Source organism: Chelonia mydas, chromosome 2 (genome assembly GCF_015237465.2).
Source record: "Chelonia mydas isolate rCheMyd1 chromosome 2, rCheMyd1.pri.v2, whole genome shotgun sequence".
Taxonomy (NCBI): Eukaryota; Metazoa; Chordata; order Testudines; family Cheloniidae; genus Chelonia; species Chelonia mydas.
The window spans coordinates 119,069,166-119,340,859 of record NC_057850.1 but is presented as its reverse complement, the minus strand read 5'-3'; the positions used below and the strand labels follow the sequence as shown (position 1 = coordinate 119,340,859).

At 41.7% G+C, this 271,694-nt stretch overlaps 1 protein-coding gene across 1 annotated transcript; it reads left to right on the top strand.

The window, feature by feature from the left end:
• The first annotated feature begins 42,790 nt into the window (after positions 1-42,790).
• PHLPP1 (PH domain and leucine rich repeat protein phosphatase 1) lies at positions 42,791-261,953 on the top strand. Its single transcript, XM_007058813.4, has 17 exons — positions 42,791-44,626; positions 160,625-160,821; positions 163,852-163,977; positions 185,986-186,152; positions 209,223-209,369; positions 209,936-210,166; positions 214,050-214,252; positions 215,663-215,723; positions 218,943-219,038; positions 222,529-222,684; positions 229,284-229,484; positions 230,712-230,874; positions 242,981-243,111; positions 249,558-249,662; positions 251,350-251,544; positions 254,097-254,325; positions 259,981-261,953. The coding sequence occupies exons 1-17, from the start codon at positions 43,141-43,143 to the stop codon at positions 261,094-261,096; spliced, it is 5,010 nt and encodes a 1,669-aa protein (XP_007058875.3). The 5' UTR covers positions 42,791-43,140; the 3' UTR covers positions 261,097-261,953.
• Positions 261,954-271,694: the final 9,741 nt, after the last annotated feature.

The following is a 271,694-nucleotide window of genomic DNA, read 5'->3' as shown; positions in this document are numbered from 1 at the left end:
CAAATAGGACATGGGGTCTTGATCAATATACTGGAACGTATATAGAAACCTTCAATTTCCTTCTGTTGAAAAGATATTGGGTCAGCAACTGATCTAATTTTAAGAGTTCCTACATTCCCTCAAGTCTGCCTTTTAAAAATATTTCTATGCTATTACCCAGGTCACATGCTCTTAGAAGTATCTTGCAGCTGATTGACTTTTGTGATCAAGAGAACCAGTTTTTATTTAATTTATTCTCCTTAGTTTATTTCCTAGCCCTGACCTCCCTGCTGCTGTTTCCACACCTGTGTGTGTTCCTTTCTACAAGTTCTGCTATTTCTACTTTTGGCTAATGTCAGTAAATAGACTTTTTTGCTATGATCAATGACCTACCTTTCTCTAAACAACCCTTGCTTCTTATCTACATAAATGTTCTTTTAATCTGTCTTCTCATTCTGGCCTGCACTTCTATAATGAGCTCCTATTTTTTTTAATCCACTTCTTGCCTTCTCCATCTGAATTGGCTCTGTTATGTATGAGACAGCAGCTGGGAAGATGAATACTAAGCAGCTTTGTCTGTCTTTACTGCACCATAACTCAGATACCGTGACTTCATATCCATATAGACTTATTGGATGGGAGATATTGGTGGAGGAGGATGGGGGAGCTATCGTGTAAGAATGAACCTACTCTGCCTGAAATGGAGCAGGACGAAGGTGACCTTTGAGATACCATCTAGCCCAAACATTTTGATTTAAAGCTGTTTTCACTGTCAGGCTTCTCAGTTTCCAATATATAAGTCACTGAAACTCAGAAGATTGAATTTTAATCTTATAATTCATTCAGTTTTTGTCAAGTACTTTTATCTTGTAATAAACTCTACCCTGAGGAAAACATCCTGAAGGTGAAATGCATTAGTGTGTGAAACCTCCCCATTCACTGGTGGAAGCCTTATCAGTTGAGCCCTTTAAAACTAGGATGCACAAAGCATTGGAAAACCCTGTAGGGGGAGAGCCCTATGGTGGCAGGGCCATGGACAAGGCAGACTGAACAGTTGTGCACATCTCCTATAAGAAAGCCATTATCTTTGTCAGTTTCAGTTGCAATCGTGGGAGAGTAATAGTCTGTACCTATGTTACAACATGGGTAAGTATTAATATCCCCATTGTGCCCATTTCCCCATCTATACAAAGGTCAAATGCCTCACCCAGGATCATACAACATGGTGGTGGTAGAGCTAGGAATAGAACCCAGGGCTTAGCTTCCCAGTCCTCCCTTCTAACCACTAGATGACACTGCACCCAAGTTTAGAGACCAGCTCCAGTAAGGCAGAAAGTCCTTCTAGTCATATAGATTTTTATTACATCAGCAAGATACAGCTGTATCATGGCTCAGAATTCTTCTGGATCAAGGCAAGATGACAGGAGACCTTCTTTTCCTTTAATTTTCTGACCTCATTTCACAATTTTATAATGCACAATTAAATAATTTAGGACTCAATTACAAACTCAAATAAATCTTAAATTGCTTGCTATGATATTATAGCTGGTGTATTCCAAAACTTTCCATTCCACCTAAGTCGTCTCTTCCCCAATTTAGTTCTGCACGTAGATCTGTAGCTCACTCTGTTTCCAGGGCTGCACAAAAGGTACCAACAAGTCCCTTAATTATTTTATCAATGCAACCATGTTCCCTCAGGTCTCATAATCTCAAATGATAAGAGGTTTGTTCTTTGACCTTTTGGGGGTCTCGCTCTATATATTCTTTCTTAGGGTTCTCTAAATTGCATGCACTGCTCCTTGTCCTTTGTATATTGAATGTTCTTTGAGGGGACATTCATCTTGCTCATTGAGTTCCTTGTTTTAAAGCTAAGGGTGGAGGCTCAGTGCTTTGTTTTTATTGTTCTCCAGCTGTTTGGTTGACTATTTTAAAGGGCCAGGCTGCATGGCACTGGGCCTCTACCAATTAATAATGGAGGAAAATTCTTGTAGGTTATAAAAGTATTAACTAGGGCTGTCAAGCGATTTTAAAAATGAATTGCAATTAATTGAGTTAATAATGGAATACCATTTATTTAAATGTTTTTGTATGTTTTCTACATTTTCAAATATACTCATTTCAATTACAACACAGAATACAAAGTATACAGTGCTCACTTTATCTTTATTTTTTATTACAAATATTTGCACTATAAAAAACGAGTATTTTTCAATTCACCTCATATAAGTACTGTAGTGCAATCTATCATGAAAGTTGAATTTTTTGTTCATAATTCTACATTTGTAAGTGCATTCAAATATAAAACGTCAAACTTTAGAGCCTACAAGTCCACTCAGTCTTTCTTCAGCCAATCGCTCAGACTAACAAACTTGGTTACAATTTGCAGGAGATAATGCTGCCCGCTTCTGGTTTACAATGTCACCTGAAAGTGAGGACAGATGTTTGCATGGCACTGTTGTAGCTGGCATCACAAGATATTTACGTGCCAGAGGCGCTAAAGATTCATATGTCCCTTCGTCTTCAACCACCTTTTCATAGGACATGTGTCCATGCTGATGATGGGTTCTGCTCAATAACAATCCAAAGCAGAGCGGACCGACGCATGTTCATTTTCATCATCAGAGTCAGATGCCACCAGCAGAAGGTTGATTTTCTTTTTTGGTGGTTCAGGTTCTGTAGTTTCTACATCTGAGTGTTGCTCTTTTAAGACTTCTAAAAGCATGCTCCACACCTTGTCCTTCTTAGATTTTGGAAGGCACTTCAGATTCTTAAACCTTGGGTTGAGTGCTGTAGCTATTTTTAGAAATCTCACATTGGTATCTTCTTTGCGTTCGTCAAACCTGCTGTGAAAGTGTTCTTAAAACGATTGTGTGTTGGGTCATCATCTGAGACTGCTATAATATGAAATATATGGCAAAATGCGGGTAAAACAGACCTGAAGATATACAGTTCTCCCTAAGGAGTTCAGTCACAAATTTAATTCATGCATTATTTTTTAACGAGCATCATCAGCATGGAAGCATGTCCTCTGGAATGGTGGCCAAACGTGAAGGGGCATATGAATTTTTAGCATATCTGGCACATAAATACCTTGCAACACCGGCTACAAAAGTGCCGTGTGAATGCCTGTTCTCACTTTCAGGTGACATTGTAAATAAGAAGGATCTCCTGTAAATGTGAACAAAGTTGTTTGTCTTAGCAATTGAATCATAGAATATGAGGGTTGGAAGGGACCTCAGGAGGTCATCTAGTCCAACCCCCTGCTCAAAGCAGGACCCATCCCCAATTTTTGCCCCAGATCCCTAAATCGCCCCCTCAAGGACTGAACTCACAATGCTGGGTTTAGCAGGCCAATGCTCAAACCACTGAGCTATCCCTCCCCCCATGATTGGCTGAACAAGAAGTAGGACTGAGTGGACTTGTAGGCTCAAAAGTTTTACATTGTTTTGTTTTTGAGAGCAGTTATGTAATAAAATATACCTACATTTGTAAGTTGCATTTTCATAATAGAGATTGTACTACAGTACTTGTACAAGGTGAACTGAAAAATACTATTTTTGTTTATCATTTTTACAGTGCAAATATTTGTAATATAAAATAAGCACTGTACACTTTGTATTCTGTGTTTGTAACAGAAATCAATATATTTGAAAATGTAGAAAAACATCTGAAATGATTTAATAAATTTCAATTGGTAGTCTATTGTTTAAGAGGGCGAGTAATTATTTAAATTGTGATTAATTTTTTTGAGTTAATCATGTGAGTTAACTGATTGACAGCCCTAGTATTAACATGTGGAGATGACATAATTCATCCTCTCCTGCTCCAACTGATTATTTATACAAACAAAAGCTGGCTCAAACGTTCACACTGGCAAGGCTGTAATGGACTATCTTTCATGTAATGCATGAGGTCAATGTTGGGTAAAGGGTGCCCTGGAATGAGGTCATGAACCATGCTGAGCTGAAGTCCACTTCACTCTGATAGCGTTCAGAGGGAATTTGTTGCAGATCTGTATAAATCAGACCACACGGAAGTTGTAAAACATGGAGCAGGGAAGAGGATATTGAGTGGCATCAACACCACTATTCACTGTGGGACAGAAGCAAAGAGTGAGGGGAAATAGCCTAAGATAAACTAAGCTGTGTCTACACTATGCACCTTCCAGCTACACAGCTGTGCCACTGGAGCTGTACCTCTAAAAGGTGCCCAGCGTAGCCGCTCTTTAGTGGCAGGAGAGAGCTCTCCTGCTGACCCAAAACATTCCACCCCCAACCCGAGGCGGCAGCTTTGTCGAGGGGAGAGCTCTCCCACCGACAAAGCGCTGTCCACACCGGCGCTTTTCGTTGGTAACACTTTTGTTGTTGGGGGGGGCCTCACCCCCCTGAATGACAGAAGTTTTACTGACGAAAGTCCAGTGCAGACAAAGCCTTATACTCATTGTATGTATTTAAGGAAAAAAAGAAGAGGTGCAAATATGTGAATTAAGAATGACGGTGCGGCCTGCATTTTGTTTCACAAGCACCAATAAGAGCAAGGAAGGGCTTTGTATTGTAAATTGGTTAAGAGGGGTTATGAATACAGCTTTACCCAAAAGCAAAGATGCGGTTAGTCTGTTCTGGAGAAAAACACAACGCAGACGGGGAGGTTTTTTTTGTTTGGGGTTTTTTTTATATATTTATCAATAGGCAGTGCAGGTAGCAAACACGTATAGTTAAGAAGTTGCCCTAAACTTTTTCTGTTTATAAAACCTTGTTTTCAGTTGCTTCGAATCTTGAGCTATTTTCCAGTCTGAGTGGTGGCCTCCAGATGAAATTTTTTTGTTAAGTTTCAGCTAAAATGATTGTTACTTTAGAGATTGAAAAACGCACTGATTTGCTCATGTTAAAAAATTCTTACAACTGTTTCATTAAAAAGCTCTAACGTTTCTATGCTCTGGAACAGGGTCTTGAAATCTGGCAGAGGGGTCACCCTGAGCATGTTACACAAACCTTTATTTTCACAAGTGTGTATTCCTCATTTTCTGGGTGCCAAACTTGAAAACCGTGGGTCTGATTTGCAGAAGTGCTGAGTACTCTCAACTGCAGTCAACATCACTGGGAACTGCACACTCAACATACGTACTAGTACTCTGAAAATCAGATCCTAGGTTTCTCAAGTGGGCACTTCTGACAATTTTGGCTTTAATTTGTCTGTTTCCTATGTGTAAAAAAGAGAAAAATACTTCCTCCCCTCCCAGGGGAATTCATGAAGATAATTCTTTACAACAGTTAATGAATTTAAGATACTACAATGAAGATACCACAGAGAAGCCCATGAGAAAACTAAACATTCTGTATTCAGGGCAGCATTTGGAAATCTTGAATAGCTACCCATTCAGTGAGTACTATCCAGCTTGTGCACTCAATGAGGCAGGGATTCTGCGAGAAAATAGTAGGATCATATAGATAAAGACTGTATTATCAATCAAAAATCGCATCTTAAGCAATGCTAGATTACCACTTAGGCAAACTTGGCACATGCCTAGGGCCCAAATTTGCAATGGGGAGTGGTAACTACCAATGTAGATTTGTGCACAAGCTAAAAGAACTTCACTTGAGTGTGTGTGAGATACACAGAGGTCCTTTGGTACCAAATGGCAAAGGGTTTAATCTTTTTTTTTTTTAAACAGGCAATTCCTGTCTCAGACCTGACAAACTCACTACATCTAATACACTACTTTTCATATACTGTTTTTAGCATTACAGCATACAGACCCAGACAGCGTGCTGCCCCAGCCCTGCCCCCACTCTGCAGCAGGGCCGGGCCTGCACTCACAGGCAGCAGGAAGTGCAGTGACCTGACCTCAGCCATGCCCCCAGTGAGTGCTGGGGCGTGGTTCCCCCCTGTTCCCCAAGCACTGTTCCCTCTAAGCTGTGTGCGTATGTGCGCGCGCACACATCCTAAACCCCGCACACACGGCAAAGCAGCGCGTGAACAAAAATTTGCACAGAAAATTTTTTTTGCGCGCACAGCCTGTCAAAAATTTGTACAGAAGAAATTTTTTGTGCATACGGCCTGTCAAAAATTAGAGGGAACATTGCCCCCAAGCCAGCCCCGGGGTGTGCCCCCCCCCGCCCCCCCCCCCGGCGGAGGCTTACACCCACCCCTGCTGGGGGGCTGCATAGGGCCTCAGAATTGCTAGGGACGGCCCTGCCAGACAATATGGATTAGAAGTCCCAGTAGCTGTACTAAGTTTAAAAGTTCCTTCAGTGCTTGGCTTCTGATCTGTCTGTTTGCAGTATGTGGTCTACGCTGAGGTGGAAGGGGAGAAATCAGCTCTGCTGTTTATCATGCCGCTGCATTGTAACTCAACATTCTGTGACTGTATGCCTGAATTTTCCCCCACTCTGGGGAGGTGAAATTCACGAGTCTGAGAGAGACCTGGGCAGGGCAAACTTCCACTGGAAGCCTTCAGTCAGCTGTTTGTGGGTGCAGTGCTGTTGCTTGGACTCACTCAAGCCAGCCTCACAGCAGAGGAAAACTCTGAGAAATTATATGACTTGATGGCTCAACAAAGAGCACAAATAGAAGATCTGCAGCAGGAGCTGGTTTGCTTGCTAAACAGAAAAACTAACCCGAGAAGGATGCCGTAGCTGACCCTGAAAACATAGTGGCAGCAGGGGATGCAGCTCTGGACACACAACCAAGTACTAGTGGAGATCAGTGTGAACAAATGAATCTAAAGCTAGATGCTCTGGTTAATCAAACTAAATAAAATAATATTAAGATGCTGGTAGCCAGTGGGGGCCTGGAATTCAGCAGTCTGAAGGATTTTTTTTTTTCCCCTCTAAATCGCATACTGAAAGTTTAAGCATGGACAATGACTGACTGCATCCTAGATTTAAATCGCAGCTCTGGGTGCTCCGAATTTCTGAAAAATCAGGCCATCTGTTTCGGTATCTAAATATAGATGCAGGTACCTACCTTAAGTACCCAATTTTGAGAATGTTGACTTCAGTAGGTGCAAGCTTGGGATCCATGATCGTTAGATACTTTTTGCACCATCTAGATTAATTCATCCACAGCAGCAAGATATTGCATAGCAAGATAAATTTGGCTATATTTTAGAAACCGTAGATGGGAACAAGAGCCATCTGGTGGTGGTGGTGATTTTATTCTCCCTCTGACACAAAATAAATTGGTGTAATCCCTGATTTATAAATCCGGGATGATAAACCGGAAGTAAAGATGAACTAGCAGTGCCAGTGGATAGAGAATGAGAATCCCCCAAGGAGCCATTTGGGAGTTAACAGAGTTTATATTGTGAACACCCTGGGGCAAGGATCTTGACATCTGTCATGTCAGTAAAACAGCAAGCACAGGTAGTTTACTATAAATAATAATAAAGCAATATGGCCTGTATCATTAGCTTCTGCGACTGAATGGAAACTTACCTTTGCCAAGACAAGCATGAAAGATTTAGTATATGCATATATTAGGAGAGTTTATCCCACCTCTGTACACACCTGGAGTATTATACACACTCTCAGTCTGTAATTTTGATTATCCAATGGCATATGTTGGTTCTGGTGTTATCTTTAGTGTTAAACATTTAGTGGACCATATTCTATAGTGAATATCCGGGGATGCTGGCTAATTGAGGTTAGCAAATGGAGTACACCGTGTACAACAAGTACCTGTACAATGTATGTATCTGTATATACTGGGAATGGGTTCTTTCTTTCTCTTCAAGAAAATAACCTGTTCTTTACCTCAAATGTAATACCTGTTTTCATAAATCAGGGACTACAGATGACTTTTTTATATATGGGGATTTCCACATAGAATGGTATCTGAGACTCACTGTTGCCAGTTCATACTTGTCCACTTATGATGGCTTCCAATACAGCTTTTGAAGGAGGTCCTCTTCTCTGGGCTATGGAGAAAACCAAAGTGATGTCATAACCCTTGATAGATGTGCCAGATGTTGATGTCTCTGATAAAGCGAGCCCTTAAGTTTGCTCATGTCTATACCTATATTTCCCAGTTTGTATAGCCAAGATTGGTCATTCTATCTAACCTGCTTTCCCCAACACTCATCTGCTACACCATCACAGTGATGACTGTACTGTAGAGTAAGTCCTCCAGGAAGTGTAGAGATGCCATGTTTCCTTTGCCATCTTTGGGTTTCCTGTGACACACTCTCTGCTGGGACCTGAAACAGAGAAGCCCAGGACATGGCAGTTGCAGGTTGCAGCTCCACAGAGTAGTAGGAAGTTTATCTCACTGTCATGCATAGTGCTGGTCATAATAAAGGAATTAGCCTGATGCCAGTCTCTGCACAGCTGTAGGATACGACCTGGCACCAGCAGTGGAAGGCACAGCAGCCTGGAAGAGACTCAGTGAGAAGTTACATTGTACAGGTTGCTACAGAGCCTGTGTCACTGCATATAACTCCTCCACCAGTCCTGGCAATCAGGGGACATGCAGAATACGCCTGGAAATGGTTCAAACCGCCATTTGAGTTGTAAATGAAAGCCACAGAGGAAAATTAACTGGATGATGAGTAAAGGATTGCTCTGCTCTTAACCGTGGCAGGCACAGAAGTCCTGGATTTAGACAATGTATTCCAATCAGCTGAAGGAAGTGGTGCAGAAATAATGAAAATGTTTGTGTGCCTGGAATAAGTGTTACTTTTGAAATACATATGTTCAGAATGAGACCACAGAATGAAGGGGAAACAACACAGGAGTTTTTTATAGTCTTAAAACTAAAGGGTCAGTCCCGTGCCATCTTGGGATATAACAATAAGAATGTATGTGAATGGTTACGAAGAGAGATGGATCTGACACTAGCAAGGGCAATATGTATCTGTAAAGCAGCAGAGCAACTAGAACCAAAATAATAAGCCTAGGAAAAGGCACAGAGTATAGAACTGTGTGTAGCATAACTAAATGAGCAAGGGAAAAGTTCACAGAAATTAAATTGGCCAGGGATAGAAGAACAGAAAGTAGGAAACAATGCCAGGAATGTGGCATTCAGCATGAGTATAGGACATGCCCAACATTCCAGCAAAAATGTAGAAACTGCAATAAGCCTAACCATTGTGCTCAAATATGCAGAGAAAACAGGAAAGTGCAATATTAAGAGCAAAACTGGATTCTTCAAGTGAAGAGGAAGAGCTGTTCTTAAGCACAATAATGGAGGAGGCTAAGAACTCAAAAGACTGGCTAGTTAAAATATGCAAACTTGGCACTTGTGGCACACAAGACAGACACGGAGCGAGGCACAAGAAAATGTAATCACAGAAACTGAAATAGACAGAGGTAAGGAGCACATGAAAGCAGATGAATCAAAAGTATCTGTGAAAGATAACAATGGAGGAACAATTCCAGTGTTGGGGGAGTGCGCAGGGACACTTAAATACAAAGAAAAAATGATAGAAGAGTTTGTGGTGGTATGCCCAGGCAAGCAACCAGTCTCAGACACATCATAGAATCAGATATGAAAGTATTAATAGCATCATATGAAGACGTATTCACAGGAAACGGGTAACATACAAATTAAGAGAAGATGCAGAATATGTGGTACATGGTACACGAAAAGTTCCATAAGCCTTAAGAAAGAAGCTAGAGCAAGAGCTGAGAAGCATGACAACAAATGGTTTCATTTGACAGTAGAAGAACCAACGGATTAGGTTCACTCCTTAGTAATTGTAGAGAGGAGAAAAAAAAAAAAAAGGAGGGGCTATGGTTGTATATAGATCCTAAGGATCTGAATTAAAAACAAACTAAACTCACCTTTCGCTTGCCCCCCAAAAGTGAACTATTGTCTGAGATAGCAGGAGCCAAATTCTTCAGCAGATTAGATGCATCAGCAGGAGTTTGGCAGCTCTCCTTGGACATTGAGAGCCCCAAGATCTGTACTTTCAACACACCGTTTGGCAGATGCAGCTTCTTAAGACTGCCTTTCATAATACGTTTATCTCCAGAAGTATTTCTGTGAACAAAATGCTAGAGGATCTAGCTCAGGGGTGGGCAAACTTTTTGGCCCGAGGGCCACATCTGGGTGGGGAAACTGTATGCAAGGCCATGAATGTAGGGCTGGGGCAGAGGGTTGGGGTGTCGGAGGGTGTGTGTGGGGATGCAGTGTGCAAGAAGGGGCTCAGGGCAGGGGGTTCAGGTGCAGGATGGGTGCAGCGGGGAGTTGGGGATTTGGGGCAGGGGGTTGGGGTGTGGGAGGGGATGCGGTGTGCAGGAAAGGGCTCAGGGCAAGGGGTAAGAGTGCAGGAGGTGGCTCAGGGCAGGGGGTAGGAGTGCAGCAGGGGGCTTAAGGCAGGAGGTTAGGGGGCTCAGGGCAGGGGATTGGGGTGCGGGCTCCGGCCTGGTACCACTTACCTCAAGAGGCTCTGGGGTGACAGTGGCACGCAACGGGGCTAAGGCAGGCTCCCTGCCTCCCCTGGACCCATGCCGTGCCACGCCTGGAAATGGCCAGCATGTCTGGTAGTGACTCCTTGGGGTTGGGTGGAGTTGGGCAGAGGGCTCTGTGTGCTGCCCTCGCCTGTGGGTTCCCCATTTCCGGCCAATGGGAGCTGTGGGGGGTGGTGCCTGCAGGCCAGGGCAGCCCACAGAGCCCTCTGCCCCGCCCTCCTCCCCAAAGGACTGCAGGGACGTGGTGCCGGCCGCTTCTGGGCTGGCAATCCCGCAGGCCGGATTGAAAGACCTGATGAGCCAAAGTTTGCCCTCCCCTGATCTAGCTGGTGTGAGAGTGTACGTTGACAACATCATAATTTTGGGACAGCACAGCCACTGAACATCAGGAACGACTGAGGAGAGTACTGGAAATTGCAAGAGCTAATAACCTTAAACTGAATAAGGCCAAATCTTAGCTCAAATAACTGAAATAACACACCTGGGGGAGAGAGAGACTGATCTCCAAGGGAATCTTCCTCAGTGAATCACCGATTCAGGCAATACTGAAGAGGCTGAGACATGAAGATACAAAGGGAATTCAAAGGCTGCTGGGCATGTGGCATTATGTCACCAAGTTCATATCTAACTATATGGCTCACACAGCTCACCTAAGACCAATGTTCCCTCTAATTTTTGACAGGCCGTGTGCGCAAAATATTTCTTCTGTGCAAATTTTTGACAGGCCATGTGTGCAAAAAATTTCTTCTGTGCAAATTGTGCTTCTGTGCAAATTTTTGTGCGCGTGGTGTTTCACCATGTGCGCGGGGTTTAGGAGCTGTGCGCACAGCTTAGAGGGAACAGTGCCTAAGACATTTCCAAAGGTCACTGAATGGATATAGATGTCATAGCATGAAAGAGCGTTCAATGATTTAAAGTACATTCTGACATCAGTTCCAATGCTGCAATTTTTTGACCCATTGTGTGGTCTCAAAAGGAGGTCTGGGAGCAGTACTATTACATGGAACTGACTGGTTGCCACCAGACGTGCCAAACCCACGAAAAAAATGCAGAAATTGGGCTTGGTTTTGGCTTAATTGGCTTGTGAGTTACTTGTTGGCTAGTTTTTGGCTTGTAGCTTGTTGCTTGTTTGGCTTGTAGTTTGTTGCTTCTTTTTTTTTGATTGGCTTCCAGCAAGCAGAGGCAAGGGAAGGGGAGAGAGTCAGGGGTGCACAGTGGGCCCATCACAGTCCCAGACTGCACACCGGGGGGATCTAGTCACATAGGGTGTTAGGGTTCTTAAGGATTGGCTTGTTTTGACCTTGTTTTGAAATGGGATTAGCTTGATTTTTGGCTTATTGTGAAAGTCGGGGTGCTTATTAACTGCGTGAAAGTTGGCAGCTCTGGTTGCCGCTCATATGCATCGAGGGCTCTAACAGCTGCAGAGATGGTGTACACACAAATTGAAAAAGACACTAGGTCTGAAGTATGGGATGTACACAATTTCTTGATTTTCTCTATGGTTTAACTTCAAAGCAGAAAGTGATCACAAACCACTGATGACAATAGACAGCCTGACAATCTGGACCAAGAAGTAAACGTACATGTGAACATGGTAAGTGTCATGTGCTGTCTCTCCAGGCATATGGGATGAATTGGAGCCAGAGAGATGAAATGCTGCCGTAGTGATAAAGAAAACAAATCAACACTTCCCATCTGCCTATTCCCACTATCAAAATGAGCTTTCTGTGATCTCAGAAGTTCTCTTAAACGGACCATAGATTGTCGTTCCACACTGATGAGAAGAAAAACATTGGAACAAATATATGAAGGGCATCTGGGAATGACCAAATCAAAAAGGAGAGCTAGAGAAGCTGTATTTTGGCCACAGTGATAACAAAGAAATGATGAGCAGGTGGAACTTGTCCAAAGTATAGCGATTCCGAGCAGAAAGAACCAAAGATATTGGTTGAACAACTTGAAATTCCACAGGACAAAGTTGGAACTGAAACATTCAGCCTGGGAAGACCTGATCACCTGGTTATAAAAGACTACTTTTCTAATATCCCATTAATCACACTTAAAGATACCACAGCAGCAACAATTGTCAGGCACATTAAATCTGTATTTGCACATCATGAAATTCCAATACAGTAATAAATGACAATGGTCCACTGTGACCCTAAGAGCATCCCAAGCCAGATGGCCAGTGGCTCCAGGTATGTAACTCTAAATCTTAGCTGGTCTGACCCACTGAATACACCTCACACACCGTAGTCATGATATTTATTTATTTAATACATCATCGGAAAACTACCACCACACTGGTCATTAATATTACTGTGAAGTGTATGTGAAATTATGGATTTTCTGATGTTATGTTTTGGAGTCTGTAAACAGACAAAGGAGGCAAAACAGGTTTTTTCCAAAGAAACAGGCAAACCTCTCTTTCACTCAGCTGTAAATTGAGCCAGGTGTGGTCAGGGATCAGGACAATGGGCTACTCATTTACACTGGAGATTGTGGAAAGACCGTTTGCATCTTAAATCACAGGAGACTGCAAAATGAACGTAGTGTTGACTTCCTAGCCGACACAAGAAGCTCAGGCCCCAGAGGGGCTTCCTGAGTTTTGAAGACAAAGATGAACTTTAGGGATATAAGGAACTGTTGGAAGAGTCTGGGAGACCTATCTACTGAGAGAACAAAAGCCAGCGCTTTGTATCTATGAAAGGTGGGTCCTCCCGCTAAAAGAGGCAAGAGAATGCTGACAACTTGGTGTGAGCAAGGAACTATGTTAGGCATAGCTATATATCGTGCTATGAAAGTAAGTTTTGGACACTAGAAAACGTGTTGTTTTTGCTTTGTTTTTGTAACCCTTTCATATCTCTTTCACTTTTGCTTGAAATCACTTAAATCTCTGTTCTTTGTTAATAAACTTATTCTTAGTTTTACTACAAACCATCTCAGAGCTGTGTATAACCCCAGCTGGGCTAACAAGCAAGCTGTGTGTACTGGCTCTTTCGAGACAGCAGTATTACCTTTGTATGAGTGTCCAGGAAGAGGGACTGGATGCTGCAGGAGGGATGGTTTTGGCAAGACTTGGGACCAGAAGGTTGATAGGGGTCACCCTGCAAGGAGAAACTGGGCTATTGGAAGCCAGGTGGAGACCATGGTGCTGTGAGCATGCTGCTAGTGTCAGGGATCCAGGCATGGAGGCACTCAGGGTTACAGGGTAGGCAGTGACAGAACCCCTTATTGGTCTGAATGAACCCTTATGTCACCACCACATTTCAAGAAAAAGGAATACCTGGACTTTGCTAAAATGTATGGCTTTCATCATGAGACATTTCGTTTCAAATATCCTCAAGCCAATGGATTAGCTGAATGTGGAGCATACATAGTGAAGAACTTGCTCAAAAAAGCAACGGACGCAAGAGAAGATCCATATTTAGCACTACTCAGCTATAGAGCTACACCACTGCAGTGTGGAAAGTAATGTGCTGAACTCCTCCACAAGAGGTGTATTAATACTCTGTTACTAGATATGGGATAAAAACAAAGGATGACTGTGAAGTTATATGATTAAAATAGGACCATGTAGCTCATTGTTGCTACCACTGTTATACAATTGCAACAAATCTTGTACAAAGTATGTCATGTAAGGTGTCGATGGAAAAGTTATGATTTGCTGAATATAATTATCCTATTTGTATGCATGTATCATTTTTGTATCTGAAATTATGAATATTGGCTGTATACCTGTATCTCAATGTGTTTGCGCCTGGATATCACCCACAAGGTATTTACATCCAGTCTAGCCAGCACACTGTGAAGGAAATGTTTAAGTTGATGGCCCATCAATGAACACGATGAGCCATGAAAGAAGCTTATCCCACCTGATGGACCCTCTGTGGACATTCTAGCTAGAATATGGGTAATGGCCCCTGCTATGACTTATCAAAGCATGCAAGGGCATGTGACTAGACTCCATCTTGTGTGCTGATAATTTTCCACAAACTGAGTCTAAGAGCTTTCCCTCCACAGGGCAAAAGCTATAAAAGGCCCTGGAATCATCTCCATTTTGCCTCTTTCCTGCCCTAATTTCTGGACTATGGACTTATACTAATGGGAGTATTCTAACCAAGGGACAGCGAACCTTCCAAATCATTTGGAAGCAACCAGAGACTTGACTTAAGCCAGCAGTTTATTCCATGACTGCTGCAAGCCTGATCCACGATCTTTGCAATTATTGTATGTATTTGATTTCTTTAACCAATTTTAATTCACCTTTCTTTCTTTTTATAAATAAACCTTTAGATATTAGATACTAAAGGATTGGCACCAGTGTGATTATTGGGTAAGATCTAAGTTATATATTGACCTGGGTATGTGGCTGGTCCTTTGGGATCAGAAGAACCCTTTGGTTAATTAAATTGGTTTTAAATAACCACTCATCATTAAGTCTAGTGGGTGTTGAATCCAAGACTGGAATACCTAAGGAGGCTTGATAGCCAGTGTGGTGAGACAGGAGTTTACTTTTGTTGTTGCTTTGGTGTATCTTATGGAAGAATAACCACCAGTTTTTGGGGTGTATCTGCCCTATTTCTCAGCAGCTTGTCCTGAATTTGGTATTCTCAGTTGTGACCTACTAAGGCACCATGACAATGACTAAGGAGTCTGTGATAGTGAGGAAAAGACTGGGAAAGTACAATCAGACAAAATATTATCATAAAGGAGCAAGACCTCTTCCACTGCTAAAAAATAACAGATTCACTGAGCATTTGGCAAGATGGACACTGGCCAGAGAGAGCTCCTGTGATCAAAGAGGCGTCACCTTGCAAGCAAAGCTGCCCACTAAGAAATGTGTCGGCTTCCAGTTGGAATCCTTTCCCCCTTGCTTCTGACAAGCATCTTTGTAAGTCCCTTTAATACCTTTGAGGAAACAGCTGGCATCCCAGTAGCTTGGCTACATACCTTCGGGTATTTGGCGAAAGCTGCCATCATCTGATATATCTCTAATGGATTTCTCCTGGGCAAAGAGTAGCCAGGGCTAGAGCTCTACAGTTGTCTGTGAACCCCTGACACTCCAGACTAGTGTTGAAAATAGGAGTTGAAAATAGATTTAGCAGCCTTTCTGCTTTGGATGCACTTGAGATATTGTCTCAATGCATTACTCTCCAAGACAGGAGCAACTGAAATAGTAGATGCCTTGGTTTTAAAAAAAACCACCACCACCTTTGAGTGACACACAGATCAAATGCCATGACCGATTCCAGGGAATCTGAAGTTGCTTGTTTATAGAATCATAGAAGATTAGGATTGGAAGAGACCTCAGGAGGTCATCTAGGCCAACCCCCTGCACAAAGCAGGACCAACCCCAACTAAATCATCCCAGGCAGGGCTTTGTCAAGCCAGGTGTGACACATAGCTAGAAAGGGTTAAAAATCCTGAAAAATAAATAACCCTCAAAAGACATGTGAGGAGATAATGTTTGAGTTTTTGTATATTTACATATGTATGAGTAGGGTCAACAATGTAATCAACAGTCCCTGTCTATGCTGTATTCTGATCATTCAGAGGTCAAAAGAACATCCTATCATTTAAATGAATTGTAAACATGGGATATCTCTGTATCCATCTCTCTTTGAAATGTACTGTGAATGGTGGAGGAACAAGTAAATGGCCTTGTTAATTCTATAGCTAAGTACTGGTGCTGGATCTCCTTCAAAGTCATGCTATTTACTTTTTGAACTCCCAACTTGTCAAAAGACATGAAATTGTATAAAAGATCCTTGGGTCCTGATTCTGTCATCTCAGATCTGCTTAGGCCCTGTCATAAATATAAAGGGAAGAGTAACCACCTTTCTGTATACAGTGCTATAAAATCCCTCCTGGCCAGCGGCAAAACCCTTTCACCTCTAAAGGGTTAAGAAGCTAAGATAACCTCGCTGGCACCTGACCCAAAATGATCAATGAGGGGACAAGATACTTTCAAATCTGGAGGGGGGGGGAACAAAGGGTCTGTCTGTCTGGGTGATGCTTTTGCTGGGAACAGATCAGGAATGCAGCCTTATAACTCCTGTTAAGTTAGTAAGTAATCTAGCTAGAAATACGTTAGATTTCCTTTTGTTTAATGGCTGGTAAAATAAGCTGTGCTGGATGGAATGTATATTCCTGTTTTTGTGTCTTTTTGTAACTTAAGGTTTTGCCTAGAGGGATTCGCTATGTTTTGAATCTGATTACCCTGTAAGGTATTTACCATCCTGATTTTACAGAGGTGATTCTTTTACTTTTTCTATAATTAAAATTCTTCTCTGAAGAACCTGATTGATTTTTTCATTGTTCTTAAGATCCAAGGGTTTGGGTCTGTGTTCACCTGTACCAGTTGGTGAGGATTATTATCAAGCCTTCCCCAGGAAAGGGGGTATAGGGCTTGGGGGGATATTTTGGGAGAAGACGTCTCCAAGTGGGCTCTTTCCCTGTTCTTTTTTTAAAAAAGCTTGGTGGTGGCAGCATACTGTTAAGGACAAGGCAAAGTTTGTACCTTGAGGAAGTTTTAACCTAAGCTAGTAAGAATAAGCTGAGGGGGTCTTTCGTGCAGGTCTCTACATCTCTACCCTAGAGTTCAGAGTGGGGAAGGAACCTTGACAGGCCCTGTCTACACTGGCAAGTTTCTGTGCAGTAAAGCAGCTTTCTGCTCTGTAACTCCTGAGGTGCACACACTGCCAAGCCACTTAGTGCGCAGAAACTGCACAGTTGTAGTGCTTTAAAAAGAAACACCCCAACGAGAGGCGTAGAGCTTTCTGTGCCGGGGCTACAGTGCTGCAGTGCCAGTGTAGACACCGTGGTGATTACAGTGCTGTGATTGGCCTCTGGGACGTGTCCCACAATGCCTGTTCTCACCTCTCTGGTCATCGGTTTGAACTCTACTGCCCTGCCCTCAGGTGACCAACCATTATCACCCCGTAAATTCCTCTGGACATTTGAAAGTCCCCTTCCTGTTTGCTTGGTGATGCGTGCAGTGGTCTCAGCACATCTTTCCAGGTGGCCATGCCTGCTCCACGCAACAGGTGATCCTCCCGCTTGGAGAAATGCAGAGCTGTTGGACCTCATCAGCATTTGGGGAGAGGAGGTTGTGCAGTCCCAGCTGCACTCCAGCTGTAGGAATTATGATACCTATGGACAGATGTCACGATGCATGACAGAAAAGGGCCATGACTGGGACACATTGCAGTGAGGGTCAAAGTGAAGGCGCTGCGGAACGCCTCCCACAAGGCGCTGGAGGCAAACCGCTGCTCCAGTGCTATGCCAACGAGATGCCAGTTCTACAAAGAGCTGGACACGATACTCGGTGGCGACCCCACCTCCACTGCGAAGGCCACTGTGAATACTTCGGTGACTCACATGCCAATCAAGAGTGGAGTGAGCCAGGAGGAGGAAATCTTAGACGAAGAGCGGGAGGGTTACCCAGAGGCAGAGGATAACTCGGAGGCCAAAGATGCATGCAGTCAGGAGCTCTTTTCTACCCTGGAGGAGGCTAGCCAGTCACAGCTGTCGTATGTTGGCAAAGCGCAAACAGGAGAGGAGGCCCCTGGTAACTGGATTTGATTTTGGGAATCACTGAAGCGAGTTGTTGCGGGCAGGTGGGTTGCAGAAAGCAGGCTTTTCTCCTGCTACATGCCTAGTCTGAGCAGGCAGAACAGGCTGTTGATACACTACCTCACTTCATGGGAATCTCCCTCAGATCTCCAAGAAACTCGCATGGAGATACTGGCAAATCTGCTGCCGCAGGTTCTTCAGCAGAGCTGCTTTGTTTCTTGCCCCATTAACGGTAACTTTCCCTCACCACTGTGCCATCACGAAGGGGGAGACCATTGCTGCACACAGGCAAGCTGCCAGGGTGGAAGCTGCAGTCTTGGAGAAAACCCTCCCTTGATTCCCTGCTCACTGTCCACAGCGAGAGATCTTCCACAATGATCACATCCTGTGGAAAGTGTGGGGACAAGAATGATTATCAGGCCCCCCCTTCAGTGATGGTTCTCCCCAAGAGCCGCATGCCCAGTGCACAGCAGGGTCCAGGAAGAGTGATTTACCCTGACCCTGCAGCTACTCACCATTTTGGGGGTCTTGTGGCTCATGTGTGCTTGCCTGGGGTCAGTCAGTTAGTGACAGGTGTGAGTACTGGCTTTGTTTTAAAGCACTGAATCAGTGTTCTCTGTGTTGCGAACAATACTGCTTCTGTAAAATGTTGCATTTAAACTTCACAGAGATGACCTTGGGAGCCCAGCCTCCCTCTTTATCAGCAGCTGAACGGCTGCGCAGAATTAGAAAGCGGCCAAGAAGAACTAAGGAGGACTTTCTGCATGATGTTATGATGCACTCCACCGCCGAGAAACAGGAATTGAAGGAGTGGAGGGGCAGCGAGAAGAGGGACAGAAAGGAGAATGTGTCTTGCCAGAATGAAGCCACAGAGCAGCTCTTAAACATTATGGAGCGCCAAGCAGACATACTCCAGGCGATACTAGCTCTTCAAACCAAGCGCCTCCGCGCCCACCGTCCCCTGCAGTCGCTGTCGCAAAACTCATGCTCCCCCCAGACACTGCCAACACACTCTTATCAACCTCCTGGCTCCAGTCTATACCAATGGCATTCCACTCCTCCCCCCTCACAGTCCAGCACTGCGGACTCCCACTACCCACTGCACTCAACACCCATCCCTCTGCGGTTTAGCCCTGCTGAAGTATAGTACCCACTGAATTATACTCCAAAGGAGAAGGTTGGATATGATTCCTGGACATACACAAACCTTTAGCCATCCTGGGACCCCACCTCCTCCTGGAACCTTCCCATCCCCCTCACTGTTGATGGGGTTTTTTTGTTTGACTCTCTCCTCCGGTTGTTGTTTTTTAATGAAAGAATTGTGTTGGTTTGAAAGCAATTTTTATTCTATTAATTGAAAGCAAACAGAGTCTTGCAAAGCAACACACAACTATGTTAAACCTTCATATTGCATCGTCTGTACCAATCACAATCACCTCCTAGCATTGCAAGCACTGCACTCATGAGCATAGCAACAAATATTAGTGGCTTTCAGCTTCAAATTGCTGCCTCAAGGCATCCCTGATCTTTATGGCACCGCGCTGCGCCCCTCTAATAGCCCTGGTCTCTGGCTGTTCAAACTCAGCCTCCAGGCACTGAGCCTCTGTGGTCCAGCCCTGAGTGAAGCTTTCACCCTTCCTGTCACAAATATTATGGAGCGTACAGCACGTGGCTATAAGTATAGGAATACTGTCATCAGCCACATCCAGCTTCCATAGAGGCAGCGCCAACGGGCCTTTAAATGGCCAAAAGCACCCTCAACAGTCATTCTGCATGTGCTCAGCCTGTTTTTGAACCGCTCCTTTCTGCTGTCAGTTTGCCCCGTGTATGGCTTCATAAGCCACGGCATTAAAGGGAGACAGGATCTCCAGGATCACAGTGGGCATTTCAATTTCCCCTACAGTGATCTGCTGCTCTGTGATGGAAGTCCCTGCTTGCAGCTTCCTGAACAGGCTAGGGTTCCGAAAGATGTGTGCATCATGCACCTTTCCGGACTAGCCAGCATTAATGTCTGTGAAATGCCCACAGTGATCCACAAGCGCCTGGAGAACCACTGAGAAATACCCCTTGTGGTTAATGTACTTGGTGGCTAGGTGATCTGGTGCCAGAATTGGAATGTGCATGCCATCTATCGCCCCGCTGCAGTTAGGAAAGCCCATTTGTGCAAAGCCATCCACAATGTCAAGCACGTTGCCCAGAGTCACAGTCTTCCAGAGCAGGTTGCTATTAATGGCCCTGCACACTTCTGTCAACACGAGTCCAACAGTAGACTTTCCCACTCCGAACTGGTTAGTGACCGATTGGTAGCAGTCTGGAGTAGCTTCCACAGTGCAATCGCCACGTGCTTCTCCAATGGCAGGGCAGCTCTCATTCTCGTGTCCTCGTGCTGCAAGGCTGGGGCAAGCTCATCACACAGTCCCATGAATGTGACTTTCCTCATCCGAAAGTTCTGCAGCCACGGCTCATCATCCCAGACGTGCATCACAATGTGATCCCACCACTCAGAGCTTGTTTCCCGAGGCCAAAAGCGGCGTTCCACTGTGGTCAGCACCTCCATAAATGCCACAAGCAATCTCGTGTCGTAGCTAGTATGCATGGCGAGACCAATGTCGCACTCCTCTTGCCTTTGTAGTTTAAGGAATAACTCCACTGCCACTCGTGACGTGTTGGTCACAGCGAGCAGCATATTGGTCAACAGTTCGGGATCCGTTCCTGCAGACCAAAGAGGCACAGGCAGCTGTCAGTGTGAACACACAACAGCGGTTTCCCTTCAGCGCTCTCTGAGCAGCGGTGTAACTCCTGGCACAGTAACTCTGCCAGTGCAGACATGCCCTAAGATACTGATTTGATTTCCCCTCTGTGCTCCCTCTTGTCTCTCCTTTGTCCCTGCTATAATGGCCCATGCTCCCCCCAGACTGACCCTTCACCTAGGTCACCATGTTATTGACTTACTCATGGGCTTTTGTCATCCCTTCAGACTGCCAGAGAAGATGCTGGACAGTCTGTGCTGCTGTTCCCCCACCTAAGGTATCAGCTCAGCTATTGATGGCTCCAATATCCCCATCCTTCCTCCCCATCTTTCCAGAGTAGAGAATGCAGTACCCTCAATTTGTAGCAAAGCTTGTTTCGTGGTGAAAGTTGAAGGCAGATCAGTATGTGCCAGAGGGGGCTTTTAGGACCCTTGTCAAACTTATACCACCACAGGGAAGAGAAAATCAGTTTAATTTTCCTGCCTCTAATAATCTTCCCCCTTTCTCAGGCTATTTTTAAATTATCCCCGTCAGAGACAACTTGCCCCATGAACAATGCTTCTGAAGAGCAAACATTTTGTCTTTGGAATGGCCCATCTGGAAATAAATAGTATTGTCCAAAAACTATTATAAAAGTGGGGAGGATCCCCCACTTTCATCCCCATTCCCATCTGGGAATGGTAAAAATGGAAAAGTGTTGTGGCTTTTACTATACTCAGTATAGTAAACAAGAACAAAGGACACATTTCCAGAAAATGCAGTTAACGTGTTTACCAAGCGGTGTTGCCTCACGTCCTAATGATCCATTCCCTCACCCCTTCCGTCCACAAGAACTTCTGGTCTTTATCACAAACCGAGGAGGACATTTTTGTGGAAGCCCCTACTTAAAATGTTGGTTGCCCAACACTGAGGCAGGTGGCAAGGGCATTTAGGCTAAAGAGTTCTTGAATGTTCAGCTGCTTCTGTAGCGTGTGAATGTGAGCACATGGACCCAAACACAGCAATCTGATGCATGTGACCATACCTGAACGGAGCCGCATTTGGAGTCACAGAGAATATGAATGCTATTTAAAAAACTGGAAGATTAATTTTGTAAAGCTAGCCTGTAGGAGAGATTGTGAAAATGGAATGGAATAAAAAGAAAAGGAGGACTTGTGGCACCTTAGAGACTAACCAATTTATTTGAGCATGAGCTTTCGTGAGCTACAGCTCACTTCATCGGATGCATACTGTGGAAATTGCAGAAGACATTATATACACAGACACCATGAAACAATACCTCCTCCCACCCCACTCTCCTGCTGGTAATAGCTTATCTAAAGTGATCATCAAGTTCGGCCATTTCCAGCACAAATCCAGGTTTTCTCACCCTCCAAACTCACTCTCTTGCTGGTAATAGCCCATCCAAAGTGACCACTGTCTTCACAATGTGTATGATAATCAAGGTGGGCCATTTCCTGCAGAAATCCAGGTTCTCTCACCCCCTCCAAAAACCACACACACAAACTCACTCTCCTGCTGGTAATAGCCTATCCAAAGTGACCACTCTCCTTACAACCTGCATGAAAATCAAAGTGGGCCATTTCCAGCACAAATCCAGGTTTTCTCACTCCCCCACCCCCATACTCACACAAACTCACTCTCCTGCTGGTAATAGCTCATCCGAAGTGACCACTCCCCCTACAATGTGCATGATAATCAAGGTGGGCCATTTCCAGCACAAATCCAGGTTTTCTCACCCCCCCACACACACAAACTCACTCTCCTGCTGGCAATAGCTCATCCAAACTGACCACTCTCCCCACACTGTGCATGACAATCAAGGTGGGCCACTTCCAGCATAAATCCAAGTTTAACCAGAACGTCTGGGGGGGGAGAGGAAAAAACAAGGGGAAATAGGCTACCTTGCATAATGACTTAGCCACTCCCAGTCTCTATTTAAGCCTAAATTAATAGTATCCAATTTGCAAATGAATTCCAATTCAGCAGTTTCTCGCTGGACTCTGGATTTGAAGTTTTTTTTGTTGTAAGATAGCGACCTTCATGTCTCTGATTGCGTGACCAGAGAGATTGAGTTTGTGTGTGTATGGGGGTGGGGGAGTGAGAAAACCTGGATTTGTGCTGGAAATGGCCCACTTTGATTTTCATGCAGGTTGTAAGGAGAGTGGTCACTTTGGATAGGCTATTACCAGCAGGAGAGTGAGTTTGTGTGTGTGGTTTTTGGAGGGGGTGAGAGAACCTGGATTTCTGCAGGAAATGGCCCACCTTGATTATCATACACATTGTGAAGACAGTGGTCACTTTGGATGGGCTATTACCAGCAAGAGAGTGAGTTTGGAGGGTGAGAAAACCTGGATTTGTGCTGGAAATGGCCCAACTTGATGATCACTTTAGATAAGCTATTACCAGCAGGAGAGTGGGGTGGGAGGAGGTATTGTTTCATGGTGTCTGTGTATATAATGTCTTCTGCAATTTCCACAGTATGCATCTGATGAAGTGAGCTGTAGCTCACGAAAGCTCATGCTCAAATAAATTGGTTAGTCTCTAAGGTGCCACAAGTCCTCCTTTTCTTTTTGCGAATACAGACTAACACGGCTGTTACTCTGAAACCTGTAATGGAATAATATCCAACTCCTACATACCAAAAGTCATGGAAAACAGGAGAGATTCCAGAGGATTGGAAAAGGGCAAATATAGTGCCAATCTACAAAAACGGAAAGAAGGTGGTGGAAGCAACTTGATTGCTGAGCAGCTCTTCACTGACTGCAGTGTGTGCGCTTGGGGAGTGGAGGAGCATGAAAGGTGCAGAGAATTTGGGACCTAGCATAGCTTATTGTTTCAAACCAGCCCTAGTTGGAGGTAGGCCTATTAGATCATCCAGTCCATTCCACACGCAGTGTAGGATTGTTCCTTAGTGTGTTCTCTGGTGCTGTATTTGAAAAGTCATAGGCAATGTGGTTTGGGAAGATGACTCCTGTTTAGCAGATCTCACTATTGAGAAGAATTGGCCTCTTTCAATATATTGTCTGTAAAATTAAAGTACGATAAGAAAAGAGGAAACATGCAGACTTTTTAAATAAGATCTTTTGAACAGTCACATAAAACTGTAGTGAGTGGGCCAGAAAATGCTACTGCTGTCACTTAAACATCTGCATAAATCTATATAAAAATTAGACCTGGGAAAGAGCTGCTGGGATTTGATTTGCACATAGTTATGGCTGTCTTTAAAAAGGTGTGTTTATGGAATGCTATGAAAAATCAGTGTTATAGTTTGGGAAATGTGGGAATGTTTTTGTATTGCATTTTGTGTTGTAAAAAAGTAGGTCAGGTACCACAAAATGTAACGCCTCCTCTGTAAGTTCTTCAGCAAGTTCAGCCAAATGTTCTATGCTCACCAGTTGTTGCTAAGAAGCAAAACCTTTTTGAGTCAAGGAACACTTTAGCCTTGTCCAAATAAGTAAAATAGACTAGGTGCCATCAAAAATAACTGACAACTCTGAAAGATAAAACACAACCACAGCCAGTATTTGAAAATTCAGGTTTCAACATAATCAGATACATGCCTCCTGAGCTGAGTGGCTTGAAACACATATGAGAAGGGGTAGCAATGGTTCCTTGAATAAAGAGCCCATTTTTCTTCTCTACAACATCATCAAAATGGATTTCTTGTCAGCCAAAAAGAATGAAGCAATGAGAAGGTGGCAGAGAGTGAGGGACTGACCATTTTCAAAGCTCACTGTTGTATCCAGCAAGGTGGAGCTAGCTACCCCAGTTTGTGTTTGTAAGTTTGTTCCTAGGTGGGTCCTGTAGCTTGGAGTTCCTACAATTCCCAGGAGGCACCACAGAAGGAGAAGAATGAGAGCGAGAGAGAGAAGGGAAGGAAGAATGTGAGCGCTGTGAAAGAGTGAAGGGAATAAACCTCACCTTTGCTGTTATCAAGTTTTCTGAGTTTTCCTCAAAGGGGTTCAGGTACAAAACAAATTGGCAATGAGCATAAGACAATCAGAGAAATAGAACTCTAATTTAGCCAAGCAACTCATGATTCCTGCTGTTGTGATCTGCTGTTCCTGCTCCCAGGATAACTCCACAGGCCTAAAGCCTGCTGTTCTCTGCAACTGTAGCTTGCTGAGAAGAGAAATTTAAAGGGGTAGTGCCTCTTTTGTCATAGTTTTCAGAGTAACAGCCGTGTTAGTCTGTATTCGCAAAAAGAAAAGGAGGACTTGTGGCACCTTAGAGGGTAGAGTATGCATCCGATGAAGTGAGCTGTAGCTCACGAAAGCTTATGCTCAAATAAATTGGTTAGTCTCTAAGGTGCCACAAGTACTTCTTTTCTTTTTGTCATAGTGCTTCTTTTTTGTCATGAAGACGACCAGTTCCAAGATGTGTGAATGACGTCTCATGATAAAAGTCCTTACCTAAAAGAAAACTGCAGAAACTGCTCAATGAGTGGAAAGCGCCATCTACTGTGCTAAGTCACTGTCCACAACACCAGACGTCTTCCAGCCTGCAGAGGTTAATGCAGTCCAATAAAAGTCTGCTACTTGCAAAACTCCTAAGTCTATATCCACGGTGCCTTTATCCTTCTACACATCACATTGCTACCAATGCTACAGATGCAGTGACCTTGGTCACAAGGTAGACTTTCAAGGGTGAGTGCCAAGAAATCAGTAAACAAGAAGTGCAACAAAAAAGAACATTTTGCTAAAGTCTGTAAGTCTGCCGTCATTGTTGTGTCTGGAGTTCTCACAGATAAGGATGATGGCAAACTGAACGTGACAGGAGATCACCACACCACTGCACGCTGCCAAGAGCAAGACAACTGCCATGAGATGAGCATATCAGTGGGTTCTGGTTCACCTTACGCTATCATTCTCAACCAACTGTATGCTGCGCTATATGCCAGCTCCCAAAGTGAGTTGCATCCTCCAGACATATACCCTGGGGGGTATAGTGGATCTCCCATCCCCATCAGTAGCTATTTTACAGGTACCCTTGAGTACAAAGGCCATAATGCTCAAAAGAAAATCTATGTGGCCCAAAAGGGAGTTTCTATGACATATTGGGAGGACTTCCTGGTTCTTGCCAGGAGGTACCCTCTGCCCTTCCAGCAGGAAGTTTCAGCACTGACTGAAACTGGGAGCACAAGGCAAGAAGAGAGGAGGCTGCTGGACTGTAATGCTGTTCTGTTTCTCCTTACAGAATAAATCTTTGTTTCTGGTGGTTTGTCTGGTCTGACGTGAATACACACTGACACACAATGCAGAGCACATAGAGACACCTCAGGCTCATTTTCCTAAAGTTGTGTAAAAAGCCACAAGGGAGACTTACGTTATCTTGAACCTTAGGCATTGACTCCATGGCTGCTCTGGGACTGGAGCACCCACGGGGGAAGATTGGTGGGTGCTCGGTCCCCTCCTTTCAGCACCTCCCCCAGTGCCTCCTGCCCACCGGTGGGCCCCTCCGATCAGTGCTTCCCCCTCCCACCCACCACAATCAGCTGTTTTGCAGCATGCAGGAGGCTGGGGAGGGCGGAGTGAAGGAGCGAGGACCTGGCTTGCGGGGAGGGGATGGGCGGGGGTGGGAAGACATGGGCAGGGGTGGGGCCTGAGGGAAGGGGTGGAGCCTGGGGCAGATCCGGGGGTTGAGCACTCCCCAGCAGAATGGAAAGTCAGCGCCTGTGTCTTGAACAACTTCATACTGGGCCAGCGAACAAGAGGCGGGGTTACACAATGAAACTATTCATGAACGTGTTAAGAACAGACAGGATGTAGATCTTAAGAAAAGTGCTGAACCTGAATAAGTTTCAAATTGTAGATTTTGTTTGTGTGAAGCTGCCATATCAAGTCAAAAAAGAACATTCAAGATATTCATGTCCTTTGCAAATAACAGAAATCTTAGGAGATGTATTAATAGATGGAAAGAAATGGAACACTTCAAGATTGTCTGCAACTCATCAGCCAGCAGCTGAAGAAGAGAGTGTCGATTTTCACCTTGGACCAGAGAACATCGGTGACACTGATAGTGATGATAGACAATCTATAGCTGTAGGAATTGCTCCACCACCTACTCTTGTTCCTGACTCAACAGGTATTAGGAGACGTGTGAGACAAAGGAGACTGCCTAAAAAGATTGGAAGATTTTGTTACTGGACTCAAGTGACAGATTGGGAAGTGATTGTTTAAAGTTTTATAATGGTTATTCTCAAGGGGAAGTGTGTGTTTTAGCTAGAGAGGTGCAGAAAGCTACACTTTATAGTAAGTTTGTTTCTAGATCATTCTTGTAGCTTTAAGTCCAGGAACTACAATTCCCAGGATGCACCAGTGGAGGAGGCAGAGAGACCGGGAAAAAAGGAGAAGGAAAGGAAGAACGTGAGCTCCGTGAGTCAGTGAAGGGAATAAACTGTACCTTTGCTGTTATCAAGCTTCCCACCAAGTCTTCCTCAAAGGGGTTCAGGTACAAAAATCACTTCACATATCTGCATAATGCTGTGGAATCCAAGATACCCTGTCCACATAATCAGCTGGGTCAAACAATGTCCAGTGTATATCTTTATGGAGCATAGATACCAAACGCCATTGTTCATGTAACTATGATGCCTATTTTGTGTACTGCACCTTGAAATGTCTATGAAGCAGCCATTTTGTTTTCAAAATTACTGCAACTTCTACAGAGTAAAGACACACACACACACATTCAAACGATGCTCTCTTGTGGAGTCTTCCCCTTTATTCTTAATTGTTGTTTTCCTTAGTCTAAAATAAAAGCTATTTACACCAAAAGTATATAGTCTACTCCTTGTGTTTGAGGAAAGCTCATCAGTGCACCAAGTTATCTCAGATAGCCAAGACATCGACTGTTGCAATGCATTAGCAGACACACACCATACCCCATGATGCATCCCACTCTAGAATAACCCCTATGGGTCTCAGGTCATATAGGATCTGCAGGTGAATTCCAGCTTTGTGAAAAGTTTGAGCCTCCAGCATTGCTAATTCCAAATGTTCCAAAAAATCATAAGTAAGGCCTTAACGAAACATGAGATAAGCTTAATCATGGGAATATATAACCCTAAATAATTAGGTTCTCCCTCATTTGTCTTTTGGTTTTTGAGCCTTTAGGGTACACTTTGATGACATTTTTAAGCTTTTCTTGGCAGCCTGAGGGTAAGAAGCATCCTTTCTTTTTAGACGAGTGCTAAGGTTCTCACGTAATCAAGGGACCTCAGGAGCTGAAACTTCAAAAAGAAGCATCAAATATTGTGGGACTCATGATAAAACTGCAGAAATTGGCAATACTGGGCCTCACTTTGGCTGCTTTCCCATGAATGTGTGAGAAGAAGCCTGAATATGAATTTGATTTTCAAAAAGCTTCGAGTTTTTGCTTTCTTAGGTGTTATTAGTAAAAAAAAGTAAAATTGAAGATATCTTGTCAATGTTGATACTGCCCCTTTAAATGATATAACTATGCATGGTGTAGATTACACAATAATTTATATTCTATTACTGGTGTGAACTATGTACTGTAATTACACTTTGGGCCCTAACATTTTCAAGAGCTAATGAGAGGAATTTTATTATCATGCCAATGGGGACAACTCTCTAGTTACTATGTAACTGAGACATTTGGACAACTTAGAAGTGACAAGGGTGTTATTTCCTAGTTAGTGCCTTAGAAAACTGAAATTATTTACAACAGTGGCAATCGATATGTTTCAGAGTAGCAGCCGTGTTAGTCTGTATTCGCAAAAAGAAAAGGAGTATTTGTGGCACCTTAGAGACTAACACATTTATTTGAGCATAAGCTTTCGTGAGCTACAGCTCACTTCATCGGATCCATTCAGTGGAAAATACAGTGGGGAGATTTATACACATAGAGAAAATGAAACAATGGGTGTTACCATACACACTGTAACCAGAGTGATCACTTAAGGTGAGCTATTACCAGCAGGAGAGTGGGGTGGGGGAAACCTTTTGTAGTGATAATCAAGGTGGGCCATTTCTAGCAGTTGACAAGAACTTCTGAGGAACGGGGGGGTGGGGGGGGAATAGTTTTACTTTGTGTAATGACCCATCCACTCCCAGTCTTTATTCAAGCCTAAGTTAATTGTATCCAGTTTGCAAATTAATTCCAATTCAGCAGTCTCTTGTTGGAGTCTGTTTTTGAAGTTTTTTTGTTGAAGAATTGCAACTTTTAGGTCTGTAATCGAGTGACCAGAGAAATTGAAGTGTTCTCCAACTGATTTTTGAATGTTATAATTCTTGACGTCTGATTTGTGTCCATTTATTCTTTTACGTAGAGACTGTCCAGTTTGACCAATGTACATGGCAGAGGGGCATTGCTGGCACATGATGGCATATATCACATTGGTAGATGTGCAGGTGAACAAGCCTCTGATAGTGTGGCTGATGTGATTAGGCCCTATGATGGTGTCCCCTGAATAGATATGTGGACACAGTTGCCAACGGGCTTTGTTGCAAGGATAGGTTCCTGGGTTAGTGGTTCTGTGGTGTGTGGTTGCTGGTGAGTATTTGCTTGAGGTTGGGGGGCTGTCTGTAAGCAAGGACCGGCCTGTCTCCCAAGATCTGTGAGAGTGATGCGTGGTCCTTCAGGATAAGTTGTAGATCCTTGATGATGCATTGGAGAGGTTTTAGTTGGGGGCTGAAGGTGATGGCTAGTGGCGTTCTGTTATTTTCTTTGTTGGGCCTGTCCTGTAGTAGGTGTCTTCTGGGTACTCTTCTGGCTCTGTCAATCGATATATTGTATTTACTAACACTGCATTTCACTGTTATGGCCACGGAAATCAAGAATCTTTAATAACCTAGACTTTACAATTTTAAAATGTTTGATTCTTGATGGAGTCTCCTTTTCTTATTGTGAACAATAATGTGTGCAGGGAATTTACTTTATACCTGTAAAGTGTATTTTATTATATTGAAATGAAATTGATTTAGCCATTGTAGTGGCCTCGAGTGGTCCCCCGACTCATGCCTCTTATCCGTCCTGTTCTGCCCCTCAGCTTCCAGAGCGGGGGGGGGCCCAGCATGGCTCTTCCCACCAGGGGGCGGGGAGTGGTTCCTCCCTGTCAGCATCAGAGGGAGGCCAGTCCATCCTGCTACAGCCATTCAGAGTTCAAGAACGCTGTAAAGTTACTGATATAGTTTCTTCTCAGTTATGTAGTTCCCTGCACTCTGATTTGCATACGATTAAGGAGTCAGGATTTATTTAGGATAATAGGGTAAGGTTATTGCTTTGTAAATAGGGTGGATTCTCAAGTTACAGGAGTTAACTTTGTGTTCCTATATAGCACCTTCCATCTGTGGATCTCAAAGCACTTTGCAAATCTTAAAGGTGACTTGAAAAGGAAAAGAACAAAACATTAGGCTACTGACCCAGTCTATCCTTGAAAACTGTATTATGACTGGAGAACCAGTGAATTAATGACAAGAATTATGAGGGTGAAAGCTGATCAAGTGAGAGGGGAAGGGGGTTTTTAGTGGGACTGTTCAAACCTGTTTTCTTTGTGGGTTTTTTTAACACCTATTTAACGTAAATGAGTAGCATGTTGGAGGAAGGCAGCCTTTATTATATGTTCTTCCTGGCTACCTCTTTGGTTTATTATTTATGTATTTACTTTTCCCGGTACTCATCCTCATTGCGTGTGAGAAAGGAGTTAATGGTGAGAGGGGAAAAAGAAGACCTGTGTGTGTGTGAGAGAGAAAGAGAGAGCTTTAAAATACACAAATACAATTTAATTAATTAACAAATTAGTTATTGGGTGTGAGGATTATGATGATTAATCTTTCCTAAATAGCAACTGGGACTAGGGATGCAGACTGAAAGGACCAAAGATAGATGGGTTGGTGGGGTGTAAGGGAATGAAAAGTTCAGGTAACCAACTTTGTTGTGGTATATTATTCTGTGTAGAAGCTGTAGTGAATCAGAATGTATATTGTAATTAGAAATAAGCATACAGTCATCAAGTGAATCTGCCATTATGGGCCTGATTCAAAGCCCACTGAACTGAATGGGAGACTTTCTTTGACTTCAGTGGGCTTCATGATTGCCTACTGTTGGATGTGAGTATTGTATTACTGTTATTGAGAAATTGCCACTGGTTGTTGGTCAGTAGAGCATCCCATTGTTCTGGATGGCTGAGATGGCCCCATTTCAGTACGATTCTCTTTAATCTGTAGTAAATACAGAATATTATGTAAATGAACAGTATTCAAAGGAAGGAAAGAAATCACAGGAAAACATTAGTGACAAGATCCCCTGCTGTTCTGAAGCAACTCTCTCACTTTTTCTAAAGTAGGCTGCATAAGTATTGATTTTCCCTGGGTATGCCCTACATTCATTTGCCCAGACATGATAAATGTGCTTCAGAATTAGAGATCAATCTTACTTTCCTGCACAGTGAATATATACACATTTCGGAGTGCATGTAGATAATGCAAATTCTCAATTCTCAAGCCTACCACTTAATCATTGAGTTATGTAAGAAAAATGTTATTCTTAGCTATTCAATATTCTAAAATATATTTGCATTAATCCCAATAAAAACCATTTAAAATGTATTCAAATCACATTTCAATTATAATTATCATGCCAAAGTTTCCTGTATTTTCCCTTTATATTTATTCATCTTATTTTTTATAAAATACTCTGTTTTCGTGAAGTTGTAACCCGAAACATTAATATAACCACGTTGCTTTACTACCCCTTCTCCCTTAACCCTGTTGTGGTTTCTGTTGGTTTGAGGCCATGGGCAGCCATCCTTGATTCCATCCAGCACACCTCTCTCACCCTCTATTATTTCCCTCTCATAACTCAAACACAAGGGAATCTTCAATGAAATTGAAAGGGAACAAATTCAAAATTGATAAAAGGAAATACTTATTCACAGAATGACATACCAGAACTCATTGCTACACAATATCACTGAGGCCAAGATCTTAGCAGGATACAAAAAAGGACTGGATAACAAACATATCCAGAATTACAATAATAAATATTATTTAAAAAAAAAACAAGAGTTTTTAAAGGGATAGACACCCTCATGCTTCAGGGCATAAGCCAGCCTCCAACTACAGTTGTTTTGGAAGAAATATTTTGTGGGCAGCTCATCCCACAATTGCAGGGGGCGTTTTCACCTTCCCCTGAAGCAAATGTCACTGTTGGTGACAGGACACTGAACTAGAAGGACCAGTGGTCTGATCCAGCAGGGCAATTCTTATTTTTCTGAATAGAAAGGCATAGTATTTTTTCTTTCTGAATACTGACATTCTTCAGATTTATCAAAGTGTGAGCAAACGTGACTACACCCATGTACTTTGCAATCCCTCATTGTGCTCTAGAGTCTGCACTGACTTCCAATCTATTTGTGAGTGCAACTCAAGTTGCTGATTTGATCTGTAAAGCTCTTCATGGTTTTTATTCTGTGTTCTTAGAGATTGCGAGTGAAATACTGGTCACGCTGAAGTCAATGGGAGTTCTGTCATTGACTTCAGTAGAGCCAGGATTTCCCTCTGCCTTTCTCATGTGTTACTGTGGAAGTTCAGAACTGGGACATGCAAACTAACAGCCCCCAGGTTTGACTGTCAGGGGGCTGAAGCAGAAGATTCCTAGGGGAGGACTCCGATTCGGAATTTTACTCCTCCAGCCTCTCTTGGTTCAATAAAGCTAGAATGTGTTGCCTTATCTATTTATGAGGCTCTGAGAGGGTTGCTCGAGGGGTTTCTGGGAAGCTGTATGTATGGGGGATGTTAATTGCTTTATTGTCATTAACTGGTGTATTGATAGTTAGAATTTTTGTACTTTGATTTTTATTCATCTAAGTATGAATCAGAAGGAATCAGAATTGACGGAGAACAGGTAACGCATCTTCTCTTCGCTGACAACTAATACTAGCGAAGGACACGGCAGAACTGGAAAACAAATTGCAGCAACTGCAAACACTTTCACATGACATTGGGTTGGAAGTGAACACATTGAAGATGAAGTGGATGCGGAATGAGCATAAGGAATTATTCATAAGGAATCACCACTGTAAATGGGAAAGAAATCATGGACAAATATATTTACCTGGGTCAACAGCTGAGCAGAGACAACTCATTCGAAGGGGAATGCTGTAGGAAGAGAAAGGCGGGGTGGGCAAGTTTCAACAAAATAAAGACGTCTCTAACAGATGATGAACTGCCCATGAAGAAAAGGAAAGAACTGCTGAACTCCACTGTTGTGCCAGCAATGATATACAAAGCAGAAAGCTGGTCAACGACGAAAGCGGAGGAAGAAAAATTTGCGGTCACCCAGACAGCAGTGGAAAGGCGAATATATAAGATATCACTCTGTGATCATATACCGAATGAGGAAATCAGAAGGTGTACAGAGGTGACCGATGTAGTGCAGGCGATGTATGACACAAAGCGAAGATGGGTGGGTCATGTAGTCCGCAGGCAAGACAATAGGTGGATAACCCGCATTAGTGACTGGATCCCCAGAGACCACAAGTGATCGCAGGGCAGACTGAAAACGTGCTGGGCCAATCCCAGGAGAAAACTCTTTGGCCAGAAATGGAAAGAATGTGCTCACAACAGAATAGAATGGTGTGGTGTCGACTTGTGTTCGTGGAGGGAGGGACGAGGACAAGTTGGACAAAGGTGAAGTATGAATATTGTTTGATATTTAAGTACCTTTTAATAAGGTGTATATTTTATGTGCTTAAGCAGCTAAATAAAAATAACTTTTGAAAATGAACTAACTGATGCATTTTGTCCATGCTTTTAGTTAATTATTGTAGAAGCAGTTGGAGGCGGGTGATAGGCACCTTGTACAAACGGAAAACAATAAATAAACATTTAGAATTTTTTCCTTCAACTGTGCCCACTCTCACATCAAAATTTACTCTATTCAGACTTAAAATATGGGAATTTCTAAATTTCTAAATTCTTAGTCTCTTATCACAAATCCTCTTTTAGCACTAGAGACTGTGACATGAATTATTTAAAGAATTTGCTTAATGGAAGCTTGTGATGCTATAGTGAAAAACTGCCAAATACTGTGGGTCATTCCAAACTTGTTAATGGTCGCTGCTCAGGTTTATCGCTGATGCTGAAACCAACTGTGTTTGAGTCATTGTGTTAGGTTATAGCTTTCTGAATCCACACTAATCCTGTTAGATTTATTAATGATGAATTTGTACTTCAGGGAATTGTACAGTTCTGGAACACAACAGAAGTTTGAACAAGCAAATACCAACCTAAGGGGAAAATACTTGAGGGGGGGGGAAAGGGCATTATAAGCTTTTGGAGGAGAACCTTTTAGTTTTTTAACATGCAATGGGGAACAAAACTTTTTTTCCCTTTAAATAAACAAACAAACAAATCTGTATTTAAAGACAGGAGAGTGGATGGCTGGGTAAGAGGATTAGTGAAAACTTTCTACTAATTAATCTTTCAGCTCTGAAGTCTGGTTTTGAGATTAATCCAGCACAAACTATAAACAAAATCTTTAATAAATGTTGCTTTCATTTTAAGACAATACTTGCTGTAATAATTTGGAATATTTGATATACCATCGAACATACTCCTGTAGTTTATAAGGCTAGGTGGGTTTTTTTTCTGAATTTGTTTCTGCAGGTGCTGTTTTTAATAGCATCACAACTCACCATCAGCTGCTGTCTCGAACAACACAATGGAAAAATTTAAAAGAGGCCTGATGTTTTATTTCTAGCTCTTTAAATCTCTCCCGACACACGTGATGTGACGCTGTTCCTACTGCTGATAAAGGATCAACATCTTTGTGTTGGGAGTGACAGATATAATCAGAATAAGTTGGGGCCTTCTTAAATTTGCTAATGCATCCACACTTCTGAACTACTTCATGATAAAGCTAACACAGTATTACAAAGAATTATATATTAACCGTCAGGCGCAATTTGGAAAAATACAATTCACAATGCTGATTATTTAGGAAATCCTTGTCTCATTGAAAACTATATGATCTAGCTACACCAAGGACCAACTTCAAATACTGGTCTTAGCCTCAAACTGGTCCTGCAGTTCCCGTGACTGGTGGGAACTGCGGGACATTGCAGAAGCAGCATCCTCCATTCTTGGGTTAGAGAGAGCCTTGCATTACTTAACAGAGACCCCAATAATCAGAAATGACAATGATGAGCCTCTCTATGGAGCCCTATCCAGCCTGCCAAGTCAGAATGAAGTTAGTGACATGGGCCCAGATCCTTAAATGTATTTAGGTTCCTAACTTCCATTGAAATCAAGGAGTCTAAAAACCTTTGAGGATCTGGGCACTGGTTCCAATTCAAAGAGTAGAGTCAAGAGCCACATAGTCACTCTCTCCTATCTAGATTTCACAAATGAGAAACAGAGGGCCTGGAATCTACTCCCAGCTTTGAAACTGACTCACTCTGTGACCATGGGAAAGTCGCTTAACCCGTATTTTGCCATTTTCCCCATTTGTAAAATGGAAATTATTATGCTTATCCATCCTTTGGTAAAATGCTTTGAGATCTACAGATGAAAACTTACTATTGTAAGATAATTGGGTTTTTCAGCCTGGAAGAGGCTATCAATTTGAAAAGGTGGGCAACCATTGCCAGAAATTATTGTAGGGGTTAGAAACAGAAAATAAATACCAAACAAAATTTCAGGATCTCCCCCGCTCCCTAAAGATACAAATGCAAGTGTAGAGTATTATATAATATATGGCCTAATTCTTTTAGTCCCCAATTCAAGAAAGCATCCCTATTGAGGCATGGCTCTTAAGCTGATGCTCAACTTTAAGCAAATATTTAAGATTACATATGTTCTTACGTGCTTTCCTGAATAATTATGGACTTATGCACTTGCTTAAGTACTTTTCTGAATTGGGGCATTAGACTATTGATAACACCTTTCATATGAAAACATTGAATTGCATTTACAAAAAAAAAGACATTAAATTGCTTTATTTTATATATATATAAATATATATATTCTCATCCTTTCCCTACTTTTTGGATTATTTTCACTGTTGAAAATGCTTTGTCTTCCGTTGCAACATGTTAACACTTAAGCAAGCCTCTTGCCTCTTTCTCTTTAGGGAAATTCTCTTTCTCTAGCAAAAATAGGCTATTAAAAAACAGAGCTGAACAAGGCTCCAGATACCTTAGTACAGAGCTGCTGAATATTAAGTCCTCCTTTCTGAACTAGATGTTATTTCTTAGCTCCCATATTTTACCTTTTTCCCCCTTCACACATTAACTGGGATCACTTCAATGTTTTTCCCCAACCCTTCATATCCCTCCCATTCTTAAATATAGATGCTCATTAGCAGCAGTAATAAAACCTACTTACAGCAGGGAAACTATGAATATGATCTGTAAGTATTCATCTGCTTTTGATGCAGCACTGACTCACCAATAAAGTTTTATTTATTCAAGGACTGGAGAATGAGCAACACTTGCTCAATGAGGGCACAGTATTATACCATTTTTAAATTTAGTATTTAAAAATGAAGAAATAATTGCATATTCCATATAACAATAAACTTCTTTTTTAAATGTAGTAAGTTATCAAACTAATTATTTAATAAGGACTACATAATATATACTATTCTGTTCCAATGGATAAAAAGACAGGATTGAATTGCAAATCAAGATATTCATTTTATCTAAAACTAAGAACTGTACAATTGCAAGTGTTGGAGGTTTAATAGTCAACACAACAAAGTGGCACTGAAGTGAGTTGACTGTGGGCTACATTCTCCCATCTATTTCTGCAATCAAAGAGGAGCCAAACCCCTAGAAACCAACTGGTGCCCCTACTATGCCCTCCTATAGGTGTACTTTAGTTTCAGGGCTCCATACAGATTTGTGGGAATCAGGGAGTAGCTGCTGTACTGCAGACTTCATAGATAGCTGAATGGGAGTTGATACTACTCCAAGCATAACTGATATGGCTGGGTCCCCTCCCGAGGTGCTACTGTGCAGCTACAGAATGCAGCTGATGGCAGCAAGCCTTATATAGCCATGCTACCACAGCAGAGGTAGGCCAGTAGGGAAGTGCAGAGAGTATCTCGGGCCTGGTCTACACTTAAAAGTTAGGTTGACTTGGCTATGGTGTTCGGGGGTGTGAATAATTCACACCCCTGAGTACTGTAGCTATGCTGATGTAACCCCTGGCACCGACATGCCTTTTGGCTAAGATCAAGTGTAAGTAGTCTCTTGGCCTATCTAAGGCCGTGATCAAGTGTCTTGATGTTTTTGGTCTTTTGGCCTCGAGATGAAAACCTTGTCTGTGTCTCTTAGACCTTGAAGTGAAAAAATTATCTTAGCTATAAGAAAAGGAGTACTTGTGGCACCTTAGAGACTAACCAAATTGGTTGGTCTCTAAGGTGCCACAAGTCCTCCTTTTCTTTTTGCGAATACAGACTAACACGGCTGTTACTCTGAAACCTATCTTAGCTATGCTGATGTAACCCCTGGCATTGACATGGCGAGGTCAGTGGATGAATTCTTTCACTGACCTAGGTACCACAGCTCAGAGAAGAATTTTCTGGATTAACTACAGTGCAGTTGAAAACCCTTTTGTTACTGTAGGAAGCATCTACACTACAGCGGAACAGCTGCAGCACCATAGCTGTGCTGCTGTAGCACCCTAGTGTAGACATGTCCTTTCATGGATCTACTGGTCCCAGCCAGGGCTTCCAAACAATCTTTTTTCCCCTTGTTGCCTCTAATCCTCTCTTCCTCTGAGAGCTACATGTGAAAGAAACTCTAGCACAGGGGTGGGCAAATTTTTTGGCCTGAGGGCCACATCTGAGTATGGAAATTTTATGGTGGGCCATGAATGCTCACGAAATTTTGGGTTGGGTGAGGGAAGAGGTGAGGGCTCCGGCCGTGGATGTGGGCTCTGGGGTGGGGCCAGAAATGAGGAGTTCAGGGTGCGGGAGGGGGCTCCAGGCTGGGGCAGGGGCAGGGGATTGGGGTGTGGGTGAGGGGTGTGAGGGCTCCGGCCTGGGGTGCGGGCTCTGGAGTGCAGGAGGGTGGGACCGAGGGTTTTGGAGAGTGGGAACCACTCTCCAAACCCCTCGGTCCCACCCTCCTGCACTCCAGAGGGGGATCAGGGCTGGTGCTTACCTCAAGCAGCTCTCGGAAGCAATGGCATGTCCCCGCCCCTCTGGCTCTTATGCAGAGATGTGGCCAGGCAGCTCTGTGCTAGGACTAGGACTTTTCATCTTGGAAAAAAGGAGACTAAAGGGGGATATGATAGAGATATATAAAATCATGAGTGGTGTGGAGAAAGTGAATAAGGAAAAGTTATTTACTTGTTCCCATAATATAAGAACTAGGGGCCACCAAATGAAATTAATGGGAAGCAGGATTAAAACAAATAAAAGGAAGTTCTTCACACAACGCGCAGTCAACCTGTGGAACTCCTTGCCTGAGGAGGTTGTGAAGGCTAGGACTATAACAGAGTTTAAAAGAGAACTGGATAAATTCATGGAGGTTAAGTCCATTAATGGCTATTAGCCAGGATGGGTAAGGAATGGTGTCCCTAGCCTCTGTTTGTCAGAGGGTGGAGATGGATGGCAGGAAAGAGATCACTTGATCATTACCTGTTAGGTTCACTCCCTCTGGGGCACCGGGCATTGGCCACTGTTGGCAGACAGGATTAGGGTGACCAGATAGCAAGTGTGAAAAATGAGGACGGGGTTGGGGGGTAATAGATTCCTATATAAGAAAAAGCCCCCAAAATCGGGACTGTCCCTATAAAATCGGGACATCTGGTCACCCTAAACAGGATACTGGGCTGGATGGACCTTTGGTCTGACCCAGTATGGCCATTCTTATGTTCTTATGCCCTGTTCACAGGCGCTGCCCCTGCAGCTCCACAAATTGGCCCCTGGCTGCCCCTACACGTAGGAACCAGAGGTGGAACATGCTGCTGCTTCCGGGAGCCACACGGAGCAAGCCCCCAACCCCACTCCCCAGCAGGAGCTCAAGGGCTGGATTAAAACATCTGAAGAGCCAGATGCAGCCCCTGGGCCAGAGTTTGCCCACCCCTTCTCCAGCAGATTTATCTCACTTTCACAGGCCTACTGTTCTCTTCCCACCAGTTTTTCTGTGGGAGGGTATACTATGTCCCCTCATTTTAATGTAGTTTTTAGTCACAATGATTTCATAATGATAGACTTAAACTATTTTTTTTTTTCCAAAGTGTTTCAAGTTCAGAAAATTCTTCATCAAAATTGCCAGATTCTGCTGGGAAGCCTCTAGATTGTGAATCATCCCGTTTCCCACTATTCCTTTTTATTGTTTAATAATAATAATCAATAAAAATATAGAAAAGCAAAGAAAATATTTCATCCACCTGTCCTGAGCTACAAAGATTAATCTTGAGAGTATCACAGTATAGCAGCAGTTAATCCCTATCAACATTTCCAATTCCAATTAAAAAAAAAAACAACCTGGTAAGAGGAGAATTAAGGTTGTAAATATCTCTCAACTACTGGGAAATAAATCCTAAAGAGAACAGTGTGGTTTTCACTAAAGATACAAACATGAGTCTGAATGTTCAAAGTTAAATTACATTTAAGAAAATTAGAAAATATGGGAAAAACACAATTAGTGAAATTCACTTCCCCACATCAACCCTAAGTAATCAGGCTTTATACAAGTGAAGTGTAGGGAGGCAGGGTCAGAACAGAGACTTTCTCATCAACATTCAAAAAATGTGAATGCCCACAACCACCACGACTTGTTTGCCCTTGTGTCCCAACTCAGGGATCACATAGTCCTGGGGCTTTTGGACCTGAATGAATTTTATAATGCAGTGGTAACCCAAACAACCTTAACTTTAATCCAGTCCACCCTGTGGACTTCAGTAGTTTGCTACAGTGAGATAAGCTGGTGCACGTCATTTTAAGGACCCACAGTAATGTAGCCAGCCTATCAACAAGAAAGTATCATATAAATCACTACTCAGTTAACAGAGTTGTTGTATGGATTTGAGTAGTTCTGTGGGCAGAGTTATGAGCTGGATTCACAGATAGTGTCAGTTAGCATTGCTCCATAGATGCTAATGGAGCTATGCCATTTCACACCAGCTGAGAATCTGAAATGAGGTTGTTTGGATGACTGTAGCCATACATATGCATACTATCTAATACTGGATTTTCTGTATGTTATGGATTTTAGTGTAATCTTAACTTTGAACTTCCAGGTTTTCTAAATATTTGTTCTATTTGAGAAAACTGTTGTTTTCCCCTTTAGATAAATATTTACCAGCTTAACTCCAGCTCAGCAAAGTATTTCCTGGAAAATTCTTTTCCTTTTTAAAAAGGCTTAATATAATACTAAGTGACAACAGTCTCTTTGGAACTTGCTGTCTCCCTCTTGCTTGCCCCAAGCCAGGATCATTCTGCCCTGCCTCCCATGTCCTTCTCTCTCTTCCTCCAGTCTCCCCAGACAAGTTTCTCATATACCCCATTCCACCCCCTGCTGCTGCTCTTCAGATTGGGCCATCTGTACTGGGGCTGTGGGGTCTTGGCAAGGACCACAGGGGGTCTCAAACTGTTCAAGGAAAACACCTTTGATAACTAAATAATTCTGGTAACACCCTTTTTGTTCACCTCCCCTCCCAAAAAAGTCAGAACCCATCACCACCTGCAAAGTGTATTTGGACCTAAAATCTTGGAGAAAAGAGGTGGTTAAAGAAATATATTCTGATTTGGACTCGTAATCTTTATTTTATGTATTTATACTATTTTAGGTCTTGTGTATAGTAAGACTAAAGCCTGAATCTCCTCTCCCTTAAATTGGTTTAAATCAGATCAGGAGTAACTCCAGTTCAGTCAGTGGCATTACAGTTGTGTAAAATCAGCAGAAGTGAAAATAGAGAATGTGGAAGGAAGTGGAGAATCAGAGGCTAAATATCTGGACTGTGATATACTCAAAGCTGCACTTATGCTTCATGTTGCCCCTTTCAAAGTTGTTTTTGGACATAAATCTGAGCCTTTAATGGCTGAATGCAGCATTCAACTGCTGTTAATTTATGTTCTGGATGTGATTCTGGCTATCTAGCTTAGAAAGAATTCCAAAGATGCTTTTGCTTTCAATTAGACCAAAGGATATACACAAGATAACTGCAGATTCAGAACACAGCAATTAATTTACAAATCACTCTGTTCTAAAGGACAACAGTCTACCAGTGAAAATAAACTTGTAAGCCTCCTTTGGACACATATTTTACAAAGATTAAGATATATTTACATCATAAATTCTTTAGAGAAGACCTTGAGTGTTTTCTGTGGAGTGAGCAGCACACTTTTACAGGATAAAGATGATGATAATGTACAAATGGACACAGTCTGCTTTGTTGTTTCTCTTTACATTATAAATATGTTTTTAAAAAATCACAAGTTTTGCAGTAGGTTTCATAGTTAGTGTTTCACTGACCCTAGAGAGATTATTTTAGGGTTCTTAGTGGTGAAGATTTGTTTCTGTCTCCCATAATGTTGTTGATACTTGGTTAATTGCCAAAAGCAATTAGTTTAGTGCAGTCTGTAACATTTTAAACAAATATTTGGCAAAACGTTTCACTGCAACTTTACAAAATGTACTAAATGGGGTACAGATCTCAAGCAGTTAGAACCTGATCCTGGGGACATTACTTGGCTAAAACTCCCCCTTGACTTCAGGAGCAGTTTTGCCTAAATAAATACTGTTCGATTGTGCCCCTACAATATTAAAACATAGTTAAGTGTATTTATGAGATATTTACAATTTTAATACATTATTTTATTTTGAGGCATATCTTTTTGGACAATTTTGCAGAATCATTTTGCTACTAAGCAATTGTTTTAAACAAAATATTTTAATTCAATTTTCAGTGCTTGAAATGGGTGCCAGACCAACAACCACTTCTCTGTGCACCAAACATAAGCATCAGCTGTACAAGTTTTTTCACAATTGTATGAGTTTTTCCATCCTGGTTCTAATCTGAAGAGATCATTCTCTATAGATGAAAAGGTAGCTCCGCCTCTTCTTATTAATTTGTTGGCCTCTTTACTGAAACAGCAAATAAGGTTGCATTTCAGATTTTTAAAAATTATGTGGATATGGTAAATGGACTTGTGAGATTGTTTTACATAGGCCCTCAAGAAGCTATCAGCTGGTAATTACTTTCAAACACTGTTGCCTTCACTCAGTATTAAACTAGTGAAAGGAGCTGCATGTAGGTTTCATTATCAGTGCCTTGGGCCATACAGGTTCCCTGGAACAGCTAGATTTATTTTTGAGAAAGCTCTGGATAAAATATAATCATTGGGTAAAAGGCAAAGTCCTAGTATAGATTTTAATACTAATTAAGCCATATGAAAAGTGGTAGTGAATGTTAAGTGACTTCCCCTGGGCGTTCTAGCTAGTCTATTCTTTATTCAGTTTCTTAAACCTCATTGCGGTATCTGAGAATAAATGAATTTGTGTTCAGTACATTTATGATCTGGAAGAAGTGTGAAGAGCGGTTTCCCAGCGATAGTAAATCGGTTTTAATGATTAAAAGGGAAGGAAGACCATGCCCACTATCCTAACCAGGCCTCTGAATGCTGCTATCAATAACTGTGGAAAACGTCAGGCTGGACTTAAGCACGCTGGGGAGTTGAGCAACGCACTGGGGGAGGCAACTGTGCCTGGGGCCGGGTGGCTGCCAGCTCCGGGGGGGAACCCGCGCGGGCTGGGGGCGTGCAGAGCGCTGGGGGAGCAGAGGCCAACACGAGACTACAGGCAAAGCCACCACGGTTTGTGCGGCCGCAGGTGAGGCATTTCTGACAGGGCCCCCGCCCTGGGGCAGTCACAGGATCACGTGCGGGCAGGCGAGCGCGCCGTGGGGACAGGAGGGCGGGAACCTCGCTCCTGTTGGAGAGAGCAGAGGGGCAGGGGATGCTGGGACTTGTAGTTCGTATGTGGGGGGCGTGTGTCCTATGGGGGCCGGCCGCGGACTCCATTTCCCAGGATGCCTCGCTCGCCCCCTGCCGTCACCTTGAATTATCATCGGCGCCCCGCCCCACCGCGCTAGGGATGGCGTCAAGCTGGGACGAGTATTCATGAGCCCACCCCCTTCGCTCCTCCCTGGATGCTATTGTAAATAGAAGGTTGGGGTTGCTTAATATTCATGAGGCTCCGAGGAGGGAGGCGGGAAGGCGGCTCCTCTCTCTGTCCCTAATGGCGCTCGCGACAGCTGTGGAGCGCGGCTGAGCCGAACGCGCGGAGGCACCGACCGACGGAATGTTCCCAATTGCTACATAATCCGCCTCTGGAACGCGGCGCCTCTCTGCGTTCTGTTTCCCCGCCCCCCTCCTCCTCCGGGCTGTGAGCGGCGCTGCCCCGGGGAGGAGGCGGCGGCATCCTCAGCCCCCGGGCAATGGAGCCCGCGCAGCAGCGAGCGAGAGAAGCCCCGGCGGCAGCGCGGAGCAGCAGCAGCGTGGAGCAGCCGGGCAGCTCCCCGGGCGAGAGGAGCCGGGCAGCGCCGGGCACAGAGAGCAGCGTGGAGCCGCCCGGCGGCGCCGAGGCCGGGCAACTAGAAGGCAGAGCAGCCGGGGGGCCGCGGAGGAGACGAGGGGCCGCTGGAGGCTTCTCTCCCCACGCTGCACTGGTAGCCAACGGGACTCAGGCTGCTCCTAGCCGGGGCAGCAGCGCCAACTCCCTGCTGCTGAGGAGAGGGAGGCTGAAGAGGAATCTATCTGCCGCCGCCGCCGCCGCCTCCTCCTCCTCTTCCCCGGCTGCCCCTGCCTCGCTGGGCACCCGCAGCCTGGACAGGAAAGCACTGCTGCTGAAGCCGCCCCGGCAGCTGCAGCCGCTGCAGCCCGCGGAGCGGGACTGGGTGCGGCGGGACCTGCGGCGGGGCTGCGTCCATGTCTACGAGCGCCACATGTCCTACCTTCGCCCGGTGCTCTGTACGCTGGAGACCACGGCGGCCGAGGTGGCGGCCCGGCTGCTGCAGCTTGGCCACCGGGGGGGCGCCGGTGTGGTCCGGGTGCTGGGTAAGGCGAGCGCGCAGCCCCAGCAGGAGGTGGCAGCATTCCCGGGGGAGACGCTCCCCGGCGCCGCGGCTGGAGCAGACCTGAGCAGCCTGACACCGCCCGATCCCCCTCCTGCCAGGCAGCAGCGGCCGGAGCACAATGAGAGGCCGAGAAGCCGCCGGGGGACCCGGCACGAGCTGGCCCGGCAATCGCCGGGGGACAACGCGGAGGCGGCCCGACCTGGCCGCCTGGCACTGAGCGGCAGCGCCGGGGAGAGTAGCTGGGCAGATCCCCGGCCGAGTCCCTTGTCCTCCGACTTCAGTCCCAGGGCGCCGCCGCCCGCCGAGCTCTACCTGGCTGGGCCGCCGCTATCCTGCCCCTCCCTCCTGGGCGAGCTGGGGCTGGCCGGCTCCGACACCGAGAGCTTCAGCCCCAGCGCTGAGAGCGTCTCCGACCGCCTGGACCCCTACAGCAGCGGCGGCTCGTCGTCCTCCGAGGAGCTGGAGGTGGATTCTGCTGCGCCAGTGGGGGCAGGGGCAGGTGTGGGGCCGGGCAGGAGCCATCACCGGCCGGGCGAGTTGCCCTCGGTGCACCCCCCTCCGTGGACAGGGTGTGCGGGAGAAGAGACCCCCGGGGTAGGGATGGCTGCGGCAGCCCCTGCCGGCTCCAAGGTGTCTCACTTGGGAGGAGAGGCGGGCGCCTCGTCTCCCCTGCCCTCGGCCTTGTACGTGCAGTTCCACGGGGAGACCAGCCGCCGGCTGGAGGCACACGAGAAACCCCTGCAGATCCAGAACGACTACCTCTCCCAGCTGGGCTTCCGGGACCTGTGGAGGGTGCAGGAGGAGGGCATGGACTCCGAGACCGGCTGCCTCATCCGCTTCTATGCAGGTGAGTAAAGGGGTGTGCGTGTAACAGGGCTGGCTGGGCGCGGGGACGGCTCTGCCTAGCAGAAAGACAGACACTAACCTTTGAGTAACTAGACATCCCCAGCTGAGTACCAGGGGAATTACTTTAAAAACTGCATGCATCAACCTGTGGACAGTTTGTTACAGTTGCACCAGAGACATGGTGGGTAGCCTGTATTTATTACAGTGTATTTGTAATTGTATAGGGTCCCCAAAGTGCCAGGTGCTTTACAAAAACATAGTGTGTCTCTGTTTTGAAAAGCTTACAATCATTTTCTTCCCTCCCATTTATTTGCTGTACCAAATTCCACAGCCCGGGAACCCCACCCCACCGAAAAACCTGATTAATGTTCTGTTATCACTTATGTGGCTAGACTGTCATGAAAACCTATCAGTCAACTTTAGCAAAAGTCCCTGTTATCCAAAACGCACATCATCTGAGCGTGCTCAGTGTATCTGATGCTCTTTGGGTCATGAAGGTTGTACTGTAATGTTGCAGAGTTTTCTTCCTCCTCCTAAGTTCTGTCTTCCACAACTCTTTGTTAGGCTGAAAAGGCAAAACAAGTATTAAATACTAATTTTTATCATACAAATAGCTTAGCAGTATATTCTACATGGCTTTCGACTGTTTCTTGTTAAAACATGAAGCTGAGGGCAGGGCTGCATAGAGATATGTCCTAAAGATGGATCTTCAAAATTCAACCACTTTAGGCATCAGTAGTTTCTGTGAGTTGATAAAAGTGCATATTGCTGAAAGCTAAATGCTGTATTTACATTTAAAAAAACTTGTTAAAAGCAACTGCTAATGTTTGAGCAGTTTATACAGAACAGTCCTGTTTGTATTAAAAGAATAAGACAATAACCCTGGAAGTGTATATGCACAAAGTAACCTTTAAGAATATATGTATCAAAACCTTGGTCACATAAATTTTTAATGAAACTTTGCTGTGTGGCTTACCAAGCAGAACTTGGGAAGTCACTTGTTTTAATTTTTGCACTGTAAATATGCACTATTTTGTATTTGTGATATCTGCTTAAAAGCATGCGGTGCCAATTGAGTTACTGACTTAATGTAAAATGTCAACCATATAGTTGCATAAATAGTTTGCATTTAATTTCCTTGCCATTACTTTAAAAATGAGGGGAGAGAAAAGAACTGTTGAACATTCAAATACCTGCCATGTATTTGAATATGTGGTCACCTCCAATAAGTGAGTTTATTTCAATGTGTATGTCTTGTATCTTACAAGTTGGTACTATTAGCCATTTAATAGAAAATGACAGACACAGCATGTAGTGACAGACACAGCATGTAGGCATTGCCGCTGTTGGACCTGACTGGACCATGAAACTTGCTTTCTATTGTGTACTACTTAAAGCTGCAGTACTAGGCAGCCGTTCTTGTGTATTCCAATAAATGCAAAATGAACACTTAGGAAAAAAGTCTAACAGTAATACACTAGATCAACTCCCCCTCCCTTTTCAGTCTGATGCTTAAGAACATAAGAATGGCCCTACTGGGTCAGACCAAAGGTTCATCTAGCCCAGTATCCTGTCTTCTGACAGTGGCCACTGTCGGGTGCCCCAGAGGGAATGAAGAGAACGGGTAATCCTCAAGTGATCCATCCCCTGTCACTCATTTCCAGCTTCTGGCAAACAGAGGCTAGGGACACTATTCCTGTCTATTGTGGCTAACAGGTTCATCAATGGCTATCTTCCATGAATTTATCTGGTTCTTTTTTAAACCCTGTTATGGTCTTGGCCTTCACAACATCCTCTGGCAAGGAGTTCCACAGGTTGACTGAATTGTGTGAAGAAATATTTCCTTTTGTGTGTGTTAAACCTGCTGCCTATTAATTTAATTTGGTGACCCCTAGTTTTTGTGTTATGAGGAGGAGTAAATAACACTTCCTTATTTACTTTCTCCATACTAGTCATTTTATAGACCTCTATCTTCTTTCCCTTTAGTCATCTTTTTCCAAGCTGAAAAGTCCCAGCCTTATTAATCTCTCCTCATCAGAAAGCTCTTCCACACCTGTAATAGTTTTTGTTGCCCTTTTCTGAACCTTTTCCAATTCCAATATATCTTTTTTTGAGATGCGACGACCACATCTGCACACAGTATTCAAGGTGTGGGCATACCATGGATTTATATACAGGCAACATATTTTTTGTCCTATTATCTATCCCTGTCTTAATTATTCCCAGCATTCTGTTTGCTTTTTTGACTGCCGCTGCACGTTGAGTGGATGTTTTCAGAGAACTATCCACAATGACTCCAAGATCTCTTTCTTGAGTGAAGGAGTACTTGTGTCACATTAGAGACTAACAAATTTATTAGTCTCTAAGGTGCCACAAGTACTCCTTTTCTTTTTGCGAATACAGACTAACATGGCTGCTACTCTGAAACCTGTCTTTCTTGAGTGGTAACAGCTAATTTTGACCCCATAATTTTATAAGTATAGTTGGGATTATGCTTTCCAATGTGCATTACTTTGCATTTATCAACATTGAATTTCATCTGCCATTTTGTTTCCCAGTCACCCCGTTTTGAGAGATCCTTTTGTAGCTCTTTGCGGTCTGCCTGGGTCTTACAAAATTACTAAAGATAGTTATCATTTGCAAATTTTGCCACCTCACTGTTTACCCCTTTTTCCAGATTATTTATGAATATGTTGAATAGGACTGGTCCCAGAACAGACCCCTGGGGGACACCACTATTTACCTCTCTCCATTCTGATGCTTCCCTTAGGTTTCTAGCATGCACTGTAGCAGTATCTTCACTGCAACTAGAATATTGCTCAGTGCAGGAATTGGTTGGGGTGGGGTGGATACCTTGGGATCAGAAAGAAATTTAAAACTGTTTCAGGTGGTTGTACGCTTAATGTCTTCACTATGCAGTAAGTGTGGAATTAAGCAGGTGTTGCTGAAAGGAATGTTTTTTTTCTAAACTCATTATTTCCATTCCTACAGTTAAGTGGGAATACACAAATCTGGTCCCAAATGGGGTAGCAACTCTGTTTGCACTTCTGTATGCTTCAAAAAACTGCACATTATTTAAATAAAATAAAAGTTAAAAAAACATGAGCCTTTTACAGTCTTGCTCACACTCACTTACATATTTTAATGTTAATGCATGACTATTTTAATTTAAAAATCCATACAATGCCAAAGTTCTGAACCTGTAAATAATTATTTAGGCATGGAATAATCTTTGATTTTATCCACTTGATGGAAAACTTAACAGCTTGTAAAAATGGAATTTCCTGGCTTTAAAACACAACTTAGCAGGATAAGTTCATATGATGGAGTATGTAGTGGATTAAAGCAAATTTAAATTTGAGTTACATAGTCTCAAATATTGCTTAGCATACCATTCTCAAGCACTTTTAAACAAGAACCTTTCACTCAGTTTTAGATTCATATTTCTCAGGATGACCTGTTTTAATAACCAAATTATGAAACCCCTATAATAAGGTGTCTGTAATAGAATGGCCACATTAATTGGTAATCTATGCCATCCAAAACTAGTGATTAAAAATAATGGACAACATTTAATCATACCAACTTCATGTAGCAGTTTTGGCTACTTAATTAAATTCTATCTCTCTTTAATACACCTGTCTGCCTGAGAAATAGGGTAACAGTAAGCAATAGTGGTGAACAGACAATAAATGCACAGAGAAACGAGATGGGTGAGGTAATATCTTTTGTTGGACCAACTTCTGTTGGTGAGAGACACAAGCTTTCAGGCTTACACACAGCTCTTCTGAGCCACTAAGAGATTACTTCACCAACCTTGCATCTCTAATATCCTGGGACCAACACTGCTACAACAATACATAAAATAAATGCACAGGACAGAATTAACAAAAATTGGCATAGGGAGGTGTTGAATTATTCCCTATGCTAGTCTGGTCTCCTATATTCTAGTGGAGGGTTTCACCTAAGGGGGTGGAAGGAGCAGATGCCCCTGACATCGGACATTTCTGGCTGTGATAAGCAGTGTGGTTACAGATGGTGACTCATAAAGACCCTGATGGTGGAGGGTTCTGAGGGCTGCTCGAAAACAGTGTACCCCTTGTTCTCCCTGACCATCGTTCTCTTGGATGGTGCGCCAGTGGATGGAGGTGTTGGTTGCTATGTATCTCCACAATTTCCTGAAGATACAGTAGGAATTGGTGTACTCTTTCCCTGGTCACTTTTTTTCTTTGCTTCCCTGATATACTAAAATTGTGCTACCAGAAGCATGCCTATGCAAGTTGAACATGAGTAATAAAGGGCATGGTTACTAATCTGAAACTTACAAGTGTAATGTCCAGTAAGGTATTGATATTAGCGTCCAGATCTTAGAGTGATCCCACTAACTTTAGAACATGACAGAACCTGTTATCTTTAAAAAAAAACAAACAAACCCCCCCACCCTTGCAAAATGAAACTGGAAAAAATTGAAGAAAAATTTAATAAGTTTTCTCCCTTTAATAAAAATGTTTAACACTTTAAGTGGAGGAAGATGTTGCAACACTCATATGTAGCACTCTACCAGCATCTTATATTTTAAGTACGTTTCTCTGTGTGGAATGGCAGCTTTTAAAAAAAAACCCAAGCAAACAAAATGCAGAAACTTGTCGCTTGACATTTTTATGGTAAAGTTCTATATTCTACATGTAATTAGGAGGAAGCATGTTTACTTAGCTCACTTCAAGATGTGGCTTGCACATTTCCAATATTTCTCCATCTCCCTGCTCCTCCCTTATTTTTAAGATCATGGAGGTGTTTAACTCTCGTCTTAAGCTCTGTAACATTTAAAGTTACAGTATAACTCTGTTGTTGAAGTGAAACCCATCTTTTGGGCCTTAAGGGCCTGATTCTATTCTCATTGACTTCACTGTGAGCAGAATCAGGCCTTAAGTGACTAGTCATGCACAGTAACGTCGTGCTCGGTGGGAATCTATTTTTAACAGACTTTCCTCAAAGTCCAAAATATTAAATCTTAATTTTAAAGGATGTGGTTACATAGCTTTCTGATGAGGTATTATTTTACTGGATTATGGAACTCAGTAATAATCCATAGTGCAATTATACTCATGATATTGTAGCTGTGAGACCGATTAGATCAGAGTTCCTAAATTATCCTTAAACCGTGCGAGTGGCTTTGATCCAACATGCTTTTTGAACACCAAGTATACTGTCCCTTACTGCTCTGTTTACCAAAACAAAATCTTGTGAAACGTTCTCCAGGTGGACTTGACTTCTTAAATTTTCAATGCAGGCAAAAATGTGCTGCTAGTACGAATAATTTTAAAATGAACAGATCATTGTAGGACTAATCACTTTGAGTTTTTAGGTCAAAAGAAAGCTTAAAAGGGTTTCCTTAACTTATTCATGCTGAATTCTGAATCTGCGCACTGTAAACAATGTGTTCTCTGAAATGATTTCTGAAAACTTGTATTTTGCGACTGGCAGTTGGGGCTTCTTTTTGGCACTTGCTGAAATGTGGCATTACTTTTGACCCTGAAACTCGGTGTGAGTCATGAGGCTTCCATGCTGCTGGTGTCATCAAATACCGCTTTTCAGTAAGATTGCCTATAGGCAGAATATTGAGAAATGCCAGTTATAACAAAGAACTTTCATTTCAAACATGGTTGTCAGATCTTATTTGAGAAATGCTTCTTGCCCATATGACCTTTCAGAAAGCAGTGTTGAGAAAAATATGTTCAGCTTTATATCAAACTTTTTTTGATGTAAAATATGTCAGTCTTCCATTCTTGTCTCAATCTGGGGACGATTAAGACATTAGTCAACTGGAATGATCTAATTGGATTAAAAATAGTCAGTTATTGAAGCTGGAAATTTTAATGTTACTATGTGGGCAGGAACAGGTTTTAGACACTTAATGTTATGTGACAAATGGGCTTTCTAGAGTGTGGCACATATGGAATTGGCTAGACTTTTATGTATATTTTAGGTGTAGTGTGGAAGTCATGATTCTGAAGTTGTACCACTTTGTGGTAAAGAGAGAATGAATAACTTAATACAACTGTAGCAAAATATTGGCACCTTTTCTCTTCAAGAACTACTTGAGCCCAACAATCTAGCCCAACAATCTAGCCAACTTTCTATCCACCTTGTAGTGCATCCATCCAGCCCATATTTCTTTAACTTGCTGGCAAGAATACTGTGGGAGACCGTGTCAAAAGCTCTGCTAAAGTCAAGGAACAACATGTCCACTGCTTTCCCCTCATCCACAGAACCAGTTATCTCGTCATAGAAGGCAATTAGATTAGTCAGGCATGACTTTCCCTTGGTGAATCCGTGCTGACTGTTCCTGATCACTTTTCTCTCCTCTAAGTGCTTCAGAATTGATTCCTTGAGGACCTGCTCCATGATTTTTCCAGGGACTGAGGTGAGGCCGACTGGCCTGTTGTTCCCAGGATCCTCCTCCTTCCCTTTTTTAAAGATGGGCACTACATTAGCCTTTTTCCAGTCGTCCGGGACTTCCCCTGATCGCCATGAGTTTTCAAAGATAATGGCCAATGGCTCTGCAATCACATCCGCCAACTCCTTTAGCACTCTCGGATGCAGAGCATCCGGCCCCATGGACTTGTGCTCGTCCAGCTTTTCTAAATAGTCCCGGACCACTTCTTTCTCCACAGAGGGCTGGTCGCCTCTTCCCCATGCTGTGCTGCCCAGTGCAGTAGTCTGGGAGCTGACCTTGTTCGTGAAGACAGAGGCAAAAAAAGCACTGAGTATATTAGCTTTTTCCACATCCTCTGTCACTAGGTTGCTTCCCTCATTCAGTAAGGGGCCCACGCTTTCCTTGACTTCCTTCTTGTTGCTAACATACCTGAAGAAACTCTTCTTGTTACTCTTAACATCTCTTGCTAGCTGCAACTCCAAGTGTGATTTGGCCTTCCTGATTTCACTCTTGCATGCCCGAGCAATATTTTTATACTCCTCCCTGGTCATTTGTCCTATCTTCAACTTCTTGTAAGCTTCTTTTTTGTGTTTAAGATCAGCAAGGATTTCACTGTTAAGCCAAGCTGGTCGCTTGCCATATTTACTATTCTTTCTACACATCGGGATGGTTTGTCCCTGTAACCTCAATAAGGATTCTTTAAAATACAGCCAGGTCTTCTGGACTCCTTTCCCCCTCATGTTGTTCTCCCAGGGGATCCTGCCCATCAGTTCACTGCGGGAGTCAGTCTGCTTTTCTGAAGTCCAGGGTCCGTATTCTGCTGCTCTCCTTTCTTCCCTGTGTCAGGATCCTGAACTCAACCGTCTCATGGTCACTGCCTCCCAGGTTCCCATCCACTTTAGCTTCCCCTACTAATTTTTCCCGGTTTGTGAGCAGCAGGTCAAGAAGAGCTCTGCCCCTAGTTGGTTCCTCCAGCACTTGCACCAGGAAATTGTCCCGTACACTTTCCAAAAACTTCCTGGATTGTCTGTGCACCGCTGTATTGCTCTCCCAGCAGATATCAGGGTGATTGAAGTCTCCCATGAGAACCAGGGCGTGTGATCTAGTAACTTCTGTGAGTTGCCGGAAGAAAGCCTCGTCCACCTCATCCCCCTGGTCCGGTGGTCTGTAGCAGACTCCCACCATGACATCACCCTTGTTGCTCTATGTGGGACCTTATCAAGGGTTTTTTGCAAGTCCAAATACACTGTTGACTGATTACCCTTGTCCACATGGTTGTTGATTCCTTCAAAGAATTCTGATAGATGGGCAAGGCATGATGTCCATTTACAAAAGCTGCATTGACTCTTCCCAGTATTGTCTTGATCTGGGTCTGATTTTGTTGTTTATGTAGTTTCAGCTATTTTGCCTGGTATTGATATTGGGCTTACTGGCCTATAATTTCCAGGATCGCCTTTGGAGCTTTTTTTTTTTTAAAATTGGTGCTACACTAGTCACCCTCTAATCACCTTGTACAATTTAAGCGATAAGTTACATACCGCAGTTAGTAGCTCGCAATTTCATATTTGAATTCCTTCAGAATTCTTGGGTCAATACCATCTGGTCCTGGTGACTTGTTATTGTTTAATTTGAGTTTCTTCCAAAACCCCCTCTATTGACACCTCAATCTGGGACAGTTACTCAGATCTGTCACCTAACAAGAATGACTGTGGTGTGGGGATTTCCTCTATGTCCTCTGCAGTGAAGACTGATTCAAAGAATTCGTTTAGCTTCTCTGCAACAGCCGTATCTTCCTTGGGCGCTTCTTTAGCACCTTGATCATCGATTAGCCCCACTGATTGATTGGCTTCCTGCTTCTGATGTATGTACTTTTTTTCCTCCCCCACCCGTAGTTTTTATGTCCTTAGGTAATTGCTCTCCAGATTTGTTCTTGGTCGGCCTTCTTAAATTGTGGCAAGTCAAATAAAAATATATGCCCCTTTCTGTCTCCATCACTAGGATTTGACTTTCCATTTTTAAAGGGTGCCTTTTTGTGTCTGACTGCCTCTTCTACTCTTTTTACCTGTGGTGGCATTTTTTTGGTTCTCTTGCTTCGTTTATGTATTTGGGATATACATTTAGTTTGAGCCTCCATTCTGGTGTTTTAAAATAGTCTCTGTGCAGTTTGCAGGCATTTTACCCTGGTGAGTAAGGGACATATTTCTGTATCATGCAGTAAGGGAAGAAAACATTGGTAAATCTTCACAACTCAGTGATACCAGACCCCATTAATCTTGTTTGAATCTGAAACATTTAACCTCGGTATGCTAAGGTGACTAAATGTCCACCTCTGAAGTTGCATTTGTTTCCTTGTCAGCAAGTTAAAAGGATTGAATCACTGTTAGTTTGCAGCAGTTCAGCTGGTGGTGTGAAGCTGGGGGCTGCGGAACATGCAGGCCTTTCAAACACTGGAGGAGGAGCCACACTGATAACATTGGAATGCTGTTGTAGCTTGAGTTGATCTGCAACAGCTGCAAGTTCCATAGTGTTTACAGCTCACAAATTCTGATGCATACTTGTCTAGTTTACATTATTTATAAGTGCATATGAAGAAGTTCAAATATAAATATCCCAATATTAAGTAAATTTTAAATACTGCTATATTCTGTAAATATTTAGTACTTAAATTAGAATGTTTAAGTGCTGAATTTCACTGCTGATGCAGTATAGAACATGGTATTTTTTTCTCCATGTTTCTTCAAGCATTCTTACATTTTAAATATCTGATATTCTGACTCACCCTTCTCCAAATCCCCAAAAGCTCTCACTTTTGGAGTTCTGTGCATAAAATCCCTCTTGATGATGGTAATGATATACCTAAAAACCCTCTGTTCCATTAAAATATTAGAAGGCCCATGCAATCTGTCATAGGAGAACACAGCCTCATAAAGGCAATAGCAATGGGGCAAAAGGAAATGAAAGTCCTTTACACAAAACAATATTAGCAACTGGCTTTTATTGACTGAAGTATTTACTGCTTTATTGGTCTAATGAGACAATGTAAAGGAAGTTTCTTTTTTTAAAGACATAATTATATAATACAGCTCTAGTGAATGCTTCTGTGGAGTTGTCTTAAAATTACTTATTTCTGGAAAATGTAGACAAAGTGCACTTTTTCACTGTTTTCCACTTTATCTTAACAAATTCTTATAAGTGTTGGAAATCCAAAAGAAAACTTTCCGTTTGTATTAAATTGTTTAATTTTGAAGTATGGTTTCACCTCTGATTACCTTCAAATCAAGTTCTCATTTTTACACTTCCCTTTGATTTTAAAGGACAGACAATTTGAAGAAATTGACAAGATATTATATTTTTTTTATTTCTTAAGTGAGAATTTTAAAAATCCAGGTACTAGTGCCTGTGCTTGACTGTTTCTGTCCTTTTTCTTGTTTTGGACAGTGAAAATCAATGGAGAGAAGTTTTTGCTTTATAGTCCATTATACTGTTGTAGATTGAGGTTTTTATTGGTTGTCTGGCTCATTTATTCTTTGGTGTTTTTAATTTAAAAAAACCACAATTTCTGGGCCAAAAATGCACATTGTGCACCTGTATCTAAACAACTCTTGCAGAACTTCTCTGGTGTTGAATTGGGAGCTGGATGCTCTGTGCCATTGGAGTCCATGGCAAAAACCTCTTTGGTTCAAATTGGAACAGATTTTGGCACTTCGGTCCTGTTTCAGTTCCTGTGGGAATTGAATCAGCCCTTTGAGCAGACTAGACTGGTGGAACCCTCCTCCATGCGCACATCTTTTAAAGGGTGATTTTTGGATAGCTTATTTGGCAGCCATTTTAAAAAAACAACAACAACCAGGAAGCTGAAACTGTGCTCCTAATTGTATGAGAGAAACGTGACCCACTTCCACGACCCAACTGACTATTAATATATTTCATTTAAAAAAACCCTCCATAATGAATGTATTTGAACTCTTTACAAAGTTTTTGGCCTTAAGAAACTTTGGGGGCAATCAGTTTATTCTAATGGTTGCTGCGGTATTAACATCTCATGGGAGGTGGTCTGTCATTTGCTTGTTCAGTTTGAAATATTTTATAGTGCTTTATGCTCTTGGGCTTCAAATACATTGTGTGACATGGGACTCGCCCTCCAAAAATAAATCCATGTAAAAACCTAATGAGTTCCCGAATCCCTCCCCCCCCCCGGCCACCCCCCACCAGTGTGGTTAGAACCAAACCAACATGGACAACTGTAGTTAACCATTCAAGTTGAAGGTGTTATGCTATCTAAACCACAGTTTCAGTTTTTATTGTGTGGCATAATGTTAGTTAAATATATTTTACCACAAAGCATGTTATACATGCATACGAGGAACAGCATCAATTGCTGCTGGAATGTGACATCTGTTTTAACTGCACAAAGCAACATTTGTGGGCTGGAAATGAATAACAATATTGTGTCCGTCTGATATTCCAGGTGGAATTTAGGTAGGCAGACTACTACCCAAACTCATTTTCTGCAGTACCCATGCTAACACACCTATTTTGAAAAATAACAATAGCTGTGATCCCCTGTTGAGTCTTAGCTGTAAGATAGGACCTGTAATGGCACCCTGTGCCCCTTCCTCAAAAAAGCCATGCATGGTCATTGACTCAAAGCACTGAATTGTCAGTGCCACTTTTGCCACAACCTGGATTTTATTTGAAAATATCCCATTCAAGTGATAACTAGACCTGGCCCTGTTCATCTTAGATGTTGTCTTCCCAACTGAAAGTGGCATGGCTGCCGATGATATAAATGCTGGAAGAATGTGAATGAAGCAAACTGTCTTACTCTCCCTCAGTTTTTCAAAATATTGCTATTTAATATATTATTCAATTTGCATTTAAAAATAAACAAATCTGTCTCTAAAATCAACATCTGTTTTAGTCTTTAAATAAAAATTACCTGGGGTGGGGAATTGTTGAATTTGACAACGCAGAACGCCTATCCTGTAGGTTTTCTATTGCCAGGAAACTAGAATTTCTCCTAACTGGCTTTTGTGGCCATGGCTTGATTGCTGAAAATATTCATTCCCAAATGAGACCAAGCATTTCTTAGTGTGACAATTGACAATTTTTTACGCAGTCCGTAAAACTTTCAAACAAATATTCAAAAGTAGAATTCTTTTTAATTGCATTTAGGCTTGGTTTTTAGGGTAAAAACTAGAGTGAAAATAGTATGGTGTATATGTATACACTTGTCTTTCTAGACGGACAAAATGTGTGAATTTATGCATGAAGTTGACCTCTGGCTTAAGTGTGTGTAACTCCATCGAGGAGTTGTCAAAGGTAAATTTGGTCCTGTAACTTGTATTCCCTTGGTGAGACACTGAATGACTAATAGCCTAAAGTCAGTGGGAGTATTTTGATTGACTTCCATGGCCTTTGGATCAGATCTATGGTCAGGGTTGACAATTTTCTGGGGAACTAGTTTAGGACATGGTGCTGGGAAATACCAGCTTAAACCCAGTTTACACTCGGAAACTGGGAAAAAATAATTGCATTGGTGTCCAGCAAATTCAGCCAGCACATAACAAATCTTTTCAAACTTCAGGTACATCCATTCAAAACTGAGAAACAGGCTCCATCTATCCCAGTGGTCCCCAAACATTTTAACTTTTTACCTCCGCCCCTGAGCTGGGGCTGGCAGTGGGGCTGCACCTCTGGGAGGAGGGACAGGGATAAGGGGGCCAAGGCTGCGGGGTGAGGCCGGGAGTGGAGCTAGGTGGTGCTCCCTCCTCCCCCCCAATCCCCCCACTCCCATGGGGGCATGCCCCACGGTTTGGGGAGCTCTGGTCTGTCCACTACCTCAAAGTTGGTCTTCTGGTACAGAATGTTGCATGACCCAGTGGACCTGGGCTGGTAGTCTGTAACTCTGCATACTTCTGATTGCGGAGTGCTTTAAGCCTACAACTCCTGAATTACTGTCGTTTTCATATAATCAGATGTTTTGTTTTTTGTTTCAGTAATACTGGGAACTGAAATGAGTCATGACATGTATAACTTCCCTGAGGAAAATATCAAACCAAAAATGTATCCAGACATCCCAAGGCTCAGTATTACAGATTAGTATTATGCCCACTCCAGTTCTACTTTTTACTAGCGTAACCCTAAATCTATGAATCTACTGCCTTATGTAACTGCATTTTGGATATGTAACTAAAACTAAGTGTAATAGGGCGTGCATTAATAACAGTTTTTAAAATAGAAGATGCTTTAAACTGCTAACTTCATTTTTCCTGGGGCAGTAAAAACCATGATTTTACTTGGTAAAAAATACCTCTGGTAAATACCATGCCATCCCTGTCCATAGTTCTCAAAACAAAACAAAAACCAAATGCACACACAAACAATCCCTACCCCCACAGCCACCTTCCCACTACAGTTTTCCAAAATTCTCATTTACTTAGCTGCCCTTCCTAGAGTTGTAGGGTCAAAATGTCTTTTTAAATGTGTTTATTTTGGGAATGTCTTTTACACACCAGACACCAATAACAGATTTCTTTCCTATAACACAAGTTTTGTTTTAAAAACAAGGTTCCTTGAGCATAAAAAAAACCTTTTTCCATTGAGTAAGAGTGGAATGGAATAGAGTTGTTGCAGGATAATAATTTGTATTTCATCAAAGATCTGAGAGATCTGTTCTGTTACAGCGCAAAGTTTGAGTCAGATAATGCTTTGCCTATAAACTGAGGCATCCTGCTTTCCCCAGTCCATTCATGCACAACTCATGTTATTGAGGAGTTAGATATTTTCTCCTCCCTCTGCATGTGCACCACGTATCTGGTGGACCAGTAGGGTAGGTTCGGTCCTCAAACAAGGATTTTAAGAGGTAAAGATGACTACTTCTCGTAGGTCACCTGTAGCTGTATTAGGCTCTCTGTGCATGATGGTAGGGAATGGGGGGGGTCATGCCTTCTCTCCCCGTCCCTTCTGTTTCCAGGATTACATTGAATTGAATTAATTTAGCTCCTTTAACCCACTCCTCTCTTCTGTAAGCATTCAAATGGTTGTCAACTTTGTTTTAAAATAATTGGATGGATCCCACGAGGTGCTTAGTAGATATCTCCAGTTCTTTTCAGGATCTGGCCCTAAAGTGGTAGATGCTAATTTGCATAAAATCTCAAATGTAATTGATGCTTTTATATTATGTAATCTTAATGCAGACTGGTTTTATCTGTTTATATCACACATAACTCTCATTCCCTTTGGGTCAGACCTATAACTAAAATAAATGGGGGCCCATTCTCTTTCTAATGGGTGTTCTAGTCAAAGGAGAATTGTTGAAAATGCATTAGAAAATAGGCAGCAAACTAGAACAAAATTAGTAATTCTAATCTCTACAACTTCAGTTAATCAAAATACCAATCCTGTTTCCTTATTTTAGTGAGGAAAAACTACACGTTTGTGTTGTACTTAAGTTGTTTAAACAGCTTCTTGATACTCAGTTCAGCACATCTTTTTTGCTTTAAGATAAATGAAGTAGAAAAATTGAAACCCCTTACGAATTATGACTTGGATTTTTATGTGGACCACAGATAGTCTTCAACTTGAAATTTAATGATAATTTCATATAGTTTTAATATTTGAAGGTTAATTAGGTCAGTGAGGCAGTCTCCTAACTAGAAATTTATATAGTGATATTGCTTCTTTGACAAGTAAACACTTCTTTTGGTCTCTCTCCTACCCTGATCCCTACAGAAACTCTCATAGAGCAAATTATAATCAGATAGAAAAGAGGAAGCAGTATGTTTACAGTATTAGGGTTGTGATTCAAAACCCTGTAAATGTGAATTAAAAGTGGATTTTTAATGTTTGCACAGGTTCCCTGTTATCAGCGTGATTGGTCGTTGTAGAGCTGACTACTTATTATTGTAGGATGCATAGTGACTCTGTTGGCTCAAATAAAGAGTGATGTAGCCTCGTCTGTGATACTTTCTGCTGCACATTACCCAGTGCATTAAGAGGCACTGCAGCATGCAGTACAATCAAAATCCCTATTCATCAGTCATAGCCTTTTGTGATAAGTAAGGATTTGAATCTTGGGATATTTGTGAAACTGGATTATATCGAGTGCGGCTTCCGTGTTTTTGTTTTCTGTACTGGCTGGGGTTGATATGATACTGAAGCTGACTTTCTGGATCAGGCCCCTTCTCTTTACCTGCTTCCAAAGCCTGAGATGGCTCACATTTGTAATATATCAAGGAGGTGTAGCCCCAGTATGTAATGCTCTATCTTAATCTGAGCAGTTTCAGATTAAAGGTGAAGGTTGCTGCAATCTGGGTTCTTGGCAAGATGCCAGTGTTACTTTTAACTGGTGGAACAACTTGGCTTATAAATATATATACATATTGGTGGAACAAATTGGTTTATAAATATATATATTTCAATTATTTTGAGACAAGTGTTCTATCATCTACCATAGTGATAATGATGGATCAGTTGCAGGCTTCCTCATCACACAACTTTGCTAAACTTGCTAGTAAGATGTTTGTCCTCCATGAAGCCTTTGGGAGTTAAATATCAGAGCTTGGAGCATGTACCTTGGGTTTTTCCTCTCTTTTAAGCATGCTTACTGATATGTGAAGGCCTTTTGTTCTGCAAGGTGATATGCATAACAGTAGCCCTAAGTTGTAATCTGACAGGGAGGATTTGTTCTAAAAGAATTATCAGATGTTGGAAGTCTTCAGTTGGAGGTCAGAATCCTGAACTGTAGTTGGCAGCGAAGAAGACAACTGTGAAGTTTGTCTACATAGACACTCATAGAATCATAGAATATCAGGGTTGGAAGGGACCTCAGGAGGTCATCTAGTCCAACCCCCTGCTCAAAGCAGGACCAATCCCCAATTTTTGCCCCAGATCCCGAAATGGCCCCCTCAAGGATTGAACTCACAACCCTGGGTTTAGCAGGCCAAAGCTCAAACCATTGAGCTATGCCTTGTGGCATATCTGTGTCTATAAACTGCGGAGCCTCAAACCATGATTTAAAGCACATGGATGAAAAACAAAGATTAGAGTACTGACAAAGCATCACACTTGGTGTCTGAGAGAAGTTTATGAAAGCAGTTGCAAAATCAATCTTTCTGTGGTACACATTTGTGTTACTTTACTAGTAGTTGCTCATTGAAATCTAAAGCCCTAAAACTCTCCAAAAATACTTGATCTTAGAAACATCTTGTAAAGTAAGTAAGAAAGAAATAGATGTGAGGCTGGTGTTGCCACAGCAGGGGAGTTAATGATGTCTGGATTGGCAGCAAAAATATTTCCATGTTTTTAATGTGTTTTAAGATTGACCTTAAATTTGAATGTCCTTGGTTCTTAATCCTGTGTTAAACTGCAGTGAAGGTTGAGACTGTAGTATTATATCAAAGGTTTTGGTTTTTTCTTACTAACGTGTTTGAATACCTTCTGTTAATGTGGAGGATTTTCTTTGCTATGAATAGATATCTAATGTCGCAGGTTTAGACTATTAGCTGGTGGTTAGACAGCTGTCCTCTGCTGTTTGCTGTATGTAGTGAGGTGTAGAGGACAAGACGGTAAAGCAGAGGTGGGCAAACTACGGCCCACAGGCCCGTCCTGCCTAGCTCCTGAGCTCCTGGCCTGGGAGGCTCACTCCCAGCCCCTCCCCCACTGTCCCCATGGGCAGCGCTCATGCTGGGCGGTGGGGTGCGCGTCTGGCTCCAGCCGGGCAGCGCAGCAGCCAGACATGCTGCTATGAATGGCATGGTAAGGGGGCCGGGGGGTTGGATATGGGGCAGTCAAGGGATAGGGAGCAGGGGGCGGTTGGATGGGGCAGGGGGGGGTTAGAATGGGCCTGGAGTCCCAAGGGGCAGTTGGGGTGGGGTTCTGGGGAGGGAGTGATCAGGGGGCAAGGAGCGGGGCGGGGGGCTTGGATGGGTGGGGGATTCTGAGGGGGGCGGATAGGGAGCAGGGGCCAGTCTGTTTGGGGGCACAGCCTTCCCAGCCCTCCATACAGTTTTGCACCCTGATGTGGCCCTTAGATCCTGGTAAGTGTAGGCAAGCCCACAGGGTCTGTGTAGAAACTGCATTACTTACATCCGCTGTTAGCTGTCTTGTCAATTACACAGCAGGAGCTGTGGGCAGCTAGAGCCCAGTTGCCCCCTGCTCACTTGGAGAGCTGGACAGCTTGATCCTGTTCCTGGTGGGAAGCCTGGACAACTATGGCTCCCCTCAGGGAAAGTTGTCTATCTTGTCAATTTCATGGCTCCATGCTGGAGCTGTGAAATTAACCAGGCTGCCTGGATCCTGGTAGGGGAGGAGGGGGGCTGAGAAGCCGGGGCGGCTGGACCCCACTCCCCAGGGGCGACGAGCCCTGGGTGGCTTCCTCTCAGCAGGGAACAGGGATGCAAGAAGCCCAGGGTGGCTTCCCCACCACTTCGAACACGGAGGCTAAAAGCCCTGTGACTGGGCTCTCAGCTCCCCACACCGCTTCTCTTAGGTTGGTGGAAGCGCTTCTGGTGAGGATGTGCACAGCTGACCCAAGGAGGGTGGTGTGGTAATTACTGAGGTGGCTGTAAGTTGACCTAATATAGGTTGACTTACATTTCTAGTGTAGACATACATCCTTTCTAACCTGGAGCTGCGTCTCTGATTCATGAGGGGTGGTACTGCTGAGTTAAGTCATGTCAACATGACTTCAGTCTAGTCAGTCACTGCAACTGAAAACTTGTTTTTTTGTTTTACGTTTTTTTTCTCCCACTGATAACTGTGAATATTCAGAATTGTGTGCTGTTCATGGAAAAAAGTGTAGTTCCCTTTGAGAGAATCATGAATACATTAGTACCAAAAATCAGTTAAAAGTTTCTATAGCTTTGAGAGAGATCTTTTCCTTCAGGTACATGCAATGTAAGTTCTGTGGAGGTCTGACACACACCTCCTTTAGATAATCTGAAGTGCTGGTCTTGCAGATTTTGGAAATGTTCCTTCAGGGTTTTCAAACCCAGTACATGGACTTCAAAGTCTGCAACAGAGCACACTCCCCTGTTAAGTAAGGCTCACAGTTGAACAGGGCTCTAGCTAAGGCATCCTATTGTCCCCAGTTCAGCAGCAGGGCTTTGGCAACTCCAGCTAGCAGTTTACATCTAAATCGCTTTGAACCTTCCTGACATGGTTGTGACATGGCCTTCATTTAGATAAACAAAGTGGGTGTGAGTGAATAATATACAAAATATCTCAACCCCCTCTCAACAGGAATTGACTGGCAAACTGCTTTGGTGCAAGAAATGCAGCTGTTACAGACGCAGTTTGAAATTGATAGCTAACTTCCACATCTCTTGTCGCTGGAGGTCATGATTTTTTTACAATCCTCCTCCTTAAAACTGATGTCTACTTGTTCTTTGTAGTTGAAAATTAAAAGCTGTGATTTAAACGTAGGATTGAAATTAATGAATCCAGCAGTTTCAGATGAGCTGAACCTTGGGGGGCAGGGATAGCTCAGTGGTTTGAGCATTGGCCTCCTCAACCCAGGGTTGTGAGTTCAATCCTTGAGGGGGCCATTTCGGGATCTGGGGCAAAAATTGGGGATTGGTCCTGCTTTGAGCAGGGGGTTGGACTAGATGACTTCCTGAGGTCCCTTCCAGCCCTGATATTCTATGATTCTGCTATAAGCAAAGCACTAAGTGAGGTTTTGTCTGCTGAAAGTTTTTGCTGGTATAGGCTACTGAATTTTGAATGGGCAGCTTTGCATTGAATAGGAGGGACAAAATAATTTGATTTTAATTTGATTTTAATGTGACAGATTATGTATAAATAACTGGATGTTCGGGAAAACCTTGAAATATCTTGGCTTGTCACTTTCTCCTCAGGTTTTTGCTTTCCAGGGGTACTGGAGATATTGGAGGCGCTCGGTGACAACTTGTGCTCAAGTTGGTGGACCAGTGTGTTGGTAGAGGTCGTAATTGCCTCCTTAAAGGAAAGCATATTGCTGTGCTCCTTTAAGTAAACCAGTGTATGGCTGCAGCACAGGAAACCATTGCTTGATGCTTGTGATCTGGCCATTTACTGTTGTCTCTGTTTTTTGGTTAAGATGATGGAAAAGGTTGTGGTGAGGCAATTTTCACAGTATCCTGGTTGTTTCAGATTTCATTGATCTTTGTCAATATGGCTACAAATCAGGTATGAAACAGATGTCACTTTATTTGCATTGGTGGATTACCTCTTCCTGGTGATAGACAAAGATCAATACCCTTGCTGATATTGGATCTAAAGATACCATTTATCATGAGGTGACTTAGACGTGTGAGCCAGATTTAGTAGGGGTTAGAAAAGCCCATAGTGCTTGAAAAAGGGTAGAGCATTGTGAGATCACTGAATTGTTGCTAAGGAAGTGGGAGTTTTCATTTTTTAACTCGCATGGCTTTCTGGTTAGGGGCTAGTAGGAAGGAGCAGTTGAAATTGTAATAGATTCTTATTATGCACACTTTAATCTATATTCAGGGTGCCTACAATTTGGGTGCCCACAATATCCCCTTTTTATTGTGCATATATCCAAAGACAAATTAATAGTGGATTTCAGGGGAGGGGATTGAAGATACAATAGCAAAGTCAAAATGTATCTTGTCTGGGAATGTGGCGGGAGTTTCCCTGTGTACATAGAGGAGTGGAGTTAAAAAATGAGACACTAAAGAAGCATGTACAACTTGAAAGATCACTTGTAAAGGCTCTATTCTTGCAGGTAAAGAGTGACTAAGATTGCAGTTAGCTCTTCCCTAATGCATTTACAGGAGTGTGATAATGACATCACCTCAAGAAAAAGAGAGAATGTCAGGAGAAGTCACTGGGTCTGCTTGTTCAGCACAGCCACTTGGAAAAGGCTTTCTTTCGTATGCTGCCTAATTATATTATAAAATAAAAGGCTGAATCCATTAAATAGCCAAGCCTTTGTGAAGCTCCTGAATTCCTTTAATTTAGCGGCTACACAGAAGCTGAATTCAGAGCATTCATAGGCCTGTACTATCTCCCTGACTAGTTGCCAGGTCTATTCATGTTGTTCTGAGTGCAGGAAGTTCTCACATTCATTCAGGAATGGGGGGAAACGGAGGGCTTTTTTTTTTTTTTTTTAAAGCAAGGGAAATGGTTATAAGGAAAATTCTTTAGTGATTCCATGGGACCAATTTACCAACTGTTAATCTGTGAGTAAATAATGGAACAGTTTATACATTTGGCAGCTTTTGAGAATGACCTAGGAATCACAAAAGTTCAGTCCACAGTCCCAAGGTAGCTAAACACTTTGTTTGATTCTCTAGGATTTGTCTTGACTAGGGTAGGAAGGTTTTGTTCTTTTCTTTTTTAAAAAAGAATGTGTTAGCTAATATATTCTAAAATCTCGTGTAGACAAGGAAAGATGTACATCGACATCCTAGCTGGCTAAAGTTCAGCTCAGTCCGCTAATACATGCCAAAGTACAACTTGCTCTGTCTACACAGGACTTTTAGAAGGAGCTATAGAGCATCTAAACATTTTCTTATACTAGCCAGGACAAATCCCCTGGTAATACTTTTTTTATTTCCCCAAGAAGGGGTTAGCAGAGAATTAGGTCAGTGTCTCCAGGGAGGGATGTATGCTGCAGTAGCCAGTTTTGGCTTTTTGAGGGCAGCTAGTGAATATCTGGGGGGAAGAGGAGCAGAAAAGAGAAACAGAGAAGGAAATGAATAAAAGGAAAAGAATTGACATTTGTTTCATATCTAAACCTAAAACCTTGTTTCACTTCTCTGGAATCATCCCTCACTTCTAATCTGTGGTGTATGTAATTGCTACAACTAGAAACCATGATGGTAGGCACAGTTTACACCTAGAATATATAAGGGAAGGGAAGGTGGCTGTAGAATGTTTTTGGTAATGGGACTATGGTAAATATGCAGCTCATGGAGCATTTAACTAGTTAAATGTAGCAGATGGTTCCTGAAAGCGGCAGTAGCATGTAACAATACCCCCTTTACCTTCCTGAGCAGTGGAAACAGGATGGTGTCTTCAGTCCTGCAAATTTGGTGTTCTGTGGATAAACCTTTCATGGTGATAGATTCTCTCCACCATCGGTCTCCATTGCATAATTGGGTTGTGGGGGAAGGAGCTGCTATGGGCTTATGAAGAAGGAGCCACATTTTGTTGTAGGTTTCTGCTCTTTTCAATGGTACTGGTAGTGGACAATATTGAATGTGTACATTGTTATAAGCATGAAGTGTGAGTATGCATTTCAAGTGATGAAAATTGTAGAGTGGATGGGACAAGCTGTGTTTTAACATGTTCTGACCAGTCAAAGTGAACTGTGGGTGGAAGCCTAAGACTTCACCTTCCCATCTTGTGTTAAAATATAGCTTGCCCTGTCTCATGGGAGTGTTAAAATGTGGTAGCCAACACATTTTCTGTGTTTTAAAAAAACATCTTAGTTGAGACCCCTTACACTGGTGTGATTACTGCCTTTAGGGTATCTCATCTTGATTTTGGCATAAACAGGCAGTCTTAAAGGAAGCTTAATAGCGATATAAACCTACAAGCTTATCCTCTCTGTCCCCTTCCGCCGCAACCCCTCTGAGTATTCTGTTACCTTCTACATAGTCTTTCTAAGGCTATGTCTACGCTGTGCCCCTTATAACGGCATGGCCGTGCCGCTGCAGCTGCGCTGTTGTAAGGTCAGCAGTGTAGCTCCTGTTTGTCACAGGGAGAGCGTCTCCTGCCGACTAAGTGCTGTCCACACGCGCTTTTTGTCAAAACTTTTGTTGTTCAGGGGCGTGTTTTGTCTCTCAGGGTTGTGGGGGGGAAAAAGTTTTAACAACAAAAGTGTGGTATAGACAAAGCCGAAGGAAAGAGGTTCCACTCAGTTTGATACAGTTCTGTTTGTCCACTTTAACTGCTTCCTCTCTTTAGCTCATTTCTGATACTGAGATTTTAATGTCACTCCTCCACTGTCCATCAAATACAGTAGTGGCAATCCTGCTACTACAGTAGTTGGTGGGTAGTAGAGGAGTTAAGTTAAAATTCCAGTATTAGGAATGAGTTAGCTTTAAAGCTCCACTGAGTTTGGAAAACACTTTGTATCTTCTAGAGAGGATTTTGTACAGGTTGTCATGGATGGAATACTCTTTAATGTGCCAGAGGAGTTCCCAGAATTGTGGTCTGCTAAGAACATTACTTATGTACTGATTATGGGACACATTAACACGCATATAACTATGTAAAAGTAATGCCAAATGTCTGGCTTGCACCCACAAAAAATAAGGAAATGAAGCGTGTAAAATTACTGTCATTGGATCTCCTCTTCACACTTGTAAAACCTGTTTTTGATTTAGAGCTGTGAGCTCTACTTTCTGTTTTATATTAAAGAAGATCATAGTTCTGAACTTCTGTGGTGTTAGGGCAGCTTTTTCTTTAAAATAAAAGACCAATTTACTGTTTTGTAGTCTAATAGTACTAGCTTATTTGCTTTATACATAGGAAAGCAAAAGTTGTATTTTGTTTTTTTTAAAAGCAGTTTAAAAAAGAAAAAAGCTAATAGACCTACTTTGAGAAATCATTTGCATATTAAGGCTAAAAAAGTAGCTAGAGAGACACTCTCTTATAGAATCATAGAATACAGGGTTGGAAGGGACCTCAGGAGGTCATCTAGTCCAACCCCCTGCTCAAAGCAGGACTAATCCCCAATTTTTGCCCCATATCCCTAAATGGCTCCCTCAAGGATTGAACTCACAACCCTGGGTTTAGCAGGCCAAAGCTCAAACCACTGAGCTATGCCTCGCCTGCCCTCCATGTACCTCTTATCCTTTACCAAGTTGAAGATTTCTTTTTGGCAGGTTTTCAGTAAAAACAAAAGCCAACAGCATCAGCTGTTCCACACAACCCTACTGGAGTATTTAGGGAGGAGGGGGAGTTTGTAGATTCAGGGAGAGATGACAAGCTGAATAAAATTCTGTTGCCAGGCAGCCCAAGAAATGAGACTTCATATCACTTGAAAAATAATAGGATGGGGGCTGGTGTTAGAGTGGGGTGAAGGAAATATAGGAAAGGGAGAACTTGAACAGTATTCTTAACGCACTTGCTCCTGCCTCTAAAATACAGAACAGAGGAAAATGAGTTGTAGATTAATATTGATGGAAAAATATCCAGTCATGCAGGAGGCCTGACCAATGAGTGATGAGAATGTAGCAGTGGATCACACTCGAAAATATAGTTCTATTCCTTTAGTTTTTAAAATGATCTTAATGCCGTAACTCAAATAGCCGTCGGGAGGATAGAATGTGCCCACTTTTGGGTGGTGGTGGAGTGTCAAATCACTTGAAATCTTCTCTCCATCAGACATCTTGGATATAAAGGTGCTTTAGGGACTCTTCCCTCACGATTGCAATGTTAAGCTTTTTTAAAAAAGCTTATTTTACTATACTGTGCTGCAATACAAATGAGTCTAGCCTTTATCACAGGGCCCTGCAATGTACCTATTTCTAGGTGTGATACTTGTAAAGGTGTTGGAATATTGTCTCAGGATGATCCTTTTGTTTCCTTTGTCTTTGTAATACAGGATGAAAGTTTTAATATACCTTCCTAATTAGATATCTGCTGAATGCCTGAAGGAGTTGCTCTGCGGATCAGATTATATATTTCCTAGGTTATAAATGAAAGCCACCCCTCCCGCTATTAGTGCAGAGCTTGCTACAATGTAATGTACATAACTCCCATTAGATTAAACTTGATCGTATGCATTTTAATTTGTAAACTGCTTATAACTAATAGCGCGCTTTACCATAGTTGCTCTAAAACATATTGTAATAACATATGGATGCAAGATTGTTTTGTAAACACTTCTGGTAATGTAGACACTTCAGAAGATCATTCCCATAATAAGAAAAGGCTAATGACTCTGCTCCTGCAACTTTCCATTACCTTGCTGATATTGTTAAGAGAGCCTGGTTAGACCTGAACAGTGAGTCAGAAGATGGAGTTTCTATTTCTAACTGCCACTGACTGACTTTGTGGCTGTAGGCAAATTTCTTTGCCTCAGTTTCCCCATCTGTTAAGATTATTTCAACTTTGAACTTTTTTCTTGAAAGGTGCTTTGATATCCTCAGTTTAAACTTGAAGATCTTGAAAGTACAGTCTTGTCATTATAGTAAATACATGCAATATTTTTGTTGTATAAAGGGCTTGTCACAACAGTTTTTGCATTGATTTAACTAGTTCAGTACAAATTTTTTTAGTAAAGTTGGTGTTTTTACAGGATAGCTCAGTGGCTTGAGCATTGGCCTACTAAACCCAGGGTTGTGAGTTCAGTCCTTGAGGGGGCCATTTAGGGATCTGGAGCAAAAATTGGGGATTGGCCCTGCTTTGAGCAGGGGGTTGGACTAGATGACCTTCTGAGGTCCCTTCCAACTCTGCTATTCTAACTGTATTTACAAAAGGGGGTTTTCACTGACTTGACTAAACTTTCACTGATCTAATTAAATCAGTGCAAAAATTGCATGTAGTCACGCCCTAATGCTTGAGCTATGTTTATTTTGTGGCTGCTCTCCAGTGTACAAAATCTTTAATCTTTGCTTATTGAACTACTCTTGTGAAGTTTGAAAGTACTGCGAAGGGCATTATGACAGAGGGTTTTCATGGCAACATTTTAGATATGGCTCCCTTTCCTCATCCCATCCCCCACTACTGAGGATTGTGAGCAATGCTGTTCTTGTGAACTTCTAGTTTTCTTCCAGGAATAACTTCAGAATAGGATTGTAATGAACAGGAAAAGTGCTTTTCTCCCTAGCTCCCCTCCTCTCCCTATATTTTCCTTGTTAATTTAGGAGACCCTAAACAGTGCTAAATCCTTAGTAATGTTTGTCCCCAAGTGCTCGTTGTCTAATTGTAACAGTCCAGAAGACTGTGATGAAAAGTGAGGTGATAAAAATGTTTCCTTTGTATGTCTAGGTCCATGAAAAAAGAAAATGTAGCACTACCAGTGTGAGAACAGCTGCAATTGCAAATAGGGTGGGTGCAGGGAGGGACCAGCAGGTTGTTTGATAACAGCATAGCAGACTGTTCTTAGGCTTGGTTTGCATGGTCAGATAGTCTATGAAGACCGCTTACAAGCTCTGGATTTTGATGGTTGCAGTAAGATTACTCTATGTGCCCGAGTGCAGGTTTCTCACTTAATTGGCACATGTTGGCTTATTCCCAGTTTGGGAGTGTAGGGGTGATAGTAAGGATACCATATGGAAATCAGGTCATTCAAAGTTAAATTTCTGAAGGCTCTTCAAAGGGCAGCAAACACTTAAGAATAGTGTGTTAAGCTTCATGGTTGTTCACCAACTGCTCAGCGTTTACAATTTGTCTCACTCTGATGTCCAGTCTCCTTTTTGTACTTGGGGTATGTCTACACTGCCAATGTGACAGCATGGCCGCGGCAGCGCTGTGACATGGGCAGTGTAGCCACGCCTTATCGCTGGGGGAGAGCTCTGCTGGCGATTAAAAAAAAAAAAAAAAAAAATCACCCCGAATGAAAGGTGGTAGCTTTATCGCTGGGGGCGCAGCTCTCAGCAATAAAGCACCCTCTATACTGGCGCTTTTCAGCGCTAAAACTTTTGTCGCCGCGGGGGATGGTTTTTTCACACCCCTGAACGACTAAAGTTTTAACGCTGAAAGTGGAGGTATAGACACAGCCTTGATCTCCCCCAGCTGTGTAGGTATTCTACCTACATGTCATCCTAATGAGATGTGTGACACTGAAATCTGCTGGGACTCCCTCTCCAACAGCAGCTTCCAGTTTCCATAGTACTTGTACCATCACCCACCTGTGCTCTGGGAACTCCTCACACGAATTTGTGACACAACACCACCCTGCCACCTGGATAGGCGTGTAAGCAGCCAAGTGATCTTACCTGTGTTTTAACTGAGTATGTAGAACATGATTTTCTGACATAAATATTGTCATAAATCACAACTATCCCAGACCTCTTTGTCTGAATTTCATAGCGTTTCCAGCTCTCGGTGCTCTAACTTTGAAGATTAAATTTAATCTGAAACTTCGGTGGTGACAGTTCCTCTCAAATTAATTTTAAAAAAGCCAACAGGGGATGAAGGTTTTCTGCACGGAATCAGCTAGTGGTAGGATACAAGAGGGTACTAATGACCACTGCTTCCAAGTTTCACTTTAGTTGGGAATCACACTATTCCAATGAGAGATGATTATTTTTATCTTTGGTAGAGGCCATATCTAGGCACTTAAGAAACATTTTTTAATGTCAGTTTTCTTAGTGGAAAAAATTCCCCAATCTGAATTTTAGTGTCCTAATTTTTAGTAGAAGTTGAAAGTCTACTTTAGCATCCTAGACTATAAAATGGAAAACTTGTAAATAAAAAATCTGATTTGTAAATTTTAAAGTAAGTTCGTTCATGGGGGATAAACTGACTTTTAAAAAACATTTAATCATACAGCTATTGTAAGACAAATAACAATACTCATGTATGTACTTAGAACAGTATATGTACATTTAGAACTTCATGATTTAGGTTTAAGGGAAGGTGTTTTTTCATCTTTCCATAGATTCAAACTCTGTGGCAACCTACTAGTGAGACTGCTGAAACAGTGCTCTTTAATGCAGGTTGTTGCAGTAGAGTAAAGTTTGACACCTGCTGGGATTTTCTTGACACCCTCACCCCCATCCCCCAACAAAACAGGCTTTATAGAGAAGATGAATGATCCTAACTGAGCAGACAGCTTCACTAATGCCGACTGGAGGCAGACAAGGGGAGAATATAGTATTCTTCTAAACCAAATATAGCATCCTTCTTCCCCCCGCCCCCCCCAAACCAAACCACTTCTTATAATATCAGTATTGTTACTTCAGCAACATAGTTACTATATTACCAGCAGAAAGCACAGAAAGGCCCATTTTAATTAAATACAAAACCAGAAGATTGTCTTATTTTCAAATACAACTTGTATTTTATATGGTAAGAAATGCATCTCACCATTTGAACTTTCTTTTTTTTTTCTCATCACAATATTCCAAATCTCTTAATTTTTGCTACTGGTGGGTCTGGAGAGTCTGCCAATATTGTTTGTTTGCTTAGTGTCCAGGAAACCCGGCTCCTAGTACCAAGGGTTTCATAATGTTGGCTCAAGCTGTGTGAGAATGAATGTGGGATTTCTCTTTGGAAAAGAAATGGGCTTAAATTCTAATAGACAATCTGTCATTGTTTTCTATGTTTAATGTATGTTCCCGCTGTGAACCCTAAGGTAGGTAAAGGATTTTGTTCTTTCTGGTTTAGTTAATTCATTGAGGTGTAGCTGTCTGCTAAAAACAAAGCAAGGGTACCAGCCTGGGGCTGCTTACTTCACTATGCCATGTATGATCTCTATCTACCCAAACGTGTGGTCTGACTGAAGAAAATTAGTCTTCTGATATCTTCCATCTATTCAGGTAACAGAAATAATAGTTAATGGAGGGTGAAGTAAAGTCTTATGTAACCTGCCTGGCTATATTTTCATGTATGGGAATGTGTTAAAATGTGTCATATTGGTGATTCTTGGGGTGTTGTAACAGGGATTTATGATCTGTTGGTGCTGTTGGCTCTTCTGTAGATAGAAACTATATTTTTCCACCCTCTGATTCTTCATCGTGGACTGGTGTGATGTATCCTTGCAAGAGGCTGGCAGCAGCACCAGTTGCATTTGGGACCAGAACTTTGGGCCAAGGAATCTTTTTTCTTCTCTCCCGGTCTTCAGTTGTAGTGTTAGTCTTGTTTCACAGTCTTCAAAGAGAAGCTAGTCATGGACTTGAGGAAATGCCAAAAGGGGCAAGAATTGTTCCTCGTGTCAAGATTGCTGCAGCCACTCTTGGGTATTTACATGTGCTCATAACTAGTCACTGGGACATGCATAGGACTTCCTTGCAGAGTTCCTTCGCTAGAGGTTAGCGCTCAAGTCCTGACGACTTGAGGCCAATAATACACAGTATTCAACAACACTCTGAAAATGTAAAGTACTAAACATGTATAAAGTGTACAAGGATGGAAATGTTAAATTAGTAGGTATGCCTGTTGATGTAGATTGTAAGCCATCTGGGGCAGGAACCACATCTTCATTCTTTCTGTATAGTACCTTAGCACACTGGACTCCGAAGGAATAAATAAAACTAGATTAAGAGCAACAGGACTAGTATTTCCTTACTAAGTGTCTAACCATACAAAAGTTCATGTTGCCTGCACCACTTCTGACTGTGTTTTCTTGTGCATATGCATTTTTCCTTATAATTACCGTATATACTCGTTCATAAGCCGAAATTTTTTAGTAAAAAAGAGAAGCATCAGAGAAGGGGGTCGGCTTATGAAGGGGTATAGAGCGGGAGAGGTGGGACACAGCCCTTCCCCCCCAACAGAGGGGGCAAGGAGAGGCAGCAGAGCCAGAAGGGAAGAGGCGGGGCCAGAGTCTCTCCAGTTCTGGCCATACTGCTCTCCCTGCAGCCTTCGAAGCAGCTGCAACTCCAGGGCTGGCAGGCTGCAGCTGTGCCACTCGGCCCTGCCCACCAGAGCAGGCTGTGGCTGCTCCGCCTGGCTCAGCCTGCTGGAACATTCTGCGGCCACGCTGCCTGGTCTGGCCCACGGGAGCAGGCTGCGGCTGTGTGGCCCAGCCTGCCGGAGCAGCTCCAGCCAGGCCAGAGACCTCCTCCCCAGATAAGGTGGGAGGGCATGTGATGGGGAGAGTGTGGAAGTCCCGGGCTAGGGGTGGGGTCATGTAGGGGGTGGTCACAGGGGTTACTCCCCTGACCCCCAGCTTCTCCTCCCCTCTCCCCCCCCCAAAAATAAACGTTTCCCGACTAGTTGCTGTCCCGGCCTGTCAGGGTAAGCAGCTGGCGCGCTGGGACACTTTGTTTACTTAGATTTACCTCCGTGCCTGCGGACGCTTGAGGTAAACAAACCATCTCAGCCCGCCAGTGGCTTATCCTGATGGCACGGGAGCCAAAGTTTGCCAACCCCTGAATTATAGGGTCAGCTTATGAATTGGTCATAAAAATTTTCCATTTTTATTTATCCATTTTGGGGGGGGGGGGTCAGCTTATAAATGAACCGGCTTAAGATGGAGTATATATTAGTATATATAGTATATGGTCACACGTAATATCTGCAGAGCCCCTGCTATCTTTAGGATAGTACATAGTGATTGAAGTGGTATGACATTTATTTTGAAATACCTTCTGAAAACAAGTGAAGGAGGCTGCACACGGTAAAAAATATCTGTGCTAAAAGGAGCTCTGGCAATTTACAATAATTTCTAATTTAAATCTCTTTAAAAAACCAAGTAAATTTTAAGTAACTCATCCACTTTCATACAGTGCACCCCTTCTTCTTTCACTGTGCACCATCCAAACTCTGCACTGAAAGCCAAATTTTGCTCTACTGTGTAAGTATGGTTTCTGTTTTCAAGGTTTATTTTTTAGCAATTTGAGTATTATGTGGTCCAAAAATGTGTCTTTGGGGGCTTTCTCTTTGTATATACTGTAATGAATAATCTTTGTAATATTCCCTAATGTGCTTTAACATAATACTGTTTCAAACAGCAGTACGTTCAAGTGCACTATGGAACCTTTAGTGCACACCAGCAGGGACTGCATGGACCAATTAATGCACGACACGTTAGTGCGCTTTAGAAATTGCACCTCTGTAGTCCGCAATTCTGTTCCATCTAGATAAGGCCTTAGATACAAGGAACATTTCCAATGTTTTACTGGCGTTTATTGGATAAATGCTGACTTTTTTTATTGGGGGCATTTTGTTGGTATTTGTCACCTAAACCTATAGTCAGAAGCCCTATATATGTGTACATTTCCACTGCGGAGCTACTCTGAATTTAGACTAAGTGCGAAGAGAACTTTGCTCACTTCAGGCAAGGATCCTCAATCGTGCTTCATTTACTGTTAACCCTTTTTTGTTTTGGCTGCATGCTGAATGAGATGGGCTCATGTGGAGTCATGTGATCATGTAATTAAAAACTATTGTATAGGTCACAAGGAGGCATTGTTAGGATTGCTTATGCAATCTTAAACTTCTGCATGAGTTTTTTTTCTAATGGAAATTGTAAAATACCCCCCCCCCCCTTACATGTATGTCTATTATGCATTTAGATATATAATTTCTCTCTATCTGAAACTAGTAAAAGGAAATTTGTGTAAAGGAAGGCTTTGTTTCCCATTCTCCCTCTGCGAGGCTGTTTTTAGTTTTTTTTTTAAAACCATCTCCCTACGGGATTTGGAGGCTGAGAGTAAGACTTCAGTACAAGAAGACATTTGTGTGTGATTCACGTGGTGAAATTACTTAGTAATCTCCAGCAGGGTTTTGTTAATGTACCAGGCCATGTGAGATAAATTAAATTTAAAGAATAAAAGAAAATGACACATAGAAATCTTGTTACAACAGGTAATGTACAGTGGTGAGATCTTTCCATCTAAGCAGTACTGTGGTAGTCAGGCCTCTCTTCTCTACCTCTGAAGACGACAGAGGTAACGTTCATCTTGATTTAGGCCAAAATTAAGGTGTTACCACAAAGAATATAAAAAGATGTTTCATATTAAAATGCCAGACATGGTGCCAAGGGAAAAGAAAATCCTGCCACCTGGAGTGATTCTAACAGTGTATTAAATGTTTCTTTCCCAACTTGATAGAAATTAGTGGCTTTTAAGAGAGCCAACAATTGTCTCCTACCATAATGTATTTGTAATCTCTGCACTCTAGAAGAATACAGCTCAGAGATGTCTTTTAAGTGAAGTGATCAACAAGTGGTGGCAGTTCCTTAGTTGTATCGAAGCATGCATATTTCCATTTTGAAGATAATATAAATGACTACAGTCCTTTTGTTAGGTATTTTGGGCAGCAGTATCAAGTGGGCTAAGGTGACAAGAATATTTCCTGTAAGGTCTCACTTAAGTGTTCCTTCCTAAACCACATACTTTCTTGGCTTGAGCCACTGTCCATAGAAGCTTACACGCTGTACTCTGGAAAATAAGAGCCTGGCATACCTAGTTGGTGCTTCCTAGCTCTATAAGTTAGATGTGGTTTAGTAGTGAGGAAGGAAAAAAAGCTTAGAGGACTACATCTGTGAACAATTCTAAAATGAAAAAAGTTGCATGATGACTAAAAATAGAAACTTTGGGATAAGGTGCCCAAACAATAAAGTTGGATCCAATAAATCACTTATTGACTGATGTCCACAGCTTAAATATTGCAAAGGTTGCTTCCAGGATACAAGAAAAGACTTAGTTCATCACCTGTACCACCACTGCTATCGTATATAGGGATCCATTAGGTGGAAGTGGTGATAATCATGTAAGACAGATAATCAGGGCTCACTCGGGCACAGACAGTATCCAGGGTTCAGCAGCAGTAACTCAGAAACAGTGGAAAACGTAGGATGTAGGGTGGGAGGGAAGCTGACAAACTAGGAGCTCCTTGCTTGCATGTGGTATCGGTGGATTTGATTTAAATCAAATTGATTTAAATCATTAGTCAGGAAGACTCTATTTAATCATGGTTTTCTACATAAAAGTGCATTCTTTTGGTTATAACCTTAATACATATTCTTCACAACTCAGAGATAGCTATAGGTTTCATTTTTAGAAGGTACACACTATACATTAAAATAAATCACTGTTTTAACTTTTCAGATTAATTTTACAGCTATATCAGAAAGTGAATGATTGGTTATTTCATTTACCAAAGGTAATTGAAACAGATATTTATGAAGTCGCTGGGAGGTGAACTATCTCCAGTTTAACAGGTTAATCATTAATATTTGGAGGATTTTCTTGCCATGCTGTATTAGGAGGAGAACATCACCAGATAGACATTTAAATTGTTTTATTTAACTAATACAACGGTATGTATTCTGGATTTTTTTCTTCAACGTCAAACATATAATATTTTAATAAAAGAAGCATATGTCCCTCGCTTCTCACATTTATCTCCAGAGTTCTTCTCCTTGTCCAGATCTGTTCCGTCCCCAGTAATCTTCTATTCATTGAACTTTTTGAAACTTTGCACTTTTAGAGAGAGGTAAGGGACTGACTCTGTGTACACAAATTTACAGAGGGACAACAGGGTTGAGGTCTGTTATTTCTCACGTTTATATATTTATTTAAAAACATTTTTGCTGTAAACAAGAATGTTACCTCTGGAGAGACAAATCCACAGTTTGAGAACTACAAAACTAAGCATCTTTGATAGTATCTTCTAGACTGAGCACTGAGTCCCATCGGGTAGATAGAAAGATTAACCTAAATCTATGCAGAAGCCTGTGGAACCCCATAAGATTGGGTCCCTAGTCCATGAACTATTGGAACTCATTTACAAAAATTTTCTTAAACATTACATGAATATATTATTTCATACTATAGATTAGAGTTTATAATCCCTACTCCATGATGAGCGATCTTTGAGCTATAATGTGTCTTAATTAAATCTTTAGATTGCTTTTTTCTCAAAGCATTTTATGAAAAAAATCGATTTTTTTTTTAATTTTTAAATTTTTATCCACCCTGTGTGGTATGGCAGATGGCTTATCCGCTATGCAAGTGGCTGTAACCTTCAGAGTTTCTGAAGAGTGCATTATTTTTTTCAATCTATATGGCAACTGCTTTGGGGAGGGGATGATGTTCCTGTCCCTTCTGCTTTTTATCATGGAAATTTCTCCCCCTGGGAATGGCACATGGTGGCTGCTCTCAAAAGATCTGTTCAGCCTACAAGTGAGTACATACTTGGCTGGGTATACTTCACTCTCTGCTCTTCTGATAGAGGTGAAGGTCACTTTGCTGCTGAATACCCTAAGGGCTCTAGAAAGCTCCAATTTGAGTAGGGCTACACAACACTTTTCTTCATATTGGTGAAACATGCACATTCCAGTGTCTAGCAACTAGAATACTTTCTGTTCACTAAAATAAGATAATAGTTACGTCAACTTCACACAGGTCTTTGATCTAGGATTGGGTAATAGCATCCTTCTCCAGTTTATCTATTGACACTGTCTGGGTTTCACTCCAACTATTTTAAAAAGAACAGGAGTACTTGTGATACCTTAGACTAACAAATTTATTTGAGCATAAGCTTTCGTGGGCTACAGCTCACTTCATTGGATGCATGCAGTGGAAAATACAGTAGGACAATTTTATATACACAGAGAACATGAAACAATGGGTGTTACCATGCACGCTATAAACGAGAGCGATCAGTTAAGGTGAGCTATTACCAGCAGGAGAGGGGGGAAAAAAACAACCACCCTTTTGTAATGATGATCAAGATGGGCCATTTCCAGCAGCTGACAAGAACGTGTGAGGAACAGTAGGGGGGGAAAAATAAACATGGGGAAATAGTTTTACTTTGTGTAATGACACATCCACTCCCAGTCTTTAATCAAGCCTAATGTAATGGTGCCCAGTTTGCAAATTAATTCCAATTCAGCAGTCTCTCATTGGAGTCTGTTTTTGAAGTTTTTTTTGTTGAAGACTTGCCACTTTTAGGTCTGTAATCAAGTGACCAGAGAGACTGAAGTGTTCTCCGACTGGTTTTTGAATGTTATAATTTGTGTCCCCTACTGTTCCTCACACGTTCTTGTCAGCTGCTGGAAATGGCCCATCTTGATCATCATTACAAAAGGGTGGTTGTTTTTTTCCCCCCTCTCCTGCTGGTAATAGCTCATCTTAACTGATCGCTCTCGTTTATAGCATGCATGGTAACACCCATTGTTTCATGTTCTCTGTGTATATAAAATTGTCCTACTGTATTTTCCACTGCATGCATCCAATGAAGTGAGCTGTAGCCCACGAAAGCTTATGCTCAAATAAATCTGTTAGTTTCTAAGATGCCACAAGTACTCCTGTTCTTTTTGCGGATACAGACTAACACGGCTGCTACTCTGAAATCGAACTACTCTGGAACTTAAATCTGTAAGCAAAGTAAACCTTAACATACAGGTACTCTTGTACTTTTTGCATGTTGGCTAATTACAAATAGAAGGTTATTGCTAAATGAGACAGTATATTTATGTAATTTCTTAAGCAATGGTTTGTTAATGTGCAAATGAGAAGCACCCAGTGAGAGTTCACTTGTGGAATGGAAAGTGTGGCTCTTAAATTGTGAATGCTTAATTAGATTAAAAATAGACTTATACCAGTCTGAATTTGACGGGTATATCCTGATGGGAGTTAAGTACTCCATTTTTCTTTCTGGTTTTTGTCCTCGTGCTCCATGCATCTGATGAAGTGGGTTCTAACCCACGAAAGTTTATGCCCAAATAAATTTGCTGGTTTCTAAGGTGCCACAAGGACTCCTCACTGTTTCTTCAAACATACTTCAGACTCCTTGTGCCAGTGCTTGCTGTTGGAATTTTCTGTGCCCTTTGTTAGAGTTTTCCTGTCTGTCTCTGTGCTGTGGAGCACTATTTTGGGGGGTTGGTCAGATGCTGGTAAAGTTGTGGGGGAGGAGGCAGTTCAGTTCCCTTCTTCAGCCCAATCTTGACTATTGCCTCGGTTCTTACTCTGGTGAGAAAAGAGCCAGAAAAGATCAGTGCAGCTTGCTGTGCTGGACAGGGTATAGCACAGGCAGGGTGGGCTTGCCTTAATCCCTTACCCCCTGCTTTCCCTGGGTGAGAGGAGAACTCATTTCAGGGCAAGCAGCCCCCTTCCCCAGTCCCCATGTGGGAAGTGAAGCCAGAGGGGCAATATGCCATATGGAAGATTGCACTTCAGTCCCTATAGGTCACACCAGCAGCTATGCCTCCAGCTGTCCAGCTCAGCTGCCACCTTCTCCTTCCCCCTTTTGCTTCTCCATGTGTCGTGGATGGAGGGCACTGGGCACAGTACAGATGGTGCTGATGCCAGAGGATGCTGTAAGAGGACTTCAGGCCTAGCTCCCTCTCCCTGCTGCCACTTCTGTAACAGACAACCCTCTTCCGCCCCCTCCCCAGAATCCCTATTCGTTTCCCGGGATGAGACCTCCTGGGGGGAAAACAGACCCATCTGACCTGTGAGGTTCCCATGTAACAGAGGAGTAGAGCCTCTGGAGACCCCATCCTTGAGCCACAGGCCACCACCTTTGTTAAGAGACTCAGAAGGGACCCATGTGGGGAGGGGAGATGAATAAGCCCAGCTTCCTTGAGTGGGGACAGGGAAGTTCGGTAGCCATTTGAAATATTTTTGGAACAATCTGAGCCCGTTTTGGTCTCCTGCTGAAGCAGGTTTATAGGGACAAACTCCCAAAGGGGAAGTGAATTAATAATGAAATAATTGATCAGTTCCCCTGTCCACCTCCCCAGAGAACAGCATGGCAAATCAATGCAGAAAAAGGAAAGACAATGTCCATGTGCAGATTCTACTAAGTGTGCGTGCACGCCTCCCCTATCGCACACAAAGGTAATTCTTTCCTAGGGTAGGAAGGAGAGCAGTCCAAATCAGAGTTGGAGAATCAACTAGTAAAATATGGCTTGGTGAAATCTTATAGAACATACCACCAATTTGGTCCTGTCTTTGACAGTCTGCCCTGAGATAGATATTCACAGTCATGAGCTTTTCCAGACAGCGTTACCGTAAGGTCCATGGATCCAGCCCACCCTAGAGACAAATGGGTCATCATCAATAGAAATAGAAATTGACATCTAGGGACATGGGTTTGTTATTACTTAGAAATTATTGTGCTCTACAGTAGGATAAATTTGTGTTTTCCCACAATAGATCTAACAAAATTTTTAATATGAGAGTAGATTTGAGTTATCCTGGCAGTGGAAGTTCTTTCAACTGGACAGAACTTCAGGAAGCTAGGCATTCCCCTCCTATCAGTGACTGACAGGCCTGGTTTCGACCCCAACCTGCAAACAAGTTGAAGTATCCATTGTCCTAGATTTGTGGAACTTGTTACTCAAAACTTTCAGATAAGGACAGGAATCTTTCTATCAACTGCTTGTTTTCAGAATTCATTCTGGGTGTGTTTTGAATGAGAAGGGAGTGAAGTTGATTGTAAGAACTCTAGAAGGAAGAATCTTGGCTTCTGATCTGTTTTGTAAACAGAGGAGCTGTGTGTGACCATAACTAAGGTAGAATTAATTATACTGTAAATTTCCATCAGGGTGCTTCTCCGTGCAGAGCACTCAAGGCAGTGTGAAAGTTAAATGCATTCTCTTATTGCATAATTGTAACTGATTGTTTAAGTGGTGTTGTGCTGGACAAATTGGTCTGGGTGTAAATATTCACAAAGATTCTGGGCACAATAGAGAACTATGATACTGTAGACTCTGCATATAATCCCTGTATCCATGGAATGGGTTTATTCTAACTTGGGTTTTGGAAGTGGATTTTAATTAAGAGCTCTAGTTAGATAGCGATTGCTAAATATGAGGTACTTGCTGCTTTGATATGCTGAGTTCTAAAATTCATCTTAAACTAGAATAGGAATGTATATTCAAATTCCAGTGTGATGAATCTGAATCTTGGAAGTCAAACCTTGCATCTAAGAAATTATCTTTTGGATGATTTCTGATGCACTTTAGAAACTTTTTTTTTTTTAAAGGAAAGCAAGTAAGCATCTGATGTGGTTGTAAAATGTTTCTGCTTAACTTCCAGCTACTGTAGCAGATTAATACATCCTTTTAATACTGGTATAGTCAGTTTCCCCTCTGTTATGCTTTTTGTTGGCTTTAAATGCAGGAAGTAATCAGAGTGACTAATTCCACATTTTATTTGTTAACCCATGGTGTGGTGTGCTGGTTTTATGTAGTATTCTTAAGATAATCATAGTTCTCGAGAAAAAGCTGGAGGAAGGGTAGAGCAACTTTCAAAATGGTGTCTTAATGAATAAACATTACCGAAGCAAAGCTCTTATCGAGCCTCTTCTACATCAGTCACGTATTTAACCTTTTTTTTACTTAAACAGTTGAATGAGTGCTTGTCATGTAGCTAAGGTGTGGCATGACAACAGTAGGAAATGGAGGGCATAGGTAACTCCCTGACATTGGTGAAAAAATGCTGCTTATTTTGAAAAAGTAACACTTTTTCGCAATCACAATTGAGAAATTTGATCTTTTCAAATCTAAGTGCTGTCTTCTCAGCCAGGTGAAATATTCTCATCATAGTGATTATGCACTGAGACAAACTGGGGCTGATCTTCAGGATACACTGCAAGATGCATCTATTTGTGTGGGCTACTGCAGAGGTGGGCTTTTGAGAGGAATCCGTTGTATAGAGGAAGAAAGGAGAACTTTAGGTTCTGCTACAGAGTGCTGATTTAAATCAATTCAATCAGGAAATCTTGTTTTAAATCCTAAATTTTAATCGCACTTTGCATTTGTACTTTTTAGTTCTTTTCTTCAAGAAAGATTGAGTTGAATTTGTTGGTAATCATTAAAATATTTTGTTTGCAACTAAATATAGCATTAACACTAAATTTGGTGCTCTGCTAACCAGGAGGATATACTCAACTTATACACATTTATTAAAACAATTATATATATTAATTAAATTTATTCATATTCTTATTTTATTATCTTCAGAAAATGGTGAATGATTCATTTCTTATTTACTAGATTTATTTTTTACTTGTGGCTTGAATCAAGCTCTATTTAAATGGAAATTCTAATTCAATTAATGCACAAAAACAGCATTTTAAATCTTTTTTTAAAATAAAACTATCTTAAATATGCTGGATACATAAGAAAAAAGATTCAGTAAGTTTATCAAAACTTGTTCTGCATTTAAAATCAGTTTATTAAAGGAAATATTATCTGTAGTTAGTAAATTGAACTGATTTGTTTGTGGTCACCGGATCCTTCAAGATTTTAGAACTACTAGATCTCATCCTATCTGTCCTGGTTTTCATGAACTTAACTTTAAATTAACTAGTCATTGCATTGAAGAAATTTATATGAAGAAAATGTTCTTTCTGCACCTGCACAGGAGGCTACTGCTGTCAAAAGCCGGTTTGGCACTTCAGCAAACTCTGGTTTCAGTTGCTTAGCCAATGACTTCCACCAGTTTGGTGGTGTGACATTCTTTAAAACTTGGTAACAAACATATACTGCTTAATATTTTCTTTTAATTTAAATGAGTTTAATAGATTATAGTAAATTTAAGCCTAAACATATGGGTCCTAATTTCAAATTTTGAATAGGTTTAATTTTTTAAAAAGCCTGTATTTAATTTAAATTTAAAATAATCCGTTTTTATTTATTTAAAAAGAAAAATGGACTTTATCCACCCTGTTCTGCTAGCTGTTGAATTTTGTTTTTGTGATTTATTTCCAGTATGCCTGGAATCTTGAATAGATGTCCCTTCAGTTTCATATAAACACATTTTTCCATAACTGTTACCATGCCTTTGTGTCCCATCTTCTTCAGACAAACCTGTTTTTTCTATGCTTGGGTTATCCTTGCTGTATGTCTAGGTTTCTGATAGACTTCCAAGGTAAATGAATTTGATGGCATGGACAAATACCATTGACTTGTTTTCCTTCATTAAAGCACAGCAGAGCTATTTGACTTGACTAGGTTTAACTGATGTTGCTCTATTCTAATTTAGCATAGTAATTGAGAAGGGGTGAAAAGATACTAGGCAACACATGTTGAAAAAGATGTATGGCATTAAATTACCTTAAACCCACTTCTAACTTCAAGAATACAGGGTTTATACTTTTAAAGATTCTGCTTAACTTCCCCTTTTTTGTTTTTTTTATATTTAGTTAAGTGTTGCAAAAGCACTGAGATTAACTGTCCTCACTCAAAATATCCTTAATTCACCTTCTTTCGTACAAGCAGAAGAGTGCTTCCTTCCTCTCATGTTTGAGTGGTTCTCCCCCCCCCGCCCCCTCCCCTTTTTTTTTTTGGAGCTGGATGTTCCAGACTCTGATCCAACTTTATAGAAAGTGTCCTTGCAAGCGCCATTCAGAAATGTAGAAAATAGTGTGCAGCAGGAAAGCAGGAGGAAAAAACAAAGTTGTTTATATGGTGACACAATTTGTTCATTGTGAACATGAATGGAGTACTTTTAGTCCTCATAGCAAAACTGAGGAAATTCCAAATGGCAGTTTATTTTCAGTGAGATTCATTGGGCATTTAGACTGAGGCTTATGATGATAGTCAAATATATTATATATACATAGCTTTTCATAGGTAAACCAGCATCTTGTTTTCCAGTTCTGTACCTGAAGTCCTCTAAGATTACTGAAGTAATGTGATTTTCCTTTTCCTGCAGCATTATGAAAAGAATAGTGGTTGAGCAGCTTTAGTTAAGGAAACTGGGGAGGCTTTCAAATTTCATCTTAGTCCTCTTTACATAAAGTAAAGGTTTTTCCCGACTAGGGGCCAATAGTCTCACTCCTTCCTAGGACTCTGTGTGAGAGGATTGGGCTTCAGTGTACATGTTGGCATTGGATGACCTTTGAGTCATCTAATTTTTCGTATTCTTCTAGTTTGTAGATGTCAGATTTTTGCAAGCTAACAGCTCCATAATGAGCTGAATAGATCTACTTAGCAACTGGTTATATTCTTTTTCGAGTGCTTGCTCACATCCATTCCATGCTAGCTGTGTGCGCACCGTGTGCACAGCTGCTGGAGATTTTCCCCTCAGTGGTATCCGTAGGACTGGCTCTAGTGCCCTCTGGAGCTGCCCACATATGTCCGATATAAGGGGTGCCGCCGGCTCCACACCCTCTCAGGTTTTTTTCTTACTGCCTGTGATGGTTGCCTTGAACAATCCTCATTGCTTTTGCAAGGCTTCTTTCCCAATGGTTTGGACTCTTTTTTGTAGTATATTATATAGTTATTGTAGTTAGTGTATATAGTTGTATGTGAATAGTTGTCCCTGTTATCAAGGGACTTTTGCTCTGGTCCCAGGCTTCAGGCAATGTGCCTCTTGTTGCAAGCTGCCATTGAGTGATCTGCACTCTAGCTGTCTAAAGGGCCTCGGGGAAACTCACATTAAAGAGAAATGCCAGATCTGTAGGGGCTTCAGACCATGCACTCAAGACGACAGATGTTTGTCTGAGGGCCTTACTCATGGAGGCAGCCCTCAGACCAGTCTTTGAGCAGAGAGCTTCAGCTTCTATGCGAAGCGTTTATCAGCACAGTGCTCTTCTCAGCATCATTCTCTGTCCCTGGTGTCGAGGAAGAAGCATATAAGAAACAGTACACCAAGCGAGGGTGCTCTCTGGTGCCAAAGAGGGACAAGCAGGGAGTGACCAGTATAGTGAGAACCTGCTGGTCCACTTGTCCTCTCCAGAGCCACTTTGGCTCTGGTGATTCCGCTTACAGTGCTGAGTCTGGTCCAGGACCCACCTCTGACTCCTTGGAGTGGCTGTGGGACCTTGTGCCTATGGACCCCTTTGACCCCAGAGGTTTTCCAGATGGCGAAGGACCTGATGTCCCTCCTGATCCTGCTGACCCCTTAACGACCCCTGCCAGCCAAGGTGACTGAGGATAGAAGGGATCAAGGAGTGCTGAGCTCCATCGTGGCATCGACCACCGTGGTGCCGTCCAGGGTCAAACCCTCCATCCTCCCAATGGAGCAATCTCCAGCCCATTGTTGATCACCGGTTCTCCAGCATCACCTGGAGGCAGAAGTGGGTACTGCATTGTCATGGTCTTCGAGGGAAGAATTCTCTTCGGGAGAGCAAAGGACTCCTCTTTGGACTCCAAAGACCTACCGATACCCTATCTATGTACCATACTTTGGTACCAGCCCCCCCAAGAGGCACTGGGCCACTGGCTAATGAAGTGGCAGTATTGGAACCCATGGGGATTTCCCCTGGTACTGGGTCCCCTTTCCCATTGCTCATACTCAGTGGTATCCGAGAGGTGATTCACTGTTTCATCCCATCAGGCACTGGACCCTGAATCCAAGAAATGGCCCCAAAGGACATGCTGCAGGTGGAGGAAGGAGGAGGCAGCACCTCCTCCGATGCAGTCCTCATCCTCCTCATCCCGGACGAGGTGGTTGTGGGCTCTAGTAACCCGCTCGTACCAGATGACTTTGGGGCCCATCAAGAGCTCCTGAGAAGGGTCGCCACAAATGTGGGGCTGGAAGTTGAGGAGCTAAAGGAGTCTGTGCACAGCCTAATTGACATCCTGGCTGCAGCTGTTCCCTCCAGAGTGACCCTGCTTGTTAATGAGGCTGTGTTGGGTACTATGGCAGATTCCTTCATCTCTGCCCCCACCTCAAAAAGGGAGAAGTACTATGTCCTAGCCTGTGGGTTTGAGTACCTTTACTTGAACCCTTCCCTTCCCCCTGCGTCCCTTGTGATGTTGGTGGCGAATGAGTGGGACAGACGGGCAGTCGAGTGCTACCCCCAAGAATAAAGAGGCCGAGAGATTGGAGCTGTTCCTGCACAAGGCTTATTGTGCTGGCAGTTATGCTCTGCTGGGGAGATACGTTTTAAACCTATGGGACTCATTGGCCAAATTTATGGACTCCCTGCCACAGGAGTCGAGGCAGGAATTCACAACCATCCTGAAGGAAGGCAAGATAGTGGCCAGGATCTCCCTCCAGAGGGCTCTGGATGCGGATGACTCAAGTGTCCAGGACTAGGGCGTAGGTCGTCACCATGAGGTGGAGGAAGGAGGAGGCAGTTCATGGCTCCAGTCATTGCAGCAGTCCGACCAGGACTTCCCCTTTGAGGGGACAGAGGGACACCAGGCTTCATGGCCTCAAGAGCCACAATTTGCTCCTTGAGCCTTCATTTGCCTCATGCCTCCAGGAGGCACTTTAGGCTCCAGTAGCCCCTAAGGTTCATGACACCTCCCAGGCAGGAGCCCTATTTTTTTTTTTTTTTAAAAAGGGGGGTGGAGGGCATCACTTATAGCCCTTCCCTATCTTCTGCCTCAGCCTTCCAGTTGGGTTCACATAGATACCATAGCGGGGCCAGGTCAGCCTTTTGAAGGTATGCCTGAGGATGGTTTACCACTATGCTCCAGATCCATTTACCTCTTTTGTTGTTCCACAACAACCAGGACATTTTTCTTCCTGTCTTCTTTCTGAAACCTCACAAGACCACTGAGGAACGTTGGCTTCGGACATTGGATGTTAGGCGGGCGCTCGCCTTCTGTATTGAGAGAGCAAAGCCCTTCCGCAAGTCTGTGCAATTCTTTGTAGAATTCTTTACAGAAAGGATGCGAGGGCTGAGTTTGTCATCCCAAAGAATCTCATCCTGGATAACTGCTTGTACCCAAGCTTTCTATGAGCAGGCAAAGGTTCCGCCACCAGCCATCATGACTGCTCATTCCACAGGAGCCCAAACTTTGTCCACAGCATTCCTTGTGCAAGTGCCAATCCAGGACATCTGCAGAGTTGCAACATGGTTGTCAGTTCATACCTTCACGTCCCACTATGCCATCATCCAGCAGGCCTGTGACAATGCCAGTTTTGGGAGAGCAGTGTTGCAGTCAGCATGTCCGTGAACTGCAAGCCCACCTCTGGGGTACTGCTTGAGAGTCACCTAGCGTGGAATGGACATGAGCAAGCACTCGAAGGAAAAACGGTTACTAACCTTCTGTAACTGTTCTTCGAGATGTTGCTCATGCCCATTCCATGCCTCACCCTCCTTCCCAAACTCTGTCAGTTACTGACGAGAAGGAACTGAGGGTGCTGAGCTGGCAGCACCCCTTGTACCAGCGCATGTGTGTGCAACTCCAATAGCGATAGAGCTGGTTCTATGGATAGCACGGAGGGAAAAATAGCTGGCAACTGTGCACGCAGTGCGCACATGCCTAGCATGGAATGAACATGAGCAACACATCTTGAAAAACAAGTTACAAAAAGTTAGTAACCGTTTTCTTTCATGCTTTGTTCTCGGATTCCCATGTGTAATAAATATTCTTATTAAAGCATCAGCTGTGATCGTCAAAGGATCCACTTGACGTATCACCTGAGGTCTGGATTCCAAATATCTCAAGACTCGTTCAAAATTATTGTGGTCTTTCCTCTTTAACGCTTTTAAATGTTTCTGAAAAGCACAGATTTTTGAGGGAAGGAGAGTTGTTAAAGAATCAACTGGAAGGCAATGAGGTCACTCTAATTTCTCTCTCTAAAGAGGCTGATAGTACCTAAAATGTGTTATGCACACGGAAATGGAGGAAAGCAAAGTCCCCGCTCTGGACAGCGTAATCTAAAAAGACAGACTGGAGGAATCAAGGAAAGGGATTTTCTTTATATAACTGATTAACAGTACATTTAACTTAAAAACCCAACAATCAAACTAAGTTCCCAATGTCTTCTCCATTTCCCCCCTCCTCCCAGCATCAGGCCATGTTTTCCAACCCTTCCAACTCGGTGTCTAACCCCCTTCTCTCTATACAGGCACAGTAACTCATAAATGAATTAAATTAGTTCCTGGATGACTGACTTGCTAGTTTCTTGTAGACCGAACAGAGGAGTGTTCAAGAGGGATTTAAATTAGGGAGAAGTGTGGTGGCTTTGTGGACCAGCTGAGGGAGGGTGTTCCCTGGGTAAGGACAAAGTGGAGAAAATTATGAAGATGGCCTTGGGCATAAATGACAAATAGAATACTGCAGTTATTATAGTTGGCAGAGGGGAGTGGGTATGGTAACTTGCTGGGTTCAGGAATAGACAGGTAGTTTTGAGTGCAAGGTTGGCAATTTCCTGGGGAAAAACTAGTTTAGGACACGATGCTGGTAAATACAAGTTTAAACACTGTTTAAACCAGGAAACTGGGGAAAAAAATAATTGCATCAGTGCCCAGCAAGTATTCTTCAAACTTCGGATATATCCATTCAAAACTGAGGAATAGGGTTAGTCTAACCACTAAATCAAAGTTGGTCTTGTGCTGCAGAATACTGCGTGGCCAAGTGGACCTGGATTAATAGTCTGCAACTCTGCATGCTTCTGATTGTTTAATGATTCACCCCTATAACTCTGCATTATTGTTTGAATAAACACAAGTCAAGAACATTTGATTATATATAATATTGAAAACTGAAAGATGAGTCATGACATGTATAACTTCTTTGAGAAAACATGAACCAAAATGCATACTGACAGTCTGATGTTCAGTATTAAATACGTATGTCCGCTGCTGTTTTACGTTTTATTTGTAAAACCGTAAATTAGTGTTCCAACCTATTGTCCTCTGTAACCACAATTTGAATATTTAACTAAAACTAAGTGTAATGTGGTGTGCTTTAACAAAACTGTTTTCAAAATTAAAAATTCCTTGCACCAGAACTAACTAGTTTTTCCCAGGGTGGTAAAAACCTTGATTTTTACCTGATGGAAATGATCTTTTGATATATACCACGCCCTTCCTGCTCATTCATTGTCAGTTTAGAAATGGCAATTTAAATTGTGTGAGCAGATGAAGTTGGCTGTAGATGGTACTGGACAGAGTCCCGCAGAAAATGGGAGAGGGGACAAAAGAACCACCAAAAGGTGACGTGTAAGGGGAGAACTATTAGTGCAGGAGTCTCAAACTCCTGACCTGTGGGCTATCTGTGGCCCAAGAACCTCCCCAATGTGGCTTGTGGGGCTCCAGCAATTTTGGGGCAGGGTCTCTCCCTTGGCCCCGCCTGCCGCCCCCTGGGTGCTTCCCCTCCGTGTGATTTACAATGGCCTGGGGCCCTGCCCACCACCTGCAGCACAGCGGAGCTGAGTGGCTTCTACCTGATCACGCCATGTGTCTGCCGGCCCCTCCCTGTGGCCCTGGGGCAGGGCTGTGCCTCCATGTGCTGCCCCTGCCCCGAGCGCCACTGTGGCCAGTTTGAAGCTCCAGGGGCGGTGCCTGGGGGCAGCAGCTCATGGAGGCCCCCCCGCCCCGCCTTGCCTTGGAGCCCCAGGTAGGCGCCGCTCCCCCCCCTCAGAGCCTGCACTCCCACCTCTTTCCCAACCCCTCTCTGGCTCCCAAACTCCCTCCCAGAGCCTGCACCCCTCCACCTCCTCACCCCCCCCCAGCTCCTAAACTCCCTCCGAGAGCCAGCACACCCTCCCTCTTTCCACACACCCCCTCCCGCCCCCAGACTCCCTCCCAGAGCCTGCATCCCTCCCACTCCTCCCGCCCAGAGCCTGCACCTAGCACCCAAACTCCCTCCCAGAGCCTTAGGCAGGTGGGGGGCGGAGTTTTGGGGGATGGGTTTTGGGTGGCATGAGTGACATTGGCCCTCTGGGAGGATTTGAGGACTGGCACTGGCCCTAAGGCAAATTGTGTTTTGAGACCTCTGCATTAGTGTATGAGATAACTTAAGCCAAAGGAAGACAAGAGGTCAAGCAGCACAGTTCTGTGTATGTGAGATGACATTCTTTAATTAGTACTGATTAAGGCTGCTGCTTTGTGTGGATATTCAAAAGAAAACTGTCAGTTTTGCCACTTTTTAAAGCTAGCTGTAAAGAACTCTTATCTTTACAGCTTATTGTAAATGGTTGCTACGTTCCTGTCTTTCTTGCTTGGAAATGAGTACAGTACTGCTGTGAGAGAGTAATTTCCCCCACATAATCTCTTAAAGCTAAAGCTTTTAAGATGCTACAGTATTTCTCCATAAAATATTTTCCCCAAGTTAGTCTATTGAACATGTGCAGTTGAAAGTCTGGCTAGACACTTCTTTAAAGCTGCTTACAACTCTAATATATAATGCTTAATGAATGTTTTCTTCAATTCATTTCTTTCTAAATATAAACAGATATTTGGAAATAGATCCAGCAAGACCGTCACTATTCCAAGGGGTAACTTTATCTTGGATGTCCTTCATCTCAGTACAAGGGGAACCAATCTTCTTGGGGATGAGCTGGCTAGAGTAGTTAGGAAGGATGTTGTTAAACTAACAAATGGGGAAGCTGAAAAAAGAGAACAGATGAGCAGTCAGCACATCTCTTGATGTTGAGAACAAAATAATAAAAAGAAGGATGTGAAGAGAAGAAATTCCTTAGTTGCCTATATGGTAATGTCAAGAGCCTGGGCAACAAACAGGAGGAATTACTCATTTATGAACATAAATTCAGTCTAGGTGGTGGTACTGAAACTGGTGGGATGACTTGCATGATTGGAACATTCAAATTAGTGGTTATAATCCACTAAAGAATCAAGTGGACAAAAGGGGAGGAGGTGTGGCTCTTTCAGAAATCACTATCTGTTTGAGTCACCGACCGCTTGGCAACTATAAATTTGAGTGCTTAAAATGGGAGAAGAACTTGCTGTACATCAGTGGTCCTTAATCCTATAAATACCCTTATCAAAAGCTGAGGAAAAATTAGTACAAGTCTGTTTCCTTACAAAAGTTATTTTCTGTCTGCACTCTCAAACATTGTTTTAAACAGTGTTGTGTAGTGCAACTTAATACGACTTTGATTGTAGCATATTGAATCATTTTTTAAAATAAACTCCGTTAGGGTTTTTATTTCCTTCTGAGATATGATGAAATGTCAAGGACATGTTAAGTCAGTGAGGTAGCAGTATTCCTAAAGAGAAAGTAACTTTTAGAGCACGGAAGAGAAAATTGTCAGCCTACAACAGTTCAACTCTATCAGGCTTTTTTATTTTTGTTGTAGATGTACAGTAATTAAAGAAACTTTCACAGAAACAGAATTGAACTAAAACTGAATATTAAGCAGATATCTAAAACTTGCTATTGTTTGTAATATGCATAGCAGAACATTCTAAACCAGTCATATTCAGACCTTAATGGTTCAGGAGCCAAATTAACGATCAACATTACCCAAGAGAGCCACACTAGTGTGAATTCATTGTTTCGTTTACTATTTTTATATATAATATATATTCTCACAGCAAAATGACTCACCCGTGTATTACTATTTTATCAGCTACAATTGGTTAATAACAACCAAACAGGATGCTTGTACTATGTTAACTTAGATTGGTTAATAATTAAATTGGTGCGTTAATATCACAAAGATAATATTGCAAAGAGCCGCAGGAGACTCATTAAAAAGTCACTTGCTGCTCATGAGTCTGAGTTTCACTGTTCTAGAACTATGGGATCAAGTAGGAAAATGCTCTTGTATTACTGACATTTTCTTTTGATTTTAAAAAAACATCATCTGTTGATCTGAGACCAAGAACTGAACACAATCTTACTAAAGAGGTATTAAATATAGCTTCCTGAGTAAAATGTAGTTGTTGGTGATTCTAGCTCATGGGGAGACTTTATCAGGTGTAATCAGTCTGGAGTGCTAGTGCAGTGATTTAGTTTGGTTTGTAGCAGGATTGCTAAATAATAAGACAGCATTTTCTGCAAATGCAAGCTTAAGGTATAAAATACTCTGGACCTCTGTACGTTTTATGGAAGTGATACTTGCCTCAAAACAAACACCTCTTTACCCCAAACTAGGATTCCAATAATCTTAATAAATGCTCAGATAAAGTAATTTGTATACAAGATGGCTGGGTGTCTGGCTGTATTGCTTATTTTTGTCCTTTAGCCTTTACCAAAAGTGTCTCTTTAGCTGACTCTGTGTAAGTTGCTTAAATTACTCCATCAGAAACCTTTTAAAAATTCGCAAAAAGAAAAGGAGTACTTGTGGCACCTTTAGAGACTAACCAATTTATTTGAGCATAAGCTTTCGTGAGCTACAGCTCACTTCATCGGATGCATCCGATGAAGTGAGCTGTAGCTCACGAAAGCTTATGCTCAAATAAATTGGTTAGTCTCTAAAGGTGCCACAAGTACTCCTTTTCTTTTTGCGAATACAGACTAGCACGGCTGTTACTCTGAAACCTTTTAAAAATTGATCTCCAACTTCCTAACCCTAAGGAGTTAGCATTGAGTGAGTGTGATTCATTAGTACATCAGTTCAGGAAATCCCAGGATCAGATCAGATAGAAGTGAAGGCCTTTTTCTTTCTTAAAAACCCCCCAGACATTTTAAAGTAATGCACAAATTTCAGTCTCGTGAGAATGCTTACACTTATCTGTTTAGTGGTGAACATAATTGATTCACCTTTCCACTGCACCGCACAGAACTTAATTATGGTAGGAACAAACTGTCTCTGGAGACAGAAGCTTGAGTGGTTATATGAGATCCTGGTCTTTGTCCAGCAAGTGATGCCACGGCCCCTCTTGCTTCTGATGCTTAAAATTTGGTAATAAAGTACTTTTGTGTGCTTAAAAAAAATCAACTACTGCATTTTTTAGTTGTTTGTAGCAACACAATGCTATCATTTAACATGTAAGATAGCATGCCTTTTGTTATAACTATACTTTTTCAAACTACTTCATTACCTTGTGTGGGGGTAGAGGGGCGCGTAAACTGTTTACTATATTTCTCACACATAGTCCATCTGCTGGAGTCCTTGCTACTGCCAATTTCTGGAATATAGAGATAGCTTTGTTAAAAACTCATTTCTTTTATGGCATTTGTACTCCTTCACCAGGAAGACACTGTGCCGTTAACCCCAGTTCTCATGTTTGTTCTCTCTCCCTCCCTCCATTGAATGCTGCAGCTGTCCTTGTCACTCAGCCTCTCGTCTTTTTTTTTTCCCCCCCTCCTTCTCCACTGGGAACCAGATTGAGATTCCTGACTTCAGGAATCTCAAAAATCTAAACATATTTCAGAACAGCGTGTAGACCCTTCAAGCAAAGCAACACCTGGTATTGTGCCTGGAGTGGTTCTGAGCTCTCTACTTGAAACCATTAACTTCCTTTGCCTGTGGCTGTTGGTCTGCCCTCCCAAACACTAGAGGGCAGTGTGTCCTGACCACACCAGTGTCTCCAACTGTTTTTAAAAATGAAGAAGCGTAAGACTGTGCCCTCAATGCTTTTTGGCTCCAACAGATATTCCATTATGAAAAAGATGTGGAGTGGGAGCATCTTGGTATAACTTATTTGGTAATGGGGGTTTCTGTCTCCTCCTTCATGTTGGACACTTTCAGAAGATAAGCAGGCCTTATCCAGGATCCCCCTACAGACTGACCTGACAATTTGTCTCTTCCCCCAACTGTGCTTTTGACTGGGATGGGGATTCTAGGCTCTGTAGAAAATAGTTATCTCCCACCCCTTTGTGCATCTACAGAAAAATGCTGAAAGGTATCACTCTTTTGATCTCTGCCCAGTTTCTTGTTTCAAATTGCCCTTCTGACAACTCTCCCTACTCACTGGAGGAACTGTTCTCTTCTGATCTGCTGCTTGGGAACAGCATTTTTTGATGATAAAATCAAAGCAGAAAACTGGGAAACCTCATTGGTTTGTATCTATCTCACATTCAGTGTCCTTTTCTGAATCTCATAGAACAGTGGCTCTCAGCCTCTCCAGACTACTGTATCCCTTTCAGGAGTCTGATTTGTTTTGCGTTACCCACAGGTTTCACTTCACTTAAAAGCTACTTGCTTACAAAATCAGACCTACAAATACAAAAGTGTTACAGCACACTGTTAGTGAAAAATTGCTTACTTATTTTTACCATATAATTATAAAATGTATTGATTGAAATATAAATATTGTACTTACATTTCAGTGTGCAGTATATGGGGCAGTATAAATAAGTCATTGTATGAAATATTAGTTTGTACTGACTTTGCTAGTGCTTTTTATGTAACCTGTTGTAAAACTAGGCAGATATCTAGATGACTTGATGTACCCCTGTTGCCCTGGATTTGAGGGATGTGCATATCCCAGAAAGTGATCAAGCTAATTGCAACCATATTATGTGCATTCAGCCACCATGAATTAAGAAAATAGGATACCACATAGTTAAGCATTAATTGGAAAGCAGGCTTTTAGATGTAATGTCAAAACTAGCTACAGTTTCTGCTAATCAGAATGGGAGGAGGGGGAGAAAAGTAAATAACTGAGAATGAAAGAAAAGTGGATGAAAACGTTGAGTCTACATGCCTCTGATATTAGAAAGTTTATTGAAAGTTGGGAATAGTGATAATTCAGTAGGGGGTCATTATGACCTATGTGTTTTGTAGAAGTTAGTTATAAAAGATTAGCAAATAGAGTGTATTTTGGAGCAGTCCTCTGAAGCCATCTTGAGAGGTTTTTCCTGACTCCTTTTCTCCCCGGTGGGGTGAGTAACTGGCCACTGTGAACCTGCTGTTAATTATTCAATACCGTTCCAGATACTAGGTGACTATCTGGGATGTTCTAAACCAAGTATTTGTCTGTGTGTGCTTAAATCTAATAAATTGCACTGTTAAACAAGAGCACGCTTACTGCATTTAATCCTTGATCAGACAGAATTGCTGTGTTCCTATTGATTTATTCCTGACACTGCCAGGAGTGAAATAGTTAAGTTACCACTGTTGGGGGTTCCAAAAATTGCCGGGTAACATCTCCGGATGACCTCTACATACCCCTGCTTGAGAAACCACTGTCACAGAACGCCTGATCACACTTTTGGAACAGCTCTAGCAGACAACTAAGTCTTGCTTCCCTGGTCAATCCCTAATGTGGGGGGAAGGCTGAAAACAAAATTGATGCTTGAGCGGAGTAAATTTCAGAAAATTGGGGATTTATCAAAAAGCATTCTGTAACATAGCTTATGTGCTTTTCCCATCTTTTACTTCGTCTTCAAACCCCAGTTACCTATGACAAGATTGTTTCCTTTCTTCTGTGCAGAAACTTCAAGATACTGGGACAGTTAAAGGTTTTTTTAAGAGTTTGTTTTATAGTTTCCAAAGAGACTGGTGGCTTTTCATCTTAGGTTTCTTGGTTCTCATTCTCTTTGTCAGAAAAGTAAGGTTGAAATGTTAATGCTTTAGACTTAGGGCTCCTTCAGGTCCAGTAAAGCACAGTCTCCTTTAGTTGTTTCCTGTCTTCATTTTCCCATAAATTGACAGCTCCTCTCATTTTGCACTAGTGACTTAACAATCCAAATGGCACTGTAAGTCATTAGTAACCAGGCTCTGTGAGAAACTGATGGTGATTCTGATTTCCAAATTGAGAGAATCAGGAGAGCAGAGAGGGCTACTTAGTTTGTGCACCTGGGACCAGACTTCAAAAGTTAGGGCAGAGTAGTTCTCCTGGAGGACGGATTTCAGAATAGAACTCTCGTCCACCTTGTTACTCGATTTCACCAGTGTCTGGCCATCTGATGTCTTCAAATCATTAGGATAATAGTCTGCGCAGATTGTGTACTAAGTCATGCTTCTCCTGTGCAAACCCAATCTTGGAGTCAGTAATGTTAAGCATGTATAAGATGCTACTGGTTTTGAGTCTAGAATAAAAACGTAGAGATGGTGGACTTGAGTGAAAGATCTTTTTCCTGGATGTAGCACCACAAATACCAGCTTTTGTGGCTGGGAGCACAACTGGAGACACCTATTTTTTAAGGCATCTTTGTCCAGAATAAATCTTTTGTAGCTGCAGGCAGTTTGGCTTTGGAGATATTCTCTTCTCTGAAGAATCAAAGTTCAGACAGTTGACCACAGAAAACAGTTCCAGCTCTGTGCAAGTATAAACTGATGAGGGCTTGGCAGAAGGAGAGCACGTTAGACAAACATGCTAAATCCTATTCCACCTGGAAAATTAAAATATAGAAGAATCTTCTGAAGGTAGTAGAGTACAGCAGTTTACCAGTGTTTTATGAGATGAGGAAGTCTTGATCTTGCAAAAGACTTATCAATGAAGGTATAAAAGGATAAATTTGACAGCGAAGTAATTCGTGTCATTGGATGTTACTATTATAAGAAATTTAAATTGCAGGTAAAGAAATAGTTTCTGTATCTGAGCTGAAACTTTGAGATGCTGAAGCAGTATTTAAAAATGTGTTCTCTTTTGATTAGTCAGGCTTTCTTAGTTTGCTTGACCATGTGTGTACATGATGTGTGAAAAATTGGAACTTTCTGTGTGTGCCCCACTGATTTTTGTGGGGGCAAGTTTTCAGAAATGCATGTTCAAAATTACTCCTGCCTCATTTGCAAACTACTGTGGTTGTGCATGCATTTATAATTGCATGCTCAATAATTGTACATGCTCAGATGAGGGTGTGTTCTTCTGAAAAAGTAGGCTTGCATCTCCATAGAAGCAAGTCAAAATGCATGTTTTGTGCTTAAATAGCAGGTGGGATTCCTATGGCCATGGTCCCTATATTTATTCATAGTTTGGTAGTATAGGACATCAAGCAAACTTTTCCAGTCGCGCACCCCCTTCCCATTAGTTGCATCTGTCTGTGACCACTCCCTCCATTTCTGCACAGCCAGGGCTTCCTCAGCAACTGTTCTTGGGCTGAAGGTGGAGCTGGGGGAGGAACTGGGGCTAGAGATGGAGCTGGTCTGGGGGCAGAGTGTGGGGCTGGGGGCGGACGCCCAAGCCCTGTTGCATGCCCCTCTGAATCTTCCTCCACAACACTCTGGAGCGGGAGTACACCCCACAGTTTGGGGACCACTGTTGTAAATCAGCTGAACAGAATAGCTCTAGAAAATTGCTTCTGGATATTACGCATATTTTTGTAAAAGAAAAGGATGAGCAACTTAAATCACTTACTGATAACTGAGTGTTTTTGATGTTTGCATTTTTAAAAAATCCGTGTGAGAGGTGACTAAAAACATGGAGGGGGTATTGATGCTTAGTCTTCTGAAACCCACTGTAAAATCTCATTAGGCCTAATGCTGAAGCTTGCAAGGATCATCTTGCCGCAAAACACTATACTTGCTATGGACAATGCAGAGCAATAGGCGGCTACGTGTCCCCTTGGACAACAAAATCAGTTGACCCCGGTTCCTCAACAGTGGGGTGCCACAAGGCTCAGTACTCGTGCCGACTGTGACGTTGCACTCTATGATTTTATGAAAATATGCTAATGAATGTGAATATAATGTAACTGGAATATGCTTTATGCAAAATGTCTCTTGTAAGGTATTACAAAGCTTATAATCTACTGAGTGTGGTCATCCTATTTGTATGTATGTATCATTCTTGTATCTGAAACTAGAAATATGAAATATAACCCTGAGGGCCTATTGTAATTATGCAAAGTGTGGGCCATTAATGGTAGTTTGGAATCTTGATGGCTCCCATTAACCAGGACAATTGACTGTAGATGGCTCTGTTTACTTGTAAGTCCTCCTACATACCTGTGTGCTGGCAGTTGGGTATTGAAGTCCTGCAGTGACATGTGATCATGTCTGTTGAACTGGAATCCATCTTTAACATGGTGCTTTTCCATTTAGAAGGAGGGGTGGGAACACAGGCAGGGACAAAGGATTCCCGCCTTGTGCAAGAGATATATAAAGGGGTGGAGCAGAACAAAGGGCCTGCGGTCATGAGACATCCCCTAGCTACCACCTGAGCTGGAACAAGGACTGTACTAGGGGAAAGGGTTTTGCCTAGACTAAGAAGGCGTCCAGTCTGTGATAGAAGCTTATTGAAACATCTCTGAGGGTGAAATTTTATCTGTATTCAGTTTTCTTACTCTATTAGGCTTAGACTTAAAAAGAAAAGGAGTACTTGTGGCACCTTAGAGACTAACCAATTTATTTGAGCATAAGCTTTCGTGAGCTACAGCTCACTTCATCACTTCACCTATCATTAGGCTTAAACTTGCGGGTTTTGTTTTATTTTGCTTGGTAATTCACTTTGTTCTGTCTGTTATTACTTGGAACCACTTAAATCCTATTTTTTGTATTTAATAAAGTCACTTTTTACTTATTAATTGACCCAGGGTAAGTATTAATGTCGGGGGGGGGGGAAGCTGTACATACCTCTCTATCAGCGTTATAGAGGGCGAACAATTTGAGTTTAGCCTATGTAAACTTTATACAGGGTAAAATGGGATTTGTTTGGGGTTTGGACTCCATTGGGAGTTGGCTATCAGAATGCTGGAGACAGGAACGCTTCTTAAGCTGCTTTCAGTTAAGCCTGCAGCTTTTGGGGGCATGGTTCAGACCTGGGTCTGTTTGTAGCAGGCTAGCGTGTCTGACTCAACCCAGGCAGGGCACTGAAGTCCCAAGCTGCCAGGGGAAACTGGCTCAGAGGTAGTCTCAGCACATCAGGTGGCAGTTCCCAAGGGGGTTTCTGTGACCCAACCTGTCAATGCTTTTCAATGTTTACATGAGCAACATGCCTCCAACAAAGTCATGCAAATTTGCCTATGAGGATAACCTTGTCCTGGCAACGCAAGCAGTCACCTTCCACAGCCATCTGAAGAAGTTGCCAAGACAAAGACAAGGGTCAACCTAGTCCAGAAGCACAAGCTGGGAAGTGTCAGCATCAGTTTTACGGGCATCATCGATGGCCCTTGTGTACTCTGTAGCCAACTACTGTACACTGGTATGGACCAGATAGAACTAATACAACTCCAGTAGACTTACTCCCACAGGATTAAATTGGGAGCTATGGGTATGACCCCATAGTCATACTACTTCTTATGGACTGCATTTCACGGAATCCTCAGTTCGTCCACTCTGTTTACAAGTCTCTTAGATAAATACGAGATTGTAACATTGATCATAACAATCTGCTTTCATACTGTGCTTTTTGGAATGAGTGTCGTCTTTGTTCTCTCTCAGTAGTAGGAGTAAAGAGGGGACATCTGAGCCCTTAGGGTAAGCCATTTTCTGCATCTCTTCCTTTCCTCCTGTTGCTTTTCTTTAATCTCCTCTTTAGAACAACTATCTTCCAGATTGCAAGAACAGTGGGAATTACTTATGAGTCTTGGTACATGTCACTCATCCTTTTGTATAAGAGGAAATGTGGAAACTGGAATAACACCCTTTTAGTTTACATAACAGAGACCTTGATATAGTGGTTTCCTGGGATGTTCCATCTGCCTGCTGGGAACTTCAGATACCCATACAAGAATCTGGTCACTCAGGGCACTTGTCAAAAAGCTGCTCTAAGTATGATGCTTCTGTAAAGAGAATGTGTAGTTTCACTTACTTAACCACCTCCTGTAACATAAGAGAAATGAAAAAGCAAGCAGCTATCAATATTTTGGTCATTTTTTTTGACTTGCAGTTTGTTAGCAAGTATGTTCTGCCCAGTGCTTTGCAGGTTGCTGTTTTTACTGTTGATGAGTATTTTGTAGTAATTCTAGAATATTTTGTAGTGAGAACTAGAGATGGAAAATCTAATTGTATTTTAAAAAAAAGATAAACCTTCTTTCCAAATTTATTTAACCTTTCCTTTTATAGTTTGCATGTATCCTGGTTTCAGCCAGAATCCCTGAAATTCTGAATGGAAGGCTGCAGTCATGATAGTCTGTCTACCAAAATAATGAACTACAGTTAATATCAGGAGAGCCTGATCTTGCAAGACTTCCACATCAGGTTAAACTAAGTCTCAAACTGTGGGTCGGGACCCCAGAGTGGGTTGCAACCCTGTTTTAATGAGGTCGCCAGGGCTAGCATTAGACTTGCTGGGCCCCAGGGCTCAAACCCCACCGTTTGGGGCTGAAGCCCGAGGGCTTCAGCTCTGGGTGATGGGGCTCAGGTTATAGGCCCCCAACCTGGGGTTGAAGCTCTTGGGCTTCAGCTTTTGCCCCCCCCTCACTTGAGGCAGCTGGGCTCAGGCTTTGGTCCCCCATCTTGGGGGTCATGTAGTAATTTTTGTTGTCAGAAGGGGGTTGCAGTGCAATGAAGTTTGAGAACGCCTGAGCTAAGGCATTCCACTTATGGGCTGATTATCTGAAACTGAACATCTGGATATTATCAGTCACTCTTTACTCAATAGCTCCACTAAACGCCATGGCTAATAACTTATGGTAATGTTATTGCACCGTCTTCAAGACGACAAAGCATTTATTGTAATACGATTCTGAAGTCAGTAAGGATAGGCAGTGAGGTACGAAACCAACATTTTTAGCACTTCCTACTAGCATTCATCTTCTAGCGGGGAGATTGGCCTTCTCATTCTAGGATCTAAGTTCCACTTTTAATTTTATTCCTACTATGTAATAATTTAAGGCTAGATGGGAATCTTCCACCCCCCCTTAAAAATAAAATAAAATATATAATAAAAAGGGGACACTGTGTTTTGCAGCTTTCCATGGCAACCAACCCAGCTTCCTGAGAAGACTGCATAGTGAACAACAGACGGTGTTGGGAGATTCCAAGTCTTACTATTCACTTGAAGTGTTTCTTGCACTTTGATCTAAAAGTACCAGGCTAGAGATTAGCTGTGATGGCCCATGGCTGCAAATATCTTGCCATGGCACCTGTGATCTTTGAGTTTAGGCAGACAACCAAAGCATGCAGTTACTGTAGGAGAGTCTTGGACTGAGGGTATCTTTGAGGTAAATTGCGATTAGACCACTTAAGGTTTTTGCCTGAATCTCCCCCCCGCCCCCCACCGTCCCCCTTTTTGTAGAGTACTTACAACAGATGTCAGAATAGCAGCCGTGTTAGTTTGTATTCACAAAAAGAAAAGGAGTACCTGTGGCAACTTAGAGACTAACCAATTTATTTGAGCATAAGCTTTCTTGAGCTACAGCTCACTTCATCGGATGCAGTCAGTGGAAAATCCATTGTAGCTCACAAAAGCTTATGCTCAAATATATTTGTTAGTCTCTAAGGTGCCACAAGTACTCCTTTTCTTTTTACAACAGATGTAACTTTCTGTCATGATCTAAGACCTCGTGCATTAGTTGAATCTTCCAAGTACTGCAGTAGCTTATTCTCAAGGTAACCGAGTTACTGATGAATGTTCTGCTCTCATCTGAGAAGAATGGGCACAATCTCTTGGCCAATCAAAGATTAAAAGAATTTCTGGTCACCACTGATAAGTCTAGGGGGATCAGGACTCTTAACTGCTCTCCAGTAGTAAGTCTCCAGTTCTTCAAAATGCTTTCCCAGTATCCCACCATTTAATGTTCATTGTGCCCAAGGCCATTTGATTTAATCCAAGTCCCTGTCTCCTTCAAACATTGAGAAAGCAGGAAATGGTTTTTGTCCAGATCTACTGAAGAGGTTTAGGGCTTAGTATTCCTGCCATATTGATAATGCTGACAGTAATACACTATGGCCTATGTTCTCCTAGTGCCTTCATGTAAGTTTAGGGTTGAAAAGGTTGGACTTTGTGGAATGCCATAGCTGACTGCCCTGAGGTGAGGGAAGAGCACTTGTTCAGCATCCTCTTCTGTGATCTTGCAGAAGGGAATGCATGGAGCCCCTTTAAGGCAATCTGTTCATCTGTGCCTTCCAGGTCCTACAGTCAGGTTAGTTTTTCATGATTAGTGTTAAAGGCAGCTGATAAACCTAGTAGTGTCAGCATGGAGATCTGACCTCTACTCATTGCCCTGAGAGGAGAAACCGCAGAATGACTGGCTTTCTCCTTCAGTCACTTTTTTCTGCCTTAGTTTCTGTCCATCATATAAAATAAATGCTCTCTTCACTTCTTAGGAAGACAGGTTTGTGAAGTCAGGCTTTGTATCCTCTGCAGCAAGTAGCCCTAAGGGAGCAAAGGACAAACCTCAATCCTGGAGGCTGACCTGACTATCCAGTGAGTAATAAAATACTGGGGAGCTGCTATAGGCAGAACTGGTAGCACTGTCTGTAGGTGATGTTGCCTGATGCTTCCATTATAAGATTGTGTTTTTAGTTGCTTATAACTGCCAAACTTTAACCATTTGGGCTGAAATTTCCAAAGCTGGGTGTCTGCCTCAGGCTGAATTGTTCTGGAAAGCTTCATCAACAAAGTCAAGTAATTTCCAAGAAGATGATTAGGGAAAATACGTTTTGCCCGTGATTTAAACTCATGCAACAGTTGTGTTGAAAAGCTCTAGTGACTGCATGCTTTTGGAGCAGGGACTTGAAATTTGGCAGCAGAGGTGTTAAAGATGGAGCTTTTGCTGTTTCTGTGAAGAGCCACCCAAATCTGGTAAAGTTGTAAGCCGCTGGAAAATAAATTAGCATATGCTCAGAGACCAGGTTGTTAAATTCATGGAGGAGTCCAATGGTACTGAGCATGCTCCATCCCAGAGCTGTAGATGTTGAGCAATGGCTCCTGTTGTGTATTAGGAGCTGCTGTGGTGCTGGGCACAGGAAGTGTGAGTGGCAAGACTTGCTCCTGTGCTGTCACTGCCCCCCATACTGGCTCCCAGGCTGCCTGCAGGAGGAGTCGTGTGACCCCAGTGCAAAGGGACAAATTGCTCTGAGGTGATCTTTGAACTTAGACTATTTTTTCCTCCCCCATGATTATACTGAGTGTAAATGTAGTGTTTTAGGTTTTTTGTAGTCTGGTTCTGTGTTGCCAAGCTTCTGAAAGGGAGAATTAAAAAACCCTTTGATTTTCACATCACTTGCCTTCCAAGCATTGGTATAGCTTCAATTTTGTACATAAAAGGAAAGAGATGATATGCACAGGACACAAGATCCAAAATAAGCCTTGTGTCCTAAGACATATCTGGCTTCAAGACTAAGTTTGATAAATTTATGCAGGAGATGGTATGATGGGATAATCTAATTTTGGCAATTAATTGATCTTTGACTATTAGCAATATCTATGCCCAATGACCTGTGATGGGATATTAGATGGGGTGGAATCTGAGTTACTACAGAGAATTCTTTCCTGGGTGTCTGGCTGGTGAGTCTTGCCCACTTGGTCAGGGTTTAGCTGATCGCCATATTTGGGGTCAGGAAGGAATTTTCCTCCAGGGCAGATTGGCAGAGGCCCTGGGGGTTTTTCGCCTTCCTCTGTAGTGTGGGGCATGGGTCATTGCTGGAGGATTCTCTGCACCTTGAAGTCTTTAAACCATGATTTGAGGACTTCAATAGCTGAGACATGGGTTAAGGGTTTGTTACAGGAGTGGGTGGGTGAGATTCTGTGGCCTGCGTTGTGCAGGAGGTCAGACTAGATGATCATAATGGTCCCTTCTGACCTTAAAGTCTATGATTTGTGTAGCTCAATAGGTGATCCTGAATTTAAAATGTGAATAAACAAATAAAAAGGGGCAACAAATAACTGCACCAAAGTTAAGGTTATAATATGGCTTCTGTTTAAAGGTGAATATCAAATCCATATACACAGTTAGATTAGTTTAAAAATATGTGCCCCAGTTCAAGGACCAGGGTAGAATGGACTTGCACATCTGAGCTTGCTCAGGCTAGGAATTCCTGAGATTGTTTAACAAGAACCTTGCTTGAATTCACTAGCAAAGCATTAAGTTCCTTGGGAAGCTAAAACTTTTATCTTACTCATTCTCCCCTGCCCCTTGCCTAGCACAGAGACCCACAGAACTTTGTTTCCCAAATGTGTACTTCCTTATTTTCCTCACCATTCATATATTTGTGCTTCAGTTTTCTGCAGTGTTAAGACATAACCAACTTTATTTTTGTTAGGTATTGTCCTTGCTTTGGGGAAGAGAGACTTTTTGTTTGCATGTTGCAGAACCTCATGAGATTAACTTCCTGTGCCTTTTTGGGGTGGGAGGTGACATCTGCACCTCCAAATATATTTTATATGTAGATTATCCATCCAACAGCATCTCAGATAAATTATTGGTCTTACCAGAGCCATTTGATTCCATAAAATTGTCTCTGTCACTCTGTCTGAATATCTGTATGGATCCTATATAAAACGACGATGAGTTTGACATTAGAGATAATTTGGCAGGGTGGTAGGACGACCCTGATAATTACTAATCACAGTTCAGGAGTTAAGTCTGGTTTGCTTACAACAACCAGCTATACACACTCTTATGGATTCAGATAAATGAACTTTTTAACAAGATTTCTCTTAAACTGGGCTGTTTGGGTAACATCTGGCTTTCTTTTGTTTTTGTTTGGAAATGGATCTTGGTTACTCCCGGAGTTCAAAATAGAGGCCATTCATTTTTCTCTATAGAAGAGCCCTTGAAGTCTCTAAAGATCAGACAGTGAGAATGTCTTGAATTTTCTAGCAAAGCTTCATTTACCTTCGTCATCCCAAATCTTTCAAATCATGTTAAGCATCTAAGTGCAAAAGTGATGACTCAAATGCAGAAACAAGGTCTTCTACATGAAGAGATGGTGTAACTTTATGAAGAAACAATAAATTTCTGTGTTGCTCACAATGTAGCTTAGCGGAGCTCCCAGCAGTGATCTGCCATCACTGATGTTCTTGTTGTTTCTTGTGTAAGCTTTAAGCACAGAATGAGTGGATTACATTTGAGAGTATAGCTATTTTGTCATTTTAAAAATAAGCAGAAAGATTATAGGATTCTGTTTTTGTTAGGTAATTGTATGGTTTTTCTTACATAGCTGTTATAATATTGAAATAGGAATATAGATGCCATGAGAAATTGAGTCAGGGAAAATTCATGGTTAAGTATGTTGTGAAAATCACTGCCTTTACTCTCTCCATGACTCTTTTTTTAATGTGGGAAAAATCTGATTAGATTTTCTGTGGATTTTTTTAATGTGTTCACAATGCTTCAAAAGTTAGCAGTTATTAAAGTTTCCCTATACTTATCAGATTTTTTTAAAGTTTCCTAACTGATATTTGTATCTATTACTAAATAGAGTATGAATGATAGTGAAGGACTCTGATAATATCCCAATGGCATGCAATGTATTCTCTCAAACAATTACAGGGTGAAATTCTGCCAACAATGATGAAATGACTGCTTTACAAAGAGCCTTTAAAATTATATTTGATAGCAAGCATGAGAAACTTGGACGAGAGCTTCAGCAAATTTTTTGAGGAAATTGATATAGACATTCCTCCTCCTCCTCCTCCTCCTCCACGTTGCCAGTTTGCATGTTAGTAATAGATTTGATTACTTTTGTAATGCTATATCAAGTAATTACAACAATATGCAGTCAAAGAACAAGAGGACTGATTACATGACTGGACAGTTGCTTTGCATACTGGAGATATAGGACCAGTGACTTATGCCCTCCCCCCACCCCCCCAATGAGACAACTGGATTGCATAGAACTCAGGAAAATGAATAAATACCCATCAATTTAAATTTACATTTTGCTTATATTGAGGTACTTGTGGGGAAAGTTTACCAGTGTGGTGATGGTGCAAGAACTATATCATATCCAATTCGTTTTAAAATATACTAGGAAATATTGAAAAGGGAAAACATGTAACTTGTACATATACTAGTTAACTTTAAAATGGGTGAGAATTTAATATGCTCCAGCTAGCTGCGGATTGATTAGCTATTAAAACAGCAACACTCGGTGTCGTTTTCAATGTCGGAAAAGTTTTTTGCCTTAATCTGAAGCAAAATATATAATTCTTTAGCTCTGTCCATAGATCTCAGCGGATCAGGGTAATGTTGTGAGGCTGTGTTCTCTGCTATTCACCACTGCTCTTTAAATTGGTACATGGAAGCTTCTAAGTTCCACAGCAGCAGAGACTCTTCTTAAGAGTTTACAGGAGTTTTAAGAGTTTAAACAAGTCTTTCTCCCCTTTTTTCCTCTAAGTGCCTTTTCGTTATATATTCAGCCCAGCTGTCATTTGCTGAAACTCTCAAATTGTTCCTGCCTTGCAAAAGGACTTTCCCAAGGAAGGAAAGGAAAGGGTTGGACAGTGAAATCTTGCTTGTTTTGAATTATTTAATAATGGGTCTCTTGTTGGGGTTTTAATATATTAATTTTTAATAGCAGCTTCAATATCCTCTGAGCATCCATCTGGGTCACTGCCTTTCCAGCTGTCATCTGTCCATCCATATAGAAACTGTTACAGAGAAGTGTCTGTATTTGCCTTTTTTGGGGGGGAATCTGTCCTTTTCAGTCTGAATGCCACTTTCTTTTAAAGTGCTGCAGCATACCTAGTTCCAACAATATATCAAGCTGTATTGTTCCTCTCAGGTCATTAGGACGCTGCAGATAGAGATGAAAAAGCCACCAGTCCTCTAAGGCAGTATTGAGTTTTGGAGTCTGTTCCCAACCACCATTCTTGATCCAAAGCCTGGGTCTGCAGAACTTCAAGAAACCTCAAACCACTTCTGCAGAAAAGAGAAGCCTCCACGTATTTGGTCATCTTATGAGCCAGAAGAATAGCTCATGGTTCTTCTAAGCAAGAAAGATATTCTACAGCAGAAAGACTCTTGGTCCAGCAAGAATAAACAGCACAATTTGCTGGCATCCAAAACATGCTAGAACCAAATAAAGCCTACACGTCACCCAACTTCTACCTTTCTGTTGTTCTCCCTTCATTTTTTCCTCTTCCAGAAAGAAATACTGCAGGTTTGGCACCATCAGTACATCAACTTAAACATTTTGATGGGTTACTGTCTTTTTGTTCCAAACTGACTAGAAGTAGGCCATTTTCTTGGCCTCTTCCACAAGATAAGTTTTGTCCTGTCATCTTTCTTCCTTTACCAGAGGCAGCTTCAGCACACTGTTTCTGTTTTATTGAAAACAATGGGAGATGCCAGCTATTGGTTTCAAAGTGATGTATTGAGATACAGGAACCTGAAAGGTAAGAACTATCTTTTTTGAGACCCTTCCTTGGGCTAGCAGGGTTGCTGCTCAAGGAAAAGTGTAAGAAATATCACTGACAGCTGGGATGTTTCCTGTCATGTCTGAAAGCTAAATAATGATACAGTAACTTCCTCACTTGTCAGGGTGCTGTATCCTGAAGACCTTCACGAAACTGAAGAGTGCACAAGCAGACCTGAGACCATTTGTCATCGTATGTTGAGATGTCTGGCAGATAAAAACTTTACCACTTGGCCACCAGCTCAATAGGCATACTCCGTGTTGCCAGATACTAACCCTCCATGGCTAGATAGAGAACTGAAAAACAGGTGCTCTCAAGGTCATCAGCAAGCTCCTTGCACAAGGGCATTATTTTAATGTGTGTGCTCTCTTCTGAAAACCGTTGGTCTCCTGGGGCGCTTGTCCACCTAGTGGCTGATTAGTTAACTGATGTCTGCTCGAATAGCTCTTCTTTTCTTCGGGTCTGGTGCGTGTCATATGTGGTCTGTGGCGACCTTGATCTGAGTTTCCAGTGGCAGACCCATTTCATGTGGCAGTTGTCTGATGATGATTTTTAAATGCTGGAGGCCAAAAGAGAAGAATATCTGGGAGTGAGTATCACCAAGATGGAAATTTTGAAAACTAACGTAGTAGACAGGAGGTACGTCTGAAAGACCCTGTTGTATTTCAGAGGGTGGCTGAACTGTGAGTTGCTGTGTTACCCCTCTGCCTCAGCATCTGAGAGCTTTGCTGTTGCTAAGGTGTGTCAGCTCCCTGACACACCAGCCAATCTGCCTTGCCAGCAAACTCTTCAAGACTCTGCTAGTCTCAATGTTGCTTGGCAGGTAACAATCCGTGAATCCCAGTTTGAGTTCCCCAGAGATGTCTGCCTGCAGTGTCCATTCCCTCTTGCTGGACGCTCAGAAACTGTTAGGTTTGCTGCCTCCAAAGAGACCGAGCACACATCGGCTCATTAGATTAGCTGAAGACTCACACTTCATTTGAATACACAACATTAAGATGGCTTAAAACAAGAATAAGTTTATTAATAAAGAACAGAGATTTAAGTGATTCTAAGCAAGAGTGTGGGGAGAGGGATAAGATGGATATTGTTACAAACCAAACAAAATAAAACATGCTTTCTAGTGACTAAAACATTATCTTACCAAGTTATAATCTGTCGAAGCAGTTTTCTTATTCACATCAGTTATCAGCATCTCCAACCTGCCAGGCCAGGGGACTCCACTGTTCACAGAATCAAAGGGTGCTGTTCCCTAAGTGATGGGTAACTGAAATGCCTTTTTGCTCCCCTTATATCACCCAAAGTTCATAGTCTCTGCCTCAAGAGCCAGGAAGGATTCCTGGGGTGCAGACTCAGTTCCCCAGTGTGCTCACTAAGCTGCTGCTTGGTAACTTTGTTTACCATATATATAAATGTACTTTCATTGTCCTCTGCTAGTAATCAAGCTGGTCAGACATGTTTCTTTGGCAGGTTTATTCACTACCTCCCAAACACATTTTAAGAAGACATTTCTGGTGCACACACAATTTTGTACGCAATGCCCTACTGAATTTCAAAGGCCCGCTGCAAACATTGGAGGTATGAGAGAGCTTCTCAAAAGATGGAAAGTAGCTTTTATAATGGAAAGCGTTAGGCAACCTCCGTATAGGGTTGGTACCAGCTTCCATATTCTATTTCTTCAGTAGCAGTCGCAAAATGCCAAGCAGCTTTCATGCCTAAGGAAAAAACTTACTATCTAGGGAAATGGGCACTGTTCAAACGGTGGGGGAGGGGCGGGGGAAGGATAAAACCAAAATATGTACATAATGTCTAATTACACTTGACTGTCCAATGTATCTTCTATTTTTATACTGCACACATCAAAAAAGGGGATGCTAAAGAGAGATTGAAGACAAAAGATGTTAGCATTCTATGAAGACGGGGCAAAATAAATAAGATGGACACCAGTCACTTGAGAGAAGCAGTTGACCTAGGCTAGCATCATTATTGGAATGGGAGGGGGAGACAGGGGCAACATAAGGGCCAAGCAGATAAACAAGGAAAGAGAGAGCTGGGAAGGATCTTGGAATACATCTTGCCATTTCTTCACTCTCTGTCCCAACTGGTTCTGAGCTAATGCATGAATACCTGCTTGGAGACCCCTTAATTCTCTGAGGGATTCCAAAAGTAGAAAATACATCACCTAGTCCTGCTGCCTTTGCATTCACAATCACAGCAATGTTTAGGAGCACTCTTGCACATTAAATTAGTGAGTTAGGCTATGTCTACACTAAAGACCTTACAGTGGCCAGCTGTGCTGCTGTAAGGCCATCCATGTAGCCACCCTATGCCGACTGTAGAGAGCTCTCCTGTCGGCATAATTAAACCACCCCCAATGAGCCCCGGTAGCTGTCGGCAGGAGAGTGTCTCCCACTGACCGCACTATCCATACTGGTGCTTTTGTCAGTGAAAGATATGTTGGTCAGACGTGTGTTGTTTTTCACACCCTTGATCAACCCTTGACCTTTGTAGACATAGCCTTAATGTTTCAAGTCACTACAGTACTGTGGAAACTCCATTTTACCTGTGACTTTATGCCTTCCCTGAGCAAATTGTAAAGATTTGAGCCCAATTTTGAGCAGCAGTTATTCATTTGGATCCATGGGATTAGTGTATGCTCGATTATTGTGTATGCTCGAAGGATAAAGCATGTGTGAGACATAATAGAGCCAGGGAAGAAAGGCTGAGTGTTAATTTCTTTTCTCTCTATTACAGCCATGTAGGGAAGTGCATCAATTTCTAGTTCTAACTGGGAATGCTGCACAATGCCGAGAATTGTCTTACTTGAAGGCAACGCTTCTGCTTTAGTTCCACTGCCTCTGATTTTGTTTTCCTTCTCTCATCTGTTCTCCTCATCTGAAAAATTAAATAATCTTGCCTTGATGAAAAAGACTTAAATGTTGACTTGACTGTAACTGCTGCAACAAGGAATCCAGTCCTTTTCAGTCTGAGGCTATGGTTCCTGGTGCACAGAGGAAAATGACATCTGCAACTTCAATGGGCAGGAGAGAGAAGCACTGTCAGATAGAGGCCTGGTAAGAGGGTCAGTAAAGAGATTTCATTTATTTTGAAGTCAAATACAGTAACAGAGTATCCGTGTGTACACCACAATAATCTTTATGGACAAAACACATTTGTCCAGGGAGATTCTGAGGAAAAAAAACTAGATTTTGAGAACTTTCTGAAAAAAGGGGAAAAGAGCTTGTTTGCTTTTTTAATTAAGTGCAGTATTAGGTTCAAATCTCATTGTGATGGAAGGGTTCTGTAGTGCAGAGTAAGAAGCAGGTATGCTAGCGGGCCAACTAAAAGCTATATTTCTGGGCTTCAGAATGAAATATAAAATATTTTCCTTTGGGACGTTTTATATTATTGACAGCTTGTTACTGTTTCAGTTTTTAATGCTTTTGACCATTTTTGATATGTTTTTAGACAGTGCAAAGCATCTGAATTTTCTCATCTTTCAAACTGTTGGAGCTGAGAGGCTGTTTTGATTAAAGCGTTGTAGGGAGTGTTCTCTCAGGCACATATCGTCATTGCCTACTTCAGTTGGTGCTTGAGTCTAATTTAAGTGTCATTGTTGAAGTTCTTTCTCATCAGAACTGGGTCTTGTCATGTGATGTCATTCAAAGCCCCCTTCAGTTGCATCGTTTGTTATGCTAATACTTTGATAAGCAAAGATATTTTGTGGGAGGACAGCCCATAGCTTTTAACACAAAACTACCTGCTTGTCAAGGTTATGGGAATAGAGTGCAATATACAAGCAGAGTGATCAAGTGATGGTGGCAAACATGTTAGTTATACTTTTTTTTTTTTTTGAACAAAGAGGTGTGATGGATTTAGTTGCAGTGGATTAAATGGAAAGACAGGGAGGGTGCGGTGGGACAGCAGGTGAGAAGAGGGAGGGGAGGAAGTTTTGAAGCAAACAGGCAGTCAGTGTAGGGCAGAAGGCCATAGATCAGTTCAGAAATAAACCATGGAAGCCTGATACAATATATTATGGGGGTCAAAATAACTTAAAAGGCCAGTGAACCTGGTGCGCTGCCTAAAATGACTGTGCAGTACACGGTTTCCTTCTTCCCTCTTCTCCATTCTCTGATTAAAGTAAATTTTTTTTCTAACCTGTTCTACTTAATCCTTAATGTGAGTTGTAGTAAAAATATGCACCCTAATTAAAAAACTAATCCCTTTCTGAGCAGCACAAACACTGATTCAGCTGTTAGTAGCAAGTCATTATTACATACTCCCAGGAATGATAGAGATAATTTGCTTATGTGGGTCTTTTTCTAATTCTCTCCCTTCCCCCAATTAGTCTATGATGCCTTAAAATAATTAAAAAAAACCTGCAGATTTTATAAATGGCACTTGAGGCAGAGATTTTTTTTAAAAGCACTAATAGCTTGTCTTAATTAATAAAGGAAATTTGATCAATATAGTGTTAGGCCAGTATGTCTAAGAACTGATTACCAAAGTGTTATCACATGGGGAAATTGAATTTCCCCCCCTTCCACTGGTCCCATTTGTTACTGAAGTGCAACTGCTCTTTGGTAACATAGAGATTTCCCTGGGGTGTTTTCTGCTTTAAACAGGCCTATATTTGAATCATAATTGTCACTCTTGCTTTTGTGGTGGTTGTGACATTATTGCTTTACTAATGACTAAATTCCAATTTATTCCCAGTCTCCTGCGGTTTACTATAATAAGATGAGTCACTTAAAAATGTTATCTAATCATGTTGAAATGTTTTAAAGTAATTTTCCTATTTAAGTTATTTATTCTGAAAGTGATGCTAATTATTTAATTTTCTGTAATTTACAAAATATCCACTCGATAGCTCTTTTGTTGTGGATACAGATGTCTTGAACTTCTTAAATTAAAGAGAAAAACAAAAGATGAACCTACCCATTGTTATATTTAGCCTGGGCATTCGTTAATCAAGCAGCTTATCAGATTCAGTGTGTTCCCTGAGTAGTTCAGGGTAGCTGAACTGTTTTGGAAATGATAAAAACTGATCCTTAACCTTTTCCATAGGTTTGTAGATGAACATGACACCTTTTGTGTGTTTTAGAGTAAGGAAGGTAATATGGTAAGGCACATAGTCCAAGCATGCAAAGCAATCTTGCTGGTAATTGTGGGCTGTGAGGGCTTAATTGTGACTGTCTTTGGTGGGTTGCGGGGGCGGGGGGTGGGGAGTGAGGTGATTATGAGCTGAGAATGAAAGTCTCTAAAAGTCCAAGTAAGGATTCAAGCCCTTATTTCACAATCAATATAGTGTTTATCCTAGTAGCAGTCATGCCATCTGGATGCATCTGCAAGATGGCAGGGTTTTACCTATAGATCCCCGTGGATCTTCTGTCTTGATGATTTGTGGGAAAGGTGTGGTTTTTTGGTAGGATTGGATGCCTTAGACAGGGTCTGAGTCAGGAAACTGGTTTATGCAGGTTGTCTTGAATCCACCTCTTGTTCTAATGCAAATTGGGTATTCATGAAAATGAGACTAGAAATAGGCGTTACTGTGGGCTCAAGATTTCTCATATAGTTGTACCAATTTTAATTCTGACTCCAGCGGCCTTGCTGTTCCACTCTGGGCCCCTCCCTGAGTAGAAACTAGTTGTTGTAGTGGGTTTGTTGTGAGGACATCCCAACAAAGTGGCCTACGCGCTGCAGATAGCATGTTTTTAGTTTGGGCGGATACATAACAAACTAGCCACAGACTGCTGTGAAAGATCTAGGGCACAAGATTCAAAGGCAATAGCCAGATGAGGAGCCAAGTAGTCTTCTCTCCCACTTCCTCTTCTGGCTTCTAGGAAAAGGAGGGAGTGCTGCTGTCCCTGTCCAAGTGCCCTGTGCTCCCTAGTAATGTGCTAGTTTGTAGTTCATATATTTTCGTTGCAATATGACAGGGACTTGCTGATGTGGTTCTTCGTTGCTCTGTTAAACAGTGTTTGTACTGTTGCTTCACCCTTCTTTCTCTGCACTGGGCAGTTCTTGCCTGTTTGAGTCTGAAGATTGACATGATTCTCCTTGTCAGTGCACACGTAGGCAGGAGAAGATCAGGAATCTAGGGGAAGTCTCTCTGGGTTGACCTCAACGTGTGCCATTGCCCTTTGTGGACACTCCATTGTCTCAGTAACACTGGACGGCCCAATAGAGGGTCAGCTTTTGGTATTTAACAGTGTGGGACTTTGTGTCTCCAGGGACACCATTAAATTAGGCTTGAATAAAGACTGGGAGTGGATGTGTCATTACATAAAATAAAACTATTTCCCCATGTTTATTTTTCCCCCCTACTGGTCCTCATACGTTCTTGTCAACTACTGAAAATGGCCCATCTTGATTATCACTACAAAAGGGTTTGGTTTTTTTTTCCTCTCCTGCTGGTAATAGTTCACCTTAACTGATCACTCTGGTTATAGTGTGTATGATAACACCCATTGTTTCATGTTCTTTCTCTCTATCTCTCTCAAATTTTTTCCTACTGTATTTTCCACTGCATGCATTCGATGAAGTGGGTTTTAGCCCTCGAAAGCTTATGCTCAAATAAATTTGTTAGTCTCCTAAGGTGCCACAAGGACTCCTGTTCTTTTTGTGGATACGGACTTAACACAGCTGCTACTCTGAAACCTGTCATTATACAAGGCACTGAATTTAGCTGTATGGAGTGGAAATCCATCAACTTCATGAAAAAACTCGTACAGATACAGACAGACATCTTCCTTTCCAAATTCCAGATGAACATCATACCAAAAGGACTGAATGTAAAAAAATCCATTACGATCTACATACCACACAGACTATGCTGACAGATTGTGCCACACACTCTCAAAGAAACTGCGGAACCAACTAATCAACGTCCTATACAGCAAACAGGGAAAGATTAAGAATGAGCTCTCAAAACTAGATACACTCATTTAAAAAAAAAAAAACAACCTTCCACACAAACTTCCTTGTGGCTGGACTTTACAAAAGCTAGACAAGCCATTTACAACACACACTTTGCTTCTCTACAAAGGAAAAAGGACACTAAACTATCTAAACGACTGCATGTCACAAGGGGCCACAACAATGGTTCCCTTAACCCACCAAGCAATATTGTTAATCTATCCAGCTATACTCTCAGCCCAGCAGAAGAATCTGTCCTATCTCGGGGCCTCTCCTTCTGCCCCTCAACCACCACGAACACGATACCGTTCTGTGGTGACCTAGAATCCTATTTTCAACATCTCCGACTCAAAGAATATTTCCAACACAGCTCTGAACAGCATACTAACCCACAGAGACCTTCCTACCAACACTACAAAAAGGATTCTGGGTGGACTCCTCCTGACAGTCAAAACAACAGACTGGACTTCTACATAGAGTGCTTCCGCCGACGTGTATGGGCTGAAATTGTGGAAAGGGAGCATCACTTGCCCCCATAACCTCAGTCGTGCAGAACGCAGTGCTATCCACAGCCTCAGAAACAACTCTGACATCATAATCCAAAAGGCTGACAAAGGAAGTGCTGTTGTCATCATGAATAGTCAGAATATGAACAAGAGGCTGCTCGGCAGCTCTCCAAAACCACTTTCTACAAGCCATTACCCTCTGATCCCACTGAGGGTTGCCAAAAGAAACTACATCTGCTCAAGAAACTCCCTGAAAAAGCACAAGAGCAAATCCGTGCGTGCGCACACACCCCTAAAACCCCGAGCAGGGGTATTCTCTCTGCTACCCAAGATCCATAAACCCCCTCCTCAGGCCCTAAGCGACCAGCACTCCTAGCTATCTTCGAGACACCACTGACTTCCTGAGGAGACTACAGTCCATCTATGATCTTCCTGAAAACGCCATCCTGGCCACTATGGATGTAAAAGCCTTCTACACCAACATTCCACACACAGATGGACTACGAGCCGTCAGGCAAACCTGGTGGCTGAACTTTGTGACTTTGTCCTCACCCATAACTATTTCACATTTGGGAACTTTGTATACCTTCAAATCAGCGGCACTGCTATGGGTACCCGCATGGCCCCACAGTATGCCAACATTTTTATGGCTGACTTAGAACATCGCTTCCTCAGCTCTCGTCCCCTAATGCCCCTACTCTATGTGCGCTACATTGATGACATCTTCATCATCTGGACCCATGGAAAAGAAACCCTTGAGGAATTCCACCATGATTTCAACAATTTCCATCCCACCATCAACCTCAGCCTGGACCAGTCCACACAAGAGATCCACTTCCTGGACACTACCGTGCTAATAAGCGATGGTCACATAAACACCACCCTATACCGGAAACCTACGGACCGCTATTCCTATCTACATGCCTCCAGCTTTCATCCAGACCACACCACACGATCCATTGTCTACAGCCAAGCTCTGCGATACAACCGCATTTGCTCCAACCCCTCAAACACCTGCAAGATCTCTATCAAGTGTTCTTACAACTACAATACCCACCTGCTGAAGTGAAGAAACAGATTGACAGAGCCAGACGAGTACCCAGAAGTTACCTACTACAGGACAGACCCAACAAAGAAAAAGTAACAGAACGCCACTAGCCTTCACCTTCAGCCCCCAACTAAAACCTCTCCAACGCATCATCAAGGATCTACAACCTATCCTGAAGGATGACCCATCACTCTCACAGATCTTGGGAGACAGGCCAGTCCTTGCTTACAGACAGCCCCCCAACCTGAAGCAAATACTCACCAGCAACCACACGCCACACAACAAAAACACTAACCCAGGAACCTATCCTTGCAACAAAGCCCGTTGCCAACTGTGTCCACATATCTATTCAGGGGACACCATCATAGAGCCTAATCACCTCAGTCACACTATCAGAGGCTCGTTCACCTGCACATCTACCAATGTGATATATGCCATCATGTGCCAGCAATGCCCCTCTGCCATGTACATTGGCCGAACCGGACAGTCTCTACGTAAAAGAATAAATGGACACAAATCAGACGTCAAGAATTAAAACATTCAAAAACCAGTTGGAGAACACTTCAGTCTCCCTGGTCACTCGATTACAGACCTAAAAATCGCAATATTACAATAAAAAAACTTCAAAAACAGACCCTAACGAGAGACTGCTGAATTTGAATTAATTTGCAAACTGGACACCATTGAATTAGGCTTGAATAGAGACTGGGAGTGGATGGGTCATTACACAAAGTAAAACTATTTCCCCATGTTCTCCCCCCCCCCCCCCCCCCCGCAACCGCCCACTGTTCCTCAGACATTCTTGTCAACTACTGGAAATGGCCCATCTTGATTATCACTACAAAAGGTTTTTTCCCTCTCCTGTTGGTAGTAGCTCACCTTAACTGATCACTCTCATTATAGTGTGTATAACACCCATTGTTTCATGTTCTGTGTGTATCTTCCTACTGTATTTTCCACTGCATGCATCCGATGAAGTGGGTTTTAGCCCACGAAAGCTTATGCTCAAATAAATTTTAGTCTCTAAGGTGCCACAAGTACTCCTGTTTTTGCAGATATGGACTAACACGGCTGCTACTCTGAAACCTCTCCAGGGTGTGTAAATCTCCAACAGAAGAAACAATGTCTCACCTGACTTTCAGCAACACAGTGTCATTTTGTGGTCTAGGCTTGGCAGAGAGCATGTTACTTTTAGATTGGGCTGATGCATACTGCAAACATGCCCTCAATGCAGCCTTGGAAAGGAGATAACTAGCTGTTCTAAAACTACATAATTTAGAAACGATGTGTGAATGCAGGTCTTGAAAAACTTTCCAAAGCCCGGTAGCCTCTTCCCATATATTTTTCTCTCCTTCCTTCTCTTCCACCTTGTCCCCCCCCCGCCCTCCCAAATAAAATTCCTTTAAGGACCTTACTACTACTTTGATACTTTGACTATCCTATTTTTCCTATGCACCCATATATACTGCTTAAAAATTGTGCTGGACAATTAAACACTCTAGCCACAGGTTGATGTGAAAGATGGGGGGCCCAGTATTCAAAGGCAATACCCAGATGAGGAGCCAAGTCGTCTTGTCTCCCACTCCTGCCTCTAGCTACTAGGAAAAGTAGGGGCTGCTGTCCCTGAGCTCTGTGGGGTTGCTTAATCGGATTCTTAGATGTTACATATATTGATGTTACTTGCCTGGAGGTCTACTTGTCGTGGCAGTGAATTTTTAAACCCTTTCTGAATAGATGTGATGTATAGGTGCTTTTTAAAGACACCAAGAACATGAATTGATGATGGAAGGCTTGTTATGCTGTGGTTTAAAAAAAAAAGAGAGTTAGATATCTGATTAATTCTCCAGATGGAAACCAAAACCAGTAAATCAGAAAATTTGGAGGAATGGTTCTTCTATTTAATTTATAGATTGGTGCACAGAGCATGTACAGTTCTATACTTCCAAGGCCCTTACTGCGTTTTCTGCCTAGCTGACTACACTCATTGCAATAGAATGGTGTGCAGAAGATAAAAGGACTGTACTGGGTTTTGATCAAGCGTGGATGACTTTAATCTTAATTTCTAAATCTCCACCACCTAAACACTTAAAGTGAAGAGTGACCGTCTTAAGTGTCTTCATTTTTGTTATGGCCTTAGTATTTTAGCATAGGTTTTTTTCTACTTTAACTACTCTTTCATAATTACATTTTTCCTGTGTATTCTGTCTGTATTCTCTTAAAACTATGATTGGGAATATTATTACTTCTGTGATTTCACATAAACAGTAAAAATTGAACTCCTTTTGAGATGGTGGCAAAAATAGCATGTACAGCAAACTTGCCTGCCACTGTGCCCACTGCGGCTCCTGGGGCAAAAGATGACATTAACTTATCAAAGAACAAAATTCAGCTTAGAAGCTCTGCTTCCAGAAGCTTTTATTCAAAAATCTACAATAGTGTTTTCATAGATTCATAGTTTAAGGCCAGAAGGAACATCAGATCATCTAGTCTGATCTCCTGTATGTCACAGACCAGGTCGTTTAATTTCACCCACTTACCCCTGTATTGAGCCCACTAATTTTTTTTACATAAAATATTTTAAATGAAAGTCAAACTTACAGCAAATACATCTTAAAGAATCGTAGAAATGGAGAGCTGGAAGGGACCAAGAGAGTTCATCTAGTTAATTTTCCACCACACATATACACACTGAGACAGGATCTTCCCAGACTATCTTTGGCAGGTGTTCGTTGAATCTGTCCTTAAAAATCTGCAATAGGGATTCTACAAACGCCCTTGGAAACCTATTCCAGTGCTAACTATCCTTATGGTTAGAAAGTTTTTCCTAATATCTAACATAAATCTCCCTTGCTACAGACTAAGCCCATTACTACTTGTCCTACCTTCAATGGACAAATTACGACTATCCTTAACATATTTGAAGATTTATCCAGTCCCCTTCTGTTTTTTTTTGAAGACTAAACATGCCCAGATCAGGTGTTCTAAACCTCTTATCAGTTTTGTTGCTCTTCTCTGGACTCTCCCCCTAATTTGTCCACATATTTTCAAAAATGTGATGCTCAAAACTGGACACAGGACTCCAGTGAAGGCCTCTCAGTGCAGAGTAGAGTGGTATGGTTACCTCTTGTGCCTTTGTACATCCCAGAATATCAGCCTTTTTTGCGGCTGCATCACAGTGATTCATGGTCATTTTGTGATCCACTAAACGCCCACATCCTTTTCAGCAGTACTACTGCCTAGCCAGTTATTCCCCATTTTGTATTTGTGCATTTGATTTTTCCTTCCTAAGTGTAGTACTTGTCGTTATTGGATTTCATTTTGTTGATCACAGACCATTTCTCCAGCTTATCAAGGTCATTTTGAATTCTAATTGTGTCCTCCAAAGTGATTGCAACCTCTCCCAGCTCGGTGCCATCTGCAAATTTTATAAGCATATGCTTAACTCTATCCAATTCATTAATGAAAATATTGGCTAGTAGTAGACGCAAGACTGACCCATGCAGGATTCCACTAGAGGCCCTCCCAGTTTGACAGCAAACCATTGATAACTACTTCTGACTATGGTTTTTCAACCAATTGTGCACCCATCTTATAGTATTCATCTTACATACGGTACTTTTCTTGTTTCTGTTCTACAGACTGGAGATGCAAAGTCCAACCTCACAAATATGGCATGATCAAATCTTTCTTCACAAAAGCATAAAAATATATACTTGTTCATAAGCTGAATTTTTTTTGTAAAAAAGGGAAGCCTCAGAGAAGGGGGTCGGCTTACGAACGGGTATAGAGCGGGAGAGGTGGGACACAGCCCCTCCCCCTCAACAGCGAGGGCTAGGAGCGGCCACAGAGCCAGAAGGGAAGAGGCGGGGCCAGAGTCTCTCCGCTTCTGGCCATGCTGCTCTCCCTGCAGCCTCCGAAGCAGCTGCAGCTCTGGGGCTGGCAGGCTGCAGCCACGCACCCCTGCCCAGCCCGCAGGAGCAGGCTGCGGCCGTGCCGCCCGGTCTGGCCCGCAGGAGCAGGCTGCGGCCGTGCCGCCCGGTCTGGCCCGCAGGAGCAGGCTGCGGCCGTGCCGCCCGGTCTGGCCCGCAGGAGCAGGCTGCGGCCGTGCCGCCCGGTCTGGCCCGCAGGAGCAGGCTGCGGCCAGGCCAGAGACCTCCTCCCCAGACAAGATGGGAAGGGATGGGATGGGGAGAGTGTGGGGGTCCTGGAGTAGAGTCGTGGGGGGTGGTCACTGGGGTTACTCCCCTGATCCCCAGCTTCTTCCCTCACCCCCTTCCAAATTTCCCCACCAGTTGCTGTCCCGGCCTGTCAGGGTAAGCAGCTGGCGCACCAGGACAGTTTGTTTACTTAGGTTTACCTCCATGCCCATGGATGCTCGAGTAAACAAACCGTCTCGGCCCGCCAGCGGCTTACCCTGATGGCCTAGGAGCCAAAGTTTGCTGACCCCTGAATTACAGGGTTGGCTTATGAATGAGTCTTAAAAAAATTTCCACTTTCACTTATCCATCTTGGGGAAGGGAGGTCAGCTTATAAACGAACTAGCTTATGATCGACTATATACGGTAATCAAGTCTGGATATTTTTGCATACATAGAGGTATATTTTATGACTTTTTCTGCCTCTTATCAAGAAACATCAAGTTAAGAGTTACAAATACCTGTCAAGTCAGGTTACTCTGAGTGCTAAATAATCAAAGGATATAAACTAGAATTAAGAATTACAGATGTATCTAATACTAGAACCATGTCAGTACAAACTGGAACATTTATTGGAGATAATTAGTTGTTAGCTTTAACTTTCATGACCCTGCTTTTCAGCAGATAAACTTTTGTTTTCCTCCCCCTAATGCTTCTAAATATTAACAAATTGATGATGCAACTTCATCATGCTGTATTTGTCAAAGAAGATTAAACTCAGTCATTAGAGCCATTAGGCAGAACCTCATAAAGTAGCTCAGAATATAGTTCACAGCAGTCATGTTTTGTCATATTTATACTCTTATTTCCTCAGAGTAGCCTTTAAGACCAGCACACTCCATAGTTGGGTGAGTGGTGTGTTGGCAATAATCTTTAAATTCATGGCTAGGATATTAAAGTGAAATGTTTCAAAAGGGGAGAAAGGGAAAACTTTAAAATTTTGTTTTGCTTACTGCAACAAATTCCGTAAAGAGGTCTAGTTTTATAATACTGGCATTGGGCATGCGTTAACTGCACTCTGTTCCCATTCATTGAAGTGATTTGAGATGCTGCCAATAAAGCAAACCAAGATCTCCTAAATAAATAATATATAGTGATGTGGTTAGCTTCTTTCTTTGAAATGTTACATTGTGCTGACTTTCCAGAGAGACAGATTTTATGTACCATTCATGCAATTTAAAATGTGTTTAATGTGACTCCTGAAAAGCAATGGAGAACCTTCCTTCCACTGTTATGGTTTGCAAACCACATGGTGGAGAAGAATGCTAGAACAATACAGGATACCCAAATCTTTGATTCTCCTCTCCCCCCTCACCCCCAAATGAGTTTATAGGTGCTCTCATGAGTATGAAATAGCTGTAAATGGTCTGGATATTGACATTCAAATGAGCACATCAAGTGCCTCACTTTGCTTCAGAATTTCCTGTCCAGTATCTTCCTAGAGGTAGGCTTTTAAACTGGAGCTTGCACAACTTTGGAAAAGGAGAAATTTATTATGATCTGTTAGTGTTTCCGTTTTAAATTACCTCTCTATTTTATAAAATGGCTTAAATTTGGCATATAATTTCTGAGCGTCTGTGTCTGTGTGTGTGTTGGGGAGTGGGGGAGTTTAACTGTTTGATTGGTATTTGTCCAAAAGTATTTTATGCTAATACATTCTTACAATATGACCTGTAATCAGATTGTTTTATATTAAGAAATCATCTGAAAATAGGTTTTGTTTTTTCAGTTTATGGAGGGCAGTGACTGGCATCTAAGACTGAACACTGGATATTTCACAAAGTTAATATGGATAGCCGTGGCATTGAGAAAATGGACCTTCAGGCTCTTTTTAGAATCACGTTGTCAGTACACCTACTAATTCTTTTGTGTTTGTCACTGTCCGCAATATCGTTAAAATAGCTATAGAGTCGTCTCTACGAATTCATTGGCTTTTAGCGTGTTGTGTAAGTTTATGAACCCTGTTCCTTGGATGAACGCTTTTTGGTGGTGAAGGGTGGGTAGGGCAAGATGGCTGAGGAGGAGGAAGAGCATTTTGTAGAATTTTGTACCATGATATTAGGAATAATGGGAAGTTGAAAAACCATCAGTATTACTTTAGTATACACTAGGTCCAAATTGTCACCTTTAACTTCTGGGTATCTGGTTTTCATAGTGTCTGATGAAAGGTGCTATATGTGCTACAATTTGAAGCCACGCTAAGGAAGTCTGAAGATGGATTGGCTGAGTCTGGTGGGTTTAATTCCGATTTTTAACTATGCTGTAGGGTTAAAATTACCCAAAACAAATATGCTAGTAGTCACTAGTAGTGCAAACCGGGAAATAAAAACCAATTTCGGAGGGTCATTTAGACGTGTTAAGGATAAATGGTAGCCTGGCAAACACACAACGAAAATGCTATTAACAGCTTAATACAAGGCTACATTACAGTTTACAAAACATCCCTACCGTTGTAGTAGACGCTTACCGGCTTTGAACAAAACACGTGCAACAGAACTTTTTCTATATACCGAGCATCTGTTAATGTTATGGACATAGTGGAATAAATACTTTGTTTTCCCCCTAATACTTGTATGAAGTATTCTATAAGTAGCTTATTTTTTCTGCATTGTCCATTAAAAGTTCACATTTTCAGATTTAATGACTTGAGCATACCAAACTAATGCTGTTTAGCCCTACTAGCATATGATGATTTGGCTGTTTCTGTATGTTGTATTAAGATGTAACTGCATAAAATTTCAGTTGACAGCACTAGACTACATTCCTGTAAGTCTGGTTTTTTTAAAATCTCACAGGGTTTGCCTTGGTATCAAAGTACAAATTTTAAATAAGTAGACTGGCTAGTTTTCCTCTACTGCTAGGCACTTGTTGGTCTGTTGAATCCTGGACTCGGTATGAGACTCATTGAGTGGTTTTGAATTGTTCACTTTCTCCTTCTGTGGTGCTATTCATCTTGAAAGGAGATAGCGTTGTGGTTCATGCCAGAGGTCACTGTGTGGGTGTGGAGAAAAGATGTGATTCTTAGCATGCAGGATTTATAGCTGTCCCAGTTAGAATTGGAGAAACTCTTGAAGCATTCTTTACAAGACTTGGCAAATTGAGTGGGCAAATTCATGCCCTACGCAGATTGCCAATATGCAGTAAAACATACTAAACATTTTTAAAGTTGCCATTTTAAGAAAAAAAGTAACATTACAAATGTCAAAGGAATAGAGCTGTTTCACATTGGGGGTTTACCTTGATCTATTTTGGTGGAAGGGGACATGGGAATCTAATCTATTCCTCTTTAGTATTAAATGTTTTTTCAGATGTCTGTGAAGTATCTTCTATATCAGTGGTTCCTCAACTTGTTCCCCCGCTTGTGCAGGGAAAGCCCCTGGCGGGCCGGGCCTGTTTGTTTACCTGCCGTGTCCGCAAGTTTGGCTGATCGCGGCTCCCAGTGGCCGCGGTTCGCTGCTCCAGGCCAATGGGAGCTGCTGGAAGCGGCGACCAGTATGTCCATTGGCCTGGAGCAGTGAACCGCAGCCACTGGGAGCCGCAATCGGCCAAAACTGCGGACGCGGCAGATAAACAAATCGGCCCAGCCCGCCAGGGGCTTTCCCCGCACAAGCGGCGGAACAAGTTGGGGAACCACTGCTCTGTATAATAGTGGTGTCATACCAATTACAAAATCAGATAAAATACTGAATAAGTTCTTCTTTTTTTAAACATAATTAAAATGTCTTTCAGTACAAGAAACATACTATTACCTCAATCCTTTATGGTTCAAGGAGTGAGATTTGAAATAAAAACTATGGCAATATCCCATGTCACAGTGCAGAAAACTACTAAGACTCCTAGAGTTTGTGTAACTTTGTATTCTGTTAGTACGTAGAAGCCCCAATCAGAGATCATTGCCACATGGTGCTGGGAACTGAACACACGTGCAATTTTAAATGACTGTCTAAGGTTTTGGCTTTGAAAACACTCTACAAATCGTACAGTATGACTAATCCAACATAGTAAGGTCTACAGAACTTAGTGAGTCGGAAATGCTCAGATATCACTGGTGACAGGCTGATGATTTGTTTAGGTGTGCTCATGTGTAACTCTAGGATCTGTCTATAGTGCACCAGCACTGCATATTTCACTCTTGACACTGTGAGTCCTTAGCACAAATCTAGCCTCAATTCCTGTGATAAATCACTGATAGTTTTGCTATCTTTCTACTCAAATCATTGGCACTAGAAGACAAAACAAAACAAATCTCATATGCATGCATCAGTGGTGTTCTAAATAGACTGAATTAAAGCATTCAGTATCTTTCTTTATTCTAGGCCATCTGGTGATCTGAGGCCAAAAGGCTTCGGAGTATTAGATGGATCGTGTGTTTGTGTGTGTGTGTGTGTGTGCGCGCCTGAGATCTATAAGGTAAAAATTTTTCTCCTTTGGTCTTAGCATGCTTCTTAAGAGCAGTATGACTCTTGTGTGCAGTGACTTTATATACCTTGTGTAGAAATCTGGCTGTCTTCATCTGCCCACCTTTGCAAAACACTGGGTAGGTTCTTGTATGTCCCTCATCACGTTAGTATTTGAGTTCCTATGCTCTTTGGCAGATGCTGGTTTTAGGACTGTATTATACAGTGTAGTGCCTCAGTAATTTGAGAACTCCAGGTGGAATGTAATAAAACTTGTGCATTTTTATGGTCCCTCCTTAGCTGTGCTGTTGATAAAATGTCACCATAGAATGTATGTCTGCTACTATGCTGAGGATGAAGAAAATGTATCTATGCTTATCTTCAGATTTACTTCAAGTAGTAAGGTCTACAGACCATGCCAATGGCTATGCAGGGTCTAGACCACCTTTTTGGAGATGAGGATTTGGGGGAGAGGGCTAGAGTTAAATAGCTGACTATCCTTTTTACTATTTAATTGTAGCACGGATAGACCTCTCATAAGTCAGTTTGTTCTCTTTGGACCAGGAGGAGTATAGTCCTCTTGTCTTGGCTGCTTGAAGTCCTTCTTTCCCCCACAGTATCAGATGTTTTTTGATAAATAGGACCGTGATGAATGGCTCTCCTGCAGTAGGCTGTCTTCTTTTTTCTGTGACGGGGAATGGCTCTGCAGCCAGGATCTCCTTTTCTCTATATGCCTGGGTGAGGCTTGCTTATCTGCTTCTCACAGTCTTTGAGCAGTCAGGCTGGCTGTGTCCCTACTCTCATTAAAGCAATTCTCTCTCTCTCTCTCTCTCTCCCCCCCATCCCCTTCCCACTTCCCCTCCCTCCCACGGGGACTTCTGATCCTCTCTCTTGGGAGACTGGGGTTAGGCTTAGCTGGTTACCACTTCTCTGGGTTGACTCCCAGAGCCTTCTGATTGGCTCTTTTCCTCCTTCCTCTCCTCTTCCACCTGCATGAGTTCCATGAGCTGTTTTCACAAAAGGAGGGGGGAGGCCAAACCTCATGGAGCCCATTATTCTTTGTGCTCTCCCTTTGCAGCATCTGACCCCAGACCCGTCATGTCACGCAATCAAAAGCCCTCCATCGCCATTTTATTTGTAGTCCTTTCCTTGTCAGTCTCTGGGTGAGAAAGTAATCTAAGGGGTTACCATACGCAAAATATAAAAACAATGATTTTCTGTTGTAACCAACAGATTGTTTCATTTCTTCATTCTAGACTCCTCTGCAAAGAACGCAGTGACTGTATAAAACCATCAGGCCAGCTAAATGTTTGTTTTACCAGATTGTAGTGTATTTTTTTTAATTTTGCAATTATATGCTAATCTTAAGGTGGAGTACAAAAACAATGTATGTTCAAGTTGCTAAAATAAAATCCCTTAAAACATGGCTGACTTAAAATAAGAGGACAGATTTAGTGATCAGATTGCAACAATTGGTTCAGTTTCTGCTGGTTGCAATGCTAAGATGGCTCAACCATCACCTGCAGCAGGAACCAAATGCCAGCTGCTTGAGACTGTTAGCATTCATGACTAAGGGTACGTCTACACTACGAAATTAGGTTGATTTTATAGAAGTCGATTTTATACAGTCGATCGTGTATGTCCCCACTAAGCGCATTGAGTCAGCAGAGCGCATCCTCAATACAGTGGCTAGCATCGATTTGCGGTGCACTGTGGGTAGCTATTTCACGGTTCCCACAGTCTCCGCTGCCCATTGGAATTATGGGTTAAGCTCCCAATGCCTGATGGGGCAAAAACATTGTTGCAGATGGTTTTGGGTACAAGTCGTCCCTCTCTCCCTCCGTGAAAGCAACAGCAGACAATAGTTTTGCGCCTTTTTTCCTGGGTTACCCATGCAGATGCCATACCACGGCAAGCATGGAGCATGCTCAGCTCACCGCTGCTGTTGTGAGTGTTGTAAACACCTCACGCATTATCCTGGAGTATGTGGAGAACTGGGCTAAGAGAGGCCAGCACGAGGACGATTGTGAGGAGGACATGGACACAGATGTTCCTGAAAGCACGGTTTGTGGCAATTGGGACATCATGGTGGCAGTGGGGCTGGTTCATACAGTGGAATGCCGATTCTGGGCCCGGCAAACAAGCAGACTGGTGGGACCGCATAGTGTTGCAGGTATGGGATGATTCACATGGCTGCGAAACTTTTGCATGGGTAAGGCCACTTTTCTTGAACTTTGAGTTGCTTTCCACCACTCTGAAGCGCAGGAATACCAAGATGAGAGCTGTCCTGACAGTTGAGAAGTGAGTGGCGATAGCCCTGTGGAAGCTTGCAACGCCTGACTGCTACCAGTCAGTCAAGAATCAATTTGGAATGGGCAAGTCTACTGTGGGGACTACTGTGATCCAAGTAGCCAGTGCAATCACTGACGTTCTGTTATCAAGGGTAGTGACTCTGGGAAATGTGCAGGTCATAGTGGATGGCTTTGTTGCAATGGGGTTCCCTAACTGTGGTGGGGCAATAGAACGCATATCCCTATCTTGGCACCGGACCACCTTGCCAACCAGTACGTAAACTGCAAGGGGTACTTCTCAATGGTGCTGCAAGCACTGGTGGATCACAAGGGATGTTTCACCGACATCAACGTGGGATGGCCAAGAAAGGTGCATGACACTCACATCTTTAGGAACTCCGGGCTGTTCGAGCAGTTGCAAGAAGGGATCTACTTCCCAGACCAGAAAATTACCATTGAGGATGTTGAAATGCCAATAGTTAGCCTTGGGGACCCAGCCTACCCCTTGCTCCCGTGGCTCATGAAGCCGTACACAGGCAGCCTGGACAGTAGTAAGGAGCAGTTCAACTATAGGCTGAGCAAGTGCAGAATGGTGGTAGAATGTGCCTTTGGCCGTTTAAAAGCTTGCTGGTGCTGTTTGCTGACTAGGTTAGGCCTCAGCGCAACTAACATTCCCATCATTATTGCAGCTTGCTGTGCACTCCATAATATTTGTGAGAGTAAGGGGGAGATGTTTATTGCGGGGTGGGAGGTTGAGGCAAATTGCCTGGTGGCCGATTTTGAGTAGCCCGACACCAGGGAGATTGATGAGCAGCGTGCCTAGCTGTGCTCTTCTAGAGAGGCTTTGAAAACCAGTTTTATGACTGGCCAGGCTACAGTGTGACAGTTGTGTGTTTCTCCTTGCTGCAAACCCCGCCCCCTTTGTTGATTTTAATTCCCTGTAAGACAACCACTCTCCCCGCCCTTTGATCACAGCTGGCAAAGGAAATAAAGTAACTATTGTTTTGAAACCATGCATTCTTTCTTTCTTTCTTAATTAAAAAGAAAAAAAAGGGGGAGAACTGACAAGATAGCCGGGGTGGGGTGGGGTGCAGGAGGAGGGAAGGACAAGGCCACATTGCTTACTGTAGCCACACTACAAATCAAAGCTGTTTGAATGACAGCCTTCTGTTGCTTGGGCCATCCTCTGGAGTTGAGTGGCTGGGTGCCTGGAGCCTCCCCCTCCGCGTGCTTGGGCTTCTGGGTGAGGAGGATATGGAACTTGGGGAGGAGGGCAGGCGGTTATACAATGGATGTAGCAGGGGTCTGGTGTTCTTTTTAGCTTTCCTGCGGCTCCAACAGATGCTTCATCATGTCCATTTGTTCCCCCATTAGCCTCAACATCGGCTTCTGCATCTGCTCTTTGTGCTCACTTGGTGCTTTCCTGGCCTCTGCCACTCAGTGCCTCCATGCATTAAGCTGTACCCTATCAGTGCGGGAGGACTGCATGAGCTTGGAAAACATGTCATCGCAAGTGTGTTTTTTTTTTTTTTTTTTCCCCCCACCTTCTAATCTGCGATAACCTCAGGGCTGAGATGATAGGGGGAGCATAGAAACACTTGAACCGCACATGTGCTTTAGGTATAAAAGGCAAAATGCGACCTTGTATTGAGCGCCTGCCAGTATGGTGACACATCACAAATGGTTGGGCAACAGAACTCAGTTTCTAGACAGCCATGGTAAGCCTTTTGGTACGTGGGTTGGCTTCTTACGCCTTCATAACATGTGGGAATGGTTTCAAACTGCAGCGCCATCCTTTCCCATAGCAAGCAATGCCGGTTGGGTTTCACTTTTAAAAGGAGGGGCTGCGGTTTTTGGGTGGATGTGTAGCACACACTCCCCCCACCCCACCGCGTGGCTGTTCTCCGGGATGATCTCTTTTAGCCAAGCGCAAACAACCCAGTATGAACGGAGTCCTTTTGCTGTTCCCTTACAAAAATTCCCCTATTTCAACCAGGTGACCATGAATGATATCACTCTCCTGAGGCTAACACAGAAAGATATAGACCGAATGTTGCTTGAATGTGACCAAAATCCAGGACCATTCGCTGCCAAGCTTTGTGCTGCAATGATTCCAGACTACTTGCTACTGGCTTGGTGTGGTAAAGTGTCCTACTGTGGAGGACGAAATAAGGAAGCCCTCCCCAGAAACCTTTTGCAAAGGCTTTCGGAGTACCTCCAGGAGTGCTTCATGGAGATGTCCCTGGAGGATTCCCACTCCATCCCCAGACAAGTTAACAGACTTTTCCAGTAGCTGTACTGGCCACGAATGCATCCCAGTTCTTCAGGGCAAATCAAACATCAACACTATTGCTTTTAAACCCTGTACTGTAGTTACAAATGTGCACTCACCAGAGCTGCCTTCTCTGGCTTCAGGTTCGGGATCCCGCCTTGGGAGGGTATTGGCTCCAGGGTGATGAAAAGGTCCTGGCTGCTGGGGAGAACGGATTCACCACTTGCCTGCTGCACATTCTCCTTCTCCTCCTTCCTCATCCACAAAATCCTCCTCACTGTGGCGTGAGACTCTTTTCCCCCCCCCCCCCCCCCTTTTGCAGGTGTCTAAGGATCGTGGTGGGGTAGTGGTAGGGTCTCCCCACCCTAGAATGCCATGCAGCTGATCATAGAAGTGGCACGTATGGGGCTCTGACCCGGAGCGACCGTTTGCCTCCTTTGTCTTTTGGTAGGTTTGCCTAAGCTCCTTAACTTTCATGCAGCACTGCTGTGTGTCCCTGTTGTAGCCTCTCTCCACCATGCCCTGTGTGATTTTGGCATATATATTAGCATTTCTTGTTTTTGATCAGTGTTTGGCCTGCACAAATTCTTCTCCCCATACAGCAATCAGATCCAGTGTCTCCCTTTTGGTCCATGCTGGAGCTTGTTTGCGATTCTGGGGGGACTGCACGGTCACCTGTGCTGCTGAGCTCGCCACGCTGACCAAACAGGAAATGAAATTCAAAATTTCCCAGGGCTTTTCCTGTGTTCCTGGCTAATGCATTGGAGTTCAAAGCGCTGTCCAGAGCGGTCACATTAGAGCGCTTTGGGATAGCTCCGGGAGGCCAGTACTGTCAAATTGCATCTGCACTACCCCAAATTTGACCCAGCAAGGTCAATTTTCGCGCTACTCCCCTTGCTCGGGAGGAGTACAGAAGTTGATTTTAAGAGCCCTTTAGGTTGACGGAATGGGGTTGGTTGTGTAGATGCATTCATTTTAAAATCGACCTCATGTAGCTAAATTTGACCTAACCCCGTAGTGTAGACCAGGGCTAAGTCTTTCCCTTTACATACTTCGGAAAACAAGACTTTTTCCTGTTTATCCTGGTTTGATTTCTCACCCCTCGCCAGTGGCTTCATTATGCTGAAGTTAGTAGAAATTAAGTGCACTGTCACTATTGTACAGCTTTTAAGTGTAAAATTCAGATTCTCTAATTGGAAAAAGGCTTGAGAAATTTGAGACCCCAAGCTTCATGTCATCACAAAGCAGTTGTTCTTCAGTAGACCACAAAGAATGTTGGTGACATGCTAAGTTATTTTTGGTGCTCTCAGAAGAAAGAAGAAGGGTGTTGTTGAGAATACGAAGTAGAGCATGTTATCTTGTCAGACAAGGACTTGCACTGCAGGGCCATTATACTGAACAAGCTAAAAATAATCCCTTCTGTGGAGAGGTTGACTGCAACTTTATTGAGATGCTTTATTTGCAGGTCCGATATGACCCTGATATTTCCAAGTGGCTGAGAGCCTAGAGAAATTCAGAATTCCTGTAAAATTATGTACTAGTGGCACCTTAGAGAATACAGACTAACACGGCTGCTACTCTGAAACCTGTAAAATTATGGTAGATGAAACAGGTTTCTCCAATGAAGAATTTTGTTTTATGCCCGTGATGTGGATGATTTGAATATTCATGGAGTTAATTGCATTTGTACAGGCTAGCCTGTACATCAGTGAAGGTAATATAATTAAATATCTATATTATTGCATCCGAATGTGAGGATCAGTAATTGTCATGGACGGTTCTATGGCGGTTTCACTAATATGGCAGGCTTAGTCTCCCGTGTAGCAACCACACTGCAGCAGGAGGAATCATGAGGGTATATATACTCATTGTTATGGGTATGCTTTGAATTTGACATGCTAATGCTTATTTTAAAAACTACTGTCCTAAGAAATATGCTTGAAACTATATTTATTCTATTGTAATAGAATATTAAATCACCCAGAGGAGATGCTATATTTCAAGACACAAAATGTGTTAAGTACCATCACCAGGCATCTGTCCAACAAAATGGACTCCATGGAGAAGCATTGGGTTCAATTTGAGAATTACCTTGTACTGTGCACAGCTTGGGAGGTTGCAAAGGATGAAATGGAAGATCCTGAAATGAGCTCAAATTGATGGCATAGCAGCTCAGATGGAAAAGTTTAAGTTCCTCTTTGGTACTGAGCTAGGTCAAAAGTCCTAAACATAGTAGACAGTCTGTCCAAAATTCTACGAGGGTCAGATATTTCAGCAACAAGAGGCTACTCTCTTATGAAAGAGACACTTAATTAACTTTAGTCCATCTGCTTAGATGGAAAGGTATAACTTTTTGTACGAGCAAATGCACTAGAAAAGCTTAAAGTTGGAGGTAGTCAGAATGCTTGAGCTTCTTGGGAAGAGAGATGTTCCTAGGAAGGTATAAATAGGGACAGGTGAACCCAGCAAAGGTATTTTAAAGTATATTTACTTTCAATTTAAATCTTAAAAATCAGCGTGCAATATTAAATCAAGATATGAACAGATTTTACACAATTTTTTAGTCTTGAAGCTCTCAACTCCAAATGCAAGTTAAAGATGTCCTTCAGGTGTATGATCCTGGTTTCAGTCATGATTAACTGATTACTCAGCTTCTTCTGTCACAAGCCAACAGTCAGTTCACAGAAAGATTGTTGAAGTCAGTTCAAAAAATCTGTTCACTCAGCCAAAATCCAATGTCAGCTGATTTCTGAAGTGGTGAGGCTGATGATTTTTGTGGTACCAGCAACCAAATGCTGTAAGTGAATGTTGTTCCAGTGCTCTACATTGTATTAAAACATGGCTTTGATCTGCAGCGGAACAATCGTGGCTCACTTGGTGTATGACTTCACATGTACAGGGCAAAACTGACTTAGAGCTTACAGATGTTGCAGCAGAACAAATTTCAAGAAACCTACGACGAAGATAATTGTTCAGAACTTTTTTCAGATTAAGGTTTTTTACTCTTCTTTAAAGTAATGCTTCAATGAGTAGTCTTGTACCATCACTAGAGTAGTCCACTTTAAAAGTGAAATAAGTCCGCTTCTGTTCCAAACTCCAGTTTTCTTTATAGTTGAAATTCCTAATTTTTGGGGGGGGCGAAGAGGGGCGCCAACACCCTCCAGTTGGCTTTACCTTTGCAATTGTCTGATAAGGGATTGCTAATTTGGAAGCCAGCCTGAAACTATTCTTGTCTTCTGCTATAAGCAAACTCCATGCTAAAGTTCAAGATGGTTTACTACTTTTAAAAAAGCAAGAAAACATCCTCTCTCCCCCAAATATGAGTGTTGTCTTTGCTGTGGAAGTTTGTCAACTGCAAGGTTATTCAGAAGAAGGAGGGTATAACTTTCATAGTGAGAGATCTGTCCCCAAAGCTGCAAGTGGGCTGAAAAGATGTTGTAGAATCAGTTAGTTGTCCGTAATGCTTGAAGTAAGGAAACTTTTCCAATAAGATTGGATAAGGAGTTCTATTAATGTTGCTTTAGTTTTTCATTTGCACTTCAAACTTCTTGCTTTAGAAACTGAACAAGAAGTAAAGCAAAAATGGTATTAAGCAGAATATAAATCCACATTTTATCCCAGTCCAGTTATGTTGCAATTCCTTGTCAATACTGCAAGAACTTGTATATGGTCTCATTGACGGTATGTCCTTTAAAGTTCACTTTCCAACAGTTGTGGTGCTGTCTAGCTGCATTGGCTTTGAAAGAGGTACAGTAAGTAACTGAAGGAGATAATTTCGTTTTGAAATAGGAAACTCTAAAGTGTTCCCACTTTATCACATTCCCTAAACTTTCTAAAATAGTTTAGCATATGCAAGTAGAGATTAAATTACATAGATTGTAGGCAATATATAGTTTTTATCCTTTACTGGTTTCATCTATACATTTTTTTGGTATCAGAAATCACTTAGAAAGATGCACCTATTTTATTTGAGTTCTGCCTTTTCACCAGGGATATGGCATGTTGTGCCCACCTACCCTTGTGCACTGTTTCCCTCCATCTGCCCTTCCTCCCACTTATTTAAATCTAGGTAGGCTTCTGATCCATGGACTTCTAGTTGATCAATTATGTATTATCTATTCATCTTTTTTGGTGAGGGGGAATTGTTTTTTCCCCATACTGACTTAGCTGAGCAATAAATAAATTTCTAACCTTGACATGTAATCTTGAATCCCATGGGCTCATTCCTGTGACAGTGGCAATGCCGCTGGTCTTCCCAGTACTACACTTGTGGTACCTAGTGGTTTAACTATTAGTATATTAGGAATGTTTGAAATGTGAAGTTTTTTTTTAAGAAAAATAATAGCAAGAGGGGATAGGTGATTTAAATTTTGATATAAATCTATCTAAATCATGATTTAAATTAGCAAGTAGGACATGTTGATTTTAAATCTATTTTAATCTTGTTTTGCATTTTTACCTTAGTTATCTTCCTAAAGAGAAAATGTTTATCATTAGCTGACAATCATTGCCATGTTAAATATAGCCTTTACACTAAATTTGGTGTTTATTTAACATAAATGATTTTAAGATTATAGTAAGTTTAGTTCTTAGTATAGGTTATTTCAAATTTAATTTTACACTAAATATTTTCTCCCAAAATAAATGTTTGTAAATTCTGTGTAAATTGTTTTTTAAACGATCTCTGATTTAAAAAATATATGTGTGTATCCTTCCTGATAGCTGCCAGTATTCGCAATCGACTACCTACAACAGTTTTGCTCCAGTTCCTTAATGGGTGACATCTGTAGCTGTACACTCTTAAACCACTTATGAAAGTGGTTTGTCATACTTCAGTGCAGAACAATTGGAAAAATCTTCGTTTTGTGCCTTCCAGTATTCTGGTATTGAAGCAGGTTAGAAGTGCCTTTGTTCTCTTGAATGTGTAGCTCCCATACTCCCTGAGCTACTGTCCAGCAAAGTCTTCAGCTACCAGTTCCCTCCAGAATTGCTAGTTTACATTTTGTTTAAAAAAAAAAATCCAAAAGCCCAAAATAAAACCCCTCTAAATAAGTGTATAGCACCAGGGAGAGAGAAGTGCCGTCATCGTTACCTACAATATACATAACCACATTCTGTCTTTATTAAACAGAAGCCTAGAATTGCTAAACAAAGGCACATAATTGAAGGGAGAACATTTAATACATTCCCAGTGCTTTTGAAGACTAGTAATTTGTCAACTGTCTCTTCAGCTTTGGGCAACTTTGGTCGTAAGATAAACAGAAGAGGGTGGTGGTGGAGCAGCACTTAATGTTCTAAGATCAATCCTACTGGAAAAGTGCTATTTCATTCCAAAATGCAACATCAGGTGTTTCAACTGTTTATTAATCTGGTCTTCTGAACATCTCAGCTGCATATTTAGCAAAGGTTCAGTGGAAGTGGGAATGGAGAGGAGTAAGTTCCTGAGAACTGGACCAAGTTATGAGATGGTCAGAATAACTCCACTAAAAAGAATGGTGACTCTTTTGAGGAATGCCCCTGAAAATACACCCCGTGTAGACTGTAGAACACTCTTCACTTTGTATTTGTACAGCACCTAGCACACCAGGACCCTAATTCTGATAGGACCTTCTATTACTTATATACAAGTAATTCCTATTTAATTCACCCACTTTAGCCTTCAAGAGCCTTTTGGGAAGCAGTGCTGAAGGGTGTTGTAGAAGCATCTACGTGCTCAAGTTTGGAACAGAGCTTGTAAAATACTGAATGGTTCTCTTAATCCTAAAAAAAGTAAAACTACAAGGGAGAGGGGAAGATGGGCAGGGATTGATAAAGTTGTAAGTAAATAAACTCAGATCACTGCTACTGAATTACATTTTTTTTCTTCGAGTATGGTCTCTACACATTCCTAGTTACAGGAATTTTTAACAAATTCTAAACCAAGGTAGGTAGACTGAATTGTAACGAAACATCACAGCACGACTTGCCACTGGAGTTGGTATTTTCACCAGTGAGGCCAATATATGAATTCACATGGAGGATGAAATATCCTCTCATCTCTAGAATTAATTGGTTCGTACTGTGGGGCAGTGTGGAGAAGCTGGCTGTCCTCACTCTGAATCTGTTCTATGGATTGAGGGTACCTGGCTGTTAGTCTGGCATTCTTCATAATCACTAAACTGACTGTATTTAAATCAGAATGTTGCGTAACCTGAAAATGTGCTTGCCCTATAACTGAGCAAAGTATGAGCGAACTAAAACTTTAAATTCCTTTCATAGCTTTTCTATTGCCAGACATTGTACTGGTTGATTACAGAGGGACTCCTCGTAAAGAAAAGGAGTACTTGTGGCACCTTAGAGACTAACCAATTTATTTGAGCATAAGCTTTCGTGAGCTACAGCTGATGAAGTGAGCTGTAGCTCACGAAAGCTTATGCTCAAATAAATTGGTTAGTCTCTAAGGTGCCACAGGTACTCCTTTTCTTTTTGTGAATACAGACTAACACAGCTGTTACTCTGAAACTCGTGAAGAATATCACCTGGAAGACCTGGGAACAAAGTGGATCAGTCACTCATCTGTATCTACAGTATTTAGCACAGTGGGTCCCTGATTTGGTTGAAGCCTTTTAGTGCTACTGCAATATAAATATTTAATAATCCAATATACTTGAGATTTTACTGGATTAAGTACTGTAACTTGCTAACTATGCATCTGTAACTAAAATAATATCTTTTGTGACAAATCTAAGGTAGTATGTGACTGACTTTTTGTGGAAAATTTTCCTTTTATAGTGAGTATTAAAATTTTAATTACAGAAACCTGATTCTCAGCACAAGAACTCTGAAAATGCCAAGCTGATAGATGCAGTTTCTTTTATGTGAAGCCTTTTTATCCAAGTGAGGTGGAGGCAGCCTGTGTTCTGAGAAGTCTTTTTTTTTTTGTGATTATCACTTGCCCTAGCTGCTTTAAACCCATTCAGTAGTGTATGTTTGAGATAGGGTATGTTGGTATTCTTCTTCCTCTTTTCTCCTCTCCCCCTCGTCCTATTCTCTCCCGTCCATCCTACCACACTCTTAGGCCTGGTCTACACTTAAAGTATATGTTGACATAGCTATGGCCTCAGGTGTGATTAAACCCATACCTGTGAATGCCATAGTTCTGCTGAGCTAACCCTGGTGTAGATGCAGCTAGGTTGACAGAAGAATGCTACTAGCCGCTTGGGGACATGGTATTCCTACAAGTGACTGAAAAATCTTTTTTGTTGCTCTAGGTTGCATTTACACCACAGGGTTGTGCTGGCGTGGTTACGGCGCAGTAGCTATGCCTCCTCAGTTCCTGTAATGTCGACATGTCCTTTGTAAAATGTTAGATATCTATGCTGACAGATTCAATCTAAACTTTGCTCCATGAAGAGCCTCTTGCTGCAATTTGCCAGACGTAAATGGCCCACAACAATATCCAGAAAACTGAGCCAGTTGTGGTTACTGTCATCTCTGATACAGAGGTGCAGAGACTGCTTAGGGTCAAGATGGACTGACACAAGCTGAGACTTTTGCCATAGGTTGCACCTGCTGTATTAAAAAATAAGTGGCTACTCACTGCTGTGTAGACTTAGCCCATGGGCTGCACTTTGGCCACCCGTGTGTGTGTGTGTGTATTGTGGATGTTAAAATAAATGGTTTTAACTGCTGATGGCTGCTGACATGCTGAAGTAGCATGTTGTATTTTGTAAATATGATTTGGAACTAATGAAGCATGTCAGGGAGAAGCAGCCTTTTACATAATGCCATAGCTTCAGCACTAACGTGACTAATCCATTTGGACAAGTCACGATGAACTTAATGGCTCATTACAGGATGCTTGAGTAACTTGGTTGGTTAGAAACAACAATCTTTGTGTTGGCTTGGCATGGCAATCTCCTTTTTATATGAACAAGTGGCTAGGTTCTCTTCAGAAGCATACTATTTTTGTTTCACAACAGTTGGATGAGAAACCCTGGAGCAATGCTTTTAAAAATAAAAAACAACTCATTACAGCTGCAGACTAGAAAATGTTGTTTGGAGCATAGTCCATGGACATAGAACATGGAGGAGGCTGTAGGGGATGTGGGGGAAAGGATGAAACAGCAATATATGAAGATGCAGGTTTTTAACCTAGAGTGAGTTAAGAATGTGGCAATTTAATATTAAATTAGGGGTTTTTAATAGTCCATCCAATTTTTCTTCTCACTGTGTGGTGTTTTATATGCATATGTGTCTTTGCTCTGCTTCTGTCATCTCTCTTTAATCATCTTCATTTTATTAGTATGAAATGGAGACTTGAATGCAGCAACAAACATGAGGTTTTTGTTACTACCCAAGTAAATTGTCTCAGTGGACCGTGAAGAACTCAGATTGGTCCCAGGTTTAAGAAACAGTGTTTGGCATTTCTTCCTTGTTTTTAGGTTTACAAACTCTTGTATGCATTTGCTTTTGGCAGCTACAGCTCTTCGAATGTCTTGCATAGAGTTAGAAAGCTAGATCTTGCTATGATTAGATAGCAAGCACAATTAATTCAATTTTCCACAAATACAGACCACTGTTGATTTTGACAACTATAAAAACATTTGTCAGTTCTGATTTATTATCCATTGTTCGCTAACTCTTAATAGTTTAGCTGGGCCAATCAATATTGCTTAACCATCCCTTCTCCCATCTTGAAACTGTTTTTGACAGGTAACTTCTATTTGGCCAATTTAATAGGGACCAAAATGTCCATTAGCTATGGGCTGACTGTAAAGCAAATAGCAGATATGTAGATTTATTTTAGGGAGAGGAGGATCATAGAAATCATACAGTAATAATCGGCTATATCCCCTACTTGTGTATATTTTGAAGATAAAATATACTTGCAGATGTGCAGTAGTTTTTGATACTGATTTTTAAAGAATATTTATTAGAACTGCCTCCTGTCAATAGAATTATACCTTTCATAAATACAGACTTGGTGTATTTTTTTTTGGTGGTGGTGTTCGCTTGAAGCTGGGGCAGCTCCTTAAAACATAATGGTGGGAATATTTAATATTTTCCCCATAAATAGTGTGTCTTACTTTAAATCCTGTGGCATTTTTCTTAAGTCTTGTAATTCAAAGGCATTCTTACATCTTAAAAGATGTTAAACCCTTCGTATATTAAAGAAGAAGTTGGAGCAGAGACCAAGTATGTTGGCACAGATACTGCACTCTTAAATGTATAGTAACCAAACTTCTTGACATGGCTGTACTTGTAGTGACGGCAGGGCCTAAGGTGACTTGATTGCAAACAGGCCTTACGCCTTGCAAGAATTAATTGGGTAATGCGCACTTCTTGCATTATCAGCTTCTCAGCCAGTCTCCTTTCTAAATTTGCTCTTTTGTTGTACTCATTCTTCTCTACATCAGAAGTGTCGGGGTCAGAGACTTTGTTTAATCTTCCCAGTGATGTATCGTATTTAGTCACGAGGAAAATCTTTTGGATTTACTTCCAGGAAATGCAAGACAGAGGGCAGCAGTGAACAGTCCATTGTGACTGCACCTGGATAGGAATGGTATTCTCCAAACAGGGAGAACGTTGGTTCTGAAGAGGTTCTGGCCTTGCTGTTCCACTTAGTGATGCAAGCTCAATTCAACTTTGTGCCTTATAAGAGAACTGGATGAGCACAGCTGCTGTGCTCTGTCTGCATAGATTGTTTTGAAAGCCATTTGATCAGTGTATGTATTTTGTTTCTAAAACTGGTAAATAAGGCATGAAATTTAGGAGGCACCCAAAGCTGGAGATAGTGGTTTGCATTTCAATCCAATATCCTGAAGCCAAGTACAGTGCATGCAGCCTATTTCCACTCTGCCTACAAAGTTTGCTGAAGGAATCAGAGAACTTAACTTCCATGCATTGTATTCTGAGTTTAGGAGAATTAAATAGTACATCTTGATTCAGAATGTCTCTTTTCTTTAACTTAACATCTTGGAAAATTGAATGTTTGTGTTTATAAACATATCACTTCTGCTTAAAGATCCCTGTACCAAATTTTGAAAAATCTTGACTAATATCATAAACTTTATCTTCAGTCATTTAAAATGTCTGCAACTAGATTAGCTGGAATTAGCAATCTGTGGTAAATAGAATGAAAAGTGGTTAGACTCCTATCTTCATGGAGCCAAGAGACCTATCCTGAAGGGAATGAAACAGGTTTGTCTAGCTCTGTCAGGAGACAGAGAACAAGTACGTTTCATCCGAGATGCAGTCCTCTTTTTTCCCCTACAATTAGGATCTGGCTAACAGGTTGTTGTTGTTGTTGTTCTTTCAAAGATGGTTATATCACTTAAAATAACCTGAAGTCTCCTGTGTCTTCTCCAGAAGACTTTAAAAAAAAAAAAAGCCTCTGAGACAGACTTGAAGTTGGCTCTAGAGTCTAGAAAATGGGCTACCTTATTCAGAGGAGCACCTAAGGGTGCAGTTTTGATACTGAGCAATGCACAGATCTGATTTTTAGCTCTTTAGTAGATCTCGTTGAACTATGCATTGCAAACCAGATAATTTGAATGCAGCCCTCTTTTCCTGCATGCGAATTGACTGATCATATCACAACTTTTAATGAATTTGCTATTCAAAATTGTTCAACAGTTTTTATTAACCTGTTTGAATTCTGGATTGTTTAGTCTTTGTTGTGAGCATTTAGTTAATTATTCAATATTTTGAATTCTTCAAGCTGTGACTGGCGACCCAAGTCACATGGCCCTATTTCTATTTCCCAATTAAATGACTTAACTGCTTATAAACTAGCTCTTCCTGAAACTAAGTTAGTCGAGATTAGTTTATCAAGAATTGTGGGTTCAATTTCTTTTTTGCGAGCGGTCTTACAGAATTTTGGCTCACTTTTTGTGAGCATTCTTATAAGCAGTAGCCTGAGTAGAAGTCCATTGTGCAAAGATATTTGTGAATACTTCCATGTTAGTTGCAGCGGTCTGCTTTTTAGGCTGAGGGGGATTGGAAGAGAGTTCTTGGAAAGCTTTTTTTTGAAATTACATAAATCTCACTTCCTATTTTCTTTTAGGGCTTTGTGCACATTCATTTAGATTAAGGCGGGGGGGAAGCTACAAAAATTATAGAAGTTTTTTATTTTGGGTCAAACACGTAGTCACAAAAATGCATGTTGAAAAGTTCTTCTCTGAAGCCATTTCTTTTACTTCTTCACAACTAAATACAATTGCATCCTCTTGTGGAGTGAGAGAAATAACAAAACCCAAAACAAATAATGTGAACCAACATTTTTAAACTGAGTTCTCATGGATTCTCACCTTTTTATTAACAACTCTTGTCTAAGAGCAAACAGTTTGGTCTTCGGCAAGACAGAGTGTCCAAGCAGCCTTTTATACAGTGACTTAGTATGCAGCATGCAAATCAGATGCAGTAAACCAGAGGCTTTTTCTCATAATTACATTCCAGGTCACTGGTTCAAATAAGCTCACGTACCAGCAGGAAGCCAGTTCAGAAACCCAGACTTATGAAGTAAGACTTTGAGTAAGATGAGCTGGGACAATTGGGGAGGGGTGAGCAGGGGCGATTCTACTTTCTGTGGTGGAAAGGTTAGCACCCCCCTCCCCCTTCTCCTTAACTCTTTGCAAGCATTCCATTGCTATAGGATACAAAACATTTTCCACCCTTGTAGTCTAGAGTTGATGGTAAAGCCCCAATCATGCTGTCCGAATCTTCATAAGAGCTGAAAATGAAGCAAAACCCATATGCCTCTCAGCCATGCATAGCAGATCCTCTAGACTTGTGATCTTCTAGACTAAACTATAAAGTGTTCCACAGACACTGTAAGTAGCTGTAACCCTATCTACTTAAATCCCTTCCATCTCTAAGTAATTTCTTGGCATTCCTACAGTTTCACAAGGCAGTCTTGAAGTAATTACCTGAAGTTTTGTTCTCCATCTTGATGGGAGTGACCATAAATGGTTGCTGATATAATTTTGAGAACACTAATTTTTCCTGCAATCTTTTCCCATAGAAATTAAAACTTGTATGCCATGGCAAGTGAGGTCTGTCTGCCTACATACATGCTTGCATATATTTCTCCTCTTGTCTCATCGTCATTTGATGCAGAGTTTAAACAAGACAGTTCAAAAGCACATCCCCCCCTCCCCCCCAATCTTTTTGGGATGTTCACATCCCTAGCCCCTCTAATCCCTTTCATGTTAGGTTTGGCAAAAGCCTCTGATTTTGCAGTGTTTCAACCTTAAATCTTTCCTAATTTGCAGTCAGATTTAATCTGCTTGGTTGCAGCAAGACTATTCCAATTTAAAATTTCTGTACACCCGCAGTTCTATATTACATCAGTTCATTTGACCGTGCAGTAAGGTGACCTCTTCAAAAATAAATTTTATAACTTGCACACTGTTAGTTAATATGAAGTAAATGTGATTACAACGACTCAGCTGTTCACATGTTTTGCCTTTTGTTCCCATCTCTCCAGAAAAAAGAGCAGAAAACTTTTAATGCAATTTTAACATTTATTTTGGCCCCTAATAATTGTATGAAAAAAGTGCCTTGGCTGGCTTTTTATTTTTGTCTTTTTGTTTATAGTACTGTAGAAACATAAATAAATGCTGACAATCCACAGAGGATTCAAAAACCGCTTACAAGTATAATGTATCCTTGACCTCTCCCTTCCCTTTCTTGCCTGGGTGGAGATGCAGAAATTTGGAACAAGTATAGATTGTGTTAAAGTAAGATCCTTAAGTCTCAATCCTCCTAACCCAGAGGAGGGGAAGAACCAGTAAGATTGTTTTACCCAAATGGTAAGGATTACTTTACAAGTCTATTTAAACAAAAACCTGTTTCTAATGGTGGTGAATGTTGCTGAATTCGACAGTGCTGGAATCTCCATACAGAGCAAGTCCAGTGCAGGCGGTCGTAGCAGCAAAAACTTCCCCTTTGTTGTCCTGCCCGTGTGCTTCATCCAGGGCTTAATTTGTGCCAGGGCTGAGCCCTGTCGCCGCTAGGCTTGGCAGTTCATAGCCCCAGCACCTCTGGGCTTACCCCATCAGTTATGAAAGTTTTTTATTATTATTAATAATAATTAATAAAGTCTTGAGCCCCAGCATCTCTATCATTACAAATTAAATGTAGTCTTCCTGCCTGTTCTCACGCCTAGAAATGGTTCCTCCAGTAGTTTAAAGTGAATGATTCATCTTGAGTAAAATGATTAATCTGAAATAGGACTTTAAAAAGAAAAAAAAAATACTTCAATCTACTGTTCTGGACCTCGTTTATTTACTCTGGTAATCTGGCATTTGGGACACTAGCAGAAGAGAATTCTTACTGCTAGGACATCTACTTTTAACACTCAACCCATTTTCTTTCCACCTCTTCAATGTGGAAGGCCTGTGAAGGCCTTTTGAAAAAATTGTCTTCTCTATTTGCTGCTTTATGGTGTGGAAGGGTCTGGGAGTTGTGCTTTTTTTACCTTTAGAAATACCAGAAATTTTATCTTGAGCAAACGTTAGTCCTCCTCTGGCTGGGATTTTTCAGATTCCTGGGATGGTTTTGAATATGTTCAGCTTTCGTGGGAAAGGGGATCTACAAATACCTTTTGATTTAGCTTAGACAACCTCCTGAATTAAACAGGCTTCAAGAGCACTAAATCGGCTGTGTACTTGTAAAACTGGACCATAGCACCAAGATCTTTTCATGAATCTGTTAGTTTTTTTTTTTATGGTAGATCCATGAAGCAAGATATTTTTGAAACATCAGGCAACCTTTATAGCCAGCACTGTAATATTCTTTGCGGCATGTTTAGAGTGTTGTGTACAGAAACTGAAAGCAGGTGCTGGGAGGACTCTGAGATCAAATGAGTGTGATGGCTGATTTTAATGAATTTAGAGTGGCTGTGCAAAATGTGTATTTTTATAGTATGCAAATACTATGATATGTATCTCTTCCATATGATTCCCATATCCTGTTGTGTTTTGTCAAGTTCTCTGGGAGAAGTAACTTTAGACCCATATTGACAGAGGTGAGGAAAAGTAGCATCAAACTTAACACCTGTGGGTGAGCAATAGATCTCCCCTAGCTGATGTTTTAAGGAATGGGGAAAGCATCAGACCTGTTCCTCTTCCAGCTTCTTCATGGTGAATCTCCCTCTTCTGTCCTCTCTCAAGAACTTCCCTTCTCTCTTCCATTATGAAGAGGGGCCTCCCTTTATCTCTGTCTTGCCCCACTCCATCTTTTCCTTCCCAATATGGACACTCCCATATGGATGTTGAAGCTGCTGCTGGTGGTCGGTTAAAGCTGACAGACCAGTGAGTGGGGTAGCTAATGACACCAGCCCATCTCCTGATGTCTCTTCCTTGCTGTCTGCTGAAGAAGTAGGCTCTCACTTTAGAGCCCAGAGAAACAGCATGAGAGAAGGAAGAGAAACCTGTGCAGCCTTGTGATTGGTGGGGAGGAACTGCAGTGGAAATGCTCCTTAATCCCAATTGCTTGAGCCAAAGGCGCAGCTACTGGGGCAGAAAATTGGGACGTCCCAATGAAAACAGGACTGTTTGGAGCTGTGTTGTGTTACACATGAAGCAGTTGTGACACACAGGTTAAATGACTTTCCCAGGTCACATTGAATTACTGGCACACCAGTTGATGTGACTGAGCAAGCTTGTTTATAGGGACACTGTCCAGTTACACATACAGTGATAAAGTAAAATAATCCCATTATTTTGGATTACTAAAACTGAAAAAAGTTAAGTCTAATGCCCCCAAAATAAGTATGTCTCAATGGCCTTCCCTATGCAATGCACTCTTTCGCTGTTTATGCTGTTTGGGTTTTTTGTCTTTTCCTCCCGCTTTGTACAATTTAAATTAGGCTGACTTGTCCGTTTCACTTTTGTTTGATAGTCAGCTTCACTTTTAGGTTCTTGCATAACAACAGTGTTGCAATATGTTATAAACATTGGCAGGTTCAAATCCAGTAGAATTGGGATTGTGAAAAACCAACAAATATGGGAACACTTCAGGTTTTGTAAAAGCTTGTTATTTCAAAACCTTAATTTTAGGCCATGTTTGACCAGACACCCTCATTAAACCTATTAAATTTGTACTTCTAACCATTACAATATACTGCTGCATTTTTTCCCAGTGTTTTCATAGCAATTAAATGTTTGAGAGGCATTTTAAATGAGAACTAAATTAGATATGCTAGTCACTGTCTTGCAAAACTGCACAAAATTGCTCTGACCCAAACAGCTCATCAGATGAATTCTAATAAATAAAACTGTCTTGATTCTGTTATGTGTTGTAATGCTGGTACAGTACTCTACTGCAGGGTGTATTACTTAAAATACTTTAAAAGGATTTAAATTACTAAACTGCTTCTAAACATATTTTAGAATACCGAATCTGGTTAGTTTTGTTGAAAGAACATAGAAAATATGAAACCATAGCTGAGATACTGTATATTCACTCTAAATCATACTGTACTCTATGTACTCTAAACTGTTTTGTGAATTTTAGTGCATCTCTTGGCTTTTAAAATTTTAGTCTCAAGAACCTTGAATGGCCACATGGTGGTAAATGTATATAAAACAATTGTCTTGTAGTATACAAACATTAATCAGGTTTATTCAGCATCATGTTTTATTAACTTGATATACACTATTGCTAGAATGGAGTATATCAAGTTAACATTTAACACAGTAGTGTCAGCAGAGAGGACAGTTTTTAGTGGAGAAGATAGTATTTTCATCAGGTCTGTTAAGTCCTGGGGGAGAAGGGGAGAGAGGATATTCTTGCCCTGAAGTTTTTTTGCTAAAGGAATGTGCTTTTAAATTTGTGACCATGAGAATTTTACTGTTTTTGTCTGACACTAGCCAAATTGTGATGCTTTTTTTGCTGGTAGAATAGAATGTAGATAAGCCCTTTGATTTTCAGTTTAAACCAATTTTTACTGAAAAATTTCTGGGTTTTACAAAAACTATTTTTCAGTTTTTTCTGATATTTCACCCTACATTTGCATCATTAAAATATATAAGAAATAACATGTTTTATGGGCAAAATACAATGCAATACATTGCATGAGATATGTAATACATTTGTCTGTGTGTATATGCAAAGCTGCCTAAGTAAGGCTATGTATTAATTTAGAAGATATACACAATAAACAAACAGGCATGCCCGCAAGCTCTGAAGTGCATGCGCGTCTGAACGTACCGATGAATCTCATGCCCCCCTCCTACACAGTTCAAGCTGTTAGCAGATAAAAGGGTTAAATATTTGACACTAAAATGGGAAGAAAAAAATCTGTATTGTGTTCTGAAATGTATTCCAAGGAAGCACGCAAAAGTTTAAAAAAAACGAAAACAGGAGAAAAGGATGAAGTTGAGTGTATGCACTGCTAATGGTATTACCTAATTATTAAATGTAAATATTTATAGGCTAATAGTTCTAAGTATACAACAGAACTGTTTATTCAAAGACATTTTTATTTGGGGATTAGAGATATATTGTTTTCTTAAACTCAGAGGTCGCATTGTGTTGTGAGTTCAGTTTTAGTTCCGCAGCAAACCACATTAATGAACTGAATTCAAAGCATTAATCGACTGAATATTTTTTCCCAGTCTTTCCATCCACCAAAATAAACCCTGATATTTACCCAGAAAAATTAAGTTTTTTTGCACTGATTTTCACCTGTTTTTGTTGTTGTGGTAATAAACATTGATAAATTCCTTGGGAAAAATTAAATAAAATAAAAATTGAAAAAGAAGGGTTCTATATATAGATAATTTTTTCCTTAGTGGCAGTGAGATATAAATATATATTACTGTCAAACCATTGCCAAGGGCTGTAATCCACCACTGTTCCCTCTCCGTGGAGGATAGTTTTGTTTGTTAAAACAGTTGATTAAGTTTCAAACAGTATAGTTTTTATTTATCTGTAATGTTTTTCAGGTATCGTCCAAAACTGCTAACTGTGGGTCATCAATATATTTGTAAAGGAATAATTTTCTCAAATTCCAGCAAGAATATAGGTGTTTTTTTTTGTTTTTTTTTTGTTCTTTAAGAACAGTGTGTTATCTTTAGACGTTTTGCCACTACAGAAATTGCATTACAGAGAGAGAACATCATCTGGGATGTCAAGAATTTTAGTCTGTGGCGTTATTAAATGTTGGAAGTCTAGCACGCAGAGTTCAGTTTTGCATGACTTCACAGAAATTAATCTGCATTGTTAGCATTCTGTTTATCTGTTTTTAAGGGGAAAAGACCAGGCTGAGCTGTCACTGGGGCCTATCGTACAAAATTTTCAGTGGGATGTTTTGAAATCCAAGGCATTATTTCCATACCATTAGGGATTAGATTTTTGGCTAGTGTTTGATAAATTCCTGTTTTTAACATACGTCTGTGCATATGTACAATTTTATCTGGAATACGGTTTACTGAGATAATCTTAAAACATGGATAACATTCAGTTTTTGCCAGTATATTCTCAGCATGAACCATCCTGCTGCATAAGGTTTCACTTTGGGGATGTGACAAGGTGGAAATGTTTATTCTTGAGGATTAGGTTTTAAATTTAAAATTATCCTGTTATCGGGAGAAATATTATTCTTCAGAGGGTAGTTGGATTGAAGAATGGTGTTATTGTTCAAGAGCACTTCTAAATAAATCTGATCTCTAATTTCTGTGAATTCAAGATGGAAGTTCTGTTTTTTCAGTTCAGATTATTCCTATGACCTTTAAAATGACCTTTAAAAACCTGAGTTAATATTGAAGGTTTTTTGTAGGGCTGTCGATTTAATCATAGTTAACTCATGCGATTAACTCAAAAAAATTAATCACGATTAAAAAAATTAATCACAATTAACCATGCTTTTAATCACATTGTTAAACAAAAAAATACCATTTTAAATTTATTAAATATTTTGGATTTTTTCTACATTTTCAAATGTATTGATTTCTATTACAACACAGAATACAAAATGTATACTACTCACTTTATATTTTTTATTACAAATATTTGCAGTGTAAAAATGATAAACAAAAGAAATAGTATTTTTCAATTCTCCTCATATAAATACCATAGTGCAATCTCTAGATCATGAATATGCAACTTACAAATGTTGAGATTTTTGTTCTGTAACTGCACTCAAAACCAAAACAATGTAAAACTCTAGAGCCTTCAAGTCCACTCAGTCCTACTTCTTGTTCAGCCAATTGCTCAGACAGACAAGTTTGTTTACATTTACGAGAGATAAGGCTGCCCACTTCTTATGTACAGAGTCACCAGAAAGTGAGAAGAGGCATTCGCAGGGGACTTTTGTAGCTGGCATTGCAAGGTATTTACATGCCAGATACGCTAAACGTTCGTATGCCCCTTCATACTTCAGCCAACATTCCAGAGGAAATGCCTCCATGCTGATAACGCTTTTAAAAAAAAAAAGGGGGGGGGGGATATTAAATTTGTAACACAAGGAGTTCAATATCTCCTGCTCTGTTTTACCCACATTCTGCCATATATTTCATGTTATAGTAGTCTCGGCTGATGACTCAACACATGTTGTTCGCTTTTAAGAGCACTTTCACTGCAGATTTGACAAAACGCAAAGAAGGTACCAATGTGAGATTTCTAAAGATAGCTACAGCACTCAACCCAAGGTTTAAGTATCTGAAATGCCTTCCAAAATTTGAGAGGGACGAGGTGTGGAGCATGCTTTCAGAAGTTTTAAAAGAGCAACACTCAGATGTGGAAGCTACAGAACCTTGGCTCCTCCAGAATTTGGGTCTGGGTGTCTAAAGCTTCCAGGATTTAAAACTGCCTGCACTCAAACTCAGGGGCTGGTTTTCATGCCGCACTCTCCCCTTCCCCCTGGCCTTTCTCCTGTTCTGGTGGGCTCCAGACTCTGAATCCTGAAAGGCCAGGTAAGGCTCTGTGGAAAGCAATCAGGGTAATTATCTCCTGTAGATTCTGCCTAATTATTAAAGCTACCTAACTGATTCCCAGGTGTCAACATTCTCTGATTTTCCTTTTCCACTTCTTTTTTCAAATGAGCTAGAACAGAGGAAATACTGTAGCATAAACAACAATATACTTCATAATCTATTTGTGTCATATGCACTCAGTCATACCTTATAAAACCTCCCCTAAGATATCCAAGCTCACAAAACATGATGCCACCAGCCTGTAATAGTTTCTGTAGAACAATGGTGGGTTCTGCCTCTCTAGGTACTGTTTTCGGGTTGAAGAATTTGGAGCTTAAGTGCAGCATTGGTCTCAGTTCTTCATTCTCTCCGGTCCTGGTTCCCTGTGCAAGCATAATGCACTACTGCTAGAGGTGTCAAGATAGCCTAGGATTTCATTTTGTGCACCTGCTTATATGCACTTTGTTTTAAAACTTGTTAATGTACTGGGAATGAGGTGGGGGGGGGGAAGGAAGGCAAAAAGGAGGGGGATTGTGGAGGGCTGGTAGTTTATCTTCTGCCCCAGAATGTTAAGGCCAGAAAGAAGGTTATTGAAATGTTTTTATTTTGTCAAATATTAGATTTTTTTTTTTCAGGGGTGGGGTGGAGAGTGAAGCTTTTTGGTATGTTTCTCCTGCAATGCACATTTGCAGATGTTTGCTAATGCATGGTCCATTTCACAATGTACAGAGGCAGCTAAAACTGTCATTCATATGAAGGCCAGTGGGCCTGAAGGAACCTGCCTGCTTGTACTCTGTTCTGCCTCTAAATGGTAACAGGCAGCAGCTAGAGTTCCCTGACTGCTCTTCCATTGTAATCTACAAGAGACTTGCGGTTGACTTGCTTTTTTTGATTGCAAGAAACATCCTACATTGACCATTCTGTGTCCCTCTTTGGTCTGTTGTCCTTCTTTGGGTCTGATCAAGATACAAAATTGCACCAAGTTAATGTTTTAAACTGATTTAGCTAAACCAGCACAAATCTATGTGTGGATGCTCCGGCTCATATCTGTTTTTGCCTGTGTTGTTAATTGTACAGGAAAAAGCTAAATCAAAATAATCAGTTTTAAGTTGATGCATGCAAAATCCTGTGTGGATACACTTTTTAACTATCCTTTTAAAAAAAAAAAAAAAAAAAAAAAAAAGTTAAATCAGTGTGACTTCTGTGTGGGGACAAAGCCTTAACTTTGGCATTAAGTCTGAATGGGGGAGAGGGGCAGGAGACAGACCTGTGAAAACCAGAAGTGAGGAGTACTCAGGCTGTGAAATCACGGATTTTTGTTCTTTCAGGTATGTTTCCATGTAAAAATAAAGATGAGGGATATCCACTGAGTTATGGAATCTGTGCTGTGAATCATACTACCAGCATTTTAGAGGCTTACTCAGTGGGTTTAGTGTAGTCAGGATGGTTGGTATAATACCACAGACATTACTTGCCTGGGTATACCGCAGGAAGGACAGGAGATTTGTTATGGGTTTTAATCAGGCTGCAACTTTATTTTATAGATGTCTGGGACTACCCGGCAGATAAAGTGTACAGTGCAGGCAAATCCTTATTCAAATCAATTTTCCACCAGCCCCCCTTTGTTTCCATCCAGGTCCCCTAGCCAACCCATGGCTTGGACCTTACCATCCACCAGCCTCGTAAGAGAGTTAAGGAGGGCTATGAGAATGGTGGTGGGGGGGGGGGGGACTTGGCTCCCTGCCATACCAATCATAGGACTCCCTGAACCCCCTCCCCCGTTCTGTTCCTTTATCCAGAACCTCCTTTTAAGTCCTTTACCAGGCCATTTATCTGGTCACTGACTGCCCTCCCAATGGAGTACCTGCACTGAACATCCGCCCAACCTTACAAAATAAGTTGACATATGGCCTGCCACCTTTTCTGTTCACCAGAAAAGGTCCATCCTCACATCTGCTGTGGGGAAGGCGAAAAAACCACACTCCATAGAAGTCAATTCTAGTGGTGCGGGAAAAATTCCTTCCCAGCCCCCCTTTACAAGGGGCGACTAGCGTAATGCCCACAGCAGGTCCTAACCCAACCTGCCATTAGCCTCTACCAGGGGAAGGAGGGTGGGTGCTGGCTTCCTTGCTGCGTGGACATGGAGACTTGCCCCACCCAGATTTCATACCTTTATGCACATTCCTTGGCGGGCGGGGGAGGGTGAGTCATTGCTGCAAAGCTGACCACCAAGCACCTTTTTACAGCAGTTTCTGACCAGCTTCCTCCCCACCCCATCCCCCCAACCACAAAGCGGAGCTGCCCTTCTTTGGGTAAGCCCAGACAAATTCTGCCCCCCTTTACTTGTGGTGCAGTCATTTCCAAAGTGACCTCTCTTGTACAGGAGCAGTGCTTCTCTCCCAGGGGTACTATCATAGTGAAGATAGAATATATCTTACAAAGGCCAAAGAATATCTATTTTCTAGTCTGCCTTCTTTTCGTAAGATGCATGGTTTTCTAGCTTGTAGCAGTAGTTCCTTGGGAAGAAAAGCACCAGATGCTTTGCAGTCTTAATAGAATTTATTATGCAAAATGTAGTTGTACAACTACAACCAGTCTGTGGACTGGATACGTAGGTGGCTTGGTTTCATTTTCAGGTAGTCTGCATACCATCAAGTACTAGATCTTGAACTACTAATTCATAGGCAAAGCTCAACCTGGATTTTTCCAGGTATAATACTGCATGCATTTAGCAATACAACAAGACTCACTCATCTATCTTAAGAATGTGATTGAGCCCTTAGTTTGTAGTAGGAGATGGGGAGAGGCAGAGAAAGGGAATCAATCTTTCAACAACCACATGTTAAATCTCATTACAATTTTTAAAGAAGACTTGGAACAGATTAGGATCCCTGATGTTTCCTTCAGCAAGGAAAATCCACTTGCAACATATGACTTGAATTACTGGTTGGTAGTCCACTTGCTTCATTAACTTGAATTACTAGTATGTTCCTGCACATAACTACTTGATTATGCTTCTCTGACTAGTGAAATACATAATAATCAAAGCTATTTATTCCCATTTCTGTCCATACAAGATGTATTGTAGTATTCCTCTTTCAACCTCCCATGTGTGTCTAATATACTGCTGCTTCTCTTGCCCCCCCTTTATCCACTTGCTGTCCTATTTGCATCTGTCTATCATTACTCTGCGACTTTGCCTGCAGTTTTTTCTGCTTTGTTGTCGTCTTTTGACACACCTGAAGGATTAAGGAGCTTTAAATACTCAAAAAGCTTAAGAAAACCATATCACTAGATTTCTTCGAAGCCTTGTATATCCGAGGGAAAAAGAGCAGCAACAGTTAAAACAAAAAATACCACACTTGGGATCATTCAGCGGTTGGGATAGCATTGATACAGCAGTTGCTGAGAACTGAGGGTATGTCTTACACGGAAGAGAAAAACCCTTGCCACTGAGCCCAAGTCTAGGTCCTTTAACTGGGCATCTGGCTTTGGGGCTAAAAATAGCATTGTAGACATTCCCACTCAGGTTGGAGCCCAGGTTCTGAAACAATGAGGGTGGAGGATCTTTGAGCCCAAGCTTCAGCCTGAGTGGGATTGTCTATATTGCTATATCTAGCCCCGCAGCCTGAGTCCAATGAGCCTAAGTCAATTGACTCGGGCTCTGAGACTCAGCACTGTGGGATTTTCTTGTCTGTGTAGACCTAATTAAAGTATAGACAAGGACATGCAGGAGTTGGGACTGTTTCAGCTAATCAGGGTTTACCCATACTTGTAATTGGGCAAAAGCTTGATTAGCCAAATCAGTGCAAAACCTTAGTTTACTCTTACGTTTAAGGTTCAGTATAGCTTGCGACCGCCAGTGGCTGAGTTGAAATGATTATTCCACATGAGCTACATGATGCATTCTAGAGCACTCTGCTCTTCTGTTCAGACTCATGCACCTGGTATGAAAGCACAAAAAGTGAATCAAGGGAGTGAGAATGTCTGTCTGTCAACGGGGCAATTAAGAAATATGGGGAAAGGAAGAGGAAATTCTAAGTTTTTTATAATGGATGGTGGCCTAATTTTTTCAGAAATGACTTAGTGATTTTGGGATACCTTGATTTTTTGGGTGCCAACTTGAGATACCTTAAAGGGATCTGATTTTCAGAATGTGAGTGGTAAGTAATATAGTGCTCTCTGAGCACCCTTTTTCTGAAAGTTAGATCCCTTTGAGGTATCTGAAATTGAGTGACAGTTTTTGTATGCCGAATCAGCAATTATTCTTGAACCTTCAGCGTATTCAAGCAGACTGACAGCTAAAGCAAGATATATGTTCTAAGTATGAAAAGCTTATATTCTTATTGGCTAGCAAAAATCTGTGACTTTTTGAGAAGACTGAGAATATATTAGGGCAACCTGTGCTAACGTGTCAGCCATTGACTGGGATTTGTCCAGTTGTATGAATGTTTTGCAGTTGGGGAGACTGTTTGTTTAGCACCGACCTTTGACAAAATAAAACTTATTACAAAGTCAGATGAGTTAGCAAGTCCAATACATCAGTGCTGACTACATTTTTTTTTTCTTTTGTTTGGTAACTTGTACACAGGGTTTTAAAGTTAACTTGACTACAGCTTTAATTTCATACAAATTCAGACACTCTAAATTTAATTCTTTCTAGTTTCCCTGTCTTTTCTGGAAATGCTTTTGTCCTGTAATAAACAGCTATTTTATAACTTATCTTAGCAATGCATTGCAAATCATAAATAATATCTCAAAAGTCTTGTGACCAGGACCAATAGCTATTTTCCAGATTCCAAAGCCAGCTGTTATGGGTTCTCAGAATGGTCTGAAATCTTTTGCAATCCCCTAGTAGATGTAGAGTATCTTCACAGTACTCATAGCTTCTTCCAGCTCAGTCAGGGACAATGATGGTCTCTCCACTTTATAGTATTCTGCACAAAACAATCAGCCAGGATAGAATATTTTAAATTAGATGCATTTTTTTCTATTAACATCAAAATGTGCACACCCAAAATCGAGCAGATTTTTATAAATGATGACTAAGGGTGTGACTTGTATAATTCAATATCATCATGCATTATTTCATCCAGTTAATCTGTTTGCGGGCAACAGCTGCTGGCATGCAAGAGTTCATTAGTGTTGGTTGCAGTGTGAATAAAAACAAACATTCACTTTCTGTAGAGTAAATATTACAGCTCCCCCAGGATATTCAAACTTTTCTTGTGTGGTTTTTAATTTCCATTGTTAATAAATCTGATTGTTAAGTTTTTTTTTTTTTAATTTGGAAATCTGTTGTAATTCCATTACAATTATCTCACTGTTTCTGAAGAAAGTAATGTAGCTAGGAAACCTCCAGAAAACAACTGTTACCTAACTTTGCTTAATGTGGGAGAGCAGTGCTTCTCCTGGACTCTTCCATCTGAAGGCATGTCTGCATTGTCACAACAGACTTTCTGCACAGCCACAGCTGGCCCCAGGTCACCTGACTTGGGCTCATGGGGCTCAGGCTGTGGGGCTGTAAAAGTGTAGTGCAGACACTTGGGGCTGGAGCCTAGGCTCTGAGTCCCCGAGGCGGGTGGATCTCAGAGCCTGATGGGAGTGAGTCTAAGACTGGAGCCCAGAGTCTAAGCCTGAAGTCTACACCACTATTTTTAGCCCCGCAGCCTAAGCTCCGCAATCCTGAGTTAGCTGATCTGGCCTGCCACAGCCGTGCTGCTGGTTTATATATGGCAAGTCTAAAGTTAAAATCAAAACCCTAGGTTTTTATACCCTTATTCTAAATGCCACCAGTTCCCCTCTAGGTCCTGGGACCAATTTAAAACTAAGGCTAGCTTAGTCATGAATGGCAGGTTATCTGAGTGGTCTGTTTCTCGATCTCAGACATCTGTTTAAAGCGTTGCATAGAATGTAATGTTATGAATGTCTTGTTATGGGTGTGCTAGGGTTGTACTTTTGGAGTCTGGATAGGAATGAAAAAAATATTTCTTGCCAATTTACCCAACCTATTTTGGTTGATTTTTGTTTTTTTCAAATGCTCAATCCATTTTTCTAGTATGTGTTTGGGATTTGCTTTGGACATACTTGTCTTCACTCTTTTACATCCAGGTGATAATTCCTGCAAAAATATTTAAGATATTTATTGTTGAATTTTTTATTGGTGCTGTCCTGAAGCATCCTTAGGTACTTTTTATATATGAAAAAATGTGAAATGCACTGTTCTCTGAAATTCACCAAACTGGAGTGCTGTCAGGCTGCTTGAGGAAGCAGATTCTAGGTGCTGGTCTCCAGTCAGAGTGTATTCCTCCCAGCTGTGAATAATTTAACCCATTAACCAACAGCCTCCCAGCAGAGAATATGGTATTACTGGTACACTATAAGTTGTTTGCCTTCAGACCCTTGATCTGTACCCAAAGGAAGGTGTCTAAAGTTTGTTCGGAGTTCACGTTCATGAAAGGGATGGGACAATTGACCAGAAAAGGAGTTTGTGCCCCTTATAGTAGATCAGAGACTAACTTCTGCTTCCAATGCATGGCTTGCTTTTTTTTTTTCCCCCCCCATATGAAGTGTGGATGAATTCCTTGGTCTTGGCTCGCTCTCCTCCACTTTTTCTGCTTCATTTAGATATTCTGTATTCTTTTGATTACAGTAATTCTGTAAAAAGAAAAGGAGTACTTGTGGCACCTTAGAGACTAACCAATTTATTTGAGCATAAGCTTTCATGAGCTACAGCTCACTTCATCGGAAAGCTTATGCTCAAATAAATCGGTTAGTCTCTAAGGTGCCACAAATACTCCTTTTCTTTTTGCAAATACAGACTAACACGGCTGTTACTCTGAAACCAGTAATTCTGTAGTTGATGCCATATTCTGGCACATGCTGCCTTGATGACAGTGCAGTGAGAAGCAGCAAGTATGAGTTTCTTCACTCTGTCAAAAAATCTTTGTTCTTTTGTTGTCCAACTCTATAGCTCACCATTGCTGAGGCTTTCTTGCCTGTTGCATTCTTTGGCAACTAATAGTCTTGATCTTTTTTAAAGTTACAAGCTGTTCAAGCTAATCTGTCAGCAGACAAGATTGCTTCCTGTTAAACAGTTTCTCCTTTGAGTCATGTGTACCCTGGGTGAGAATTTCGCTATCAGTTCACTCTGAACTAGTGACACATTAACTCAGTGGTGCTCAGACAGATTCCAGTAAGCTCAGAATAATGTAGCACCTCTCAGAATCCTGTAGAACTCCCTCATGTTTTTCTTTTGCACTGTAAATTGAACTATGGTCAAACTCCAGATAACATTAAATATTGAGGAATTGCAGTCCTGTAGGAGGAGTGACCCAAATGACAGTGACCAAAATGTTAGAGCACTTTGGGCTGCAGGAAATAGTGATATGTAGTATTAGTATCAAGTCTTGCACTCAAGAAAATGACAGGTTTCAGAGTAGCAGCCGTGTTAGTCTGTATTCGCAAAAAAGAACAGGAGTACTTGTGGCACCTTAGAGACCAACCAATTTATTTGAGCATAAGCTTTCCGATGAAGTGAGCTGTAGCTCACGAAATCTTATGTTCAAATAAATTGTTTAGTCTCTAAGGTGCCACAAGTACTCAAGAAAATGATACTCATAGTGGAGATACCAAATGAGGAAGGGAAAGGACATAAGCAAGCAATAGGCACCTATTTTAGTAAAGCTAATTTTATTTTCTCTTTATAATGTTGCAATTTTTTTTGTATAACAAAGTACTGTAGTCGCTAGAAAGTTAGTTAGCTTTTTGAGACCAGAAGGGACCATATGACAGTGTAGTCTGTATTCCTATATAACACAAACCTAAGGTGCCACAAGTACTCCTTTTCTTTTTGCGAATACAGACTAACATGGCTGCTACTCTGAAACAGAACTTTGCCCAGTAATTCTTAAATCAAATCTGGTTTTTTGGTTGAGAGCAGGGTTTTAAAAGATAGCGAGTCTTGATTTAAAGACCTTCAAGTGATGGAGAGTTACTGCATCACTTGGTTCCAAAGATTAATTACCCTAACTGTTACATTCAGGCTAGAGATACCGGGGAAATATTTATCTAGCTTTGTCTGCAAAAAATCAGAGGTGTCTGACAATTCTAGTCACTTAGTTACTTACAATGGCCAAATTACCTCTTAATTCTTTCTTGGATGAACTAAGTATATGGAGCATCTTTAGTCTCATGCTGTAAGGCTGTTTTTCCAGACATCCCGTCATTCTTGTATCTCTTTTCTGAACCCTTTCAAGTTTTTCAACATTTTTTTCCAAGTGGGGCTAGAATTGGAAACCATTTTTACACAAGGCAATATCACTTCCCTACTGCTCTTCAGTATTTCACACCAGCCGTCTTAGGGTATGTCTACACTACGAAATTAGGTCGAATTTATAGAAGTCGGTTTTATATATTCGAGTGTGTGTGTCCCCACAGAAAATGCTCTAAGTGCATTAAGTGCATTAACTCGGCAGAGTGCTTCCACAGTACCGAGGCTAGAGTCGACTTCCGGAAAGTTGCACTGTGGGTAGCTATCCCACAGTTCCCGCAGTCTCCGCTGCACATTGGAATTCTGGGTTGAGATCCCAAAACCTGATGGGGCTAAAACATTGTTGCGGGTGGTTCTGGGTACATATCGTCAGGCCCCTGTTCCCTCCCTCCCTCCGTGAAAGCAAGGGCAGACAATCGTTTCGCGCCTTTTTTCCTGAGTTACCTGTGCAGACGCCATACCACGGCAAGCATGGAGCCCGCTCAGCTCACTGTCACCGTATGTCTCCTGGGTGCTGGCAGATGCGGTACTGCATTGCTACACAGCAGCAGCAACCCATTGCCTTGTGGCAGCAGATGGTGCAATAGGACTGGTAGCCGTCATCGTCATGTCCGAGGTGCTCCTGGTCGCCTGTGTGAGGTCGATCAGGAGCGCCTGGGCAGACATGGGCGCAGGGACTAAATTTGGAGTGACTTGATCAGGTCATTCTCTTTAGTCCTGCAGTCAGTTCTATTGAACCATCTTATGGTGAGCAGGCAGGTGATATGGATTGCTAGCAGTCCTATTGCATCATCTTCTGCCAGGCAGGCAAGAGATGAGGATGGCTAGCAGTCCTATTGTACCATCTTCTGCCGAGCAGCCATGAGATGTGGATGGCATGCAGTCCTTCTGCACCGTCTGCTGCCAGCTAAAGATGTAAAAGGTAGATGGAGTGTATCAAAACAAGAAATAGACCAGATTTGTTTTGTACTCATTTGCAAACCCCCGTCCCCCGTCTAGGGGACTCATTCCTCTAGGTCTCACTGCAGTCACTCACAGAGAAGGTGCAGCGAGGTAAATCTAGCCATGTATCAATCAGAGGCCAGACTAATCTCCTTGTTCCAATAAGAACAATAACTTAGGTGCACCATTTCTTATTGGAACCCTTCGTGAAGTCCTGCCTGAAATACTCCTTGATGTAAAGCCACCCCCTTCGTTGATTTTAGCTCCCTGTAAGCCAACCCTGTAAGCCGTGTCGTCAGCCGCCCCTCCCTGCGTCAGAGCAATGGCAAACAATCGTGCATCTGAGTTGAGAGTGCTGTCCAGAGCAGTCACAATGGAGCACTCTGGGATAGCTCCCGGAGGCCAATACCATCGAATTGTGTCCACAGTACCCCAAATTCGACCCGGCAAGGCCGACTTAAGCGCTAATCCACTTGTCAGGGGTGGAGTAAGGAAATCGATTTTAAGAGCCCTTTAAGTCGAAATAAAGGGCTTCATCGTGTGGACGGGTGCAGGTTTACATCGATTTAACGCTGCTAAATTCGACCTAAAGTCCTAGTGTAGACCAGGGCTTAGAGCATCGCACTAGGAGTTCATGTTCAGTTGGTTATTCACAGTAATCCCTAAATCCTTTTCAGAGTCACTGCTTTCCAAGATACAATTCCCTATCCACTAAGTATGACCTACGTTCTTTGTATCTAGATGTATGACGTTGTATGTTGTTATATTAAAACACGTGATGTTCAAATGAACTCAGCTTACCAAGCAATCGAGATTGTTCTGTACAGCTCACCTGGCCTTTACATTATTTACCATTCCACCAAGTTTTGTCATCGGCAACTCTGTTAGCAGTGGTTTTGTATGTTCTTCCAAATAACTGATAAAGGCCTGGGCTATAGAGTTAGGTCAACGCAAGGCAGCTTACATCGATCAAACTGTAAGTGGCTACACTAAAATGTAGCTCCCACTGATGTAAGTTGCCCAATACATTAACTCCACCTCCATGAGAGGCGTAGTGCTTTGGTTGATGTAGTTAGGGCATCTCTTATTGGCTGTCAGTCCCATGCGGGGCTCACAGCTGTAGTCATCCCCCCATCCCAGGGCTGACAGCTGGAGTCGCGCCCTGGAGCAGACAGCTTGGGTTGTCAGCCCCAGAGTGGGGGGGGAAGAGGGGATTCCTGCTGTCAATGCCCCACACAGTTAAGTCGGTAGACGTGCTCCTGGTGAGGGCGTGTACTGCTGACAGGAGAAGCGTAGTTTGGACGTGAGCCACCACTTTAATTAATGCGGTGGCTGTAGGTTGACTTAAGTTGACTTAATTTTGTAGTGTAGGCATGCCCAAAGATCTTGAATGGCATTGAGCCAAGAACAGATTCCTAAGGAACCCCTTCTCGGATGATGATTCACCTAGATGATATATTTCAGAGTAACAGCCGTGTTAGTCTGTATTCGCAAAAAGAAAAGGAGTACTTGTGGCACCTTAGAGACTAACCGATTTATTTGAGCATAAGCTTGAAGTGAGCTGTGGCTCACGAAAGTTTATGCTCAAATAAATTGGTTAGTCTCTAAGGTGCCACAAGTACTCCTTTTCTTTCTAGATGATACAGTTGCCTTTTGAGTTTGATCAGTTAGCCTGTTTTAAATCCATAAAGTGTGCTAAATTAATCTTTTCTAATTTTGTTAATTTGAATGTTATATGGTATTAAGCCAAACACTTTGCAGAAGTCAAATTACCCTTACTTGTAATATCGAAAATATCTAGTTTGTTGATTGGTACTAATTCTGGTATCCTCCTTTAATTTTTCTTACTGACTTCACTCTCTACTAGCATCTCCATGACTTTGCCTTGGATCAGGTTTTGGCTAATTGGTCTGTAGTTAGCATGATCATTCCACTTATCCTTTCTAATTATTGACATATTCACCACCTTTTAACAGGCCTCTGGAACTTCCCAATATTCCAACATTTGTTAAAAATCTTTGTGTTTTAGAGTTCCTCATCCAGTTCTTCTAAAACTCTTAGGTGCAAGTTATCAGTTCCTGCAGATTTAAAAATTTGTTTAATGTTTTAAGTTGTGGAATCAGTTGCAAGATTGGGAGTGGGAATTATTCTTGATCTGTTGAAAGATATGATCCATAGTATAAAATGGAGAGAACTATTACTTAAAAACTCTTCCAAAGATAGTTGTCTGAGACATGGTATTGGTGGATGTTAACTGTGTTCATGGATTCTTTCTAAACTCTTCTTGCATGTAGTTAGCTTTGGAGGATGAGCCTGTGTGTTTACCTCATTAAACAACAACACTGACTTTAGTTAGAGAATTATTGTTAAAGTATAACTGAGGGTACGCTCTGGTCTGGTATAGCTGCCAGTCTGTCTGAAGACCATTGCCCTTCATATCTTGGCTCTGGACATGTCAGACTTTTCTGCCATGTAGCAGCAACATGGCCTCTCTAGACATCTTGTAGAGTTTATTCACAGGAATTTTGTCTCCAAACAGCACCAGCACTGGTGGTCTACTTTATGACTTTTCTAAAGGAGTTCTGAGTTTGGTCACAAATTTGTAAAGCTTTCACAGCAAGCATCGTGCCTACTTTTGTATTACACCTAGCATGGCACAACACTGATTCACATTCGTAGCCGTATATATATATATATATATATATATATATATATAAACAATAAGAAGGTGTTTTTCAAACTACTTTTGCCATGTAAGCTCTCAAAATAACTGATTTGCCTCATGAAGATTTCTCCTGAAGGTTTGGTCCTCAGTACTGTACTAGTTTCATTGCATTTGATATCAGGTTCATACAATAAAGAAGTTCCAGCCATAGCATGATCCTCTGATCAGATTGCAACTGATTACAGTGTGCTCCTATCTTTGAAGTGCTGTTGGACATAATAGGAGTGCCTTTATCTTCTGATAGATTTGAGTTTGATACTTGGTCGTGCCGTCTCGGAATATCAATTTTTAATAAATGCCAAAAATCTGTAGGCAGTGAAGTATCCTTTTTTAAGTTACAGCAACAATCTTGCAGTTCTAAACAGGCAGACAGTAGCCTAAATGCCAATGTTAATTAAAGCATAGCAAAACCGGGACTAACTGTGCCAAGTTTGGGTTTAATAAACAGATTTTAAAAGGGAAGTGATAGTTACAGTTGTCATTGGGGGAAATTACTTTGGGGTAGATGGCTTAAATTGTTTGGTCTCCTATGGCTAATTTAAAAGAGCTGACTCAATGAGAGACGTTAACCCTTAGAAAAGGGTGTTTCTGCACCATGACTTATCTTTTTTCAAATAGTGGACCCTGACTGGAGTGATCCTAACCTGCAGCAGCTGTTGTAATAATCCCCCAGAATTGTGGAATTTCAGGTTTTCTTTAAAGAAATTATAGCTTGTTAAGATTTCTCTTGATCTCATGGTTTATGGTTTAATTTAGAAAACAGATGAATCTTCATTTTACCAGTCTTTTGTCTAGGCATCAGGAAACTTTTTGGAGTTACTGCTTCTGCTGTTTCACCCGCAGCAAAACCTTTCTTTTAAACATGCTGTCAGAAAAGTTGCACTATAACCGAGCATAGTATTAACAAGGTTAGCCAGTGTATCACACATCTGTGATTGCACTTCTGTCCTGACTCGCAGCAGCCTTGCTACTTTAGTCCTAGGCTTGTCTTTTGCTGAGTAATGCCAGATCTGGAGGTGGTGGTAATTTAATATGGATAAATGCTTCAGATTATAGTGAGACAATGAAAAGCCTTTCCACCTGAGGCCTAAGAGTTTAAACATAGAGCTCCATAATCTACTGTACCATGTGGCCACTGAATGTCATTGTCATGGTGGCCTCTACAGAAAGAGCTTTCCTTTAAATGATCACCTTGAAATGATCCGCCTGGTCACTGATTTGAGCTGCTCATTTGTTACCCCGTCTGCAGTTTCTCTGCAGTACTGTACGTAAAAGTGCTGTGGGCTCTTTGTGGGTGGAGTAAGATTAAAAAAGTAACATCTAGAGATGTTTGAAATGAACTCCAAGATCTAATGAACAGAGGACATTCCAAGTCTGAACACTTCAATACTATTAAACAAATATTCAAAATGCCTATTACACGGTTTTTGAAATATAATTACTAGGGATGGGCTAGTGCGGTTTTGGCATTGGTTCAGAAGAGAGGCAAGAAAAGGTATTATACGTAGTTGTAAAGCAGAAGATGCAAAACAGTATTTTTGAAATCGTCTGGGCAAATATTTAAATGTACCAAAACTGCAAGACTAATACTGAAGAAAGGAAATTGTACTAGTCAGTATCCATGTATTGATACTGCAATGCTCAAGTCCCTTTATTTACTTGTTTGGCTCCAGAGTTGGTTGTCATTTGTCAGATTGTGCTCAACATTATTAAGAGTGATTGAAAAAGGAAAACATCTTCAGTGATAAAGTGCCTGCTTTTGTTTCTATTTCAGGAAAGCCACACAGCACTGGCAACTCTGAACGGATTCAGCTCTCAGGAACATACAATGTTCGAAAAGGGAAAATGCATTTGCCAGTCAACAGATGGACAAGACGCCAAGTTATCCTTTGTGGGACGTGCCTAATTGTATCATCGGTGAAAGAAAGCCAAATTGGAAAGATGCATGTTCTCCCTCTAATTGGTGGAAAAGTAAGGGTTTTTGTTTTTTTTGCTTGAGGCTGCTCACTTAATCCTATTTTTCACTGCTGTAGGTATACGTGGTGATTTTCAGACACGGGTTCCTGCCCCAAGGAGCTTGCACTCCTTGGAATCTGATAATGAAAACAGTTACTAGACACAACACTTACTACCTGTATCTGAATCATTTGTATCTCCTTGCAAAGTTCTTACATTGAGAACTTAAAAAAGGAAAAAAACAGGGAATGGCTATTAAATTGTGTATGTGGGATCATTATCTCTTCTTTTCACGTAGTATTAATTGTTCTGTGTATGTTTGTATGTATGGCAGGGATGGCCAAACTTACTGACCCTCTGAGCCACATATGACAAGCTTCAGAAGTTCGAGAGCCAGGGTGCGCCTGCCGGGGCTCAGGGCTTCAGCCCCTCAGGAGGTGCCTACCGAGGCTTGGGGCTTCAGATCAACTTCTGCTGAAGTCCTGAGTGCCAGCAGGCGTGCCCCGCGGGGCTGAAGCCAGAAACAACATACGGGGGGCACATGGGGTCACATGTTTCCCCAGATTTTTGCTGGAGTTGGCTGGCCCTGCTCAGTCACATGGTTCCACGGGGCCCCCTCCCTGCACTGCAGCTGCTGGTGTCCGCAAGCTGGCAGCTGTGGCCCTGGGGAGAGGCAGCAGCAATCAGCTGGGAGCTGCAGGGAGGGGCTGCTGAGGATAAGAAGTGAGGTGTGCCTGGGGGGCATGCCTCAAGCTGTTGGGGGGGGGGGCAAACCTTTAAATTGTCATTTCCCCCACCCTCAGTAAGAACTAGTAATCTCTGGCAGAAGCCCCTAGCCCCACCGCAGGGCAGAAGCCCTGAGCTCTTTTTCTCCTCCTCCCGCCCCCAGTCTGGTAGGCAGAGAATGGGGGAGGGAGGACTCTGCGAGCTGCACTTTAGCTGTAAGAGAGCCGCATGTGGCTCACGAACCAATTTAGCCATCCCTGGTATGTGGCAAAAGACACATTTTTATTGTATTTGCTGAGTAGTACGTTACTTTGCCCATTGGCTGAGTTTAGTTTTCGCTAGGTAGCATGTGTAAATATATGCACTTACGTTTTAGAGCAGTTCCACAGCATAACTGTAAAATGGCATTATCTTAATCAACAAATCTGTTTTGTATATTCAGAGTTGTATCTTTCCAGTGACTTAGTGTTTGTTGCTGTTTGCTCATGCTACCTGTTTGCTCAGAGATGGAGTTGGGTTCTATTCCATTTTGTGCATCAACAGAATTTATTCCAATCAGATTTTCCTGTGAAACAGCACTGACGACAATGGGGCTACCACAGGAGCAACTGGAGATCCAGTATGGCCGGCAGAATCTTCATAACTAGTTGTAATGCACAAGATGAAAAGAGTCCTTCTTGGTTCTTGGACCCTAGGCTGATTTTGCAGGGCTGGCAGCTGAATCTTTTTTTAACCTTGTGTAGTAGCACATGGTATTGAAATCGACTGAGACACAATACACATGGGAGTCCGTGATGTCATATTTACACAGTCAGTTTTCAGAGTTTCACCTTAATATTCTGTTCTAGGGCATTTTATATGCCAAGTCTAGTTGTGTGGAGCTTCCCCTGTTCTAGCAATTCTTTTCTCTCCCCTCTGTACCTTCTCCATACAAGAATGTTCCCACCTTCTCCCTGGAGTGTGTCCTTTTTCCTCAGCCAGAAGAAATACAAAGGGATATTCCACAACCTTCTCCCCAGCAGCAGATGGCATTACTCATTGCTGCATACTGGGAAGTGCAAGATTCAAGCTTTCCTAGCCTGCTGTTATCTCTGGGAAAGCCACAAGGGAGGAGTAGGGTAAAATCCTAGCATCAAAGATAGAGAGCTAACCAAATGGATCCTGAGCCCTTTAAAGGGTTTTGTTCATGGAATTGGCAAAACGTATGTCTTTGTTTCTATCTCCTGTCTGTTGTAGGAATTGCTTATGTGCAAGGGGTCAAGTTGAAGGTAGAATGCAAACATAAAATGAAAACTGAGTCAAGCCCAGAAATATTTGCTGAAAGCCTACACTATCGAAGCTTGGGTGGGGGACAGCTGGAACAGAATAAGTATTTTTGAACTTTTTTTTTTAAAATAAAAAATTCTCCCGCACCCACTTAAATCCTCTTGCACTTCCTGGTTTGCAAAAGGCATTCCAGAACTTAGTGTTGTGAAACATCACAGAAACATCTTGGAGACCATACATTGTACCAGTTTCCTTTTTAAAGGTAAATTTTTACTGGTGAAGAACAAAACTAAATTATATATTCTTTGCAGCTCCTTATTGCATGTATAAAAGCAGCATAAAAGTCTTTCACAAGGAAATGCTCTTCTTCTTTTTTCCGTAGAGTTCTTTTCAGGTTATCCATATCCCTTGCTGAAGACCTCTAGCAAAAAAAAAGATGAAGACTTTTTGCTTTTACGGATTTGGAATATCCAGACGAAACTAAATATTTGATGATGGTTTTTATATATTTATATGTATTTATATAAAAGGAGCAGCAAAGGGCACAAAATATTTTGTTTCACATTCCACTGTTAAAGGCTTATCAACAAATACTTGTTTAAACTAGAAAAGAGTTATTGCCAAACTCCTTTCCCTTCTCTGCCCTACCCACAACCCATCAGATTTACTTACCTCCCACTCCATTTCCCAGTAGGGAGAAGCATGTGGTTAATACAAATTTTTTTAAATGCCAGAAAATAATTGGCTTTTTGGCAGTTTAATTTTGGAAAAGTCTTACGATATTCAGGTCTTAAGAATTATCCAGATCTTTATCTTCAACTCTAACAGTACATTTATATAACTTAATTCAAGAGTCCTATTAAACAGTTCAGGTTTCTTAATCTGTTGCTTGCATGGGTTTTGTGGCTCCTTGACACTGGATTAATTAAACTGCAGGTTTAACAATACTTAACGAGGCTTTTGAGCTCCTCCTCCGTTTCACAGCTTCACTTTGCCTGCACACTGACACTTTCCAAATGTTATGCAGTAATTATTTTATCTTTTTAAATACAGGTGGAAGAAGTGAAAAAGCACCAGCACTGTTTAGCATTTAGTTCCTCTGGACCTCAGAGCCAGACCTATTACATTTGTTTTGATACCTTCACAGAGTACTTACGGTGGCTTCGACAAGCATCAAAGGTAAGAACACCTCTAGCAACTAGAGTTCTCCTCATTTTTCTAATTAAGAAAAATGTTTGCTCACTTTCACCATAATGGCATAAACAGTTGTGGGCCTGTGGCTGGAGTGAGGTGTGGTGTTTTTTTGTTGTTGTTTTTTGGTTAAACTCCATTTGCTTGCAATGTGTAAATAAAGAATACTAGCTAGAGTTCCCTCTCCCCCTCCCTGCCTCCACCCAATCTTGGTGCAGCTCACTAATGTACGGAATAAGACCCTTAGAATAGAGAAGGTCAGTAACATCTGTTTCCAAGATTTTAATATGAAAATTTGTGTTTCGGAAGTAATAAAAACTGTGGTAATGGAAGGCATGTAGAGAACCCAAAGAGAGTGCTAGAAACTTCAAGAACCAGTTGGAGGAGTTTTTCTGTTGGGAATGTTGTGTTTCGCTTCTGTCTTAAAATAGGTGAAGTTGAGTGACTGGCAAGATATCAACATATTTCCTACTGCTGATCAGTTAGTGTTCTCCAATATACTGTATTTTGGTATCTATTCAATATCATAGAGCATCAGCGCTGTAACTGACTATGCAGTCAGAATATGTATCTACCAGTGCTAGTCTCTCCACATATAGAGCAACCTACCTTCTAGCTGAGTTGATGAATTTCTATTTCAGAGCTCCTTTGCATTTGCCTTGTGCTGGAAAGACAGGGCAGAGGTGAGGACTCTGTTCAGCATGATCTGTTCTCCTCACTTCCCTCAGGGGACAGAGTAGCAGCCGTGTTAGTCTGTATCCGCAAAAAGAAAAGGAGAACTTGTGGCACCTTAGAGACTAACCAATTTATTTGAGCATAAGGCAGAGTTCAGAGCAGCCCTGCTCTTTCTCCTACTATTCTGATAAAGCAGCATAAGGTGTTGCAGTAAGAAAAGCCAGGCAAGGGAATTGGAGGTACTGAGGATACAAGGGAACCTCAGAATAAAAGAAAAGTAAATAATTGAACAGAAATCCCACAATGAAATGGGCCGGATGAGGCAACAAGGGAGAGTAACTAAGCTGACACTAAAACACTTTCAACATCAGTCCAAAAATGTTTAGACTCCTGTCAATGCCTTACTATGTGTGTACGTGTGATGGGGAGGGCCACTCATGTTTAAAAATGAAAGCTCTGAGCATGTTAAAGTAGAGTTCCAGACTTAAAAATATATTACGTGTGTTTAGAGCAGGCTTTGCCAACAGAATTTAGGGTTTGTTTTTTTTACACCATTTGCATTATTAACCTCTTACTATTTGGCACCATATTACCTTGTCTTGAGAGGTTGTTTCTGCAGTTGTCTTTTTCTCTATTATATTAATTTTTTCCCATCTACTTCTTTAGTCGGGTTCTTTGCGGTGTCTGATAATAGCTCATATTCCTGTATCTTGTGCACTGAAGGGTAAAGAATGTTTGTTCTTTTGTCACACTGGTTACATATTTTTCTCTTTGGTTTTCCACTGTATTTTTAATGTTCATTCATTCTGTATTTAGTAAGAGACAACTGGTTTTTATGTTCTCGATTGTATTAAGTAGTTTGTGTGATGCTTTTTCAAGATATTTATAGATTTATGGCACTCTAGATCACTTTCAGTCTGGCTTTTCCAAAAGGCTGTATACTTTATCTAGTGAATGTTTTGAAGTATTGGTTTTTAAAGAGGATTGTTAATTTTATGCTTTTATAATTCAACTCAATTTACTATATTATAGCTTTCTTTGGGCAATAAATGTTTGGGATTCTTTCTGGCATAGAATGCCCTTTGTGCACGTCCTAGTAGTTCATCTGTTTTAGGATTTTGTATCGCTCTGACATTGGAACACTAACCTAAAACTCCCTGACTTCTTATTGTGAAGCCAAGATACGCGTGGTTTTGGGTATGATCTGATTTCCAGTTTTGAGCTTGTTCTTGTTGTTCAATCGATCTTTTATATAAGACAAGTGTTCTTTCATCTCCAGTGGCTCTGACATTGGGTGAATGAGGGATAGATCTCATGAGTGAGGATAAACAGTGTAAAACAATGAACTTCAGAAGTAGAAATAAATGACCAGAAAGTCCCATTGAATTACTGACAGCATAGGCTTGTTCTGTACCATGCTGTGCTTCTCTCTTGCTCTCTCTCGCCCATATGACTAACAGTATTGGGAAGGTAGCCAACCTGAGGACATCTCCCCATATAATCATGATATCTTCCCTTTTTTAAATGTAGGGGGAGGAACTCCAGGCCCAGAGCTCCTAGAAGGCTTTGAGTGCCAGAACTGAGGAAAGCCACTAATATTGGCAGTGGAACACTTCAGTATGTTGACAGCAGCGCATAGCCAGTGAAAAACTGAGGAAAATCTTTGTTTCACAGTTACACGTCCATCGAACTAGATCACTCTGTTCCAGTAGTATAGCTTTGTAGAGTCACATCTTTCAGACAGGACTTACTATGTGTTAGAATGAAGTTTCTCTAAACTGTTTTGTAAAAGAAATATGGAAAACAAGTGATACCAGCTCAGCTAAATGTGTTTGTGTGGGAAGTATCATGCAATAACAGACTAGTATGTTACTGAAATAGAAAAAACTAGCAACAACCACAAATTTAAATCTCGTTTGGCTACTGATACCAGTACCTGTGGAATTCAATTTAGAAGATGAAACACACAGTTCCTGAATTACATGTACAAAGTGGAAGGATGGAAGGAATCTACCAGTGTGGGTTATCTAATGAAGGTCCTTTTGTAGCAAAATAAATCCTAGTCCTGTATTTCTATTTATCTTAAAAGATGCTACCTATTTGAAAGCTAGTTCAGTTAAAACTGGTTTTAGGCACTCAACACACTCTTGGAAATGGAAAAAAATACAAATGTGCTGTTTAAATGTACAAAGTAAACAATTTGGGGGGAGGAGGGGTGGAAATTTTCTCTAATCTTCCATTGTTAGCTTTTAAGTGTAACTTGTAACAGGTTAAATGTTTTATATAGAAGTGATCTATTTAAAATGCTATTCACTTTTAAATGAATGTTTTTGGCGCAGGGGATGTATGAAATTTGTGTCATAATGTGAATACTCAAATATACTCTCTGAAATTGTTTTTTAAAATACATTCATTACTTAGTGGCATCTATTTGGATTTTTATTAACACTCAACATTATTAAATTCCCTAGTGTTCAAAAGCACTTCAGCATCTTTAAAGGATAATCTGAAAGTTAAAATTGTGTTGTCCCTAAATAGTATCTGTTTGTGTTCTGACAAATGAGAGTAAAAACTTCCACTTACTAGTATATTCAAAAAATAAAATGCATCATAAATTTAATACACAGGAGGAAGTCACAGCACAAGATATCTGTTTATGAAAAATGTAATTTTAGTTTTCAATTACTAAAATCTTAAATTGAAAAACCATTAGATAGTATTGTTTATACATGCTTCAGGAAAAATTCTCAGATGGTCTTGTGTACTTTTATATAACTCACATAGTTTAATCTTAAACTGACTTTGCAAAGGATTGCTTGCTTTGACAGCATTTTCGTACATAGGGTGTGGAAGAAGGCTATGTGACTATTTTAATAGAATGTCAAAGAAAAAAAATCCCTAACAAATCATACATGCAACAGAAAAACGTGGATAAGGAAACAGATTTCATTCAAGCTTCCAAACAATTAATGGGTGAATTGTTTGCATCCAGTAATTCAGTTTATTTCCATTTCTTATTTTATTCCGGAGACTAAAATGAATTCCACACTTTTCTAATTCTGCCTATCACTAATTATCAGTGAAAGACTAAAAGTTAAGATCCTAGGAAACATGTCCATGCTGTTGCTTCTTTAATTTATAAAGCTTAATGTTAACTAACGCTCAAAAGAAAAACAGGGTGATTCAGAGTGTGCATTAGCTTCCACCCCCAATGTATTTTCTGTTTATTGTTAATGGCTTTTTGATAAGTTTGCATATGTCCTGTGGCTATGCGTGCACACATTTTAAACAGTGGGGTGGGCCGTTAGTGTGAGACTTGTACACAGAAAAGTCTGAATTATGGGGGGAGGTAGAAGTGGAGGAAATTACAGTGAATTCTGCTCAAGACTGAGATTCAATGGGGTCACTGCAGAAATGCTGACCTAGATATGCAACTTGGTGACACACTTACTCCAAATAGGTCAGTTTTAAATATGTTGATTTAGCCTCAAATGGAATGCTTTTAAAAGCTGGAAATGTGCATGTTCTTCATTATTGATAGCCTTTTTCTACACTGTATCGTAACTTTAGTTTTAATTTCTAAATATTGTAATTATAGTTTGTAGGTTGTTCAAAAGGGGCATAAAGAGGATTCAGTTTTATTAATCAACTATACTTACCCTATTGTCAGGCTGAGAACTAATAGGTGATTTTTGCGTGTGTGTGTGTTGGGGGAGAACTTGTTTCCCTACTCTGATATTAAAGGTATTTTATGTTGTCCACATCAACTTGAAATCAAGACGCTGATACTTGTACAGTTCCTTAGTGCAAGTGATTCAGGTTAAGCAGTTGATTCTGGACTGTCACTGTACGCATTTTCAACAGGAACTACAGGAGTAAGAAGAGAAAGAATGTAGTAGTATTAAACAGCAAAAAGAAGCAAATGTTAAATTACAAAGGTTGATGGGGAGAATGCCAGAATTTTGACAGTTTGGACACCTTATACCTTACAGCATTAGTTTGTAGGCAGAAAAGACTGAACTGAGTGGGGAGGTAGAAGAAAAAATACCTTGTATTTCATGCCTTTTCACAAGACATTGGAACTTAAACATTCCTTTTCACATTTTGTGTGGGACTTTTCTTAGCTGTTTGATTAAGTTACCAAGGGAAAATATTAATACCCCTTCCACATAGACCAATTTATTACCCACTGTGCATGTGGGTGCCATTCCACTTCATGAAGAGAACACTGACCTGAATCAAAAAATGTGTGTGAAGTTTGTGAGGCTATGCTTAAGAAAAGCTAACTTGTCCCACACTCTTGTTACACCTATTTGAGTCTTAGCCCTAACCAGGAGACTCACTGCAACAAGATGTCAATACAGTTCTCACTCTTCCAAAACAGGACACCAGCAGTACATCTCTATCAGATATCCTGTCTCAAAGTACCTAGTGTTTGATGCTTTTCTAAGGAAGATAAAAACATGTAGTGTGCCCCTATTTAAACTCTACAATACTATGCCTTAGAGAGAAATATGCCCCAGAGCATGAGGATTCAAAACTCCTTTTTTTGCTAGCTAAATTGTAGATGTCATTAGTCACGTAGTACTTAATACTTGTACAGCACTTTCATGTCTTCAAGCTGTTTTACAAACATGACTATTACAAATGCCCAAGCTGCCTTTTTTTTAAAAAAAAGAAAGAAAATGAATTGCCTTGTGGCAATGACTTCCATGGATTTATTATACATTCCATACAGAAGTATTTCCATTAAGATATATTCAATGTGTTGGCTGTTTAGTTTAAATGAGCTGTCCTTCTCCTTTCCCGTAATACCAGAATAAAGGCGAAGGGCGGCTCTGGGCAATTCTAGCTGCTTTGCATTGTTCGAGTGGCATAGAGCAGCCAGGATATACAATGAATATGGCCATAAAAGTTAAAAATAAAAGGCTTAATATTCCATACCTTCCAGTAATTGGGAATGTCACATGGTAACATTCTCCTTGGGTTTATTTACCTTTCATGTATGAAATTTTTAATTTGAAAAAGGGAAATTCCCAGACTCAAACTACATTAAAATGGACTTAAGGTTGAACATAAATGTCAGTAACATAGGGTAAAATACATTACAGGATATTGTAATTTTACTGTAAATTCTCAATCTTAACTACATCTTAATACAGCTTTCGTTTCTGAATTAAATGGAATCTTCAAATTCTGGAGCACCATGTGATGGCCAGAATCAAGGACCCTATGTATGGGCCTACTGGGCCTAATGCTTAATCTGGCCTTGATTTGCTATAGTGCCATGTGCTTCCGGTTGGTTGTCTTTTCCAAGGTGATGGAGTTTCATTAGGTCATATACCAGCATTTCTAGTTGTGTGCGCACCAGGAGAAGTTCAGTTCTACCTAGCACAGTAGAACCTCAGAGATACAAACACCAGAGTTACGAACTGACCGATCAACCACATGCCTCATTTTGAACTGGAAGTATGCAGTCAGAACGGTGTAGGGTACTAGCTGTATGCTTCTTTGAGGACTGTGGGGAGAGATCAAGCATTTATATGGAAATAAACTATTATTCACATCCTAAAAAAATCTTTCATCTTTGGTTTCAATACTATAAGTATATTCCAAAGTAAGTGACAGAAATGTAATCAGTGTGTATCCCCATGATGTGCCAATTACAGGGTTAGTCTTGAAGAGCTCAAAGAAATCGAATGTGTTGCTGATTAGTAAAGTAGGTTTGATTGCCAGTTGCGCTTTGTTTGTTTATTTTTGAGGTAGCTAAAGATAATCAAGTAGGTGAACGTTTTTCCTTTGGACTATTTGCTCATTAAAATGAAAGTTGCATGTAATCAAACTCAAATTGTGTCCAGAGACTTCATTTTCTAGACTGAGCATATATCACTAACGTGATTTTAAAACTCATGATACTAGGCATGGCCAAATATAAGGAAGTTTAAAATTTGATTCCAGTTTAACCGGATATCAGAAGTTTGGGTTTCACAGAGCTTTCTAAATACAAATTACCAGTCCCAATTCAGAATGTAGAGGAGGCTAGGATGAATTAAGCTTGTGGCTGAGTAAACTGAAACCACTCCAAAGTTTTCAGGTTGGCATCTCTTTCCAATTCTATTTAGCTAGTCCTGCCCATTCTTGGAGGCTTCTCCATTCTCTTATTTGTATCTGCAGAAGCTACAGTGAGCTTCACTGTTCATACCTAATTTAAGGCTTGAGCAAATTTTATAGTTAAGTTGTTTTTTTTTTGAGGTGTCTGTGTGCGTTGCATACAAGCTGCTCTCTAATAGCTACTATTCAGAGCCAACCCTGAAAATTATTGCTCTAAACCAGAGGTGGGCAAACTGCGGCCCATGGGCCACATCTGGCCCGCAGGACCCTCCTGCCTGGTCCTTGAAGCTCTGGCCAGAGAGGGCTGCTGCTGTCCCCCCTCTCTCGCAGCCTCAGCTCGCTATGCCGCCAGTGCTCTGGGTGGCAGAGTTGCGAGCTTCTGCCAGGCAGCGCAACTGTGAGATCCGCCAGCTTGCCCCGGTGCTCTAGACTGCTCAGTGGCGTGTCTGCTGGTCCTGGTGCTCTCATCGGCATGGTAAGGGGGTGGGGAGCAGTGGAGTTGGATAAGGGGCAGGGAGTCCCGGGGGGCAGTCAGGGGGTGGTTGGATGGGGCAGAGGCTCTGGGGGGGTGCCGTCAGGAGACGGGGAACGGGTGTTGGATAGGCATTGGCGTCCCGGGGGGCCTGGCTGGGGCAGAGGTGTGGATAGGGGTTAGGGCAGTCAGGGGACAGAGAGCAGGGGGGTTGGATAGGGTGTGGGGTCCCAGGAGGGGGCAATCAGGGGATGAGGAGGGGGGGATGGATGGGTCAGGGATTCTGAGGGGGGCAGAAGATGGGAGGGGAGGGCAGATAGGGGGTGGGGGCCAGGCTGTTTGGGGAGGCACAGCCTTCCCTACCCGGCCCTCCATACAGTTTCAGAATCCCGATGTGGCCCTCAGGCCAAAAAGTTTGCCAACCCCGCTCTAAACCCTTGGCCACATATTGGATAAGTCAGAGAAAACAGTAGCACAGCACATGCAAAAGGAAAAATTCTGTATAACTTAGAATATTGTTTGTTACAGTACATTGTTTAACATTGATGTTATAGCTTTTTATTTATCTTCCAGTGGAAGATAAAAGCCCTGAATGACATTTCCTTGCATTTAATATGGTGATTATGAGATGGTCACTTCTGAGTAATTGGACCCAATTTTCACTGTTCCTCATACTTTGCACCTCCTTGGTTGAGACATTGTTTGCTCTCTGAACACAGAATAGCATCATTTTTTTCATTAAGTAAAAAATACAAGCCTGTTTTACCTCGTGGGATTTTCACTCCATTACGAATTTCATGGAAGCAAATCAATACCATATTGAACAGCACCAGGAATAAGATACTTTTTACAATAGCAAAGCACAGGCTGTTTCTCTTCACATTTAGATTGATAGTTTCTTTGATTTTTAAAGCATCTTGTCTAATTTTGACAATTGCTTTTTTTTTTTAAGGTTTTTGAGATTGCTTTAAATAAACCAGTCTCCTCCATGCATAGGCATAGTGTTCAGATAATGCTTCTCTGAAAGTAGAGGTCTAAAAATAAACCCACAGTTTCCTTTTAGTGGTGATTTCAAGTACTGAAACATAAACAAAGCCTCCAGTTTCCACACCGGATCTTAACTTCCTTTTTCGTTTACGTATGAAACCTTGAATATTAAGACCTCTGGTCCCTAATAATATCTAGGAGTTCCTGTCTTTGATGGTTTACAGTATGTGTATTCATTGACTGTCATAAATATAAAGGGAAGGGTGACCACCTTTCTGTATACAGTGCTATAAAATCTCTCCTGGCCGGAGACAAAACCCTTTCACCTGTAAAGGGTTAAGAAGCAAAGGTAACCTCGCTGGCACCTGACCCAAAATGACCAATGAGGGGACAAGATACTTTCAAATCTGGGGGGTGGGGGGTGGGAAACTAAGGGTTCTGTCTGTCTGTGTGATGCTTTTGCCAGGAGCGGATCAGAAATGCAAGCCTTCCAACTCCTGTTAAGTTAGTAAGTAATCTAGCTAGAAAATGCATTAGATTTCCTTTTGTTTAATGGCTGGTAAAATAAGCTGTGCTGGATGGAATGTATATTCCTGTTTTTGTGTCTTTTTGTAACTTAAGGTTTTGCCTAGAGGGATTCTCTGTTTTGAATCTATTACCCTGTAAGGTATTTACCATCCTGATTTTACAGAGGTGATTCTTTTACCTTTTCTTCAATTAAAATTCTTCTTTGAAGAACCTGATGGATCTTAAGAACAATGAAAAATCAAAGGGTTTGGGTCTGTGTTCACCTGTACCAATTGGTGAGGATTCTTATCAAGCCTTCCCCAGGACAGGGGGTGTTTGGCTTGGGGGGATATTTTGGGGGAAGACGTCTCCAAGTGGGCTCTTTCCCTGTTCTTTGTTTAACACGCTTGGTGGTGGCAGCATAGGGTTCAAGGACAAGGCAAAATTTGTACCTTGGGGAAGTTTTTAACCTAAGCTGGTAAGAATAAGCTTAGGGGGTCTTTCATTCAGGTCCCCACATCTTTACTCTAGAGTTCAGTGTTGCTCAGGGAAGTGTTCCTTTAGTGCAAGCCCTAGGTGAAGAGGTTAAAGGCAGAATTTGTGTGAGGGGTGAATTGCTGCTTAGAAAAGCTCCTGGGGAAAGGAATCCTCATGGTAGTCTTTACAAGCAGTTTACTGTAACTGAAGGGTGTGACAGTGATCTAATCAAGAAAGTTTCAATTCCTAACAGCCAGAAATTTTCTGTTGTGAATGGATCCACTGACTTTCCTTTTGAAAGATCCAGTGTGGGTAGCATTGAGAAGGTCTCAGATGGAGTGAAAGCTGTTAAGAACGTTGAACAGTCCTACAACCAAGTGGCTGTATTTGGCCAGCTTATTGGGGAGACAAGGTTGTTGAGAGAGGAATGTCTCCATGCTGATTCTGTAAGTGAACAGTCTGTGTCTCAGGTTCAGAGGGAAGACTGGGTAGCTGAGTCTGCAGAGCAGAACAGCTGTGCAGTTAATCTCTCGAGAATGCAGGTGATGTCAGGTAAACGCTCTTCTCTAGGCACATTGGATATGACTTGTAGTCTCTCTGTGAACTTAGCATCTAGTTCCATGTGGAATCAGAGGTTGGTAAGGGAAGGACAACAGAACTTTGAGTCTAGCTTGTTAGTGAAAATGGATGATTTCTCTTTAAGACAGAGTCCAGCCTTGGAATTAGTAGCAGTGAAGGATCTGAACACTGGTGAACAGGCTCCTGTCTGTCTGAATGCAAATTACCTGACTGACTGGGAGAAGAAGACTTGGCCAATCATGTGAAGCGAGCCAAGAGGCTGGGAATGGTCACCCGCAGCCAGGCTAAGCAAGCTGTCACACCTAGCTCTGTTCTGGAGACTTCTACCAGGACCCGATCAGAGGTGATGAACCGGACCCCATACCAATGTCTGCAACAGCAGTAGTGGATCCAGTCACAAAGACCCAGACAGAGCCAGTCCTTGACAATGACACTTCCTGGGAAAAATATGCAGTTCAACTCTTTGAGTGCAATGCAGTCAGTGGGCCTAGTTTTTGTGTTCTGACATGTCCCCTGAAATAACGCAGGTGAAAAACCCACACTTGCCCTTCAAGTTACTACTCCATTTTACCAAAAAGATCCATAGGTTTACTGGGGGGGGGTGTTCCTGCTGTGCCCCCACCTTAGTGATTTCTGTTGTATTACAGGGTTTACAGTTTGATTCAATGGCTCTCAGATGCCCCCTCTCCCCCCAAATTGTTCCAGCACCTCTGACAAGATTTATACTTTCTGTCGAATAAAGTTGAAGTAAGGAAAAAACTTTGTGGAGCCCATACCATATTTGTGTCCCTGGAAGAACAAAAGAATGATCAAAACAGGTTTGAAAATTGCTGTGTGAAATAAGAATAGACTAGGGTTTTATTGTAATCGTAAAGCACTTAGAAGTGAGTCTCTTCCTCTAATAGCTATTGCTGTGTTCTGTGCCTTCAGAGTTGTTAGAGGTTAGTTGCCATTTCAATTATGAACCTCAGTTTTCCAGGGTTTATAACGTGACTGTTACCAGGATGGGAGTGAAGCTTTGTATTCAGACCGACTAGACTACAGGTTTCCCCCACCTATTATAATCATTGAGATCTTTACGTATAAGACTCCAAAGTACATGACATGTTTAGTGGTTTGAAGCTTTTAATTTCCTTGTTTCAGTTAAGCTGTGGCTCTTCCAGTGGAGGGAAAAATAAAACAAAAAAATTTAGCAACCCTGTGATCCCCTTTCTAGACTGCTGCCTTTAGTTGTTAATATATGTAAAATGTTCCAGCCAAGAGTGAGGACATGAAAAGTGGTCATTGCACACATGAAGTAATTTTCAAGTGCAATCATACATTGCCATCAAATCAGTCCTAATTAGGGCTGCCAACTTTGTAATATTTAAAAACCAGATACTCCAGCAGGAGTGCCAGAACCTCCCCCACCCTGCCTCTTCCCCTGAGGCCCTGCCCCTGTTTGCAATTTCTCCCCCCTCCACAGTCGCTCACTGCTTCCCCGCCAGGTCAGGAGGGACTCACTTGTGGAGCCAGGGCTGGAGTTGCAGCTGCCCGACACAGGTAGGAGGTGGCCCCAGCTGAGTAGGGGCTCATGCGGGTGAGCAGTGCCTACCCTGCCCACAGTAACTGGACTTTGGGTATCTGGTAAGAAGATCTGACTGGACATTGTCCAGTCTCCTTTTTGACTGGTCTTCTGGTCAAAAACTGGACACTGGGCACCTCTATCCCTAATAAATGTGATTCTACAGCATACTTTTGTATATTTAGATATACAAGACTTGCAGATTTTTCTGCTGAGTTAGTAATTGCATGAGGTGCTGTGTACACTGATTTAATATGTGTGGCACCTTTAATACAGAAAGATCCCAAAGTGTATTGCAAAATACACACCTATTTCTGAAGTGCAGTCATCTTAGAGAGTTCCAGATAAACCTGTGTGTATATGGCTTTTCAGGGGGAGGTCAGTAAGAAGGGAAATGGATGTGGATCCAAATTTTGGATCTGGGCAGGGTATTTGCACAACATGAGGAATTGTTGAGTAGTTTTTAATCTGGGGGATTTGGGTGGTGAATGCATGGGAAGATAAATAGGTCTCACTCGCTTCACTACTTAACTTCTCATCTAAGTGTTGTTTTCCAGGAATGTCAAAAACCATGGAAGTTTGAGGGAATCTTATTTTGTAAGAACAGACCTTTAAAAATCAGGTTAATGGCTCACACGGAAGGTAAAATAGAACCTCACTTATTGAAACTGCAACATTCAGTCTTAAATTTTACTTTATTAATGGTGGGTTAGGATGCCTAGAGCTTCAGATGACACCTTTTTATTCTTTTAAATCTAAAATAAGTAGAAGTGTGAATTAATTTACCCAAAATCTTGCAAGTAACTTTGAAACAACTTGCTAAACACTAACCTTTTCTACGAATAGAAACATCTGGTAATCTATTGTCATCAGAACAGGCAGCAGTTTGATATACTATCCTAGAACAAAACTGAGGTTCTTGGATCAAGAAGCCTAAACAGAACCAAAATCAGAGAGCCCCTTGAAAAACCAAACCCGCAGAAGGGGCGGGGAAGGGGGAGGGGGAGAAGACTGCCACTTGTATCACAAAATGTTCCATGAATTTACCACTGCAGACATTGCATCAAAGTAAGTTTGGGTTAGTTCAGGACTCTGATGATCAAGGCCGAGTGCACAGCTGTGTGGAAGTGTTCCACCATAGATACCATAGGTAGGTAGTTTATCTAGGTAATGGATTTGACGTTTCTCTCAATATCTAATGGAAAGCATGGCTAGAAAAATAATTCTTAAGTAAAAATTAAAACTGAAGTCTTAAATTGTATTTGAGAGAGACCGTTGTGTGACTTCTCCTGAATGGAATATGAGTCAGAAAATAGTGACCTAGCCTTTTCAGCTAGTGCCTTTTCTAAAGATCTCCCTTGTTGGGAGGGTAGGACCCAAGCAAATAAAAATTGTTGGACTCACTAGTAATTTCCTCAACAAGAAGTTGAAAGACTTCCCAGCAATTATTGGAGTGGAAACTACTCCAGCTGAAACAAACTTTTGGTGCTGGAGGACTCTGCCAACACAAAATAAATTATAAAAACATGTTCTTATGAAAATGAATTTGACTATTAAGAATATAGCTACTCCTGATGTCAGAATATTACACCTGTCAGAAGGTGTAAACCAGGGGTGGGCAAACTTTTTGGCCTGAGGGCCACATCTAAGTATGGAAATTGTATGGCGGGCCATGAATGCTCACGAAATTGGGGGTTGGGGTGCAGGAGGGGGTGAGGGCTCCAGCTGGGGGTGCAGGCTCTCGGATGGGGGTGGGGATGAGGTGTTAGGGGTGCAGGAGGGTGTTCTGGGCTGGGACCGAGGTGTTCAGAGGGCAGGAAGGGGATCAGGGCTGGGCAGGGGGCTGGGACACGGGAGGTCAGGGGCGCAGGTTATGGGCAGTGCTTACCTCAAGCAGCTTCCAGAAGCAGCAGCATGTCCCCCTTCAGCTCCTTCTTGGAGGTGCAGCCAGGCAGTTCTGCATGCTGCCCTGTCTGCAGGCGCCGCCCCTGCAGCTCCCATTGGCCGTAGTTCCCAGCCAGCGGGAGCTGTGGGAGCGGTGCTAGGGGAGGAATGCGGAGCTCCCTGGCTGCCCCTACACATAAGAGCTGGAGCAGGACACGCCGCTGCTTCCGGGAGCTGTGCGGAGCCATGGTACGTGTGGAGTAGGGCAAGCCTGGACCCCGGCTGGAGCGCTGGAGTGGGGCAAGCCCCAACCCCCCGCTCCCAGCGGGAGCTCGAGGGCTGGATTAAAACGTCTGAAGGGCCAGATGTCGCCCCTGGGCCATAGTTTGCCCACCCCTGGCGTAGACGGTGGTAGTTCTGAGTCTTGCAAATATGTGATCAAGCTATTATGGAGCATAAGGGATTACTATTTTGAGGCAGAACAGGTGCACAAAGTGCTGGCCTCCAGCCTGGACCCAAGCAGTGAACTCTATTTAAAACTGTAACTGCCAATATTACCCAAACTAAATATTTCTCATGAGGTTAAAAACTTCTGAGACTACCAATAGCATTTTTTTGTCTGTTTTCCATCTGTCCATACTCCTTGGACTGAGTTACAGAGAAATGGTCTTCATTTCAATCAGAAAATTACTTTTTTGTATGGCAGCTTAAAAAACAACATTAAAGGTCAACATCTAAGTTTGTGGCTTCCAGTGGCATGGAATGAATCATGGCTGTCCCTCTGAAGACAGATCTTAGAGGATAGTGATTCACTCGATGTTCCATGGCTTGACTGTCTTGACATTTGAATATCAGCTGTCCTTCATTTTCTGTTTGTGTAGTAGGTAATAGCAATGCTTATTGTGAATCTGATGCAGTTTGCTGTGATCCAGATATTGCATGGCATGGTGAAGCCAGGTAGTTGGTCTGTAGGATCTATGGTTAGGTCTTGATTCTTGACCCCACTGTTCTCCCCTAGCCTCCACCATTTGTGTTTTGGTGATAGTCCCGAGGTTTTGAAACCTTTGGTCACTAACCAGATCGGATTCCTGTACTAAAAGCAGCATCACCAGTTGCTTGAGATTGTCGGTGGGCAAGTCTGGGTTGGTTATTGCCCGGTTGTGTTCTTCTATTATTGCTGCTGCTTTGGAGGGATAGTGGTACGATATACACCAGGATGGAGAAATGCTGTCTTCATTTTCCACCTGTACAACCACCATGGAAAGAAGTGCCTGAATGTGACCTTCCGCAACATCAAACTCAAACACAAGGATTTCCCAAAACAACTGATAGAGAACTCTGTCCAGATAAATGCTGGGAATGATGATATCCACAAACTGGCTGGGACCAGTGGGGGGTACTGATGCTCACCCCTTGCGGACAGCCTTAACCTTAATCCTCTCTGTAACTGATTATTGCGTACTGGTGTCGGCAGGTAGCATACATGCACAACTTGTCTATGTGCAGTTGAACGCTGCTGTTAGAATTGTCACATGAGTACTGAAGTCAACACCAACCGAAAATTACTTAAAGTGAAGAAATTAGGTATGTTCTGCTGTACCCAGTGCACCTGAAGATTACCTAACAAGATTGCATGTTTGGGGATTGTCTACGCTGGAAAACTTACTGCCATATAGCCAGTGATGAGCTGCCAAAACCTTAAAAACTGGTTCCCTCCTCACCCCACGAGGGGGTCGTTGCCCACCCCCGCCCCCCAGGACTCCTGCCCCATCCAACCCCCTGCGTTCCTTGATGCCCCCCTGCCCCATACACCCCTGTCCCCTGACTGCCCCCAGAACCGGTCAGGAGGGTCTCGTGGGCCACCGTAGTGGTTGCCCACCCCACCCCTAAGAGCCAGAGGGACCTGTCGGAGGGCAAGGTGGGGAGTCCCGGCGGTGCTTACGTGGGGCAGCTAGGGAGACCATAGTTGGGGGGGGAGCAAGGGGAGTGGCCTCTCTCCCAACTGATCACATCAAAAGTGGCGCCTTAGGCGCCGACTCCATGGGTGCTCCGGGGCTGGAGCACCCATGGGGAATATTTGGTGGGTGCAGAGCACCCACCAGCAGCTCCCTGCCCCGCGCCTGGCCCCAGCTTACCTCACCTCTGCTCTGCCCCTGAACGCACTGCCCCGCTCTCCTTCTCTGCGCTGCCCCCTCCCCCGGCTTCCCGCGAATCAGCTCTTTGGTGGGAAGCCTGGGAGGGCTGGGAAGCAGGCGGCGGCTTCCGGCTCAGACAGAGGGTGGCGGAGGTGAGCTGGGACAGGGAGTGGTTCCCCTGCGAGCCCCCCCCCACCAGGTTACCTGCTGCGGCGCAGGCGGTCCTCCCCGCGCCCCCCCGCCCCAGCTCACCTCCGCCTCCCTGGGCTTGAGTGCGAAGCCGCTGCTTGCTTCTCAGCCTGCTCTGGCTTCCCGTGCGAACAGTTGATTCGCAGGAACCCTGCGGGGGCGGAGAAGCAGAGCGGGGCGGCATGTTCAGGGGAGGAGGCGGAGCGGAGGTGAGGTGGGGAGTTGCCGATGGGTGCTCTGCACCCACCAAATTTTCCCCTTGGATGCTCTAGGGCTGGAGCACCCATGGAGTTGGCACCTAAGGCGCCACTTTTGGCCGGTTAAATTTAGAAGCCCTTTTAAAACCGGTTGTCCCTCGTGGAACAACCAGTTCTAAAAGGGCTTCTAAATTTACCAACTGGTTCTAGTGAATGGGTGCGAACCGGCTCCAGCTCAGCACTGCATATAGCAGTATAAGTACAGTGGTGTACAGACAAGTCTTTCCTACAAAATCTGGAAGAATCCCAGGATTTCATCTTAAGTGTTCAAGTCATCTTCTTGGAACTTTCTTCTCGAACAGGTGGGGGCAGTTTGTATGTAGGTAACTATTTTTTTATTGGTCTGTTTCTATAGTAACTGAAACTTCTTTGAGATGTGTCCCCTGATGGGTGCTCCAAGACCCGCCCTCCTCCTCTACTTTGGAGGAGTTGTCATTGACTCTGCAGCTGAGAAGGAACTGAGGAGGGTTGCTCGCACATGCTGGCTAGTCTTGTGGCAGGCAGGGAGCAGTCACCTACCAAAGTTCTCCGATCAGCAGCGCAGCGACACTGACGCACCTACAATGGAGCACCTGTAGGGGACACATCTTGAAGAACTATTGTTAAGACTGCGTCTGTCACAGAAGTCATGAATTCCATGACTCTCTGTAACTTCTGCAGTGGCCTCACAGCCCCTGGGCTAGCCACCCTGGCCGATTCTGGGGCAGTCTCGTGCCACTGTTCTCCCCCCCCTCCTGTGCCACACCCCCTCCCCCAGCAGCAGTTTGAATATGGGAGGGGGCTCAGGGCTGGGGCAGGGGGTTGGGATGCGGGGCGGCTTACCTTGAGGGGCTCCCCAGAAGCAGACAGCATGTCCCTGCAGCTCCTAGATGTAGAGGCTGGGGGCTCTGTGCGCTGCCACTGCCTGCAGGCACCGCCCCTGCAGCTCCCGTTGGCTGCGGTTCCTGGTCAGTGGGAGCTGTGGGCCTGGCGCTTGTGGCAAGGGCAGTTCACGGAGGCCCCCCCGCCCCCGGCCTTCCATCCACTCCTCTTAGGAGCTGCCAGGACATGCCAGTTGCTTCCAGGGAGCTGGGTAGGGAGCATGCCAGCCCCACCGCCTGCCCCCTTCAGCACCAGCAGGGGTCCCAGGCCATGCGGTGCTCCCAGCACCCCCGGAGGCTGTCTCCCAGAGCACCTGTGGCGCCACAGCTCAAGTTTTAGTTACGGGTATATCATAGAATCATAGCATATCAGGGTTGGAAGGGACCTCAGGAGATCATCTAGTCCAACCCCCTGCTCAAAGCAGGACCAATCCCCAATTTTTGCCCCAGATCCCTAAATGGCCCCCTCAAGGATTGAACTCACAACCCTGGGACCAATGCTCAAACCACTGAGCTATCCCTCCCCCCATATATAGGACAAGTCATGGACAGGTCACGTGCTGTGAATTTTTATTTACTGTCTGTGACCTGTCCATGACTTTTACTAAAAATACCCATGACCGAAATGTAGCGTTAGCCACCATTACTGCATGAGGTGAGTAACTTCTTGTTTTGAGAGTCAGAATCCTGGGTCACTTTACAGTGCAATCTGTTAATTGAGTTTTCGTCTGATGAAGGCTCTTTTTTTAAAAATGTGTATCCTTTTATTATTTGAATACAGCTTTCAGGAAAGGGGTTGACAGGAGGAAATTTAAATTCACACCTTAAGGTTTAAAAAAAAAGAAGTTTCCTGCATAGACAAGGCCTATAACTTTGTCCATACAGCTGGTTCAGTTGACGCTCATTGTCAGCAACAGGTATATTTTGTAGCGTAGCCAAAGCTTTAGAATAAACAGGGCCAGTGATCAGTCCTGGCAAGCTTTGTGATAGAGGTGGCATTTTACTGGACAAAGGAAGGATTTCCTTAAATACCATTCTTTAGATGCAAGGATATCTATTGATTCACAGAGGGTTTTGGTGCAGTGGTTTCTGCTGCAAACAGCTAGTGATTTATAATGAAACTAGACCATTTTTTTGACTTTCTCAAAATACTTGGTTTCCTTCAGATTGGATGAGACAGTACTGAGCAAGGAAAATTTTGTGTGCAGAGCATTTTGATCATTCAAGGACACCACTGGCTTTTGTGAACTCTTGTTTACATTTGTAAGCCTTACGACTGCACAGATACACAGATGATAGTTTAAAAATGCTTGCGTTCCCTGAGGGTCTTCATATTCTGATAGTCATAGTTCTTTTCTAAGTAAACTGATTCTCGATGGAGAATGAGAGAACATTTACTGGCTTTCATTGCCTGATGAGAGAGAGTACTCTGCCAATACCATTATGAATAATGATGCTGGAGTAGAAGCTTCATTTTAATTGCTGTAGGACTGGGAGTAAAAAGCAAATTGACAATATTTAGAACTCATTGCTATGGAGGGGCACGTGCTAATTTTATTGGCACATTAAAAAGGTGGAATAGGATCTAGAATAAAGACTTTCACATTGCCATGCTTGACTCAAAGGAGATGAAGGAAGCATTTTAAAATACTGTAGGTCTGAGTTGCATAACCAGGGTTGGACTATGGACTTAAATTTGATTGAAGAGCCTTTATGTTGCTTTTTAATATATAAAATTGTATCTGGACTGCCATATTACTGTTCCTTTAGGTCTCCTTTTGCAATATTAACGGGGAAAACCAGATTTCCATAAAATCTATTCAGACAGTCGTCTTTGAACCGAGTATAGTTAAGTGTTTTGTTTGCACCCATGTTATTAACTGCTATCCTTAGTGATCCTGTACCCACCACTGCAAACCTACCATTTTTCTTACAGGGTTATTGCTACAGTCTATTTTACGTGAACAGTAGGCATCGCACCTAGGGCTAGCTTAGGGTAAGATAACTGAAGAAAATTCAGGAAGATTCAGCTGGGCCATGGGTTTTTTCACGTTGGAGATTATGAACAGGTCTGGGATCATGATCATCCTACTTTTTGTATTGTTAAAAGGGTGTGTTTCTCAATATAGATGAAGTTGAGAAGCGTTGGGCTCCCTAGACAGAACAAGTCTGATGCCCTCTGTGTAAACCGGAGCAAAAACAAACAAGCAAACAGGAAAAAAACCCAAACAAACCAAGTTTTTATCATTGTAGTAATTTTAGTTAATCTTAGTTGGTTTTTTTTAATAGTTAATGCTGCTGGAGTGTAGTTCTCATTCTGCACGAAATATTTTTTGGGGGAGGAGCTTGCTTTTGCTGTAATTTATCTTTTCTCTAAAGGGGCTAGGTTGGGGAGGAAATCTAAGGAAATCTTTCATGTTCTTTTTGCAGATTTGATTGCCCCTAGCTGCAAGGCTTCTTTTTCTTACCCTTTTGTGTGAAGATTGCTCTTGTTGCCTGATTTTTTTTCTTCTTAGTGTGCTATAAATCCATTGCTGTGATTTTTAGCCATGCCTAGAAATGTCCTGTGTCCCCCACTGCAGTAGGCTTTATAAGAATGCTCTGATTTTAACAATCCAATAGCAAGTAAAAAAGTCATGCACAAAGTCTCTTTCAATCTGGCTTGAGGGAAACACAAGATTTTAAATTTCCTCCTTTACTGTTTAATTTGGAAGCCAAGACATCACTTTAATGTTTACCCAGATTTTGAAGATGAATATTACATATTTTTAAAAACTCACTCTTGAGAGCTGAGAGAATATATTGCAAAGGATTGCTTGGGTTTTTTCCATATCTTTCTCAGTGTAAATGTGATCCAGGAAATCTGCCCTTGTGTTGCCTACCAGTTTGTGGTAGCAAAAAAAGAAATATTGGAAGGCAATATGTTTATGGTTCAGAGAGAACTATGGAAATGAGCTGTTAGATATATATTAATATTTTCCATTGGGATACTAAAATTCATTGTCCTCAGAATATTGCTTCATTTATAAGCCATATACAGAGTTTGATAAAAGTCAGTAAAATTGACAGTTGTCTGGACTAAAACTTTTTAATATGTATTTTTGCTTACATTTTAGTTTTGTATTAGAGGCATCTTCAAAGAAACCCACTTTGGGAAGTAATTAGGCTAATTGGGAATAGAGCACTCTTATTCCAGAACAAGAGCATCCACACAGAGTTAATCAGGAATAGTTAGTCTACTTTAAATTCACACCCTACCTTAATCCAAATTAACTTCAGTGCAGACAAGCTGTGTGGGGGAACCCTTGTGGTGGTGGTTGGTGGTGGTTCATACCTTACCAGCCACATTCTGACACTAAAATGGAATTATCCCTGTGCTCTTATGCTTGGTTAGAATGGCATACAGATAGCATTTTGGTTAGTATAGAAAAAAGCATTCTTGATCCTTTATGGACCTAAATATGAAATGTATGGGTACACTAAAACAGATACAAGGTGTAATTGGTGAGTAGACAAAATGAGCATTTTGAATGAAAAAACTATACAGAAAACTACAAAACTGTTTGTAACTGACATTTTCCCCTTGAAGCTTACAATGGAGTTGATCTATCCTACAGTCCGCCCCGCCCCCCCTTTGCATTTAAAATATAATGAATGAACTCTACTTCTTGTTCCTGACCCCTGCCTTCAGCCTCAGCCTCAGAATGCAATTGGACTGTGCTGGCTAAGCCTGACTTGTGTGTCTGCATTCAGGGCCATGACTTTGCACAAAAATTATTTTATAACTTTTGAGCTACATGTCATCTTACTTATTGAGCTCTTATCAGATCTCCTTGTGTGGTGTTTATGAATTTTTCCTTTTGTGTCCATTAGATGTTGTTTGTATTTTTATTGGGCCTTAAAAGTATAAGGGCAATAAAAATGCTACTGACCAAATAAAATAACATTGCTGTTGGAATGAATAGCTGACACAATATATGTCCATTTAAGCATCATTTGTGCTACTGTGGAGGCTTAATATGGTGAGATGTACCTCTTCTTTTGATTCTTATTTCTTTAACAAGGTCACCACACAAAGCCCCTTCTCTCTATACAACTCGTGGACCTGCCCAGTGGTAGACTTTCCCTTATTTCTTTATTCATTGTCTCTGGCTCATCTTCACTAGGAAATTAATGTTATGGTTCCAGTAGAGTTTACTCATAACTGTATGTCAAACACAGCATTCACTGACTGCAGTGTCCTATCCAGCATTCTACCTGTTCACATGGCTCCTCACGGTCTTTTTCTAATGTTGAGCTGATTTTCTAGGGAAGACCAGCCTGTTTCCCTGTCCCCATCCCCCTTTCTGCATGACCAAGTGAAAAGGATTTTTAAATAGTTTTGGCAGAAGCTGCATTGGTGGGAGGCAGGGATAGGATACCTTCTTTTTGAAGTCTTTTTGCCACAGGGGCCTTATTGATGTATAATGAAGCATGAGTAAGTACAGACTTGTTGCTACTCAACATATCATGTCTGAAACCATGTTAGCAACAGGTGTAAATACGGTGGCTGGTGGTATTTCTTTGATCAATATGGATAGGTATCTTTTTCTTCTGAGGAGTATTAAAACCTCCCAAATCTCAGCATCTCCTTTCTCATACCTCTGTTGGTTACTCTTGGCCATTTTTTCCTCTGAATTGTAGTGGCCAGGGTGGATTTGTAACACGAACAGCAATAGGCGTGTCTATAAATTAGTAACCTATTTTTATGTTGTTTTTTTAATGTGATATGGTGACTTTTCTTTCAATATCCCATCATTAGTACTGCATTTAAGTGTTTCAGATAGGGCAGATGGATATGGCACCCGTTTGTGCAGTTGTGCTTTTTTCATCATTCTGGTGTACTCTCTGCCTATGGAGCAATAAAGACATCTGCATTGTCTCATTTGCTACTGTTATCCACCCGCAGCCAATCTCTGATCTTTCCCTCAGGTCTTAAAGTATTGCTTTCATTTTTTTAGGTGTCTATTTGTGAGGATTTCAAATGCTTCAAGTCTTGTATTAGAAGGCCTGTATTGTACATGTCCATATGGACTGATCACCAGTGGAGCTGAAGTGGCATTACAACAAAGCAAGGGAGAGTTGAAAAAATAGGGTCAGAATAATTGGTGAGAAAGTTATACACACATGGGCATGTGTACTGAGAACATTGACCAATGATTTCTGCTGTGTAAAAAATCTTATCTTGCACTTGTACGTGTAAAGGATGACATTCCCATATTTTAGGCGTGTTAATGTGTTTGGTTATCTTATTTTCTAGGTTGCCTCGCAGCGCATAAGCTCAGTGGATCTCTCATGCTGCAGTCTGGAGCATCTGCCTGCCAACCTCTTCTACAGCCACGACCTCACGCATCTCAATTTAAAACAGAACTTCCTGAGGCTAAACCCCAGCCTGTCAACAACTAGAGGGCTTAGTGAACTACAGAGGTAAATCAAAAAAAAAAGCCACGTGCTTCTAGCCACATCCTCCATTCTGTTCTTACTCACTGTGTGTAAGTTTAGTGATACTTGGTTTGCAGGAACTTCCGTCAAGGTATATCTGCAAGAGGGCAAAAATGTATATATTTGTGTATGGAAACACGCAATGGAGCGATAGATTCTGGTCTTTTTTATAGATAACTAATTTGGAAAACGTATGTGCAGGGATTTGAATGTTGTTCTCTGAATTAAGCAAGCTTTTAAAATCCAAAATAGTTTTCCACATTCACTGTTTTTTCCTTACACACCTGAGCCCAATTTAAATCAATTGATCTTTCACGTGTTTGATCATCAGTGTACTTTTATGAATTGTCTATCAGATGGATTCTGTTCTTGAGCTGTGGAGTATAAACTGTGTAGGACTTTACATTACATTCTTTACATTCTGAACACTTAGACGAGAGGAAAGTGATCAGGAACAGTCAGCATGGATTCACCAAGGGAAAGTCATGCCTGACTAATCTAATTGCCTTCTATGATGAGATAACTGGTTCTGTGGATGAAGGGAAAGCAGTGGACATGTTATTCCTCGACTTTAGCAAAGCTTTTGACACGGTCTCCCACAGTATTCTTGTCAGCAAGTTAAAGAAATATGGGCTGGATGGATGCACTACAAGGTGGATAGAAAGTTGGCTAGATTGTTGGGCTCAACGGGTAGTGATCAATGGCTCCATGTCTAGTTGTCAGCCGGTATCTAGCGGAGTGCCCCAAGGGTCAGTCCTCGGGCCGGTTTTGTTCAATATCTTCATTAATGATCTGGAGGATGGTGTGGATTGCACCCTCAACAAGTTTGCGGATGACACTAAACTGGGAGGAGTGGTAGATACGCTGGAGGATAGGGATAGGAAACAGAGGGACCTAGACAAATTGGAGGATTGAGCCAAAAGAAATCTGATGAGGTTCAACAATGACAAGTGCAGAGTCCTGCACTTAGGACGGAAGAATCCAATGCACCGCTACAGACTAGGGACCGAATGGCTAGGCAGCAGTTCTGCAGAGAAGGACCTAGGGTGACAGTGGACGAGAAGCTGGATATGAGTCGACAGTGTGCTCTTGTTGCCAAGAAGGCCAGTGGCATTTTGGGGTGTATAAGTAGGGGCATTGCCAGCAGATCGAGGAATGTGATCGTTCCCCTCTATTCAACATTGGTGAGGCCTCATCTGGAGTACTGTGTCCAGTTTTGGGCCCCACACTACAAGAAGGATGTGGAAAAATTGGAGAGAGTCCAGCGAAGGGCAACAAAAATGATTAGGGGACTGGAACACATGAGTTATGAGGAGAGGCTGAGGGAACTGGGATTGTTTAGTCTTCAGAAGAGAAGAATGAGGGGGGATTTGATAGCTGCTTTTAACTACCTGAAAGGTGGATCCGGAGAGGATGGATCTAGACTATTCTCAGTGATAGCAGATGACAGGACAAGGAGTAATGGTCTCAAGTTGCAGTGGGGGAGGTTTAGGTTGATATTAGGAAAAACTTTTTCACTAGGACCGTGGTGAAACACTGGAATGCGTTACCTAGGGAGGTGGTGGAATCCCCTTCCTTAGAAGTTTTTAAAGTGAGGCTTGACAAAGCCCTGGCTGGGATGATTTAGTTGGGATTGGTCCTGCTCTGGGCAGGGGGTTGGACTAGATGGCCTCCAGAGGTCCCTTTCAACTCTGTTATTCTATGATTCGTGTCAGGAAAACAAACTAGTAAATTAAATGTGACATCTGCCCCTTTTCCTTTTCCCTACTACCCACTCCTCTAGCAGCTGTGACCTTAATGATTCTGTCTGGATATGACCACTAATATACGTGACTGTTTTCTGATGAGTATAGAGCAAGAAGGACCAAATTAATAGTAAGCAGTGTCATTGTGTAGTTGGGGCATGAACATTGTGTCTGTGTACATCCCCTAGAATTACAGAACAGACTAGCTGTTCATATTCAGACAGATGAATGTTTCTATATAGCAAGTAAAGATGTTTTGCAATTTCAGTGGTGCCTGAATTGCAAAGTGCACTGGGATTATTTGTGAATGGTCCTGTATAAATGTATTGTAATATATTACAGCCAGCACTTCTAATCCTTTTCTTTTTGAAAAATATCCAAAAAATACAAAATGGATTATGCAGGCTGCTGCATTTTTAAATAATCTCCAATTGACTTTTAGAAAAACAAAAAAATTGGCATTATAGGGGATGAACAAACCCAATAAGTCTGATTCCCGAACAAAACAGACAACATTTCCAGGAACAGATGAGCATAGCCAGCAGTAAACTGTAGTGGAATAGTTGATTTTATGCCCTCTAAAACCATATCAGAAATGTTGTACTACTTGATGTTGCCAGTTGGAGATGAACAAATTGGTGAACATAAGAACCAACTTGCACCTTCAACACAAAACCATTTTGTTCTCTTATTTTTAATGTTAGAAAGGGTACAGAAGTCCTTTTTTGTGCATGGAGTGGCTTGGTTCCAGCTGCTGTTAAAAACATAAGAATGGCCATATCTGGATGGATCTTTGGTCTAACCCAATCAGTATCCTATCAATTGACAGTGGCCAATGCCAGGCGCCCCAGAGCAAGTGAACTTAACAGGTAATGATCAAGTGATCTCTCTCCTGCCATCCGTCTCCACCCTCTGACAAACAGAGGCTAGGGACACCATTCCTTACCCATCCTGGCTAATAGCCATTAATGGACTTAACCTCCATGAATTTATTCAGTTCTCTTTTAAACCCTGTTATAGTCCTAGCCTTCACAATCTCCTCAGGCAAGGAGTTCCACAGGTTGACTGTGCACTGAGTGAAGAAGAACTTCCTTTTATGTGTTTTAAACCTGCTGCCCATTAATTTCATTTGGTGGCCCCTAGTTCTTACATTATGGGAACAAGTAAATAGCTTTTCCTTATTCACTTTCTCCACACCACTCATGATTTTATATACCTCTATCATATCCCTCCTTAGTCTCCTTTTTTCCACCAAGCTGAAGAGTCCTGGCCTCTTTAATCTCTCCTCATATGGGACCCGTTCCAAACCCCTAATCATTTTAGTTGCCCTTTTCTGAACCTTTTCTAATGCCAGTATGTCTTGAGATGAGGGGACCACATCTGTATGCAGTATTCAAGATGTGGGCATACCATGGATTTATATAAGGGCAACAAGATATTCTCCGTCTTATTCTCTATCCCTTTTTTAATGACTCCTAACATCCCGTTTGCTTTTTTGACTGCTGCTGCACACTGCCTGGACATCTTCAGAGAACTATCCACGATGACTCCAAGATCTTTCTCCTGATTAGTTGTAGCTAAATTAGCCCCCATCATATTGTGTATATATAGTTGGGGTTATTTTTTCCAGTGTGCATTACTTTACATTTATCCACATTAAATTTCATTTGCCATTTTGTTGCCCAGTCACTTAGTTTTGTGAGATCTTTTTGAAGTTCTTCACAGTCTGCTTTGATCTTAACTATCTTGAGCAGTTTAGTGTAGTCTGCAAACTTTTCCACCTCACTGTTTACCCCTTTCTCCAGATCATTTATGAATAAGTTGAATAGGATTGGTCCTAGGACTGACCCTTGGGGAACACCACTAGTTACCCCTCGCCATTCTGAAAATTTACCATTTATTCCTACCCTTTGTTCCCTGTCTTTTAACCAGTTCTCAGTCCATGAAAGGATCTTCCCTCTTATCCCATGACAACTTAATTTATGTAAGAGCCTTTGGTGAGGGACCTTGTCAAAGGCTTTCTGGAAATCTAAGTACACGATGTCCACTGGATCCCCCTTGTCCACGTTTAACCCCCTCAAAGAACTCTATTAGATTAGTAAGACATGATCTCCCTTTATAGAAACCATGTTGACTTTTGCTCAACAATTTATGTTCTTCTATGTGTCTGACAATTTTATTCTTTACTATTGTTCCAACTAATTTGCCCAGTACTTACGTTAGACTTACCGGTCTGTAATTGCCAGTATCACCTCTATAGCCCTTCTTAAATATTGGCGTTACATTAGCTATCTTCCAGTCATTGGGGACAGTAGCTGATTTAAAGGACCGGTTACAAACCATAGTTAATAGTTCCGCAATTTCACATTTGAGTTCTTTCAGAACTCTTGGTTGAATGCCATCTGGTCCTGGTGACTTGTTACTGTTAAGTTTCTCAATTAATTACAAAACCTCCTCTAGTGACACTTCAATCTGTGACAATTCCTCAAATTTGTCACCTACAAAAGACAGCTCAGGTTTGGGAATCTCCCTAACATCCTCAGCTGAGAAGACTGAAGCAAAGAATTCATTTAGTTTCTCTGTGATGACTTTATCGTCTTTAAGTGTTCCTTTTGTATCTCAATTGTCCAAGGGCCCCACTGGTTGTTTAGCAGGCTTCTTGCTTCTGATGTACTTAAACATTTTATTACCTTTTGAGTTTTTGGCTAGCTGTTCTTCAAACTCCTTTTTGGCTTTTCTTACTACATTTTTACATTTAATTTGGCAGTGTTTATGCTCCTTACTAGGATTTGACTTCCACTTTTTAAAAGATGCCTTTTTTATCTCACTGTTTCGTTTACATAGTTGTTAAGCCACGGTGGCTCTTTTTTAGTTCTTTTACTATGTTTTAATTTGGGGTATACATTTAAGTTGAGCCTCTATTATGGTGTCTTTGAAAAGTGTCCATGCAGCTTGCAGAGATTTCACTCTAGTCACTGTACCTTTTAATTTCTGTTTAACTAATCTTCTCATTTTTGCATAGTTCCCCTTTCTGAAATTAAATGCCACAGTGTTGGGCTGTTACGGTTTCTTCCCACCACAGGAATGTTAAATGTTATGTTATGGTCACTATATTTCCAAGCCGTCCTGTTACAGTTAGCTCTTGGACCAGATCCTGCGGTCCACTCGGGACTAGATCGAGAGTTGCCTCTCCCCTTGTGGGTTCCTGTACCAGCTGCTCCAAGAAGCAGTCATTTAAAGTATCAAGAAATTTTGTCTCTGCATTTCGTCCTGAGGTGACATGTACCCAGTCAGTATGGGGATAATTGAAATCCCCCACTATTATTGAGTTTATTTTGATAGCCTCTCTAATCTCCCTTAGCATTTCATTGTCACTATCACTGTCCTGGTCAAGTGGTAGATAATAGATCCCCACTGTTATATTCTTATTAGAGCATGGAATTGCTATCCGTAGAGATTCTATGGAACATGAATTCATTTAAGATTTTTATTTCATCTGATTCTACATTTTCTTTCACATATAGTGCCACCTCCCATCCCAACGCCCCGCACGACCTGTTCTGTCCTTTCAGTATATTTTGTACCCCGGAATGATTTTGTCCCATTGATTGTCCTCACTCCACCAGATTTCTGTGATGCCTATTATATCAATATCCTCCTTTAACACAAGGCACTCTAGTTCACCCATCTTATTATTTAGACTTCTAGCATTTGTGTACAAGCACTTTAAAAACTTGTTGCTGTTTGTCTGCCCTTTTCTGATGTCAGATTCTTTGTGAATGTTTATCTGATCTGGCCCATACTTTATCCTCTTCCATCCTCTCCTCCTGACTAAAACCTAGAGAATCTCTATCAATAGACTCTCCTCTAAAAGAAGTCTCTTTCCAATCCATGTGCACCTCTGCAGCAATCGGCTTTCCCCATCTCTTAGTTTAAAAACTACTCTGCAACCTTTTTAATGTTAAGGGGAAAATGTTAATTTAACATTTAATGTTAATGTTGAAAAGGGAAGTGTTCGAACAACATGGCAGGCTACTCTCATTGTCTGCCATGTTTGTGGTCTGCAGGGTGATGCAATAGTAGGAACTGCTATAGTGCCTCAGTGAAAGACAGCAACAACAGGAGCCAAAATTTTGGATAATACTGTTTTAACCAGTAGTGGATGTACATTCAACAGCTTCTGAAAGAAATCTGTTTGGAACTGGCTGCTTGAAGATTAAAGTACTATAAAGTTATTGTAGTTTGTTTTTGTTTCTATTTTCAAGATCATATAACTTGCAGGGCTGAACAATACATAGTCAAAACTCTGGTTCAGTATGTCATATAGATAAACAAAGCCTGTCATGGTGATGAATTGTTAGCGTTGTAAAGGCTTGCAAACACTAGAAACACTTTTCTTGTTGGCCTGCCTTCCTCAGCATCTTCTTCACATTAAAATAAGATGCCAGGTCTGACTGTTCCAGTGAGGGGATAGGACAGAGTAGATAAATAATAATCCTGAGATTCAGTTCTGCTCTCAAATATAGATGTTTATTGCTGCGTGCTGTAGGAAGAAGTTTTATAGTAACTGTGCATTTGATATTTTCCAAGTATTGTAAAAGGAAGAATCAAGATGAGTTAATGTAAGTTTGGCAGCTTCATGCATCTCTTTTGGGAGGGGGAGGAGTGATAAAGGACATATTTGCTTGGGACATGAGATAAGTAAACATTACTTTGTGAGACTGTTCATGTATACTTGTTTTATTGCTCATTTAAACTTGTTAAATCCACTTCGTAGTGTTTCTCTGATGGTCCAAAATTGTAAACAGAACTTTGAGTACTGGGTAGTTTTGTACCAACACCTATATTTTTCCATTTTTGTGCATGCCAGAAAATAGGGAACAAATATTTGAATCTAACCTTCAAAGCTAGGTGGTGTGAAAATTCAAGTACAGTAAAAGATAAATGGCCTATTGAGTGAGTTGGGTTTACTTGCTCCAATTCACAGTGGCTTCTTTAAAGCTTATAACATGGTGCCTTTCAGGAAAAGTTCCCCCCCACTGCCCCACCCCCGGTTGTTGCAGTAACAGAAGCTAATGAAAAGGAGGACTTGTGGCACCTTACAGACTAAGAAATTTATTTGAGTATAAGCTTTCGTGAGCTACAGCTCACTTTATCGGATGCATTCAGTGGAAATACAGTGGGGAGATTTATATACACAGAGAACATGAAACAATGGGTGTTACCATACACACTGTAAGGAGAACGATCACTTAAGATGAGCTATTACCAGCAGGAGAGCTTGGGGGGGCGGGGGGGGGGGGTGCGATGAGAACCTTTTGTAGAGATAATCAAGGTGGGCCATTTCCAGCAGTTGACAAGAACGTCTGAGGAACAGTGGGAGTGGGGGGGGGGGGGAAATAAACATGGGGAAAGTTTTACTTTGTGTAATGACCTATCCACTCCCAGTCTCTATTCAAGCCTAAGTTAATTGTATCCAGTTTGCAAATTAATTCCAATTCAGCAGTTTCTCGTTGGAGTCTGTTTTTGAAGTTTTTTTGTTGAAGAATTGCCACTTTTAGGTCTGTAATCAAGTGACCAGAGAGATTGAAGTGTTCTCCAACTGGTTTTTGAATGTTATAATTCTTGACGTCTGATTTGTGTCCATTTATTCTTTTACGTAGAGACTGTCCAGTTTGACCAGTGTGCATGGCAGAGGGGCATTGCTGGCACATGATGGCATATATCACGTTGGTAGATGTGCAGGTGAACGAGCCTCTGATAGTGGCTGATGTGATTAGGCCCTATGATGGTGTTCCCTGAATAGATATGTGGACACAGTTGGCAACGGGCTTTGTTGCAAGGATAGGTTCCTGGGTTAGTGGTTCTGTTGTGGGGTGTGTGGTTGCTGGTGAGTATTTGCTTCAGGTTGGGGGGCTGTCTGTAAGCAAGGACTGGCCTGTCTCCCAAGATCTGAGAGAGTGATGGGTCGTCCTTCAGGATAGGTTGTAGATCCTTGATGATGCGCTGGACAGGTTTTAGTTGGGGGCTGAAGGTGACGGCTAGTGGCGTTCTGTTACTTTCTTTGTTTGGCCTGTCCTGTAGTAGGTAACTTCTGGGTACTCTTCTGGCTCTGTCAATCTGTTTCTTCACTTCAGCAGGTGGTATTGTAGTTGTAAGAACGCAGTTGTTGACAAGAACATCTGAGGAACAGTTTTTTTTGTTGAACTGCTGGAAATGGCCCACCTTGATTATCACTACAAAAGGTTCTCTCCTCCTCCTCCCCCTGCCCCCCCCCCCCCCACGCTGGTAATAGCTCACCTTAAGTGATCACTGTCTTGTTACAGTGTGCATGGTAACACCCATTGTTACATGTTCTCTATGTATATAAATCTCCCCACTGTATGTTCCACTGAATGCATCCGATGAAGTGAGCTGTAGCTCATGAAAGCTTATGCTCAAATAAATTTGTTAGTCACTAAGGTGCCACAAGTACTCCTTTTCTTTTTACTAAGAACACTGTTTGTAAATAATGATAGGAAATCATTTAGTCAAATGTTTGTCATTAAACAGTGTTTTAGTGAAAGCATGCAACTGAAATTAGAGTAAATAGTATTGGCAAACACCATTTTCGTCAGCATGTTCTAGCAATTCTTCTTGTGATGCTAAGGAACTAGTTTTTTCCCCCACCCCTTACATTGTAATGAAGGTTTAATAATTAACAGTGACACTATAGATTTTCTTTTACAAATACATACATGCAGTCATTACCGGTTTCCTAGGGGCCTTACTCAGAAATCTAATCTCCTCTCAAACATCCCTTACTTGAAATTGCTTTAGGCAGGTGACACAGCTTTAAATCTTCCAGCTTTCACAAGGTATGACAAAGCAAAGGATTTATACGTTATGGATGCTAGCAGTGAATGTGTTTGAAAGAAGCACAGGAATTCAAAAATCAAATACCCCAAAGGGCAGGAAAATAGTGTCATGCTTTCCAGAGAAAATATAACCTGCAAATGGTATATTCTGGGGTTACAAATGTACACAAGAGGAAGGAGGGGGAAGGGGATAAGGCATTTAATAGCTCAGTCACAGGAAAATAATCTCTGTATAAGGGCCCAATCCAAAATCCACTGAAGTCTGTGGAAAGAGATTGTTTTGACTTCAGTGGGCTTTGGATCAAGGCTTAAATGCTGAAGCATTTTATTTTCATAGCTGCAGATGCTGAGAAGGAACTTATTTTTACAAACGTAATTCACTGCATTACTGGGGGGTGGGGAAAATCTTTTTAAATAAAATCTTATTTTACAAATAGCCACAGATCATTAAAACAAAGTTTTTTTTAAATTGAACTTTTAAATTACACAAAAACAGCAAAAAGAAAAGGAGTACTTGTGGCACCTTAGAGACTAACCAATTTATTTGAGCATAAGCTTTCATGAGCTACAGCTCACTTCATCAGATGCATAAAAACAGCAATCATGTTCTAGTCCATTTTACCTTTCTTTTGTGTTTTGCAAAATACTACAATGTTTGAGCTGCAAACACTGTAAAGGGTTGTTTTAAAAGTTACCATTTGGAAATTAAGAAATAACATAACAGCACTTGTTAATTTTTAGGTTTTTAAAACAGAATTTTGTGGCCACATTTGAAATTACTGTAATGCAGGTAAGCAGAGTAGAAGATGGTATGTGAAGGGGATATTCTGTTTCTTATGTAATCTTTATTTCTTTTTACTTTGTTCAGTATTTTCCACTCTAATCCCCTCTTCTGTTTTCTCCAATATTTTCCGAGTCTTTAGCTGCATCTTCACCTTTTCTCTAGTTTACCAGCCTTTAGTAGTGGTCTTTACAATAATAGTCCTTGGCTTTCTCCCTCAGAGTTCTCTGGGACTTACCACCATGTAACTTCAAAGACCCTATCCTGCCATGATGATTCTTGTGAAAGAACTAGGGCTGTCTGTGAATCACAGTTAACTCATGTGATTAACTCAAAAAAAAATCATGATTAATCGCACTGTTAAACAATAGTATACCAATTGAAATCTATTAAATATTTTGGATATTTTTCTACATTTTCAAGTATATGAATTTCAATTACAACACAGAATACAAAGTGTACGGTACTCACTTTATTTTATTTTTGTTACAAATATTTGCACTGTAAAAATAAACAAAAGAAACAGTATTTTTCAGTTCACCTCATACAAGTACTGTAGTATGATCTCTTTAAATACATTTAAATTTAAATAAACGGTATTCTATTGTTTAACAGTGCGATTAATTGTGATTTATTGCAATTAATTATTTTAATCACTTGACAGTCCTAGAAAAAATCCTAGATGTGCTGCTTCATATAGAACAGGGATGATCATCTATAGCTGCCAAATTTGGAAAAACTGTCCCTGGAAACACTTTTCAAATAAGGTGGGCAGAGCACGAAATCTCCAGAGACTCTGTGCATTCTGGTTTAAAAAGGCATTATTTATATACAAATGCCTTAGTTAATAAGGCTTGAAAACATGTTTCCAGACCTTTCTTAAAGGCTTGTTTGTTTGCCAGGCTGACAATCTACTAAATCCTGTATTCTCTGCCCCACAAGATTACAGTGGTGAGCATGGTAAGAAATGCCAAAATAATAAAACACTGTATTGTAACATTGCATCATTGTGACAGATCGCATAATCATACTGTGCTACAAGAACATGAGCTATAAAACGCATTATTACAAAAATACATAAAACCAGTGATATGTGAACCCCTTAAAGGTCAGAGTCTTCCTAAGCAGAATAAAATGTAGTTGATACCCTATTTGCCAGCACTCAATTGTGAGGTCTGTAAAGCTCTGATCATGTGAGCAGCTGCAGGTGGCTCAGGAATCTGAGCTCAGTTACCTGTTCCACTCTGGCCATGAGAGACTGTGACGAAGTGGGACTGTTCTTAATGTTTCCTCTGAATAGTGTGGGGGTGACTCAGTTCCCCTATGAAGTTCTTAAGTATCTAGGGGGTGGGGTAAGGGTGTATGATCATTGCAGAGCCCTAGAGGGCAGGTGTGTGCAGGAGTCTGGACACAGAGAATGGCCAACACCCTGTTTCCTGGCAACTGATGGCCTGAGCTCTTCCGCCCTGCAAGGTGAGAGCTAAAGGGTTGGAGAACAAAGGAATCAGGTGACCTCCTGGCCCAGGAAAGGAACAAAGCCCAGAGGAGGAGGGGCTGGAGGGGTTTTCAGTTTGGGGCTGGCTGGAGACATGGAGTGAAGGGCAGACGTGGTTGTGTGGCTCACTGCCCCCCAAAATGGACCCAGCTGAGGGGTCCTGTTCTCTGCACCTGCAAGCTCTGTTTTAGACCATGTTCCTGTCATCTAATAAACCTCTGTTTTACTGGCTGGCTGAGAGTCAAGTCTGACTGCGAAGTTGGGGTGCAGGACCCTCTGGCTTCCCCAGGAGCCCTGCCTGAGCGGACTCGCTGGGGGAAGCGCACGGAGGGGCAGAGGATGCTGAATGCTCCGAGGTCAGACCCAGGAAGGTGGAAGCTGGGTGAGCTGTGTGTCCTGAAGACAGGCTGCTCACAGAAAGGCGACTGCCCCAGAGTCCTGACTGGCTTCATGGGGAGCAGTTCCAGAGCATCGCCCGGGGACTCCGTGACAGAGACCTCTTCCATCTGCTGAGAGGGCAGCTGCCTGCAGTTCTCGTTTACCCCTCAGTGTCCTGCACGGAAGTATCAGGGAGCCACCTCCACCCCTCAAAATGAGGCAATAGGGACCTTAGATGGGCCTTCTTCCACTTGCAGTGCAGTAACTGTGGACAGGGGTCATATTGTTTGGGTAATGGTGCAGGAAAGTAGGGGGAGGTGGCAACAGCGTAACCTTCTATTGGCAGAGAAGTTGGCCGTATTTGTTGGAAACTGGGGTGAGGCTGATTCCACGGGGTGGAAGGACTTGAGAGAGGGGAATTAACCTGCTGGATTGTTGGGGTAACCGACCAGGTTCTGGTGCAAACTGCTTAAGCTGAAGTAGTACTGGAGGGCAGAGGCTACTTCGTGCCATGTGAGGTGAGGAAGAGAATTTGGAACAAGTGATGTCTGCTGGGGTTAGGGGCAGCTGGAGAGGGTGGGTGAAAGTCTGTGGAAAGATGCTGGAGAGAGTGCTTGTAGGAGAGGAGAGTGGGGTTGCCAGGGAGTGGTGACTGAGGAAAAGTATGTCATGCCAAGAGTTGTCAGGAGGAGAGGGGACAAAGATGGGAATGCTGTGTCCCAAATTTTTATGTACAAGTTTTGTGTTCATTTCTATTCGAATTTTCATCCTGAAAATGTGCACACATGGGTGTCAGGAGGATTTTCCACAGACAGTTACAAAATCAGGAGTCAGACCTAAACCATGCAATTCACTCAGTTAAGATCTCATGATTTTTAACAATCACATGTGTTTCTGGGTCTTTCATGACTTTGACAACATACTTGTTTCTTCTTCGAGTGCTTGCACATGTCCATTCCACTGTAGGTATTCTGAGCACAGTCACTGGAAAATTTCCCCTCAGTGGTACTCTTTGGGGCTGCTCAGATGGCCTCTGGTGCCAGGTGCACATAATGCCACTATAAACGGCCCAGGTGACCCCACGCCCTCTCAGTTCCTTTTTACTGCCTGTGGTGGTCGCTGGCCCTGCTCTCCTTGCTACGGCAACCTTTTCTCGGTTGTAAATAGTTTTTTAATATTAGTATGTTAGCATAGTTGGTTTTCTTCATTAGTTAGCGGAGTTTTGTCCATTCCCGGCGCTGAGGCACGCCTCAGAAACCGGGTTTCTAGCCCTGTGTCTCCTGCAACAAGGCTGTGCCTCTGAGCAACCCGCACTCTAGTTGCCTAAAGTGCTTGGGTGAGGCTCACGTCAGGGATCACTATTAGATCTGTCTTGAATTAAACCTCATACGAAGGAGGACTGGGAGTCCAGGTTAAAGCTCCTACTAAGGGAGCAGCTCTGAGATCTTCCTCCGAGCAAAGCTGGTTGAACTTGGCACCGAGCACCTCAGCGTCCGAGAGGAGTGCTCACCCACCATACGGGAGTCCTGGCACCATTCAGCATCCCAGTTGTTGAAGAAGCAGCACAGAAAGAAGCTGGCTGACAGGGGACTTTCCCCCACACCGAAGATAGCCAGGCATGGGGAGCAGAGTGGAGTGTGACCTCAGTCAGGCTGCTTCTCTGCCTTAGCATCGCAGTCGGCACTGTTGACTCCAGCCTTGACTCAGGCACTGAGTCTGGTACCAGACAAACTGACTGCACTGGAGGGACAACACGACACCAGCGCCATTGCCTATCAATGAGGCCATTATGGACCCAGTGAAAGCCCTGTGGCAACCCCCCTGTTTCCCTTCCCCCCAGCTTAAAAAGAGTTGAAAGGAAGTACTTTGTCCCTGCCCGTGGCTATGAGTTCCTATACACGTACGTCTCCCTGTTCCTCCTCTCTGCCTAACCCCCCCGCCGCCTCCCCCCCCATCCCTGGTGGTGTCCGTGGCCAACAAGAGGGAAAGGCAGGGTCTGCAGGCAACTCCTAAGGTGAAAATCTCCAAGAAATTGTACTTTTCAGTAGAAAGGTGTACTCTACTGGGCTGCAGCGGATCACTAAACAGAAGTCACTGCTGAACAGATATGACGTCAACGTGTGGGACTCCATGTTGAAGTTCAAGGACTTGCTTCCCCAAGAGGTCAGGCAGAAGTTCTCGCTGGTGGACAAGGGGAAGTTGATAGCCAGGGCTTCCTTGCAAGTTGCCCTGCATGTGGTGGATTCAGCAGCTACATTCACAGCCTCTGTAGTGGCCATGCAAAGGAGTTCATGGTTACAGTCCTCAGGTCTCCAGCATGAGGTCCAGCAAAAACCCTTCAGGACCTTCCCTTCAAGGGAGCTTTACTTTTTTCTGAGCAGAGCGATGTGACGCTCCATGATTGTATACCCTAGGGACTTTGGAAACAGAGCAGAGATTTTAGCTGCAGATTGCCATGCTCTTCTGCCTTGGCGTCAGTGTGCCCCTTCCAGACACCCAGGGGGTGCTAAGCAGAACTTTTGATGAGACGCTCAAGGACATTGTACCAGCTTCTATATTCCTGGATCCTGTTTCCCCTTTATTAGAAGACCACCTGTACCACTTCACCAGGGTGTGATCTCGTATCTCCACGGACAGTTGGGTGGAAGTGGAATATACCCTTCAATTTGTTTCTCTCTCTCTCCTACCCTCCCACTCTTCCTCCTGGATTCTTGTGGCATTTAATGAATCTGCATTACTAAACAGGGCTTTGCTGCTGGAAATGCCTGTTTTGGCATGGGAGGACTTTTAAAGTGTATTGAAATAAATAATAGAGATTATGTATTGGTCTACTTCTGACTATTCCTTTTTTGATGCAGCTTTAAAGCTGCTATGTGAATTTTTTTGGTAAGCTTTTGTCTTTCATCCATTTTTCTCCCATCCCAACCTCCGAAATGATAAGATGAGATTTTGTACGTTGTGCTAGCTTCTAACTTCAAGGACATTTTTATTGCCATTTTAGTACAGCTTTTGGAGAAGACTAGCTTGTAATGGAAATGGTGACTGACTTTCAACTAAGTGGTGTTTGCATGTGTCACTACAGTAAAACTACTTTATTTATAATTCTGTTGTCAATGACATTTTATAGAGATTGAGATGAAGTGGAAATAGAGGTGGCAAATGTGTTAATTCAGTTTCAAGATAGGAGCTTATTACAGTGAACTACATTTCCCTTTTGAGTTGATTAAGATGAACATACTCTTTTTTAACTGCTCGAAGATGGGAGCGAATGATCAAGTCAGTACATAAGTATAGCATGAGGCTGACTTTAAAAGGTGATTAGCAACTAATTAAGAGAGAGAGCATGCTAGGCATTCCAGGGATTCTGGAGTATGTATGGAACCCTTCTTTGACCTGCCTTTCTAGCTCTTTGAAATCTAATGCAAGTTAGTTTACCATTTCAGATTATCTGTCACTCTCTTCCTTTCTGAATGGTTAATTGAAGAGGAATCTGTCCCCTTTTTTTAAATACAGTTTATAGTTTTTTTGTTAATCTGCTAGTGATCTCACATCACATCTGCTGGTTGTCCTTGTCTGTGTCCTCATGATATGACTATTCAGGAATAGAAGTTGTACAAAAGTGATGCACTGACTATTTGTGATCAATAAAAGATCCCAGGGTACTTTTTGCAAGAGCAGAGATGTCATTCTAGACTTTCTGGCTCATTTCCAGGGTGGGTATTTATATTCTGCCCAACTGAAATTCCCCCTGTACTTTCAAGTGAAAAACATTTTTCACTTTTCCTGTATTCAAGAGCAAGTTCTAAATTTATTTGGACTTATTTTTATTTTTGCTTGTCTCTTTGATAAAGTATTTTTCTCTTTTAGTACCTAATAAATACCTAGTAAAATTAATTTGGATGCTCATCCTTATTTTGTCTTCTGCTGTTAAGCTTGTTTTAAATGTAATATCTGGACCAGTACATTTAAATGAGGCATATTGCCTTCAGTAATTGTCATAGCAGTATATTGAAAAATTACAGCTGAATTTCCTGAGCATAAAATATTATGCTACTTGCTGTTAGATAGGAATAAGTTGGAGATTAAAATCTTCACTAGTTTATTTGCATTTAATATTCCCTTTTATCTTGTAATCACATATGGTTAGTATGAAAACACATTGATTGGTGTTCTCAACCACTAACTTAATTGGACAGCCTTTCTAATTTACATATACTTGGCAGGCTAGGATTCGGGTCAAATCTAGTTTAAATCATACGGTAAACTTTTTTCTTGATCATGTTTTTTTTGAAAAGCATACTGCATTCTGGAATAGAGGAGTGGAGTTTTTGCTCTCCATCTTATTGAAATTCTGCATATGATCGTTATATATGCTTAATTGAATACAGTTTTTATTTTGGTTACAAGTAGTAGCTGGATTATTTGCTTGTTAACAACAGAAACTGGGTGTCAAGAAAATTTACTATAGCAAGGAAGAGTTGGAGATTGTTGAAAGAGTGTCTTGCGCGGGGAGCTTTGTGTGTAATCATAGTAATTTGAAAAGCTTTCCTATTATTTTTGGCACTCTTGTTATTTAAGAAGAGATTCCTGAAAGAGAAGGGTCTCTCTCCGAGCAGTCTGCTTGCAGTTTAAAACACACTGGTTTTGTAATTGTCAGGTTGGCAATACCCATCTGCAAAGGGGCACTCACCTTGAGTGCCTCCAATCATCTGGGTAAGGAACTGCAGTCCTTTTTGCCCTGGTGCCTCCTGCAGGTTACTGACCGACCGTGATGGGTCTTTAATGGCTTGGCGCTCTGGCTGAGTCTCAAAGTCCAAATCAACCCCTTCCAGCATATTAAAGAGTCCAGCAAATAAGCAGTCTGTTTCCCTGGGCTAGGGTTTTCAGCCCCGGCTCTAGGCTCTTTACATTCAGTCCCTTTTTTCATGCTCCCTGATGAGGCATGTCCCCTTGTTGGAGTTTACACCACTTTACCTGTGGCGGGTTGGGGAACCTGGACTGCCCACTACTTCAGATTCCAACCCTAGCACCCCTATACACGGCAGCTACGTCCTGCTTGCGTGAATCCGTTGCTGCTATTTCCCTGGGCCTTGTCCTACCTTTTTGTTTCCAGCCAATTTCAGGGCCAGGTGTTTTTTCTCTCTCCAGGCCAGAAAGGAGCACCTTTCATTATTCCTCTGGTCCCAGCCAGGAACTGACCTGCTAAGGCCAGGCAGCTCCTTTTATCTGGGCCAGCAGGGCTATGATTAGCTGTTGCTAGCTCCTTTGTTCTGAAGATAGACTTCCAGTGGGGAGATAAGTATAGATTTTTACTTTCATCCCTTAGGATTTCCTTTTCTTTGCAGGTGAGAATAGTCTTTCCCCAAGTAAGTAGTTCGCAATAGGCTATTGCAGAAATTGAGAATTGTTAAATCCTGCTTCTGTGTAAAGCACCATATAACTTCAGGTTGTTTCCATTAACAAAATATTTATCTTTTTATGGTCTGGCTGATTTTTGTAATAGAATAAAAGCTGCTTTTGACTTGGATGTAATCCTAGTTTGATTTAACATCTGTGGCTATTTGTATGTTTTGAAAAGTGAGCCACTAAAGTTTGAAGTTGCTCTTTGTGCAATGAGCTACATTTCCTTTGTATAGTCTTCAGTGAAAGATATACTTATTAACTTTTGTCTGCATATAGAGACTTTGAAGTTCATCTTCACGAACCCAAGCGCCCTTTACTGTGTTGGATTGAGAAGAAAATGGCAGGGTCCCTGTAGTGTTAGTAAAAATGCAGTAAAACTACCAAGGACTGGGGCTTAACTTTAGTTTGTTTTGTTTGTTTGCATGGGGATTTGAAAACATTTTTAGGAGGTAGGGTTATATTTGAGTTTTAGTTACTCATCCAATTAACTATGATTGTTAATTGGTTTGGTAGCCAAAACAAACTCAAATACAATCCTTACCCTAAAATTAACCAGTTATCTCTGTCTGTTCCTTGTTTTGGGATTATTTTCCCTGTTTGCTTTTGTGTGTTGTCATCCCCGTTCTCAGATGCATTGGAGCCAGTATAATAACTTTGCCTTCAAAATGGAGGGGAGATCTGAAGCACTCCCCTTCTTCTCTGGCATCTGGAGTGAAATCCTGGGTGTATTAACCCAGTGGGAATGTTTTCATTGACTTCAGCAGGGCCATGATAACCCTCTGCATCTGGATTATTGCTGAAAGATTGAATGGATCCACTTCCACTTAGCACAATCTTTGAGCCATCTAGCTGCAGGGAAGGGTTTTCCTATCTGGAGAGAGCTAGAGTAGCAGGGGCCTTCATAAAGCTTTGATCCTGACAATTGCATGGCTACTTTAAAGTCTTAATGACTATACCTTAAAGGGAAAAGAGATGCTATCTGTCTCGTATTTCTGGCTCTAGGGTAACTAATCCTTTGGGGAGGCATTAACACTATGGTCTAGGAGGGTCTGAGACGACAGCTAAAAGAGACAGTAACTTGGATTATTAGTAGTAAGAAAGAAATTTAACAAGCATGTAAGCTATTTGGCAAATTCTTGTAATCAGATTGCCAGCCAATGTAGCAGACCTTTGGTGTAGAGGTAGGTTCAGTTCCAATACTTAATTGCCACATCCTGCTTGACTGCTAGCTAGTGCTCTCAATGTTCTGCTGGAGTTGAGGGAGGAGAACTTTTTTTTTTCTGTCTGAAATGATGTTCCATTGTAACCATACAATAGATGCATCAAATACCAAAAATCAGTGGGAATATTGTTTTCTTTCAGGTTTGGTCCCTTATGACACTAGGTATCCTGGTTGGATATAGTAAAAATCACCTTTTGTATAAACACTTTTTGATAAGAATCAGACAAACTGGGTATGTCAGGCCAACTGCTATGGCTTTGCTTGACTAACAGCACATAGCCAGCTTTACTGTAACACTTATTTCAAACATATTGGAACACGAATTCTATGTAGTATAATCAATATTCCTTTTTTGTACACTTCAAGTGGATCAGAATCCTAAAGTTAGAAACTGTGATAAACGTGCACATATTACTGTGAAAGAGAACTTGGCTTGTTGAGTCGTGCCCCCCCCCCCGCTTTCGTATATGTCAAACTAGAGTCTCTCCTAAATTGACAGTTTCAGGAACAAATTATGTGGACGTTATTTGGCTCAATTAGAACAATTAGTGTTCAGTCATCTTGCATGTTCAAAGACCAGAGTTGACATGTCCGTATTTTGCTCTAGTTTAAAGTTAGGACTCTTTTTGGTCAGGGAAATTATAGAAGGCTCAGAATCAAGTTTTCTGATCTTGATATGTTCAGGAGAGGAAGGAAGCACAATTCTACAAGTGGCTTTTTTTTTTTTTTTTTTGAAGAATGGCAAAAGTCTAGAGACAGGAGGGAGAAAATGACACATCTTGAATTATGGAATCAGCGTGTCATCAAGTAGTTAACAAATGATATATATTGTGGAGTTTTCTTCCTACCAAGGAATGCTGCAAAGGCATCAGTGTTGCTTGTCACCACTTTTCTAGTTAATACTGTCAGCACAATGTAATAATTTAGGAGAAACGGAAACAGTGGATATTTAATTCTTTAAGCCCACTTAAATTAAAGCCTGATTCCTTGTGCAAACTAGTCCGCAGAGAATTGTAGTCAGTTACATACCTTCATGGTATCCTACTTGTATCAGTGACAATGTATGTTAATGGTATAACTCTAAATATAAAAAACAATGGAAGCAAAGTCAGTATTTCAGATCAGTTCATTTTTGGCAATGCTCCATAATAACACAAACACCCTAGATCATTAGGGATTCATGCTGTTAATAATGAATGTGAAGCAGGTGACTAAGATGTGAGCTTGACTTACTATCTTTATTCTCTGAGCAACTGCCCACCAGCCTTCATTACTAATATATCTGCTGAATAATTTACACTGCTGTATGAAGAACGTGGCTTCAGCATCTTGGAACTGAGAGAACACACAGAGAAGGAAATAAACAGAACCTCTCCCCTCTGCTCATCTTAAATTACCTTTTAATGGGGGGGATAATTCAAAGTATACAGTCCTTCCTTCCAACTTTTCTTTAAGTGTAATTTAGCAATCATTATTTTCTTCCGTGTGATGTTCGAAACATACTCAAGAAGCAGTTTAAGTATCTACCTGTTGATAATTTCATGTTGTTCAAAGAGCACTAGTTTTGTGTGTGTTTTGAATCTCCTCTTGTAAGTCTTCAAGCTGGCAATGCTCTGAGGCCATAGCCAGTGTAATAATCAGCACATAAGGCTAATTTTCTTACGGCTGATTAAAAAAATGTAATGTTTATGTTTTAGAGTTTCTCCATGGTTGTAGATGTATTGACTGTCACTTTCTCTCTTCTGCCCTCCATCTCCCCTCTTATTGCAAATTGAAGTTACGTTGAAATATTATTTCTATACAAGTCTGGGTCCATTATACATCCCACTCATGTTAGTGTTTGTTGCAATCTAGCCTGAGGGGGAAGTAATGAAGTTTTATCACTGAATCACTGAGATGTAATCCCTTAACTGATTATTTTCTTCCTTACATCGTGATAACACTTTCCTGTTGATCAGCTAGAGGTGTGAAATGAAGCTGACAAGTGGAAAGCTTTCCCTGGTGAATGAAGGACCTCAACCATCTATTTCTCACTGGGTGACTAGGCAGAAAAAGGTCAAATGAAATTCAGTGTTGATAAGTACAAAGTAATTCAGGTTAAAAAACGTAATCCCAACTGTACATACAAAATGATGAGGTCTAAATTAGCTGTTACCACTCAAAAGAGATCTTGAAGGAGTCATGGATAGTTCTCTGGAAACATCGCTTAGTGTGCAGCGGCAGTCCAAACTAACAATGTTAGGAACCATTAGGACAGGGGTAGATAATGAGAGAAAAAATATCATGACACTATATAAATCTATGGTATGCCCACACCTTAAATACTGCATGCAAAGCTGGTCACCCCATTTCAAAAAACTGGAAAAAGTATTAAGAAGAACAAAAATCATTAGCGCTATTGAAAGCTTCCATATGAGAAGAAAGTAAAAGGACTAGGACTGTTAATCATAGAAAAGAGGCAATTGACAGAGGTCTATAAAATCATGAATGTGGTAGAGAAAGTAAATAAGGAGGTGTTATTTACTCTTTCCCATAGCACAAGTACCAGGGTCACCTATGAAAATTAATAGGCAGCAGGTTTAAAATAAATATAAGAAAGTACTTCTTCCACAGATTGATTGTAGTTTGTGTGAACTCATTGTCAGTGGATGTTGTGAAGACCAGAAGTATAATTGGATTCAACAAAGAATTAGCCAAGTTCCTGGAGGATAGGTCCATCAATGGCTATTAGCCAGGTGGTCAGGAACACAATCTCATGCTCTGGGTATCCCTTAGTCTGCCTGAAGCTGGGACTGGATGATGGGGATGGATCATTTGATAATTGCCTTGTTCTATTCATTCCCTCTGAAGCATCTGGAACTGGCCACTGTCAGAAGACAGGATATAGTGCCAGATGTACCTCTGGTCTGAACCAGTATTACCATTGTCGTTGAAGCCTTTGTAAAGGTTACACATTTTCACTGTCTCAGCTTCCAGTGACATAGCCCCTCCTCTTTGATATATCTACAGCAGGGGTGGGCAAACTTTTTGGCCCTAGGGCCACATCGGGTACAGAAATTGTATGGCGGGCCAGGTAGGGAAGGCTGGTAGAGGCTATGCCTCCCCAAACAGCAAGGCGTGGCTTGGCCCCCACCCCCTATCCAGCCCCCCGGAACCCCTACCCCTGACTGTCCCCCGGGACATCCAAACACCCCTGCTTTCTGCCCCCGGGACGCCCGTTCCCTAGCCAATCTCCCCTGCTCTCCACCCCCGACCGCTCCCCTGGGATCCCCCGCCCCCATCCAACCTTCCCAGTTCTCCCCTGTGGGGTGGGGGAAAGTGGGGCTCAGTCCTTTCCCTGTGCATTTCCCCTGCTCATTTGGGTGCTCTACCTGACAGTCGGGCAGGGCCTGCTCTCTGTCTGGGCTTGACTGCTGGGGATAGGGGACAAGCATGCTGGGGTGGAGGGGGGGCCCTGGCTTGCTCTGCCCCTGTCCCCGGCAGCAGAGCCCAGGTCCCTTGACTGCCCCCCTGCACATCCCCCTGACCGTGCTGCCCTGGAGCGCCAGGTCTGGCAGCGCTGTAGCTGTGCCGCCCAGCCGGAGCTGCAGCCATGTTGTCCAGGTGCTGGGGGAATGGTGACTGCAAGGGAGGCAGGGAAGGAGGGGAGCGGAAGGGGAGGGGTCAGGGGCTAGCCTCCACCCCACTCACAGCACTGCTGGGGCTTTGGGCTGGCTCCTCCGCAAGCCTGTCCTGACCCCACTCCATGGTCGGAGCTTAAGGGCCAGAGGGAAGGGTCTTGCGGGCCGGAAGTGGCCTGCGGGCTGTAGTTTGCCCCCCTCTGATCTAAAGTCTAACTATAGTCTGAAGGCACTGTTTATATCTTGATGGGGGAAAGTTTTTGTCAGTGGCTGCATATTCTGTGTTAGTCAACATGCAAGCTGGCTAATTGGATTGTTCCCTATCTTTTTTTAATCTTTTTGTAGTTTTTATTTTGTAACACTTTTTTGATTGCTTTGATTGTCCTAATTTTCTAATTGGAGAACAAATTATTTTAGGATATTAATGTGTCTGGGCAGTCCCCGGGCTGCAGACTTTTAATGGCATGCTTTTAGAGCTCTTTTTTGTCTATACCGTTAGCGTCAGTAGGTGTGGTACCATTTTCACTGACTTTATATAAGAACACAAAGGAACTGAGATTTACTGATGGGAAAATGAAGTCTGAATAAAATGCATTAGTTAGCCATGCCAGAAAAGAGCTTCCTCTCATCCATTGGCTCTGACACAGATCTTTTCATTCATCCAGTTAGTTGCCTTTAGGCACTCCTCCCAGTGGTTGTTAGGCAACCATAACAATGTTGCTGCACATGCAGGCTGGCTAATTGGATTGTCCTCTCTCTTTTTTTAACCAGTATTTTTGCATTTTTAACAAGGTGAGTGTAGGCTGCATATGCAAGTTTTCCTTTCAAGAGATATGAGAAACCGAAGTTTTTAGGAATCCCATGACACGTGTCAGGAGGATAAAATTATGAAATCAGTGTAATTGCAGACACCCTTGTCTGCAGATATGCAGAATTGAGATTTTAAAGAAGTGCTTCTTCCATTACCAAAAGTGTTGCTAAATTTAAGTTTACTGTAATGGATGTTCCCTTTCAGTTCAAATTAACATAAAAATCTATTAAGAATTTTCCAGTTGAGATATGAAGTCTGCACAGATGAACAAAACTGAGCCATGCAGCACAGGGTTTTCAGTTGAAAGGGCTTATGTAGAGGGAACCATGCACCTGATAACTGATGCTGCTAACTATATGGGTGGTCCTGTAGCATGAAGCATGTTAGAGTACAGTAGTACTTCAGTGCAAGATCAAATTCCACAGAAGACCTTGTTAAAAGTAAAATCTACCATACTATTCTGACAGGATGGGGGTGAATCTATTGCACTCTGATGCACTTGTAGAAAATGTATTTAGTGTTTCACTCTGGTTTCCCTCTTCTGCCTATACCAAATGGTGCGTTGATGTCAAGGGAATCAACAAACTTTCAGTGGCCCGCTTAAGTATCTTGAAATGCACACCAGCAGCATTCAAATAATCAAATGTACATTATATTTCAGTTACTACAAGACAACTGTAGTAACGTGGTGCATTTCGTATTCCATTTCCTTAAAGTGTGTTTTCCTCTGTTTCTTATTATAGATTCACAAAGTTGAAGAGCCTTAACCTTTCCAGTAATCATTTAGGAGACTTCCCATTGGCAGTTTGCAGTATTCCAACCCTGACTGAACTCAATGTGTCCTGTAATGCCCTCAGAAGAGTTCCAGCAGCCGTAGGCGATATGCACAAGTACGTGTTTTTAAACTTAGTGTACGTACTCAGTGGGATCCTATTGATACAGACAATAGAAGATTGTGAACCCCTATGCATGTCTTACTATATGTATGTATACACTCTCTAACTTGCTGCACTGTTTGTCACAGAGGGTTTGCTTTTATGCTCATGTTGAGCAATCAGAAACAGCAGGTGGGGGAAGAGTCTTCTTTGTTCCTAGCTTTTCTATTCTCAATATAATTTTTAAAATAGCCTTATTTATACTGGGAAGATGAATTTAAAATCCATTTGTTGTATAAACAAAGCTAATTGTGTAAGATCTAAAGAAGGCTGCAGTACGTGCAAGAGAAGTGGGAATTCTGGAAACCTTTGAAGATGTGACACAGCTATGGTCCACGGTGCAGAATTAGCAGAGCTTGTAAGATTTTTGTCATATTTTTGCAGACCTATGTTATGCTTACCTTTTTAAACTTTTTTCTCCCTACCTTAGTTTTCTGCAACCTTAGTTGACACGATTTGTGCTGAATACGTGTTCGGTACCAGGAAATGTAGTTTAAAGGGTCATTTTATTTTTCCCCTAGTTTGCAGACGTTTTTGCTGGATGGTAACTTTCTCCAGTCCCTTCCTGCTGAATTGGAGAGTATACATCAGCTCAACTATCTGAGTCTTTCCTTCAATGAATTCACGGACATTCCAGGGGTACTAGAGAAGCTGACTGCCATGGATAAACTTTGTATGTCTGGAAACTGTATGGAGACCCTCAACCTACAGACATTAAGAAGAATGCCTCATGTTAAACATGTGGATCTAAGGTAAACACTTGAGGGGAAAATAAGCAAACCTGAATTATTGATGTAGAAGTTACTTTTACATGGTGATAGTTGGCCCTGGGTGTGATGCTGTTTATATTAGTTCATCATACCACATTTCAGATCATACTATACAAACTCACACTGCTTGCGATGACTAGAACTCTTTTGGGGAAAGGTGGGGGCTAGGGAAATAAAGGATTTAATGTTTAAAAAAAAAAAATCTGTAAATTTAAAAAACAAAAACAAAACAAAAAAACACCTTGCAATATCACTGACAGGCCCAACCAGGTCAGGGTTTCATTGTGCAAGTAGTGTATAAACATACAATAAATGATAGTCCTCTGTCTGAAAGAGCTTACAACTTAAAAGACAAGAAATAACAGATGGACTAGACAAACAAGTGGGCAGTAAAGGGGAGAGAGAACAAAAATATGATACTGCACAGATTAGTTATCTGGACAATACCTAGCCAAATTCACCATATGTAATATTTTATTGATGATCTCAGCAGTGTGTTGACAAGTCCTCTATATAAACAACTGTGGTGGGGCTCCCCTCTCTGCTAGATTGTTTCAAATTCTTACAACCTTTGGGGAAGCATGAATTCACCCAGGAATCACTCCAGTGCACAGCTCTCTCCCAATGCATTTATTAGCATGAACAGAATCCCAATGTCATTAAATAGAGCAGTCATTAGGAGTATGACATAAATCCAAAATGCTTAAAAGGAAGTCTCCCTCCATCAATCACAAACAGTCTCAGGGCCCCTCAGAGCCTCAGCCTCGGTCATGGATTAAGTCATCTTCTTCCCTTTGGATAGTATCCAATTCTTACGGCATGCTTAGATTGCTCCTTAGGACAATTCCTGAGCCCCAAGTTCAGACTTTTGGCCTGCTGTGTTCTTTTAGTGGTAGCATGGTCCCTCTCCACCACTTGGAAGAGAGCTAGCACCGAAGTAAGGATGGAGTTTCCTGCCAGTTTTCTAGTCAACCAGGGCTCTGTGTGGGTGGAGAGGCCAGTTTCTCCAGTCCCTGTCCAATCCTAACCAATCAGGCTCTGGGGGAGGGATAGCCTTCATGGCACTGCTGCAATGCTGATGAGCAAAGGAGTGCAAAGTTCCAAACAAAACTGGATTTCAGAGTGCTTTTTGGAAACTAGGTTAATATAACTGAAATGTACTGGATATCACATTGTCACATAGCCTGGTTTCTTTGCAATGAAGAAGGGCCAGTGCAATGATGGATCCATGAGGAAAGCATTGAGATATTGCAAACGGATCCTTAATCTGTTTTTTTAAAAAAAAGTTGCTTTTTAAAATTGTATGTGGGCTTCTCTTTATCAAATTGATTTTTCACATCCATTATTAGAACTTGAGTTTTAATCAACACAGGTTTCAGAGTAACAGCCGTGTTAGTCTGTATTCGCAAAAAGAAAAGGAGGACTTGTGGCACCTTAGAGACTAACCAATTTATTTGAGCATGAGCTTTCGTGAGCTACAGCTCGCTTCATCGGATGCAACCGATGAAGTGAGCTGTAGCTCACGAAAGCTCATGCTCAAATAAATTGGTTAGTCTCTAAGGTGCCACAAGTCCTCCTTTTCTTTTTTTAATCAACACACTTTACTAAGTGCAGCTCATTTAGGAGAAGGTAGACTGGTCATTGTGAAAAGGGTGCAAGTCCTAGAAACACTCTCTACTCAGCTCTAAGGAGGCCTCAGCTGGAGTGCTGTGTCCAGTTCTAGGCACCATGCTTCAGGAAAGACAAAATTGGAGAAGAAACAAAAGAGAGCAACAGAAATGATTAAAGGTCTAGAAAACATACCTACAAGGAAAGATTGAAAATACTGGATGTGTTTAGTCTAGAGTAGAGGGGCAACATAAGTCTTCCAAGTATGTAAAAGGCTGTTACAAAGAGGGTGATAAATTGTTCTCCTTATGCACTGAGGACAGGACAAGAAGTAATGGGCTTAAACTGCAGCAAGGGAGATTTCAGTTAGACATTAGGAAAAACTTCCTAACTGTAAGGGTAATTAAGCACTGGAGCAAATTATCTTGGGAGTTTGTGGAATTTCTGTCATTGGAGGTTTTTTAAGAACAGGTTAGACGAACACCTGTCAGGGAAGTCTAGAGATACTTAGTCCTTCCTCAGTGCAGGGAACTGGACTAGATAGCCAATCGAGGTCCCTTCCAGTCTTTCATTGTTATGATACTGTGGAACATATGGCATGATTTTCAGAGATGCTAAACACCTCCAATAATAGGGCTAATTTTTTTTTCGTAAGGAGGAAAATTTTGAAGATTGGTTTGTACTCAAATGACCCTTCTAGTTTTTTCATTCGCTTTAAATAGCAATGACTGTATATCCTATGGTTAACAGTGAATAATATTGGATACACAAGCTGCCATCCAGGAACCAACTCTCATTATAATGACTGATTTTTAAAAAACTTTTTTTTTTTTTTTTTTGAACTCTTTGGTCATTTGGTGATGGGGAGAGGAAGGAGGAAGCTCTTGATCTTTAGGAGAAATGTGAGTGTTCACTGTGCATCCAGTGATCCGGTCCTATCCATATAATGTCATTGAGCTTTTACTGTCTATTAGCCAACCAGGTGTATACTGCTCGAAGTAAGAAAGGAAAATCGTGAAATCCATGATGGCTGTACCAAGCTCAGCTTTTGAACATTAATATTATTACTCGGTGGCCTCATAGTACAAATAGGCCTGAACCAAAATAGTGTGTCAAAATATCCTGAACTTTGGAAAAGTCTGCTGCTCAGAGCTGATCTCTGTCGTCTGCTTCCTTGTACCCCAAGAGATGAATATCACTTTTTAAATAATGAACGTAGTACTCCACCAGCTTGAGTGTTTTGTGTTGGATTTGTTCATTAACCCTATCTGCTACATGATATGTATAATGCTGCAGTGAAACCAGGGCAAAGCATTTCCTGTCTAGTTAAAAACACCAAGCTGTGTTGACTTTTTTTTTAAGTTAGGTTTCGCTGCTAAGACAATTTTTTGAAGTGCACTGAAATCTTCTTGTTGCTCCTTTTTATAGATCATCTTTATGTTCATAACAGTTCCTGGGGAGGTCATTGAGAACTGGCTCGCTTCAGTCTAGTAACTGCTACATTGAAAACAGTAAAGCAGTAAGAACTGTTCTTGTCTACACAGTGGGTTAGTGTGTGGCAGGCTGGTGCACTGTAGATTCATACCCAGACTTGCTGCATACTAATTCACTGGGTTAGATAAGCCCTTACTTCTAGATCCTCTCCCCTCGTTACCTTTTGAGTTCAGTACGCTTTCTTCTGACTTGGTATTTGGTTGCCTTGGAAGGTGGTGAAGTGAGATGTGAGTGATGGTGTGTGGAATTTAGAATTCTGGATCTTGCCTTTCAGTAAGTCAGACTCCCAGTATTTTCAGCTTCTCACTTCAGCATGGTACGTACTGGTATCTGCTCGGCCTGTCTAGCAGATGATTACTGTGGTTCTTTGAAGGCTAGCCAAACTGTTAAGGTTTTACTTTTTGAGTAAATCACAGCAAGACCACCTTTATTGTGTTGGACACCATAATAATAGCACTAGCTCTTACGCCGTGCTCGGTAGATCTCAAAGCATTCTTCAAAAGAAGTCAGTGTTGTTATCCCAGTATAACAGTAGATTTGATAAAAGAGCTGAACCATGCTGTTTAAAGATATCCCAAAGAAGAGAGAAGAATAAAACCAATTACAATGGAAGTAGGTCAGGATCCTGAGACTTATCATTGTGTCCCAGCCATCGTGGAATAGCTTAATTGGAGAGCAAAGTTTATCTTTTCCTCTACCCTGCCAGAGGGGAGTGTGTAGTAATTGTGTACTAACAACTCTTATTTTTCCCTCTCTTTGCAAGATTGAATGTAATTAGGAGGCTGGTGGCGGATGAAGTAGACTTCTTGCATCATGTGACCCAGTTAGACCTACGAGACAATAAACTGTGTGAGCTCGATGCAGCAGTTTTCAACAACATCGAAGTGCTGCACTGTGAACGGAACCAGCTGGTGACCCTCAAAATCAGTGGATATTTTCTCAAAGCTCTTTATGCCTTTTCAAATGGTAAGGCCGTTTTCAAGGCTATCGTGTTGAGGTCTGTCTTTTCGTTATCTGGTTTTCTTACAGCAGAATGAATGCTTATTAAGTGGAATACACATAATTGGGCTTAATCAAGGGGTCTGTTAATGTGACCTTTGGATAAATGAAAACTTTATGACCTATATCACGTCAATGGTAATTTTAAGTTTCAAAAATTATGTTCAAATGACACTAAGTGGCTGACTTGAAGGACACAGCATCATAGAAATTTAGAATGAAGGTAGAAATTCCAGTCTTAACCCTCCACATTATACAATGTCAGAAGGGTCTTGAAAGTGTTAATTACCCTATATGCTATGTGTGTGTTGCCTTGCCAAGGCAAGTGAAGGAAGTTGTTTCTCCTTTCTGGAGGTAAGCAGTGTTTGAACAATTGGCCTTTTGGGAGACCTAGTAAAGTGGTATGTATTTTTATGAGCAGATCTCCCTACTGCGTTGTGGTTAAAGTTACAAATCCTATGGTCAGTCAACGTTTTGGTTATGATCAACTGCTTATTTCAGTCAAAAGTGATAGGATAGGCAAGGACTGTTCTGAAACAGAAGCAAGGGACTCTTCACAAGTGGTCCTGGGTGAACCGGCCAACATAATTTATTACGGTCCAGTCTCTCTCCTCCTTCCCTGTTCTTTTTTCCTAGCTCGTTTTACTATTTGTAAGTTGTAACTCTGAAGGTAACGTATTGTGTACGTACATCTTCATTTTAGAACACTATGTAGGCTTAATTGTAATTTGTATTACTCACAGTGAGTTTCAGCCTTCATTCTGAATTGAGAATCTTAATATTTATTGCATAGGTCTTAGTTTTAAAAACCTTATTAAACAAAAAAAAGTGCTTACATTGTTACTAGTGGTACATAATTATGAAATGCCTGCTGGGCTGCTTAAAAAAAGAAAATCCCACAGGAATGCAAATGACTCTGACATTGTCACTGAATCCCAAATTGAAGAATGTGCTTCATATCTGTGGGATCTGGTTGAGCATGGCACATCTAAGAGATGACCCATTGTGTCTGAGAGGAGACCATCTGCTCCTAGGTACCCAGTAACAATGACTCTATTAATTAGTGAAAAAGTAACGCAGATTTATGCCTGTCTCTGCTGTCTTATTAAATAGAGATAGAATAAAGGAAATAAAGCCAAAGGTTGGAGCTGTGGGTAGGAGGAAGTTGGGAAAATAAAATTTCAGTTAATCACTTGTTTCCTTTTGTAAAATTAACGAAATACTGTTTTAAATGGTTCATTTTGATTATTGTATTGTCTGCTGCATAGCAAATACACTTCATATGCAATACACTCTGACACAATTAATAAAGCTGCTTAATACAGTAAATGACTATTTTGCCTTTCATAAAATTAGTTGTCTTTTTTCTTCTCCCAGAACTTGTTCATCTTGATGTGTATCCAGTTCCAAATCATCTGACATCTATGGATATTTCTAGGTAAGAAGGATGATGTGCCTTCTTTTGCTATTTGTAGCATCTACATCAATCAGTTGAGTTCACGTGAAGTAAGCAAGGCTCACCTGTGTTTTACTGACCTTAAATACCGAATTACGGAAGGGCTGTGATGTTGCCCAAGAGGTTTCAGGAATTTTGAATTTTATTCCCAGTTCTTCAGCTGCCCCCCATCTCTGGTCCTATGTACTGGACACTCTGCCTGTTTCTCTTTAATTTTGTGATAAACATACTACTGGAGTTATTTACAGTTACTTTTGTATAAACTTCATTGGTTAAAAGATAGGCTGGATTCGTAACAGGGAGGTTTCTTGAGCGCTTCCTCTGTATCGGTTTCGTTCTCTATTAAGCTCAGTATTTAAATCGTGTTCAAGTCGTTTCCTAAACATGGATGACTTATGGTTGTGCTGCTTTTTCGAGTGCTGTGTTCCACATGTGTACACATGCGCCTGAGTCCAGAGATTTTGACAAGTAGTGTCCTTTAAAATCTACAAGCCCTTATGTGCAGATAAGTAAATGGCCAGTTCCATCCACCAGTGCAGCTCTCAACTCAGTGGTACCGACTCGTCCTCCCAAAGAACACAGCATGACCAGAGAGGTACTGTTACCGTCAGTGCTGACCATCAGAACTCCCATCTTCTCTGGCCTAGCCCCCCTGAGGGACATAGCTACACTGGAAGACTGCTTTGGTGTCTCAGGAACAGTCTTTCTTACAACCATCAGGCGGGATTGCCCCAGTACTGACAGCTTCACCATTATAAGAGCAATTTTCAGATTCAGACAAATATGATGAGCCAATCCCTCCTTCATCCCCACAGAGAGAGCTAAGCGTGGACACGTGAGCCAGGATTTATGGTCGCTACTGTTATGAACATGACCTCCCTAGGAACCAATGGTTCTCTATGCCATGGGGTCCCCCTCAAACAATTGGCCCTTCTTTTTTGCCCTTTTGGGGACTGTGGGATCCCTATACCAGACATCTAGGACCCACCCAGGAGTCTTTCCAGTCCCCTCCCCCTTGTTCCAACAACTGGTTCCATCAGTGTATGAGGAGGAGGAGGATGTTGCACTGGGACGGCAGGTACCAACATTTCCGATGGAAGTCTCCTCTTCCCTGGATGAGATGGTCTCTCCTTGCCCCTCCCCACCAGATGACCATAGGCAATACCAGGACTTACTGTGAAGAGCAGCTGGTGATCTCCAGATATCTCTTGAGGAAGTCCAAGACCCACACCACTGGCTGTTGGACATTCTGCAGCCTCCGGGGTCAATAAGGTGGTTTACCCTGTTAACAGGCCATATTGGAACTGGTGGCGAGATTGGTCTGGCACACCCCAGCATCCTGCCCCCCACATCTAAGAGGGCTGAGAATTGCTCTTTTGTTCCAGCAAAGGGGGCTAAATTCCTGTTCTTCACCCTGCTCTCAACTCCCTGATGGTACAGGCTGCTATGAAACCTAATAGGTCTCAATACTTAAAGACCACCCCATCAGACAAGAGCTCCAAGAGACTGGACCTCCTGGGGAAAATGTCTTCTCTGTGGGCTTGCAATTCTTCCAGTTCCAATTACCAGGCTCTCCTAGCCAAATATGACTTTAATAACTACTCTAGCCTGCCAGCCTATTCAGGACAAACTTTCCTCTGAGGACAGAACCCAATTCCTCTCCTTTCTAGAGGGTGGCAAGCTGGTAGTGAAAATGGCTCTGCGGGATGCGGTTGTTGCAGCATCCAGAAGCTTGGCCACTGACATTGGTACAAGGAGGGATTTGTGGCCGTAAAGAGATGCAGAATATATCAAAGATCTTCATTTTGTGCCCAACCTCTTTAACACAAAGGCTGACTCTCTCTCTACTCATTCAAGGACTTAAGGCCTATTCTCCGGTTCCTGATAAGTCACCAGCCCCAAGGAGAAAGCACTAAAGTTAGACCTATAAACTAAGGTCACCACCTTCTCCTCTTGTGTTTTACTGCCAGCATCCTGCCGAGCCTCCCCACAAGCAACGGAAGACTGAGGCCCTGCTTTCTGGCCCCCTCTACCACCACACCTGTGACCCATTCGTAGCCCACTGCTAGGAGCCGCTTTTGACATTTTAGTTGTGCCAACGGACACTGTTTGTTAAAGTCTACAGACTCGGGTGCATGGCAAGCATATGTACACACGTGTGGAATACAGATAGGGACCACACATATCGAAGAACCTCCAATTATAGTAAGTAACCTCCACTTAAGTGCCATTAACTTAATAAACACTGCTTCAGTCACTTGTAAGCTATTGAAAATTTTAAATGGGAGCACAGCAGTAAATGAGCTAGCCTGGAGAAGTGGCCATCAATTTTTAGAAGTGCAAGAACATAAATCAGGGTAATTGGGTATCTAACCTTAGTGTACTTGCATGCGTAAGTATGATTTACTGAAAAGTGCTGTTTGTAATGCTTTGTTCTCCATTTCTTACAAATCATATTAAGGAATATTTGATTTTGCAATGACTTTGAAACTTCTTTATGATTTCATTTTTGTATTCTATAATAAATTGGCATACAGTTAAGCAATGGGGTTTCTTCAGTTTTTTTCTAGAGGAATAGTTTGATTCATTTGGTATTCATGATTATGTCTGTAAGGTAATTGATATTTCAGTAAAAGTATGGGCTTGATCACTATTAGCTTTTTTTGGTTAAAGATCATTATTTGAATAAATCCAAAGGGGACGCAAGTACACGAATGACAAAGGACTGTTGATTTCTATGGAGTCAAAAATATTGTTCCCTAATCTTAAAAATTCTGCATGCAACTATATTAAGTTAGATGCCTAGTTGTGTATCTGAGCATTCAGTTAAGTGCTATATCTGTTTTTCCTTGTACTAGGTGCTTTACAGTTGCAAAGAAGAAAGTATTTGCAGTATTTGTATGCCCAGCTTCACCTTTGTGCATGCTTTCAGTGTAGAGTTTGAAAACTTACCCTCTTCTTCATAATGTTTAGTTTATAAAATAATTGGCTGCTTTGTCTCCTCTTTCAACCAAAATCTTACTGTCCTCAGTGTTTTCTCAATGGTGAGAGGATCTACAGTTCCCACTGGGACCTGTGTGTGCAGCAGGCGCTGTGTGTGTGTGTGTGTGTGTGTGTGTGTATACAGATGAGTGTTCGATTGTGTGAGTAGTAGTCTTTAAGGACTACACCTTCGTTTGATCCCTGTGTTCATCCCCATAGAAACCACCTGGAAAGCCTGCCTGAGTGGGTATGTGACAGCAGAAAACTAGAAGTGCTGGATGTTGGCCACAATCAACTACGTGAACTGCCTGCCCGGTGAGTCCGTCGGACCAGGTTACGTCACTTGGGACAAGATAATCAAGTTCAAAAATAATTGCTGATTCAGTGTTTAGTGTGTTCCATTGACTGACAACCTTGTTTTATCTTTTGATTGATTTTATTTTTACCTCATGGGATTGTCATCATGCCATAAGCTTCAGCACAGCCTTTCTTCTTTACTTTCATGCAGAGAACAATGTCTTTGAATTCCAGAAAGAAGTTCTAAAGCTGTCTATGCAGCTATTCAGAGAGGAAACCTTATTAAATATTTACAACCATAACTTTGAATGATGCTTTATAGATTCAGAAATTACAACTTAATTCTGTTCCCCTAGAAGCCCCAAACAAGTCTCCATGGTGCAAAGTAGAGACATAGAGCAATCCCTGCCCCTAAGGACATTACCCACCTAAGATATGACAAGACTCAGCAAATAGTTGAAACAAAGGGCTGGGACTTTTCTAGGTTTGTACAGTGAGTTGTTGGATAGTCAGCAGTACTCTCAGGTAAAAAGATGGGCCCTGCCCCCCAAGAGTTAGCTTAACAGACAAATATAAATTATAGCGAAGAGAAGAAAGATCTTAATATTTTCATATCTTTTGTAAATAGCACCTTGAGACAACGGGAATTAGCTGGCACATGAGTGGAGGTCAGTTTGGAAATCAAAGTGAAAAGTGGGTTTTGAGGAGGAATTAGAGTGAAAACGTGTGGCTCATAGGAAGAGGGTTGTCATATCTGGCATAGGGAGCAGCATGGAAAAAGACATGGTGAGCGTGAGAGAAGACACAGGCAGCAATCGTGTGGTGAGAAGAGTGGGTGAAGGGATGAGGGGCATATCCATAAAAGTGAGGATAAGTTCAGACTTCTTATGGAAAAAGAGCCATTGTAGCAACTCAAAGGGATGAGACATGGGAAAGGAAGATTTTTGGTGCTGTGTTGATTACATGGCAAAGAAGAGTGTTAGGGAAGCCAGAGAGGAGGTTATTTTAGTCCAGGTGAGAACTGTGGTGTGAACCAAGGACTTTACTTTCTATTTCTAATGCAAAGGCAGAATTTAGAAATATAGGCTGAAAGAAATGTGAGAAAATGACTTGAGCAACCTAGCAGGCTAACGTACATACTGTTAATTCTCTAGAAATGCCTTGTTCACATCAACTGAAACTGCATTACTCATAAGAAAAATATGTCCAGTTGCCTTTCACTTGTATTTTAGAACAGCAAAAACTATCAAGGCATACATAGGGCATCTCTGGAGATGAATGATTGGCTGAAACTAATGGCTCCAAGGTACAATCAGCATGCATCTTCTCCCATCTTCCGATTAAATGCCAGGACATGTCTTAAACCTCGGTAGCTCTTCCTAATAGCATATGCTTAGGTAACTTAGTGATATTATGCTTATTGATGGGCCCACCCCAAAACATTGGCTCTGAACATCCCTGAACTTCAGGCAAGTTTGGGCCTGGATTCAAGCTTTGATATCCATTCCCAAATGTTTATCATCACTATCAACAAAATCCTCTGGCACTTAGGTATAAATATGGTCTTTGGAGCATTCCCTTCTGCCCCCTTACTCCATCCCACTCTCAAAGGAAACCTGGTTGATTTGTTTCCATATTGTACAGAAGTGCCAGGACATGCTAAGTGGATGAAGAGCTCACTGTTTGGGGGAAGTTTAATACCATAAAAACAAGTGTCCATACTTCGATGAATAAAGAGCTAGAGTAGTGATTTACTGGGAGCCTGGGGGTTGCACCTAATTTGAATAAGCTGCAGCAGATTGTAGTTGCACTTACCTTTTATAACTGAGATATAGTCCTTCAAGCTGTGGAGATTAGACAGTCAAGATGGAGCAGAGTTTACAAAGAACTGGAGTCTCAATGTTCCCCCATCTCCCTAACATGCTGGGCTGCTACTCTGAAACTTGGGTAATCAGGTAGCTCAAGGAGCAAGCCAAAAAATTCCACTTTGGTTCTCCCAAAATTGATTATATTTCTTTTTAATTTAGCTTCCACAGAAAACTTTAAGCTTTTGATATTCCATCCTGATTTGGGACAGAAACTGTTTCCAGGTTTTTTTCACACCTGCTACGTTCTGTTTTGTTGGCCAGCTTTAGTTACTACATTTTAGCTAAAACATTTTATGTTGACAACATTGACCATGCCTATGAGAGAAAAAAAAAATAGAAGGAAAATTCCATAATTCTTTTTCTCTTGTAAGAGGCATTTTTGAACAAAATTGAGAGTTGAAGCAAAACAAAACTACTAAAATATATGGGTTCAACAATATATTTCAGAGATACTTACCTCTATTGCTGGGTTGTCTTGGCTAGAGAAAGTGGTGACATTGATTTGTATTCATAATTACATAATGCAAGCCATCCTCCTCCTGAACTGTTGATACTGGCGCTCACTTGTAGTGTCTGACTGAATCTGTCAAGGAAAAAGCCAGCATACTTAATGGATTACTTTGGCACGCTTGCCCAATGACCTACAGTGGCACTGCATAATAATAGTTGATGCATTGGGGTGGGAGGGAAGGCAGGATTCTTTGCGAGTTTATGGGTCTCCTGTGAAGAGGGGGAGGAAGGTTTCCACTAATGCTGAGTCATATGTGACTCTTTGCTTGAAAGCAAGGTCAAAAAGGGGCTCAGTCATCTTTTGATTAAACTGTATAGTCACTGGACTACAAGACAGGTGGCAGATGAAGAATAATCTTTTTTTCTTTTGATTTAGTTTTCCTGTTTAAAATTGAAACTTGATCAGTTTGTATTATCAGGCTTTTTAGGCCCAATATCTAAATTCCCGTAACCATTTTTGTAGGAACAGTTAGTGGTTTTGACTTACAGTTGACCACAACAAACCTTTTATTCTCACCCCCAGCCCAAAAAGAAGCAGTGAGGGGAACTTTGGGCCATCCGCAGCTTGTAAAAGCTCAAGATAGAAAAGCGGATTAGTTAAATTTCATTCCCTGTAGAACTGGAAAGGAGGCTTTATGTTAGTCTGGTATTAACAAAAAGAAAAATGGAAGCAGGAGGGGCAGCACAGTGGATTATGAGTCAGCACATGATCAGCACAGTGCTGCTGCTGCTACTTTTTCAGGGTGGTTGGTGTTTCTCTCACTGTTTTTAATCCTTCATTATCTGGAGAGATCCCACAGGTGCAGCTTTCTGAAGTCACTGTTGGTAATTACCCACTTCACCAGTGACATTCTCTCTCTAGGAATAGCCTGTGGAGTGATCCGATAACCCTTCCTTGTCCTTTCCTCTCCTCCCCCAAATATATCAACACTCATCCCTTTTCTGAGAGGTTGGTGGGGTGTGGGAAGACATTGTAAAGTCTCATGTATTATTAAAACCACTCTTCTGCTAATCAGTTGTTTATAAACCACTTTTTGAAACCAGCTTTGGGTCCCCTATAAAGTAGTAGTTCTCAGTGTGTCCTTATCTAATTTAGAATTACTTATTTTTGACATTTTATTTTTTTAAAGGTTGTTTTGCACTAGCAGTTTGCGTAAGCTGCTGGCAGGACATAACCGATTAGGAAGGCTACCAGAGAGGTTTGAACGAACACAACTAGAAGTCCTGGATGTGCAACACAACCAGCTCCTGGAGCTCCCATCGAACCTTCTTCTGAAAGCTGACAGGTAAATAAAAAAAATATCTTTTTTGACGAACCTGATTCATTTTATTTCTTAGTTAAAAGGGTAATCTGAAGGTCCCTTAAATTGAAAGCTGTGAGCCTTTTGTGCTAAGAACAGATATCCTGTCCAACCCACTAAAACAGAAGTAATTTTTTTAATTCTGGTTTTATGCTCTCATGCTTATTTTTTCTGTCACTAAGCTCCCATTACATTTTGAAATCTAGCTACAAAGTAAGATGCATGCCATTTTTTGCTATACGTTCCCAGATCCGTTAGCAGCCATTTTTAAATAAACATTTTAACCTAGAGTGTGGAAGCTTCTTTGTGAATCAAAAGCCAAAATTTATTGTTTCTTTTCAGACAAAATAAAACCTGCCACATAAGATTTTCAAAATAACTGACAGTGTTTTCTTCTGGTCCTGCTTCTAAAATTTTCCTGCCTTTCAGTGTTTCACTAATTTAGTTGGTGACATCACTTGATTTGATTCTCCCCCCCTAATCTCCCCTTTTATTTCTGTACTGCAGCTTCACATGCCTTGGAGTTTTTGTAATTTTGTTTCTGAATCTAAAGACACACACTTCAAAATGTACTTTAATTTGTATATGGTCTAGTGGCATGAGGTATTTTAAAAACATATTTGTAGCATCTGAGTGAGGCAGATTTAGAGGCCTTTGATAGGACTACCTTGCTTAGCTTTTTATATTTCTCGTACCTTCATGCATCAACAATGGTCATAGGCTTACTGGTGACATCAGTGCTGCGTGTGACTTGCCATACAAGACTGTTTCGTTTGTTTTTTAAACTATGACAAGAGAATGCACAGCTACTGGCTCTCCTTGGGTGGGAAACCGAGCTGTTAATCTCACTGTCATTATTTAGACAAGACTCATCACCAGAAGACTGGTAGTGTGTCAGTCAGACGGATGCCCTTATTTTGTTATAAATCTTTTATGAAGGCAGTGTTATATCTTCTTTTTTAAGGGCTCATTATGTGAGGGTTATAATGCTACAGGGTTGGTTGGAGAGGCGGTTTGCATATAAATTCCAAACTTAAGTACTTTGCTGTGGGGAAAACGATCCTTTAGACTAAAATTTGTAATGCCAAAAGGTTAATTTTCATTAGGAAAGGTTTCTTCAGTTCAAGTTGCCCAAGCATAGAACTTCATTCTTCATGGTTTTAAGGAATCTTTCAAATGTGCTTGTGCTGGGAGCTGAAATGGAGTTTCGATTTTAAAAGTTTGATAATTGCAGTATGCCCTCCATATTCAGCACTATGTACATGCCAGGTTTGCTCGGCCAGTTTATTCCAATGAGTTGTTTGATATTATGGTTGGAATTTTGCAGCCACCAAACATGCAATTAACAAGTTAGGAAACATAACAATATGGCTACCACAGCAACTGTAACTTCTTGCAGTAAATTTAACAGCCTGTATAGTAAAGAAAAATATTGCCTATATGTTGTGTGCAAAAGGACAGATTTATAGTTGCTGATACAGGGTGACAACTTTGAACTTCCTGTCTTTTGTACATATAAAATCTCAACCATAACATTGCATGAACATAGAGCCTGTTCCTGCAAACATGTTCATAAGTGCACACAAGAATAGATTCATTTTGTTGGAAAAAAAAAAAAAATCTAAATAACGTCCCGCACCCTCCTCAAACAGGAATATACATTTCTACTCAAGATTTTTTTAAAAGAAAGAAAATATACTCAGTCAAGCCTGGAGAGCAGAAAAAAAAATAGAAGTTTTAGAAAGCTACTCACATCTCTGAAACGGGGGGTGGGGAGGTAAACCTTTTCTGAATTAGGTTTACCATCTGTTTGTGGCAAGATAGAGAAGCTGCAGGTTGAGATTGTACCATAACATGCACACCTTAAAATCAGCTGCAAAAACAGTAAGTACCATAAAAACATTTGACTGAAATAAAGAATCAGAAGAAAATTCAGAATTTAAAGTCAGATGTAAATGACAGATTCCAAATGTTCTCTTCCCTTGCCTGCTAACATCAACTTTAGGTCCACTCAAGGTTCTGTGTTTTCCCTCTGCTACCTAAACATCCCAATGCATTGTAAAGGAGATCTCCTTTAGATACTAGTGATGTCAAGTATTGTTCCAGGAGATACATGGGCCTTGTCTACTCTAGAATTTTTCTTAACACCTTCGCAGCTCCACTGTTGGTTGGATTATTTATGTAGAGCTATGGGTGTAAATTGTTACCATGTCATCCAACACAGTGGTTCTCAAACTAGGGGCCCCGCTTGTTCAGGGAAAGCCCCTGGTAGGCCGGGCGTCTGCAGGTTCGGCCGATCGCGGCTCCCGCTGTCCGCGGTTTGCCGCTCCAGACCAATGGGGGCTGCAGGAAGGGTGGCCAGCACATCCCTCGGCCCGTGCCGCTTCCCGCAGCCCCCATTGGCCTGGAGCGGTGAACTGCAGCCAGTGGGAGCCGTGATCGGCCGAACCTGCAGACGCGGCAGGTAAACAAACCGGGCTTTCCCTGAACAAGTGGCACCCCTAGTTTGAGAACCACTGATCTAACCCTAATCAGAAAAGGTATAGATGAGACAATGGTAAAAACGACACTTTGGCTGATCTACTAGTGCACACACCACTGCTGCAGCAGTGACAGTTGAGAAAAAGGCCAGTGTGGATTAGGCCTCAAACTTGGAGAGTGTGAACGTGGGTCTTGTCTGGAAAATGTCTTTTTACTTCATGTTTTTAAAAACATCAACTGAAAGAATTGTAGTTGAAAAAAATAAGTGACCCTTTATCAAGGGTATCAGCTTAATACGCTGTACAACTGAAGGTGACTTGTTTCAACCAGAGCTGAATGTTTATTACCCCAGAGGAAACTTAGCACTTTGTCAAAGCTACAGAATTCCTGTGTGTCTGCCAGTGACTTAAGTTTTCTTTTTTATCTCTGTAACTGTTGTTAATTCATATTTCCTCGCTATTGTATTCTGGTATGTCTGAGGGTTGTGCAATCAAGTTCTTATGTTGATGCTGTACTTCTTCATGTGCTTGTGGTGTGTGTGTGGGCAGAGTGAAGGAAAAGCAATTGAGTTTGGACTAGGCTTTCATGCTTGACATTCTGGTTCCATCTGATAGTGATATGAGTGGGATATCTGCAGGCACATGGAATGATTTTTGAATACAGGCACTGGAAAGATGGCAGTGCTTGTATCTAAGTAAATTCCCAGCACTGTGGCCTCAGAGGGCATTGATGGAACATGAAACAAATTTAACGTCGTAGCCGGCAGTGCCAAACCCACCTGGAGGTTTGAGGATGAATTATAATGATTCAGGCTATGTCTACACTGCCACTTACATCAGTAATAGCTTATGTTGCTCAGGGGTGTGAATAAGCCCCCCCACCGAGTGACATAAGTTACACCGACCTAAGCGCCAGAGTGAACAGTGCAATGTTGGTGGGGAGAGCTTCTCCTGTAGACATAGCTACCACCTCTCATTGGGGGTGGATTGATTAAGTTGATGGGAAAGCTCTTCCCTGTTGGTTTAGGGTGGCTACTCTAGAGAGCTTACAGTGACAGAGCTGCGAGCTCTCTTGTGTAGCCATAGCCTTGGGTAGGCCCAGTAAGTTAAATCGGCATGATGGAAATTTATCTGCGGATGCTCATCTACTTATTTTATATACAACTAGTTTAGAGTTAATGGTTTACGTTATTCCAAACCATCCATTCATTAAGCCCTCTGCTCTGAGAATATTGTCCTTTTATGTATGGGTATGTGGTTGAGAATTGCTGGCAGAGTATTCATTTTTATGAATCCTTCAGTGTCCCAAAAACCGGTATCAGTTTGGAATGACAGCTTCTAAAGAGGAATGTTAATGAGCAGTGATGATCTAAGTTATAGATGGGGGGAGGGGGAATGAAAAATGTAGGATCTGATATCCTAACCACAAACATGGAAACTGTAACTATATACACTCGGGTTTAAAAAAAACCAAACAAACCAAACCTGTTATATTAAGGAAAGGAAAGGTGGATAGAACAAATGAGTGTAGATTTGAGGATCCCAATCTTGAGCTGTAGGGAAGGACTGTGCCAGCATTCTGCTTGGCATAGAGGAGCCCAGGCTGTGGAATCCCTGGGCAGTGTAAATTTTAAAATGTCAGAATTTTCCATGGAACAGAAATTCCAGTTTTGACCAGCTCTATTGCCTTAGAATTGCTGCGTGCAAATAGTTTAGCCTCTCTGCTTTAGGGTTTCTGTATAGTTACTTTGTTTGGATTCATGCTGCAATAGACACACCTATGCAAAGCTCTAAGTGCCCCTGTTGCAAATCACAAGAAGTAAAGTAAAATAGCAGGTTATGCCTTTAAGCCAGCAGAACTTAGTCCCCAAGAAAGCACTACTCCTCTCCACAGCACAAGTCCAATCCCCATGAAACCCCACCCTCTCCTTCAGGCCCTGCAAATGTGTGTGCCTGACATTGTGTTTTGAAAGTCACCAGAACAGTTTTGGACCAGGTGGAGGGCTGAGTACTCAAGCTTGATCTCTTTGGAAGAGAGGTCTGGCAGTACAGCTTTCTTTTTCCACAAGAAAGCTGTACTGCCAGACCTCTCTTCCAAAGGGATCAAGCTTGAGCAGCTCTACTGATTGCAGCTGTAGTCGTGCAGCACAGGAAGTAGGTGGTTGCTCAGTGGTAAGGCCCTAAACCATTTTCAAAACCAACCATTCAGTAATGGTGGTTGCAGGAATGTTTTGTTCTTCGTAAATGTTGTTAAATCACTTAGAGCACCTTTAATTTGAGAATTTATTTGATCAGACCTTATAAAATATAGTGGACAAAAGAGAAGACTAAAATAATGCTATTGCCAATGTAAGTTATTACAGTAACTTCTCATATATTTTAGCATTAGGTGTGCATTCTTTTGATTTAGTAAAGTAATTTGTTTGGTTCAGTATGCTTATGCTTTGTAATCCATTTTTGAACAGACAATGTATTTTTGTTTGCTAAAGGATGAAGTTGAGAGTGGGGCCGGGGGAAAATTTTTAAAAAAAAAACAAAACAATAAAAAACCTTGCAATTGCAATCTTCTTCCATCAAGTCATACAGCTCCTGTGAATAACAAATGAAACTGTTGATCTAAGCTGCGTTTTTCTGCGTTAGTGGACTCCTCTGGAATCTGTGTAAACTAGTTAACCTAGTTTCAGTTCTTCAGAGCTCCTGGAGGTTTTTTGTTTTAATGGAAAGAATTTTTAATCCCTCAGCATTCTGTGTGAGTTTTTTGTAGTGTGTAAACCCTTATTTTTTGTGGAGAATGTTCAACAGGTTGCAGCTGTGACTTCTCTTGGAAATCAGTTTCATTCATTAATAAACCTCAATGTTTGGTGTGAATCCCCATGTAGTTGGATGACTAGAGGAAGATTTATCAGTATTTCATACCTTCCTCATGAAATAAATCAGGCAGTATTGCTTCTTCAGTCAGACACAAATACTTTATTTTTTAAATGTGTTCTGTTCCCTTGTTTTATGGGTACTGACCTGCTTTCTTGTCTACCAAATTAACCTGGCTGATCTTCTGTTTCTTGAAAATAACTTTGACTGTTGCAGCTGTCATTTTTCATTAGTTGATGAAAACCGTGCGGTTTGCTCTCAAGAGACTGGACACTGTGTATTTGCATGCACACTCCCCTCCCCCTCATTCTTCAGCAAAGTGTGTTCCTGAAGGCAGTCTCTTTGCAAAGGAAATAGTGGGATAAAAGTTCTTCCATTTCTCTTGTAAAATGTATGTGGCATTAAGATATTTTTCCAATAAGAATTATATCTATTTGCAAGATATCCCTGAGACTACTGTATGTATCAATCTAGCACTAACGTTATTTAAACAAATGAGAGTTCCTTGTCTACTGCTCTCTATAGGTAAAGCACAGACAGTGCAACCTTCTCCACACCAGTGTCAATTGTATTTCGTCCCAGGGCTGCAAAAGCTTCCTTGAGGGAGGGAGAAGGACTCAATTTTCCTGCTTATTCAGTGCTTGGCCTCTCATCTAGGACTGCAGAAATAATTAAGAAAGCCAACTACTTGGCTATGAGCATTGAGGGGAGAGGGGGCCTGATCTGGGGGTAAGATGTATCCCTCCATGAAAAACTAGGTACATAGGCAACCAAACAAATATATAATAGTAACCTCTTCTTGCCACTATTAGTATCTGTCAGATTTTAAACAATGATGTAGAAGTGAAAAGTTTCAACTCCTAAGCCACCCAGCCCTTACTGCCAGGTATATCTTTATTATTTACCTTGCATGTTTGTATAACCAACTTTTCCATCGTAAACAGATGATTCCATAATGCATGTCATAGTGTACATTAGATGGTCCAGTAAGTACTAGAAAATGCTTTTTTATCCATGCCACCTCCAAGTGAGCAAAGTCTCTCACTACTTTAAATTTCCATTTAAATTGTTTAGTTTTATACATGTAAAATCATTTAACTGTCTTCTGACTACTTCCAGCAATTTTCTGCTTCTGAATGTAACATTCTGTAAACCTCTGGTGGTGGTGGTGTTTATAAATGAAGACGGATGAACAATACAGTAACTCTTAACTACATATACAATCTTGTTTTGCAGCTTGAGAAACTTGAACGCTTCTGCCAACAAACTGGAAACACTTCCTCCGGCCACCCTTTCTGAAGAGACCAACAGCATCTTACAGGAACTTTATTTGACCAATAACAACCTCACAGATAAATGTGTGCCCTTGTTAACAGGCCATCCACACCTGAAGATCCTGCATATGGCTTACAATCGGTTACAGAGCTTTCCTGCGAGGTAAGTAACTTCTTAGTACTGCTTGTCTCTTTATTAGAAAGCAGTCTTAAGTGGAAAATGCAGAGTATATTTTCATACAAGGTTTTGTTCACAAATTGGAGTGTTGCATTTGTTTAACTGCATGTGCGCATTGCCTGTACAATGGTGGGTTTGTCCATTGCCACTTGAATGTGTATAACTACATGCTGTCATGTTGTAAGCAGGAACGAAGGCACTTTGTGTGTTGTTTTGTGCATTTATCTCTAGAGATTGTGTGCTTTTCTCAACTAAGGAAAATCAGTGCACTCTCCTGTCGCAGCCACATTATGGAAATCAGGAAGCTGTTTCCCACATAGTTAGCATAACTTGGTCGCTTTCCACACACATACCGAGGCCTTATCTACATGGCAGAATTGACCACAATAGTTATTCCAGAATAGCACATCATGTGGAGGCTTATTTCGGAATAAGAGTGCCTTTTTCCAGATTAGATTAATGCATTTTTGAAATGTATTAAGCTAAAACAGGAAAAAAACACTCTGATTGTGGAATTAGTGTCTGCATGGAGAGCTATACTGGATTATCAATTGCACTTTAATTCACACCCTACCTTGATCCAGAATGTCTCTTAAGTGTGAACAAGCCAAGTGTAAGGCTGGGGATGCCACCGATTCCAGAAGGTATATCATATCTGTCCTGATATGACATTTCACACAGCCAGGCTACTGACACTGGTGCCCCATCACACCCCTTCCTTCAAATTCTCTCCCTCCTCCCATTGGTACCTGGGCACTACATGCCACTCCTCCCTAGCACACTGCTTTCAGGGAGCAACACATGAGAGGGGAAGTGAGAATACATGTTGCTCTGCAGAGAGCAACAGAATGAGGGGAATTTAGCAAGTATTCTGCGAGAGGGAATTGAAGCAGGATGCCGGGGAAAGGTAAGGAAAGAGCATAGCGTAGGAAAAGAAAAAAACTAATTCTAAAAGAGAAACAAACAAAAAATAGAAATAAACACCAAAAATTTTTAAATTAATAAATTAACGACACAAACTAGAACAAGTGAGACCTTGTGATGTAACCTTGCTGACGTGACATGATAGGAGAGATGGCACACAGTGATCTCTTACAACAGTATGGGCCTACAATTAAAAAAAAAAAAAAAAAACACTGCTAAGCTTAAAATTAAAAAATAAGAATACATATAAAAAAAAAATTCCTTAATCTCCCTTCTTTCTTTTCATAGTAAAATGGCCAAGCTTGAGGAATTGGAAGAAATTGATATCAGTGGGAACAAATTGAAAGCCATTCCAACAACCATTATGAACTGTAGACGTATGCATACTGTGATTGCTCACTCCAACTGCATTGAAGTCTTCCCAGAAGTCATGCAACTTGTTGAAATAAAGGTATGGAATGGATGCATTATAAAAAAAAAATATATATATATGTTAAAAAAAAAAAAAGAAGTTTTGAAAGGGTTCTAGATGCTAGAAATAGCGTGAATAAAATGCCTCAAGAATGAGACCCCCCCCATCTACACAGTCCATCGTACAGTGTGTGTGTAACCAGGCTGAGTTGTGTCCTTATAAGTTTGTCACAGCACACATGTACTAGTCGTGTATGTGAATCCCAAATCCATCATGCTGAGTAACTCCTACAGAGTTTTTTACATTCTGTGGAAATATGGGTAACTGTTACTGCCTGGTAGGACACCGGGCCAGAGGACATGAGGAATTCACTTTGGAATGGGCTGCTCCACAGGGCAAGAAGAAAGGACCTGCTAACCAAGCACTTTCAGCGGATCCTATCTTCTCTGCAAAATAAGTATTAGCTGTCTTCCTGTAACCAGGCTGTATATGTGATGAGTCAATACTTGTAACCATGACAGCTAACCATGTATGAAAACGAACAATATTTAGAGCCAGCCATATCACTAACTGGTTTAAAAATACCTTTAAAAGCAATAGAGCAGGCAAGACCTAAGGGGTAGTGATAGTATTCCAGAAGAGGAAAGATCTGGCAAATTATTTTGCAATCAACAGTCTCAGTAATATTTCGCAAATTGCAGCTCAAAAGCACATAGCTCTTTAAAAATTTTGTGTTGCTTAAAAATAATACAAACCTGAGTTTTCCTTAAGAGATTCTATATTTGCAGGCATGCAACAACTGAATATGTTCAGGAAACAATTGCTTGCCTCATGTAAACTAAAATTTTGTCTTTTTTCCAGGCCATAACACAGAACTCTAACAGGGTCATATGCTAATTATCCAAGTAGAAAACATTTAAGGTATAACTAGGGCTGTCAATCGCTGTTAACTCAAGCGATTAACTCAAAACAAATTTAATCGTGATTATTTTTAATTGAATTATCACAGTTTTAATTGCACTGTTAGTTAATAATAGAATGCCAGTTGAAATTTATTATAAATACTTTTGCATATTTTTCTACATTTTCAAATATATTGATTTCAGTTACAACACAGAATACAAAGTGTACTGTGCTCACTTTATACTGTTTTGATTGCAAATATTTGCACTGTAAAAATAAAGTTTTTCAATTCACTCATACAAGTACTGTAGTGCAAGGTCTTTATCGTGAAAGTGCAAGCTCTTTATCATGAAAGTGCAACGTTCAAATATAGGGTTTTTGTTTGTTTGTTACGTAACTCAAAAACAAAACAATGTAAAACTTACAGCCTACAAGTCCACTCGGTTCTACTTTAGCCAATCGGTAAGACATACAATTTGTTTACAATTATGGGAGATAATGCTGCCTGCTGTTTTTTTACAAAGTCTCCTGAAAGTGAGAACAGGCATTCACATGGCACTTTTGTAGCCAGCATTGCAAGGTAAATAAGAAGTTTTACATCCGGGGTCTCAAACTCAATTTATCTTAAGAACAGTGCCAGTCCTCAAATCCTCCCAGCGGGCTCATAATGCCACCCGGAACCAGCTGCCCAAAACTCCGCCTCCCTCAAGATCCACCTCCAACCTGCCTAAGGCTCTGGGAGGGAGTTTGGGTGCGGGAGGAGGTCTGGGGTAGGGGAATGGGGTGCAGGATCTGGGAGGGGGTCAAGGGGTGCAGCGCTTAACTGGGGCTCCAAGGCGGGGTGGGCTGGGGGGCCTCCGTGTGCTGCTGCCCCCAGGCATCACCCCCGTAGCTTCCCATTGGCCGCAGGGGCGCTCGGAGCAGGGCGGGATGTGGAGGCACAGCCCTGCCCTGGGGCCACAGGGCCGGCAGACACATGGAGCGAGCAGGCAGAAGCCGCTCAGCTCCGCTGCGCTGCCGGTGGTGAGTGGGGCCTCGGGCCATTGTAAATCGCCCGGGGGATGTGGGGGGGGGGGGGAGGGGAAGTGCCCGGGGGCAGCAGGCAGGGCCAGGGGTGAGACCTGGCCCCGAAATTGCTGAAACCTTGCCAGCCACATTGGGGAGTTTCTTGGGCCACAGATGGCCGGGAGTTTGAGACCCCATTTTACATTATTTTATATTTGAGTGCAGTTATGTGTTTTTAATTTAAAAAAAAAAAAAATTCAATATAAGTTGCATTTTCACAATAGAGATTGCGCTACAGTACTTGTATTAGCTGAAATGAAAAATATGATTTCTTGTTTTTTACAGTGCAAATATTTGTAATAAAAATAATATAAAGTAAGCACTGTACACTTTGTATTCTGTGTTGTGATTGAAATCAATATATTTGGAAATGTAGAAAACATCCAAAAATATTTAAATAAACGGTATTCTATTAACAGTGCGATTAAAACTGCGATTAATTGTGATTAATTTTTTTAATCATTTGACAGCCCAATATAAAACACACGTGCCATCATAACACAGAGCAGGTTAACTGTATTTATCTTGAGACGTAAACAAGGTGGAGAGCAGGTTACTGTTTTTGGACCAAAATGCTTACTATACTACTCCAGCTGTTTGGGGGTTTTTTTTGGCTTGTGGAATAATATAGTTCTGAGAACAGTCTGTATTTTTCAATAAATCTGGTCACTTGAAACAGTTACTAAGCTGCTGCTTGAGCATGAGCACATCTAAGGATGAGATGCTTAGGCTGGTTTTAGCCAGGATATGTAAAACAAAGTTGTGGATTTGGGATACTCCTCCCTCTTTGGAACAATAGCCAGAGGAAATTGAACGCCATTTAAAATTAATTGATCTTTTAATTAAAGGAAGGGTTGGGGTGGAGAGGGGCAGACTTTCCGTGGGAAACATTTTTGACAAAACCTATACACTTGTGCTTTTTTTTCCTCAAAGAATAATGTAAACATGCTGATGGGAAGCAAATAGCTTTTCTTGTGTTTCCGCTCATAGTCGGCAAAAGCAGAAAGCCCTATGGAATAGTCAGTCTTCAGAATTCTTTTGAGGCATCCTCAGAGAAAACAGGTTAAGGATTTGTTTTTCGTTTTGTCAGGAGTTGCTTAGGTCTCATATTAAAATAGACAAGCAAGCCATTCTTATCTGAAAATTGTCCTCTCAGTTTCAGAAATGCTTTATTAGAATATACAGCAAAAGATAGGAGGAAATACTGCTCTTGGGCTTTTTCTTTAATGTACAGAAAATACCCAGTTGGTACTTAGCCTGTTTTACCAGGTGTAAAGAACTTGGTGGTCTCAGTGCCGTTCCAGTAAACAGGTGTTCACATAACTACTAACCTAGCTAACACTCTGAACAGAGAAGCTTTAGACTTGAAAAGTTTGGAGGCCAAAGTGCCCATAACAAATTTTCTGGACCTTAAAAGATGAACCTCAGTTCTCATGGGGAGGAACTATCTGTTTGGAGCTTGAACTGCTGCTGATTGCTTTATCTGTTCCTTGGCTGTATAGGAAATTCAATCTTCAGGACTGTCAATAATTCAGCGCCTCTGAAAAGTACCTAACTAAGTACCTAATTAAAGGTATGTCTTCACTACCAATATTAAAGCGCTGCCATGGTTGCAGCACCAATGCTGGGAGAGAGGTCTCCCAGCACTGTGAAAAAACCACCCCATGAGGGGAGCTCTCCCAGTGCTGGTGCACTGTCTACGCTTCCACTTTACAGCCCTGAAATGTGCGTCACTCAAGGAGGTGTTTTTTCACACCTCTGAGCGAGAAAGTTTCAGCACTGTAAAGTGGCAGTGTAGACCAGGCCAAAATTTATAACTTGTCTGAGGGCATGTGTCAAGGTTCCTCCCCCACTCTGAACTCTAGGGTACAGATGTGGGGACCTGCATGAAAAACCTCCTACGCTTATCTTTACCAGCTTAGGTCAAAACTTCCCCAAGGTACAAAATATTCCACCCTTTGTCCTTGGATTGGCCGCTACCACCACCAAACAAATACTGGTTACTGGGGAAGAGCTGTTTGGACACGTCTTTCCCCCCAAAATACTTCCCAAAACCTTGCACCCCACTTTCTGGACAAGGTTTGGTAAAAAGCCTCACCAATTTGCCTAGGTGACTACAGACCCAGACCCTTGGGAGGATTGTTCATTGTTCTTAGGATCCAACACTTTCACCCCCCCTTTCCTGGGAAATGTTGGATAAAAAGCCTCACCAATTTGCATAGGTGACCACAGACCCAAACCCTTGGATCTGAGAACAATGAAAAAGCATTCAGTTTTCTTACAAGAAGACTTTTAATAAAAATAGAAGTAATTAGAAATAAGAAGTCCCCCCTGTAAAATCAGGATGGTAGATACCTTACAGGGTAATTAGATTCAAAACATAGAGAACCCCTCTAGGCAAAACCTTAAGTTACAAAAAAGATACACAGACAGAAATAGTTATTCTATTCAGCACAATTCTTTTCTCAGCCATTTAAAGAAATCATAATCTAACACGTACCTAGCTAGATTACTTACTAAAAGTTCTAAGACTCCATTCCTGGTCTATCCCCGGCAAAGACAGAATATAGACAGACACACAGACCCTTTGTTTCTCTCCCTCCTCCCAGCTTTTGAAAGTATCTTGTCTCCTCATTGGTCATTTTGGTCAGGTGCCAGCGAGGTTACCTTTAGCTTCTTAACCCTTTACAGGTGAGAGGAGATTTCCTCTGGCCAGGAGGGATTTTAAAGGGGTTTACCCTTCCCTTTATATTTATGACAGCATGTTTCGTTTAATCTAATCCCTAAATCTTTATATAAAGTCTCATTGTATGAGAGGCACAGTGTGAGCGTCCATATACTAGGATGAATAGTGTGCATATATATATGTACCATGTTATATCAGTAATTGTTTAAGCTATAAGAATGAAATAATGGTGGTGGCATTAAAATAACTTTTAAATATATCACTATATATGGCCTGAGGTAAAAGTAATTGTATTTTGTTTTCATGTTTAATTCTTCATCTTCTTGGGATGGTTAGATACTGAATTTCAAATACTGTATCATGAAACATGGGTTTTGTGCTTTGTGATATACCAGTTGCAGAGGAAAGGTAATGTAGATAATGGAAACAATTTTCACTTATGCTTCAACTTCTGGAATTCTGAATTAAAAATATTCAATGGGGGCATTGAGAGCACAGCAGACACAGGCTCCCTGATCCAGGGCCTGGCCCCAAGTAGCCATTATAGGGAAAGTCTGGCTTTGGCCTTGTAGCCTTGGGCTGGAGGGAGCATTCTCAGCTGCTTTATAGGGATGGTTCATGTGCTGTCTGGTCAGCAACAGGAGCTTTGAGGGGATGGGACATGCTTAGTGAGGATGGAATCTCTGGAGATTTTAGAAGCTGAAATGAAAATTCTCTACTGAGTATGTGTGAACTACTTTTCAGAGGCTTATAAATTGGCCACAATTAGGTGAATTTTCACAAGGATGGCAAAAGACAGGTAGGTCCCTAACGCACAATTTAATTTGATTTAAAGGCCTATGTGGACAATCGTAAATTGATTTAAACCTAGTTTATCAATTTTTTTAAGCAAATCGTTTTAGAAAGTCGACACACAAGTTTGCATTGATTGAATTAAATCAATTTGAATGACACCTTTAGTTGAATTGGTTGTTGGATGTAGTGCACAGGAGCTGGGTGGTGGTGGTGGCCTGTGATATACACGCTGTAAGACTAGATGATCTAGCCTTAAGCTCTTACTCTGACAGTGCAAGTTTTGTGTGCAGACCAGCCCTCAGCAGGGTGTCACTTAGCTGATCAAGATCATTATCTCTAGCCCTCAAAGGGTGGAGAATTGCTAAGAGTTTGTCACCTTGAGGACACAGGAAAGTATGTATCTTGATTACCAGAGACTGAGTACAGTGCACTTCATAACACCACCCAAACAAAATGAGTTTTTTCAACTTTTGTTAATTTTTTTCTCCTTTAAATTATGGGAATAGGAGTCCTACATGTAGCTAGAGAATGGGTGCAGAATGATGTCTCCAGCAACACCAGTCATAGTGATCCCCAACTCTAGGATCTGTGTTGCCTGTATGTAACTAATGGGAATTTCCATGTGTTATAAATTTTCTAAAGCATAACACATCCCAGCAGAATTTTTTTTCCTATCTGCCTTGAATTTTGTAAGCTTGAAAAACAATCATTATAAAAAAGGAGTAATTTCCTAGCAACATGGCTCTGCTTTCTGGGTCAAACCAACTGGGATATATGTTATTGCATACTTAAGCAAATTTCTGCTGTACTGACTCACCCTTTTGACTGGGTCCAGGTTTACCCTGCTGGTTTCACAGTATATATATTCTAGGTTGAGAGTATCTAACTCTTCTGCTGTAATTACAGGGTCTCTCTCCAGAAATAACTGTTTTGGTTGAATCTCTTTATTATATGGTTGCTGTTGGAACACTTGATAATTGTGAAGTTTTCTCCTTGTCTCGCTCTCTTGGTCTTTATAGAGATATTCCAGAGCATTAGTGAAGATCTGTTACAAGTAGTACTTTTTTGAAGAAGAGAATCTTAACTTTTGATAGGTGTTCTCTGAGTTATTATAGCTCTCCCACACTAACACAGTCATCTTCAGCCACAATTAGGGATACTGTAATGTGCCCATGGGCTGCAGACAAGACGTGACTCTTAGCCCTGGTCTACACTAGGACTTTAGGTCGAATTTAGCAGCGTTAAATCGATGTAAACCTGCACCCGTCCAGACGATGAAGCCCTTTATTTCGACTTAAAGGGCTCTTAAAATCGATTTCCTTACTCCATCCCTGACAAGTGGATTAGCACTTAAATCGGCCTTGCCAGGTCGAATTTGGGGTACTGTGGACACAATTCGATGGTATTGGCCTCCGAGAGCTATCCCAGAGTGCTCCATTGTGAGTGCTCTGGACAGCACTCTCAACTCAGATGCACGATTGTTTGCCGTTGCTTTGACACAGGGAGGGGCGACTGACGACACGGCTTACAGGGTTGGCTTACAGGGAGTTAAAATCAACAAAGGGGGTGGCTTTACATCAAGGAGTATTTCAGGCAGGACTTCACGGAGGGTTCCAATAAGAAATGGTGCACCTAAGTTATTGTTCTTATTGGAACAAGGAGGTTAGTCTGGCCTCTGATTGATACATGGCTAGATTTACCTCGCTGCACCTTCTCTGTGAGTGACTGCAGTGAGACCTAGAGGAATGAGTCCCCTAGACAGGGGCGGGGGGGTTGGGGTTTGCAAATGAGTACAAAACAAATCTGGTCTATTTCTTGTTTTGATCCACTCCATCTATCTTTTACATCTTTGGCTGGCAGCAGACGGTGAAGAAGGACTGCATGCCATCCACATCTCATGGCTGCTCGGCAGAAGATGATGCAATAGGACTGCTAGCAATCCGTATCACCTGCCTGCTCACCATAAGATGGTTCAATAGGACTGACTGCAGGACTAAAGAGAATGACCTGGTCAAGTCACTCCAGATTTAGTCCCTGCGCCCATGTCTGCCCAGGCGCTCCTGATCGACCTCACACAGGCGACCAGGAGCACCTCGGACATGACGATGACGGCTACCAGTCCTGTTGCACCGTCTGCTGCCACAAGGCAATGGGTTGCTGCTGCTGTGTCGCAGTGCAGTACCGCGTCTGCCAGCACCCAGGAGACATACGGTGACAGTGAGCTGAGCGGGCTCCATGCTTGCCGTGGTATGGCGTCTGCACAGGTAACTCAGGAAAAAAGGCACAAAACGATTGTCTGCCCTTGCTTTCACGGAGGGAGGGAGGGAACGGGGGCCTGACGATATGTACCCAGAACCACCCGCGACAATGTTTTAGCCCCATCAGGCATTGGGATCTCAACCCAGAATTCCAATGTGCAGCGGAGACTGCGGGAACTGTGGGATAGCTACCCACAGTGCAACTCTCCGGAGGTCGACTCTAGCCTCGGAACTGTGGAAGCACTCTGCCGAGTTAATGCACTTAATGCACTTAAAGCATTTTCTGTGGGGACACACACACTCGAATATATAAAACCGATTTGTAAAAAACCGACTTCTATAAATTCGACCTAATTTCGTAGTGTAGACATACCCTTAGTAATAGCGCTGTCAGGACTGCTGGGTGACCAGCAGTGGCTGGAGGCACAGGCTGGAGCAGGAGCAATCTGTCAGAACTACCAGGTTCGTGGATGACTTGTGCTCTGAACACTCATCTCACAAACTTTGGAACAGAAATATTTAAGATTCATCCTTCTTTTGCCTCCCCTCCTTGCCCAAACTAAATTGGAGGGGAGGGAGGAGTCTGACTGATCGCGTGGAAATCTATATACATTTGAGTAATCTTGGTGCTGTACAGGCTGGGTTGGTACTATTTGCATTAAAATGACACATCAGGCAATCCAAATCTGTGATGTGATTGAAATTAGAAACTTGTTCTTTCCTGTTTGTGTATGGAGTAGAGTGAGAGCTAGATTTGACTGAAGACACACCCTGTTATCCTTTGGGATAAGGCTGCAGAGAATTTTTAAAATCATCCTAGCATGGCAACAAAAGTTATGCCTACTGGTGCCAAAGGACTAGAGTTGCTGCAACAAGGCATTGCTGTGTTTATAGGTGCTAGGAGTGTCAGAGAGCACTACAACGAGCTAAATCAAAGCTATGTCATAGCCTTCAGACAGATCTGTGACTTCATAGTTTTGTTTTGTTTTTCCATTAAATCTTGAAAGGAGCATTGAATAAAAGGGCAGTGTGTTGACATGGCCTTGAAAAGCCAGAGGGGTAATAAGTAGGGATTAGGGCTGTCAAGCAATTAAAAAAAATTAATCGCAATTAATCATGCTGTTAATAATAGAATACCATTTTTTAAAATATTTTTTGATGTTTTCTACATTTTCAAATATATACATTTCAATTACAACACAGAAAACAAATGTACGGTGCTCACTTTATATTTATTTTTGATTACAAATATTTGCACTGTAAAAAAACAAACAAATTTGTTTACATTTGCAGGAGATAATGCTGCCCGCTTCTTGTTTACAACGTCACCTGAAAGTGCAAACAAGCGTTCGCATTGCACTGTTCTGGCCGGTGCTGCAAGATACTTCGGTGCCAGATGCGCTAAAGATTCATATGTCCCTTCATGCTTCAACCACCATTCCAGAGGACATGCATCCATTCTAATGATGAGTTCTGCTTGATAACAATTCAAAACAGTGCAGACCAATGCATGTTCATTTTCATCAGCTAAGTCAGATGGACCAGCAGAAGGTTGATTTTCTTTTTTAGTGGTTCGGGTTCTGTAGTTTCCGAATCGGAGTGTTGCTCTTTTAAGACTTCTGAAAGCATGCTCCACACCTCGTCCCTCTCAAATTTTAGAAGGCACTTCAGATTCTTAAACTTCTGGGTCGAGGGCTGTATCTATCCTTAGAAATCTCACATTACCTTCTTTGCATTTTGTCAGATCTGCGGTGAAGGTGTTCTTAAAACGAACAATGTGCTGGGTCGTCATCCGAGACTGCTATAACATGAAATATATGGCAGAATGTGGGTAAAACAGAACAGGAGACATATAATTCTCCCCCAGTCACAAATTTAATTAACACATTATTTTTTTAACGAGCATCATCAGCATGGAAGCATGTCCTCTGGAATGGTGGCTGAAACATGAAGGGACATATGAATCTTAAGCGCATCTGGCACGTAAATATCTTGCGATACCAGCTACGACAGTGCCATGCAAATGCCTGTTCTTGGTTTCAGGTGACATTGTAATTAAGAAGCGAGCAGCATTATCTCCCATAAATGTAAACAAACTTGTTTGTCTTAGTGATTGGCTGAACAAGAAGTAGAACTGAGTGGACTCATAGGTTCTCAAGTTTTGCACTGTTTTGTTTTGAGTGCAGTTATGTAACACAGAATCTGCTTTTGCTAGTTGCACTTTCACAATAGAGATTGCACTACAGTACTTGTATGAGATGAATTGAAAAATACTATATCTTGTTGTTTTTACAGTGCAAATATTTGTAATAAAAATCATATTAAGTGAGAACTGTACACTTTGTATTCTGTGTTTGTAATTGAAGGGAATATATTTGAAAATATAGAAAAACATCCAAAAATATGTAATAAATTTTAATTAGGATTTGGTTGTTTAACAGTGCGATTAAAACTGCGATTAATCGCAATTAATTTTTTAAAGTTAATCACGTGAATTAATGGAAGTTATATGTTGCTGCTTAGTCATCTTTTAGCTAAAAGATGTGCATTTAGTTTTTTAATCATTTCTCAAGTCAACCGCTTCAGACCACTCACTATTCTTGTTGCTCTGTTTTGACACACCGCTAAATGGAGGTTCCTAGAACAGGGTACAAATATTAGTGCTTTCTCACAAAGACCATGCTGTTCCTCCTGGATCCGTGTTGATAAGCTTCTGGGTATTCTGCTCAAACTGCATTCAGGGGTTTTGCCAAATATTATACTGGCCTATATAATTTGCTGTCTACTTCCTAGCTTCCAAACATTCCCCTCCCATTGGGCGTTATTTTTCAGAAATGTATGACTTTTATTTTTCCTGAGCAAATTTGCTTGATTTTTGCCTGCTTTATTTTTGTCTCCCCCCCCCAATCTTTATTGGTGCACACCGCCCCCCCACCCCCGCACCTTCCCAATATAGCACCAGCTACAAATTTAATATTTGTCTTCAAGATATTTAACAGTGTGAATTAAAACTAGGTTTAATACTGATTGCTAATATTGATTCCCCTCCTCCCAGCACAATACTTTGCCATTTATAAAACTTTATTTTAATATCTTTCAGCCAGTTTTCAAACCTTGTCAGTGCTCATATCCAAGACAGTTTGAATTGACTCCCAAGTAAGATTTTTTTTTTTATGCCCCACTGAAGTTCAGATCTGTTGCATCTATTGTTTCCTTTATCTAGGATTGCCAGGCGTCCAGTTTTCAACCGGAATGCCTGGTGGAAAAGGGACCCTGGCGGATGGCTTCAGTAGCACCGCTGACTGGGCTGTTAAAAGTCTGGTTGGCTGCCCACAGCAGGGCAGGCAGGGGGCCTGCCTGGCTCTGCGCGGCTCCTAGGAAACTGCCAGCATCTCTCTCCAGCTCCTAGGCAGAGGCGTGGCCAGGTTGCTCCGCAAGCTGCTCCTGCCTGCAAGCACTGCCTCTGCAGCTCCCATTGGCTGACCAGTGGGAGCTTTGGAGCTGGCGCTTGGGGTGAGGACAGTACATGGCGGAGCCAGGGCCAGGCGGCTCCTAGGAGCCAGAGGGAGATGTTGCTGCTTCCAGGAGCCGTCTGAGGTAAGTGCCACCCAGAGTCCGTGCCCCTGTCCTGAGCCCCCTCCCCACTCAAACCCCCTCCTGAACCCCAATCCCCTGCCCAAGCCCTGAGCCCCCTCCTGCACCCCAGACACTTCGTCACCAGCGAAAGCCCACACCCCAACCCCCTGCCCCAGCGTGGAGCCCCCTCCTGCACCCTGAACCCCTCATTTCTGGCCCATATGCCCTCCCACACCCCAACTTAATTTAATTTAATTCCAGTTTTTATTCAAGTAGCGCTCAACACAATTCACAAGTAAATAAAACAGTAATTTAGTTAAAATGAAATGCATCATTCATCATTTTCTAACCCACGCAAAAATTAAGAAACCTGTATGTTATGCTATGTAAATGCTGAAGTATATGTGTATGGATATAGTGTATCTTCCTGATCAGCAAAACGAACCAAATTTAGTGGAAAGGGTATACTTTGTTGAAAATCAACAAATTTTAATGGTTACAAACCAGTGAGAATAAACTTTTCTTTATGAAAATAAATAAAAAGTACAAATGCAAAACAAACTTAAAATGTATTTAAATTATGGTTTCCTGGTTGCTAATTTAAATCAATCCACCTATGCTGATACAGACATTAAGACTAACAAGAAATGGGAGGGGCTCAAACAAATTTTCAGGTGTCGTCTGATGTCTTTCAAGATTACAGAAGAATTTTCTGACTGCATTTAGTAAGACGGAGTTTTATGTAAATGGATGATGCAGATTTTGGGTTGTCATGTGTAAGGCATGTATACTTTTAATTTAGGCAGAAAGTTACAGGTCCCTCTCCAAGTTCTCTTTTCTCTTTTTCGACTTCTTTCTGCAGTGTGTGGATCTGAGCTGCAATGAACTGAGTGAAATCACATTACCTGAAAACCTGCCTCCAAAACTACAGGAACTAGACCTGACTGGAAACCCCAGACTAGTCCTGGATCACAAAACCCTAGAGTTGCTGAAGTAAGTAAAATGTCTTTTTAATAATGCAGGAGGCAGAATGACTACAAAGGCATGTGGGACAAGAACCCAGTTCACAAGTGTGAGACATACATATCTCTTCAAGGAGGGGCAAAAAGTCAACACATGTGTAGGTAATTCAAAAATTAAAGCTTCTCTAAACAGAATTATTTTACTGGCACACAAATACAATTGCTGTCAATTACCATTCCTAATCAAAACCAGCTGTAACTACAATTGGGCTGATTTGACCTAATTTTTCACACTATACATTAGTTTATTCCACTACTGAGATGCCTATGGCTTGAAACTATTGGTTTCCTCCCTTGTCCTCTCACTGTCACTTGTCACAATCCTGTACTTCTTTCCACATGACTCTGCTTTGTATGACTTTCCTGTGGTACTTACCCTCTCCAGACTTGTGGCTTTTAAAGACCCACTTCTGCTAAACTGCCTGCAGTGAAGCTTAGTTATCTTGTTTGGGGGTTTTCTGTCCTTTGATTGTGAGCTCTTTGGAACAGGGATCATCCCTTATTGAAGGTCTGGAAAGCACCTAGCACATTACAGGTGTCACCATAAATAATTGGGTTGGCGCGTAGAGAAGCAGTTTATTCTGAGCCTCTATAGATTCCTTCCACAGAGTGTTCTGGGTTTTTCCCTCACGGTGTCTGTGTTCTAGTGCTTCTGCCTTCAAGTCTCTCATATTCTTTAACATTCAGCAGCCCAGAGCTATCTACACCAACTCTGAGGCTCTTTGCCTGTCTGATCCTTCCAGCCTGTTAGCTACTTAGACCAAATAGGTTCTGGGAACAGTTTAGATTTTTTTAAAAGCTTAAGCAACTGTTTATATAACTCTAAACAATTTTCAGACAAACAGTGCAGTATTAAATTTCACCTGTCACAAGTGATGCTTGTTCACACTAAATTCGTTAGCTTTTCAGAATTAAATCTTGGTATCTTATTGTGTTAAATAATTTTTCTCTGTTTAGTTTAAGACCAGTAACCTAGGTTAAATGGGAATTTAAGGCAAGTGTTTGATAGTTGAAAATAAATGTCAGTATTGTATACGGCGAACAAGGCAAGTGAACAGGAAAAATTATCCTTCCTCTGTTTTAGGAGTAACCTTAACACAACAGCAGTGCAGAAATATGTCTCTGTTCTGCAGATGACTTCTGAAGATGGTAATTGAATTATGCTTAATTCTTTTACAATGGCAAATCTTCCTAATCCATATGTGGATGACAAATGCAGTATGTGCAATAGAGAACTACCATATAGATTGCATGGTGATTTTTAGTCCTAAAAGTGCTACACCTAATCATGTAGAAATGCAATTTTTGCGCTTTTATGGAAGCTACTCTGCCAACAATGTGAGGTAGCAGTTACCCCCATTTTACAGATGGGTAACCTGAGGTAGACAGTTTATGGCTTACCCAAGGTCAGTAGTCTTTAGCAAAACCAAGAATCGAACCCAAGTATCCTGACTCAGTCCTCTACTGTAATTACCAGATAGTCTCACTCTTAAATGCAAGGTACGTTGTTCACTATGGGAAGATTTATCAGCCAATATATTTTCACCAGTGACCCTTCATGTTAAATTTATTTATCTTCACTAAACCTTTAGGATATTAAAACTGAAGGAATTCTTAATCTAAGTTTCTTTTCGCTGTTTAACTAGTTTGTTCAGTTTCTGCTTCTCAGTTTGGACAATGAAAATAGACTAGAGAGTTTTACTACGGTCCTTATTAATTTCTTGTCACTTTCAGGTTACCACAGTGCTGCAATTTTTAAGTTGGGAGCAATGCAAAAGAAATGTGTCTTAATTTACAAACTCTTTGCACTGGTGTATTAGTTTTTAAACTTCATGGAAACTTGTTTTTGGCCTTAAGATTATTAAAGGAGCCAAATGTTGGGTTGCATTTGACTGTTGCTGTCCTCCTAACAATGCATCACAAGACCCAGATCTCTCCATGAGAGTTCTTAAATTATCCTGTGTTGATGACGTGTGTACACTCACACACACACACGAGAGAGAGAGAGAGAGAGAATCTCACAGCAAATAAGTTAATAACTTAGTGCAAGTTGATAAATTAATTGGTTAATAACATAGTAAAAGCATCCTGATTGGTTAATATCTTACATTACTTAATAATCAGTGTTTTAATATCACGTGTTGCAAAGAGCTGCAAGAGGCACATTAAAGAGCCACTTGTGGCTTGTGAGCATCAGTCTGAGTAGCACTGGTCTAATAGATGGTTTGCTGGCAGGAAGGACCATTCTTTGCCTTATGTCCAATTATTGAAGATGCAAAGGAGTCACTGCTGGTTTTTCCCAGTTGCCCGTCAGAGCTGCAGTGGAGATGTGCGAAATTCAAACAGCTTAATGGGACTAAATCGGGGGGCCCAGATAATCTTCATCCAAGAATGTTAAAGGAATTGGCACATGAAATTGCAAGCCCATTAGCAAGAATTTTTTAATGAATCTGTAAATTCAGGGATTGTACCGTATGATTGGAGAATTGCTAACATAGTTCCTATTTTTAAGAAAGGGGAAAAAAACGTGATCCGAGTAACTACAGGCCAGTTAGTTTGACATCTGTACTATGCAAGGTCTTGGAAAAAATTTTGAAGGAGAAGGTAGTTAAGGACATTGAGGTCAATGGTAAATGGGACAAAATACAACATGGTTTTACAAAAGGTAGATTGTGCCAAACCAACCTGATCATCTTCTTTGAGAAAGTAACAGATTTTTTAGCCAAAGGAAACGCAGTGGATCTAATTGACCTAGATTTCAGTAAGGCATTTGATACCGTGCCACACGGGGAATTATTAGTTAAACTGGAAAAGATGGGGATCAATATGAAAATTGAAAGGTAGATAAGGAATTGGTTAAAGGCGAGACTACAGCGGGTCCTACTGAAAGGTGAACTGTCAAGCTGGAGGGAGGTTACCAGTGGAGTTCCTCAAGGATCAGTTTTGGGACCAATCTTATTTAATCTTTTTATTACTGACCTTGGCACAAAAAGTGGGAGTGTGCTAATAAAGTCTGCGGATGATACAAAGCTGGGAGGTATTGCCAATTTAGAGAAGGACCGGGATATCATACAGGAGGATCTGGATGACCTTGTGAACTGGAGTAATAGTAATAGGATGAAATTTAATAGTGAGAAGTGTAAGGTTATGCATTTAGGGATTAATAACAAGAATTTTAGTTATAAGCTGGGGACGCATCAATTAGAAGTAACGGAGGAGGAGAAGGACCTTGGAGTATTGGTTGATCATAGGATGACTATGAGCCGCCAATGTGATGTGGCCGTGAAAAAAGCTAATGCGGTCTTGGGATGCATCAGGAGAGGTATTTCCAGTAGAGATAAGGAGGTTTTGGTACCGTTATACAAGGCACTGGTGAGACCTCACCTGGAATACTGTGTGCAGTTCTGGTCTCCCATGTTTAAGAAGGATGAATTCAAACTGGAACAGGTACAGAGAAGGGCTACTAGGATGATCCGAGGAATGGAAAACCTGTCTTATGAAAGGAGACTCAAGGAGCTTGGCTTGTTTAGCCTAACTAAAAGAAGGTTGAGGGGAGATATGATTGCTCTCTATAAATATATCAGAGGGATAAATACCGGAGAGGGAGAGGAATTATTTAAGCTCAGTTCCAATGTGGACACAAGAACAAATGGATATAAACTGGCCAATGGGAAGTTTAGACTTGAAATTAGACGAAGGTTTCTAACCATCAGAGGAGTGAACTTTTGGAATAGCCTTCCAAGGGAAGCAGTGGGGGCGAAAGATCTATCTGGCTTTAAGATTAAACTCGATAAGTTTATGGAGGAGATGGTATGATGGGATAACATGGTTTTGGTAATTAATTGATCTTTAAATATTCATGGTATATAGGCCTAATGGCCTGTGATGGGATGTTACATGGGGTGGGATCTGAGTTACCCAGGAAATAATTTTCTGTAGTATCTGGCTGGTGAATCTTGCCCATATGCTCAGGGTTTAGGTGATTGCCATATTTGGGATCGGGAAGGAATTTTCCTCCAGGGCAGGTTGGAAGAGGCCCTGGAGGTTTTTCGCCTTCCTCTGTAGCATGGGGCACGGGTCACTTGCTGGAGGATTCTCTGCTCCTTTAAGTCTTTAAACCACGATTTGAGGACTTCAATAGCTCAGACATAGGTGAGAGGTTTTTTGCAGGAGTGGGTGGGTGAGATTCTGTGGCCTGCGTTGTGCAGGAGGTCGGACTAGATGATCATAATGGTCCCTTCTGACCTTAATATCTATGAATCACATTGCTTAAAGAAAGTCTATTGTAGATCTAGGTGCTGATGGCACTGACTGGACTAGAATTCTGTTGTGAGCAGATCACAACCCATAAAAGTGCCACTAAACACACTAGGAAGTAACTCTCTGGAAGGGGAATGGTAAAAGGGTAGGGGGGAGGATCCAAAAAAGGCCAGTTTAAGATCCAGGGTGGGAAGTAATGCCATTTTGGAGTGTTCAGGAGTTAGAAAAACAAAACTGCTACAGGCCTAGATCTGGTATAATCTTTTCCTAGTATGGGAAGATGGTCAAAGGTAAAATGGATAATAAATAGGGCATGGAAATGCAGACTTCCCCCATCTTAAGTAACTCTCCATATTTAAGTTTTGCATAAAAACTGAGTTTCTGAATTCAAGCCTAGTCATGATGGTCTGTCTTAGCTTTATTTTCTGGGAGTATTTATGCACTAGAAGATAATCCTAATTGCTTTTTAATAGAGGCTTACTGTATTGCAAAAATAGGGTTTTTTTTATAATGTCCAGGAAATATGCAAATAGTTCTAAAGAAGTGATCCTCTTCTTCTATGAAACTTTGAGACTGGGAGTTGGAATTTCTCTGGTTCTGAATGCTACTGCTAAATGCCACAAGAGTCCTTGGTCTGTCAGTGCCAAAGGGGTGAGAGGGTGGCAAATTCAGTTCTCAGAAATCCATTTGGATCCAAGTTCCCACTTCCTGGAAAACAAGTGCAGTGTACATGAGCCACTTCAGTATCTGCTGTAAATTGCATTTGGGTATAGGTTATACACAACTGCAAGTAGCATTACTTGGAACAGGTCTGTTTTTTGTTTCTTGATTAGTGACCGTTCTTACAAGGTATATTAGAAGTATATTAAGTTTTCCTTCTGTTTGACACTTAGAAGGGTATGGAATCCAGAGACTAATACATAAACATCAGTAGTTTGAGCATTACGTGGGGAGTTTTTGTTTGTTTTTTTAATGTGCTCTGGCAAGTGCATGTCCTACTTATTTATTTGTGTAGGAAAAGACTGATCCAGATACAGCAGCCCTAATTTAAGTTGTTTGAGGAAGAGTTCCAAGGCCATGCAGATTGTGCACGCACAGTTTCTTAGCATATCACAGTTTTAACAGGCAGTGAGAGCTTGGGTAGGGAGAAATGCACTTTTAAATAGAGTGAATAGTTAAACCTTTTATGTTTGTCCTTTTGTAATGCATTTGTTTCACTGAAAGGCTCTGGTGCCTTTGAAGATGTTGCATTGTGTGGAGAACTTGCTTAACTGCCAATGGAGCAGAACAACAGTGGGTCAGGTTTTTTCCTTCACATACAGTAGCAGTATAAAAAGATGGGTATGAACAGATGGGGCTGGCCCCTTTTAAAAGCTGTATTGTGCTGCATACCATTTTCAGATGTTTGAAATTGAGACCAGAGTTTACACTGATAATTAATTGGAGGGAGGAAGGATCCAATACCCTAAGTCAGAGCTACCACTCCAGAGTCAGGGGGTAAGAGAATGGCAATTCTTACAGCTAGAGCACAGACCTGAAGGCACCTAGAGGGGAGAGCATCCTCATATTAGCTTTTAGGCATTTTCATAAGAGGTTTTAGAACATTTCTCTATCAGCTTTTGACTCAGGGGTGGGAGGAAAAGCTGGATATGGTGGTGATATGGGAGCTTTCATTTTAATATAGTAAAAATAGAATGCAGAAAGGTCTCATTCTGGAAATGGGTAAAAGAAATGCACAAGTTAGATAGGATTTTCCCCCCCCCCGCCGCCTCTCCATATCTTCTCAGGCCAGTGGCAAATTCTGCTTGTGTTTTCTGCACAGCCAAGGTTAAGGTTCAAATAGCTGAGAAAAGAAAAGACAAAGTTAAGGCAAACAAGAATGAAATAGACGTGCATAGGACTGCTTATTGTTTGTGTTTTTCTTGTGTGTATTCTGATGGATAACATTCTACACACTCTATTAAGTGTTTCCCTTTACACAGACACCTCATTTTCTTAAATGTAGTCGTCTTAGCGTATGCGCAACGTGCCTCAAGTGGCAGGTGACTAGGATAAGTGGGACAATAAAAGCTTCCTTACAATTTTAAGATAGCAGTGACTTTAAGCTAAATATCTGTAGTATTCATTGGGCTTTTTTCTTGTCCCTTCTCACTGCAGTAACATTCGTTGTTTCAAGATTGACCAGCCCTCAGCTGGTGACGCTTCAGGAGCCCCAGCAGTGTGGAGTCATGGTTATACCGAAGCTTCGGGAGTTAAGAACAAGTAAGTCTGGCTTGGTATCAGCACAGAGGTGCTCTGCTGCTGGAACACTTCTGTATTTTAAAAAAACAAACAAAAAAAAAAAAACCCTACAAAGAAACTCTTTTCTTATGAGAAAGTTAGTTGGGGACATTTGTCTCACAAAAGCAGAGGCCATGGCATGACTTATATCTGTAAACTAGGCCCCTGCTTGGCTCTCATATTTCTTCTTTGTTAAAGGAGTTGCTAAGATACAAGTGTAACTGATGCATTTTGTCTATGTAAGACTCCAGTATTTGCAAAAGACCCAAGTGCTTAAATGCATCTCTGCTCTTTGAAAAGCCTCTTTATCTTTTGCTTAAGCATGTGTCCCAAGCAAATCAGGGATGCTGCTGGAAGAGGAGTGTCTTAAACTGTGCATATTCCTACACTACTGACTGGTCCTTTTTTTTAATGGCTAAAGCAGCCCTTGACAAATAACATCTCAGGGGCCTGGCATGTTAACTGCTTGTATGCTGCTGGTTATATGATGCCATCTCACATTAATGGTCCGTGAATAACTTCTAAAAATCTTTTTGCACTTCCAGTTAAGGTTTTCAAACACTTGAGTCAAGTGCCAGCAAGCTTATACTCAGCATTTTATTAAATGTATCAACAAACTAAAATGATTATCACATAGAGTAACAATGACAATTTTAAGGGGCCAGAGGAGTGAAGGCAATTTAAACTATGGTGTTCTTTCCATGCGCCTCCACCCATTTACACAGTGCAGCATGTGAAATATGTATTGAAAAGAAAAAAGAACGGTTAGGTGTACCAGATTAGTTTGAGTTGATCAGCTCACCAGGGCTTCGCTGTGGTAGTGGTGCAGGAAAGAGTAGGAGTTGCTCAAAAAGTGGATTGCTGACCTCTGTATATGTTCTTGTTTTTAACACCATTTAGAAGCTAGAGTCAGAGATCATAAAACAATTCATGGGATTGTTCATACCAGGTCCTGAGGGGTCAGAAGGCTTCCTCCTTAGCTCCCATAGCTTAGTGGAAATGGTACTTAGTGTAAACCTACTTTTCTTTATGAATTTGAGGATTGAATCTTCCTGTCTGACAGCTGTTCAGTTGATCTTACTCCAGCTGTCAGTGGGCATGCGTCCACGTCATAAAACCCATGTCACAGCTTATCCCATGTTGGCAGCCTCAACAGAGGGGCCAAGGTGTTATATGATCTGAACTACCCTCTCACTCCTAAAGGCACTTGTTTCCGTACTTTGATGAAACGTGTTCAAGGGGGCAGTATGGAGAAGCTTGCTTTACAGCTTCCTATGCTCACTTTTCATGGGTAAACCTAAGAGTAAACAGTGCAGTAGCTTTCTCGGGTTTTACTACTATTTTTTTAATCACAAAAATAAAGACTGCACTTCACATGCCAGAAAAGTTGAAAAATCATTAGTGGGTCTCTGTTTCAACGTCTTTGTTACTCTCTTTACCATGGAATTTAACAGTACCATAAATGCTACTTATGTTGTTCACTACCAGGATCTGAAGTGAAAGTGCATGACTCATGAAAAGTTTGTGATGCTTATTATAGTCTGATCTGCCTTCAAGCTGCACATCCTGGTCAGAACAATGAGAAAAGAATTGAGGAATGTTAAAATGCTCTTCTGTTACAAATGATTATTTATTAAAATACTATTTCTGGTTTTCCCTTTTTCCTTAGACTCTGTGTGGCAGCTCTTTCAGCGAATAATTTCTGTGACAACAGGGAGGCGCTGTACGGCGTCTTTGATGGTGATCGCAACGTGGAAGTGCCCTACCTTCTGCAGTGTACAATGAGTGATATCTTGGCAGAAGAGCTGCAAAAAACGAAGAGTGAAGAGGAATATATGATCAACACTTTCATCGTTATGCAGAGGTTAACCCCAGATCTTTAATTTTTGTCATCTTCCTCCATATGCTGATCAGTCAGCATACTTGCTTCTATCCCAGAGCTGTTTTTTCCACTGTTCTCTAAATGATTTTGTTTGCTAGCTTGTTACTGCACATTACTTAATTGCTTGTTTTTTTTTAATTCTGACCTGCTGTTCCACACGTCCTAAAGGGTTCATGACCAAGGAATGGATAGTTCTAGTCTCTTTTCTGAGATGTACTTAATTTCTTTAAAAGTCTCATTGTTCAGAATTGTTAATATTTAAGGTAGTGATGTGACTTTTGTTTCCTGAGACTGATCATCTTTAAACATCCCTCCCCCTTACAACTCACAAAGCCCAGCGTGGGTCTACCTGTCCCTCTGCACCAATTCAGATGATCATAAACATCAAAACTGTTGTTGAGGATATGCATTCTAACTGTTTAACTGCATATTTTCAACCCTAAAATTGAATTCTTCAAGCAGGCATAAAGAGATGGTGCTATAAGCATAATGTGTAGTAGGTGTTTTTGCAAAAACAACGAGGAGTCCAGTGGCACCTTAAAAACTAACAGATTTATTTGGGCATAAGCTTTCGTGGGTAAAACACCCACGTGAGTCTTTTACCCATGAAAGCTTATGCCCAAATAAATCTGTTAGTCTTTAAGGTGCCACCCCACTCCTCGTTGTTTTTGTGGATACAGACTAACACTGCTACCTCTCTGATACTAGGTGGTTTTGGTTATTTGAAAACCAGTGTATGCTGTTCTTGACCGTATAAGAGACTGTGTCTTGGGGAATAGAGTTGAATGAAGAGGATCAGACAAAAGGGAAGGAAGAGATGGGGAAAGTAAAGGAGAAGACATGTAAATAGGCTTGACTACATGGCCTCACAGTGTGGACTACGGAGGTGTGAATTGCTGTGTACACTAAAGGACTGTGTTAACATTAACTAGGCCCCTTCTAGTTTGTGCTAGCAAGGTCTACACAGGGCAGTTACAGTGCAACACTTCAGTGAACGCTGTGACCCACATAGTCCGCACTGGAGGGCCATGAATTCCTGTGTCTGAGGGGTTGTTTACACCATATTTGTCAGACAGTCACTTCCTGAAAAGATCCAATTCCTACATCAGGAAGTAGGAGCAGTAGGATGAAACTGAATCAACTGTACACAAGAAAAAAAGGGGTACTGTGCCCTTTGTTTCTGTAATATTGTGGCTCCCCATTTTTATTGTTACTTGGGACGTTGCCTCACTCTGACAGGTGTTGGAAGTGAATTCTAGGTATGAGGCAGGGAAAGTACCTAATAAGTGGCCTTACCCATCTCTTTAGATTTCCTTGAAATTATACCAGTTTTTCTGCAAAAAGATATTTCTTTACACGTGTCTCAAAGAATAGGCTAATCAACAATTCATAGAACCCAGAAATAGTATTGGTTCTAGTTGCATATATCCATTTATTGAGGGTTAGTACAATATTTCTGTTTCTCAAACATTCCTGAGCTAAAAAAATGCTAACCTACATCAGACCTTGGATAACTGAATTTGAATATTATCACCTCAGGGTTCTATACCAAAGTTCTGATCTTTGTTAAAACAAAAGAGCTAAGAAAGCTAGGAACGTTCAGTAATTTAGTTGTTCAGTTACTGCAAAGAAAGTGAAATAGGGTTAGAAGCCCATGCAGAGGGAGAGATGGAAAAATTGTTAAATACAATCAGAAATTAAATTGCAAAATGCCATAAAAAGTAGATTAGTTTTAATATGAGCAAGACAATACTTTGTATGCTTAAGACAGGTTTTGTCATTGAACTTTAGCCAAGGCTTTCTAAAATGACAAGTTAAAAATATTCTTCAAATGTGCCTGATAAGATATTACTTCTGGTGTGATAATAAGTTTGTGAATTAGTGATCTGGAGACCAGTTACAATTGGAAAGTGTTTTTTGTTGTTTTTAATGGTGATAACTGAAGTGTTCTAGTTTGTTTAGGTTAGATACTTTACTGTGGAGCTTTAGGAGTCTGAAAGTGCAGAAAAACAATGGTTAAATACTTAAAACTGAGTGGCAATAAGCAGTAAAACGTTGATTCCAGCTCTTTAAAAAATATATTGCTGTTTTGGAAACTAAAGCTTCATGTTCACAAATGATTATATTTTTAGATTCTACCTCTAGTTTTTCAATAGCTTCCTAATCCTTAAATTTCCTAAAGGTTTTCTGGGGGGATGTATAAGGTAAAATACTCTAGCTGTCTTGGTAATGCGATGACAAGAGACCAGTGGTACTGGGTTTGTGAGGGTTTTTTAATTGAGAATGGATCCAATTGAGGGTGTATATCTTCTTTCTTATAACACACTGCCCATGAGTTGTACATAACTTCCTCACGACTTTGGTATAAAGCGTCACAATCTGAACTGGAGTGCCTGTTCTTCCCAGTGAACCTTGAGAGTCTGTGTCCTGTGATTGGGATTGCTGAACTGTGGTCCCCTGCTCCTCTCTCTACTCTGATCTCATAGTGCAACTTTTCCCATTAATCAGCAAGTATTGCTTTGTTTACATTCCAGGAAACTTGGAACTGCAGGACAGAAACTTGGAGGCTCTGCTGTCCTTTGCCATATAAAACACGATCCCATGGACCCAGGTGGATGCTTCACATTAACCTCAGCAAATGTGGGGAAGTGCCAAACTGTTCTCTGTAGGAATGGAAAACCTTTGCCTTTGTCCAGGTCTTATGTGATGAGTTGTGAAGAAGAGCTAAAGAGGATTAAACAGCACAAGGCCATTATCACAGAGGTAAGAACTGTAGTGCTGGTGGAGGGAATGTTACAGTCTGCAACTTCCTCTAGAGACAATTCTGAGCAACACACCAAACATATTTCCTTATCATATAAATAATAACCTGTAGTTTAAAGACAGGTGCGGCTGTGCTGGAATTTCATCTTCCCCTTCCAGTATGTTTTGTGTCATGTGGTCCAGTTGCTGTTGCTCTGCAGAGATACTCAGCCAGAAAGGTCTGAGCATGCTGGCCTTAAACAGGGGAAGATGAGGAAACCAACCTTCTACCTGGAAGAGGAATTGCTGGGCTCGAGTAGGGATGAAGAGCCCATCCACTTTGTGTAGGGTGGAAAAGTGCTCAGAGAGAGCTTGGAATGTGATGTCTTTTCTTCTGTTTAAAAAAAAAAAAGGGGGGGGGGGGGGAGAAAAAAGGAGGACTTGTGGCACCTTAGAGACAAACAAATTTATTTGAGCATAAGCTTTCATGAGCTACAGCTCACTTCATCGGATGCATCCGATCAAGTGCGCTGTAGCTCACAAAAGCTTATGCTCAAATAAATTTGTTAGTTTCTAAGGTGCCACAAGTCCTCCTTTTCTTTTTGCGGATGCAGACTAACACGGATGCTACTCTGAAACTTTTCTTCCATAAGAGACTTTCTCTGCTCCTTCCTTCTATCTGACCAGCCAGGATGCTGACAGACAGCAGGCTGATTTTTCTGTCTCACGACAGAATATATTGTGCCAGCTATGGGCTTGTGCTCTGGCAGGCAGCTCTGTAGTAGAGAGACTGCAGCTTCTGCACAGGGAATCCATTCTGTGCTCACCCACAGATTGGAGGTTGAGTGAGCTGTTGAAAGAGTAGAGAACCAGTCTCCTCCCTTGGAAGATAAAGACCCAGAGGGCAGATAGCTGATGCAGAACATACATGTGGGAAACTGATCGAAAGCAGAAAGAGAGAGGAGCCCGTCCTTTTCTTTTTGGTGTACTGCATCCCTACTTAAGGATTTGATGCTCAGCCTACTGCTGTACATGCATAGATCTGTTAAACCTGCCAAGCAAAGGTGGTGGGGGATTAGAATCTAAAATGTGACATGCTTGAAGCGAGCCACTCCATCACGTACTGCAGATAACCAGGGAGCTGTCAGTATGTCCCTTTGTAAAGGAGAAGTTAATTCCTGCTTTAAATCTTAAAATGACTCATCAGTTTCACACACTTGGATGGCTTATCAATTCTGTCAGGCTTATTTATAATATGGAACCCTACCAGGCCAACGAGGTTTTTCTGTTCTGAGGCATTTTAAAGGCCTACCTTTTCTTAGTCTTCATTCACTTTCCTTTGGTTATTTGTTCTGTAGTGGCCGTTGCTGGCATCAGTTGGACCAAATGATTATAAATCATTGCCTTTGTGGTTCTCTAAATTAGCTGGGTTGGAGTTATCCCCGTCAAGGCTGGCAGGTAACCAAACACAACAACACTTGAGATGCTTGCTCTCCTTACCCTGCCAGCTCAGATTCTAACTAAGCCAGAATCTTGGGGTTTGAACGTACATGGGATGTATTTCTTAAATACACATTTTTAATGGTGTTTTCCCGCTCAGATATTACTCCTCCTCCCCTTGGGAAATCTCATATCTAAGAGGAAATGTAGTAAGTAATTGGGGTATGTAAAACATTTCACTACAGCTTAGCTGATTGGAAAACACAGACTTGCACTCTGCTATATTTGACTTGCATGCTTAATTTAAAGAATATTTTTAAATTGTACCTTTCGAAGGGCTGAGCTGAGATAAATAACGTACAGCTGCAGGAGAGATGCCATAACCACGATCCCATAGCCCAGGGGTGGCCAACCTGAGCCTGAGAAGGAGCCAGAATTTACCAACATACATTGCCAAAGAGGCACAGTAATATGTCAGCAGCCCCCACATCCGTTCCCCCCCCCCCCCACTCCCAGTGCCTCTGACCCACCGGTAGCCCTGCCGATCAGTGCCTCCCCCTCCCTCCCCGCACCTCCTGATCAGCTGTTTCGTGGCATGCAGGAGGCTCGGAGGGTGGGGGGGTAGGAACGAGGGCATGGTAGGCTCAGGAGAGGGGGCGGGAAGGGGTGGAGTGGGGACAGGGCCTGTGGCAGAGCCAGGATTTGAACAGTGAGCACCCCCCCACATATTGGAAAGTTGGCGCCTGTAGCTCCAGCCCCGGAGTTGGTGCCTAGACAAGGAGCCGCATATTAACTTCTGAAGAGCCGCATGTGCCTCCGGAGCCACAGGTTGGCCACCCCTGCCCTAGCCATTGTTCAGTATGGACTTGTGGGGGCGGAGAGGATCATACACAAGATAAAATACCTTAAGTGGGGGGACAGATCTGACTGGCTAACAAGACAGTAGCTGCATGAGCCATTAGCCAGAGCAGTGACCCCCACACCCTTATGCACAGTGTGTACCATTTGCAGGAGTTTAGGAGATGGTGGGGTGGTATAAGGGGTGGTTTTCCCTGGGCCCCCAGGTTGAGAGGCCCTCAAAGAAGGAGGTTCTGCAAGCCCATGTGTGCCACTCAGGTTTGGTCCCACAACTGCTCTCACTATGGAGGGACCATGGGGCCAAACCTGAGTGGTGGTGCTACCTCATAAACCGGGTCACAATGCCTGGAGCAGGGAGCCAGGCCCAGCCTTATGGGTGCAGGAGCCAAGCTGCTGCTGTGGATTGTGGTTGTGCATACCAGAGAAATGGTTCTAGGGGGGGCCTCAAGCTAAAGTTTATTTGCCCAATCATATGCTCCATTATGTCGTCGAGTAGCCTCTTGGGCACTAGAGAGACAGACCTGTGTATGTGACACCATAACTGTAACTTGTATTAAGTCCATTGAGACAGCATGGTGTATGAGCTAAGCATGAGCCATGAACTTGAGTCCTAATCCCAGTGCGTGCACTGAGTCAGTGTAGCCTTTTGCAAGACACTTCATAGAGTCTAAGGCCAGAAGGGATCACTGTGATCTAATCTCCTCCTGTATAATTCAGGCCATAGAACTTCCGCAAAACAATTCCTAGAGCATATTCAGAAAAACATCCAATCTTGATTAAAACTTGTCAGTGATGGAGAATCCACCACGACCTTTGGTAAATTGTTCCAATGTTTAATTATCCTCACTGTCAAAATTTTACACCTTATTTCCAGTCTGAATTTCTCTAGCTCAACTTCCAGCCATTGGATTGTGTTTTACCTTTCTCTGCTAGTTTGAAGAGTCCATTGTTAAATATTTGTTCCCCCTGTAGATTCTTACAAATGATAATGAAGTCACTCCTCAGCTTTCTCTTTGTTAAGCTAAATAGATAGACTCAAAGACCTCAATCACTATAAGGCATGTTTTCTAGTCCTTTAATCATATCTTCATAAATGATCTGGAGGATGGTGTGGATTGCACCCTCAGCAAGTTTGCAGATGACACTAAACTTGGAGGAGTGGTAGATATGCTGGAGGGTAGGGATAGGATACAGAGGGACCTACACAAATTAGAGGATTGGGCCAAAAGAAATCTGAGATTCAACAAGGAGAAGTGCAGAGTCCTGCACTTAGGAAGGAAGAATCCCATGCACTGCTACAGACTAGGGACTAGGAAGCAGTTCTGCAGAAAAGGACCTAGGGGTTATGGTGGACACGAAGTTGGATATGAGTCAACAGTGTGCCCTTGTTGCCAAGAAGGCTAACGGCATTTTGGGCTGTATAAGTAGGAGCATTGCGAGTAGATCGAGGGACGTAATCGTTCCCCTCTATTCGGCATTGGTGCGGCCTCATCTGGAGTACTGTGTCCAGTTTAGGGCTCCACACTACAAGATGGATGTGGAAAAATGGGAGAGAGTCCAGCGGAGGGCAACAAAAATGACTGGGGGCTGGAGCACATGACTTATGAGGAGAGGCTGAGGGAACTGGGATTATTTCTTCTGCAGAAGAGAAGAATGAGGGGGATTTGATATCTGCTTTCAACTACCTAAAAGGGGGTTCCAAAGAGGATGGATCTAGACTGTTCTCAGTGGTACCAGACGATAGAACAAGGAGTAATGGTCTCAAGTTGCAGTGGGGGAGGTTTAGGTTGGATATTAGGAAAAACTTTCACTCGGAGGGTGGTGAAGCTCTGGAATGGGTTACCTAGGGAGGTGGTGGAATCTCCTTCCTTAGAGGTTTTTAAGGTCAGGCTTGACAAAGCCCTGGCTGGGATGATTTAGTTGGGGATTAGGTCCTGCTTTGAGCAGGGGGTTGGACTAGATGACCTCCTGAGGTCCATTCCAACCCTAATATTCTATGATTCTCATGACTCTTCTTTGAACCATCTCCAGTTTATCAGTATCCTTCTTGAGTTGTGGGCACCCAAACTGGACACTGTATTCCAGCAATGGTCACACAAGTGTCAAATATTAGAGGAAAAATTACCCCTCTGCTCCTACTTGAGATTCCCCTGGTTCTTGATCCCGGGATTGCATTAGCTCTTTTGGCCGCAGCTTCACATGGGGAGCTCACGGTCAACTGATTATCTACCACGACCCCCAAATCTTTTTCAGAGTCACTGCTTTCCAGGATAGAATCCCCCATCATGTAAGTATGGCCTACTTTGTTCCTAGATGCATACATTTACATGTAGCTGTATTAAAATGTATATTGTTTGCTTATGCCCAATTCATGAACCGATCCAAATCTCTCTGAATCAATTACTTGTCTTCATTATTTACCACTCCCCCCCCCTCCCCCCCCAAGTTTTGTGTCATCTGCAAACTTTATCAGTAATGATTTTGTTTTCTTCAGGGTAATTGATAAAATGTTAAATAGCATAGTACCAAGAACCAATCCCTACGGGACCCCACTGGAAACACATCCACGTGATGATGATTCCCCATTTTCAGTTATATTTTGAGACCAATCGTCTAGCCAGTTTTTAATCCATTTAACATGTGCCATGTTAATTTTATATTCTTGTTTTTTAATCAAAATGTGGTGCAATACCATGTCAAAGACTTTACAGAAGCCTAGGGATATTATGTCAACACTATTAGCATATCATCCAAACTTATCATTTCCTCAAAAAAAGAGATCAAGTTAATTTGATAGAATCTATTTTCCATGAACCCATCTTGATTTGCATTATTTACATTACCCTCCTTTAATTCTTTATTAATAGAGTCCCATATCAGCCACTCCATTATCTTGCCCAGGAGTCACGTCAGGCTGACAGGCCAATAATTATCAGGGTCATCCTGTTTACCCTTTTAAAAATTGGCACATTATTAGTTTTCTTCCAATCATCTGGAACTTACCCAGTGCTCCGAGGTTTATGGAAAATCAACATTAACAGTCCAGTGAACTTCTCAGCCAGCTCTCAAAATTCTCGGATGCGAGTTATCTGGACCTGCTGATTTTAAAATGTCTAGCTTCATTAGCTTCTGTTCAACATCCTCCAGAGCTACGAGTAAAATGGAAAGTGTGTTATCAGCATATGATGAGTCTACATCTGTTTTTCCCCCAAAAACTTCATCACTCAGGCTCCTTATCTATAAAATAGATGGGATGTTTAGATGCCATACAGGATGTTGTGAAGATGGACATTTCTAAAATGCTTGTAAGATGTAAGTGTCTTTGTATATTCTCAACTTCGTGTCCTTTTTTTTTTTTTTTTTTTTTTTAAATTTCAGGATGGTAAAGTAAATGGCGTGACAGATTCCACAAGAATCTTGGGATACACCTTCCTTCACCCAAGCGTTGTGCCCCGCCCTCATGTCCAGTCCATGACCTTGACTCCGCAGGACGAGTTCTTCATTCTGGGTAGCAAGGGATTGTGGGACAGCCTCTCCATCGAGGAGGCAGTGGAAGCGGTAAGAAATGTGCCTGAACCACTGGCAGCTGCAAAGAAGCTTTGCACTTTGGCCCAGAGCTACGGCTACAACGACAGCCTCAGCGCGGTGGTGGTTCAGCTCAATGTGACGGAGGACAGCTTTTGCTGCTGTGAGCTTAATGGAGTCCCGCCTCCCAGCCCAGGCATCTTTCCCCAGTCAGTCAACGTAGTAATTAAAGACAGACCTACGGATGCTTTGGGAATGCCATCTTCCAGCAGCGGCATGGCCTCTGAGATTAGCAGCGAGATCTCCACCTCTGAAATGAGCAGCGAGGTGGGGTCCACTGCCTCTGATGAGCCCCCTCAGGTAGCCATGAATGAGAACAGCCCAGCATACCCCAACGAACAGCGCTGCATGCTTCACCCAGTCTGCCTGTCCAATTCTTTCCAAAGGCAGTTGTCCAGTGCCACCTTCTCCAGCGCCTTCTCTGACAATGGCCTTGACAGTGATGACGAGGAGCCAATTGAGGGTGTCTTTACCAATGGGAGCCAGGTGGAAGTGGAGGTGGACATCCACTGTGGCCGAGCAAAGGAGAAGCTGCTGCTCCAAGTGCCTGTGGAAGCCAGCGACGAAGGCATCGTCATTAGTGCGAATGAGGATGAAACGGGCCTTTCCAGGAAAGCCGATTACTCCAGCACTGGTACAATTGGGCGCCGACGGGGCAATGGTTCTGTGGCTCCTCAGGAAAGGAGCCATAACTTGATTGAAGTAGCAACTGATGCACCCCTCAGAAAAACTGGGGGCTACTTTGCAGCCCCAGCACAGCCAGATCCAGATGACCAATTCATCATCCCACCAGAGCTTGAAGAAGAGGTCAAGGAGATTATGAAACAACACCAGGAACAACAGCAGCAGCAGCAGCAGCGACAGTATCAGATGGATCAGCTGCCAGACTATTATGATACACCACTATGACCCAGTCTGCGTGCTGTTCAGAAATAAACTAACGAACAAGAAGACATGAGTGCAGGACCCAAATAGGGCTCACGTTACAGCAGGGGTTTTACTACGTTTTGTTTTCCTTACTCTACCACTACAGATAACTGCAGTTTCTCTTTGTTTGTTAGTTTTAATATCAACCGACGTTGTTCTAGAGATGATTTACCAATAAGATTTAAACTAGTTAACTTTCCCCTTAACATATCAAGTGTAAAAAATAAAAGGTTTAATATATTGCAGAGAGACATGATGTAATTTTTTTTAAATGGCTCGGTTTTTTTGTTTGTTTGGAAAGCAGGGCAGTATGCCAGTGCTAAATGATTAAGTAAAATTGTAATACTGTATTTCTTTGAGAAAGAAAAAGGCTTTTTTGGTCTTGAAAATGATAGACATTTGTAGAATATGGAGACTAACTCCTAGGAGTTGCTTTAGTCTTTCAGATGACTTAAGTCACTGAGATTCACTAATTTTCTCTGAGAGAACAGTTGATTGGGAAATTACTGTAAATAGGTCTGTGTTGTATAGCGAGGCTTAAAATGTTTTGTAGTCTTGGCATAAGGACACAACCTGAACTTACTTTTGTTTTCTTGACTCTTTGGGCCATGGTTGTCATACTGAGTGGCTGTACAAGTTACCTACAAATTTAGGTGGTTCTTAAACCGTAGAAAACAGCCTCTTTTTCTTCTGGTCTCTGTTTTTCTTCCTTTTACTTTTACATGCACATTTTATTTGTGTTCCTTATTGCTGCCACAACCAGCATGATTGTATAGAGCTCCTTTACTGTAGATCATTTACATACCAAGAGTTATATTAAAGCAGAATGCACAAATGAACATGTCATAACTTTTGTTATAATAAATACAAAATTTACAAATAATGAGAGTCTGCTTTTATGTCTGAGCAGCTGGATGTATGTATTTCCTGAACAAAAGTTCTTGGAGTTCTTTGGATTCATCTGGATAGCACACACTGTTTTTTAAATAGCTCCGTTTCAATTGTTCTGTGAAACTGGAGAATTTTACAAAGAATTTTAAACCTTGAAAATATAGGAATCTGCTGTAAAAATAAATCACTAGGTACTTTTACAGTGAAATCATATTTCTTATAAAGGGGCTCAAATTCTCTAGCAGAGAAATATTGCGTTTAATTCCTATTGCCTTTTTTCTTTCAGTAGCACTAATCTGTTGACAGAGCTTCCTCCAAAACACTATTGACGATATTGGAAGACTCAGGACCACCTATGGTCTGACTTCAGACCCCACCACCCTCTTTCAGAAGGATGTGGTGGAGGAGAGAAAGGGGCGAGAAGTCTGAACAATTTGAATTTGAGTTTAATGGTAGTTCTGTCTTTCGCAACAAGAAAAAAAAATTTTTTTTTCCTGCTTTATTTGAGAAGTTGAGAACACTCTTCTCAATCTCACTTTCATTTGAGTGCTGCAGATCAGCCTTATTTTGTCTTTGATAGATGGATCAGTGTTTAATAGCAGGTGACGTACCTCCCTGAGGCTGTGTTGAGTCAACATCTTGTAATGGGAGCATAATATGGGATAGGCTTCCCAGTCTGCTCCAAGGACCTGGTGGCAAAAAGGAGAGATTTCCTTTAATACAGCTTTTGACTAGCTTTCCCTCTAAGAATACTACGGGCAATTAAGAGGTGGGGAATTTGGGGGGAAAATACAAAAGTCCTGATATTCAGTTTGGCAGACACTGATTCACATCGCTTGCCCGGTGTGGTTCTAATACAGAACGTGTTTGTTGTCCCATTGGTATCATTAATGAGCTCAGTAGGGACATGTACAGCTGGGGGAGTATGCTAATGTGCTGCAGAATCAGCTCCACAACGGGAGCACAAATCACTATTGTTCTGGAGGAGCCATAAGATACAGTATTAAAATAGAGACTAGATTAATAACTTCTAAGCAGGTAACACTGTGGATAGTCTTTGCTAAATGGTTCCGAAATCCAAAAATGGACTGGTAGTGGTTCATTTTGTTCTGAATAATCAGACTTAATGTCCTTGGCGCTGAGATTTTTCAGATGTTGCCTGAGCCTAAAGGCGCTAATGAACAAAGGTTATACAAGGTCCTGGGCAAGTGGGTACAAGTTAGGGCTTCCTGAGTAATTGTAAAACTTCTCTGCACCCTAGGAATGGGAATTTGCTCCAGTGCAGAGTCTATTGTTAACAGCGCAATAATGTTGCTGCTGCTCTGTCAGTGAGCAGGACTAGCTTGAATTGTTCTTCTATTTCTCTTCAATCTGAAATGCTTCTGTGAAATAACATAGGATAGCATAATGGTGAGTGAAATTTCCTCTTTTATTAATAATTTCAATTGATACTTAGGTGCTGGGTGCAGATAAGAGGGACAAAATAGGGGATTCTTATGAGTCTATCAGACCCTAACCTCAATAATCCATATACTCCTCTGTATCCCATCTTCTTTGGGTTTCACACAGAATGTTCTCCTTCCTCACCTTCAGAGAGGATGAGACTAAAGGAGAAGTTCAGTCCAAATGTTAGCTATTTCTTGCAGGAAATGCCTTTTAGCATTGTCTTTTTATGCCCATGCATGGTAACATAAAGACAGACAAAACTGACAGATCACCAAATCTTACTCTCCTCTACTACTTTAAAGATGAATGATGGTCAGTTCACTGAAAGGGCTTCTGTAGTCTTATAATGCCAGGATTTGGCTGAGAAACTATATTTTGGGTTTCTTGTGAGACAGGGTTTTGCTTGTGCAATTCGGGCTGCTGTCCTGGGAAGCCTGAGATCAAGGACTGAATGGACCATAGAGACTGAAGTCTTCTTTCATCTTTCCAGTGGCCCTCCAGAGCATGCTGAAAGACATAAGCACTGGACTAGGACTTGGGAGATCTGGGTTCGGTTCCTAGCTCTGCCACAGACTTCCTGGGTGACTTCGGGGAAGTCACCTAACTTCTGTGCCTAAATTCTCCACGCTGGCTAGGCATTGTGATGCCGTAGTGATGATCACCCCAGAAAAGCCATAAATCTAGGTGGTGTGCTGTGAACAATAGCCAATTCATAAAAATTAGCAAGAAAGAAGGGAAATTTTCAGTGAATAATGAGCCCAGCTCTAATGGGATGAGAAATTGAGAAAAGGAGGTGCTTAGAGACACAGACAATGTTAAACTTAATGCAGCCTTTGAAATGTGCAGAAGGAGAAACCTGAGACAGTCAGATGCATGACAGGAAAGAGGGGAAAGGCTGGTGGTGGAAAGGTGGTTGTCATCTCCATTGTTTTACAGAAAAGTACCTTTAATACTAAACAAACTAGTGTGTGTATGAAAAATAACTTCATTTGTTTACAGTATATATGCAAACCCTTTTTTTGGCATTGTTAAAGAGAAATATTTCATCTTCCCTGTTGTCAAATAGCTCTTAAATAATGCATTTTATTGTGGATGATGGATCATAGGAATTCTGCTAGGGTGTTTCAAGCGTGACTCTTTAAATCACATCGTCTTTTTCATTTGTAAGTAATGAAGTGATTTTCTTATCTCTTTAGATGATTTATTGCTTTCAGAATGAGCCCAACTGTATCTGTATTGATGCAGTCTCTTGCTCTTAGAACTAATTACCTTGTTGAAGTGGCATAGAAATAGCAATGCTGAAAGGACAACAGTTTCAGTGATCTTAATCTGAGTTCTGACTTGTTTGCTTATAGATTATACACATTTGGTTGCAAGCACAATAACTGCATCTCCGCACAAACTGGATAGATGTCTAACTACTCAACTTGTATGTGAGGGTATAATCATTGTTTATGCAGTTCTGTGCACATACAATTGAAAGTCACTTTATGAAAATTTTCTCAGTAGTGATGACTTGTCCTTAGAATATCTAAATTAATAACATATCCAGTAGAGAGAGAGAGAGATGGACAAGCAAGGCATGTCTACACAAACACTACGTGCAAGTTACATGTATATTTTACACCATTCCAGAGTGCTGCACACTAGCTGTCCATGTGGACCCTGCTGCTGTGCACTGAATGTTCCCTAGTGCACAGTGACCTACTTTTGTTTCAAACCACAGTTAGGTCATTGAGTATAAAGGAAGTTTTAGTGCGCAGCAGGCTAGTGATTTAGACCCCAGATTTTCACACATCAGTTTTTCATCTAGACAAGCCCTTTGATTCAGCCACATCCAGAAAGATTTGAAGTATGAAACTATTTTAGCTTGGGATTCATTTAGTCTCCGATAATTTTTCTTACTAAAAATACTTTAGTGCTTTTTTTTTAACCAGTCAAGGAAAATAGGATTCTTGTGCGTGGCTGACTTCTCAAATCTTTTAATGCATTCAAAGAGCGCTGTTTTTATCAGACACATACATCCTAAATAAATTATTTTAAAGGCACGGTGAGGAACACCACCAGATCAGTCCATCCCCCCTGCCACTGTAGGCTGTAATGTCCTAAATAAAAGACCAAGTTGTATCTGTTTTTGTAGTATTTGGTAACAAGACAGTTGATGAGTGGGGCTTTTTGAATGTAGGGCAGAGTTTCCTCTCCCAGAAGATGACTTACTCGCATATATAATTTCCATGATGGTACTTCAAATAGGTACAGGTTTACAAAAGAAATCTAAGTAAGAGGCTGCTGTATTGGTGTACTTCAGCAATACTTTTGGATGGGCTAATGCAAGTGAGGGCTTAATGGTATAAAACTGGACATCTCAACTAGTGGGTTGCAACCAGAAAGTAGATACCAAGGGGTTTCCCCTCACCACCTGAGGGTCAGGGGAAAGAACGGAAATCCTGCAATAACTAGGATTTAGGGGATACCAGGGCAAGGAAGGGGAAGCTTGCTCCTCCCTTCATTATATGCTTTCCCTGCTCTGCCATGTCTCCAGTCCTGAGACAGCTCTTCCTCATTTCCTTTCCTGCCCGGGCACAGGAGGAGAAGTGATATATTGGCCCCACTGTCTCTGGAAGAGACTCTTCCCCCCCTCCCAACCCCCCAGCCCCAAATCTACAGATCTTTGTGGCCACAGTTGATTATGGGATATATTGGGTTGTGGAAGGAATTTCTGTCCAACTTTTTGAATTTCGCATCAAAAAAAAAAAAAAAAGTGAATGCAGTTAGATTTTTAACAAGTCTTCACAGACCCCTCTGCCAACAGTCCTCTCCCCTGACTTACAGTCACTGTGTTTCATTTGTGGACCTCTGCTTTAGGGGGTTGATACTGCAGGGCTGGGTGTAGAGAAATTTACATGATCTGCTTGTGGGTCCAGATCGTAGAGACTCTTGAATTTTAATCCCAACCCTGCAGTGGATTTCCTGTACGGCCTTGCTCAATTCACCTAAGCTTTTATTTTAAAGGATTTTATTGAAGTAAATGTTTAGGGGAAGTCTGCCTCTTCTGTGGTGTTGACCCTTTGTGCGTCATCTTATATTTTGATATGGAGACAAAGATACTTTCTTTTGTACTTAGCGGAGAGGTGTAGTGAGCACTAGATAGTGAAGTGTTTGAAAATGTATACAGTACTTCCCAAGTGCTTTGTATCGTTGTCCTTGATGTGCACAGATACACAATAATGGTCCAGGTTAAGGTAACCAAAATTCAGTCCAAAGAAATTCCTTTGTATCCCTCAGTCAGAATGGAATCCAGTTTTCCAAAGTGAAAAGCCATTGGATGGGCCTTCTCAGCCACTCATTCTTTCCTTCTCCGATCCTCTGTACTGTGTCCCTCGAGAACTGAAATGGCTTGTTTTGGAGCAGGATTACTGCACTATACTTTGACTAATGATTTCTGTCTAATGATTACTCAACTCACTTCCCTTGTCGTGACGCTCTTGGAATGTGCTATGTGGGTGGGTTTGTGCATGTGTGCTTGACTACTTGAGTTTTGGAGAAGGTGACACACATCCATTTACAATACTAGTGTTATATTGTTACAAAAAGATCTACTGCTATTACATAGAAAAAATTCTTCCCGCATCTGAAAATCAAAATATAGAGGAAAACCTAAATTTTCTTATATCAAAGGGGCAGCCGTGTTAGTCTGTATCCACAAAAACAAGAAGGAATCTGGTGGCACCTTAGAGACTAACAGATTTATTTGGGCATAAGCTTTTGTGGGTAAAAAAAGCTTTCGTGCATCTAAAGAAGTGGGTTTTTTACCCACGAAAGCTTATGCCCAAATAAATCTGTTAGTCTCTAAGGTGCCACCAGACTCCTCGTTTTTCTAAATGTTCTTAACTTACGACAGTAGTGCTCAGGAGGCTCAGTGAAGAAGTGGGGCCCATTTAGGTGCTATACAAACAACTCAGAAGTTCCTTGCTGCAAGTCTCCTGCTCAGATGACTAATCCATGCCTTCTTTCTCTTAGCTTATTTATACTTTCATTTGTTTGAGTTCAGCCATCAGACCTCCCTCTGTTAGGTGAAAAGTTGAAATTCCCATGCAGTTAGTTCACGTACCTCTTCTACCAACGCTACTTTTAGTCTGTAAAGCAAGTTCAGCAAGTGACAGCCTTTTATCTTGGTCATGACTAAGTCAAGAGCTAAATGGAGGAGACGCTGTATTTCACCTTTCTCCAATGGGAATGTGTTATCTTCATGGGTAAAACAAGCAGACACTCTTATTCAACAAGAAGTAGTTGGGAACTTAACAGTAGAGTATGGTGTTGGAAGACTTGAATATAATAGCTGAAATGCAACTGAAGCCTGTTTTCTGACAAGCAAGCATTGGTGCGTTTCTCAGCAAGTAAATATCTTCTGAGTAAATACACTTCTGATGATTTCTGCTGTAGGAAAAATGTAAAGCATCAGCCATCATTAACTAGATTAACTGATGATTGAGTGGTTGTACTAAGAGCTATAGCTAGCCTGTGCTATAACATGGAGCTGCTACTGGCTGTTACCTCCCCCTGCCGATTAGTGTGTTGCTTTCAGACTACTTGTGTTGGCAGATCCTACTATTCCTGACTCAGGCTGCAAGTTCTCTTCCAGACTTCTCTCTCTGTGTTGCTTATCAAAGCTCTAGTAAAAATTGAAAGAATATTTAAAGAACAGTTCTACTCAGAAAAGTGGCTCTGGTTAAAAAAAAAAAAAAATGCACTGTGGGGTTCCATATTTCTTGTGTGTCGTTGATTTACAAATCTAATGTGCCACACTTTGCAGTACAAGTACAAAAATTATTTCACTAATTGCCAGTCCCGAAAACTCTGTTTTGGATGTGGAAATCCAGCTGGCCACTTTTCTCCTTTCACATTGCCAGTAAGGCTGTCAAACGATTAAAAAGAAATTAATCACAGTTAATTGCACTGTTAATAATAGAATACCATTTATTTAAATATTTGTGGAGGTTTTCTACATTTTCAAATATATTCATTTCAATTACAACACAGTGTACCGTACTCACTTTATATTTTTTATTATATTTGCACTGTAAAAAAACAAAAATAGTATTTTTCATTCACCTAATACAAGTACTGTAGTGCAGTCTCTTTATCATGAAAGTTGAACTTACAAATGTAGAATTGTGTACAAAAAAACTGCGTTCAAAAATAAAACAATCTAAAATTTTAGAGCTTGCAAGTCCACTCAGTCCTACTTCTTGTTCGGACACCCACTTAGACAAACAGGTTTACGTTTACATTTGCGGGAGATTATGCTTCCTGCTTCTTGTTTGTCACCTGAAAGTGAGAACAAGGGTTCTCGTGGCACTGTTGCAGCTGGTGTCGCAAGATATTTACGTGCCAGATGTGCTAAAGATTCATATGTCCCTTCATGCTTCAACCACCGTTCCAGGGGACATGCGTCCATGCTGATGATGGGTTCTGCTCGATAACAATCCAAAGCAGTGCGGACCAAAGCATGGTCATTTTCATTATCTGAGTCAGATGCCACCAGCAGAAGATTGATTTTCTTTTTTGGTGGTTCGGGTTCTGTACTTTCCAGATCATCATGTTGCTCTTTTAAGAGTTCTGAAAACAAGCTCCACACCTTGTCCCGCTCAGATTTTGGAAGGCACTTCAGATTCTTAAACCTTGGGTGGAGTGCTGTAGCTATCTTTAGAAATCTCACATTGGTACCTTCTTTGCGTTTTGTCAAATCTGCAGTGAAAGTGTTATTAAAATGAACAACGTGCTGGGTCATTATCAGAGACTATCACATGAAATATATGGCAGAATGCAGATATAAAACCGAGCAGGAGACATACAATTCTCCCCGAAGGAGTCCAGTCACAAATGTAATTACTGCATTCTTTTTTTAACAAATGTCATCAGCATGGAAGCATGTCCTCTGGAATGGTGGCTGAAGCATGAAGGGGCATACGAATGTTTAGCATATCTAACACATAAATGCCTTGCAATGCCAGCTATAAAAGTGCCATGCAAATGCCTTTTCTCACTTTCTGGTGACATTGTAAATAAGAAGAGGGCAGCATTATCTCCTGTAAATGTAAACAAACTTGTTTGTCTTAATGATTGGCTGAACAAGAAGTAGGACTGAGTGGACTTGTAGGCTTTGAAGTTTTACATTGTTTTGTTTTTGAGTGCAAAAGTTATCTAACACAGAAAAACCTTACATTTTAAAGTTACACTTTCATGACAGAGATTGTACTACAGTACTTGAATAAAGTGAATTGAAAAATACTATTTTGTTTGATTTTACAGTGCAAATATATAATCAAAATAATATACACTTTGATTTCAATTACAACATAGTATACAATATTTCTGAAAAGGTAGAAAAACATCAAAATATTTAATAAATTTCAATTGGTGCTCTATTGTTCAACAGTGCAATTAAAACTGCGATTAATCAGGATTAATTTTTTTAATCGCAATTCATTTAAGTTAATCACATGAGTTAACTGCAATTAATCAACCACCGTAATTGCCCGTTAACTATGGTTCTGCAAGCCTTGTTTTCAGGAGGGTTGCACCAGTGTAACTGGAACTTAAGAAACAATTGTAGTGGTAAAATGAAATAGCCAATCTCTTCCTCCCCTACTTACGTTGGCTCCTGCAGGGCTAACAGGAGTGTAAGGAGATAAATATTATGAGCTGGGTGAAACCTTGTTACAGGTTGAATTAAAACCCCACCGGGGTTGGCAGGTATGAATTTATCCTTCAGTTAACATAACTATAAGCATAAGCCCCTACCAAAGACAATAGGTGTATGTCAGGGGTAGTCAATAGGCAGGCCACATCTGGACCACCAGATGCTTTTAAATGGACCCCAAAATCTTTTTACTTATCACTATTGTTGTTTTATTACAATTTTGTCTAGAGTCTGGATCTTGACTATATCTTGAGCAAGAAATTTGGATCTTGACAAAAACTAGTTGGTGTATGTGAACCCACCCAGGAGGTTTTGGCTGAGTATCTGTTTGGGGTTGTGTGTGTGTGTGTACAGAAATCTCAAACTGAGAACAGACAAGAATAGAGAGGAAGAGGGAGAGGCAGGAACCTAAGCACAATGTGATCCTGGAAAAAGCTTGACAGAGCTTTTGAGTCTGTTGTTGGCTAAAGCGGCTTTGGTGCTGTAAGAAACAGCTCCTTTTGTTCTTGGTTCACTCTATATTCAGAGAGACAGTACTTGGTGCATTCCTTGTAAATAAACAAAAAACAAGATTACATCAAAGCAAATACCAGACTCCCATCAATTGCTACTCCCAGCTTGAACATCCCTGGAGCTCTGGGCTTGGACTAGCCAGTCGAGTCAAAAAGGATCAACAGTATTTTTAATACTGAAGTGATCAGAATTGATTTGGTGTTTTAATACTGAAGTGATCAGAATTGATTTTCCTACAGATAGGAAGCTTCTACTTCTCAGTAAAAATGTGCCATTTTTACATTTCAGAGAAGAACCACACTTGAATGCTTTAGAGAAAATTAGGACACATTGATTGTGAAAGAAAGCTAGTTGTGTGCAGGGGGACTGGACTAGATGACCTCTCGACATCCCTTCCAGTGCTATGATTCTGTTGTGCTGTAGAAGTGTGAGAGACAGTGACTTGTGAATAAAATGTTTTTTCATTATAACCACGACCAAGGAAGAGGACACCAGCACTGGCAAATAAACTTTCATTAAGTGCACTTGCTGTAAGCATTTATACTTTGATCCTGAAAAATATATTGAATATATACATCGTACAATATATGGAATATATGGACTGTGTTCATTTTTATTAAAAATTGGGTGGTGACAGAACAGACCTGGAAACTGGGGAGTCTTTTCCTCTAGGAAAATAAATATATTAAACTCCTGATGCTTGCATTCCAAATGAAAGTAAAAACTCTTTATATGACTCTTTTTATGAACCTCAGGGACAAATGAGCTGTTACAGGGATGATTCTGCAGGCTCCATGAAGGGGAGAGACTTCATCACAGGCGGGGAGATTGTCCCTGCATGAAGTTTGACAGAATTTCAAGAGGGAACTTCTGTGTCGCCCCCCAGCACATCGTTGTACCTCGGGCAATGAAGTCTTTTTACAGCAATCTCAGAGTCCTAAATCATTTCCAGGCCCAGCTCAGTCTCTTGAACTATTGAGAGCCTTCTTCAGGTTGAGGGAGACTTGATTGTAAAACAAATGTATTC

What these genes read in the sequence shown, in the direction of transcription:
- PHLPP1 (XM_007058813.4), top strand. Translation starts at nt 43,141, where the DNA reads ATGGAGCCCGCGCAGCAGCGAGCGAGAGAAGCCCCGGCGGCAGCGCGG. An exon ending in GCCGTAGGCGATATGCACAA is followed by an intron (nt 209,370 to 209,935) that starts GTACGTGTTTTT and finishes TTTTTCCCCTAG; the next exon opens with TTTGCAGACGTTTTTGCTGG. An exon ending in TCTTTATGCCTTTTCAAATG is followed by an intron (nt 214,253 to 215,662) that starts GTAAGGCCGTTT and finishes TTCTTCTCCCAG; the next exon opens with AACTTGTTCATCTTGATGTG.